At 34.7% G+C, this 260,584-nt stretch overlaps 4 protein-coding genes and 1 long non-coding RNA gene across 10 annotated transcripts; 4 read left to right on the forward strand and 1 right to left on the reverse strand.

Moving 5' to 3' along the window:
- Positions 1 to 25,077: 25,077 nt before the first annotated feature.
- Positions 25,078 to 169,440, reverse strand: LOC121730538 (lachesin-like). 2 transcript variants are annotated; one of them, XM_042119629.1, is made up of 9 exons: positions 169,394 to 169,440; positions 97,922 to 98,029; positions 43,917 to 44,023; positions 40,148 to 40,333; positions 34,863 to 35,055; positions 32,036 to 32,164; positions 30,541 to 30,663; positions 27,420 to 27,590; positions 25,078 to 26,331 (listed from the first exon to the last, which is right to left on the reverse strand). In XM_042119629.1, exons 2-9 carry the CDS (start codon positions 97,980 to 97,982, stop codon positions 26,099 to 26,101), a joined length of 1,203 nt encoding a protein of 400 aa, XP_041975563.1. In that variant the 5' UTR covers positions 97,983 to 98,029; positions 169,394 to 169,440; the 3' UTR covers positions 25,078 to 26,098. The 2 variants fall into 2 exon arrangements, with proteins under 2 accessions (XP_041975563.1, XP_041975562.1); XM_042119628.1 differs by lacking the exon at positions 169,394 to 169,440 and adding an exon at positions 139,161 to 139,369.
- LOC121730539 lies at positions 125,346 to 129,295 on the forward strand. The gene is made up of 3 exons (XR_006036123.1): positions 125,346 to 125,356; positions 127,100 to 127,105; positions 129,209 to 129,295. It is a non-coding gene; the product is annotated as an uncharacterized LOC121730539 (long non-coding RNA).
- A 28,181-nt stretch (positions 169,441 to 197,621) lies between the features above and the next one.
- On the forward strand, positions 197,622 to 227,102 carry LOC121730537 (monocarboxylate transporter 9-like). Of its 2 annotated transcripts, none has more exons than XM_042119626.1 (8): positions 197,622 to 197,709; positions 217,276 to 217,424; positions 217,967 to 218,237; positions 222,909 to 223,111; positions 223,333 to 223,612; positions 225,133 to 225,302; positions 225,738 to 225,903; positions 226,232 to 227,102. In XM_042119626.1, the coding sequence occupies exons 2-8, from the start codon at positions 217,311 to 217,313 to the stop codon at positions 226,567 to 226,569; spliced, it is 1,542 nt and encodes a 513-aa protein (XP_041975560.1). In that variant the 5' UTR covers positions 197,622 to 197,709; positions 217,276 to 217,310; the 3' UTR covers positions 226,570 to 227,102. The 2 variants fall into 2 exon arrangements, with proteins under 2 accessions (XP_041975560.1, XP_041975561.1); XM_042119627.1 differs by lacking the exon at positions 197,622 to 197,709 and adding an exon at positions 206,364 to 206,387.
- Positions 227,103 to 230,947: 3,845 nt separating this feature from the next.
- On the forward strand, positions 230,948 to 233,152 carry LOC121730360. Of its 4 annotated transcripts, none has more exons than XR_006036101.1 (4): positions 230,948 to 231,382; positions 232,094 to 232,315; positions 232,810 to 232,939; positions 233,088 to 233,152. XR_006036101.1 is itself a non-coding variant. In XM_042119372.1 (3 exons), the coding sequence occupies exons 1-3, from the start codon at positions 230,956 to 230,958 to the stop codon at positions 232,830 to 232,832; spliced, it is 672 nt and encodes a 223-aa protein (XP_041975306.1). In that variant the 5' UTR covers positions 230,948 to 230,955; the 3' UTR covers positions 232,833 to 233,078. The 4 variants fall into 4 exon arrangements, 1 of the variants encoding a protein (XP_041975306.1); XR_006036102.1 differs by lacking the exon at positions 233,088 to 233,152 and adding an exon at positions 233,066 to 233,078 and having other exon boundaries at positions 232,810 to 233,035; XM_042119372.1 differs by lacking the exon at positions 233,088 to 233,152 and having other exon boundaries at positions 232,810 to 233,078.
- Positions 233,153 to 233,585: 433 nt separating this feature from the next.
- On the forward strand, positions 233,586 to 234,179 carry LOC121730690 (secreted RxLR effector protein 161-like). The gene has a single exon (XM_042119830.1). The coding sequence runs from the start codon at positions 233,586 to 233,588 to the stop codon at positions 234,177 to 234,179; it is 594 nt and encodes a 197-aa protein (XP_041975764.1).
- Positions 234,180 to 260,584: the final 26,405 nt, after the last annotated feature.

The raw sequence follows: 260,584 nt of genomic DNA on the forward strand, positions 1-260,584 counted from the left end.
TACTTATTTATAAAAAATAAACTACTCGTATTACTTTTTTATCTTTTCTTTTTTTTAACCTAAAATAAATATGTATACAATGGAAAAAAATACGAAAATTGATTATTTTTAAAATCTTTGTATATCACTGTATACATGTGCCAAATCTCAATACAATACGATGAAAAACCTTGAAGTTACAGATTTTTGATCCGATAAGGACCCAAATTTTCCACTGTGCACCGTCTCAAATGAGTATCTCCCCCCCACCCCCCTAAAAATAATCTCTGTGATAATAAATAATAGTCATTGGTTTTGTAATCTGAAGATAAGACAAATTAGAAAATATGAATGTATACACTACATTTTTACAATCCTTCACTTGCTAATAATTAAGTTTTACCCCAAAAAAGTAATATACGGACGGATAGATGGACTCGATGAATCTATAAGAGAATCTACTACTTGCAATTTGGCTACGAAACCATAAAAACAATTAATCAATTACATCACTATCAGACTTAAGTGAATCTGCTATTGAACGATTTCTATTATCAATAAAAAGTGCATAATCATTGCCAGGGGGCATCTTGCCAGGACCCTGTAGCGGTAAATCTACAGGACTCCACTGAATAGCGTCTTGTGGAAATTAGTAACAGTCGATTAGTTTGGCGTCTTTAGTTACGTCGATTCCGACTGATACGCCTACTGGGTTAATGGATTTGGAACTATTTGCCGTAAAGAACATTGTTTTAAGGAACGTGTATTCTTTTTAAGGTTTTTTTTTACTCCTCCAAAATTTCTAAAAAGTTTTTAAACGCATATTTGTTTTAATTTTGGGCTTTCCGCCTGTAATATTATTACTGTCTTTTATAAATGCTATTCATCCAAGAAAATAATTAATGCTATTTTTTCACTATTATTATTTTTACTATTATTATCATCTTACTCTGTTTTTATGACATTATCTCACCTTTTAGTATGAAATCAAGATTTGCTTTAAAAAAAATCGATCACTTTTAATCAGATTATTACGACTTAATAAATAGTTACCATAATTTATAGCGCAGAAAGCTTAATGTTTAGCAATTATCTCCTTTATATATAAGCAGCACTAATTAGAAGGATTAACAAATTTCTATCGTGATCTATTGCGAAGATTAATAAAATAAAATAACTCACCAGACACCAGTAAAGTAAATCCGTACTAATAAATAATGTCTGTCTGTTTCTTTGTCTAATAGATTCCAGCTTTGAGTGGACATAATTTAGAATTTATCACGTATTAATAGTATTTTAAAAGATAAAACCGACTTCAAATTGTACGTAATTAAGAATTAAAATTCCCTATCTCAAAAACTACTTAACCGATTTTAAAAAAACTTGCAGTAAGATGAATAATACCTAGTGCAACAAAAAAAGAATGAGTTAAATCGGACCTGTAGTTCCGTAGATATGCGATGTAGATTAATGAGTTTCATCGCAACGAAATTGCAGACATATAGTAAAATAAAAAAAATATAATATTATACTTTTGGACGAGACCATCTTTGATCTTATTTTCCCGAGGCATGCAACTTTTTAACGTTTCTCGTAAAATCTTACAATATCGATTTATACAGCAACGTAGACAGACTGCTGGGATGTAAAATTTTAACGAACGAGATAGGGAACTCTTACGAACAACATGTTACAGCCTAATAGCCGCCTGCATTACCTCAGAAGTTCAACTTGGTTTTGGATAAATCCTTACTATTATTAGAATTTAGATTGCAAATAGATTTAGATGAAATTTGGTATGGAGATACTTTGACAGATGGAATAGGACGTAGGATAGTTTTCGTTTCGCATTAAATATTTAGCGTATTACCTCTTAAAAGGCCGGCAACGCACCTGCAGCTCTTCTGATGTTGCGAGTGTCCATGGGTGACGGTAGTTGCTTTCCATCAGGTGACCCGTCTGCTCGTTTGCCCCTTATTTAAAAAAAAATGGTTGACGCTTTCTAAACGTCTTTATAACTGAATAATATGCCCATTTTTTACTCAAGTTAATATATCTGTCTATCCATACTAATATTATAAATGCGAAAGTGTGTTTGTTTGTCTGTCTGTTACCTCTTCACGCCTAAACCACTGAACCAATTTTGCTGGGTATTGTGATACTTTGAGTCCCGGGAAAGGACATAAGATACTTTTTATGCCGAAAAATGTACGGTTTCAACGCGATAAACGGCGGCGCAACGGAGTTACGGGCTCGTCTAGTCTGAAAAGAAAATATAGTCTTCAAATTAAAATGTTCATAGTCGGATTATAATTTTTACGTTTTTATCATTAACGCCCCTAAGTCTAGGCAATATCTAGTATAATAAAGTGACAGTAGTCCAATCTCCAGCTTGCTTGGCTAAATATCTATGCGGCGATTCACCAAAGCTTTTACCAGTGCTAAAGCTTATTCGAGCTCACTGAACTCGCCCTGTCCATTATCCAGCTCTGAGCGAAATATTGTGAATTGCCGCTTATGCCGCTCTCCATAAAAGTTACAACCTGGACAGTGGAAAGCAGTTGATCAAAATTCAAATGTAGAGACCAATGGACCTATAAATCAATAAGTAACTTATATACTTTATACGTGGGAGAGTCATGCTTCGGCACGAATGGGCCGGCTCGACCGGAGAAATACCACGTTCTCACAGAAAACCGGCGTGAAACAGCGCTTGCGCTGGGTTTCGCCGAGTGAGTGAGTTTACCGGAGGCCCAATCCCCTACTCTATTCCCTTCCCTACCCTCCCCTATTCCTTTCCCTTCCCTTCCTTACCCTCTATTACCCTGTTCCCTCTTAAAATGCCGGCAACGCACTTGCAGCTCTTTTGATGCTGCGAGTGTCCATGGGCGACGGAAGTTGCTTTCCATCACGTGACCCGTTTGCTCGTTTGCCCCCTTATTTCATAAAAAAAATATAATGAATCTGTTCATCAAACGGTTATATTATAATCAGGGACAGCAATACACAAAAATGTATTTGTAGACTAGAGAGGTAAGTAAACCACAGAAATAATGAATTAGTATTAAAATCTTGTAATGAATCAGTGTTAGTGCCGAAGTAACACAACCCTATACATGGTTTTACCGTTTACAGAACTAAGTGATAATACTTTAGCGTGTGTATGTATTCCTTATATAGTTCACTGTCAAAGCAGCCGCACTGAAAGAGTATATTTTTTTTGGGATCTGTATGGGAAAGCGCCCCAGCGTCCTGGATTTGCCCATACAAAAGTAAAAAAAATGCTCTTTCAGCACTGCTACTTTCACACTCTTTTTAAGTGACATTATACACACCCTATTAAAGTATTATCACTTACCGCCGTACTCAGAGACATTAAGTTATGATAAACCTTCAATTAAATGAAGAGTTTGACAGATAATGTATGGGGGCTCATGTCAAAATTTTGAATTAATTACATTTAAGTAATTAATGTTCCACGCTGAGTGCGGCAGTTAGTTTTATTACATTCTGTATAAACAGCGTTGTGTTTATGTTGCGCGTAGTTATAAAAGTATCAATAAAATATTTTAGTAGAAAGCAGAAAATTTTATCTGAAATATTCGAAATGTATAAAGTCATATATGAATAATTTTATTAAGAATTACTAAAGATTTCCTATTGTATTTTTTTTTATCCCTGGTAGACTAATAACTAAATTTTATTATAGTTCATCTATATAATTATATAAAACTCAAAGGTGACTGACTGACATGGTGATCTAGCAACGCACAGCCCAAACCACTGGACGGATCGGGCTGAAATTTTGGATGCAGGTAGATGTTATGACGTAGGCACCCACTAAGAAATGATTTTGATAAATTCCAACCTCAAGGCGTTAAAATAGGGGATGAAAGTTTGTATATAATAATACTTCTTAACGCGAGCGAAGCCGCGGGCAAAAGCTCGTGTACAAATAAAATTGACAATCAACAAGATTTCGGCAGGGTAACAGCAAAGTATTAGCCAACATCCTAACTCACACTGGCAAATTATCACCCCTTATAACCAATAAGCTACCCAAAGTCAATCCATCATTAAGTACTCAAGTGACAATATCCAAAAGATTGGCTCGTCATATGAATTCCTGTTTCCATGAAAAGGACTCGGTGGATTATGTTCGCTCCATTAGTTTGATTCTCGCTTTTGTGCGGTGCATTCAAAGCTTAAACCAGACTCGAACTCATTGTGATGCCGAAGGGATTGCGAGCGGGACAGACTTAATTACGCGTCACTGTCGATATTTAAACGGCCATTGTTGAAAAGGTAAAGTTTATTAGACGATTAGGAGTAAACCGCAACATTTAAACCCCCACAACGCAACCTTAAGAATAAGAATAAGAATAAGAATGAGAATCATTTATTTGCTCAAAGTACCGTTACAAAAGATGTTACAATAATTATACAGGGTTCCAGTCTTTCTACCTGATAACTATAGGCATGCAAAATTTATAGTAATCAGTAATCACTAATCACACATAGAATAATTTAAATAAATTATATAAAAACACATTTCATGAAGATAAATTTGATAGAAAGTGTTCTGTTTGGATAAAATTGTATTATCATTGTATAAGTCAATTAAAAAAGTAATATTGAAAAAGACAGAATATAGTTTAAATAAGAATAATAAAGAAAATATAATACATTTAATTCAAACATTTCATTAAAATTGTCAATTGTTAGTCATTATGATCAATATCCATATTATATAGCATAAAATATTATAAGTCAATCATTAAATTTTATTTGCATTCATTTCATACAATTCAATATGACATGTCATACGTTAAAATAATTTTTAAAATTTTTAAATGTAGTTACAACCAACAGTCATATTAATATTTGATTTTATAATGTAATAAATTAAGTAATACTTAATTATTGATTTTTATCATTCAGACAGTCTAGTAAATTATAATAACATTTTTCTATCAGAAACTTTTTTAATTGTTTTTTAAATATTTTAAGATTCATTGCTTTTAGGTCTTTTGGTAATTTATTATAAATCGCAGGAGCCATATGGAAAACACTTTTATGCATTAGCGTGGTATTTGTCATACGATTACATAGGCGGTATGTATCACGTTGACGCCTGTTGCTCGCTATCGATGCTAGCTCAAAAAGATTTGTATTTTGTTTGACAAATGTTGCAACTCATCATAAATATATAGACATGTAAGAGTGAGAATTTTATATTTCACAAAAAATGGCTTGCAAGTGTCGGTTTGTGATAGCCCAAACAAAGCTCTTACACATCGCCTTTGTGCCTTAAAACTATTTCAACATCTGTTGAGTTTCCCCAAAATACTATGCCATACCTTAGTATCGAAACCACTAATCCACTCCACTGACACTTGCAATTTGAGTAATTCATGGAGGGCATAAACTGATTTATTAATTTTTTTAGTTGTTCGATATGAGCTTTCCACGATAGTTTACTGTCTATTGTGAGTCCGAGAAATTTGGTAGTTTGCACTTCAGAGATTGACTCAGATTTGTAATTAATATCAAATTTGGGAATATTAACACGTTGTTTAAAATGCATAAGCTTTGTTTTTTCTAAATTAGCTTTTATATTATTTGTGTCTAACCATTTAATTAAGTCCCTTATTGTGTTATTTGTATCTAGCTCATATGTTTTGTCATCTTTACATTTGATTGTAGCTGTACTGTCATCAACAAAAAGTGTTATTGGGTTGGAAGTCGCTTTAGGGAGATCATTGATGTAGATAATAAATAGAAGTGGACCTAAAACACTTCCTAGTGGCACACCGTACAGTAATTTTAGGGATTTAGAGAGGTATATTTGTTCTATTTTTGTTTTGGCGTTAATTTTTACAATTTTTGTATACTGATTGCGATTTTTTAAATAGCTTTCTATGAGTTTTAATGTGTTACCTCTTATGCCATACGCTTCAAGCTTAAATAGCAGAATATTGTGATCCACAAAATCAAACGCCTGCGTCATATCCATAAATAAGGCGCAAACTGGTGTCCTTTTATAAACATTCGACATAACTATATCTAGAAATTCATATATAGCGAGGTTTATGGTTTTATCTCTTCGGAATCCTTTTTGTTCCTTAGCTAGTATATTTTGTTGCTCTAAATAATTGTAAATAGTATTATATAAATGTTTTTCGAACACCTTGGAAGAACAGATACTAGAGCTATAGGCCTGTAGTTTTCAATATTTTCCTTACTATTTTTCTTAAATATTGGTTTGACTATACTAATTTTTAATTTTTCTGGATATATCCCACTTTCTATAGATAAATTTAGAATGTGACTAAGTGGTGACTTAATGTTATCAACTACATATTTAATGACTTTAGTCGAGATGTTGTCATATACATAACCTTCGTGGACCTGTGGCTTAGAGCGTGACTTTGGAGGTCATTGGCTCTATTCCCGTATTGGAATAATGTTGTTTCAAAGTTTGGGTTCGGATAATGTAAGCAGACTGTCTTAAAAGAAAGATGATCCGTGCGTCGAATGGGCATGTAAAAATTTAATCCAGCATGTCTTGCCAGTCAATCATTTCGTTTTTGATCGGGGGTTGTATTTAAATTTCTTAACTTTAACTTTATTCAAGTATTTGGTGGTTTTCTGTTATCCTGTGTAACGGCTCAGCAAGTGTTTCGATTGGTTTAGAGAGACGCATACTAAAATATGATCAGTCCCCTCTCCTACATGCCGATGTAAAGCGTTTTCATTTGATGATGCTGCTGATTTTTATTTCGTCTTAGATATATCGTCCACCCAAGTTTAAATACAAAAACTTAAATTACGAAGCTACATTAGATAAACTTTCATTTCCTTCTATCAGTGTGTGTAGATAAAGTTACATTTCCCTAAGTGTGCAAGTGTGTAAAATGTCAAGCGGCACAGCGAAGAAAGTTAGGTCAGGTCAGGGCAGAAGTTGTATTAAAGAGATCTGAGATTAGTCCCCGCAAACTGTGAACAATGGGCATGCTTGATAAGGCGATTCCGAGTTGCCCTGTGACTCGGAGAATATGTTCACTTGTTCACTCGTTCGTGTAAGTGATCTCTTATAGCTTGTGGTAACGTGGACTGTTTATTAGAAATATACAATATTTAGAAATTTTTATTTTGATTAAAAAAAAAAACAGAGTTGTGATGATAGCATTTATAAAAGTGATTAAATTATTTCATAACCTTTTTTGCTACGCCGAAGTAGCAGCGAGTCTGAAGACTAATATCAGAGTCTAATATTATGTTTAAAATTTTCGTAGGTATGTCATTATATAGGTACAGTTTGTAAATAATTGATACCTTAATCGGTTTTAATGAGAATGGAGCTGAATTTTCACGATTTTTACAAGGCATTTCACAAGGATCCTTTATGTTTATGAGAAAGTCAGGTGTTTGGCTTTTACGGTACTTACCAGAATTTTGTTTCTGGAGTTTAAAACAAAATTTTGGTATGCGGAATCGAATCCACGATGACAACGAAGCAGTTACATGAAAATAGTAACTCACTTTGCAGTTCCATAGGGGCGTTATTTATTTACCTATGTTACCAGGCTATCTTGATGACATATTTACGTATTTACTCACGTGCAGTAATCAATCGTGTTAGCAGTTTGCCGAGTGACTGGTTTTCACTAATCGGTCCCGGCCCAAGTTGCCAGGTATTCCAGGTCGCATTTGCACGTCTGGACCACAGTATAGATATCAAACAGTAAAGTAACTCAGCCGTGTCCTTGAAATCACAGCTATTCGAGAAAAATATAGGTTTATAACGCTCGTGACGCGATACTGCCTTATTTTGTACCCGTATGTCATTTGCAATCATGATTGAGGGTGAGGCCAAACGAGCGTAATTTTGTGAGCCGTGAATCACAGAATTTCGATTGCAGAAATTCTGTTTGATAGAAAATCTGTTGGGATGCCAGACGAGCGCATTTTATTCAGTTGTAACTGTCGAACGTTTGTGACAGATGTCACGCTTTGCTCGGCCCGCGTCGCCCCCCTCGCCCTACGCAAACTCAATTCGGTCCGAAATGCGAATGCATGTGAGTCGGCAGACAACTCATTTTGCGTCGCCGTGTGAATAAAACAGGAATTTTGTATGAAACTGAATGCAACTGAGATTACGCGTCCGAAATTCTGTGACTCACAAAATTACGCTCGTTGGGCCTAACGTGAATGGTTTTAGTGGTAATGTAAAAAGATGGTGTACTGTACTGTATATATATAAATTGCGTCAAGAGGCTGAATTGGGTCGTTAGATGACAACCCCCTGAGGTATCGGAGTGGAATTTCTACAAATACGGCCGCGTGGTTGCGTTTCTTTTTGCATCTGTTTCGCATTGCAATAGGTGCCACTTAGTATTTGTAGTAAAATGTACCTTGCAGCGCCAGGAGGAAAGTTATGTTTTTCAATTGTATTTAAATTTCGTTGGCACACCTCTGCGGGGCTAAAATGGTCACATTTAGCAATTCCTCTCAATCAATTCAGCAAATGAATTGTCAAAACCGTCAAACTGACAAATGTCAAATCAGTACAAAAATACAGAAATGAATTGCAAGCAGAGTTGCATTTTGCGATTTTAGAAAAATGAATCATAATAATATTATGATTCATATCATGATTCTTCAAAGCGACCATTTTAGTCTGGCTGTGGTTTACCCTTCAGATCTGAGCGTAAACGGTAACATATTTTTGTTCGTCTTGGACATGTGCGAATTGAGATACAATAAACGGACGCACTTAGAAATAGTTAATTATTACTTATCTTTAATCTAATGACCCAATCTAATATCTGTCTAATATAATAAAATTTATTGTATGGTGTGTAAATTCCTTAATTAGATTAAAGATAAATAAAAATTGAATTTCTTCGAGTGCGGAAATAAAAGAGCCAACGGCTTGTTGTTTTTTTAATTGTCTTTTATATAATACGAGCTTTTGCCCGCAGCTTTGCTCGCGTGAAGAAGTATTATTATAATACTTATATATATTTATTATAATAACTTTCATCCCCTTTCATCCCTTGGCGGTAGAATTGATCAAAATCCCTTTTTAGCGGATGCCTACGTCATAACATCTACCTGCATGCCTTTCAGCCTGATCCGTCCAGTGGTTTGGGCTGTGCGTTGATAGATCACTATGTCAGTCAGTCAAATCAAAAGTCACCTAGCTGTTGCCCGCGACTTCGTCCGCGTCCACGTTTTTTCGTAAAAAAAAAAAGTATCCTTTGTTACTTCTGATACCTCTCAGAGTATGTGTACAAAGTTTCATAATGATTCGTCAAGTAGTTTTTTTGCGTGAAAGCGTAACAAACATCCACGCATCCACGCACATTTCAAATTTCACATATAATATTATTATTATAGTAAGGATTTAGATATCTATCATGCCATTTAAAAACAAGTTCCAGTCCAAGATTTCATTTGCACATCCAAGTATCTCACAAACTGTTAACTTCAGTTATGAATTCATTCTAATGCGGTAGAAAATATTCCAAAAGCTGATATAGACTTAATCCCGCAGTTACTGTAATTACTGCATAAGTCTCAGCATTAAATCCTTATAAAAAAGATGGCCTCCACATGAAAATATTTTATAGGAACATAAAAAGTGACCCAGTTAAAAATTAAAACAGCAAACTACTGAAACAGATGAATTGGTAAGCTGTCTGACCGACATGAAAAACATTTTACGGATTAATTCATTGTTATTTTTTCGCTCGCCCACATACAACTTAATTAATAATGTTTATTAAAAACTTTTATGAAAGACTTGCAGCTTGTATCTTGTATAAAAAATGTAATCCTACGTTTATATGCAGTATGTGTTGTATCAGAGACTACGCCATCATTGAATAGTCACTAGTTGATCAGGGCTAATTTATGAATTAGCCCTGATCCTCTAGTGACTATTCAATGATGGCGTAGTCTCTGATTTAGAAATGCATATCACGGCATACCGCAACGCGACGTGTAGATATGCATTTCTAAATTTTTACGGAATTGACAGACTTTAGTTAGGTTGTGAGACGTCTTGCAAATCTGTCGTATCCATATTTTAGAAATGCATTTACGCGTCGCGTTGCGGTCTGAATTGACCCTTAGAGCTTGGTTTGGGGGTTCGATTGCTATGGTAGAACTTTTGAGATGTTTCCAAGTTTCATTAGAATAATTATATACTTAATAGTAAATGATTTATGCGTCAGATGGAATTGTAAAATGTCTGCCTAGCTCCTAAATTTCGCCGTTCGGGTCAGATTATTATTGTAAGTATTACTATTTGAGTTATGACCAAGAAAAATGCACCTTTAGCTCAAGTTTGGTAAATGATATTATTAAAATGATTACAGAAACTCTTCATTTAAAGAGTTCCACCATCAAGAAACTGATTTATATACAGACTAGTGACCCGCCCCGGCGTCTCATCGGGTATACAATATGTAGCCACTGAAAAAATGATTAAAATCGACCTTTTCAATGTGTACAATACTTGGTACATTATTTTGATAAATCTCGTAGGGTTCAGCCTGCGTTTGCAATATAAGCGGAAATTTTTTTAATTATTTACGACATCACATAAGAAAACCCCAACAATAACAGTATTTCTCCACTATTTAGTAAATGTTATTATATCTATAACCTTTCTCTTGAATCACTTTATCTATTAAAGAAAACCGCATCAAAATCCGTTGCGTATTTTTAAAGATTAAAGGGATCAAAGGGACATGAGGGAAAAAAAGCGACTTTGTTTTATAATATGTATATGTCGCAGCCGACTGGCTTAAATAGCCGTTCAATCAAACAACTAGCCCTTTGACTGAACAACGCCATTCAATCACACGGCTATACGTCGTTTAGCCGACTTGTTGACTACAACGTTCAACACTACATCTAGACGACGCTTAGCCAACTGGTTTAATGGCAAATTAACTAGGGCGACCATTAGCTTAATATGTAATTTGGGAGAATAGGAAATCTTTTTGTATTTTACTTAATCCGAGATTCTCGGATTAAGTTTATAGCCATAAGTAATAATAAAAAATTCTGAGGCGTGTTTTGCGACGGTCGCCGGCTGCTGCCACAGCACAGTCACAGTTCTAACCTAAGCTACTTTTGGACTTTCTGGATTGTGTTTGTTTTTGTTTTGGCGGGGGCCCCCCGAGCCCCCCTTTTATTTGGCGACGGTCGCCGGCTGCTGCCGCAGCACGCTCGCTGCGCTCGCTCGACTCCCTCTGTGTTATGGTCTAAGTTCTAACCTAACCTAACCAACAACTTTCTGGATGGGGGAGCTGCATCCATCCATTTCATAATTTCTCCTCGAATATTTGTTGAGATTTTGATTCACTCGTATGTGCCTCCACAATTTTTGTCTCTTTAATAAAACTTTTAACTTTTATTAACTACTTTTACTACTTAAAAGCTAGACGTGTGATTGAATGGCGTTGTTCAGCCAAAGGGCTAGCTGTTTGATTGAACGGCTACTTAAGCCAGTCGGCTGCGACATATAGATCACGGACGTGCGTACATTGGTCACGATGTCAAGCTCAGTCAATAATATCAACTAAAATTATGCAAATAAAATTGCTATGACATAGCCCGAGTAAATAAAGTCTACCGTCTGCCTATGAATCAATTTCCTTGAATGTGCATTAAGAGGACTCCACACCGCACTTTTTTCCATACAAACGTTGTCCCCTGTTTCCTCCCTGGATAATGCTAGTAGAGTTATAATTTTTTTCCTGAATATCTACCGCCACTAATACAATGTCCCTATGTTTTCTTTTTTTTTCATAATTTAATTATTTAATAAGATATTAACGTTCAAAAACCCAAAAAAATGGCCAGATTTTCAGCTGTGTTCAAATATCTAGAAAACAGATTTGGCTAGATTATACAAAAAAAAAACGTAGGAACACAGCTCAAGCCTTTCTTTAATTTTAATGAAAAAAGTACTTAAATCGGTTAAGTTTTAGAGAAGGAATCAGGGGATAACGAATCGTTGATTTTCTGCAGTTGTCTTTATCGCGTTCTGCGGTATAGGCTTGAGGTAAGGGAGACAGCTTTATATATTACACGTACCTTTTTTTTCATTTCTCTAGCCCCTGGTGTATCCTTTTAAGTTACAAAGTTTCTCTTACTAGTTTAATTCTTACTAATCTGTAGCGCAGCGCAGGGCTTAGGTTATGTAGACTATTTAGTAATCTGTGGCTTAGGTGTTGAAACACAAACTCACTATAAAGCTATAAAGTTTAAATAATAACTTAGTTGAGAAACTATGTGTTTTTCATTTGTGTTCAGTGGAATCTATGCTAATAGAAACTAACGCGACCCTCTGAGACTGTACTTCACCTGAGAGCCGAAACACAGAATAAGTAAAGAGAGAAGTCAACTTTTTTATACTTATTGTTCAAACGACGTATTACGATGTTTAGGAAGTTTAAAATCCTTCTTGTGGTGATTTGATCGAAAATTAATTATTTACGGCCACAAAATAAATATAATTTACAAAGAAACCGCTCAAAATTTTGAACTAATATAAAATTAGCACACACACACACACAACACAGCGCGGTAATGATATTTAATAATTTTAGTAACTTTGTTTTTATTTTTAATTAAGATACTATTCTGGTGATCTGCAGGACAGGCTCAACCTAGTGCAGACATCAAAGAAACTCGGCACTGAAACGTCTGTAATCTTAAAATAATATAATGTACCTGTACCTGTACCTGTAATTTTGTAGCAGATGTACTGTTGTTTTCAATAAATTATTATTATTATTATTGTTTTTTATTTCTTTTAGATTTTTCTTTATGGGATTTTCTACTAAGGTTGCGGGCTTGTGGCCAAGCAACCTCAGGTAAGTTTTGAAGTATTATTATTATTATTATGTTTAATATTATGTGCTCGGTACCTCTTCACGCTAAAATTTCGAGTAACACTGAAGTCCTTTATCAGGTAGGATAGTTTTAATTGTAAAAATTAATGAGTTCTAATATAATAATGTCGTCCTTAATTTATTGTAATATCTAATAGTCTGGTACCTAGGCATTTTACTAAGTTTTTAAAATAACCAAAAACTGTGTATTCTATACATACAATAATATACTTACTTCCTATACTTACAATAGCAACGTTCCATTATCCACATTTCACTTTCGGGGCTATACGACATAAAATCACTATGGGCTTCTGTGTGTATTTACTCTGTGGCTGTAATGTGTTCTGTAGAGAGGTTGTTGAGAGGCGTGACACGTACTAGCCCGAGTGTTTGTCTGTTCATTATACGCTTAGGAAATATTTACCAACTCCGTAGGCTGTAGGCAAACGATATTTCACTGATGCGTTGTGAAACTTTAATTATTTCGCGTTGCTCGCTATGACTTCGTACTTTCTAAGGTAGTGTTGGTTTATCTTGATCACCTTTGACTATAATATCATCAATAAATTATCGTGTTTACTTTTATTATACATCTTTAAGGCCCTGTTTCACCACTTCCTGATAAAGTGCCGAATAGGCTATCCACAACTTTTTTGACAGATTCTCCATACTTCATCTGTCAAGTTAAGTGGTGGATAGCCTATCCGGCATCAGGAAGTGGTGAAACAGGCCCTTAGTGTTTATATTTGACGGTTACATTTTTCGCTTATAAAGCGCTGTTGAATATAATTATTATAGTAATTAAAGCTGGCTTACGAATCAGGAAAGCATTTACAGAAAATTTACGATTTTTCCTCGTCGCCACACCAAGTACATACCTTACAATCAAGCACTACTGTGGATTCTCGTCTCATTTCTGCCAAACGATCATAAGGCGCTGTGGTTGTTGCAACTACGTAAAATGGGTTTTTTAAAACACGTTTTTAGTAAAGGAAATGTGATTATTTAAGTATAAAATAAGTACCGTTTTACAATTGAGAAAATTTTCTATACGCAAAGGTATATCAGTACACAATTTGAAAAATTCTGCTCGATAGAAAAAAATCTCAAAGATGACTGTTATAACGCTGTTTTTCATAATTAAATCATTTTATGGCTAAATTACACACTTTCTAGATAAAACAAAAAATGTAGTATATGTATCGTAACCTAACGTAAACGATTTGATATATTTGATTTGTGTAATACTAAAAACAAAAGGTATTTACTCCTATTTTCTATTATCAAGGCACGCGGCGAGCGCGTAACAGCCACTGTACAAGGCGTGCTGATATGAATGTTATTTTAATGTCCTTAACGTCGATATTCGTACTGACAGACATCGACCTGCTTATTTTAGGGACTACTGGGCCTTAAAGCTTTTTTGGACTTACACCAAAAATATACAAATAATATTATTTTGTATATTACTTAATAAAGCGTCAGTAAAAGGTAGCAGTGAAATGGAACAACCGTGTATCATATCAACTTATTATTTCCGAAGCCCATTAATGAGGTAGGGTTGTTGCCTTATTAGAATATTAATTATCCTCATTTCATCCCTCTCCGGGACGAACGTATCAGTTACAGGTGTGGCGAAACTTTTGGGTACCGTTCGCTTGTTATGTACGATTCGTACGAAACGCATTATGTTACAAATCGTGCGTACGTGTAGATTACGTATAAATATTTCATAAAATATGAAATAAAATCAGCCAAGTGCGAGTTGGACTCGCGCACGTAGGGTTCCGTACCGTTATAGAGCAAAAATATGCCAATTTTGTATGGGACCTGGGCCCTTACATTTTTATTTTATTTAAATATTATTAATAATTAAAATAAGTACACATATAATTAAGGCCTTTGTGGAAATTTCAAGTGCCTACCTGTTGCCATTATTGTTACCGAGCAAAAAAGGCCAAAAAATCACGTCTGTTGTATATAAATTTTGTAATGGGAGCCCCCCTTAAATATTAATTTTAATTTGTTTTTTGTATTTGTTGTTATAGCGGCAACAGATATACACAATTTGTGAAAGTTTCAGAAGTCCAGCTATAGCGGTTCTTGAGATGCAGCCTGGAGACAGACGGACGGACAGACGGACAGACAATGAAGCCCAGAAATACTAACAACGCGTCGGTTTATTCTCAAAAAACGCCATCTAGTTGACGCACAGGAATACTATCAACGCCCTCTGCTCCTACCATGTAGGTACTAATAAAAAAGTGTCGAGGACAAATATCGTTCTGTCTAGCCTATCTAGCCTTTACACCGAACGCGCGATAAGGAACTTCGTTCCAAAAAAAAATCATAACATTTAGGTAGGAATCTGGTTATTGGTACCTGGTTATTTTTTTAAATTAAACATGTTGTTCAAAACTATGCACATACTCATTTATTGTTCGGAAACTAAGTATTTTTACTCATTAAAATCCATACTTCCACACTATATACTATATACTATTATACTATATACTATTATACTATATACTATATATATTATATACTATACTATAATATTATAAATGCGAAAGTGTGTCTGTCTGTCTGTCCGTCTGTCTGTCTGTCTATCTGTCTGTCTATCTGTCTGTCTGTTACCTCTTCACGCTCAAACCGCTAAACCGATTTGACTGAAATTTGGCATGGAGATACTTTGAGTCCCGGGAAAGGACATAGGATACTTTTTGTCCCAGAAAAATGCACGGTTCCCGCGCGATAAACGAGTTTTGGCGCAACGGAGTTGCGGGCGTCATTTAGTATATCTATCTTCCTTTGAAAGTTGAAGCTATTTTCTTGAGCCTGAAGATGTAACCCGAGTTTTGCCGGGAATGTGAAAGAGTGATGTTGTGTTTTTGTATTAATTTCCTAAAATTGTGTTAACTGGGTTTTAATGTGTAATAATGGTAGGATATTAACCATTAGATATTCGTTATCGTGCACAAGTGTAGTAAAGTGATGCAATATCCAGTAACGTGCTATTTTGTGTTCCCTCCAAAACTCCATCGAAAGTTTCTGTAAAGCGTCTACCACTTTAATGGTATTATGCTGAAAATGGTATTACTCGACACTGGCTATGGTTAAATAGCCGAAGTGCAATAATAAGAGAAAAAAAAACAAATGTAACCCACAGACAAACATAACCTTTTACAATTACAATATTAATATAATAATATAATTAATTATTTATCTATATATATATATATATATATATATATATATATATATATATATATATAAGGTGACTGACTGACATGGTGATCTATCAACGCACAGCCCAAACCACTGAAACGATCGGGCTGAAATTTTTCATGCAGGTAGATGATAAGACGTAGGCATCCGCTAAGAAAGGATTTTGATCAATTCTACCTCCAAGGGGTTAAAATAGGGGATGAAAGTTTGTATATAATAATACTTCTTAACGCGAGCGAAGCCGCGGGCAAAAGCTCGTGTTGTAATAAAAATACAACACAAAATATCTTACAGTGTTTTACAAAACAAATGACAAGCGCGAGGAAAATGTAGCGAGAGAACTCGAAACAGGGAAACGATAGCATCACCATTTTGAAACAAATCGTCAGCCATCAAGACTAACGCAAGACTGATGATATGAAGGACTGTACAACAGACATAAAAAAGCTCATTTCCCTCCCAAATTAGATCGCGCATCTTCATTTAAGGCGATCGCACATTTATCAGCACGCACGCGTCGTACGCGCCGCGTTTAGGAATTCGTTGTATGAAATGATGTGAAATCTTGCACATTCGTCTGCACCGTACGCGCCGCTTAACGCATTGCGTGCACTATGGGTAAATAGTCTAGTAAACGAATGCCCAAAATGGGGGTCTGCTTGGAAAGGTCGAAAGCAGAAATTTTAACTTTGGTACTTTGTTTAGAGTAGTTAGGAGATAAACATACTAAAAGTCCTGACTCCTCCGAGGTGAGCCCGAGGGAGGGGGGGCAAAGAAGGTCCCGTTTTTTGGTTTTTTGCTTACTCATCAAAAACGGTGCTTCGTACGAAATTCTCTTGTACAACATAATAAAAGCTAATTAAATTCTCTACAACTTTGTCCTTTACACTTTGTATATATCTCCAATCATTGCCTCGCTATGAGCTTCTAAAATTGGCCCAGTGTGTTTTTTTGGGTTTCGTACCCAAAGGGTAAAAACGGGTCCCTAAGTATAGGGTCCCGTTTTCAGTAGAGACTTTAATGTCTGTCCGTCTTCCCGACCGTCTGTCGGTCCATCTGTCTGTCTGAAAGAAATTTCGCTCGTTTGGCTTCACCCTATGCAGTGCGACGCGTACGGCGGATACGGTGCTGACAAATGTGCGGTCAGCCTTAATGCTCTGTGCTCCATGCTCAATTTTCGATGGACTTTTTTAATACCCTGCTTGTACTATCTTTGTTGTTTGTTTTATGATTTAGCTATTGCACACTGCATAGCTTTTATCGCGAGCTCTGAGCGCAAATCAAGAAATTCCGTAACGAAAATAAACCTAACACGCCCCACTCGTTGCCGTGTGTCGTCTAACGTCGTTTAAGTTCAGCAGACTTCGGCACGGTGTTTGTGTGCATGCGACTAAACGTATGCGAATTATAATTGCATAAGTTGATTAAAAATGGCAGTTCCCGAGTGCCACGCGTATTATTTTTATAAGTTCAATATCTCTGTTTTATCGATAATAAATAATAATATTAAATTGATGATTAGAATATTATTATCTTGCGGTTAGTTAAAGCAATGACATATTTTGGAGTAATAAAGTAAAACACTGTAACCTATAATTTATTATTATGTAGCTGTAAGTTTTGCTAAGAAAATAAAATAAATAAATAATAATTAAAATTTGAAAATACACAAAAGAAAAAAGTAAGGGTGCCATATTTATAAGAAAAATAGCATACCTACTTAATTTTTTAAAACTTTTTATGATGCTATTTTTTAAACTCTTTATGATGATTCGACTTGATTTTAATTTGTAGTTACTCAAAAACGAAACTGATTTTTCAAGCGACCATATAAAATTGTTTTATTTATTTTGACTAAAGATTCATTGCATTATTTATTGGCGTCAAAACTTGAAACATAGTTCCAATTGAGAGGATTTATACAAAGAGCAAAAGTTATACGGAAACAGTATTTCAAGAGCACTTGCTAGGTATCATGCTCTAAATATAGAAATAGCATTATAAAAGAATTAGAATAACATCACTAAATAACATTTTACCTAAGAATTTTAATTTTTGTTGTTGTATTAAGATTTTATTTTTTATTAAGTAAGTATGATATTACTAATTCCCAGAATATTTTTGTTTAATTTTGTTTTTTGTTTGTTAGCCGCACTCTATTTATTGTAATTGGGTAAGAATTCACCCATAGCACAGGCTGCGCCTAGTTTGGGGGACTATCTAAAGATTTTTGTATTTTGTATTGTACTAGTAATATTATAATAATATTAATATGAAACCAGATGATAGCGTCATCTGCGCCAAAATTCGTTCGTACCGTACATTTTTTCGGGATAAAAAGTATCCTATGTTCTTTCCTAGGACTCAAAGTATCCGGATACCAAATTATATCAAAATTGGTTCAGTGGTTTGGGCGTGAAGATGTAACAGACAGACAGACACACTTTCACATTTATAATCGTAGTATGGATGGTATTCTAATGCCCTTAAGCTTTCTAGTTGTACTAATGAAATTTAGTAATAGAGCACATAATTAAGTTGCATTCGTAATTTCGACAAGGGTGTCAGAAAAAGCTCCATTTACTTGTTGACGCCAGTCAAACTTTATAAATATTGGAACGAAATTACTTATCGCGCGTTCGGCGTAAATCTGAAGGCTAGACAACGATATTTGACCTTGATTTGACCTTGATTTGACCTCAACAATTTTTTATTAGTACCTGCATGTTAGGGGCAGTGGGCGTTGATAGTAAGTATTCCTGTGCGTTAACTAGATGGCGTTTTTTTAAATAAACAGTGACGCGTTGTTAGTATTCCTGGGTGTCAATAGATGGCGTTTTTTTAATAATTTTTTTGAGTGTATATGTAATATGTATACGGGGGGGTGAGCTAAAATCTTTTCATTTTCGCTTCGTTATAGAATCACCGACGAAAATGTATGGAATTGACATAAGCGTTCGTTAGTACGAGTATGACGTTGACATTCGGGTGTCCCTTGACCCTCTCAAGTTTATTTTTATTTTTAGCTACGTTCTACGCAAGTTTAGCAAAAAGACAATCTTATTTGCTCATTTAAAAATCTGTTAAAGCCCTTAATAGTTATGAACAAAAACAAACAAACGGATTTAGTAAAAAAACGTTTCCTCGAGATTGAATCCAATAAAGCAAAAAAGGCGGATTACAGCCACGTAAAAACACTTGTAACGAGGGGAAGGGGATGACGGGTGGGGGGGGGGGGGGGACATCAATCACACTTCCACCATGTTTGGATTGCTCAAATTAAGGGTGATGTGAGATGACGATAACTCTTCCTTGTTAGCACTTTCAATTGGAAGGGCTTATGGTCAAGTGATGCTTATAATATTGTGTCATTTACTTAATAATTGATAATTTCACTGTCGACTGAAAATATGTTTCCTTATTATTGATTTTCTTGCACACACACCCAAAAACTTATTCATTTGTGTGTGTGTACAGTGCGATGCGTATAATTTCATCATCATCATCATCTGCCTATATCCACTACTAAACGTATAATTTAATCCTTTTTAATTCGGTAGTTTATTAGTTTCTCAAAAAAACCTGATACAAAATTATTAAAATGTTTATAACCAATAGGTTGCTTGGTAGATTAGATCATAAGATATTTTCCCTCGCTCTTAATTATTTCTCTACGCAATATCTTTGTCTGGTGTCTCTATTTTAATTAAAGGGCTTTCATTCAGTCACTTCCTACAATCTAGTATACGGGGTCCATTTAATTTGGCTGAGTACAAGATAAGCATCAGTTCCATGTCCAGGTATGAGGACTGACGTATCTCTATTAGCTGATTACAAAATCACTTACCAAAGTGTTGACTCAGCGATAGAAGTAACAATGATTAATCTTTTGCGTTAAAGTTTTTCGAAATATCTGAAAGAGACTACATTTTTTATCTTCTTCATCTAATGAAACCTTTTTATGTTAGGTAAAGTTTGAACATTCAGGAGTTGAAATTCAGGAGCTGAAATTTGCCATGGCGACACTTTGAGTCCCGAGAAAGGACATAGGATAGTTTTTGTCCCGAAAAAATGTACGGTTCCAGCGCGATAAACGAGTTTTGGCGCAATGGAGTTGCGGGCGTCATCTAGTATTATATCTTTTAACTTCAAACGAGCAATTCTTGTATATATATATATATATATAATTGGAATCTCGGAATCGGCTCCAACGATTTTCATGAAATTTAGTATATAGGGGGTTTCGGGGGCGATAAATCGATCTAGCTAGGAATCATTTTAAGAAAATGTCATTTTATTCGTGCTTCATCGAATACCGAGCAAAGCTCGGTCAAATAGCTAGTAGTTTTTAATGTGGTAGGAGACTGGAAGATAAAATATAGTTAGCACATAACAGCCAGTAACAGCTTAATTATATAAATAATGGCCCAATAAACTGTCATTATATAAATACAGAATTAATTGACATAATTTTCAAACGCAAAATCGACGCATTACAGATCGTAAATTCATATTAAAATTGTTGAAGCGCCTTTGTGTTGGACCACGTAAATTACTTTTCCTGGCGTCCAATGATCTATCGTCTCTCTTACTAACTACTGAATTATCTATTATTGTTATATCGTTGTCGTTATTATAAATGCCTTTATTATCGTTATTATAATTACTTACCGTGATCGTGAACTTGTCGTCTATTCTATATGGAGTTCTTTAAAATAGACACAAAAACATGGCATCTTCCCTATTGTAATGGCATTGCAGCAGCACGTATTAATAACTTACAAAATGCAACAGTGTCAAGTGTTCAGTGCAGTGCATGCAGAGGACTGTCCAGTGTCCAGTCATTCCAACGGGACTGTTCAATTAATTTTGCATATTGGTGGTAAAAATACTATGAATATTATGTGTAACCTTTTATAAAATTGTAAAGTTAGCTTGATTGCTGATCTCTTTTCTTATTGTGTGGTTACGGTTTTTGTAAGTAGGTACTTACCTAATCAGTAGTCACCTCGGTGAACACTTTACCAAGATCAGAACATAATTTGTGCCTAGCAAATAATCCGTTCGAGGTAAAAAAGTAAATTACACCTTTATTTTTGTACATCCTGGTTATGTCGTACTTGCGGCAAAATTGAGTGCAAATACTAATCTGATATATAAAAATGGATTTTCAAAGTCGCGCTAAAACTCGAAAACGGCTGAACGGATTGGGCTGATTTTAGTCTTAAAATATTCGTAGAAGACCAGGGAAAGTTTTAAAGTGACACGAAGTTCACCGGGACAGCTAGTCTTATATTATAATAATATTTGAAGCTATTAAATTAGTATAAAATTATAGTCATGCGATATAAAAACTGATTACAATAAAATATAATTGACACGAGACATAGCGTTCTAGATTTTCAGAAATATCGGAATTTTCACTGCGAAAATTCCGTGAATAAAGTTTCTGAGTCGCCTCGTCTTCGAAAACAATGAAGAAGAAAACAAAAGCTTGGAAGTCAATAAAAGAGCAACAATTTTATACACTCGGTTTTATTTTGTAACGACGATATTTACGTATATTGTACAGAAGAAATTGTATTTATGTAGACAATATTAAGATGCGGAGGTCTTAGCCCGGCTACACATGACAACTGCATAGTTCGTACCCAACAGAAATACTTGGCTTTCGGGACATATTATATAAGTAGAAAGGGGTGACAAATACCATATTATATGTATTTGTCACCCCTAGGACTCACCATAATAATAAATATAATATTATTCAACACTCAATCATAATATCAAAGTTAGGCCTCAATTTCAGATGAGTGATGTCAAAAAATGTAAGAAAAATGAAAAGTTTTCAAAGTCGCATAGTCTTAAACCTTCGGAAAATCTCCTTTTTTCCTTGATACAAGTGCCACCTTTTTATTTTAATAATATGAAAATATTGTACTCACTGTATATTATACTAAAAGTTATGAATACTGAATACAGTGTGTTACGACTTACGTCCGAAAGGAACTGTGCAGTTACACCGTTGTCGTGTGCAGCGGGCTTTATGCAACTTCAAGGATTAGCTTACATCAGTACTTCTGCTGAAATGAAAAAGAAATAAACAAAGAGCTTACTTCCCACTAGCTTTGTTTATGACTTTTGTTATTACACTTATTAAATCAGAAAGAACATCACTGCTAGAAAATGAGGATACTTTCTTGGCGAAAACTTTTTACATTGAATATACATGGAGGTTTTATTAAACTATTAGTTTAGTACTGATATTTCGACAACAAACTGCTGTTAGAAAGTTGCTTAAAATGAGCTACAACGTTTTTATCCAATGAACATACGAAGTTTTAAGCTTTGAAACAAAAAGTTATAAAAAAAGTCTCGTGAATCCGACATGTTGTACAAAATAATTTTTCGCTGATTGCACAAAAGTTGAATAAATGAATATATTAAAAAATATTCCGTAACATAATATTTGAAGACCTTCATTGGAATTAGTATCCAATAAAGCGCGGTTGTGAATATTTGTTAAAAGTATTATATAATATATATTATAGTAAATATTGTGCATTTTTATCTTGTTTACTAACAATACAGTACGAAAATGTAGATATATTTTATAAACTAATAAGTATTAAGAATAAAATTGAATCGAATTGTTAATTAATAATACTCATTTCCTTCACAATATTACATTTCATTTCATCCCATTGTCGCAAAGCATGTTGTACTCGTATTTCACCTTTCATTGGGACACATTTCATCCATAAAAAACTGTGCTGTATTTTGTATTTTTGTTAATGTGATTCTGTTGGTGAATCAATAAATAAATAAATAAATAAATTATTATGTTATACCATTATTTTTTAACCCTCCGTGCACCACGTGGGGTCTGACAAACCCCAGACGTACAAAAACTTTCATAACTTTTTGCAAATTCGTGTGATTTTATTGAGGCTTTAAGTAGCTGTAGTTAAGACGTTGCCCTACCGTTTGATGGCAGTGGTTTAGCATTTGATTTGCCGATGCAAAGAACAGACGTGCACGAAGTGCGCTGGGGTCCCACAAACCCCACGTAGTTCAGGACGTCGTCAAAAAGTTACGTAGATGTAGTATTGTGGAATATGAAAAAATCTATATTTCAGGGATATTTGAATTTGTTTCGACTTAATTAGCATTTCTGGACAGGTTTAAGAACAAATTAAGTATGACTTTGATAGAAGAGGATTTGAAAATCGCAAGGATATAATCGACGGATACTGAGAGGTTCTCGTAAGCGCTTTCACGAATTTCTTGGCAAAACAGCCCCTGGACCACCAAAAAGATTATCAAGATCAATAAAGAAGTATTCAAATTGTATCAGGAATATAAATTGAAAACTCAAATACGGTTGTGTGCACAATAATGTACCTATTTGCTTACACATACCGTGCCCACTTTCATTGTAAAAAATGTACTGATTTCAACTTACCTGAATATCGTGTAGATTAATTATATTAAGTTAATATTATTAAATTTGTATTCTTTATAAAGTTGGTTTTAAAATTTTAAGCAGAATGGGAAATAAAAGATAACTTTTTAATTATAGGAGCTGACCCAAAGAAGAGTCTATGTTTTATTTGGTACAAGATTACTAAATTTTCATTTTTGGCTGTAAAATATTAAAAATGGGAGATATTTAACTTAATAAATAGCCAAGAAAAAAGTAATTTGAAATAAAATAAAATAAAATAATAAAAATTACGCATTCCTTGCCCAGATAAGTCTTGGGGTTTGACAAACCCCACGTGGTGCACGGTGTAACTTTTATCCACGTGGTGCACGGAGGGTTAAATAAGTCGTTAAATAATGAATCGGAATCGGCACTTCAGTGATTGTGTACATGGCAGAATCGCTGAAGTGCCGATACACATACGTGAACATTGAACATGTCTATAGTTCTTGCAATCTACGAGTGCGCGTGGCCTTTATTTGTAGTTGTAATTGTAATATAGACATTTTCGTTAGTGTGCGTACCTGACGGAGCAGTCAGTAGCGAGCGAGCCATGTACGCGTGAGTAGATATGGTCACTCACACAACTAAAGGCGCCGCGCGCTCGTAGATAAACTTTTTTGCTGTAGTTCGGTAAAAAGTAGTGTCCGACCGAAGTTCTTTTTTTGGCCGAAGCCGAAGCCGAAGCCGATTAATCGGCAATCACCACAACCTTCAGCCGAAGCCGAAGCCGAAGGTTTATAATCTTAATCTCGACTCTCAGTAATTAATTTTGTTCAAAATTGTCTACAAGTTACAATGAATATTAAAATGATTTCAAAACTTCAATATTAAAGGTTTACTACAGAAGGTTTACAAAATGTAGGTAATTGTAGGAAAAATGTAGCTGACCAGCTCATTACCGAATGTTTTTTATACATTTAACTAAGCAGGCTAACAATTATTAGTGTATGTTCCATCTGATGGAAACTGGTTACCGTAATGCCTTGCGTCGTCTGCAACACCAGGGGTGCTACTGGTGCGTTGCCGCGTCAAGGGGTGTAATGAGGGGATGGGGGATGTTTACAGTCCTCTCACTTACTGAACGAAGCATAGAAGCGGTAAAGCTACTATTCAATCAGAATTAGGCTACAACGCATCGTATTTTAGTTATTAGCCAAAAACCAAAAATTTTGACTTTTGTCACCCTCCCCTCACTCCTGCTCACCTCCTAGACTTAAGGACTTTTAGTATGTTTTGTCGCGTCACTCTCTCACGATTCACATTTCACACAGTCTTTCGTAACAGTTCGTTCAATTTCGACGGTTGTTCGGACCTTCGGCGAAACCTTCGGCTTCGGCGGGGTTTTAGGCCGAAGCCAAAGGTTCGCCGAAGATGGTTTTTTTGGCCGGAGGCTTCGGCCGCCGAAGCCGTTTTTTTCTACACAAAATTTCTATACTACACAAAAATTCTATACATCCTCAAAGTTGCACAATGTAGAAGCATGATACAGTTCTGTAAACAAATACAAAATATGCACCAAGTAAAATAACATTCACTATTTTTATTTACACATCTTCCGCTCAATAGGATATACTTCCGAACGTTATATATTATTTTTCTTATACAATATAAACAATTCTACTTTATATTTGATAGCATTTACATGGCGTTTTACTATGAGTATCGTTGACAACAACAGTAAATACTTCGAAACCTTCAAGGGAAAAGTTGACTATTTCAAGCTTTTTCGTCACTTCAAGTCCACTATAAACAAGAAGACCGATTGACTCAGTCAGATCGGTCGCAGGCGGATCTGACTGGATTCGTTTTGTGCATTTTCGTGTGTGCAGATCAGATCGCCCTGCGATCAGTTCGACTGGATCGATTGACTCCTTATATAGGCGGCTCTTATATAGTTTTACTTGAAATAGCTAACTGTTCCTTTCGTTATAAGCTTATGTATTAAACTATGTACAAATTTTATATCTAGTTATTATCACGTTGCCTGGTGATTGAAGAATGAGTAGTACACACGCTAAGTCTCCTGAGATAGTTCTGAGAATATATTTATTCCTTAATAAAGGTTAGTTTATTCAAAACCAGGTTAAATGAGACGTAATGAGAGGAAGGCCATGTACGTTGAGATACCGATAAAACACCAAAATTGAAAACGGCATCACGCTATTTGACCTTTTTATTACTTCTTTACGTAGCTGAGTTTCGCCTCCTTTCATCATTATTTCAGTATGAGATGACCCTTAGTTTATAATAAGTGTTTATTATTGTTACGTAAATACCGTAATGATGGAACAGATATAATAATAAAGAGAATATTTTTATCAAGTACCTAAGTAAACTGTCAAAGGTCGAGAGGTAATTTTGTCCCCTCCCAGGAGACCCGCTTCCAAATCAAAACCATTCGTAATTTCAACTACAGTCTCACTAAATAGCCGTAACAAAGGCCACAAATGAAGCCTCAAATTAAAATAGGCCGTTCTATCATTTACAGAATTAAGCGTAGGAAGAGAGCGGTTAGCGCTAATACCGCGGTTGGTGCGCAATTCGATGACATGACAATGATTTTGCCGTCATTTGCGTACCATTTGTTGGCGCGATCCGGCACGCGATTGTCTTTCTCGTCGAAATCGTCCTCGTACATTTCGGTTTTGTAGTCGTCGTCGAATGGCCTCCGCTCGTCGGGGTATTGCAGCACTTGTCGGTCGTTACCGGGAATTTCTAGAAATAGCGACATTAAATTGCGGGTGTGCTCCTAAATTCTAAGCAGGTTGATGCTGTCTGACATTTTGGTAGCCAGTTTCGTCAAATCGCGCTACCTAGTATATTATTAGAGTTTCGGAATACACCCTACATGGTCAAAACTTATTGAATGGCAGCCGATGGTAAAGGGTGATGTAAAAATTATCAAGGACATAACAACTACATACGGATATCATAAAATTATTCTTAACTCAAGTAAAATATTATTTTTAAAAGTATTTCATATTTTTAGTTCAGCGGTATTTCGGATACTTACAAAGGCAACATAAAATCCATAAGAGTAGTTTTATTACAAAGATTTTGTGTGGGCATTTTTGACAGCGTTACTGAGTTCCGAGGCCTTTGTTACAGGGCCACAATATTCTATTGTGTCCCATGGGCAGCGCATGACAAGAAAATTACTGTGTCTGTTTGGTCATAAAAATTAATTGACTATGTAAAATTACGACCGCATTTTTGTTTCATTATATCTTATGAAACAGAATGACTGAGGAACTTATACTTCTTATTACGGCCATGAAGTAAAGTATGTTACTAAACCCTCGGCGAAAATCATGAACTAAAGTCTGGTCGTAGGATAGAACGAATTTCGGTATGAAACTTTTATATATGGTTGTGTAATTTACTTGCTCAAAAATTTTTGTTTTCGTTTTTAAGCAAGTACTTACACGTTATTTCCACTAGTACCTATCTCATATTTTCTTATGCGTGTAAAAGAAAAAAAGCAATAAGTTCAATGGCCGAACTTTTCTCTCTCCGGCGACCAGTCCTTCATTCGCGACAACTCAAATTAAATTTAGAATTTGCAATCGACTGTAATTTTTTACTCCTTGCTAAAAGTACAATCGAGGAAATTGATTCCTAGGCAGTTGAGGGACCTACGTCATGTGGTCAGCTTATGTCAATTCAATGTTAGCTGTAATCGGTCTGATGGGTTTGACTTAACGCGACCAAATTACTTAGGTGATAGGTCCGTCCTAGGCAGATGCCTAGGAATCAACTTCTCTGATAGTACAAAGGTAAAATGAAAATCTTTATAAACTTACCATACAATCTTATTTTGCTCTCGACGTCGCCTAAAGAGTTTTTCGCGACGCAAATATAGCTGCCTAGGTCCTCCCTGCGAATGTTCTTGATAGTCATAGACATCTCAGTCTCAAACATTGACTTTTGCCGCACAGAAGTCTCGTGTTTCTCCGACGGTATAATGAGCTCACCTGCAAAATAATTTATTACTCGAGACATTTGCTTTCAAATCCAATATCAAAATTTCATCTTCTCCGCGGAAAGTTTTTATGAAAAATGTAGAAAGTTGGGCCTTTTTTCCGAATCCGAGTTATAATTTGTATCGTTATTATTCGTGATTCTTTTACAACTCGGTAATTGTTTATGAGATTTATACACCTCCGATAATACACCTCGCTATTGAGTGCTGAGTACATTTTTACCGACTTCCAAAAAGGAGGACGTTATACGTTCGGCTGTATGTACCTTTTTTTTTCTTTTTTTTTTGTATGTTCAATGATAACTCAGCCGTTTGTGATCCGATTTTCAAAATTCTTGTGTTGTTGTATAGGGTATAATCTTGATTTTGTATAATAATTACGAAAGTGGTGAGCTGATGATGGGATCTATGAGCAATCGAAGGAAATCCTTGAAATTTATCAAAAGACTCATAGTGGTTAAAATGTTGTTTCTAGTAACATAAACATATGTTAGGAATAAGAGAAAGTTCATACGAAGGTGTCTCTTGGTCTAAAGGCACTGAACAGAACTCCTGAACCTTTAAAGATAAAAGTTTTTAAATTGCAGCATCGCTTAGATAACTGCAAGCATTTGCCACAATTTCGCTTACAGTAACATAATGTGAATACCATTCGTAGTGGTTATTTACGCTTAAAGCCTTATCTTGTAGATAACTAAAAAGAGTGAAATTATTATTTTTAACAAAAAATTAAAACCGACTTCCAAGGTAAAAACAATAATAATATGAACTAAAAAGTATTAAATAACTCTTACTCTATAATAGTGCCTTTTTCAGAATTCGTCTAAATCTCAACTATTTCTGTACATACTACAGTCTTCATTACTTTAAAGTCGGTACTAGTCCCAAAAGCTTCAGATATTCTGACATTGACTGAACTCACGATAAAATTAGCTAGTACCGACTTCAAATAATGAAGACTGTAGTATGTACAGAAATAGTTGAGATTTAGACCAATTCTGAAAAAGGCACTATTATAGAGTAAGAGTTATTTAATACCTTTTAGTTCATATTATTATTGTTTTTACCTTGGAAGTCGGTTTTAATTTTTTGTTAAAAATAATAATCAGTTTTAGATTCTTTGCGCTATCTGATTCTTTGTATTTTCTTCAAAACGTTTGTTACTTTGCGCAAGATATTTTTTAGTAGAATAATGTCGCTATCATATTATAATTAACAACATGTCTATCTGATTAAACGTATTCAAAGGTTAAATATAAGTGATTTATTAAAGTTAGAGCTCACAAAATATGACAAAGTATTTTAAAATTTGGTTTTGATAGTGCAAAGATTTTCTACGACCACTTTCCGTCTACAAAAGTATTATACTAATCCATTTTAAGAAGATAATGGCGGAAATATAAGTTAACGAAGTGTAGTAAATCTCACAATAGGTGGTCCTGATACCTGAGAGCAATCTCTTCAGCGGGGGATAAAGAAATAAAACAGAAATAGCTGCGCAATTAGTGAGAAAATAAAAATATTTATCATAATAGGAATATTTTCTACCCCTTTGGACTAAGTTGGTACGTGAAGTATGTTTTCTATTGAATAAAATAAATGATCTTATCGATATTATTTCTATTGAATTGACACACTTTCAGTGTAATATTATAATATTGTAATGCATGTTGTATGCATCATAACAGAAGAGTTTCTTGAAATTGTATGTTTTAAAATAAGCTTTTCACATAAGAAATTAATATTTAAAAATAGTATAGTTAATTATAATGGCGAAGTAAATTTTCGCAATTTACTTCGCCAATAATAATGTAAGAAATATGAATCAACTTCTTCAATTTTATGTACACCGCAAATAATTCTCTACGCATTCTAATACTACGTAAATTTTATGCTCTAAAATTAGCTGGCTTAAAAAATTGCGCTGTAAACTCAATTCTAGCATACTAAAAAAAGATTTAATCTATTATAGATTTAACCTTACTCACAAGTCACAGGGATGTTCAATTTTATGCCACTACTAATGTTTTTTTGATAAACTACAATTATTATTATTGTTATCGCCACTATTTGATCTCTGACACGGGTCACAATGCTGTATAACGGGTAGCGTTATACAGCATTGTGACAAAACAAAACATATTCTAGGGTGTGAAATTGTGAATAGGTGTGAATAATATTATGAAATTGGCTGCTGCTACAGTGACCTTTCTTTGCTCTGAAAAGTCATTTTGTTTAAATTACTTATTTTATAGGCAATTTCATGAAGTTGGGGCATTTCTCATAGAAACATAGGAGTCAAAACTCAAAAGTTAATCTTATTCGCTTCTATCACAGTGAACTCTATGTTATATACGTGGGAGAGCCATGCTTCGGCACGAATGGGCCGGCTCGACCGGAGAAATACCACGTTCTCACAGAAAACCGGCGTGAAACAGCGCTTGCGCTGTGTTTCGCCGAGTGAGTGAGTTTACCGGAGGCCTAATCCCCTAACCCCTACCCTATTCTCTTCCCTACCCTCAACTATTCCCTTCCCTTCCCTACCCTCCCCTATTACCCTATTCCCTCTTAAAAGGCCGGCAACGCACTTGCAGCTCTTCTGATGCTGCGAGTGTCCATGGGCGACGGAAGTTGCTTTCCATCAGGTGACCCGTTTGCTCGTTTGCCCCCTTATTTAAAAAAAAAGGGACACTTTCACACCCTAAAGTGTTATAGATAACTTTGTATATAGCGTATGTACTATGTATGTTTACTAGATACTATGGTTGCCTGGAAGAGACTGCTTCCAGCAGTAAGGCCGCCAATTCAAACTATTTCTGTTTTTGTAACTTATGTAAATAGATCTGTTTTATTTGTTTGAATAAAGAGTTATTTATTTATTTATTTATGTTTACCAAAGTAATTAAAAAAGTAAGGTACATGAACGTAAGTATAATATGTACCTGGTGGGTCTTTGACCCAGTAGTTGATGGACTTGGGCGAGGACTCGACATAGCACTCGAGCGTGACGTCGGTGCCGAGCGGCGCGCCCACCAGCTGGTTTGGCACTTGGATTACCGGGTGAACTGAAACAAACATGTTGCAATAAAAAAAATTGTGTGTAGGGCCGGGACAAAAAGACACTCATACTCGTCGTAGATTCCCAAGACACGACGTCGCATCGTGAAACGACGCCGCGTCGTGGTACGACACGACGTCGTATCCTGTTTTTGTGTCCCGGCCCTACCGTCCCACAAAAAAAATACGTATTGAGTTATGAATGCAGTCATGTTCTTAAGTTCATTTAAAATAAGACTGCATTCATAGTTCATCAAACAAAATGTGGGTTAGCACACAAATGCTTAAGAGAGACCAAAATATATTATGTCACTTAATGAATTTGTTTGAAATTGTATTTCCCACCAGGTGCCTCTATCATCTATGTAGCCTTATAGCCTTATGGCATGTATTACTTTAATTAGTGCGAGTGCAGGTGATTACTAATCAGGAAAAAGCAATTAGTGTGGACAGCGACTGATTAGTGCAAGTTCCTTATTTTCTCCTAATCACTAATCACCTGCACTAATCACCTGCGTATATCGTATATCGTCAGTATATCGTGACACATGACAGCTATATCGTGACATATGACAGCAGTTTGACACGATAGACTCTAAGGTTACATAGCGGCACCTGGTGGTAAATTATATATTTTGGTCGCTCTTAAGTATTTATGTACTGACACACATTTTTTGCTGATGAACTATGGATGTAGTCTTATTCTAAATAATCTAAAGAACTTGGCTGCATTCATAACTCAATACGTATTTTTTTGTTAAACAGCGTCCATTTAATAGCCCGACCACCTTGCTAGTGCAAACGATTGGAACGGAAGTATCTTAATATACTTCCAAGTTGGGAAGTTTCGCAAAGCATTATGCTACGCCATCTGGATCGTAGTATGAAAGTATAGAAAAGGTTTGCTGCAAAACACTTAAAGAAGTAAATATGTTACATAATATTATAATTTGTCATCTTACGTTTTTAGGATGACAAGAATATAATATAAAGCTAAGGTGTGGTTCATTAGTTGTATCATTTATGATTTCGATATTTTAGCATCAACAGTTTCTGTTTTAGAATAAACATAATAATTCAAGACACGAGTGGATGAAGGAGGTAAAAAAAGACGTTTTTTGCATATACGAAGGCTTTAGGACCGGGAAAATGATATGAAATCAAAAAATGTGGATTCTATGTATAGATATAATGAGGCAGATGATGAAGTAGTTAAGTCACAATGTTACTCGTATGTGTTAAAATTATAAGGGAAGAATGAGTAATTGCACATATGATATAAAAATGTTAGTTACCCGGTTCATTCACTCATGTTCCGTATTTATTTTTTAATACACACAACATACTTAGTTTCTATTCCAGATAATAAAGCTTACTCACAGTGAACGCTGATATGGATGCGCTTGCTGACGGTGGGCGGGACGCCGTTGCCGGCGATACACAGGTACGTGCCCATCTCCGACCGCGAGATCTTCGACAGTTTCAGAACTTCACCTTGATATGTTAGCACTGGAACGATACTACGAGTGTAGGTGGAAAGATAGGGGTAATCCTTAGGGTTGATTCAGACCGCAACGCGACGCGTAGATGCATTTCCTAAATTTATATGGATTTGACAGATTCGCAAGACGTCTCACGTAATTAAAATCTGTCAAATCCATATAAATTACTGCCACGCCTCGCCTCGTCTCGTCGCGTTGCGGCCTGAATTGACCCTTACTAGTTTGAAGTAAAAAGAAAGGAAGGAGTTATAATAAGGATGGAATAAAATATAAGATTCGACGTCAGCGACTTACACTGACAGTATAATAAGATACCTACTCATTAATTAGTATATTATAGGTACACGCAATTATTTGCATTATGATAATAAATGACAAAGCGAAGCCGCGCTTGATTATGATTATTATCGGAAAATGTCCCGCACTTCCTCTCCGCAACTTTTTGGCAATTCCTTGTGGCTCGCACGCAGAGCTGCAGGGTATAAAAGTAATCCTAAAATCCCAATAGCCCATTCACGCTAAAAACCCACGTTATAATGCAGGTTAGACTTTTTCACGTAAAGATCAGTAAAGAGATTTGAATCCGTGAAAATGTACGTTCCCTGAGGATATATAAATCTTATTCTACGCAAACATCAAGACCCTATAATCCTTCAATTTCAGCAATAATCATCAATAACTTTTAAAAACTTTACTTACGCGTACTCGGACTTCATTTCGTATCAAAAAATGACTAAGAAAGGTAGTAATTAAGACAAACTTAAAATTTGTAGAATATAAGTTGATGATAATATTAATTATAATCTCCTATATCCCTATAAAAATCAATATTAAAGTATCATAACTTTCTTCGATACTAGACACAAGATGTGATGATGACATGGTTTACCATCTTGCTTTAAAACTAAAAGGTATTCGATAAGTTTAATTACAACGCAAGTAGACAGATAATTTTTACCAACAAAGGAGTTATCCGTACAATGCGACCTAGGTCCATTCAGTGGAAGTACTAATTACGACAAACTTTAAACAATACTGGACGCGAACTCGACGCGGACAGCCGCGCCCATTGTAGCACAAATGCGGTCACACAGACACCAGTATTATACATATTCAGAAAAACAATGCCGTCCTTGCTCCATTCAGATAAACTAAGACAAATGAAATATTTTTCCTGCAGCTCCCAGCTGTAATTTGAGGTCACCGGGCACAACATTTTCCAATTAACTGTTTTAAAAAATATATTTTTCGCATTCAACGCCTCCGCGCGTTCTAAAATTTATTACTTATGTTTTAACCTATTTTAAAATATAAAATGTATTTTAGCGGCGCTAATTAGTGGATTTGCGAGCGTGGAGTTTAACTTTAGAAATAGATAGAGGGAAAAATCTGAGTAACTAGCGGGGATGTTCTGGAAGGGAAATCAATCAACCTATTTTTCTCGTGAGGATTCTAGTAATCAGGACGATGTTAATTTGCCAACGTGTCATGGACTTGTCATGTCTTGTGTTCCATGTTACTGTTACACTCGCAGCTATATCCTAGTGTAGGCAATTTATTACCTTATTACCTAACATTAGTAATCCTGAAGATTGAAAAAATGATTGCGTATCGATGATAGAGCATTCTATGATTTTATACGAATATTAAAATGTATTACCACAAAGTTTTCTAAAAGAGTCTAAAATAAAATATATATTCTCCAATAAAAAAATCAACAGGATTAAACCTCGGAAATAAATGTACTTACTCAAAATTTTTGAAACAAAAAAATATTTCTATTTTAATTTTCTTCTTTTATTGTAACATGTGATATGAAAGGATGTATCGGCAGAGCACATGACATCGAAATGAAACCCATAAACTTCCACCCATAAAACACCAGCACCCTTATAAATTCGTCAGCGTCCTTATTGGGGTGTTGCGTGTTTTTGTTGATTATTATTTCGGTACAGTATTAGCTTTATAGTGGTCATTTATAAAACCAAAGGAGTAAAAATCGTAGCCGATGATTGGTTACGGTCAACCGCTATTTGGTCGAGGGTTACGTGTTAAAAGGTAAATAATGTGGATTATTTTGGGCCACGTTAAAAATATAATATAACAACATTGGTTAAAACATCATAATATTATAGTAAAGGCGCGTAAATCATGTATCAATTTTATAATGCAAATCCTTGTAATTTTTCTTAGAACATAATATTATAGCTACATTTGCAGCAAAAAATGTGTAAAGTCGAAGCGAAGTGCTACGGCGTAGCTGCGTAGCGCTTATCCGTAGCCGCGTAGCACGCCGTAGCCATCGTGAAATCTGAATAGTTGGGACTTGGAATATCATTGACTGTTGTAATTGTGGTTATAATAATATAATTATATTTACAAAACATAATAATAATAACACATGTCAATAATAATCCAAGTCCTAGCCCGTCACAGACTTAGCTATAATATATATTAATATACCGTACTATAATATATATTATAGTAGCTACCAGAAATATATATTATAGCTGCGTGTGCGGTCACGCAAAAATTAGTATAGAAAATATATAATAATATGCCTAGCTAAAAAAATATCAATATATTATATTATAGCTAAGTCTGTGACGGGCTCGGCCTAGTGCAACAAATAACTGTACATATTATTTCGTTTTAAGACTTTGCATAAAACACAAAAAAAATAGATTGAATTTTATTAAACGTACCTTTAGTCTTTGTTCCCATATTATCTCTAACGACTATGTCCTGTCCATCCTCTCTCTTCCACATGACCCTGGGGGGTGGGATACCTCGCGCCTTGCACGACACCCTCGCGGTGCCGCCTTCCGGCACCATGGTGTCACCAGACGTCTCCTCAGGGACGAAGTCAGGAGGTATTACCACTTCTAGGTTACCCATCTGATAGAAAAAAAAATCAATTATGTACGTAACAATTTTGTTTCTTTTTTATTATCTAAGGAATAAGTTTAAAATACCTACATGAATAAAATATATGTAAATTAACAACTTAACGTCATATGACTCCTAAACCATTACCTAGCTATTTGACCGAGCTTTGCTTGGTATATAAAGCACGAATAAAATGACATTTTCTAAAAATGATTCCTAGCTAGATCGATTTATTGCCCCCGAAACCCCCTATATACTAAACGAGCTTTTGCCCGCGGCTTCGCTCGCGTTAAGAAATATAATTATATACAAAATTTCATCCCCTATTTGAACCCCTTGGGGTTGGAATTTATCAAAATCCTTTCTTAGCGGATAGCCCCTACGTCATAAGTCATAACATCTACCTGCATACCACATTTCAGCCCGATCCGTCCAGTGGTTTGGGCTGTGCGTTGATAGATCACTATGTCAATCAGTCAGTCAGTCACCTTTGAGTTTTATATAATATAAAGATTTCATGAAAATCGTTGGAGCCGATTCAGAGATTGCAATTATACAGATAAATAAAATTAGTTCTTGTATACATAAATTAAATAATAATATGTAACAAATTGAGATCCAGACAGTACCAAAAGCAAACTAGGGCGAGGATCTCGTGACGCGAAGTGATTTTCGCTGCTGAACTAAGCAAAATAAATAGACAAAGTTTCACAGTTTTCTGTTATAATAAGCGCAAACAAACTAGAAATAGCATAAAAACGTAGTAATTGTTATACACACTTTGTTTTAATACTAGTATTATACAATACTAGCGACCCGCCCCGGCATCGCACGAGTATAAAATATATAGCCACTGAAAAAATGATTTAAATCGATAGCCTATGATCCTTCATGTGGTTTACTTCTTATTTGTGTTGCTCCAGTAGTTCGCCAGATAAGCCCTTTCAAATAATTTCCCCCGTTTTTACCACATCATATAACTTCTAAACTATCTGACTTAGAGCATTGAAGTAAAGAAATTATTTATGATAAAAACCTCCTCTATTTTTTTTAAATAAAAAAGAACCCGTTTAATGTGCTAGAATTTTCACAAAAAGCCATTAATTAAAAAATGTACATTTTTTTTCATAAATTTGGTTTTTCTATGTTTGATTTTACGAAATTTATAACATATTACCTGTGTAAGCGTAGTCCACAAGTTTAGCTATCAAATGAGACCTTTTTTATTTTCATAGGATATTTACTTCACAAAATATAACACAAAATCTAGTTAATAGTCATGTAATACTATTAGACTGTAACTATAACTAATAAATATACTAATGGATACCAATAATCTTCAAACGCGGAATAACAAAATTTACACAAAAAAGGTTTTTAATTCTCTCTAAATGTTTTTTCAACTGGCTGGATGTAAATATACAAAGAAGATTAAATTACGATCGACTTACAGAAAATGAATAATTCAGAATAGCTTTTCGGCTCAATAATCACATTTTAAATTAATTGAAGCCTTTTCACTTGAGTTCAATACATCGGAGTGAAAGCGTCGCATGTTAAATAGGGAGGCAATTTGCTTTATACAACACCGGCCGGTTTTGATACTTTTAAGATGCGATTGTACGATAAAACATAATTTTTCATAACATTGGTGCATGGTATAGCTTAAAAGTAATTTAGAGCCAGTCCACGCGGCGCGTTGCGTCAGCGTTGCGTCAACGTAGCGCTGCCGTTGCGTTGTTTTACATACAAATAATGAAGGTATTCACGCGGCGCGCTGCGTCATCGCAACGCACACATGACGGACAGTAGCCCCCGAGACGAAGCGGGAGGTTGACGTTAAAAGTGACTTTCCGTCAAAAAATTTTGGCGTTGCGACGGCACAACGCAACGCAACGCGCTGAGTGGACTGGCTCTTACGTTGTAAATGAATTGTGTGTCAGCCAATAAACACGCGCCTAGCTTTGACCAATAGGGCGCAGTAAATTTCCGAATCTAAGTCCTATGGGAATTATTAATAAGCCGTAGATATTTGTGATTATACCTATGGATAAGATTACTTACCTGCGAGTTCACTTTTTATGATATTACGGACCAGTTGATTAGTTTACGAGGGACATTTATATATACATAAACTGCCAAAATCATTACCTGTTTTTAGCTTTGCCGTAGTAGGGTAAAAACTACGGTATTGGATATCTACATAACATAATATTTCTATAAAGGCGATAAAACCGAGCCGGATATTACAGAAAAGCGTACGAAAATATACATTCTGATATAGCTTAGAGAATTTGTGCGCGTTCCTATTCTTTAGGTTTTATATGAATACAAAGTACGTAAGAGATCTTCATAAAAGGGTTATTCACCGTTGTCTTGCATTGGAAAACATTATACGCCAGCATAATGGGCTCTTCCTACGATAAATACATTAAATATTCAGCGAGGAGCAAACAAGATATTGATAGTAATTCTCGATACGAACGTTATGAAAAGGATTCTTTATGTTCCAAATATTTAACATATATTTTCTAAGTGCTTTTACGTAGTGTTAGTGTAGGGGAAGTGAGTCAGAATGTAAAGCTTTCGACGACGACATATTTATCTGTCTTTTATCGATTCCACATGAAGTGACAACGTTATAGTATGATATTATGTTAGAGCTTTATAACTTTACTTATAGGGTATATCGTAATCTTTACTAATATTGTTCTAAATACGAAATTCTGTCTGTTTGTCTGTGTGTTACCTTGAACCGATTTGGATGAAGTTTGGTATGGCGATACTTTTAAAGACGAATAAGAACATGGGATAGTTTTTGTTGTGGAAAATGTAAGGTTTCCGCGTGATTTAACAGTCTAGTTTGTATAACATTTAGTAGGCAATAGAGTATTTTAACATTTCTAGTACACAATAAGATATGATTTGCTTTTAAAAATAAAATTACAAAAAGTTACAACCCTGTTACGAAAGCTGTTGTTTGATTTTTAGGCTCAATTTACATCGGCGCGTAATGGAATGGAAACGACCTTTTGCAACGAAACTGTACGTAGCACAATGAGCTTACTGTCAATAGTATAACACAAAAACTAAATACGAGCCAAAAAATTGGACGCGCGTCTTCCGCGGAATTCTCGAGAATTCTGCGGTGCCAATTACCCTTGCATGAGTCGAAATTGACGGTTCCATTTTGTTCCATTCCGCAGCGGTGTAAATTGAGCCTTAGTTATTTTTGAACTATCAAAACTAGTCCAGTCGCAGTATGTTCAGGACCGTGTCCAAGTAGGTAATAAGCTTATAATATTTCAGAAGCCGCAGTGAGGAACGGGTGCCAAAATTAATTACTGTTATTAGTGGAGTGTACACTGAGGACCGACGTTTCCACTATGTCAATATATTTTAGCTTACTAAGGACATCCATACTAATAGTATTATAAATTCGAAAGTGTGTCTGTCTGTCTGTCTGTCACCTCTTCACGCCTAAACCGCTGAACTGATTTGGCTGAAATTTTGTATGGAAATACTTTGAGTCCAGTGAAACGATATAGGGTAGTTTTTACACCGAAAAAATATAAGTACAGTTCTCGCGAACGAATCTTGGCGCAACGGAGATGCGGGCGTCATCTACAGTTAATATCTTTTAGTTTGCTGACGACAAAGGTTATAATTAATATTATAAACCTTTTATGGACTGTTTAAAAAAAATAATTATGTAAGCCTTTTATATTATAAGCCTTTCTTAACCCTGTACGTAAACGGTCATTACAAAATTGGAACTAACCATTATTAAACCTTGTCTTACCTTACCAGTATTGATACTTAATTTTTTTTTATTTGGTCATAGTACAGAAGGATCATTTTGATGTGTCATATAATAGGAATGTTCACTGCTATATAAACGTTATGATGTTAATTGCTGAATAGTTAAATACTTAATGTTTGTGAAAAAGTATCAATAAGATCTTTGTATAGATTTTATATCATAAAATATTATATACGTAGAATCTCGTTCTTCGTAAAAATAATAAGGTATTTAATCCACTAATAACCTAGACTGTCTCAAGTGGACCTTATCCATACTAAAACGCCTCCGTGGTATAGTGGTATAGAGCGCGGCTCTTGACTCGGAGGTCGTGGGTTCGATTCCCGCGTTGGAAACATGTTATTTCCAAGTTTGGTTAGGACAATATAGGCTGATCACCTGATTGTCTGACAAGTAAGATGATCCATGCGTCAGATGGGCATGTAAAAAGTCATTCCTGCGCCTGATCTCTCGCCAGTCGTGTCGGTCTTCCGTCCCACTGGGTTATGAGAGTAAAGGAATAGAGAGTGCTCTTGTGTACTGCGCACCCACTTGGGCACTATAAAATTACTCCTGCGTAGCTGGCCTGATTTCAATGAAACCGGCCACCGTCACCGAAATCGGTGTGGGAGCTATTATTATTATCCATACTAATATTATAAATGCGAAAGTGTCTGTCTGTCTGTTACTTCTTCACGCTAAAACCGCGGAGCCAATTTTGATGAAAGGTTTGCAGATACTTTGAGTCCCGGGATATGGGATAATTTTTGTTGCAAATGTACGGTTTCCACGCGATAAACGAATTTCGGCAGAACGGAGTTGCGTCAACTAGCAATTATTATTTTAAACAGAATGGTACCTATGTTTGTTTGCATCGAAAATGCTCCTTAACTGCTGAGTTAATTTGTTGTGTGTAATCTAATATATAAAATTCTCGTGTCACAGTTTTCGTTGCCATACTCCTCCGAAACGGCTTGACCGATTCTCATAAAATTTTGTGAGCATATTGAGTAGATCTGAGAATCGGCCAACATCTATTTTTCATACCAAAAATTATTTATATGGCAAAACAACGTTTGCCGGGACAGCTAGTGTGCATATAAAATATAAAGTGGACTATGGAAAAGTATGCTATAATAATTGAAGTTAAGCAAGAATATCTCTGACTGCAGCCGACGACGCATCTGCAGCTTTTCTAATGTTGCGAGTGTCCATGGGCGACGGTAGTTGCTACCCATCAGGTTACCCGTTGCTCGTTTGCCCCCTTGTTTTATAAAAAAGACTTATAAACCTCCTTACCTGACTCTTCATGGGGTCGGTGTTGATTTGGCACATGTACTGTCCCTTGTCCTCCTCCTGTACGCTCTTAATGTGAAGGTACCAGGTGGAGTGGTCGGTGTGGGAGACCGACACGCGGTGGTTGTGAGTGATCACGTGCTCGTGGATCGCCTGGATCGCCTTCGTGTCCGCTTTCACCCACCCAACCTAGAGAAGTAAAAGCGGTGATTAAAACAGCTAAAAAATAAAAAAAGAATATGGGATAGTAGGATTTTTTTTAAGTTTGAGTGACACCATTCTTGATTGCTTTATATCTTTTTTATCCACCCAAGCATGGCACTTTGTCGATAGAATTCTATCGACTAAAACTAAACGAAGTAGAAGACAAAAACATAATATTATGGTAAGTTAAGGTAACATAATATTATGGTAACATTTATGTGAAAGTCACAGATTTTAGAAGTAAAAGATATGTTATAGAGCTTGTCACATGTCGCCAAATCCTGCCCATATGGGCACAAATTGTCAGTCGTATGTCAATCACTCCACGGCTTACACGTTTTCACTTCGCCGTAAATTGCGAACAAAATGCTGACTTGTGCTATAATTACCTACAAAAATTGCAGCGATACTGTGATTTTCAAAAATAGCGGGATCACCTATCATAGCCAACTATAATTTATACGACTTTTTAATTTAAAAATCAATTATTCTTCACGAAAAATGTTCCGTGAACTATCAAACTAAGGCACTAGTGATGTGGTGTGATGCAGATTTTGGTATCGATATTTTTATCGACATTTTTTATGCGGTTGCGTTATTATCTACATTAATATTATAAAGCTGAAGAGTTTGTTTGTTTAAACGCGCTAATCTCAGGAACTACTAGTCCGATTTGAAATTTTGAAGTATTCTTTCAGAGTTAGATAGCTCATAGCCAAGAAACAGAGGAAAATGTGGAATAAACGGGGAAAATTATTTGAAAGGACTTATTTCACGCACCATCCAGCAATTTTTATGTTGTTTGGCATAAATAAATAGTAGACCATGATGTCATAGGCTATTTTTGTGGGCTCTTTTGTCTTTGAAATTCCTAATTTACGGGGGTGAAGCCGCGCGGAAGGTCTAAATTTATTATAAATATGCGAAAGTTTCATTTTATAGTCGAAAGAAGTGGTGCTCAATGCTTACTCATATAATAACTTACAATAATTAGTGCATCTTTGAAGAATGACCCTTCATCGCTTTTAGTCCTATTTCAGTTTTCCCAAAGGCGCAAAATTCAAAGAGAAATGTATGAAAAAAATCGGCCAAGTGCGAGTTGGTCTCGCGCACGAAAGGTTCCTTATCATAATAGAGCAAAATTAGGCAAATAATGTTTTTGTACGAATCCTTAATTATTTAGTTTATTTTAATTTTATTATTAATTGTTAAAGTATAAATACAATGGAGTATTTTGTACTTTTCAAGTGCCTACCTAGTACCTGTTGCCATTATTGATATCGAGCAAAAAATAGCAAAAAAATCACGTTTGTTGTGTGGGCGCCCCCCTTAAATATTAAATTTAATTTGTTTTAGTATCTGTTATTTTATCGGTAACAGACATACACAATCTGTGAAAATTTCAGAAGTGTAGCGGTTATTGAGATATACAGCCGAGACAGACAATAAGACATCGAAGTCTTAGGAATAGGGTCCCTTTTTTCCTTCTTAAAGATATTCAAAAATAATAAGCGGGGGATGTTACTACATCGCTATAGAAGCCAAAACTGTGGCTAGTTTTTTGTGTCTGTCTGTCTGTCTGTATGTTTGTTCCAGCATCACACGAAAACTATTGATCCGATTTGAATGCGGTTTTCGCAGATATATTTGTATTTTTCCAACTTAACATCTGGTTATATAATATTATGAATGTTTATCTATTGCCTAGTTACGATTTTGCCAAACAGCTGATTATTTTGCCAAATTGAGTTGGTCCCATAGTAAAAGTTTTTGGTAATCATGGATGATTTCAACCCCTTTCGGCCTTTAAGTTATTTTTGTTAGACTCTGTAATATTAATTATTTATCACTTTCATTTTTTTAATAGTATTTAAATACCTACCAAAATACATCGATATCGTCGTAATAATAATTAATCGACACCGTAGATAGACCGGACATCACTAGACCGTGCACCGTTGACACTATGGTGACAATATAGTGTCATTGAAGTCGGCGACATAGGTTTCCATATAAACGGCGCTACATAACACTTCTCCTTATTTCCCTGTTCTGAGGTGAAAACGGATATTGGCATGTCAAATTTGTGTTTTAACTTCGTTTTTGAAATCAGTAATTGCAACTAAAACTCCTGTCAAAAAACCTTAGTACCTAATCGATCGATTAAGTACGAGAATTTCACTCTACATATTATTACGCCATTTGGCTTAATTTTGTATACGATTACACCCACACAACTTTGATAATAATTATAAGCTTTCATCCAAATTGTAATTTATTTTATTCTATTATTTATTTTGCTTAGATCTTTATTATTTATTTCCTAACTCAATTATGTCTTCAGTTGCTTTAATTATTTACAATCATGGAATCTCTTTGTATCAGATTCACCCACACAACTTCATCAGCAGTACTTCGTATTCCCGCCCATTCAGACCCTTATTATTTTTAGATTTCTATTCATTTTACCGTAAAGTTTTTAACAATTTTTATTGAATTGAATTGAATTTTATTGAATAACACTGTCTTTCATTTATATTTTTCTTAAATAAAGCTTCTTTTAACCAGCCGTTATGATTAACCATGATGGCGAAGTTGTAGAATTCACAACTGTCCAACATGAGTAATCATAAAAGAATACGCCCTTTTACATGTTCGTATTAATTGCTTTGGTCCATCATGGGCCAATCTGAAGATTATCATCTACACATATCTCATATATATATTTTTAATATCTTTATTCATAAAAATGTTTACAATGGTTACTTATACACAAAAAATGCCCAAACTGCACAACAGTAATTTGTTGGCGACATCATATTCTCATAGTTCATCACGTTTAACCTTCAAGCGGTCGCGCGACGTCGAATCGACTCCCCTCAATACATTTTCGTTGATATTATTGATATTTCTTGTTGAATCCGTATCATTCTCTCAGTAGCTTTTCATAATTTATCTATCTACCAAATAAATAGCTTACACTTACTCGCCGCACCCCCTTTGAAGCAAGGAGCACAATTGTTTTGGTCTCGGCGCCGGCGTAGAAAAGACTCCGCGCGCCTCTCTTATAATTCTATATGTAGTTTTCATATTATTGAAGCAAATTCTATGTTTATTTATAAAACTAAGTCGTCGTTGACCGATAACATCGAGTGTTATTGCTAGATGAAGAAAAGAATTGGAACTAGGATAAGAAAATTCAGATCACTTTTTCTGTCCCTGTTCACACAAAATACGCTGCTTTGGGTCATCGGATTTTATAACTAAGTTTTTACTAAAAATACATTTAATTTCCTGAGTGAGTTGATTTCTTTTAAAAGGAGTAATAATTAAATTTATGAAATAATAAATAATGTTAAATGAAAAGTGTTTTGTTTCCCAAATTCACCTACGACATCTTTTAGGTTACGCGCGACCACTGCCGTTACAAAATAGCGCGCGCCCGCTTGAAGGTTAACCATGCGTTTAACGCAACTTCAAGCCAAATAAGGTTTAATCGTTTCTCGAGGACTCCCGAGAACTCGAGAACTCCAATCGCATTAAAAGTGTAATCAACTTCCCGACTCACCCGGTAATTGCCCAAATTGACGACGATACACTTGAACGTGGCGTCGCGCCCGATCGGCACCGTCAGGTTCGCGATGGGCTCCCCGAACTCCGGCACCTCCACACCACCTGTCATCAATCAATTTCATTTCGTCAATCAACTCTATTTCCGATTGTCAATCAACTTTATTTGTTAATATTTTACAACGTAATTATTTGGTTTGTTGAATATCATGTTTTTTTATCTATTTAAGTTCACCCGATATAATATTCTTTCGGTCGTATGAATAAAAACTTAGCGAAGGTTTACAACAGCTTTATAAGCCTGTTGTAAAATTTAATATGAATAAAGGTTCTCTAACAGTGCTCTAACACCTTTTTAAGGTGACAGCTGTCAAAAAATAGCGCGCCTGTTTTAAACCTATTTTAAGAACATTTTAAGCATAATCGATATGAATAAACGTTTGCTAACAGTTGTTTAGGCGCGAAACGTCAAATAGGAGTTCGCAAACTTTAGTGAAGCCTCGGACCTACTTTAAGACCATTTTAAGAGACTGAAAATGGACGCAATATCGAGTATTATCGCGATTTCTGACATTATTGCAATTTCAAGAATCAGTAAGGGTCTCTACAGACGGACCGCATTTCAACTGCAATCCAACCGCAAATTGCAGTTCAAGTGCAGTTTAAATCCAGTTGACACGATTACGGGTCTACACAGACGGATCGCGTTTCAACTGCAATCTAACCGCAAATTGCAGTTCAAGTGCAGTTTGAATGCAGTTGACACGATTGCAATTCGACTGCAATAGAACTGCAAACCATACAGTTTACACGACTGCACGCCAACTGCAACTGAACTGCAATCCGACTGCGCGTTTAGTTTGCAGTTCTATTGCAGTCGTATTGCAGTCGTGTCAACTGCATTCAAACTGCACTTGAACTGCAATTTGCGGTTGGATTGCAGTTGAAATGCGGTCCATCTGTGTAGACCTTACAATAGAACTGCAAACCAAACGCGCAGTCGGATTGCAGTTCAGTTGCAGACTTGCAGTTGGCGTGCAGTCGTGTGAACTGCATACTGACTGCATCTAAACTGCACCATCCTACCCGCCCGCACGGTCCGCTCTCCAGCAGTGCAGTTTGGATGCAGTCGGTATGCAGTTCACACGACTGCACGCCAACAGCAAATGAACTGCAATCCAACTGCGCGTTTGGTTTGCAGTTCTATTGCAGTCGTGTCAACTGCATTCAAACTGCACTTGAACTGCAATTTGCGGTTGGATTGCAGTTGAAATGCGGTCCGTCTGTATAGACCCTTAGATACATTGTGTCAAATGCACTAATTGTAGGCCTCAAAAGTAAAACAGAATAAAATAGTATTTTTAGTTATCTTCTCCTTCTTTTCATTATTCTTCTTCTTCTTTTATTATGGCGGCCTTAGTGAGTTGCCAATGTCAAAGTCTACTTTGACATTGGCAACTCACTAAGGCCTACTACTATGATTTATAAAATCCATAAAGTACACTTATTTTTTCTTTACTCTTTATTTTTGACACATTGAATACAAATTTTAATCTGTGGAATACAATAAATTGACACACTGCCAACATTACCAAAAAAAAATCTTATAAAACGTCATCTAAAGGTATTTTACTTAGCGAAGGCTTAGCAAGCGTTTATTCATATGGAGTGTTATAAGACTGTTTTTAACTTTAGTGAACATTTTAGTTAGAAAGCTGTTAAAACGTTCACTAAGATTTTTTTATTCATACCACCGTTTGTCTTTAATTCAGTACAAAAATTATCTGAAAATTCCAAATAATTTGGACATAGTATGGCAATTTCGTTAAAAAAAGAGGTAACTTTGGGATATTGTGTAATGGAATATAAATTCCACTGTGTTAGATCCTTAACTAGCACATATATTTTTTTCAGAATTTAAATTACTATATTTTTATGTCTAATGTCACTTTTGAATCTTGAAAATCGTCCGTTTCTGGGAATACAGGGCCTTAAGTATCTGCGTTGCTGAACCGATTGTAGGCGGAACGTCTGAGAAAAACTTTACGTAATTTTTAATCAATAAATATGCCACAGCTCGGTATATTTACTCATTGAACAATTATAATTAGCTATGTAACAAGCCTCTATTTGACTGTTTGTTTTATAAATCGTGGCTACACAATTTTAATATGACTTAAAGCTATAAAAGTGTACATGTGCTACCTGGGAGATACATAAAACATGTTAAATGTTTAAACATTTTTGACGTTCTTTCTAAGTGAGAAGTTTAAAAGATGCAGACTGGAAAAGTCATTTTGTATCTTGCGACAGCAATGCAAAAAGCGAAAATCGTACAACGTGTTATGAATCACAAATTCTGTTTACGAAATTTTGGATTGACATTTGACAGCAGATATTGTGGAATATCTAATGTCAATCATCTGTACATTGACTACTCTGGCATTGGTGTCGCAGGATACAAAATTGTCGATGTACGTGTAATGTTAAACTTATTAGGGCCAACCCACACGTACCACAACCACAACAACCGCAACCATACGACAACCACACGACGTGGTCGGGCGTATATTTCGTATTGTAAATGAACTGGACCATTCACACGTACCACATTTTGCAGTCGTTGTCGACCACTTGTCAAATACTGACCACATCGCAACCACGTCGCAACTACGTCGCAACCACGTCACAACCACGTCGCAACCACATCGCAACCACAACGTTGCGTCGATGCAACGACACGCCGTCCGCGCTCTTCCCCCCCCCCCCCCCCCTATTTAATGTTTTTTTTTAAATATAATAATATTATTATTATGTTTTTTAGGGTTCCGTACCCAAGAGGTAAAAACGGGACCTCTATTTCGACGATTACGCTGTCGCCGTCGTCTTCTTCTTATCAATAATACATAATATAGCAAGGATAGCAACAATAAAGTGTCCTCTTCGAAATCCATGACTTTGGGCAAGACGTGTTTCCGCTATAAAAGCCGGAGTCGAACTACAATAGTTCGACTTGCACATGACGCAACCACGTCGCAACCACATCGCAACCACGTCGCAACCACATCGCAACGTCATTTTGTCGGTACCACAACGCAACCACAAAATGCTGCAGCGACACCATTCACACGTAACCACAGCTCGACGACATTTTGTCGTTGCGATGTCGTGTGGTTGTGGTACGTGTGGGTTGGCCCTTAGTGTCCATAAACGCCGCAAATAGTTATAAAATATCTGAAATATAATAAAAATAATGTTTAAATGTCCTCTCAGCAGTAAAACAGAATACTTTTATTCCATTAGGACACCCGACACCTTCATACTTTACGGCCACGTAAGCCGCGTCAGCCGAATATAAAATATCAGATGAAGTACGATACAGACCGTAAAAGTGTTTATGACAATGAGTGTCATACGTGCTACGGAAAATCTTTAGGGCCCATTAGGATAGGGGTTATGTCTATTACGTCTGAACCATTATGATCACATTAACGAAGACCACCACTTAGCAAAACTATGAGAGTCACGAAGAATCAACATTTTTACTGACATCCATACTAATATTATAAATGCGAAATGTGTCTGTATCTTTGTCTGGTGCAGGGTACTTGACGCTTCGACCACTGAATAGATTTTAATGAGTGGTAAAGGGTTCCTAATATAGGATTTTCCTTTGTTAGCACTTATGCGACAACCAAAATGTACGTACGAGTGTGCAGGCAACATTCAAAATGTTATAACTTTACAGGGCAGAATTTTTTACCTCTAGGCTATTCTATTATAGTTATAAGTATTTATTAAAGTTTTAAATTTTCGTTATAAAGATCGTTTAGCTTTTATAAACTGGTACTAGCATATTTTAATGATAAAAGTATTTTCGTTAATATCCTTAAGTACTCATTCAAAACTCCTAAGTCTTATTGTTCTAAAAGGACAAGACGTGGAAAATTACTTATTATGACAGAATATTACGAAAAATGAAAGACTTATATTTTATAAAACAATAGAATTTCTTACAAAAATATTTTCATCTCAAAATAGAAACAAAGACTACTAAAACTTGAATCCTTGGGTGGACGAGCGTCTTTTTGTTTTATAAGTTGTAAAATGCAAAGAAATGCGTCTAGTCTTTGGTTATGACTGCTTTTAAGTAATTTATTTTTATTGAAATTATAGTGCTTAAGTGATGCTTCATAATATACACCTTCGAAGAAATTTATTCATAGGCAGTTAACGGGCCTACGTCATTTGGTCGGTTTATATCAATTCAATATTAGCTATAATTTGTCGGATGGGTTTAACAGTGACTTAACGCAACCAAGTTACTTAAGTCCGCCATCTACGTAGGAATTAACTTCTCTGATAGTACTTTGAAGTTGAGTCTTTATTAAAAAAATGTATGCAAAGGTGTCTCTCTTTTTTATTCAGCTAGGTCCATTCCCCTTCTCACAAAAAAGGTCCATCAACTTGCCTGTCTGTCTACTATCTGATGGTATTGGATACCTAGTCGTAATTGTAATGATTACATTGCTATAAATATATTCCTGCTTAAACAAAGGTATAACATAATAAATGACAATAGCACGATTATTATAATTGGTATCTCGAAGAGCATAATAGTCTAGTTGTAATAACAAAAAGACAACTCGCTTGTCGGACGTAGAAGCGATCAAACGGGTGAAACCCTAAAATGGCTTCTTAGCAGAAACATAGGCCTCTATTAGGTATATAGGTATAGGTAATAGGTCTTCAAGCTTCGAAGTCCCTTTAAAATATGCAAAACAGATTCGAAGCGAAGTGAATCAGATATGGAGTTTTAGTTTGTAAGTACGCTCGAGCTTATCAGCGGTGTCAACACAAAGTTACTTCTTGTCTTAGCATTCGTGATACTGTCAGCTGCAGTTGCTCTCCATGCAACAAAGTGTCAACTCACCACCGAGTTAGTTTACAAGTTGCACGGTGAATCTTAATAGGAATAACTTTAACACCCGCTGGTACCATTCGGATTTCCGTCCAATCCGCTTTGTTGTAGTTTTACTCATCCGATTCACTGAAAATCATTGGCCGATTTTGGTGTCTTTTCACCATTCAAATTCAAATTATTTATTAAGCATACAATAATATACAATAATATAAACTTATCCCATTCTAATTAAAAACTTCTGTTATGGCAATCAGACAACGGATTGTCTCTAAAGACTTTGATAATAAAGAGTTTTTTACCATCTTCGCATGCTCCGGGATTCTAACGACCCCACGCGATCTACCGAGGGTTAATTAATATCTACTCCAGCCTACACTACAACCAAGTCACTATAATATAAATTTCTAGGCATTAACGCATACCATAAGCAATATTTTTACTTGACTACTTAATACAATAATACCATTGTAACAACAAAAGCATTTCTTACAAACAACCCAATTTCCATTACTCTTACACGACCTCCCTCGACATAATCTAACAAAAACGTACGCAATTACATCGACAATAAAGCTCGTAAGACTCTCCGTGTCTTAATTTTACCATAATGTCCACAGAGTGCACAGTCCTGGCAGTAAAAACCGCCATCCGCAGCAGGCCGGCCCGCAGTAAAATGTTTAGAATATCCACCGTTTGTTCGCTGTCACATTTGTTACTTTTTGCTCGGCTAACGTTATTGTGTAATGCAGTCATTACTCTTCATAAAGGAGCGTATCTTATAAATAAATAAAGTTGTGATTAATGTTTGTAAATTTAGGATACTAGGTACAGTTGATGAGTAAAGAAAAGCGTGAAATTTCTCATACGTACATTGAGATTAATTTCGGCAATTTCGTTAGTAAAATCAGCGTTAAGGCTCTAAAAGTTTATTTTGCCGTGGTTATGTTTATTTTTAACTGGAGTATGATTTTCATAAAAAAAACTGGTACTAAACTACAGACATCGTTTGCATGGCATATGACAAGGCCCTGCACCACCACTCTGAAATGGATGAAAAATCTGTAAAATAACACCACATTCTTTATAATTTGACCACATGCAAATTAAACTTAATGAAGTTGACAGAAATTAACAGGGCCCTCTAAAGTTTCTAGAAACGATTTACGAAACTGAAATTTTGACCACGAGCAAAAATTTTCTTGGAAAGGAAACATCCATAGCAAACAAGTATAAGTTGGAAAATAATTATTGTAAAGATATTTAATTATAAAACTACTGTATCAATTGTATTGTAAATATTTCATAATTAGTCATTATTCATTAACTCTTTTGACTAACTGTACATGAGCAGACCGATCCATCTTGGTATACAATTTGTATCGTCAAAGTTAAGACAGATTCGATTATGCAGGGAACACGCCGTTGTCCATACACTATCGGTTGTGTTTAATTACTATTACGTCATCTGTATCTTCCGTAGCTTGTACGACGTATATTGTTGTTGATTACTGCTCAGTTCTATTGATTAAAGGTGGGCTATAACAATTGTTCCTAGACAATTAAAGTCCGAGGTCTGAGCTGCTAGAAATAGAACCTATTATTAGCTTAGTCAAAAAACACTAGTCTGTGTCTGTGTTTTAAATTTTTTGTATGGACTCGTAAAATTCCGACTTAAATACATTACACTCATCAGTTTAAGTTAACCTGTATATTATGTTTTACTTTATTTTTTGCCAGACGTTGCGCCTAAAATCGTTCGTTTCCCGAGATTCAAAGTATTTAGCTACAATTTTTCATCCATTGCGTTATTTGCGACTCAGCGGTTAAAGAGAGCTTCTGTATACTCGTATCAATAAAGTAACTCTATTAAACTGAAATATTATAACAACATAACAAAAGATCCCATTACTGCATCATATCCTCGGTCAACAATTCAAACTCTCCACTACGCATTATGAACTGATTTAAATATTTCGACTTAAGAATTCATGAAGTCTGGGTTTTTGCTCCATATTGCCGGGGCACTGATTTATCATTCGCGTGATGGTCGACATCGCGGGCCCGTTTCTACCGGGAGATATATAGCCTCTTTGAAGCGCAGAAAGATGGGTAATTTCATCGAATTTATGAACGTATCAGCGTTGAAATTGCGAGGTCGGAAATTCGGATGAAATTGTGATAAACAACGAAACATTACACGTAAACTTGAATGTGCAAATTAGTTGAATTATTGTGATTTAAATGGAATGCAAATTTTACTTATCCGATGCCGTAATGCGTAACACGTTCGCGATTTTAGTGTTTTCGATGTATTTATAGCGCTAATTGTTTGGAAATGGTGCTTTAATTTGATATAACGCTGGATTAGTTGATAATTTTGCTGGAAACTAATGAGATCTATGATCGTGAGCTTATTCTGAGCCCATATTTATATTGATAAATATAATATTTTTGTTGGCATTGATCATTTTAATTGTTTAACGTTTTTAATCAGTCAATAGTATAAAATAAAGCAAATTTTATTATGTTATAATGTGTTAAATGTGAAATATCTGTATTATATTATGTCAAACGTATTACCTAAATGAATTATAAATAAATTATAAACAAAAAACTTTTTGAAAAAAAGCTTTTATTTAAACACTCTAAAATGAAGAAAATAAATTTCTCCTTAAAATGTTTAACTATTAAGTTATAACTTATAACCTCAATATATTATACAATTTGCATGATAATAAAAGCTTGTCGCGCGATTTGTGAATAAACTAGTACCAATAATTTAACTAGGAGAATAAAATTAAATACTGACAGATTGTTAAGTTTTCAAAAAGTTTTTTGTTTATAATTTATTTTTTGTTTTTTAGTTATTCTCTGGCTAGATTTCTTAGTCTGTTTGATTGTAGTTTGTTTTGTTTCAAGAATTTGTTAAAATCTGATTAACTTAAGTCCAAGAAATCGTACTTGATTTTGATCAGTGAAAAACCGTGTCTATATTTAAGCGAGTTCCGTTTAGTTCCGTTTATTTCTGCGTGACTAAAAAATTAAATTTCACTTAACAAAAGTGACCGAATTCAACCGGGCATTTTCTAAAACCCGGCTGGATTTGACCTGACATTTAAACAGGGTACGGCACGGCACGGCACGGCACGGCACGGCACGGCACGGCACGACACGACACGACACGATACGACACGACACGACACGACACGTCATGTTACGTCACGTCACGACACGATACGACACGATATTACATTCGTTTCCGAGTTACTCTCAACGATCCCTTTCATTTTATACCCATATTGCAGAAGTGCATTAACAATAACTATTTCCGTGTCTTGGATGAGCCGCCATATTGGATTTAGGACATTACATTCGTTTTCATGTTACCCTCAATGAGCCCTTTCATTTGATACCCATATTGCAGTAGTGCATTAAAAATAACTATTCCCCTATCTTGGATGAGCCGCCATGTTGGATGTAGAATGACATTACATTAGTTTTCGAGTTACTCTCAAAGAGCCCTTTCATTTAATATCCATATTGCAGTAGTGCATTAAAAATAACTATTCCCCTATCTTGGATGAGCCGCCATATTGGATGTAGAATGACATTACATTAATTTTCGACTTACTCTCAAAGAGCCCTTTCATTTATTATCCATATTTTAGAACTGCATAGAAATTAACTATTTCGCCATCTTGGATTTAGAGTGATGTCACATACCATATCGTGCATTGTCATCCAAACTAAACGTGTATGCAAAATTTCAGCTCAATCGGTTAAATATATCTACTTCAAAATTGAGTTGCAAAATTTCACCCGAACATACATACTTACATACATACAGAGCAAGTTAAATAAAAGCTTTTAAAAAAGGCATTTTAAAGTTTTCTAAAACGTGGAGCACTGTTCAAAATGATATACCTACTGGTTTCAGTAGGTATATCTTTGCAATCTTAGATAAGTTTTTATCTAAGATTGCAATCGTTTTTGTGTTAAAATATTATGGATGCAAAATTGTTACTTCGTTTTAAGATCAAATTTTTTCGTGGAAAGTGACGTCAGAGAAGGGTTAAACCTTTTTATGGAAATAAGTTAAGTATGAGTCTAAAATTTGTCCAACAAGGAACAATGTTTGTTATGTATCACACCTACAAGATTGTGTCATCTAGCATACAGTATCACAAATAAAAACTACATAATACATTTTTTTTACAAACAGCTGGAACTTAACAATATTTCCGCAGTGTCAATGTCATCATAGTGAAAGAAGATCCTTCTAGAACTGAAAAATAAAAGCTTTTAAAAACAGATATTTGATGATATGAACGAGTAATTTAAACTTCACTTTCTGACTATAGTTTTATTTCTTTTCACCAATTAGGGATTATTTTGACAAAGTAACTTTTTAATATATTTTCTGTGCCCACCTGAACTGATCTCATTTTTCTGTGCGGCCCACACACGCCCACACAGCTAGCTTTTCCACACGGTATTTGGAAAATCGGAGACATTCGGTATAGACGATTTATGTCACTAAACACTCTGTGCATACAAATATTATAGATGCGAAAGTCAGTCCGTCCTTTTCGTGCTAAATGGCTGAACAAAAAATGACATTTAATATGGAGTTTCTTTATGAGCCCCGAAGAAAAACATAGGATAGTTTTTATCGAGAAAAAATGTACGTTTCCTGTGTGATTGTGTGATAAAGGAATCTCAACGCAACCGTGAACGCGACGCAGTAGGTGGCGTCATCAAGTTTTTTCTTTCACCTAAATGTAGTGTGTAATGAGTAATGACTAATGAGAAACGTAATAATACTAGACGTACTAGGCTTCGCCTGCGTAAATTTGATATTTCACAGACGAATTAGTCCACAAAAAATAGCCTATGATTCTTCACGTGGTCTACTTCTCATCTGTGCTAAATAACAGAAAAATTGCTCCAGTAGTGCTTGAGATAAGCACTTTTAAATAATTTCCCCCGTTTTTTCCACATTTTCCTCTATTTCTTCGCTCCTATTGGTCTTAGTGTGATAAAATAAAGCCTGTAGCCTTTCTCGATAAATAGGCTATTTAACACTGAAAGAAATTTTCAAATCAGACTAGTAGTTCCTGAGATGTTTCTTGGAACCAAAGGTTCTTTGAAAATGTCGTGTAGGTTCGTGGGAACACCGCCAAAGGTTTGCACTCGTAACTTATCGTTCTTCTGTTTCAACTATTTATATCTTGTTATGGATTCATCTTATTCGTTAATGTTTTTAATGGTTCCGTAGTAAACAAGGAACCCTTAAAGTTTCTCTCTAACGAAGGTAAAATGGTAAAAACCGCCATCCGCAGCAGGCCGGCCCGCAGTAAAATGTTTAGAATATCCACCGTTTGTTCGCTGTCACATTTGTTACTTTTTGCTCGGCTAACGTTATTGTGTAATGCAGTCATTACTCTTCATAAAGGAGCGTATCTTATAAATAAATAAAGTTGTGATTAATGTTTGTAAATTTAGGATACTAGGTACAGTTGATGAGTAAAGAAAAGCGTGAAATTTCTCATACGTACATTGAGATTAATTTCGGCAATTTCGTTAGTAAAATCAGCGTTAAGGCTCTAAAAGTTTATTTTGCCGTGGTTATGTTTATTTTTAACTGGAGTATGATTTTCATAAAAAAAACTGGTACTAAACTACAGACATCGTTTGCATGGCATATGACAAGGCCCTGCACCACCACTCTGAAATGGATGAAAAATCTGTAAAATAACACCACATTCTTTATAATTTGACCACATGCAAATTAAACTTAATGAAGTTGACAGAAATTAACAGGGCCCTCTAAAGTTTCTAGAAACGATTTACGAAACTGAAATTTTGACCACGAGCAAAAATTTTCTTGGAAAGGAAACATCCATAGCAAACAAGTATAAGTTGGAAAATAATTATTGTAAAGATATTTAATTATAAAACTACTGTATCAATTGTATTGTAAATATTTCATAATTAGTCATTATTCATTAACTCTTTTGACTAACTGTACATGAGCAGACCGATCCATCTTGGTATACAATTTGTATCGTCAAAGTTAAGACAGATTCGATTATGCAGGGAACACGCCGTTGTCCATACACTATCGGTTGTGTTTAATTACTATTACGTCATCTGTATCTTCCGTAGCTTGTACGACGTATATTGTTGTTGATTACTGCTCAGTTCTATTGATTAAAGGTGGGCTATAACAATTGTTCCTAGACAATTAAAGTCCGAGGTCTGAGCTGCTAGAAATAGAACCTATTATTAGCTTAGTCAAAAAACACTAGTCTGTGTCTGTGTTTTAAATTTTTTGTATGGACTCGTAAAATTCCGACTTAAATACATTACACTCATCAGTTTAAGTTAACCTGTATATTATGTTTTACTTTATTTTTTGCCAGACGTTGCGCCTAAAATCGTTCGTTTCCCGAGATTCAAAGTATTTAGCTACAATTTTTCATCCATTGCGTTATTTGCGACTCAGCGGTTAAAGAGAGCTTCTGTATACTCGTATCAATAAAGTAACTCTATTAAACTGAAATATTATAACAACATAACAAAAGATCCCATTACTGCATCATATCCTCGGTCAACAATTCAAACTCTCCACTACGCATTATGAACTGATTTAAATATTTCGACTTAAGAATTCATGAAGTCTGGGTTTTTGCTCCATATTGCCGGGGCACTGATTTATCATTCGCGTGATGGTCGACATCGCGGGCCCGTTTCTACCGGGAGATATATAGCCTCTTTGAAGCGCAGAAAGATGGGTAATTTCATCGAATTTATGAACGTATCAGCGTTGAAATTGCGAGGTCGGAAATTCGGATGAAATTGTGATAAACAACGAAACATTACACGTAAACTTGAATGTGCAAATTAGTTGAATTATTGTGATTTAAATGGAATGCAAATTTTACTTATCCGATGCCGTAATGCGTAACACGTTCGCGATTTTAGTGTTTTCGATGTATTTATAGCGCTAATTGTTTGGAAATGGTGCTTTAATTTGATATAACGCTGGATTAGTTGATAATTTTGCTGGAAACTAATGAGATCTATGATCGTGAGCTTATTCTGAGCCCATATTTATATTGATAAATATAATATTTTTGTTGGCATTGATCATTTTAATTGTTTAACGTTTTTAATCAGTCAATAGTATAAAATAAAGCAAATTTTATTATGTTATAATGTGTTAAATGTGAAATATCTGTATTATATTATGTCAAACGTATTACCTAAATGAATTATAAATAAATTATAAACAAAAAACTTTTTGAAAAAAAGCTTTTATTTAAACACTCTAAAATGAAGAAAATAAATTTCTCCTTAAAATGTTTAACTATTAAGTTATAACTTATAACCTCAATATATTATACAATTTGCATGATAATAAAAGCTTGTCGCGCGATTTGTGAATAAACTAGTACCAATAATTTAACTAGGAGAATAAAATTAAATACTGACAGATTGTTAAGTTTTCAAAAAGTTTTTTGTTTATAATTTATTTTTTGTTTTTTAGTTATTCTCTGGCTAGATTTCTTAGTCTGTTTGATTGTAGTTTGTTTTGTTTCAAGAATTTGTTAAAATCTGATTAACTTAAGTCCAAGAAATCGTACTTGATTTTGATCAGTGAAAAACCGTGTCTATATTTAAGCGAGTTCCGTTTAGTTCCGTTTATTTCTGCGTGACTAAAAAATTAAATTTCACTTAACAAAAGTGACCGAATTCAACCGGGCATTTTCTAAAACCCGGCTGGATTTGACCTGACATTTAAACAGGGTACGGCACGGCACGGCACGGCACGGCACGGCACGGCACGGCACGGCACGGCACGACACGACACGACACGATACGACACGACACGACACGACACGTCATGTTACGTCACGTCACGACACGATACGACACGATATTACATTCGTTTCCGAGTTACTCTCAACGATCCCTTTCATTTTATACCCATATTGCAGAAGTGCATTAACAATAACTATTTCCGTGTCTTGGATGAGCCGCCATATTGGATTTAGGACATTACATTCGTTTTCATGTTACCCTCAATGAGCCCTTTCATTTGATACCCATATTGCAGTAGTGCATTAAAAATAACTATTCCCCTATCTTGGATGAGCCGCCATGTTGGATGTAGAATGACATTACATTAGTTTTCGAGTTACTCTCAAAGAGCCCTTTCATTTAATATCCATATTGCAGTAGTGCATTAAAAATAACTATTCCCCTATCTTGGATGAGCCGCCATATTGGATGTAGAATGACATTACATTAATTTTCGACTTACTCTCAAAGAGCCCTTTCATTTATTATCCATATTTTAGAACTGCATAGAAATTAACTATTTCGCCATCTTGGATTTAGAGTGATGTCACATACCATATCGTGCATTGTCATCCAAACTAAACGTGTATGCAAAATTTCAGCTCAATCGGTTAAATATATCTACTTCAAAATTGAGTTGCAAAATTTCACCCGAACATACATACTTACATACATACAGAGCAAGTTAAATAAAAGCTTTTAAAAAAGGCATTTTAAAGTTTTCTAAAACGTGGAGCACTGTTCAAAATGATATACCTACTGGTTTCAGTAGGTATATCTTTGCAATCTTAGATAAGTTTTTATCTAAGATTGCAATCGTTTTTGTGTTAAAATATTATGGATGCAAAATTGTTACTTCGTTTTAAGATCAAATTTTTTCGTGGAAAGTGACGTCAGAGAAGGGTTAAACCTTTTTATGGAAATAAGTTAAGTATGAGTCTAAAATTTGTCCAACAAGGAACAATGTTTGTTATGTATCACACCTACAAGATTGTGTCATCTAGCATACAGTATCACAAATAAAAACTACATAATACATTTTTTTTACAAACAGCTGGAACTTAACAATATTTCCGCAGTGTCAATGTCATCATAGTGAAAGAAGATCCTTCTAGAACTGAAAAATAAAAGCTTTTAAAAACAGATATTTGATGATATGAACGAGTAATTTAAACTTCACTTTCTGACTATAGTTTTATTTCTTTTCACCAATTAGGGATTATTTTGACAAAGTAACTTTTTAATATATTTTCTGTGCCCACCTGAACTGATCTCATTTTTCTGTGCGGCCCACACACGCCCACACAGCTAGCTTTTCCACACGGTATTTGGAAAATCGGAGACATTCGGTATAGACGATTTATGTCACTAAACACTCTGTGCATACAAATATTATAGATGCGAAAGTCAGTCCGTCCTTTTCGTGCTAAATGGCTGAACAAAAAATGACATTTAATATGGAGTTTCTTTATGAGCCCCGAAGAAAAACATAGGATAGTTTTTATCGAGAAAAAATGTACGTTTCCTGTGTGATTGTGTGATAAAGGAATCTCAACGCAACCGTGAACGCGACGCAGTAGGTGGCGTCATCAAGTTTTTTCTTTCACCCAAATGTAGTGTGTAATGAGTAATGACTAATGAGAAACGTAATAATACTAGACGTACTAGGCTTCGCCTGCGTAAATTTGATATTTCACAGACGAATTAGTCCACAAAAAATAGCCAATGATTCTTCACGTGGTCTACTTCTCATCTGTGCTAAATAACAGAAAAAATGCTCCAGTAGTGCTTGAGATAAGCACTTTTAAATAATTTCCACATTTTCCTCTATTTCTTCGCTCCTATTAATCTTAGTGTGATAAAATAAAGCCTGTAGCCTTTCTCGATAAATAGGCTATTTAACACTGAAATAAATTTTCAAATCAGACTAGTAGTTCCTGAGATGTTTCTTGGAACCAAAGATTCTTTGAAAATGTCGTGTAGGTACGTGGGAACACCGCCAAAGGTTTGCACTCGTACCTTATCGTTCTTCTGTTTCAACTATTTATATCTTGTTATGGATTTATCTTATTCGTTAATGTTTTTAATGGTTCCGTAGTAAACAAGGAACCCTTAAAGTTTCGGTCTGTCCGTCCGTCTGTCTGTCCGTCTGTCCGTCCCCAGCTACACATCAATGCGGGGGTGATTTTGTTTTCATCAAAAATAAAATTATATTTGTATGTACACAAATAAAATGGTATTGTTAATCAATAAACAAAGAGCTCGCGTTGCAGCTTATCAATTTCGTTGAAAAGAGGTTAAATAGTAAATATTCGTCTGTAATTCAAACGAGCTAAATGAAAGTTCTGGTCGTTTGTCATAGGGCCACGCAGGAGGCGAGCTGCAGCTGCTTTTATTAATATTTCCAGCTCGAATTCACGCTTTATTAGCAAACAGCCGTCACGGCTGATAAATTATTAATGCGGTCTCCGCACAGCTTGTTCCGTGATCTGCTTTTTGCTAAACTGTTTCGGCAGACGCGTATTGATTGCCGGATTCCGGGATTATTCAATTAGCTAGTTTGCAGCTACTATATTTAAACAAGCGGACATTTCTAATAAAATAAAATATCTTTTTATTCAAAATGGGTATCATGATACACTTTTTGAAAGTCGAACGAAGAAACTACGTTGCCTACCACCGGTTCGGGAACTACCCCACCGAGAAGAACCGGCGTAAGAAACTTGCACGGGGCCATCTTTTACTAAAAAAATGGAAAATTACAATGTTATGGCTTACAGCTATGTAACAAAAATAAAAGAAAAGTAGCCTGCAAGGAGCCACCCTATTCCCAAGGTGTGCTCTCCTCGATAAAATCATTGACTTTATAATACGCTTTAGCACACAAACGTTCTTTAACTGCTTTTTTAAATTTGTCTAAAGGAAGATTTTGAACATTTTCTGGGATTTTATTGTATAGGCGTATACATTGGCTTACTTTGGCTAGTCTGAACATTGGTATTGCTAACTTGTTCTTATTTCTAGTATTTACATTATGATTATCACTTTTCTTTTTGAAAATATTTATGTTCTTTCTAACATATAAGAGATTTTCCAAAATGTATTGAGATGCGACGGTCAGAATTCTTATTTCTTTAAATTTTTCTCTAAGAGATTCAAAAGACGACATCTTATAAATAGAACGAATAGCTCGCTTCTGCAGCACAAATATTGTATTAATGTCCGCCGCGTTTCCCCACAAGAGGATGCCGTAAGACAACTAATCGCGCTTTCTCTATACGAGTATCAGTGATTTCACGAATTTTTTTAACAGCATATGCTGCAGAACTAAGCTTATCTGCCAGTTTTGCAATATGTGGACCCCATTGTAACTTACAATCCAGCGTCATGCCTAGGAATATGGTGGTGTCTACTAAATTCATTTTCCAATCATTTAATAGTACATTGGTTTGTACTTGCCTAATATTTGGCAAGATAAATTTTAAACATTTTGTTTTATTTGAGTTCAAAAGTAAATTATTAGCATTAAACCAATGTACTATTTTTGAGAGAGCACTATTTACCTCGTCATAATTAAATTGTCGCCTCTTCACATTAAAAATTAGTGAAGTGTCATCAGCAAAAAGTACTATCTCATGCTTATCTTTAACAAGATAAGGTAAATCATTTATATAGATGAGAAAAAGAAAAGGGCCTAAAATGGACCCTTGTGGCACACCTAGTTTTATTTTGGTTCCATTAGACCTTATGGAGTTAACTTCCACCCTCTGCGTTCTATTTGTAAGGTAAGATTTTAAAAGTTCAAGTGCCGTGCCCCTTATACCATAATGGTGAAGTTTTCTTCACAGTCAAATGCTTTAGAGAGATCACAGAAAATACCAAGTGCATCCTGCGACCCCTCCCAAGCTTTAAAAATACTACACAGAAGACTAATGCCTGCATCTGTTGTTGACCGACCTTTAGTAAAACCAAATAGATTATTATTTAATAAATAATAATATTCTATTATACTAATTATTAATTAAATTAAGTACATAATTCAAACTACAAAATTAACAATAACAATATATACAGGTGTCAGGTAAATTGGAAAAAAAAAACTTAATCAAAAAGGCCACCCCGCAGCGCACCATGCTCAAATGTCCCCATCACGCTGGCCGCATTACCGCGCTGAATGGCCAGGGAGACATGTTGGGCTAGGTACGCGCCGGAGCGTGGATCGTTGCCTGCTTCCCGCAACCGTCGTCCGAGCTGGCGAACAAAAGCTTTTGCCTCGTTGCACCACGGACCTCCCGTTTCGACGGCAAAAGGCACAAAGAGGTATTGACTTTCCAAGTCCGCGTATTTGTTGTATGTAATAAATTATTTGAGTTAAAGTGAGCAAGTACAAGTCAGTGGTACTTTTAATATTGATTGATTTGAAAGTCTTGATAATATCTCTGGAGTCAATATCTTTAAAAATAAAATTGACATCACATTCCTTGACATGTTCTTTAAGAATTTTTTCTGCAACTGTAGGTGATGAATTTAAGTTCTTTGTAGTTGAGACTGGAATGTCTGCAAAAAACTTCTCAAAGACTGTCGCAACCTCAAGATCAGAATTGATTTTTTTATCATTAATTAAAAGTTCAGATTTAGAGTTACGACAGGTGACTTTTCTAGTCTCATCCGCAATTATTTTCGGTAGTTTTCACTTTGTTTTTAGAGTCTCTACTTTTCTCTTTAATGTGAACTGCCTTCGCTGCTTGACAGGCCTTTTTAAAAGTTTTCGAGTATTTCTTGACGTACAATTTAAAAGCTTCACTCCGGTTTATAGTTTTCTCATTATACAAACCATACAATTTTTGTCTACTTACAATAATACCTGCAGTTGCCCATTTTTTGAAATTATTTCTTTTATTATTCAAGCTGACCGTTTTAGAAGTAAATACAGCGTTATATTGCTGTTTTACTCTATTAAATATATTGTTAAATGCTTTGTCTGGATCATTTGATACATTCAAGTTCTCAAAACTTGATAATAATTTACTTCTAAACTTCTCAATACGTTTTGTATTTATACGTATATATTCAATTTTTCCTTTAAAATTATTATCACAATTTATATTAAATGAAGCTAACTGTCCACAGAGATCAGAGCTTAATACATTAATTATTTCCTTCCTGTAGGGACTTATGTTGGTGAAAATATTATCTATGCAAGTCGCAGTTGTATCACAAATTCTTGTCGGCTCGTTGAATAAATTATTATTAATCTATGTATTGGAGAAGTTGATTCATATGACGGACGGTATTTTGGTAGCATTATGTGATATGTCAAACACAACCAACAGTTCATATTATAGTTTGTGCGTTTTATGATGATATGCGTGACACATTATTATTGACAATAGTAAGGAAGTTACCTAACAAAAATTAATCGATAGTTTAAAAATAATAATAATAATAATATCTATGGACGCTTCACACCACGTCAGTCTGGCCCCGTGCTAAGTACCTAAAGGACTTGTGTTACAGGTACCAGACAACGGAAATATATTTAATACTTTTATACTATACATATATTTAAGATTTTTATTATATCATACACATATTTAATACACATCCAGACCCGGGAACATTGAAAACTTTTTGTTCCGTCGGCGGGATTCGCACCCGCGACCCCCGGCTTGAGCTACCGACGCGCTCACCACTGAGCCACAGAGGTCGTCAAAAATATCGAATCACTTCGTAAAGGAATTGCAATCGAAATTATCGATTTCGTACTGACATTTCAGTGGTGCCGGCGATTTAAGATGGCCGCCCTTTTTCACCCATATCATCTTAGATCGCACGCGTATAGTAGTTAGGAAGTATATTTTAAATATCCATACTTCAATACTAGTAGTGTTTGTAATATGACATCTTACTGTCAGTTACCTCTTCATGCCCAAATTGCTGAACCGATTTTGCTGAGGAAAAAAATTTGAGTCCCGAGCAAGGACACTGGATATTTTTATGCCTGTAAAATGTACAGTTCCCGCTCGAAAAACGAATTGTGTAGCGACGGAGTTGCGAGCGTCATTTAGTCTACATTATATGAAGCTACTCCTATGTAAAAATATATTATAATGTATTGAGTACCTGTTTGGAATGTATCTTTTCCAAGTTAGTTTGTATTATAATACTAGCTGTCCCGGCAAACGTTGTTTTGCCATATATAAATTAGTATTTCACCCATATTGTTTTATTGAAGTGACTAAATAAGTGTGGCACCATGGCAACGTCCATCGCTATCCCGTCGCACAAACAATGGTCGCCGATAGTCTCGAGTTGTAATAATTTACTATTATTTATTCAACAAATGCACTTATCAATATAGAAAGTAGCCAGTAGCCGATTCTCAGACCTACTGAATATGCATATGAAATTTGGCAAAAATCAGTAAAGCCGTTTGGGAGGAGTACGGTAACTAACATTGTGACACAAGAATTTTATATATTAGATATTGTTTATGTGAGATAGCAGTCAATTAGAAAATCAATTAGTCGTATAAAGAAAAAAGCAAAGTCCATGATTGCTTACAAGTTCACAAATTATTATTGATTTTCGTTCAAGGTTTTATGTGACACAATCTATGCGGGCATAAAGTATGACTACAATATATTGTAACAACATATTTATAGCGGTCTTTCAATTTATGGCTACTTCAATAATCTTTTTAATATTGTAGCTATTTTGATGTCGTGTTTTGCCGACAAAATATTTACAGCAATTTTAGAGCATGACCTATGAATGTGGATACAAAATGGCTGATAGGAGCCCTTTGAATCTAGCAGGTTGCGATATCGTAGAAGTGAATTACTTATTGCTTAACCTCTTAAAACACGTCACTCTCTTTATCTACCAACATAATATTAGGTGTATTTTTTCCTACTACACCATCTATAATTACTACATTGTATAAAACAAAGTCACTTTTTCTGTCCCTATATCCCTATTTCCCTATGTTCCTTTGTTCCCTCTAATCTTTAAAACTACGCAACGGATTTTGATGCGATTTTCTTCAATAAATAGAGTGATTAAAGAGGAAGGTTTATAAGTATAATCACATTCATTAAATAGCAGAGAAATACCTTTAATTTGAATTGAATTTTAATAGAAATACTTTACATTCATTAAATAGTGAGAAATAGCTTTGAGGTTTCTGATGTGATGTCATAAATAATTACATTTTTTCCGCTTACATTTTAACCAATACGCCATTAATCATTATTCAATTGAATACTTTAAATACTTACATTGTTGATTTAATATAGATCTATATGGCCCTTTGCATCATAATATTATGATTTAAATGAATATTTTCGAAGAAATCACAGATTTAAAAAAGTAGAAATATTATCTCGTACGCCTAACCTTGTCAAACTTAAGAACAACATATGTAAAACATATATTTTCAACATTTTCTTTTTACTTCTTATTGTAATAATAATTAGGTACAAAATATGATTCTTAGATGAAATGCCAAATCAAAATTATCTCGGAAACCGCTTTCCGAGAAGAATGAAACTTTTTAAAACTTATTATAAATAGACCGAAGCTAAATTGCAAGTAATAAGGTACTGGGAAACCGTTATATTATGTATTTTCCACAATTCTCGGAAAACAGCTTTTTTAGTTTAAATAGATGCCATTTTATAATTTTATTAGTTAAATAGTAGAAGGAAAAGTAATTTTAAAAATATGTAAGGTGAAATAAGCTATAAATTCACGACAGAAGTACTATACTCCTTTGAAGCACTTTTGTTTACAAAAATAATAGGCCAAGTGCTCACGAATCCGTACCATAATAGAGCAAAAATGAGCAAAAATTGAGTTTTTTAATCCTTTAGTTATTCAATTTACCTAAATTTTATTTTTAATTAAAATATTATGTATTTCGTGAATATTTTAAACACCTACCTGTTGCCATTATTGAGATCGAGCAATAAAGCAAAAAAAATCACGTTCGTTGTATAGGAGCCCCCTTCTAATATTTCGTTCTTGAGATACAGCCTGAAGACAGAGACAGATAGACAGGCAGAAAGACGGACAGATATCGAAGTCTTAGTAATATGGTCCCGTTTTTAACCTTTGGGTACGGAACCCTAAAAAGGATTTAGCTTTTTACATTTAGTATTTGTGTGTTACGAGTTACGACATAAGGATAAGTAAAATATATTCTGTCAACTTAAATATATAGGTACTAGCCACGGTAGTGGAGAAGAGATAGGAAATAAAATTGGCTAAAAATGTAAGTATAGTAGAAGTGGCCAAACTTTTTTTTGCGAAACATAAAGTTAAATATGTGAACATTAAGATTTAAGACATAAGGAGAAATAAGTATAATAATTGATTGTACTGTCGGTTCTTGGTGGAAATTCATTTTAAACACAAATAAAACACAATATGCACTTTTTCCACTATATTCATTAATTACTACAAATTTAACTTAAATACGACCGGTTTCGATATAAATCATCAAGTGTCGATATAAATCATTGATTTAATCATCATCACCTGATGATGATTTATATCGAAACCGGTCGTGTTTAAGTTTTTGTAGTAATTAATGAATATAGTGGAAAAAGTGCATTTAATATTGTGTTTTATTTGTATTTATAGGGAGAAATAATTAAAATAAAAGTATCAACTAGTTAGTGAGGTAGTAAACACTGAACCGTACAGTTGAACTCGGTTTAACCGACACTTGGTGTTCTGTTAGTTTATCTGGCGTTATACCCGGGCTGCTCCGCAATATCCATCCGATATTTACTTCAATTACCTTCCCATTTGAAATGTATTTAAACATCAAAGGTACAGGGAGTGGTGTTTTTCGAGTACAAACCATTTATTTAATTACCAATTCAGTATACATGGACATTGGACTGTATTGATCACAAGTCTGAGCACTTCCTCATTTAATTTGTAATTACTTTAATACATTAAAAATTTAAAAGTTTGTACGTTTACAAGCAATCTGGCCCCCAAAAATTATGCTATGGAAATGTTGGACTCCTCAATGCTAAACATTGCGCTCACGAGCTTAAAACTACCGATCTCCTTCAAGCCTTTTGCGAGGCTATAGGAGCTGTTGCAACCACATCATTAACGAATTATTATAGACTAGCGGCCCGCCCCGGCTTCGCACGGGTGGACATTGATTTTGGTAGTTTTTTTACACAATTCACATTAATGTTAATACGGTTCACTTTTTTCTCTCATTAAATAATTATAGGCTATAGCCTATGTTCAGCAGAAATAGTGTAGATTTAAAAATATGCATTAATTATACTTCCATCGGCATCGTGGGTATCGCAGACATCGTGGGTATCGCAGACACAATAGATCTTCAATAATTGTCATGCTGGCAGCCGGCTGCCGCTATTGGAGATTTATAGTTATAGAAATTAATTATAATAGCAATCAAAAATAATAATCATTCAAAACGTAATGAATTAATGAAGCACTATAATATTATCCCATCAATGAAGCGGCACCCGGCTGTCGCATAACTATTATATTATATATCTATTGTGTCTGCGATTCCCATGATTGAGGTAATAATAATTAATATTTACGTGGACTCTCCGGGCGAGCACACCCGCGCGGCGCGCCTTGACGACGCCCAATTCGCAACGTGAAGCAGAAATCGTAATATTTTAATTTTGCCATAACATTAAAACCAAACGTCCAATTTTAATCATTCAAAGACCAAATATTATCTACATTAACTGTACTTAGTAATGAAATAATTTAATTTGATAAGAATTAATGCCATGAGTAAAATAAAGGCATTTAAATGTAGTCCAAAAACATTTCAAGATTTTTTAATAAAAAAATGGTTAATGTGCCTCACTCAACATAGATATGTATAGTGTGTCGCAGACTTTTTTGTAGATATTTAAAAGATCTACAATTACTTAGAACATTTTATGGTTCTATCTTTTATAGTTTAGGCAGCGTACGCGAAAAAAGTAACATTTCTGGTTGATTTTTTACACCCTGCGTCCGAAAATCCCAAATATCTTACGGAACCCTATATTTTTCTAAAATAAAATTTTATTTATATTTTTTATTGCCTTTGTTCAGCAGAATTAATGTAGGATTCTAATGGTAAAAGAATCTTTCAAATTGGTCCAGTAGTTTTGGAGCCTATTCAAGACAAACAAACAATCAAATCTTTCCTCTTTATAATAGTAGTGTAGATGACAGTGCTATTGTCATCTTCCTTCATTCAGGATTACATAAGGGAAACATCCCACATCCAACTTTCAGTGGGTGCAGCCTTCTAGGCCAAACCACGCAATCACACATCAAATTTAGACCTAATGTCAATTAGGTCTAGATTTTAAACAATGTTCACTAACTTCTATAATCAAAATAGCAAATTATAAAATGAAATAACATTATTTTCGTTTGCCCACATAAAAAACCAACGTAATTTTGTTTAGCACTCGGGGAATATACCTGTAACATTTAAAATCATTTCAAACTTTTAAACATAAAAATGAACTCGACTCTCTTGGGGTAGAATGAGATACCGGAATGTGGCACAAACTTCAAGCTTGTGCACGTCCAATTTTTTTTTATGTGGTGCCTCTTTTGTTTAGACCATAAAGTTAATATACCTAGCGGAATAGAGCAACAATCTCGAGCTGTCAAACGAAACCAAAATTGGTTTTCATCTGTGTGAAAAATATGTGTACGAATACACTTACACAATCATGATTGAACATGAATTCTATGAGATTAAATTGTCAACGTGCGGCACGTGCCGACTGTACGTCAAAAAAAAGAGTGCTGCTGTCATGTATCACACGTCTCTTTTTACCACGCAGTGTTATTGATAGTGGCATCTCTCTTGCTCAGGTCTTTGTTTCTCTATTCCGCAAGGTATATTAACTTTAGGGTTTAGATTAAACATTGGTCTCGGTTTGCTGCAACCACCAGCGATAAACCAATTTTCCTATTTCTATGTTCGATATATTCTAACCGTTATAGAGAGACACTGTAGAGTTATTACTATCATGAGTATCATAGACTTTTTTAATAGTAAATAGCTCTACAGCATGTTCTTAACCGGTGGTCCGCGGATCACTGGTGGTCCCTGGAGGCATTCCAAGTGGTCCGCGAAGCCATCCTAATAATATGTTAGAATTCAGAAGTTAGAAGAGTATGGAGTATGGAGTCACGAAAATCACATTTAATTAAAATCTGTTACTTTTAGATTTTTGGGAAATAAAAAATTTAATAGTGCTAATTGTAAAGTTGTCCTTGTTTTCTTTATCAAAAAACCCTTAGTTTAGGTAAACCTATCGGGTGGTCCCCGGCTAGACAAACATTTGGTAAAATGGTCCCTCATGACTAAAAGGTTAAGAACCACTGCTCTACAGTATCGAAGTTTGCGCAGAGAATCAGCAGCGAAAAACAGTGCTTCCTTTATGTGTCAAAGAATTTGCACGTACGTTATTAATATCAATTTCGAAAAAAAAACGCCTCCGTGGTCTAGTGGTACAGAGCGCGGCTCTTGACTCGGAGGTCGTGGGTTCGATTCCCGCGTTGGAAACATGTTATTTCCAAGTTTGGTTAGGATAATCCAGGGTGATCACCTGATTGTCTGACAAGTAAGATGATTCATGCGTCGAATGGGCATGTAAAAAGTCGGTCCTGCGCCTGATCGTGTCGGTCTTCCGTCCCACTGGGTTATGAGAGTAAAGGAATAGAGAGTGCTCTTGTGTACTGCGCACACACTTGGGCACTATAAAATTACTCCTGTGTAGCTGGCCTGGTTTCAATGAAACCGGCCACCGTCACCGAAACCGGTGTGGGAGCTATTATTATTATTAATTTCGAAAGAGCGTCTGACTGTTTTCTCTTCGCAAATAAGCTTAATCTTCTTATATATAAAATTCTCGTGTTACAATTTTAGTTACCGTACTCCTCCGAAGCGGCTTTACTAATTTCTACCAAATTTTATATGCATATTTAGTAGGTCTGAGAATCGGCTACTGGCTACTTTTTATATTGATAAGTGCATTTGTTGAATAAATAATAGTAAATTATTACAATTTATAACTCGAGAGTTATGAATTACTAGCTGTCCCGGCAAACTTTGTTTTGCCATAAAATTATTTTCCCTATTTTCCTGCTTTTCTCTTGAAGGTTTTTCTGATTTTTTTTCTATAGACCTCACGGAGCCCGAGACCTTTCCAACGAATGCAAAACCGTGGAAATCGGTTCGTGCGTTCTGGAGTTATAGCGCCAGGAAGGAAAACTGAAAGAAAATGTCGTGATTCTAGTGTTTCGCCATAAGCAGGGAGCACAATGGCTCTGGTGGCGGAACCAATAATGGCAATCTTAGGTATTATTTTCGGTTAATAAAAATTTTCGAAAATTAATGTCTAAAACAAACAAATATAACAGTACCTGAACTTTGTAGACATTTTACAAAAAATAAATACACTCCCGGGGGATGCAACATGTGCGCAATAATCATCAAAACCTATTTTAAAAATGCTTCATAAAAATAAACATAATCAATAAGTAATAAAATAAGTCTTGTCTTCTAAATTACAAAATTATAAAAATTCCCGGTGACTCTGCTGGTAATTTTCGCCGGTAAATTTGTCATGACCTTCTTCGCCCTTTGACTCCTGCAAGATGACGTCTCGTACTTTATCGTCTAGTCTTGCCGGTTCAGCCAGCTTCCGACGTAGTGTGCGGTGTGGCGGTCCGGCCGACGTTCAAATGTTTCGTATCAGAAATTTCGGACAATGTGCGGCCGGGCTAAAAGTCTCAGCAACCAGGCCATAAGCTCCAAAAAAAAAATAGTTGTTAAACTATTTGACAGGATTGGACAACAAATGTTTGACATGTAATAAACAAATCAGCATCTATTGAAATGATAAATTATTCATTAATCATTACACATATCGAGTTTTCATTGTTTTTAAGATGTATTCTGCTATTCGTGACGGAAACAAATCCAACAAATCAAAAACCATGGCAATCGGTCCAGCCGTTCTCGAGTTATAAGTGTTGTAACAAACACGACTTTCTTTTATATATATAGATAATAATTTACTATTATTTATTCAACAAATGCAGTTATTATACATTAGTAGTATACAATAGTAAATTATTACAGTTTATAACTCGAGAGTTATAAATTGTAATAATTTACTATTATTTATTCAACAAATGCACTTATCAATATAAAAAGTAGCCAGTAGCCACAAACAATGGTCGCCGTTAGTCTCGGACTAACGGCGACCATTGTTTGTGTGACGGGATAGCGTTAGACGTTGCCATGGTGACATACTTATTTAGTCACTTCAATAAAATAATATGGGCGAAATGCTTTATATGGCAAAACAAGGTTTGCCAGGACAGTTAGTAGGTATGTAGATTTTTTATGCCACGAAAAGCAAAATACAGAACCCTGTTTGTCTCGCGTGTTAAAAAATTCCCGAATATTCATAACGAATTCTGGCGAAGTTGCGGCCTTCTTTTAATTTTATAGTTATTTATTGTTTGATAGGAATCTTATTAAGAATGATTTCATTAGTGAGCTGTAGCCCGTGTGCCAATAAAAAAAATGAAATAAAGTATATACCTAAAAAAATTTGCCTACTTTCGCTCTATAAGGGTACGGAACCCTTCGTGCGCGAGTACAACCCACACTTGGCCGATTTTTTAATCTAGATCATAAATAAAATTGATTTAAAAGTCAGCAAACTCAAATTGGTGTGTATAATAATTTAGGTTCGTATTTATAATATTCCCTCTAGACCTAATAACAGGGAAACAGGACGAGATATCTAATACTCCTGTGTTGTTTGTTTAAGCAAGTTGAACTCTTATTTAACGGTATAATATTACAATAACCCTCATTTGTTTGCTCTCTAATGAGCAAAATTTAATTATCAAAACGCGAGGTTTATTTTCTGTCTGTGTTTAGTTAGAGCTAGCAAGCTCTTATGTTCGGGTTTTCTTATTGAGCAAGGACTTTAAATGAAAATATAAAAGCTAAAAATAACGTTAATCCCTCTTCACGTAAACCCAACATCAATAGTCATGATCGTCTCTTTAGTTTTTTTTATTTTTTTTGGCCATTGCGTGCTGTTTCCTGCTTTGCGCGGGAGAATACTTCCTATTTTCCTCCCTAAGATCATGTTAAAGAGATTCCGTAGTTGGACTAGTTGGTTCCCGCTGTCAAGTGTCAACTGACTGGCTGGCGGTTCGGTTGATCGGTTTATTGGTGTGGGCGTGAAGAGGTAACGGACAGACAGACAGGCACACTTTCGCATTTATAAAATTAGTATGGATTCGAACAGCTTTCAGAGAAAGTTGATTTCTAGGCATCTGCCTAGAAATCAACTTCTCTTAATCAGAAATCAACTTATGGCGCATTTTCATCGGTCTCCCGCACCCGGCATGCGGACCCTCCGCATGCCGGGTGCAGGAGACCGATTAATTTCATTGGTCGATATCACGGTCGGTACAAAGCATGCGGGCAATCCCCGCAGGCGGTGTAACGAACACGTATCGACTTGTAACTTTCATTAGTTGTTATCTCGGCTACGGGGACTCCCCGTATGCTGTATACCGAACGAGTTAACGACCAATGAAATTGCGCCATTAGGTGTGGACCTAAGTAATTTGGTCGCGTTAAGTCGAACTCATCCGACCGATCACAAACATTGAATTGACATAAGCCGACCAAACGACGTAAGTCTGTCAAGTGTCAACTGCCTAGGAATCCATTTCCTCGGGTATACATTGTGTATTTTAGCCCCTGCAAAAATAGAGAGGTGTTAGTGAGCGAACTCACAGAGCGGTTTTCGCCCGCGCCAGCCGCGGTTGCGGAGCTGCGGTTGTATTTCAGAAGCGGTGAGTTCTAAGCCTTAAAAGTTCGATCGAAAATGTAATCTAAGTTATCATCACACTGTTATATCGTTTAGTGCTTAACAATTAGTCTGGCTACTTGCAAACATATACACATTATACAATGTATGCTATTGAGAATCATATTATAAGAAACAATAGCAATCTATGTCCGAAAATATATTTGTAATTTTTGCCCGAAAACGCTCGCAATCGCTCGCAATAACATACAATACAGCATCTTGGCTTTTGAATAAAATGATCTTAGATAAAGATAGGTCACTCTGAGACATGGCGCAACGCGCGGTAATGAGCGCTATGTTACAGCATCTTCAAGCGGCGGCGCGTCACATCCCTTTTTAAAAAAAATCTATACATCATAAAACTGTAGAAATGAAAATTCTGTACATTAAAGATATAATTCGAAAAATAATAAGCGGGGGCTGAGTGTTGATTTGCGCCCCCCCTCCTCCTGGTAATATTCCTAAACAAAATGGTGTCGCGTCGTTAGTGTTGACTTTTAATTCTCCTTCTTTAGGTACAAACTAAGTTATTAATTAAAAGTGAAATTATTCTAACCTAAACTAAACATACAGATTTCGAGTGTCATATTTTGATGTGGCTTTGGTGTGTTTCCAAAGGAGGTTTAAAAGAATATTCGTATTTTACGCGATTTTCAAAATCCACGCGAGCGAAGAAGTGGGCAAACACTTTATAAAAATGCTCCCGAAAACGCAGTTTACAGTGCTCACTGCAATTTAGAATGTTTTTTTAAAATTAAGTTGCCGCCCGCCCTTTGTCATTAGTAGATGATGTATTTCCACATCGTCCAGAACATAATATTTTATAAAAGAAATCCTTGACACTAATAAAACAAAAATACTTCCTCATAAAGTTAAAAACGAAACACCATTACTCATTCTAATTCTGTATTCTGAGGAGCGAAAACAAATTACATTATGAAGAGTGCAATTCCTTACGACATCTAATGACGTAATAAAGTTAGCAAAAAGAAAAACTTCGCTGTAGGTTTGTTCGTAACCATTATAGTCTGGCCCCCTCTGTCTTGTTTACGTCATATTAGGATTCGCGGTGCACTCCGCGATGATAAATTGTTGGGGGCCAAGTTTTTTTGGATGTTTTAAATCTGTTTGTACTAAAGTCGTCACGTGCTCTCTGATGAGCCGTAGACGTGCTATCACTCACTTGTACGTGACTCTCTTCTTAGAACAAATTCTAAGTAAAGGCGCTTCATGCATGCGATGAGCGCGCGACTTGTAATTTTATTTATAAAGTCTGCCTAGCACCTAAAATCTTAATCATTTAATATGACAAATTTCGTGTTGTATTGCTGAACTGCTACGATATTATTTCGAGAATGTAGAAAAGATGTCAGCCAATTCTCAAATCCACAAAATAGACACAAAAAAATAATAAAAATCGGTTTAAACATTTCAAAAGAGCTTACAAAACACTGCGAGATAAGAATTTTACACATAAGATAACTTTTGAAATTAAATATTACAGCTAATTAGAAATAAATGACCGGATTCCACAGAAACAATTTTTATTAAAATAGTATAAAGTAGGTACAACTTACGATATTCCAATCAACAGAAGTGGTAGTACCACTTATTATTTAAACCAACCTATAATCTACTAGAATCATATCCTATTGATTGCGTGCCATTTAAAATATGATTTCAAGTTACATGACCATTGCGTGATAATTATTGATCTATTATACAGGCCACAACAAAAATGGTAACGATTTTAGTATCTACGACATTAAATAGTATAGCAATGAAAAATTTATATCATCGTTAGTCGTCACTTCACAAAATGTGTTTTAAATACATAAAATTGTCACGGTGATCCGTACAGTTACCTTCGGCCAAATTTTAACCGTACCATATTCTCAATCTATTTAAACGTAAATTATTAGCGTATTCTCCGCGTTACGTATGAAAAGCCGTTATTCTTGAGGCGGGGTAAAAACATTAATGTCTTAAAACTTATCAGAGGCGCTCGTTATCATATAACGAGCTTAATTATAGTGTAATTAGCGTAATTGAGATATTATATTTACGTGATCATAACAACGTGAATATTATTTGTTATGGCTGAAGCCGCGTATCCATAATCGGTTTCAAATTACAAATTAGTCTCAACTCTCATCATAACGTTTATGATAAAATAAAATATTACATTATAGGCTTATTGTTTATAATATTGTCGAGTATAGCCACGGAGCTAAAACAAAGAGTATAGCGCACGAAATTCCCTCATAACTTAGTTTTTTACAGAATAAAGCGATCTTATTGATTCAATAGTATTTTTAGATCAGCATACTACGCTACTGTAAAATAATATTATGTTCTCGTTTTATCAGACAATGGTTAATTAACCATTGTCTGATATACTATAGCAATTACTTTCTCCACAAAGTACTCAAAATAAAAGGTAAAACACGAGATGAAAATTTTGAACCCATGTTCAACACGCAATTTGCTACGTATGAACGGTAATACGCTGAACAAACCATCTAGGTAAGTACGTAGTTCAATTGGGCTTAATTTTGACTCTTAATCAAACACCCACAGATTCGGTTTCGTCACAAAATGGCTTCTGCCAAATTAAAATCAAGAACCTCAGTCGAAATTGCCGTAATCTCTCGGCAAATCTCATCGTAACTGAAGTACTTTGGCTGGTTACATAAATGTAAAGATTGGTTTTTAAGTGGCTCCTAAATGCTTTCTTTTAGAAGATTTGTGAGTTCAAATATTATAATGAAATTAATTAAAAAGCGTGTGTTCTATGTGTTGTAATTTTTAGTAAGTACTTAGCTAGTATGGCGAAAATATGTATCTTATATTTTTAAACGAGCAATTATTCTTATATATATATTATCTTATAGTTAGAACTTAAGATGCGACCCGGTCTCAAGACGCGTCTCAAGTCCAAATTTTGACAGCCAACCAATCACAGAGCCTGAACCGTGTCTTGAGACCGAGACGCATCTTGAGTACTGACTATTTATACCGGCCTTAGTATATAGGGGGTTTCGGGGGCGATAAATCGATCTAGTTAGGTATCATTTTTAGAAAATGTCATTTTATTCGTGTTTTATCGAATACACAGCAAAGCTCGCTCAAATAGCTAGTTTTTATTTATACATGATATACTGCAGTTATACTTTATATTGTTATTTGCGGTAAATTCTTCAGCAGGTTGGACAAAAATTTTGTCAATATGTAACGACAAATACATTTTTACTTTTATTAAGGCCATCCCCTGAGCAAACGACCTTGACCATACATTGCCGCGTTGCCGAGATCGCGCCAAAATCCAATTTTTTTACTTATCTTAGTTCAAAATTGATGAATTGTATCATGTATAGTTAATGAAATTGTCGATCTAATAAATGATCAAACGAACTTACCAAGTGAAGTTCGATAATTACCTATTATATGAGTCGCTTCATTCGAAGATATATTATAATTAACCAGTAGTACCTTTGTATATCTGCTTGGCATACGCGTTTTTTTAAAGATTTATGTAGGTAAGTTGAAAAATTACACGCTCGGTCGATCATACGGCGTTCCGACGTGCCTCATTATGTTTAGAGAGAAGTAATGCAAAAATCTTTCTTTCTTTCTTTGGGTACTGCAGCAAACATAGTTTCGTGCAGACTGGGTGGGAGGGAGATTATATCTTCGAATGAAGCGACTCATATAATAATGATCGAACTTCACTTGGTAAGTTCGTTTGATCATTTATTATATTTCTTCGCTTCATTCTTCGATATATAATTACCTAACCAGTAGATTTTCAGAGTAACGAAAGAAAGATTTTTTTTTTTTTTACAAAATACAATATATTATATTATTAAGTACTGGACACTGGTACATTATGAATTGAATAGTAATCAATATATTCGAGAAAGAATTTAACATTATGGCCATAAATAAAAATAATAGTCAGTAGAAACAAGACTTATGAGACCTCTATGGTTTGTGATTCAAATGATAACATACTGGGATCATGGTGATGATATATTATAACTGATTCAGCGAAACTTTGTTCGTCGATAAAATTATGGCTAAGGAAAATAGCGAAAGTATTGGAGTCGCTAGTCCTGCCTGTCGACTGTCGTCTTACTAATCGTGTCGAGTCGCAGTCCCCGTGTCGACGCTCGTATCGACGCCGCGCCGCTCTCGCACAGCACCTGCTTTATCCAGCGGCTAACCGACTCGGAGGTGGCTGTTCTATGCAGAGCGTTAAACGTTAGCAATAATAACCCGTACTGTAGCATTATCCTATTTAATATAATCTTGAATAACCATCGCACGGCGTAGTAATTTAAATATAACTTCTTTTTTTTATTTTAATAAAAAATAATTACTTATATAATTTAATAACATCACCGATCTGATCACGCCCGGGAGTTGATGTCCTTGTAATATTAATGTCGCTATTTAAAACCGTAATTTTTATTTTGCCGAGATTTATTAGGCAGAAAGTTTTAAGTCAATGACCAGTATTCAGTAGGTACAGAGTGCAAGAAAAAGCAAATAATTTATAAGTGGATCCCGGGTACTATACTACTCAGGTATGTGCTAGGATTTTTATTACCGGAAAGCTTCTTTTGAAAGACGCTTCACACATTCATCTGTGACCAACCAATAATGTCAACATTGTTCATAAATAATGACAGTGCACAGTGATAGCTGTAGAAGATATTGTATTACAGCCATTGTCAAATTCTTTGGCTAAGGTTCCGATGGAGCGGACGAAGATCGCTTCAAGAGTCCACTGCTTTAACTGGGTCCGGCTCTGTGGTCGTCGATAATGTCATTATTGCATATTAATATTATGATTGAAAGTTGAGAATATTGTGTTCTCAGTCCACCTGCAAGCTGAATATTTTAACAATTAGATGTTATTCAAGAATAAGTGTGATTCTGTTATCGTATTTATCATTGCATATTTTATTTAGTATTAAAAATTTTAATCGCTGAAAAACCAGTTGCATTCTGCGGTGGGAGTCAGGAATCAGGATATGAAAGTGTCAAAACACCTATCAGTTGAGCTAGCTCACGAATAGTACACTGATTTAACTGTTCTATATTATTCCGTTTTAATAGTCATATATTATTTTATAATATATCTAATATATAAAATTCTCCTGTCATGGTGTGCGTGGTTGAACCCTTCTGAAACGGCTCGACCGATTTTCGTGAATCTTAGCGAGCATATCGGCTAGGGTTGAGAATCGGACAACATCCACTCTTTATATTATTGGTAAGTAATAAGGTATTTCGGAACGCCGTATGATCGACCGAGCGTGTAATTTTTCAACTTACCTACATAAATCTTTAAAAAAACGCGTATGCCAAGCAGATATACAAAGGTACTACTGGTTAATTATATATCGAAGAATGAAGCGAAGAAATATAATGGCGTTTGTTTCAAATAACCGTAATTTGTAAATACTAGGGAGATACTTAGTGATTGAATTCATTACATTCAGTAAGGATCATGCTTGAATTTAAATAAATTGGTATTACTTTGGAAGCTGATATCATGAGTATAAAAACAAATATAGGAAATTAATAAAAAATGAAAGGAACGTTCATATACTGAAGATTATTGCTGTATTTTTATTATTATTTTGTAGCTTTCAAATTATGAGTTAATAAGGCTCTAAAACGGTAAATTACGGCATCTCCGTAGGGGGAGCGTCTTAAACTAATTAGGAATGCAAACGATGCAAACATTTCTGCTCATGTATTTTATTAAAATCACTAAATCGCAAAGAAAAGGTTCTCAAACTTTTTGTGTTTTGTGAAAGAAGCGTAATAAATGTGGATGTAAGGGTTCGTCGTTGTTTATAGCCAGTGAGGTGCACCAATTTCTTTACCTAATGATACTAACCACCACCCAACTTTTACGTACATTTTCATAAACGAAGACGTGAGTGGTAAAGTGGGTAACTAACAATTTGAAAACTGTAGTTTTTAGGGTTCCGTACCCAAAGAGGATATATATGTTGCTTCTATAACAACAAATACCTACAGAAATAAAAAATAAAATTAATATTTAGGGGGGCTCCCATACAACAAACGTGATTTTTTTGCCTTTTTTGCTGTATATCAATACTGACAACAGCTGGTAGACAATTGAAATTTTCACAGACTCCACAAGTTTGACTGTAAGTGTAACTTGCAGTCAAACTGCGTAAGCAGTTTTGCAGGAAGTGTATAACTGTTATGTATATTATAAGAGAAAAGAAATAAATAAATAAATAAAAATAAAAAAAATAATTATGTATAAGTATGTACTTTAACAATTTTTAATAAAAATAAAATAAAAGTTAAATGGGGTTCTCGAGGTCGTGCTCGAGTTCGACTCGCACTTGGCCGATTATTTTGCATAAATGGAGGTTTTTGGATCAGGAAAATAATTTGTATTAAAAAATGTGGATTTTATAGATATTAGCTAGATGATGAATAAGGTAAGTTACAAGGTTTGTTCATATTATAAGGGAAATAAATGAGACATTGGGGTATGTTAGTTACCCACTTCATCCCATGTCTTTAAATGAGATTTCACACGAGTTCTTGTTTTGAATAAATCTGAAGTTTCTTGTGTTTCGGAGCGTAAGTAATTGAACTTTGAATTAATTCTTCGCGAACATTTCGGTAAGTCTTCGGAGGGAATTCATTACGAACGAAAAATTTTCCAATGACTCCCGTGTTTAATGAATAAATTTGGTAGACATGTAATTGAGGTGAGATAAAGCTATTGAAATTGCTTTCACCGAATTACAATATTACAGAACAAGGAATCTAATCATTTTAACGTTACACGATAATAATAATAATAAATATTCTTTATTGTGCACACACTAAGAAGTAAAATTACAATAATAATTATAAACTCGGCCTTATTACTAATTAGTAATTTCTTCCAGGCAACCACAGGTAAAGGACAGTTTGTTATTGATATTAGATGAATGTGCAATATTATGTAAAGATTTAATATATATTTTTTTAATAATAAATACACAAATATGATCAAAATATTTTGTTTTGTTGTATATTTTGTTTTTTTTTAAACTAGATGAGTGATGACCCCTGAAGTTCGTATCAGTGAACGCCTAAATTTTGTCACGTATGAACTTTCACACATATTTTGAAACAAACATTTGGAAAATAGGTTCAGCCGAGTTTTAGCGAGACCAGCAAAACTAAATCTATTTTTATTAATGTAGACTAGCTATTTGACCGAGCTTTGCTTGGTATCCGATAAATCACGAATAAAATGACATTTTCTAAAAATGATTTCCAACTAGATCTATATAGTAAATTTCATGAAAATCGTTGGAGCCGATTTCGAGATTCCAATTATATATATACAAGAATTGCTCGTTTAAAGATATAAGATTAATACGCAAATTAAAAGATTAAACAAATATATTGTTTTAAATAAATATATTATCGTTAGAAAATCGATAGACAGATAATAAATGCACTTTTTTTTATTAAACCAATTTGAATTAAACATACGTCGTTAAGACAGGACAACGTCTGTCGGGTCAGCTAGTTTTTAATAAATATATCATTAGAAAATCGATTGACATACAATCATTAATCATTATTATAGCGAGTAGGTACTTTATTAGTAAGGATAAGGTTAGTAAGCTTTTCACGTTTATTTTGGATGTTTATTAGGTGGATCATGTTAATAATTTGAGCCGCATATTTCAGTGTGTATTTAACATTTAATTAAAACAAAGTAAACTTTAATCTATGAGATGCTACTCAAACACATTGGGAATTCAATAAACTTGTAAAAACACTCGTTCAGTTAATAGATAGAGTAAACAGTGGAGGCATGGATGTAGCTGCATATTTCATGTTAATCGCGTACACACTGTTGGAGAAGTGTAGACTTTATATACGAATAATAATAGGTACATTAATTATTATTATATATTAATATTTTTAAGCTTTTATCGCGGGCTTGGAGCACGGCGAATCAAGAAATTCCGTAACGAAAAAAACCTAACATCCCCACTTCGAGTTCCGACTGGCACAGCGGTGCGGCGTTGCCAGACTTCGGCACGGTTTTTAACCGACTTCCAAAAACGAGGAGGTTATACGTTCGGCTGTGGATATATATTTTTTTATGTATGTTCAACGATTACTCCGCCGTTTGTGAACCGATTTTCAAAATTTTTGTTTTGTTGTATAGGGTATTACTCCAATTTGGTACCATGTTCAGAAAAGTGGTACCTGATGATGGAATCCATGAGTAATCGAGGGAACTCCTCAAAATTCAAATGGAAACATATGATTTTTTTGGTTTCATATGAAGTATTCTAGGCATATGTTACCAAAAAGTAAGATTTTGCACCAGGATATACCATGGTTCGAAGGTGTTGAACAGAACTCCTTACTCCTTATAGATACATGTTTGGGGGTTTCGGCGTTGTCTTAAGAACTGAAAGCATATACTACTGTGCAAATTTCATTAATCATCATCATCATCACCACCATTCCACCATGGATGTAAATCCATGAGTAATCGAGGGATCTCCTCAAAATTTATATGGAAACATAATATAGTGATTTCAATTTTTTAAGAAGTATCCTAAGCATATGCTACCAAAAAGCAAGATTTTGCAATAAGATATACCATGGTTCCGAAGGTGCTAAGAGAACTCCGGATTCCTTATAAATACAAGTTTGGGGGTTTCGGAGTTGGTATAAGAACTGAAAGCATATTATGCTACTATGCAAGTTACATTCATCAATCATCATCATCATTATCAGTACCACCAGTCACAACACCATGAATTATCTAATTATAACCCTTATTATTGGTTCTTTTAATCGTCTTTAAGAATGAAACCCGAATTTGTCGGACGATTCACAAAATTATAATGTTATTTCAATGTAAATGATTCGATCTTGGTGTTTAGGTTACCAAGTTAGCAATTTGATCATAAGATCTATGAGGTATGTTATTCTCTTTAAAATTTATAAGGACGATTATAGTTATATTTGAGTATAATATTATATTATGTTGAGCTGATGAGTTTCCATGAGTGTAATGATAGAAATAAATTCACTGAACAGGTACTTTAGAGCCTTTAAAGTCAGGCATATGAACATTAATTTTATCATTGCTTGATTAAGAGCGAGCTGTCGGATCCAAAGTCACTAAGCATAACACATTGGTCTGTACAAAAAATCAGCTTATTAAATATGACTAAAAAGAGTGAAATTATTATTTTTAACAAAAAATTAAAACCGACTTCCAGGGTAAAAACAATAATCATTTATAATGAACCAAAAAGTGTTAAATAATTCTTACTCTTTAATGTGCCTAATGCATAACTCTCCTAAACCTCAACTATTTCTATGTACCAGTCGGTACCAGTCTTAAATATTAAAAATATTTTGTCATAAAACTCAGCATTCATAGTTGGTACCGTCTTCAAAATAATGAAGATTGTGTACATAGAAATAGTTGAGCTGTAGGAGAATTATGCATTAGGCACATTAAAGAGTAAGAATTATTTAACACTTTTTGGTTCATTATAAATTTTTATTGTTTTTACCCTGGAAGTCGGTTTTAATTTTTTGTTAAAAATAATTATGTGCAGGTGACTAGACGTATGCGAATTATAATTGCATAAGTTGATAAAAAATGCTATGCAGTATTAGCTTTACATACAAGATACATAAATAAAAATACTTTTAAATAGTAATATTATACTTTAATGTAATTGTATTTTGCAAACGCCTGAACAAGGCATAAGATATATTTGGCAATTTATTTTGATTTTATGCACTCTTGCAAATAAAGTTTTCAGTTTGAGTTTGAGTCCCCGAGTACCACACGTATTTTTTTATACACCTATATTTATTCATTTACAAATTAAATTATAAACTTTAATAATTTTAATCTCGCCAAACTATTGTTTGACGGCGAGAATATGAAAAGAGTGAATTAATTTACGGACAGAGACTCATACAATTGAATAGAGATTGTTTCATACAATATTAAATTCTGTGAATTTCAGTCGTAATTTATTCAGCTATATCATTCTGTCTACTCTGGCTATAGCGGTAACGATAGTCCAGTCCAGTATTTCATAACAGGTAGTAAATAAAAAAAAAAACTCGTGCCATTTTACATAAACTTACATCAGTGTCATAATAACCTCATTACAGCGGCCATTAAAATAATGATCTGGCCCAAGCTGAGACTTGGAATTACATTTACGTCTGTGTACGCCATTAGAGCACTTCCGGTGTTTAATTGCCTGGCTGGCGGTAGCCGGAAGTCGAAAGATTGCTTCCCAAATGGCGATCTTGGAAAAAGGACGGTCAGAGATGCGAATCGAAATACCCATTTTAATATGGTTTAGGATGTGAAATTTTAATTTTTCGGGGTGGATTTAACTTTGTACTTATGTATAGCTGAAAATAAGATTGTGTTAAGGCGGGGATTAATCTCAATCCAAAACGATAACTTTGCACACAAACAAAGACCAAGCGTATACGCATCGCAATAAGATTCATTTTAGCTTAGCATTAAACTGTAGTCACTCGAGCGGATCTTCTCTATTTTTCATGTTTTTTTTTTAAATATCTTTGGAAATAAACATTAAGAAACAAAATTGTTCGGTTAAAGAATTTTTAATATAGATTTACTAACAATTTAATTACAGCCAAAGTATTAAGTTTTATTAAAATGTTTATGGTTTAAGGTATTTTAAATATTGTGGTTTATACCTCATATTTTTTAAAACTTCGTTATTATATTGGAACTAGGTAAACCGGAAGTCGCGGAATAACAAATTGGGGTTTATCCTCGCCTTAAGTACGTTTACATCATATACATACTTAATTATTAATAATACATACAAAATATTATTATGGAATACTGTAAGCACTCTTTAAATATAAGAATATTCTCAGCCCATCCCGATCAGGCTAAAAGATACCTAGAAATATACGCCTATTTACTTCATAATTATATAAAAATGTAATTATCGTGGAAATAATGGAGAAAAATCAAAGCAGAATTTGTCAGATGCGGGAGACGCGCGATGGCCGAGCCCGTGATTGATGACTTCGCTAATTAATTTCATACTTTTCTTTTCCGTCTTGCAACAACAGAACGATAGGAAAAGATTTTAACAGCAGTCATGTTGAGAAATTGGCCGAAATCCTTAGAATATTGTGCATGTAATTTTGAATAAATATACGGACTCACAGACGGATGAGTTATTTAGTGATAGTTTTCACAAAAGCCCAGCCATTTTATGTAAATTTGTATCTAAAAACTATTGCAAATTCATTGGCTTTGCAAATTCATTTCGCAACTCAGTCGATGTAGTAGTTCCAAAATGTAACAAACCCCTCCTTAATGAGGACAGCTACTCAAATTATATTGACAAATCAATTTATTTCAAAAAAGCTACTGCATTTACGGTCAGTAAAATCATTAAGAATATAGACATAAACAAAAGCCCTGGCATAGACGGTATCCGTACAATTGACATCAAACTTGCTAGCGAAAATCTATGCGGAGCGATAGCGAATCTAATTAACTGCAGCGTAAACAAAGGAATATATCCATCTGAACTTAAAACAGTAATAGTAAGGCCTATATATAAAAAGGGAAAATCAGACAGTTATGAGAATTATAGGCCCATCACTATACTACCAATTTTAGATAAAATTTTTGAGAAATACATATGCAAACTCATACTTAATTACTATGATAAACATAACATACTAACAAACAAACAATTTGGTTTTAGACCTAAAAAAAGTACAACACAATTATTATCACAATTTTCTGATGAAGTTAATAGTAAATTAAATAGAAAAGAACATGTCATAATTGTTTTGATTGATTTTAGCAAAGCTTTCGACACAATAAAACATAAACTTCTAATAAAAAAACTCGACAGCATGGGCATAAGAGGTCAATTGAAAAGTTGGTGTAAAAACTATCTAAAAGGACGTCATTACACTGTTAAAATAGGCAATACAATGAGTAGTAAGATCGGAGTTACAATTGGTACAGCTCAAGGCTCGGTAATAGGGCCAGTGCATTATTTGTCTTATGTAAATGACCTTGAGAAAGTAATCAAACACTGTACTATCTACCAATATGCGGATGATACATGTCTCGTTATCTCCGATAAAAACCTTGATTTAGCATTACAAAAGTTACAAGAGGATTTTACTGCGCTAAGTATGTGGTCGCACGATGCAGGATTAGTACTCAATGCCCAAAAAACGAAACTTATACATATCAACTATAAGCGACAATCGATATCACAATCTATTAAACTTATAGCACACAATCACCTGTGTCTACATGCGAGATCTCAGACGTGTGCTTGTCCAAACATAGAACAAACTAATACAGCAAATTACCTTGGAGTCCTGATAGATGATCATTTTAACTGGGGTTCGCATATCGACCACATTTGTGAGAAACTGAGACTGTTGCTAACGAAGTTTTATACAATTAAGAACAAAGTGCCCTACAATGTTCTTATTAATCTATATAATGCATTAGCTGACTCAATAATATCATACGGACTTACAAGTTATGGTAGAACTTTTAAAAGCTATTTAGATAGAATATATACACTACAGCTAAGACTATTGAAACTAATTGTCCCAAAAAAAATAAAAAACAAACACAAAGATAACTACGATAAGCTGTTTGGTTACTGTAAAGTACTGCCAATACATACAAAATTTAAATACCTAATTCTTGCAGAAAATATCTATAATCAAACTATTATGAAACCTGTCACGGCTAAAATACATCTACGAAAAATGACCCACAAAAAAGTAGCCACCATAGGAAGTACAAACAAATACGGAGAAAGAACAAAAGAATATATTGTTCCTAGACTATATAACGAAATACCGAAAGATATTGTAAATAAATTAAACGAGACTAATATAAAACGTATAATGAAAACACACTATCTTGAGTGTTTACGTAGGTAATACTTTAAAAAAAAATTAGTTATTACCTCCACTATAACATTATGTGTTCAGCATAAATTGATGCATTCATACAGCCAATTTATAAATTAATAATGTGTAACATTTACTATCGCCCTGTATAAGCGGGCGCAACACCGACGAGAGTCGAGACTTGTTTACAGGCAGTAGCTATGCCTATAATGCAAATTGCAACGCGTAGCTGCACAGTCGTACTGCGGGCGCATAGCGTGCGCACGCGTTGTATGAATAGGAAAAGGTACAAGTATTCTGAATGGCAATACAGTGTGATGAACAGGTGAATGCTTATGTAATAAAATATGTACTAGAAGATATTATGTTAGCCGTAGGTTACTTAATTTTTCCATTGTAGCGTTCCTTATTATATCCCGTGAGGCCGTGTTAGCACAAGCCCAGTATGGGCTTTTTAACACTGTTATTTGTTAACTGTATATTAATTTTTGTGTATCAATAAATAAAAAAAAAAAAAAAAAATTACGTAGGTACACTGCAAGAACCTTTTCCATCATAATCGGTATAGTGGCTTAAACGTAAAAAGTTAATAGATAGATCGAATTTTTCATTAATAACATGGGTGCGCACGATGATGTTAATTAAAATTAATATTTTTATATTTCAAATCGGTAAAAGAAAGGAATAATTGAAACAAAACTCGGTACGCTATCACAATCCGTCGAAGACCATATTTCTCCACCCCTTTTTCCCGCTATTTCCAAAGTTTTAATTAGTGCCAGAGGACATTATCCAGATTGTGAACAATTCGCATCTATTTTTTTAAATATCCGATTTCTCTTTAGATCTCATTATCTTTTAATGCAAAATGCAATTTAAATGAAGGGAGCAATTTATTCGTTCTCGTCGCATGGTGAGGAAATTTATTCTTTATTGTTGGGATTCGGCGTAAGGATCATCGTCGTTAGGGACCCTTTCCAAGTTTTGTTGTTTAGTGGACCTTCGTCGTTTATAATTTAGTTATAAATTCTGGTCCGGAGCATAAGAATTGTCCCATGGGCGCGCAGAATCTGTACCCAGATTCTGATATTACAAAAGCTTCGATATTATTTTGGAATCGTCTAGTAAAACTAGCGAATACCGTGCTTTTGAAATCCAAAACTACTAAAACTTAAACCAACGCTAAGTGCATTCTGATTGGTCAAAACTAAAATTGCAGAATTCCCTATCCTGACCTATATATTCCTATACCGATCTACTTCTGTGGAAGACGCTTACGATAAAATAAAACTCAGAATAAAATGTGTTACAAATATTTACTTCATTCAGCCAGATTCAGAGATTTTTAACCAGACTACAGGAATTTGAGGGTAGCAATAATTGTGACTGTTTATTGTTTAAGTAAATGGTATGTTACTTATTAGGTACTAAATAGGTTGTTATTTTCACGATAATAATTGACACTATTTATTAGCGAGACATGTTGAAACATTTTCTATAATGCCTATAAACCTTTATTATTTGAAAACTCGTATGTTTCAACTTTTAAACACCCTAAAGCATTTTATACACTTCAAACACAATCTAGATTAATCCACAATTCAATATCATCAGTCACAATATGTAATTTAATTTCAGCGCGCTTGGGGCTAAGTCTGAAGACGCGCCCCCATTTCTTTAATCCCCCACAGCGCTGGTGAACGGACATAATTTTCTGCACTTGACACGATGTCTACTATCATTGTGGGCTCAACTACCCCATTCCGTTTTTTATTACAATCACGCTTTGCTGTTACATAGTTTTTATTGCGCTGTGAGTTCCATGGATGTTTTCATTTTTCAGGCTTTCTTTGGATTCGTTCTGTGAGGATAAGTATACACACTTGATTCACATTGCAACGTGAAGAAGGAATACGATTCATTTTTATGTAACTAATTCAAGAATATTATTCTAATGATTAGTTAAGGGGGCGACTAACCCTAAATTGTCGATTTTATAATTCATTTTTATTACCCGACTGCCAGGAGGGTTATGTGTTTGGCGCGTATCTTATATGTTTGTAATATTCTTTATTACCTTATATCTCCAGAACCGCTAAACGGATTTTCACAATTGAGGTATCGTTAGATTTGTCTCAATGACCCAAGTGTTCTTAGATAGGTGACATTTAAAAAAACCAAAATGGCAGATGTTTGACGCCATATTGTGAGGTAAAAAAAATAAAAATTTTACCAAGCATATCGAGTGGGGTATCAAAATAAAGGATTTTAAACACTGATTCTAAATATGTATATAACTTGCAGATTTAATATTAAATTGAACTATAAATCTACACTGATATTATATAGTGGAAAGATTTGTTTGTTTGGCTCCGAAACTACTGGACCGATTTGAAAAATTCTTTTACCATTGGAATTCTACATTATTTTTGCTAAACATAGGCTGAATTTTATTTAAAAAAAAATAAGGTTCCGTAAGATATTTGGGTACTTCGGACGCAAGGTGTAAAAAATCAACCAGAAAAGTACTTGGATTATAAAATACAGTCGGAGGCATAATAATTTATGATTTATAAATTAATGTTAAACTTGGTGCGACATGCCTCCGACTGCATTTTATAATCCACTTTTTTCTTCTACATTTTTCTATGTAACCTTCTATTTATCCTGGCATGAAACTCGTAAGCAAGAGTCGTATCAATTAAAACATGGATTCGATGCCTCCGGCAGAATTAGGTCTTGTTTCGTTATTTTTAGTATCATTTTTTGCAGTCGCGTTTTTTGATTTTTGATTAATTATACTTGAAAATAAGCCTCGAATTGTTTCATTTTCTAAAATTAGATACTACATTATATTTCCGAGAATTCGATCTGAGCAAAAACACGATGTTTTAAAATTTTCTCGATAGAAAAAAATCACAAAGATGCATCTAATTTTCAAGAATTTTTCATTTATTGCCATAACCGTGCATTGAACTAAATTAATATTTTAACACATTGTATAAAATTCTATCATCGAGAGATCGACCTAGCGGATTTTTAAAATGTTATATAATAATATTTATCGAGTTATTGAGAAAAAACTAATTTGGAGATGAATCCGCGTCGTTCTTTTTCACCTGGCATGTGAAAGACGGGCGCGAGTGTGAAGAGAGAAGGACGATGTTTGACTTTTGGGGTTAGTCGCCCTCTTAAGGCAATAATAACTCTTAATTCAGTTAGTAATTTACTAAGTGTCCATGATTCATTTATTTAAAGGGAAAGATGGTCAAAAATTAAGTACCTAATTTTATTACATAATTATAATGAGAATCGAGTACCGAGTCCTCTCCTTAAGCATAATTGATCATGTCTCACCAGTCATGCTGTATAGTAGAACAAATCCTCAGCATTTATACCCTGTATTTAGAGTAACATCTAGCAACCCATTTACAGAGAGGAAACACATAAAAAGTATTCAACAAATGCGAAAGATACCTCTCAAAATTCAATTTTACTTGCTCACTCTGTCGTTTTTCCTCCCGCTTAAATTTGCCTTCGAGCACCACTTAGCTTCCACTTTCAGATTATTTGCTTTCATTGAAAGGATTAATTGATTAAGAGCATTTTGTGAGGTAACTTTGAAATTGTAGCACCGCCGTAGCAGCTTTGTTATTTTACTCAAAATTATTAGAGGAGCTAGTTGTAAACTGCGAAGTCGAGCAGCTTAGCCGTTTGCCAGACGGTTTAAGCTAAAAATATCTATTGGAGCCACTATTTGTTTTATCTTCGTTAAGAGATGAATTCTGGGCACTCAAAAGACTGATGGTTTAATATTATCATTGAATGTTATTTTAAGCTTTTAGATGATTCGAGATAAGAGATTAAAATTACAGTTACAGTCATAGTGGAGGTTACAGAAATATTTAAAATATACATTGACCAAGCCACGTTCCGATTTCGATGTAGGCTTAATTAACGTGAGAAAAAGTATGGGTATGTCCCGTACTATAACTCGGTATACCGGCCCGTGCTAATGAAGTTAAGAATCGATCAACTGTACTGTTGATTTTTTCGAAATATACCCTAGAGCATTGACGTATAATATGAATTTGATGGGATTTGATTATGATACGTCACACTTGTCTCAACTCTCAACAGTGGCACAATATGGCATCAGATTCGGGACGTCCGCGACACAGGCACTGGCGAGCATACTGCGTTAAATTTGGAACATATGCTATGCAATCTCTTTAGTAAACAACGTCTTAAACCAACTAATCGCGTAAAAAGTAGTTAAATAGAAATAAAATCGTTATTGTTCGCCGCTTTACAGATCTGATCGTAAATTTTATTTTCACGAAGATTAAACACGCCGTTTGGTGGCGAGCCGGTAATAAATGTAAATGACTGCAATTCCAAGATGAAATTGAGATAGAGTACTTCGGCTCATGGGAACAAGGAGATACTTCAGAATTTTTACGTTTAATATCAAAGTTTTCGCAACGTTACAATATATCTGAATAATGTTTCGTTACGGTTATGCGATACTTTGTATTAATGAAGTTCTCTTTTATTCTTTTTATGGGGGAGAAATTTTCTAAAAACTTTTTAAAAACGATGGTTTTATAATTTCATATTGCACAGATCGGCGAAAATACACCCTATTATGTTATAGTAAAAGTAATAACTGTGTTATTAACTTGTTTTCCTACAAAATAAGAGCTGAAGTAATTTAAAGGATCGAGGATAAGTATTATTGGTTTTATGTTATTGACACAGTCCCTGCCGTGATATTAGCTCCTTAGTGAGGCTTTCCTTCAGTATTATGATTTATTATGTACTTGTCTTTTATCCTCATACCTATTGTTTCTCTCGTCCGAGTGGTATATTAAATATCTGTTAATCAATACGTCAGATGAGTTGATAATATTATCGTCGATTATTGGTGCATTCGGTATTTTATTAATAAAATTGTGTGATACATAATTGAGTATTGTGTTTCCGAAGTATAAGTTAATAATTATTATTTGTGATACAGCGCAACCGCAATTTATTTAAGCAAAACTTTCAAAGTACAAGTTGTACGAAAGCTCGTTCTTATCTTTTTGTAATGTAAATATTAGATTTTTTTTTATGAAATAAGGGGGCAAACGAGCAAACGGGTCACCTGATGGAAAGCAACTTCCGTCGCCCATGGACACTCGCAGCATCAGAAGAGCTGCAAGTGCGTTGCCGGCCTTTTAAGAGGGAATAGGGTAATAGGGGAGGGTAGAGAAGGGAAAAGAAGGGAATAGTTGAGGGTAGGGAAGGGAATAGGGTAGGGGTTAGGGGATTGGGCCTCCGGTAAACTCACTCACTCGGCGAAACACAGCGCAAGCGCTGTTTCACGCCGGTTTTCTGTGAGAACGTGGTATTTATCCGGTCGAGCCGGCCCATTCGTGCCGAAGCATGGCTCTCCCACGTATATTGTATGTTGTAGTATGGTTATTCTAAAATGTATTTCTATTGGATAACCTTCAGGCTTTTGTTTTCCTAAAATAAACAGTATTATGGAGTAGGCGGAACCCAAAATAACATGAGTCTTTCTCCAGCTATCTCTATGTTTATAAAATGCTCGAAACAGTTTGCTATTTTGCTGTGATGACACTTGTCAGGTCCACCGATGCGGCGAGGGACGCGTCATCGACTGCTGGTAATTGGTGACGACTTTTCACGAGTGCGTTGCAGCGCCAGCAATGGTGAATGAACACAGCGATTGTTACGTTCATGTTCTATTCAACGTGCCAAATCACGCGCATTTTTCGACCTAGTCATTTTAAATAGATGACGTAATATTTTTTATTTTTTAAAATATTTTAGAGGCAAATGTAAATTATTATAGTGGCATGTTAATTGTAAATCTTGTATATTATTTGATGCTGGAATTTATATTTTACCAAGTTACTATTAAGAGCTCACCTGACTCTAAAAATCAAACATCGTCCTTCTCTTTTCACACTCCTTGTCTTTCATATGCCAGGTGAAAAAGGACGGCGCGGAATCATCGCCGAGTTAGTTTTACTTGATTATAAGACGAACTATAATGATTATGAAAAAAGTGTTTTGAGAAAATTTAGGTTTTATCAATACCTTTTTAGACATTAAAAAATATTAAAGAAAAGACAGCAAACTTCGAAGATCCAAGCAAAAATGTGTCTAAAACAAGGTTTCTTGTAAAAAAGAAACTATCGAGCATTTTTTGAGTAATCGTGTTTTCGTCTTAAGCATTTAATCTTTATGAACTGAAGTTACTTGTGTGAAAAAATCAGTTTTCTAGACCTTACAGATTTTGAGATCTAGGTTAAAGTATGTAGTCAAGTTAGGGTCATATGGGCTCTTAAGTTATGGCTTATGGTGAACATAATTACTATAAACAAAAAAAAAATCATTCAATACTTACTATAAGTCGTAGTATTATGAAATTATGATTTGGCAAAATAACAAGGGATTCGTTGTGAATAAGTCTGCAAAATTCATGTTTGATATCTATATTTCAGTATCAGCATTCGCAAAACCCTCACGCAATTGTGTTTAGACTAATAAGATTCTGATCCGCGGCTTATCGTGGTCTACTAGTTTATTTATTTCTTTAGAATTTTCATCTTATCTTATTCTCAAACTTATACGAGATGATCTAGAATGTTTTCGGTTTCTTGGTGACATAGTTTCTCGGTTTGTCGGTTACATGAAATTGGGTAACGAATAATGATTAGGTAGGAGTTATTTAAAAAATAGCGCATAATATTTTTACACCGCTGTATTATTAATCTTCCTGTTTACGTAATATTATAAAGAGTATAATTTTGCAAGCAGATCCCGCCTGATCAGATTTTTCCCCATATTAGGTATTTGTTTTTTAAAATATTTTATTTTTTATTATTTAAAACTATATGCAGTGCTCCGTTTTTATAAGGTTTTATATATGAAAAAGCTACAAATGTCATATTATGTATATTGTTTTTACGTAATATGAATCAGCTTATTTACTTTGCAAGTTCGGTCACAATAATTATTGTAAGGTTGAATCAACAAAAACTTAAATAACACAACAAACAAGAGCATTGCAATTAAAATTGAATATTAACAATTTGAGCAAACATTTTCAAACGCGTTCTAATTTATGTAACAGAAGTTCTTGGAACCGACGTTTACTTTAACTTGTAAGTTGCGTCCAATGAATTTCTGATTGTTATTTATTTTAACATTTATATGACGCTTGGATAAACCTACCGTAGATCACAATATTACTATTACTAGAGATCGCCCAATGGTCGAAATTCGACCTTAGTTTCAACGACATTATGACTACTACGTTTAATTTGTAAAAAAATATTGACTTTATCATACATTTTTTTTCAACTCTCGTCTCTGGGACTCAGCTGATCTCAGACTGGCCGTGTAAGCATTGTCTAATAGTATCTAAGATTCAATAAAAAATACTATAATCCATTTTCAATTTGTCAACTTGTTGTCGACCTCTGTTGTCGACAGACTTCAACCATAAATAAAAGAGTATAATTCGTACGTATAGGTTTGTCACTCAAAAATCTGTCATTTTTCCTAGTGTGTGTGTTGTAGTGTGTGTAATGTTTTATTTGTTAAAAAAATGTATGATAAAAGCATAATTTCAAAATAATATTAGCTCGATGCACTCCTTCAGCATATAAACTATAACTGTGCAAAATTTAATTCACCTACGTTTCCCCATTTTTCGTCAAAAGGGTTACAAAGTTTTTGGCTCACGTATGAATATATAGATAAGTAACAATAGACCGGCACTAAGATAAAATGAAATCAGGTGCCTTACTCCCGAAACTGATATCGATTTCGATTTTAGATTTCAACGGTTTTTTGACACTTTAGATATCTAAAATATGTCTAAAAAATGTCAAAAAACCGTTGAAATCGTAAATCGAAATCGATATCAGTTTCGATTTTCGATTTCAACGGTTTTTTGACACTTTAGACATCTAAAATATGTCTAAAAAATGTCAAAAAAACCGTTGAAATCTAAAATCGAAATCGATATCAGTTTCAGGAGTAAGGCACCAGAACACATAAATTATGATAGAAGTATACTTACATACCAAATTTTACACAAATTTTGACATCCATACTAATTGTGTCTGTCTGTCTGTTACCTCTTCACGCCCAAAACGCTGAACCGATTTTTATGAAATTTGGTATGGGGGTGAACTTTGATACTTTTTATCCCGGGAAAATGTACGGTTCCGCCGCGATGAACGAATTTTGGCGCAACGGAGTTGCGGGCGTCATCTAGTTGTGTATATTTATGCTCTCTGCCTTGATTTGAAGTATAGATGCATAAAAATTTAAGGAAGATCAGTGATGTGAAGGTGTATTTAATATCTAATTTAATAATAAAGAGAATTTACAAAAATACCTTTCTATCAAATTGTCACAGACGAAAAAGGTAACCTGTATCGCAAATATCATTTATGATTTCTGAACCTTACCTTCTAGATTTTAAAACAATAAAATAAAATATAGGAAGAGGAATGAAGAAAATTGCAGGAGCGTATCGCTAGTTACCTCATTATTTATTTTGTATTTACGAGGAAAATGACTGCAACAACTCTAGACGACTCTGAGGAAGTCGACTTTCTCAGAGTAATTGATTTTTACAAATTAATTTCTCTCATCGCTATAAACTACTTACTTTAATAAATTCCCAGGAATTTCCAGTTCAGATATTTACAGGAAATATATTTAATGCGCTTTAGATTCTACTACTTGCGATCCTAAGGGCTACTTCACAACGGAATGAGATGAAACCGTGAGCAACTCAGCAATGCATAATAGTTACTCAAAATAAAAATGGCGCAACGCCGCGCCGCTAGATATTTCTTTTTTATTGAAATAAGGGGGTAAACGAGCAAACGGGTCACCTGATGGAAAGGAACTTCCGTCGCCCATGGACACTCGTAGCAACAGAAGAGCTGCAGGTGCGTTGCCGGCCTTTTAAGAGGGAATAGGGTAATAGGGGAGGGTAAGGATAGGAAGGGAAGGGAAGGGAATAGGGGAGAGTAGGGAAGGAAATAGGGTAGGGGATTGGGTCTCCGGTAAACTCACTCACTCAGCGAAACACAGCGCAAGCGCAGTTTCACGCCGGTTTTCTGTGAGAACGTTTCGATTTTTTATGCTCTTGAGCATCATCAGTAGTGCTAGCACGGCGACCAGCGGAAATGCGAAAGTATGGACAAACTGTGGAAATAAACCTAAGGTGCCGTTCCGATCTTTTTTCGTTCCGAAAAATTCAATTAAAATGCCACTTTATGACAGACTATAGTCACAAACTGTGGAGATAAACTTAAGGTGCCGTTCCGATCTTTTTTAGTTCCGAATAATTCAATTAAAAAGCCACTTTATGACAGACTATAGTTCTAAAAATTCAAATAATATCCTATAGTGTGTATCCTGATTCCTGACATATACTATAGTGTGTCATAAAGTGGCATTTTAATTGAATTTTTCGGAACGAAAAAAGATCGGAACGGCACCTTAGGTTTATTTCCACAATTTGTCCATACTTTCGCATTTCCGCTGGTCGCCGTGCTACCGCTACAGATCACGATTAGACTAGTTTTGTTTATCCTTAGGTCGTTAGTTGTGTTTAAATACATAAATGACTCAGAGAAATAGTACGATAGCAAGACCTTAGACCACCTATCTATAAAAAAGAAAAAGGACTACCTCACCTTTTTAACACTTTTGTTGAACTTCGATAAACATTTCATGAGACAAGGATTATAACGAATGTATTTGCGAGAAAAAATGTGGGAAAAATAACTGTTTTTTGTCATTTAGCAGTTATCACCTGGCACCAACGTACGGGGCTAAGCCGAGGCTGGGTTTTATTTCATAAAGTAAATATTTATGAGGGAAAGGAGTTCTCCGCGGCCTCCGGTAAGCCGCCTGATCCGAAAATACATAAACCCCTAGGGATCCAGTACTAAGTTCACAAAGGCACTACACTACATATGTATTCCTTATCTGTTTTATTTTTATTGTGCTACGTAATGCCTTCGTAGTAACGTCGACGGGGCGAAACGTCGACGCCGTTCCCGAGTTTCTGGGTTTCGAAACACAAACATAGAAGTTGTAATACTGAATAAATCAAATGTTTACGGACTAAATACGAAAGGACGTCATACTGTTTAAACGATTATTGTAACATGTTTAAAGACTTGTTACTTTAGTGGTGACCACAGTACGGCTGCCCCATTTTAAAACCTAAGTAGTAAGGGTACTTGTACTATTATCTATTCTGTGGTAAGGGACACTCTATGGTATATTTTATCTTTTTATACACATAAAGTTCTCGTGTCACAATGTTAGGCCGCGTACTCCTCCGAAACGGCTTTACTGATTTTAACCAAATTTTATATGCATATTCAGTGGGTCTGAGAATCGGCTACTGGGTACTTATTATATTGATAAGTGCATTTGTTGAATAAATAATAGTAAATTATTACAATTCCAGACTAACGGCGACTATTGTTTGTGCGACGGGATAGCGATTGACGTTGCCATAGTGACATACTTCAATAAAATAATACGGGCGAAATACTTTATTAAATATGGCAAAGAAACGTTTGCCGGGACAGCTAGTATTCTCATAAAACCTACTTGTAACGGTGTTTTAAATTTGGATTGGCAAAAACATGAAAAATGTTTTTATCGTATAATAATAAGATAATACTTTTATACTTATTGATGGGATTCGAACTGGATCGAAGCCGATTTGCTGTTAAAAAGCTTTACCTAATTGCATCGATGTAAACGTAAAATTTTCCCGTTACGGCTGATCAATCTTTCAAAGATACAAGTATTGAAATATTAAACAACAAACCAAAATAAAATGAGGCGAAAATATATAAAAACGTCTCCTCGTGTTACGTTGCCGGATATTACTTAGTTTACCTTATTCCGCCACACATAAATAAACGAGGATTATATTTTCACGAGAGTGACAGAAGGAGGGCCCTTCTCCCCCATAATCACCCCTTACATTTTTTTAATTTTCACTGTCTTGTACGCTTAAGCCAGATTTTCCGAATGTGAGAGAATAAAATATAATATTTTGATAAAAATAATTGGTATTTAGGAAGGTATTTTACTTAAAAGGACTCTGAAGAACCATGAGTTTGAAGCACGTGCATGACGTTAAATCATGGGAAATTATAGACGTATAATTTGTCCCTATATTTAACTAATAATTACTTGTACAATAATTACTGGACTACTGGTTCATCTTGGGTTAACGTGAAAAGGCCGCAAAAGGATCAACTCACACCAATACGAAATCTGTCGTCTATAAATTAAGAAATACAACTATTACTTACTTAGATGATTTTTTTAAAATCTAAATCTCATTTAAAGCTGGGGCTTGAAGTATACGTAAGTAATAACTTAAGTTCGTCAGTTTTATGCAAAATTTCACGCAAAATTTTTCCAGCTTACCCCGGCAAACATTATTATTTGCAAACAGACGCTGCGCGGTGAAGATATTTCGACTGGAGAACTTTAATAACGAGCAATGAAGGTATAAAGTTGTGTTTGGACAGAAATAATAACTGTATTTTAAAAGGATAAAACCGACGTCAAAATTGTACGTAATTGAGAATTAAAACTCCCTACATCCAAAACTACTGAACCGATTTTGATGAAACTTGCACTATTCCCTATGTTGAACAATACCTAGTACAACAAAAAAAATGTGAAATCGGAATGGTAGTTCCAGAGATATGCAAACGCAAACATAAAAACATACATACATACACTTTTGAAATTTGGCACATTTGTTCAGACGCTGAAATAGACAAAATTATATATATATATATATATATATATATATATATATATATATATATATATATATATATATATATATATATATATATATATATGAAATTTGGGCAGTTCTGGAAATATTACATACATACGTGTCGAATGGATCCTTCTTTGAAGTCCTTTTTTGAAGTCGATTAAAATTGATGTTGTAAGATGGCGTTAGTGATGTCATTTTATAAATTAATGATGACGTCATGATTTTTTTTTGTTATGGTTATTATAAATAAGACATTGTCTTTTCGGTTGCAATTGATTGTCACCCTGCCCGAGGTTCCGTAGCCGATATTTCGTTCAGACGCATTCGGCTTGTATGACACACGATAAGAGCCGAAATTACGCGTCGGGAATTCAGTTACGTAACTTTGTCCGAGTATTCAGTGTCTCGAACGCCGTCGAATTGACGCCAAACTTACGCTCGACCGAAGTTCGGCTGTACGTTATAACGCGACGTAATTTCGGCATGGTGTGTAGTTTTTTGTGGTAAGATCGTAAATTTCTAAACACACCATTCCGAAGCTACGCAGCCGAAGTTCCGCATGATTAGGTACGTCGGCAATGTCAAACTCATATAATATAACGCGACGTAATTTCAGCATGGTGTCATCGGTAATTTAAAATACATTGCAGGCGTAATCATGCGGAACTTCGCGCGTTTTAACCGCGTTTTATCGGCATAGTGTGTTTAGACACTAAGCCCTCTTGCGCTGATCCTTGTTAAAATGACCCTAAGTTAAAATATCGTGCCTTTTCTTTCTGAAATACAAAGAATGAAAGAAACATCATAAAATTAACCAAGGGTTAATTTAATCTTGACTGGCTATCATAAGTGAGTAAGTTGCGGACGTTTAAACTATTAATGTAACTTCGCTAAGGAAACAATGCTAGTACTAAGAAAATTGTGTTTTATTGAATCGTTTCATGTTGTAGTGTGTTGACAATAGGACTTGTTTACGTTTTAACAACAGAGGTTTTAACACAAAATAATTAATTACTTTGTTTTCCAATAGAGTAACCTTATACATCCAAAGCGATTTATAAGTTCTAGTGTAGTCCCAATGAAAAAAAAAAACTAATTTCTTATGATATAATTATCGCTATTACGTTGCTGAGATTTATTGAAACTTAGAACTTCAGTCCCGATTTTTCATTTGGTTACAACTTTTCGTAGTTGGCCATTGGTAGAGTGTAGTGGTTCTACCACTTTTCCACTACTCCAAGGCGACAAAATTATATCCTAGATATTCTCAATATCTTTAGTATTTTGCTAATACTAAGTTCTCAATTTCCGAGAGAATATACGTTTTAGTCCGTTTCGTATTATAGTCTTCAGTTTCTGTGATAATTTTCAATTAATTTTCTACTCTAGTTCATAACTCTTACCGTGTTTCCCACTGCTGGCCACCGCGATGGCGGTGCTAAGTAGCAAGAGCCGCGCCAGCATACTCGCGCCGCCGCCCGCACATCGGGCTGCAACCGCCGCACTGTCCTCTGTAACAGAAGTTGATTGTTACGGGGTTTGTTTCACTAGGAGACTATGGCAAAGACATTGACTGTTAAGGGCTATCAGGCTGCGTTTCCACCAGAACTGAGGGGAGCTGTTTTGCGAGGAATGTGTTTTTGAAAACCAATAGAATCGCTTCATTGACATGACTTTGCCATGACATCGCTCAGCGCGGCGATGCTATTGGTTCTCAAAAATACATTCCTCGCAACACAGCTCCGCTCAGCTCTGGTGGAAGTCTACTATTTTGGGCGCGACCAGTCAGGCTACGTCACTATGTACCATCGAAGAAATTGTTTCATAGGCAGATGACGGACCAACGTCATTTGGTCGGGTCATGTCAATTTAATATTAGTCGTTATCTGTCGGCTGGGTTCGACATTACGCTACCAAAAGACATTGGGTAGATTGGGACCACCCTCCAATATCAAAAAGGTACATATTACTGGACAGGTCCCCTCAATAGGAACAACAATCACTATGACCACCTTGCTGTAACAACTGTCCATTTGGAGTAATGAGACTTTTTATCGCTTAAGAAAAATATAGTCAGAAAGTGTATATTTTAAGTTTAGAAAACTTAAAATATACACTTTCTGACACGAAAACTGACACGCAAATAATTTAAGACTTCATGAATGACGATGAAAACACATTGCATGTTTTAATTCAAGGATATGACGTGTTTTTCTTGGACCGTGGGTTTGGGGATGGGTTGGAGTCTATCGAAGCTTGCGGTTATGAGTAGTTCGTACCACCATATAAAGACCGTGGAGAGACACAGCTTGCTGCAGAACAGACAAGTGAATCTTGAGCTGTAACAGTATGCCGCTGGGTAGTGGAAGTGGTGAGCGGCCGCCTTAAACGAGATTTAAAGCTGCTACGACAAAAATATTTTAATAGAGCGCTGCCTTACGTATTCGTCAATTTTTAAATATCTGTAGCTATTATAAATCACTTTCACATATGCACAAGGTCATATACTTACGCCGCAAAGTGGATGCAACAAACATCCTCTACAATTACGTAAAAAGCAAGTGCTTAAATGACAGGAGGGCAGACTTTCAAAGAAAAGAAGCTAATAAAATAGCTTGGGTAATCAACTAGTTTGGCTTTTTATTTGAACTTACAAGTCTCATAACTCGGAAAGGTGTATTAACAAAATATGTATCTTTGCAATTGTTGTTCCAATTCAAGAGACCTATTCGATGAGACACATTTCAATGTCATTGGTGGATGGTCCCAGGTTCCATACATTTTTGCCCATCCTCTTTACGTAGAACCCTTATCTGCCTATGAACTAACTTCTCTGTTAGTACATACAGGTGGTCGTGCTGTTGTCCATTTTGATACAGTCTCAGTGTGGGTGGCGACTCTAGTAGGTTTGCATGGTGTCTAATTTGGTAGCGTACGGATACCACAGTAACGTGACTGGTTGCACCACCATGGTGTCCCGGTGAAATACATCACTATCTTATTAACCGACTTAAAAAAAAGAGGTTATCTATTCGACGCGTATGTATGTAATGTTTCCAGAACTGCCCAATTTTCGTATATTATGTTAGTCTATATCAGCGTCTGAACAAATGTGCCAAATTTCAAAAGTGTATGTATCATATGTATATTTTTATGTTTGTATTTGCTTATCTCTGGAACTACCATTTCAATTTCAGTAATTCTTTTTTTGTTAGACTAGGTATTATTCAACTTAGGGAATAGTGTAAGTTTCATCAAAATCGGTTCAGTAGTTTTGGAGATAGGGAGTTTTAATTCTCTTTTACGTGACAAAAGTACCAAAAATAAGGTGATATTTGAATTTTTGTTTTTGGTATGTTTTAGAACATGATATTTTAAGCTACTCGTAGTTTCTACAAAAAAACGAAAAACCCAAAATTGCAGATGACTTTTTTTATTTTGCACCCGTCGAAATAATCATACACATACACACACAATCGTAGAAAAATACGCTTATTACTTACTATGAACATAATAAAATATACAGTCACGGAATCAATAAACTGTGATATTAACTCGAAACAGAAGAGCAATAACCAAAAACGTCCTCCATATTTTAATACCAGGAGAACAAGCAATTAATTTATCTGTTCGTGTCAATCTGCCCCCGCCTGAGAATACCAGACGAATATATATTTTGTTAAGCTCAATTAATTATTGAAGTAAAGGAGATTATTTCTACGGACTTTACTATACCAATTAAAATATATTGAAAATGTACTGCGGCAAAAAGAGCGACAGGGTCTTGCGAGAAGCAAAAGGCGTTTAACAATTTTCGTGTAGAAAATTTTTGACAGACTGTTTGACTTGTCAAACGCTTGTTGGTTACATCATACGTGTCGCAAAATATGTAGTCATCCTGCGGCATTTGCATTGTATACAGAGTTCCTATAGGTAGTAGGTACCCACTATAGATTAACCCTCTTGTTAATAGAAAGAGCCACACTCTGTATTAAGTATTAACAAGGTAATTAGATATCAGAGAAGGAGAAAATATTGTAAAAGCGTATCTTTTTATTAGTGGCAGTTTTTGGAAACACTTTCAATACTAATTATCATAATATTATACCTAAGCAACGCCTCCGTGGTCTACTGGTATAGAGCGCGGCTCTTGACTCGGAGGTCGTGGGTTCGATTCCCGCGTTGGAAACATGTTATTTCCAAGTTTGGTTAGGACAATGCAGGCTGATCACCTGATTGTCTGAGACAAGTAAAATGATCTATGCATCGGATGGGCATGTAAAAAGTCGGTCCTGTGCCTGATCTTTCGCCGGTCGTGTCGGTCTGCCGTCCTACTGGGTTATGAGAGTAAAGGAACAGAGAGTGCTATTGTGTACTGCGCACACACTTGGGCACTATAAAATTACTCTGGCTATGCAGATAGCTGGCCTGGTTTCAATGAAACCGGCCACCGTCACCGAAACTGGTGTGGGAGCTATTATTACCTAAGCACAATGAAATAAAGTAGCTTAAACTTTTTGATAAGTTAATGACCGATAAAATATAAGTGGAATATTTTTTACTTTATGAAAAAGAAAACCATTTTATATTTCAACATTTTATTATCAGCTAACGCTCGTTGTTGGGAGTAATGAATTCTGTGAATTTTAGGTATTAGGTACAGCTTAGGAATCCTCTGAGCGACGTCAAAACTATCGGATATTTTTTATTAGATAGCGTAACTAGGAGTGTATAATATTCTCATCTATATAAATTAAGGGTGAAGCCAAACGAGCGTAAATTGTGAGTTGTGAGTCGCAAAATTTCGGCTGGCAGAAATTCTGCTGCATTTAGTTTCATACAAAAGTCGGGTCTTTTGCTGGTTCACACCGCAAATTTTCGAACCGCGGTTCGAAACAGCGAAGAGCTGTTTTTGAATTTCTCGATTATGTTGTACTTAAAGAAATATTATATAATTATAGAAATATTTACATTGTTGCGGTTCGAATCCATTAATTCAAAAAAAGGTCTTCTCTGTTTCGAACCGCGGTATGAATCGGGTAATTCAAAAACAATTCTTCGCTGTTTGGAACCGCGGTTCGAAAATCTGTGGTGAAAACCAGTAAAAGACCCCAAAAGTCCTGTTTGATTCACACGAGTGTAATTTTGTGAGAGTGTGGGAGTTTGTATGAAAATATATTTACGCGACTGAAATTCTGCGACTCACAACTCACAAATTACGCTCGTTTGGCTTCACCCTAAAATGTTTTTATTTATTTAGTCTCGCAGCTCGAGAACGTCTGAACCCATCTAGTAATTATTATATTATTTTAAAGTACGTTTTTTAATTATATTTGGCACACTTCAGTATAATATTATTCAGGATCGTTTTATTATTTTCGTTGTAACAGTACATCAAAACAATCAGGGTTTTACAATAGTTAAGTTATTTAGTAACTGCACTTACCACGTACCAAGTATTTATCTTCAACGATATTAGTAAGTTATCTACACAAGCATATCAAATTTACAGCGCTGTTTTCAGTGGCGAAGTAACCACGAGGTACGGAACCAACACGCGTGGCGCTAAAGTTACGGCGCGAAACTGGGAGAAAACAGCGTCCCACATGTATTATTTAGCCTGGATCGGAGCTATTTTCTAGAAAATCGCAAGCTCCAACACTATTAATTATATAACAGCTGAAACTTTGTGTTTGTGTGAGCGTCCGTGGCCTAGTGGTTGGCCTTTGGTTAGCACTCGAAAGGGTGCAGGTTCGATCTCGGGTAGAGGCTTGTACCATTGGGACATATTCAGATCTCAAGTACCTATTAATATTACGGACGTGAAGGAAAACATCGTGAGGAATCTCGCACATGGTTGGTCCCAGAAGTATTGACCTGCTCAGTGCTCATTACTATGTACTAGGCCGACTATTTTGCAAAGAATACCGTATGTGCTTGGGCAACCGGACAGTTCAACATCTCGAATTTCGATCTTGGTCTACTCTCATTAATCCAATATCTTCTTCAAATCTATATTTTCAATTTTATTCACCGGTGAAACCCTGAGCGTTTCGCCTTTCAAAGTTCAGAACCGCGAACATGGCTATTTTCAATGCAAACCGAGCAGGATTGCTCTGTCTAGTTTGTTTTAGAATCGACGAACTTTCTTGTTGTGATTTTTTTTTAATTTATAATTTATTGTGCACAGGAAAACATAACAATAATATAACAGTTTACACGGAAAGACGACACAAAGGATCTGCTTATTTCTAAAAAGAAATCTCTTCCAGCAGCCCTACGGAGAGAGATAGGATAAAAAACAACAGCAGAAATGTTTATGAAGGAGGTCGTAATTATCTAGCATTATATTATTATACTATTCGCTTATCAATGCCAGAAGCCAATAGCAGTCTGGAGTGATTAATCCAGCTCATTCCTATAAAAAATCTTCAAAACCTATTTAAAGACTGGCACGTGTTATAAATTCTTTTTCTTTGAAACTTTAAAGATAAAGAGTTTACATAAAAACTTTCCAGTAATTATTTAACTTAACACGAGTTTCGAGTTACGCCTATAAGATCAGGTTCATAGATAAACGGAAGAGCAGCTGGAGGGGCAATTATGCGCATCTGCCTACGTTCAATTTTGAACAGTGGCGGAGCTAGCTCACACCGGGTCCATTTAGTAGGGTACCAAATTGCTAAACTTTCAATTAAAGAGTTGTTATTCAAACCGCCCGGGGCGCCGGACGAATTATGTTTTATTCCAGATACTTGTTAAGATTTAAGAAACAAATCTTAAGTGGAACGAGGATTTGTTGCGATGATTCGCATCGTTAATTGTATTTGAGGGAAGTTTTACACCATTGTGCTATATTTACTACTAGCAACTCCGTTGAGGCAAAATTCCTTTATCGCGCGGGAACCGTAAATTTTTTGGGGTTTATCCCTGATTCGAATCCTATATCTTTTCTCGATTAGTATTTATTAGTACCTCGGTAACAAATTTCAGCAAAATTAGTTCAAATGTTTGTATATAAAGAGGTAACAAGACATACAGATAGACACTTAAAATATTAGTATTAAAGTATTATTTGAATTACTGGATCCCTGTATAGGACCATTACGTTTTGCTTATTAGACAGAACAAAAAATAAGTAAGACATTCCCCGAATGTAGTCACGGTCTATTTAACCCAAATGTACCATTTTATTTGGTCAATGCTTATCCGACTTCGAGAAATGTACCGGTTAATCCACAATAACAAAGGCCGAAAGTATTTACGGAGCCAGACGTTCGTAATTATATTCACGTTGCATTTCGAAGATAACAGCGAGTTCATACCGACTACGTGTATGGGATATTAGTTCGAAAGTTCTGGTAGTCGTGACAATTCCGGAGTATCAGTAACGAAGCTGCATACGCCGAAAGTATAAATGGTTTGCGGGTCCGTGTCCGAGTTATTGCATAGCGTGGACTGAATACGAACGTAAATATGCGACCTCGCGCAGACACGTGAGATATTCTGTCGACTCATTCTCAATACGCAAAAATGTGGCGACGCTAATGTGAATAATTTTGCTTCGAGTGCTTGTGGTTTTTAAATGACTTGACGTTTCGCGTTATAATAATCTTGAATTTGTGAAATTGTTTCCTTTTTGTTTATTGTCTCTAGACAACGGGTGCAAAAATAATCTACATAATATTTGGAGGGTTCAATTAATAAGGACTGTTGTTCAATAATGATTAATTAATAATCGTTCTTTCAAAGCCTACAGATAAAGCTTAAAAATAAATAAGTTTGAAATGGAATATATTTGATTAAATTTCGTTTTGCACCAACTTTCAATATTATCAACGATAAACGCTATAAACCTTAATTCTATACTTTGCATTAAATTGCTACAATTTCATTTGATACGTCTTACTGTATACAAGATAATCTGTATGTACACAACATTAACAACATTCGGCAGTCAGATAAAAATCCCCTGCAACATTTACTTTGAACCATTAATTATTCTCTCTGACACACCCGAGGGTTTGCCTTTTTATGATATGAGACCCGAAAACTATAACTGCAATAAAGCGGGGCACACTGAAGACATCGTTAGGACTGGCGCAAGTGAATCAAACTCCCTTTATTTCTGTTAGGGTGGTTGAGATGTTCCCTTCTTGATTCAGTTTTGATGGCGGTTGGGCTTTTAGATAAATAACGCGGCCCCCTTGTAAATTGAGACGTTTTGCATCCAAAAATGGTTATTGTATATAATGTTATGACTTTAGGGAATAAAGTATGATTGCGAGTGCATTTGTATGTTTGCAAAATACATTTTAAAGTTTGGGTGGTTTTTATTGACAATAACGTTTAAAGAAAAAAAATATTGAAACATGAATTTTTACAAAATTGTCCTGCTCTCGGCATTTCTTTGAGATTATTTTTTCAAATGGACCCATTAGTTTAACATAGCTATTTATGTAAAGAAATATTTTACTTACCCTAAAACATTACGTTACCTACATTAAATAAGTAAAATATTTATCTAAAAAAAATAATGATTTGGTACTTGAAATTAATTTTTATGGACATTTTCACAACTATTACACACACATTTGCTGTCAAACTCTTCATCAAATTAAAGTTAAGAAGGTAATTATTAAATCTCATTAAAATTTAATGAGATTTAATCATTACCTTCTTAACTCACAAGTCACAACCACTACACACATTTGCTGTCAAATTCTTCATTAAATTAAAGTTAAGAAGGTAATTACTAATTAAATTAAAATAATATACGTGGGAGAGCCATGCTTCGGCACGAATGGACCGGCTCGACCGGAGAAATACTACGTTCTCACAGAAAACCGGCGTGAAACAGCGCTTGCGCTGTGTTTCGCCGAGTGAGTGAGTTTACCGGAGGCCCAATCCCCTACCCTATTCTCTTTCCTACCCTCCGCTATTCCCTTCCCATCCCTACCCTCCTCTACTACCCTATTCCCTCTTAAAAGGCCGGCAACGCACCTGTAGCTCTTCTGATGCTGCGAGTTTCTATGGGCGACGGAAGTTGCTTTCCATCAGGTGACCCGTTTGCTCGTTTGCACCCTTATCACATATTAAAAAAAATTTAAATCTCATTAAATTTCCAGCAAATGTGTGTAGTGGTTGTGAAAATCTCCATAAAAAATAATTTCAAGTGGGTACCTAATATTTTTTTTTTAGTTTAATATAGTTTATAGAAAGCTATCATACATGCATATTACAATACCTTCATTCCGATCTAATACAAGACTAATCGAATTGTGAAAATCGCGTTGAAATTCAATCAGTGGCTACGGAAATTAACTTGATCATTCATATGGATGAACATATTATTATAATTACCCCTAGATATTATTACTATATTGAACTTCCTTTTTATTGCTGCTTTTATATAGTATGATTAGCACTATGCAGATGGCGGATCTACGTTACTTGGCAGGGTTATGTCAAGCCAATGTTGGTCCAGCAGAGCGATTCTCGATTTCCGTTCGAATCGGATTCGAAAACTTTACCGTGAGCGTTTATTGGATGTAGCGCGATTAAGTATCCGAATCCAAGTCGTATTGCGCATGGTGAATCGGAGGCCTGGGGCCCTTTCGTTAAAAACGATGACGAAATTCGTTATCAAAATGTATGGGATTTGACATTAGTCTTCGAAAGCGAAATGTCATTTAGCGATGACTTATGTCAAACCGCATACATTTTGATAACGAATTTCGTCATCGTTTTTAACGAAAGATACTTTGTCTAAGGGGGCTGATCTAACCGCTGGGCTTGGTATACCGTATAACCCAAACAAATAACTTACTTTTCATGATAGCACTTGACCGATTATTTCTGACGATAATTTAAGTTTATCTACTTATTATTTTAATTCTTGCACTCGTTCCTATGTGTGCTTAAAAATTGTTTTGTATTTCGGCTCCATTAATATATAATTATTATATTGATCAGAGTTAATAAAAAGCTGTATGTAGGCGTCACCCAAGAGCACGCTGTAATTATAATTGAAATTATAATATATACAATGCTTGTTTATTAAAATTGGTCGGCCTACTTTTATCGATAGAATTATATTTAATTGGTTTTTTAAATTACCTCTATATTTTGTATACTTACTGAAGAATTGATGAATTTCTTAGAAACTAGCCATTCCCATATATTCAAATTGGGTTAAGCTTTTAAAGTAAACTAATATATCAAAATATAATATAATATACACCTTTCCATTTATATTATCATTAGTATGTCTATATGATTTTAATACACTTTTAGTAACAAGTAATTGTAACTTAGTCGTAATGTAATACTTGTATTTGATAGACCGAGTTTGATGAAATTTGGCACAGACAAAGAATAGGACAAGCGTCTAAAGTTGGGTTGCACCAGAGGCGTGGTTAAAGTTAAAGTTATGGTCAAAGTTATGGTTATAGTTAAGGCTAATTTAACTTTAACCGTAACTTTGACCACAGAATTTGACAGAAGACGTTGCTGGTCCGACAAGGCTTTATAAGACCGTGGGCGGGGGCGCTGCTGGTAAAGGAGAACTGTCAAAATGGCGTTTTTGTATGATGACAGCATTAGTTCCTTTTTTCGCCAAGTTCATTTAAGGCCTTGTCGAGCTCTATGGCTATGGTTAAATATGGCGTCTTAATGGCGTCCATTTTTAACTTAAACCAAAGATTTGACATTTGCATTGTAGTTAAAGTTATATTAAAGTTAAAGTAAGTTGATGCAACCCACCTTAAGACGTGAAAAAAATTCTTATGAGCACATTTCCTTTTGGTCGCATGAAAAATGGGTAAATCTTAATAATAATAAGTTCGTAATATCTTTTCACAATTTATTCGAATTGCTTTGAATTTTAATGTAGCTTTAGATCGCATATGCACTTACTTTAAGCACTTGTGATAATGTTCCCGAGTGCTTAAAGTACTAATATGTTTGTGCAGTGTGCACTGTACATCCATTAAGATGTAACCTATAATGTAGTAATGTTTATGTAGTAGTGTGTAGTACAAGTTCATTACGGCTACTTGTATTGTGTATACTAAGACTTGTGTGTACTTGTGTACACCTAACATTTGCTCTGGTTTGAACAATTAATCTTAACTATAGGGTACTGACTACTGACCCGGCAAACGCTGTTTCGCCATAAGCTTTGCGGGAATATGAATGAGATGTTGAGAGACTTGGAAGACCATATTTAGAACAGCTGTTCCTGATCCACTATTATGTTATTTTGCCTATTTTATGTTTTTTATCTACCCTTTATGCACACAAAACTTCAACAAAATTAGTCTAGCCTTTTAGAGTTGCAACAAACACCGCAACACGACAATTTTATATATTACACAGTATAAAATAAGAGCTGCTCAGAGCCCTATGACATAATATATTGAATTGCCTCTGATGCCCGAAATAAAATATGATTTGATTTAATTGAAACAAAACGTCAAATGCATTAATTAAATAAATGAATATATTTTATATTAAATAATTAATGTAAATAATATCAATTTTAACCCCCGACCAAAAAGACACCCCTCTTTTTTATAAGTTTAACGTGTCCGTCCGTCGGTCTGTCTGTCTGTCTGTCTGTGGCATCATAGCATCCAAACGGGTGGACCGATTTTGATCTAGTTTTTTTTTGTTTGAAAGCTGTCATGATTGAGAGTTAGCTATAGTTCATCATCATCAATCAGCTCATTGCTGAAATATCACGGTTTATCTGGTTCGTGATAGGCTGATTAGCAACTTGCAGCCGTTTGATGGGTTTTATATATTGCATTCTGGTTCATGACACTTATGAATATATTATACACATTATTAGAAAGTTGACCTGGTGCTGCAGCGTCACCTGGTAATCAATAGGATACCCAACTCCTCACCAATTTAGAGCAGAGGTTTCGTGTTTGGGCTCATTTTGTTTGCGACAGCTAGTAAGACGTAGATAAAAAGTAAATATTGTCATGCTGCTGCTGCAGCATCACCTGGATTCTATAGGAGCCGAGCTCCGTATGAACCCAAAGTGGAGGTTTCATTTTTGGGCTCATATGACGGCCTCATCCAAGAGGACATATCTGCACAAGTTTAAAAAGCATAAAATAAAATTAAATTAGGAAATTTAAAAAAAAACCCCGCCAAAAATCTTTAAAAAAGTAATGAAATAATATTTACTGACTTTAAGTTTAAATAATTCCTAAGAGTAAAGTAATATTTTAGTCTAAAATTAATGTTGTCAAGGTGTGTCGGGGGACCGCTAGATGTTTGAATTCACATTACATCATAGTTTAGGGGCAGTTCACAGCGACCCGAATCGAGAGAATTAGTGACTTGGCGATACAAAATACAAAAGTCGCTGTTGTCGTAGTTTACTTGGCGGTCCCCCGACACACCGTGATAACATTTATGGACTAAAATATTACTCTTAGGAATTATTTAAACTTAAAGTCAGTAAATATTATTTCATTACTTTTTAAACTTTTTTGGCGAGTTTTTTTAAATTTCTTGTTAACGCCCGAAATTCGATTATCGTGCCTTAGATTTTTCTGGATTAAAAAGTATCCTATGTCCTTTCCCGGGACTCAAAGTAAAGTCTGTAAAGTTTAGCGGTTTAAGCGTGAAGAGGTAAAAGACGGACACACTTTCGCATTTATATTATTAGTATGGAATTTACTAGATATAATATCTAATTTATGATCTAATTTTAAACACTGGCTCCTTAGAATTATCGTCCCTTCCCAAATTAAATTCTAGTTGAAGTTAAAACGATGGTTAACTTGGGCAAAGATCGGTACTTGGACAATAATTTATCGGTCATTTACACAAACTTCTGTAAGACATTTCAGAATGATTATACGAAATTAATAGCGAAGGCCAACTATAAATCCCTCGGGCTGTATTACAATAACCCTCCCTCCCTTTGGCAGTCGGGTAAAAACGGATCGCTTAAGATAGAACGAATTGATTTGATTCCCTGAGGTTCAAAGGGCTTGCGACTTTTTGTTGTCAAATTGCAATAGTTTTATGCCGTATTTGCAAATCAAAGTATGCATTAGATTTTACTAGACTAGTGCTTTTAAACCATTTACACGATGTGATATAAAAACATACCATGACCCTTTGATTTTTTATCATGTTCTTTTGTTAAAATTCTCCTACTTAATATAGTATATTATATTTTTAATCTTTTCTAAATTTTTTTTCAGAAAAAATTATCTCAGAGGGTCGTGACTTGCGGCTCACAGGTTGAAAAATACTGTATTAGACGATACGAGTGTAAAATGCACAGAGCCTTTTTGAAAAAGAAACAGAGGGGTGTTAATATCTGTGTAGCCTATGAACTATCCATTCAAAATTGTTTACAATTTTCATTTGTGTAGGTTACAAGCACGCAGATAACTAATAGTTTCATAATATAATATTTATCTTGATTCTTTGTCACTTACATTTTCAATCTATTAAGTGTTTTAATAAAATTATTAATATTTGAGTATTCAAAGAAAAATCTTCCAAACAATAATTCTTCAATCACTAACAAAGAACAACCAGACAAATAGAATATTTTTCTAGAAATTTAAATCCAACGAGGAATTCTTGAAATAAAAGAAAAGATGGGAGCAAACTGGAAATTAAAATGTATACTGGCCTTTTTATTGTTCTTGTTTTTGTTTATAATGAGATATATATCTAGATTTTATGGCCCTTTATCTCGGTCTATAATAAATAACACCTCTCCATAATACCTACGTATTTTGTAGCCATATTTTAAGTAGATGTAAATTACAGATCGCTTCAAATTTTCAAAGAATAGAGAATAGAGCTTCATAGAGATGATGCATAATAAATCGATCCATCGGTTTGGGCGTGAACAGACGCACTTTCGCATAATTATAATATTATACTAGACGTTCCTCGCGGCTTCGCCCGCGTAAATAAGATATTTCATAGACAAAGTAGTCCACAAAAAATAGCCTATGATCCTTCACGTGGTCTATTTCTTATTTGTGCCAAATAACAGAAAAAATGCTCTAGTAGTTTGTGAGATAAGCCCTTTTGAATAATTTCCCCCGTTTTTTCCAAAATTTCCCGTATTTCTTCACTCCTATTACTCTTAGCGTGATAATATAATATTGCCTATAGCCTTCTTCGATAAATGGGCTATCTAACACTGAAGGAATTTTACAAATCGTACCAGTAGTTCCAGAGATTAGCGCGTTCAAATAAGCCCTTTCAAATGATTTCCCCCCGTTTTTTCCACATTTTCCTCTATTTCTTCGCTCCTGTTAGTCTTAGCGTGATAAAATATAGCCTATAGCCTTCTTCGATAAATAGGTTATCTAATACTGAAATAATTTTCCAAATCGGACCAGTAGTTCCTGAGATTAGCGCGTTCAAACAAACAAACAAACTCTTCCGCTTTATGCATTATGCTTTCATAAACGCGATGTACAACTATGTATTAAGGTAGTACAATCTCCAGTATAATAAAAGGGCGCAGCACGAATGGTAACGTCGACACAAAAATATGCTTTTATAACTCGACTAAAATAAACAGTCCGCGAGTTGAACCTCCTATAACTGAGTGAGCCGCTTTTTTATTCTGTAATTAAAACCACGTAAAACAGCACTAATAAAAACTTCGCTAACATAACCTAAAATAACGTTGCGTCTGTATGTTATAAAAATATGTTTTTTTTTCTGTTGAAATACTTGTAACTTGCAGGCATGGTCGCAAAATTAACGGGTAAAACCCGTTTCGATTTTATTTCTCTGGCAATAAAACATGACAAATATTTTTTTTACTAGATGATACCCGCAACTCCGTTGCGCCAAAATTAGTTTATCGCGAGTGGACCGTACATTTTTTCGGGATAAAAAATATCCTATGTCCTTTCCCGGGATTTAAAGTATCTCCATGGCAAGTTTCAGCAAAATCGGTTAAGCGGTTTGGGCGTGAAGAGGTAACAGACAGATAGACACTTTTGCATTTATAATATTGAGTATGGATTGACCTGTATTTTTGGCCAAGGATTATTTAAGTTTTTTTTGGGCTTAAAAAAGTTTTTTTTGGGCTAAGAGAAAAATAATACATTACGCACTCTAGTTATGTTTGTTGACCTCGGCTTCGCTAAATGTGATCTGAGCCTTTCGTATTTACTGCCCATGGTGCGTATATACTATTTTTCTCCTCGACGAAGGCGGAAAACGGCAACATCAGCAAGCGCAGCGGGACGAAAGTGGACGTTTTCCGCACGGAGGTGAGAAAATTATATTTCATAATCTACTCAAAAATTGTACTTGCCCCAAGTGACAATAAAAATCCCTGTCATAAAACGAATTAAAATTCATAACAATTTATACTAGCGATAAAAATAATTAAGTTATAATTAAAGTATGTATCATGTGACACAAAAATTTTGACCCCTTGCGGGTCTTAACGTCACCCCTGGCTCCGACTCGGGTCCGCCATAAAATTTTACGCTGGATACGTTTTACAAAATTAAGTAATGCTCTCGGCTTGTCCCTTCAACGGAATGCGAGGAAATTATTATGACGAGATCGGATTAACAACCACATTTAAGAAAAAAAATTAGGTAAAACAAAACACACGAACTTGTGGTGAACATGATCAGACCGTAGCTTCATTTCTTAAGGCGATGCCTTGATAATTTGGCTGTAGCGATATCAATTTTTCTCAGCAATGACTGAAGCTAAGAAATTAAAGTTCATTGTCAGTATTCATCATGTCTTTGTCTTTGAATTACCCATAGCATAACACGATTGGTCAACTTTTATAACACAGAATAATGAATCAAAAAGATCTCTGTAAAAAAAGGGAAGGCCAACAGAGGAGAGTGATTTAAGCTTTCAAAATTTGTACATAGATTGGTTCAAATATACACTTTAATTTGCTCATGGCTTATATGAAATGTATTTACGGTTTTTAAATTACGCGACAAAAACCATTTTGTCGCTTACACCCTTTTCCACGTTACGTTCCATTACTTGTTTTCTATGAGAGGCCGGCCTCTCATAGAAAACAAGCAATCTAAAACATATCCAACGCGGTATTTTAATTTAACGCAGCGTCACCTTAATGATATAAACACACCGGCAAAATTAGAGGAACATAACAAAATTTTCAATTTTTTTTAAATTGTTCACTGATTTTTATATATTTATTTATTTATTTACTAATTGATTATTAAAAAGAAATTTTATATAAATTTAGGGCATAAAAACGTTAAAAATTGAAAAAAATCAGCAAAAATAAAAAAAATAAGAAAATCTTTGAAATTTCAGTAGTAAGTTTTTAAGATAAATTCTCCATTTTTATTAAAGAAATGCCATGTTAAAAGCGTGTAATGCCTTTTATGGATCTCAAGAGGGCCTGGATACGCCATTCCATGCTTGCATTTTAATTGTCAATCATTTCCTGTGGGATATTCTCCTACTCCTCCACTAGCGTTAACTCGAGCTCCTGGACACATTTTGGAGCTGGAGTTTTAACTCGTACCGTTCACCCATTGATGTGCCACACGTTTTCAATCGGATCCATATCCGTAGACCACGCTGGCCTCTCCACCTGGGCTACGCCAGCATCGTTTAGGTAATAATGCCCGATTTTCTTACTCTATGGACGCACATAAAATTGAAATTACTACCTAAAACTGTGTAAAAGGCACACCATGCAGTTCCAGGATGTCGGTGCTATAGCCCTGTACTGTCAAAGTACCATCATCTATAATCATCAGCTCCATGCGGGCTCCAAATCATATGCAACTCCAAACCATTACGAAGCCTGCATCATAGGCCACTGTTTCCGGTAAGTTTGATGGCCTGTAGCTTTCCTTATGATTTATCCACATTCTTTATCGCCTGTCAATACAATGTACACAGAATTTGCTCCCATCACTGTACAGCACAAGATTTCACTCGCTTGTCTAATTTTGATGTTCACGCGCAAATCTTAGCCTGGCTCTTAGGTGTCCTGTCTCAAGTTTTGGTGCCCTTGCTGGCACTTTTGAGTTTAATTTAACTTCTTTGAATCTTCTTCTTACTGTACAATCACTTACACGTTCTTCTTGGACCTGTTCCGACAGGTTTCGTGTCTGCATAGCAGTTTGAGGTCGATTTCTTAAGTTTTGTTTCCTTACAAAATGGTCATCCTGAACCATTGTCACCCGATATCTGCCTTATTCTCGTCTCCGAACGTAAGATCCAGTCTCTCTGAAGCGTTAAAAGTTACGATGAACCACGGAAGCCGACACACGTAAGGCCTGACTGACCGAACGGTAGGTGTGACCTTTCTCTATCGTGGTTACAACTCTAGTTGTCGCAGATGCTGGGAAATCACTAGTTTTGTATCTAAGCAATGTGTTCTTCCAAAAACCAAACAATCAAATGAGCTGAGCACACCTTGCACCCCGCTAAAACGCCATTCTTATCAGGAACACTTACAACGTCAATAATCGAAAAACACTTATTAGGGCATAATTGCTATAAAAACCTGTCAACTTGCCAGTTTTGTTCAATATTTTATTTCTTGAATGAGCTTAGAAGCTATAAAAAAGGCTTTCAGACAGCCCGACCCACTTGAGTTCAAGTTTTGGCCCTTTTTACCTATGTTCCGCTAATTTTGCCAGTGTGTGTATATTTGATACTAAGTAAAGGGGAAGCACTTTATTTAAAAATAAAACTAATTTTCGTTCGCGATTCGAATAGTATTCTATTCCGCATTTAAGTCTTTTGGGTAAAATAATATCTTCTCTTTCTAGATGTTATCATCACCAGTACGTACGTAAAACGTTAAACGTACTTTACGTACATACTGGTGGTTATAACATTAAAAGTGAAAAAATCTAGTTCTAAAGATTTACTTTGTTCGTTGATAATATTATATGTATAGTTGTATATTGCTAAATCAACTTTAATATCTTTTATATATCACAAAGAAGATTTCATCACTTTGGATCTTATGTACCTACTATAAACATTTCTTAAGATTTCAAATTAACATACAGCAGGGGGAGATCATTACATTTGCATAGGGAGGCAAAGATTTTATGGCACCGAAGAGCAGTTGTGTAAAAACATTTCCCGCAAATTGCCAAACTGTTGCACAATTCCGAAATCTTGCAGCTTTCAAGGGAAATTCGGAACTTTCTATGAACGAACTTTCTCAATTACCGTTTTAATTTAAAGGATAAACGTAGTAGCGGGTGCAAAATTAAGTTTTTCCTCCAATTATATACGCTCAGAAGTGGGATCTTGTTTATAATAAGCGCCGAATTCTAGGATCGTTCTCCCCAGCTATAAACATGAATGGTGCCAAAACGTCTCTTATCTCGCGCATTTCTCAGAGGGGCGGAAGCGAAACCCTAAAAGCACCGCTCGGATTCTCGAGTATGGTTCTAAAGGAACTCGAAATAAAGGCCTCTGGGACCCTTCACACAAAATACTACGATCACAGAGCAAATGGTTTGTGAAGGGAGTCTAAAGCGATTTTCATATTGATTTTTATTTAGTCTCTTCGAGGATTCATACGTCGGCTTTAATCTGCGATCTTAGAACAATATGGTCGGGATCTCTTTAGCCCTACTTCAAAATAATTATATTGTAATTTTGATAAATTTTAGTTAAAATGTACTGTATAATATATTTTTAAATTGTATGATTCACTGCTTATATACATACGCTAAAGCAAACATTAATTGTTATACCTACTAAAGGTTAATAATATTATGTAGTTTAAGAAAACTATTTCAAAAAATTGAACAAATTATTAATAATAATAATTATTGCATTGTCATTGGCTCATAATACGTATGCAAAGCTTCGAATTAAGGTAACGCCACGTTAAAGTAAAAAACCGTGTTGGATATGTTTTAGATTGCTTGTTTTCTATGAAAGGCCGGCCCGGCCTCTCATAGAAAACAAGTAATGGAACAGCAAGAAATGGAAAGGGCGTAAGCGACAAAATTTTTTGTGTCGCGTAATTAAAAAACCATAAATATATTTCATATAAGCTATGGGCAAATTAAGTGTATGCTAGAACCAATCTATGTACAAATTTTGGAAGCTTAAATCACTCTCCTCTGTAGGCAAAATTGGAATCCCTTTTTTTACAGAGGTATTTTTGATTGATTCTGTGTTATAAAAGTTAACCAATCGTGTTATGCTATGAGTAATTTCAATACAAAGACACGATAAATACTGACAATGAACTTAAATTTCTTAGCTTTAGTCATTGCTGAGAAAAATTTATATCGCTACCGCCAAATTATCAAGGCGTCTCCTTAATTAGACTACGTAACTGGTAAGTATAAAGTACTACTGGAGGGAATTAAAAATATACGTGTATGAATATATTTACCACACTTTATATACAAGCGTTTGCATTCAAACGATTCAATACAGTGAAGTTTGAAGCGCCATTAATATTAAGATGTTGCCGGCTTATATCGGCCAGCCTACATATTCATAGAGCTATGCGGGGGATTAGACGGCGTAGTCGTCACCAGTTTCACTTAGGCCAAGTTAGGCCTTCATGAATATTAAGCGGATAATGCAGTTATAACACACTCTAATGATGTAATGTAGTTTAATTATGCGAACGTCTTAAGTGTGCCGGGAATGAGGAAATGGAATCAATTTGGAGCAAAACGATGAAGGTGGTGAAATTAATGTGTCATATTTTCGCGTTAGTGGAGTTTTAACTTATAAAAAAATTGTTTGATGGTATACAAATAACTTAAAGTTTTTTATATTTATTTATTTAAAGAGCGACAGTTTGTATTCCCTCTTAAAAGGCCGACAACGCACTTGCAGCTCTTCTGATGCTGCGAGTGTCCATGGGCGGCGGAAGTTGCTTTCCATCAGGTGACCCGTTTGCTTGTTTGCCCCCTTATTTCATAAAAAAAGTTTTAAGAACTGCATATTTAAAGTTCTGTGTGTTATTATTTTCGCATTATTTGTATTACTATTATAAATTTCAGACTTAAAACACAATTTTGATACAACTCTTATTATTTAATTTAATGTATTATTTTCTTTTAAATTCAATAATTAATATGACATTAAAACAGCAATTACTTTATTGATGTAAGATTAAGATTTTTAGTGCAAATTGTCATAATAAATTATAACGTTGTATCTTGGAAAATAATTCCTACATCTTTCAAAGGAGAAAACAAGCTTTTAATAGTTTGTCCCGCGAACATTTGCTACAGCGACAAATTAAACTTGCTTACATTAACGTAAATTAATTAAAAATGGAAAACGAGAATAAATTTGCGACATCTCCGTCAGGTTGTCTGTCTGTACGTTATAATGAAATTCTGTAACAATGAAACGAAATTTATGGTCCTCCTCTTAACATGCACTCTATTTTGTTAACACGTCTACTGAAAATTCACAAGACTATAATCCTTTTTATACAAAGAAACACAATTTGATGCAGTCTGTTCCAGGACTTTTTTGGCTAAGCGAAGCTTGATTAAGAGGGCCCCTAGACGACCAATTTTATTGCGCAATATCACTTATTGCGTAATATTTTTGACCGTCTAGGGTTGATATTGAACATCGCGCGCCTTCACTCTAAGTGTCACATAAATAATTGTTCAACATGAAACCTAATATAACAAAACATAAATTTTGAAAATCGGTTAACAAACGGCGGAGTAGTGGTCGAACATACAAAAAAAAAATATCCACAGCCGAATATATAACCTCCTCGTTTTTTGGAAGTCGGTTAAAAATTGAAACGTAATATTGCACAATTAAATTACACCATAAAATTGATCTCCTAGGGGCGGGCTTAGTCTGATATAAGACACCTACACCATAAATAATACAGAATATAATTATATACCTACACTACGAATAATAAATAGTTTTTATTATTCGTTGCACCTACTATTTTTGAAGTCACAGTCATAAAATTAATAGTAAAGTCGTCAACGTCAATTTACGAAATGTGACAGTTAAAAATTTACCGAAGTAATTGTTGGCAAACCGAGCAGTAGGCCAAAGTTATTTATGGCTTTCGAAAGTTTGCGGCCTCCTAACGGTTACGGTGAACTTACGTGTTTGCCGTAGACAAGCACGGGCTACGTGCATGCTACGGGCTACGAGCTACGGGCTGTGTGCTACGAAACGCTACGCCAAAGAGAATGTCAGAAAGTCATCGCTTTTATTTATTTCTTTGGAAGTTGTTGTAAAACGTTTATACGTTTTATTTTAATATTATAACGATTGTAAAGTGTTTGTTACTACTACTATTATAAATTCGTAAATTATTATTTTATGATCATTGCCATAATTTTTTATTGTATGGTACTCTTTAGTGTTCTTACAACAATAAATAAATAAATTCATAAGTGCATCTATCAGTATCTGTTACCTCTACACACTACAATTACTGCTGAACTGATTTGATGAGTAGAAATACTACGTTCTGAACTCTAAGAAAGGACATCGGATGATTGGTATACGTAACGTTACCATATGTCCCGTTTTGGGCGGGGCAGTCCCGCTTTCAGGCAGTCTGTCCCGCTGTCCCTCGTGAGGCCAAAGTTGTCCCGCTTTTGCAAACAGACCAAATGATAATAATTTAAAAAGTATTTTTATGTTTGAAATGCCTGTGCAATACCTGAATGTAACGCATATTCTGCCATATTGTGCCAAGTAACATAGAAATTGCTCCAGTAATTAATTAGAAAGTTCCTTTCAAATATTTTTTCTCGTTTTTTCCACATTTTGTTTCTTTCTCCTATATAATTGATAAAATATAGCTTTAAGCCTTCTAAAACTGAAAGAATTTTTCAAATCAGACCAGTAGTTCCTGGGATTAGCGCGTTCATATAAACAAACAAACTCTTCCATATTGTGGCTGTTGTGACATAACTAAAAAACTTTAAACATTATTGTTAAAGTAGGTACGAGAAAAATACCTTTATTTCTATTAGGCAGACAATATATTTAATGTTTATAGCTAGTTGCATCTGAGGGCAGGTCGTAAAATCAAATTGTAGGTATGTGATGATATTATGATTATTATTGTACGCGCCATTTATATATTTAGAGTTAAATAAAAATTTAAGATAGCCAAAGCAGGTGGCAACATAAAATATTTCTACCTAATAATTGTAAAATAACTGTAATAAGACACATTTTTCTTACTCTGTTCTAGTGTAAGAAAACCATGTGTTATTTATGTCGAACAAAAATTTCCACCAAAATACCACTCTTTTTCATGATAGCATTTTAAAATTTCATTCTAAAAGAGCCTAAAAAACTTACTTTAGAAAAATATCCGACAATCGTAAACAAAATATTTGTTGGACGGATATTTTGCATGGTAACTTGATAGCATAATATTATTGTTAGTAGTAATATTCCTAGAAGTACAGAACGTTGTTATATGCAGCATTATACCTATTACAGAGTTCCGAGTAATAACTTGTTTCTGCAAAATTGATAGGAAGATAGAATAATATTTTTGAATCTAATGATTGATTATAAAGTGGTAACGTACTCGTATATTTTTAAAGTAGACATCGTAATTATTTCTTCTATTGTATTGAAGTCTAATAATTCTTCGAAGGGCATGTTTCACCACTTCCTGATAAGTATCGGATAGGCTATCCACCACTTAATTTGACAGATGGAGTATAGAGAATCTGTCAAATAAGTTATGGATAGCCTACCCGGCACTTTATCAGGAAGTGGTGAAACAGGCCCTTAAAATTGCAATATTAATAATCCAATAGATTTAACATATTATAATTAACGGATAAAATTCATCCGGGGCCCACACGATCCCCGACCTTATAAATATTAATATTTCCTATCTCAGCTGTTAATTATCCAGGCAACCCCCTGTATTCATTAGACCAAACCTAATTAGAGAAGACGGACCCTCGAGTCTGGGGATCTTTGAACCGTTCAACATTTTGTGTCTATTAAGGATTGTGTTAATTCACTATTAAATTTGTTAATTAAATAATAATTGGCCGTAATTTGTAACAATGGAGATTGATTGTTTTTTGGGTATCGATTGGTTTTGTAGGAGAATTCTCGAACCCACGTGAAGGGGATCTTCAATATCTATTTAGGCATTATAGTATTATAGATATATTATTATAGTACTAATCTTATATCTTTAAACGAGCAATTCTTGTATATATGTATATAATTGGAATCTCGGAATCAGCTCCAACGATTTTCATGAAATTTAGTATATAGGGGGTTTAGGGGGCGATAAATCGATCTAGCTAGGTATAATTTTTAGAAAATGTAATTTTCATCAGATACCAAGCAAAGCTCGGTCAAACAGCTAGTATTATATAATGTGAGAGTATGCTTGATAGTTTTAGTGTTTGGACTAAGTGCTAAGTGTTGTGACCTAGTGTTTAGTGCAGTGTTAATAAAGTCTTTAAGAGAGTCACCGGGTCTTTCTCTCCAAATCCTCGAACCCTAGCACGTAATAACTGGTGTCACAACACTTATTATTTTCTTTTTCAAAACTTTAAAATGGCTGCAGTTTCTGAACCCACCGCTAAAATAAAAAAAACGCTCTTATTATTTTGTATCAGCTTTACGTAATGTACAAAACCTACTAGGTCTCCATGACGCTCAAGTGACTACAAAAATAGCACCCTCCCCTCCTCTACTATGAGCTTACCGTTATCATTTCAGTCGTTTTTATGGAGAAGTTATTTAAGATGCAGTATCAATCTCAGAAAAACTTCAATAGCCCACAATTTTTATTTTGGTATTTTTATCGTTTAATTTTTCACGGTTTGGCTTTAAATTAATACTGTTAACCCCCCATTGAATAACGACATAAATGGCAAAATAACAATTGTCGGGTCAGCTCGTACGAAGATAAATATGAGTCAAAACGAGGACGGTCACGTAATGAGCACGGTCTTGGCCGGGAATCTGAACTATCCGGAACTTTCCGACTTTCACCCTTCAATCGCTTTATCTGCTCAATTAACTTGCTCATGATTGTAATAAGCCTCTGGAATCCTGAGCTCTGATATAAGTAATAATATTGTAAATCTAGTAATGTGTCCGTCTGTTTTTCATATATTCTGTTATCTTATAATATTACTTAAGCCCAGACAGAATTTGGAGTTCGATATGAAAAACTTTGAGTCCCGTAAATAGACAACGAATGTTTTTTTTTCAGAAAAATTTACGACTTCCGCTAGAAACTGGATATCAGCTAAGGCTAACGCGGGAAAACATACGACTTAAGTATAATTATTAATTATCTACTACGATCAAATTGTAGAGATCTGCTGCATGCCTGATTGATCCATTTCATGGTCCTGTTTTCTATAGCATTCAGTTCGGTATTTAGTATCGTCTATTATCTGTGGTATTGGTATGCGGCCAATCAGGACAGAATATCGAATTGTTCCTGAATTCTAGTGCTATTAAATAAAATAACAGCGCACTAAGCGGATTTTGCGTGCCAGTATAATGAAACACATTTTTGTGTTTGAGTAGTAAATGATATTTGAATATCGAAACAATATCTAGAATATTCATTAGAATATTTCTGCAAATACTGACCGGGCGCGCACTAGCGGTAGCATGAAACCGCCATAGACCACGCGCACCTGGCCGCCGCCCGCCCAGCGGCCACACCCTTTTGATGGCCGTCTGGACTACGCGCACCTGGCCGCAATGCGGCCAGCGGCCACACCATACACGATGGCCGTCGCGGCCTGGCCGCTAGTGCGCTATTGTCCCAAGCGCGCACTAGCGGCCAAACCGTATCGCGACAACCATCGAGATAATCACCTTAGTAAGAAACCGCCATAGATCACGCGCACCTGGCCGCACGGCGGCCAGCGGCCACATACACATAATATTTTGCCTTATCCATTATGTCCTTTTCTAACCATTTTCAAACCACAATAAATATTTTTTGATTTCTTATACTAGGCATATAGGTGATATTTAGTATTTCAGTTTGCACGAAAATTAAAAAAAAAAACGTGTGAATACACTAAATAATTGTGTCTTTTTTATTACCCACTAACAAACTGTAGACAATATTTTGGTACGTACTCAAAAAAATAAAGTATGAAAGGAATATAATGTAAAGTAAAGATTTTCAATAGAGACAAGTTTTGAAAAGGCGTATTCTACATAATAATATTATTATTTTTTCTGTTCAGTTTCCATAGATCGCTAGATTGCAATGTATTCTTTTGAGAGTGACAGACAAAAGTTTTTTTTAATTATTTATTTATTTATTTATTTATTATACATTCTTACAACTATCATTACAGACTAATGTCCAATTCAATAGCGTAGTAAATAGATGAATTACATTTTTTTTTTTGTATTATTTTTAGACTTCATTTTAATGTAAATGAAAATGCCATCAACAACAATAAATACATCCCCTAAATTTACTGTATAATATTATTTAACAATATTATGTTATCCATGAACTAATCGACTACACTCCACCTACCTAAATTAATTCATGTATAACATATGACCGATAGTGTCACTTTTGTGAACTCACTCAAAGGACATACGAAAAAGTCCAACTTGCTGTTGACTTTGTTAAGTGTTCAGATTGCTCCTACAATGGGCGCGTATTTTAATAAGTTTGTTCTAGAGTGCGGCGTCGCGAACAGCTCGGGAGACCGCCTCCGCCACACATACCTATCAGGGACATTCAATGCCAGCCATTGCAGTAAACCCGGATAAATTAATTTGCCACGCAACACTTTCAACATAAAACACGCCAAACTCAAGTCCCTCCTGGTCTCCAACTTGTTGTATCCCACCATGCCTAACACAAACAACGTCGGATACATCAGCGGGTAGAAAGGATACACTCCATACAGTTTTAAGTAGAGAAAACGCAAATACTTGTTTTGAATGCGCTCCAGCATGAGCTTGTACTTGCTCTCATGCGGGGCCCACACAGCCGCGTTGAACTCCAGCTGACTTCTCACGAACGCATCATATAACGCTGTAATCGCCCTAACATTCCGAAACGTCGCGGACCTTCGTAGTACGAAGCCTAAACGCCGGTATGCCTTCTTACAGACGTTAGAAACGTGATCGCGAAAGAACAGCTTCTCATCCACCAGGAAACCGAGATCCCGCACCGACTTTTCCCTGGACAAAGTAACCTCATTTACCTTGTAGTCGTGGATCAGGGGAGTCCTCGCTCGGCTAAACGAAATGACCGAATATTTGGAGACATTAAATTCCAGCTTATTCTTCCGACTCCACTCGACTACCCTCGCCAAGTCCCGCTGGAGGCGCTCACAATCATTGATACCTTTGATCGCCAGCAACAACTTGAGATCATCCGCGAATAGTAGGCATATTACATACATAATTATCTCCGGTAAGTCATTTATCATAATGAGAAATTTTAATGGCCCCAAATTACTACCCTGACTCACTCCAGATTCTGTAGCATACGGAGCTGATCGACAGCCCGCAAATTCTACGTACTGCCTCCTGTCTCTCAAGTAATTTACGAAAAATAGCAGTAGCTTAGGAGTAAAACCTATTTTAGCAATTTTGCCAGCAGAATGTCATGATCGACAACATCGAATGCTTTTCGATAATCTAAATAAATCGCATCTACCTGCAACCCCCTATCTACATGGGGTGTATTATACCCCATCGCTTCTAGCAAATTACTGCTAATACTCCTGTTTGGACGAAAACCGTGTTGGCAATCCGTCAGCGACGATTCAATTTGCACTTGGATGCCCCTTTGAATGGCGGCTTCAAATACTTTGGCTGGCGTCGACAGGATCGCCACCGGCCTGTAAGACTCGACTCTGGTTTCGTCTCCTCCTTTGTGTATAGGTACAACGCGGGACATTTTGCACCTATCCGGAAAGTACGAGCTACCTAAACATAAATTAAATATATGCGTCATCGGCTTCGCTAATACCGTCCGGCAGTCTCTTATTAGAAAAGCCGGGATGCCATCCGGGCCGGCCGACTGTTTCGGTTTTAGAAGCTTGAGGGCTGTGCTCACCTCCTTTATTGTGAGGGACGGCAGGTATACGCGCGAGCTGCCACCGCCTCCCGCCGCGACGGCCTCGTCCACACTTAGTTTCGCTTCGTTTTATTAAACACCGAGTAAAAGTAATTAGCAAATTCATGCGCACTTTGCTGACTAGATAACTCCTCCCCATTTTTTATAATTTTACTACGATTAGTAGAATGTTTTTTACATTTAATATAATTCCAGAACATTTTTGGGTCCTTAACTAAATTATTCTGTATACGTTCCTCATAATTTTTTAGGGCGATATTTATAGTTTTTTTAATGTTAGCTCTGCAAGAGGCAAATATTAGGTAATCGTCCTGAGACCCCTACCTTTTATACTGCCTATGTAAACGTGACTTTAATTGTATATCTTCGATAATATCTTTCGTGTACCATTCGGGATAATTCCGTTTCGAGTTTAGCTTTTTGCGTTGTAACACTAATAATAAATATGAAACTAATACTAAATAACCAAAGGCATTCATTGCTATGCGGATGATAGTACAGGTGATGCTGTATATACCGGCTCCCCTAATATTTCTCGGCAAAATGTCACTGAGAGTCGAAACGAAGACACAAGTCTAAGGTGGAGAATTCATTGGAGAATGGGGTCTCTGAATGGGGTAGACGTAACTTAGTCCAATTCAACCCCGCCAAGACACAAGTCTGCGCGTTCACCACTAAAAAGTCACCAATGGTCGTTTATCCTCGTTTCGAGGGCACATCTTTTACCATCTCCCCTAGCATTGAGATACTTGGCGTCAACATATCGAGCGAAGTCCAGTTCCGATATCATCTTGAGGGTAAGGCCAAATTAGCCTCGAAGAAGCTTGGCGTTCTTAACAGAGCGAGACAGTACTTCAGTCCGGACCAACGCCTACAACTCTACAAGGCGCAGGTTCGGCCTCATATGGAATATTGTTCTCATCTCTGGGCAGGGGCGCCAAAATACCAACTGCTCCCTCTGGATCGTATCCAACGAAGGGCTGCTCGAATTGTTGACTGCCATAGTGTTTCAAACAGCTTGGACCCCCTGGAATTACGCCGAGATGTTGCTTCACTCTGCATCCTCTATCGGTTGTATCACGGGGAGTGCTCTGAGGAATTGTTCGGAATCATACCACCTGCAACTTTTCGCTATCGTCCCACGCGAAAAACATACCATCCTCATCACCTTGATGAGTGGCAGTCTTCCACAGTGCGTTTTTCGCGTAACTTTCTGCCGCGCACTGTAAAACTCTGGAATGGGCTGTCACCAGCAGTATTTCCGGACCGATACGACCTGCAAACCTTCAAGAAAAGAGCGTATACCCTCTTAAAAGGCCGGCAACGCACCTGCAGCTCTTCTGATGTTGCGAGTGTCCATGGGCGACGGTAGTTGCTTACCATCAGGTGACCCGTTTGCTCGTTTGCCCCCTTATTTAATAAAAAAAAAAAAATATATCATAAATATTTTTATAAAAATATTCTAGTGCCTCCTCAGGACTTAAAATATCGTATAAGTCATGCCAGTTTACGTTGGCTATCGAAGAATACAATAGGTTAAGATCCGCCTTGTAAAAATTCCATTCAAAATTATTACTTACGTTTACTCGCTGGTCCGACTTATCTGGCACAACCGATGAATACGGCCCCGTTCGCAGTTCAATCGTTAGCGGCGGGTGGTAGGTATCGACGGGCACCACGGCTTCGTCCGCCCGGCTCACGAACATACCATTGCACAAACAATCCAAGCACAACACCAAATCCAACTGTCTACCGTTACAGTTAGGTACATCATTCATCTGAGCGAATTCACAAAACGACATGAAATACTCCATGTAGTTTTTAACATATTCACTTGTCGAATGCAAATTAAAATCACCAATGACAATGACTTTGTTATACTTTACACACAAATCCTCGATAATCCTAAATAGCAACAAGTATTCAAGGTCTTTAGTATTTGGCGGTACGTAAACCACACAACACAAAAACAGATATTTACAATGCCTATCGTACACTGTTGCACTAATTAGTTCAAACGAGCACCGATCAACACTAACATCACTCGGCTCGACTCGTCGCAAGCGCAAGTTATGTGTGGCCACTAAAAGCGCGCCACCCTGCTTTCGTCCGTCTGCTCGATCGCAACGCAAGATTTGATACCCTGGCGGTATTAACTCCGCATCCATAAAAGATTCATTGCATCCAGACTCAGTTATTGCAATAAGGTCCGCACACAAGGATTCCAAATTATTATTAAATACATTCAATTTTGTGCGTAGACCTCTGACATTCTGATAAAAAATAGTAATATAATTAGCTTCTTTCTTCAAATGTTTGCCTTTTTGTTTTCCGAAACCAAAACCATTCAGAAAATTCCGCATTAACGGGCCAAACATCTGGTTGACATAGTTTTCTATAGACAGATTCAGACGTCATTATGATGAACGATACATAATTTCTAATTTCTTTCAATCTGGCGACCGTATTTTATTAATAAACCAAATATTAATATTATCCACTCATTCGAATCTTAAATTAATTATAATCAATCTAAATAACATATAGTTTTATATAAATATAGCCTCTTATGTTATTTATTAGTTCATAGAAAACAAATTTTTCTGGCATCTGGAGTAAAAATATTTGCTGCTGAGAATATAAAGAGATTTATGAAACAGTACTAAAATGACCCTCAGCCGTAAACGAAATAGTTAATTCTTTTGTGTAGTTTATAACATTAATAAGAGCACTTTGTCTTTATTTGTAGAAGCTTTTATAACATATTGTCCGCGGAAGAAAATGGAAAAACGGACATATTGCTATTATTTTTGTCAACTGAATTTTTTGTGTAAGTTCATTAAAAGTCGATCTATATTTTTGGAGCCTATTAATAAATCCCAGCTTTTGTCCTCGGCCCAATCTCGTTATTGTATCCGACGGAAATGATGTACGTATTTTAGTTAAAAGTAGCCCAAGTGATAATTCAGAGCCGTTGCTTATGTAACTACAATTCAAAATTAGTTCAGAAAATCAGTTACGTAGTTTTGTGTCAATAAGTTACAGACGTACTTAGATTTTAGTGTAATGTAATGTGAGGTATGATAACACTAATACAGTAGAATATAATATTATAATTACTAAAATGTTTTTACGCTAGAGGCTAGCATAGACGGTAAATAAAAGTTTTGTTCGACGTTTGACAACGTCTGTCATTTTGACACGACGTGTGCAACATGTCGGATTTTGGTCGGATTATTTACTTTTCAGCTCTGACCTTTATCCGAATATTCAAACTTTGAAAATACTTTTGTTTCTTTAATAAATAAATTATCAAATAAGCTAAAGTTTTATTTAAGTACAGAAAATATAATAAAAATTATACGACTATCTGCTGAAAAACTAAATATTTTGTAAACATTGATTTTATTGACTAAAAGAAATTTTAAAGTTCGAAGTTTTAGTGAAATAGGGGTCACCTAAGTTTCTGTATGTTTGTTTAATAAGGAAGTCCAAAGTTATAGTGGTCTGTCTGTCTTGGTGTTTACTTAAGCGGAGCCGACTGGCCTTAGTAAAGTTTAGTTTCAATAGTTATTTGAAACATAATAATATACAGTAAGTATATAATATTATAAATGAGCCATTTTGTAATTTATGCTTAGGTATGTAATATAGCACTGGAATGTCTATTACATACTTTAACACAAAATATCACAATCTAGAACTTATCACTTATAACTAACGATCTTTGACGGGCCACCATAATATACATATAAGTATTAGACTTTGTAAATGTTTCCATACAAACTTTAACATAATTTTTGTTTAAAAATCTTCAAGGCATCTTATTAGTTTAAATTAAAGTACTTCTTAGATTCTGAGAGATCTACAGCAAGTTGGTGTAGGTGTAGGTACATTTGGTGTAGGTACTACCAACTTTAGGCTTGTATTATATAATAATACTTTTTTCAAACACAGTTCCCAAAACAATTCGAACAAGAAAATATAAAACGTAATTATATTTCCCTTTTGATGGGGTAATTTAATGTTCCTTTAAGACGCATCCCGGATTTCCAACATGGCGGACGTGTGGCCATAAATTACGCGATAATAAGTTCCGACAACAGGTTAACGACTGCGCTCATTTGCGAGGGAAAACTAACGATACACGTTTAGTTCTATGGGTGCTAATTATAATAGGCCAATAATATATAATAGGCCATAGCTTCACTTATTCACGTAATGCATGAAGAATATAAAAAATCTGTTAGTCTCGACTGTGCTCATTTGCGAGGGAAAACTAACGATACACGCTTAGTTCTATGGGTGCTAATTATATTATAGGCCAATAATAATATATAATAGGCCATATCTTCACTTATTCACGTAATGCATGAATAATATAAAAAAATCTGTTGGTCTCGCTTTACGACAACAGATACACCAATTTCGCTTATTTTAGTCTTGAAATATTCGCGAAAGTCCAGAAACATTACGAAGTTCACCGTGTCATCTAGTAAGAAAAAAAAAATTCTCGGTTTCAAACATTTTATAACCTACACTAGCGGTTTTTGTTGGGTGAAAATGTTAACCAACCAACCAACTTGAATGGAAACTACTGTCTACAAACTTTAGAAACCGGGGGTTGATTACATCATATTAATATAACGTCACTTACAATAATATAAAAAAATCAAATAATAGTAATAAAAAAAGTCCTGAGGCGTAATGAACTTAAAGTGGATTATTATGTAAACTGTAAACCTTTGTACGCGAACGTTAAATTATTACAAAAGCGACAGAAAAAGGATATGGGCGAAAAGCCCACAGACGACATAACTATGGAAATAAGAAAAATACCTACAGTGTTACTTATTTCATAATAATTTCTCCATACGATTTTTGTTGGTGATTAAGAAGATATCTTTTAATTTAAATTAGGTAATTCAGGTAATTGTTAATACTTGGGTTGGATTTCTAAATTTATAATATTTTCTAAAAGTTTTTAAACTCCTAATTGAGCTTCAGATTCCGTCAGAATACGAATAAAACATTTAATTAAGGTAAGTAATATTAGTACAATACGTGCTACGTTTTAATTCAGTCACGGTATAAATTCCTGCGAACATATTGTATTACATAAAGTTAATCAATCTATTTAGTATGCTTGTCATGTCTCAAAATAGGACTATGTATATGAAATGTAGGTGGCAACTGGCAGTTAGGCAAATAATACACTGGATTTTTACTGTGATGTTTTAGTATTCTACCAAAATTACACTTTATGCTTGGTAGAAAAATAAAATAAACAATCTAATAAAATATTATGTATTATCAGTGACATCCATACGAATTATACATGCGAAAGTGTGTCTTACGTCTTTCTTTTACCTCTTCACGCCTAAACTGCTGATTTACCTGAAATTTGGTATGGAGATACTTTGAGTCCCGAGAGAGAACATATTATGTTATTTTTTGTCCCGGAAAAATGTACGGTTTCGCGATAAACAGATTTTTGCGCAACGGAGTTGAGGGCGTCATTTAGTTCATTTATAAGCAGATAGCGGACCTACGTGATTTGGTCAAGTAATGTCAAGCTAAGTCGACAGAATATCAAGAGTGGCCTATACTCTGACCACTTAAAGCGTGACTCTCGTAGCATACTCGTAGCATACATTTAGTATGATACGAAGGTCGTGCTCAAACTGGTCGCACCATAGTGAACATGGACTGACCAAATAACGAAAGTCGAACATCTGCCTATAGATTAATTCCTATTATAGTATTTTCTGAATATTACGAGTGACCTAGTGGACATTGACTGACCAAATAACGTAGGTCCAACATCTGCCTTTAGAATTATTCTTATTATAGTACCTTCTAAATATTACGAGTGAGCTAGTGGACATTGACTGACCAAATAACGTAGGTCCATCATCTGCCTATAGAATTATTCTTATTATAGTACCTTCTGAATATTACGAGTGACCTAGTGGACATTGACTGACCAAATAACGTAGGTCCAACATCTGCCTATAGAATTATTCTTATTATAGTACCTTCTGAATATTACGAGTGGCCTAGTGGACATTGACTGAACAAATAACGTACGTGTTGGACGTACGTGATTTGGTCCGTCAATGTCCACTAGGTCAGTCGTAATATTCAGAAGGTACTATAATATTCTTATTATAGTACCTTCTGAATATTACGAGTGACCTAGTGGACATTGACTGACCAAATAACGTACGTCCAACATCTGCTTATAAATAAATGTCTCTGATGTACCTTCTCAACTAATATAAGTACATAGTTATACGCTTATTTACCGGACGTAGGTGGTATATAGAATCTTTGCAGATTGACATCGGAACAGATAGAAATTCTTAAATACAAGTAATTACAGATATTTTAAACAAAATATTTTGTTACATTTTAATTAAGCGTCAAAACTTTTTTGATTAATGTTATTTCTTACTTCATGAAACTTGGATACTGTATAAATAATATCTATGAAATGAACTTTATAAAAATGTGTATACAAACTTATTTTAATAGAATATTAAGTATTAAAGGAACTTTATATTCATTCGGAAAGTTTGTTATTGACAGATTCTCGACATTTTGTTTTTATTTTACAACAAAAGTTCCCTTTATTTCTGTGAAAGTTTTTCGACGTACCTACTAGTCTACGACATAATTATAACATAACCTTTGTAATAGTGTAGTCCAGCGGTTCTCAATATATTATTTCAGACTGCGGCGCGGCGCTGTAATACACGCCAAAATAAAATTTTGTCACGGCGCACTCTAACAAGGAATATGAAAAATATACATAAATAAACACATTTAATGTTTAATGATTATAATATTTAGGTTAGCAGGTAAATAATAATAAACAAATACATATTTATTCATCTACCTGCTATACATTATTAACATTATAATTTTATTTTATAATATTTATGATTTCGGATGATGAGGATCGACTCATGCGGCCCTTGCCTTTCCACGGCGCACTAGGGCGCCGCGGCGCTCATTCTGGGACACCGACCACACAACCACGTGGTTGTGTGGTCGGTGTTCTGGGAACACCTGTTATAGTCACGTGGATACAAGATAGTAATTTCATAATTGTCAACTATCAGTTACGCCCTTGTAACTGTTATTTAACTTACAAAGGACTTTGAATTGGAAACTTTATCACTGTAATTATAATTATGAAAGTTTGCTACTATTTCACACACTAATACTTACCATAATATCATACAATTTACTTAATCTGTGGTCTATCCGAGACATATCTAAGAAAAGTGAGTGTTTAAGTGGGGTTCTAAGGCTGTGCTGGCGACTACGCTAGCAGAAGATGACATCTATATCAGAAAAAGGGTCAATTCAGACTGCAACGCGACGAGGCGAGGCAAGACGCGGCGTGGCATAAATTTGTATGGATTTGATAGATTTCAATTGCGTAAGACGTCTTGCGAATCTGTCACATCCATATAAGTTTAGAATTGCATCTACGCGTCGTGTTGCGGTCTGAATCAACCCTAGGTACGTAGTTAGTTACTCAAATGTTTTGACCTTATGATATATTTCCATAAATTTGTTGGTTGCAACAGAAAAACTACAAACAAGAATTTAATATTATAGCACTAGCTGTCCCGGCAAACGTTTATTTGCCATAATATAAAGTATTTCGCCCGTATTATTTTATTCAAGAGGCTAAATAAGTATGTCACTATGGCAACGTCCATCGCTATCCCGTCGCACAAACAATGGTCGCCGTCAGTCTCGAGTTGTAATAATTTACTATTATTTATTCAACAAATGCACTTATCAATATAAAAAGTACCCAGTAGCCGATTCTCAGACCTACTGAATATGCATATAAAATTTGGTAAAAATCAGTTAAGCCGTTTCGGAGGAGTACGGTGACTAACATTGTGACACGAGAATTTTATATATAAGATAATTGATGTACAAAATATTTATTTCTCTTTGAATTACAAAAAAATGCTTATACAGTGTGCTAGTGTAAACACCGTTATCATTGAAACCATCAAATGAGCCCGTCAAAATAAACAACTGTGAACAACTTTTTCTATGCGAACAATGCTGGGAACTCAAAAAAAAAGCCGTCTTCATACCCATAAAAATTGCCCGGATCGGCAATTTTTATGGATAGTTTTCCAGTTCTTTGTTCCCAGCATCATAGTAAAAGGAGGGGAAGTAGGATAACTCCGGCCCAATCCGCGATGTAATTACCTACTGTCTTACCTGTTGGTGTGGGAGCGGCCGTCCGCGCTTCGTTCGCGCAACCGCATGAACAGCGGCACCGTCGCGGTCTCCCGACTTTTAATAAAAAGTAAATCTTTATTGTGCATTTTCCGGCCATTTTTCGTGCATATTTGTATGCATATTTCGGCACTTTGATGGTGCATATAATCCGATGTCTAAATAAAATTATGAAAATACCCTGTAAAACAACATTAAAAACTAACGCCTATCTCTTATACTATAAACAAATCTGTTTTTATGATTCGAACTTTGATGTGTATTGTGATTTACAATTAGTCAATTACTTATTTTTAATTACGATTTAAAATAAGTAATTGAGTAGTTAATATACGGTCTACAACACAGAGAAATCGGCAAATTACTATTAAGTAAACAAAGCAATAGCGACAAATTAGTTGACGGATCAAAAGTACATAAAACATTACCTTATTAATTATACTATGTTCTAGTGGAAAAGTAGATCTACCTACCTACCTACTTCATTTGTGTGATAGAAAACTAATACAATAATAAATTATAAGCAAAAAACTTTTTGAAAAAAAGCTTTTATTTAAATACTCTAAAAAGAAGAAAATAAACCCCTTAAAAATTCTAACTATTAAGTTATAACCTCAATATATTATACAATTTGCATGATAATAAAAGCTTGTCGCGTGATTTATAATTTGTAAATAATAAACTAGTAAGTGCCAATTTAACTGAGTAAACTGATATTCAATTTTTTATTTTATTAAGTATAGTAATTGAATATTGACAGATTGTTAAGTCTCGCAACAAGCTTTTATTATAATGCAAATTGTATAATATATTGAGGTTATAACTTAATAGTTAGAATTTTTAAGGGGTTTATTTTCTTCTTTTTAGAGTATTTAAATAAAAGCTTTTTTAAAAAAGTTTTTTGCTTATAATTTATTTTTTTGTTTTTTAGTTAAATCTCTGACTAGATTTCTTAAGTCTGCTTCATTGTAGTTTGTTTTGTTTCAAGAATTTGTTAAAATGTGATTAACTTTATTTAAGTCTTTAAGAAATCGTACTTAATTTTACGATTAAATATCACTATAACAAACTATAACAAAAATAACCGGGTTCAACCATTCATTTTCTAATGCCCGGCTAGTTTTGGCTTGACTTAACAAGACACGACACGACACGACACGACACGACACGACACGACACGACACGACACGACACGACACGACACGACACGACACGACACGACACGACACGACACGACACGACACGACACGACACGACACGACACGACACGACACGACACGACACGACACGACACGACACGACACGACACGACACGACACGACACGACACGACACGACACGACACGACACGACACGACACGACACGACACGACACGACACGACACGACACGACACGACACGACACGACACGACACGACACGACACGACACGACACGACACGACACGACACGTCACGACACGACACGACACGACACGACACGACACGACACGACACGACACGACACGACACGACACGACACGACTCGACACGACACGACACGACTCGACACGACACGACACGACTCGACACGACACGACACGACACCACACCACACCACACGACACGACACGATACGACACGACACGACACGACACGACACGGCACGACCGGATACGACATGACTTTTCAATTTACTCTCAATGAGCCTTTTTGTTTGATACCCATATTGCAGAAGTGCTTTAAAAATAACTATATTTCCCTATCTTGGATGAGCCGCCATATTGGATGTAGAATGACATTACATTCGTTTCCGAGTTACTCTCAATGAGCCCTTTCATTTGATACCCATATTGCAGAAGTGCATTAAAAATAACTATCTTAAATGAGCCGCCATATTGGATGTAGTATGGCATAACATTCGTTTTCGAGTTACTCTCAAAAAGCCCTTTCATTTAATATCCATATTGTAGAACTGCATAGAAAATAACTATTTCGTCATCTTGGATTGTCGGCCATATTGGATTTAGAGTGAAGTCACATACAATATCATGCATTGTCATCCAAACTTAACGTGCATGCAAGATTTCAGCTCGATCGGTTAAATATATCTACTTCAAAATTGAGTTCCAAAATTTCACCCGAACATACATACATACATACAGAGCAAGTTAAATAAAATATTTAAAAAAAGAAGTAAGTAGGTATCTATCTGATCATCAAGTAAAAATTATTATATTTTGCTAGAATAAGTGAGTAGTACTGACCTTTCCTGTTCAACAGGTAATTTAAACAAAGACAATTCTGGAATTGTTGCATTACTATTAAAACACCCAAACACACAGCAATATCTATTACTCCTGCGATTATGATCGGACATTTTTGATTCGTTTGCTGAAATTTGGTATCTAGAGATACTTTGAGTCCCGGGAAAAGGCGATTTTTATTATCCCAGAAAATGCGATTTTCGCGTGATAAATAAATTTTGGCGCAACGGCTTTTTGAGCGTCATCTAGTGATTTACTATCCCTAAATAAGCAGTGTTAATACTAATAACGAGCCTTTGAAGCGAAACCACTGAACGGATTTGAATGAAGCGTTAGCTTCTCGAGAGAGTGATTCTGCGCGAGTGAAATCACAACATGGAGTACTTTGTAATTCTACATCAGGGCTTTGGGGCCGGTCATTTGTTTAACTTGCGGCTAAGAAACTTCAACTTTTGTTTACTAACGCTCTACTTCTAATTAATGGGCACAGACTGCGAATTCCTTGTTAAAAATGTATTAGCGACGTTCACAAATTGATGTTTTCAGTGTTTTTCTTACTTTTATAAGTTAGGTTATATAATGTTATAATTGAATCGATTGTTCTCTAAAGAACACTAGTCCATATATTCGGTTTTTATTTTATGCTGGCAATGATTTCTATATATCAAGAGACATAATGTTTTGAAACCAAAACACACGTGTCTCTTCGCAAAGTTCTTTTTTCCTAGAGTTCGTATATGCATTTTGTTCTTAAACCCCACATGTCCAGGACTAGTGTTGTATGGTAACTAAACGCAATTCACGTAGAATTGCGTTTAATTACAAATCTGACATCTGTCAAAGGAAAATATAGTTACTAAACAACACTTGTCCAAGTTTGTTTTCCAAACAACACAAGTCCAATTTTTTAAATAGATATATACTTAATATCTATTTTACAAGATCATTATATGCTTACTATCTGTATTCAATATAATTGAAACTATAAATCTATAAAGATAATTTAACTTATTCCATATAGGAATCAAAGTAATGCAGTTTTATATTAATACTGTAAACTTTCCCAACCCTCCCCTATTCCCTTCCCTACCCTCCCCTATTACCCCTTAAAAGGCCGGCAACGCACCTGCAGCTCTTCTGATGCTGCGAGTGTCCATGGGCGACGGAAGTTGCTTTCCATCGGGTGACCGGTTTGCTTGTTTGCCCCCTTATTAAAAAAGTGCATTTTGGTGCTTCGAAATTGTTTATTTGATGTGTTTTGACGTAAGTTAAGTTCAAATTTTGCACTCCAAAGATTCAGTTTCCCCCTTATTCTAAAGAGCAAATAAAAGGGACTACTTTTGAAGGCACCTTAATTAAATTACTAAGAAAAACAGAAATAACATGTTTTGACATTTCTAATATTTTGCTTTTACTTAGGTACCTATATATTATACTAGATGACCCGGTGAACTTCATATAATATATACCTACTTTCCTCTTAATATTATGAACTTTCAAGACTAAAATAAAGCCAAATAGTTCTTTAATTTTAGCGAGACTAACAAAATTTTAAATTCATTTTTATTTACATAGATATAAATATTTTTATACAAGGTTCAATTTTAATAATAATAAAACCCCGTCGATACTCTAAACCTCAGTACAAAGTAGGTCTGTTTGTAAGACACAGGGTATATTTGCTACGATCATTAGAAAGCAATTTACAGTATTGAATAACGATTTCCGATATCAACCTTTGATACAACACTAGTGCAGTTTAGGTAAGTTAGGTAGTTTAGTAGTTCTTAGTGTATCGCAGTGTCAGTGTGTATACATTATATTAATTACTCTGTACATAATATATGATTGTAAAGGTCAGTTCACATTGCAAATAATCTCAGGACCTGCTGGTCCGATTTGAAAAATTCTTTTAAGCATTTGATAGCCTATTTATCCAGGAAGGCTATCGGCTATATTATTATATTATCACGCTAAGACCAATAGGAGCAAAAATTTGAAAAAAAGGGGGAAAATATTTGAAAGTATTTTCATTAGTATGGTTTCTGTGTTTCTAAAGTACGCGGGCGAAGACGCACGGAATGTCTAGTTTTTAATAAGAATAGGCTGCTGCAGCGGCAGGTTGTATAGTTAAAGTTTAGTTTTAAATGTCACATTAAAAGTGCATCGTATTGTATCACCATACATACCCTTTACCAGTGTTACTGTGATAGGATAAAAAAAATATCCTTAAATTAATTTCGATATGTCATTATTGATTTCTAGGATTTAATCCTTATCAGCAACAAAAGATATCGAATTGTGACCGAATGATTTTCAAGATCAGTTTCCCGGCTTAGAAAAATGATTTTCTAAAGTAATAGTACAGTTTAAACTATTATAAGTCCTTTAAACTTTTTAGCTAAATCCTTAAGTTATAAATTTCACCTACTATGCCCAACGATTTTTTTAACGAAAACTTTTCAGATTATGTAAATACTGTTAAAATTCGAAGATTAAACATAATATTATTTTTTTTTTAGTCCCTATAGTCCGTGCAATCCACGCACCCCAATATTCCTCCTAATCGCTTATACTTGATAGTATGTGTAGGTGTGCAAGCTTTCGCCAATGTTTGAGTGTTATCGGTACACACCTATGAGTACACGCGCACACTACAATAAATAGACCAATTAAGAAAAAGCGTCACGGTCAAAGGGAAAAATGCTCACCCAAAAAGTGGTGGGGCGGGTCTTCGTGGATTGCACGGACTATAGGGACTAGGAACGAAATCTCGACTCAAATAAACAAAACATGATAATTATCTTTTCAGAAATCATAAATGCACACAATAGGGATGATGACAAGGTCAAAGATTAGCGAATTTTGTTAATAAAATAAAGAAATCACGGCAAAAAATAAGTGTTCCCAAAATTTCAGCTTGATAGCATTTGTATTTTTTTTGTTATGCGCCTTCAAAGTTAGATATTCAAGTCGAATTTTGTTTCAATTAAATTTCTTAATTATTGTATACAATTCGATAACTTATGCAATTAAAAGCAACTTTTGTTATGAAAACACTTTCATAAACGCAATATTTAATATACCTGTCGAACAAAGTTGTCTCCCGATGCGTACAAACTACGAAAGACTGACGTCATACTTTCGTAGCACTTTGTATGGAGCGTTTCGGGCAGGTCTTTTTTTATGAGATATTTGAATTGTCATATCTTGGTGAATTTTTAAGCTATCAGAGTCATTCTTTCAACGATGTTTCTATTTTTTAAGTGTCTTTCAATTACCGATAAGAAAAAAAAATAGTCATCATGCCTATTCCAGGAAAGTATATTTAACGTTCAACTCATTTCAAAAGTAGCTTACACTAATTTCCATTTCTGGATAACTGAGTGATATGTGACGTTAAATTTTATTAAAATCCCGGAATTCATTAATCCCAACGGGAACGTCGGTTAAAATAGCGCGGATCATTTAAAATACGTTTATTTTTATGATTTACATTTCGTAATTACTAGAAATACGATTATAATTAAGCGCATTATATGCTGAATGCTCAAAGCATATTGCATAAGAATAATTAAAAATAAACTTAAAATGTTACTACCACTTACTACTGTTCTTCTATTTTGATAGTCTGTTTGCGTGTTTTGGCTGGTTTGGTTTGGCCTTTTACTGTCGTTTGTCGAGTTCCCGAGGAGTGAAGAAAACAGCTGGCTCGACTTCTTGCGTATATTATTACAAATTTTTACAATTATAGTTAACGAATTTTTAGCGAAATCGTGAAGGGTTTACAATGCGTATATTAAAGATGGAGAATGCAAAGTGAATCTAGGTGCGTATGAGGCGACCGCGTATCACGTCATCGGTAGCCAATCGCTGCAATTATCGCGTGATAGACGACCTATGGGCTGCTGCAGGTAATAATTATTTATTTATTTATTTCCATACTTATTTCTACCATTACAGGTTTACCCCGATGCGATAGAAACATACATGCGATATAACCTGGCTAGACCAGGATAGCAGATATATCCTATCTTGGGCGTGAACATAGTCATATATTTATGTAAGAAGTAATTATTATTAAGCCTCGCTCTGGTCGCGTATGCAGAACAGTCCAAACTCCTGAATGGTTGGCAGATGGGATTTCCAGTTTTTGGAGCATTAGGTGCAGCTCTATTCTCCAGTAGCAAGGTTGCCATATTATATTTAATAATAATTAATTTAATTCTCATTTGATTTGTATTTTACTGACACTAATTTAATTTGTATTTTGATAACACTAGAGCGAGTTGTTTCTGGATGTATGAATATCTGAACGAAATAATTTGAATGGGGACTACAAGAAGCAGTTAATAGCAAAGAGGGAAAGTTTTTAAGACTTCATATTATTATATCTTTAATCTTGTCCAAAAGATCAAAAGTTTGATAAAAACCTTCACGGAACGTAACTTCTCGTTAACGTTAAAGCGTTTTCCCGAATTAATCAATAATTAATTATCTAACAAAGCTTGAAGACCCATTAGCTGTAATTATTTTCCTTTCATCTCTTTATATTGATAAAATTAACGAGATAACATATAGATAAGGGAATCAATCGGGTATTTCATGTTATATTACATCAAAATAAAAATAAACTAGCTGATGTTTTGCCATATGCATTATATTTAGTATCAATATAAAAAGTATAATATAAAAACCTATTCTCAGGCCCAACGAATGAACAATGTACTATCAGAGACCTAAGTAATTTGGTCGCGTTATGTCAAACCCATCACAGCTATGAATTGACAATAAGTCGACCACATGACGTTGGTCTGTCAACTGCCTGGAACTCAATTTCCTCGATGGTACATACAAAATTTTAATAAAATCGGTTTAGCCGTTTTTGAGGGGTTCGCGCAAAAACACTGTGACACGATAATTTTATATATTATGTTGATATAAAAATAAAATGTGTTATTATCTTTTTCTATCGTTTATCATATCTACTATCATTTTATATATTGTATAAAATATATCAAATATACTTACAAATTTCTAATCGCGCAAATTCCACTTATTTTTATATTCCATTATCACTTCAATACGCGAAACAGTTGAATACTGAATAACATTACACGTTAATTTTTCGTAGCGGTCCGGAGGCAAACTTTCCGTGGCGGCTCGTAGGCTCAAACTTTTCGTAGCGGTCCGTAGGCGAACTTTTCGTAGCGCTACGCCGAAGCTACGACCGCCCTGGACCGCGGGGCGCCTCGCACTGAGCCGCGCGACAATCTTTCTGTATTGGCCCTCAACAGATAACAGCAACTTGTAAGCTCTCTAAAGATCATTTGCGCTTAGCGATTTGCGGACATCATGTTTTTTGTTGTGATTTGTATTCGTTAAAAAAATGTGAGTGGAAATGTATGCTTAAATTGTAACTAGTGATGTTTTAATATTTTATTAATAAATTATAACATACTGTAATAGTTTATACAACAAAACTAACTGATGCCTGCAATTTCGTTCACGATGGATGTCGTTTTTCGCGTGGGAGCCGCTTTTTTTATGTATTTCCAATGACTTAGTTCATCAAGCCCTATATACGCTCACCGGTGAACGAGACACTATAGAATATCTATTGTGTCTCGTTTTCCCACGATCGATGGGTTAATATACTATCAGAGAAGTTGATTCCTATGCAAATCGGGGACCTAAGTAGTTTGGTTGCGTTACGTCAAACCCAGCTGACAGATCACGATTAACATTGAATTGACATATTCGAGCAAATAACGTTGGTCTGTCAATTGCATAGGAATCAACTTCCTCGATGGTACATCAAATATAAGTTGTTTTTTAACTTTAAGCATGAAAAGGACAGACAGGCACACTATCAGTTTGTAATATTTGTGTTGAATATAATAATATTATGTAGTTAAGTAAGACAGAGCCAATTTATGTTTTAAATGTAAAGAATTAATTGAAATAAGACATAATTAAATAAAGAAATCATTTCTGTTAGTATTGAGCTGCAGTAGAAATTAAATTCATTGGAGCGAGAACTCTTCACAGTTTTCTCAGAACTTTCTCTAGCAGCGACTCGAATAATAATATTAAAGCATGTTTTGATAAGGGAAAAAACTATTATTTTTGCAGTCATATACACATACTTAAATATTATATTTTATCTCGCCTTTTTAACAAAATTATTTACGTAACGTATATGTTCGCTATCCTTGTCTTTTGTTAAGTTTCAGACAAAGACAATCAAACCTTTTACAATGTACCATCGAGGAAGTTGATTCCTATGCAATTGACAGACCAACGTTATTTCGGAGTAGACAGAATTATAGAGTACCTATGTCGACGTAGAACTGATGTTGAAATTTTTAAATTTGACGTATTATGACGAATATCGTCGCTAGGGTAAAATTGTTACCTACGAATTTAAAACTATGACATATTCGCTGGACGTGTTCTTTTTTGGTCGTGTTGTTGTTTATGTTTTGGCACATGCGATTAAAATTGTCAGAATCCAATTTTAAAATCTTTATTTTAAATGTTAAAAAATAAATTATATCAGCCAGCGCGAGGCACAATCCGTTCATAATCCTAGTGAAACCCGACGAATTTGACAGATATTGAAACCTGTCCGTTTCTTTGCAGTCGAACTACTGGTAATTATGTCTATTGTGGTTATTTGGTCGAATATGTCAATTCAATGTTAAAGCCCGTCACAGACTTAGCTATAATATATATTAATATATTTATAGCTCGGCATTTTAATTTTCTATACTAATTTCGCGTGACCACACACTCAGCTTTAATATATAGAGTGTAACAAAAACTAGTGATAATACTTTAGGGTGTGTACATGTTCCTTGTAAAGAGTTCACTGTGAAAGTAGCAGCTCTGAAAGACGAACATTTTTTTTCACTTTTGTATGGGCAAGGGCCCGAGCGCCACGAGTTTCCCCATACAAAAGTGAAAAAAATTTGGTCTTTCAGCGCTGCTACTTTCACAGTGAACTCTCTACAAGGAACACGTACACACCCTAAAGTATTATCACTTGTTTTTGTTACACCCTGTATATTTCTGTGGCATGTGGATTTAGTATAGAAAATAATATGTCTAGCTATAAATATATTAATATCTATGTCGTCGTGTTACAAAAATCGTCTTTGCTGTGGCGCCTTTGAATTCTTTTTGTGTTATTTAGCGACATCTGTTGTCAATTCCAAGAACCTCTTTATAACAACAATGAAGTTGTTTTGCTGCGGAATGCTGTATTAAGCAGATAACTTCACTATGCTAAAAACGTCATAATGTTAATAACTTCACTTTGTTAAGAGTCGACAACTTCACTTGAACTAACAGTACTGATTGATCTACCCTCCATAGCTGATTGGTTAAAAACTTCACTTGGCTGAAAAAGCACAATTAATTATAGCGAGTATTAAAATCGACTTCCATCTTGAGTTTTGTAAACATTTGTTATAAGATAGTGTCATAATTGAAATACAGAGACTATAGTGATTAATTTGTGACTTTTATTTCGTGGCTAATAATCATGGACGGGGAGCATTCTCCGTTATATATTATAGCTTAAGTCTGTGACGGGCTTGTTTGTGATCTGTCAGCTGGGTTTGACTTACGTCAACGCAACCAAAATTTTAATATTTAATTGACAATTGACATGAACTGATCAAATGATGTTGGGGACCCACGTAGTTTGTTCGCGTTATTTCAAACCCAGCCTGATCTGATCACAATAAACATTGAATTGACATGATCCGACCAAATGATTTACGTGGGAGAGCCATGCTTCGGCACGAATGGGCCGGCTCGACCGGAGAAATACCACGTTCTCACAGAAAATCGGCGTGAAACAGCGCTTGCGCTGTGTTTCGCTGAGTGAGTGAGTTAACCGGAGGCCCAATTCCCTTTCCTATCCTTCCTTATTCCTTTCCCTTCCCATCCCTACCCTCCCCTATTACCCTATTCCCTCTTAAAAGGCCGGCAACGCACCTGCAGCTCTTCTGATGCTGCGAGTGTCCATGGGCGACGGAAGTTGCTTTCCAACAGGTGACCCGTTTGCTCGTTTGCCCCCTTCTTTCATTAAAAAAAAAAATGACGTTGATTTGTCAACTGCCCAGGAATCAATTTCCTCGATGGTACATATTTTTAGTGCGTCACTGTGTAAATATTTTTGTTATTAAGTAGTGGGTGGTGGGTTGATATCAACGCACATCGCCATAAAAAAGTTAATTTTACGTTTTTAAGTTACTTGAATTAGTTAGTAGGTAGCTAGTATTTGTGAGCAGCAATATTATCTATATTTAATTTGGCAACATCGATGCTCTAGCAGAATTTTCAACGCTATTCTATTCCAATTAAGAATGATTCGAGGCAAGGGTTTGTAGTCGTATAATTTCCCCTATGTGCATATTTCAACGCGGGCAGAGCCGTGAGTAAGGCGTTGTCCATAAATTTACATAGAATTTATAACTCCGAGTCCGCGAAAGTCGATGAAATATCATTCGCGCTCAAATGAAGCCGGCCATAGTGTTGATACAACTTTGCATAATCGTCCCGCCGATATAAATTCTTATTTCATATTAAACATAAATAGATCCCGAAAGCCTCTCCAATTTTTCTTTGTGGGAATTTCTTTGAGATGAGATTATATTTTCCGCAAGTATGCATAAAAACAAAATCACGAGACGTTCTAGGACCGCGGATCTCATTTTCAATATGTTTTTATAACTCGCGGGAAATGAGGTGGTTTCACCGTCGTCGTAAACCAGCCTGCCGACTGCCGGCGCCCGAGCCTCCGATATAAATCCCACCGAATGTACTCGTACACCCGTTATGCTTCTTTGCTGTATACATTCAAACTGAAATAGGTTACAAGGTTAGGGATATTATTGTTTTATCTCTGCATTGTTATTATCATAATGTTGTAGGTACCAAAATATGTGACTATAAAATATAATATGTATATTTTATTTTTTTAGGAGTCTGGATCAGCTGGTATCAATTGTTATTATTAATATTAAATATTAATACCGTCATGGAGCCGAGGTCCTTACAGAGGACTAAACTGGTCATACAGCGAAACGTTAGTCATGGTATTTTAAAAAAAATATGATAAATTCACACTATAAACTATAATATCTTATGTTCTATTGAATTACTTAGAAAAGAAAAAAAAAATCATGTGAACTAATGTAGTAATAATAGTGTAACAATAATTAGTATAGGTACTATTATATTTTTATGATATTTTGTAGATTCTTAACCGTCGATAGTGACGCGTGACGGTATGGCTTATCACTGGCTTATTTTTTATTTTAACAAGACTCCCTGGAATCATTAAAATGAAAGACTTTACCGACATTTACTGTGGAAGTATATTCAGTATAAAAGCAACTTCGATTATTACGTTTTTCTTCGCTGTTCAAATGTTGATATTCTTTCAGTCTGATCGTACCTCCAGTTCAATTTTCACTAGACCCAACATAATAACCGCATGTTGACGGTTGTTCCCGCGAGCCCCGAGCACTTTACTGGCAATAAGACAGTAATAAATGCTCCAAAGATAGGAATAAAAAGGAATAATAAGTCCAAATCGACGTCTCATGAACTCGGCACTAGAATCAACGTATAACAATGCCATTATAAGTTGTGAATTGTTAAAATAAGTTTTATAATGAGAATGTAAAACTAAATAAAAGTTAGCGTAACTAGAAAATCTAGTGTCCAGTTCTTCTGAGAATGAGTTTGGAAAATTGTTTCTAACCCTTTTTTGTGGAGTTTTTAGATTCTCGTTTTTGAAATAGAAAGCTTTTCGAAGTGATAATATGTACCACCGAGGAAATTGATTCCTTTACAGTTGACAGACCAACGTCATTTGGTCCGATTGTGTCAATTCAATGTTAATTATAATCTGTCGGCTGTATTTGAAGTAACGCGACCAATCTACGTAGGTCATCTGCCTAGGAATCAACTTCTCTGATAGTACATTACTTGTTAATATGTATTCTGTGACATTACACAATTACACACATCTGTATATGATGTTGGTTAAGGTACTGGAATTTAATCGTGGCATTTGCATTTCAGACAAGCTTATTTACGTGAATTTATGCCATAAAAAACTGATATAGAAGAGGTATTTTCTTTTAGGTGCTGTAAAACCTCACAGCTTCTTATCAAACACATCTGCACACTAAAACAGAGCTTATTATGTAAACAAACATAATCTTTATCAGATTAAAGCAGTCGCTATGAATTTTATAGCACACATTTGAAAGCAGAGCACGTATCTCTGTGTTTAAACTGGCGACATTCAGGAGTAATCCTTCGTTATACTACCACTATTGTCCTGTCAAAACAATGCTTTCCACATATTAAATTCGACAGAACAAAGATTTACTGCATTTGGTTACTGCGGAACCAACGACACACAATAAACATGTGTACTTGCCATGCTTTGATAAAAATTGGTGGCATGATCGAACAACTGATTGAATTTTGATGAAATTTAAATAGGCACCATTCAATTCTATTTAAACATATCACACACAATACACGTCTTATAAAATGCTCCCACAACCTTTGACTAACCTCTAAATGATGTTAAACACGATTTTAACTGAATGTATTACCTTCTGAGGGGGGCCTGGTGACCCCTTAACACAGGGCAACCTAGTTAGGGCACCAGTCTCCTGCTATAATTTGTAACTTGCTACATCAATAAAATTGTACATGTTCTTTTGTATTGTGGGAGAAATTAATAAAGATTTTTGATTTTTTTTTATTGAAAAAATGAATAATTTTAATAAAAGATGAAAGTTGAAACATAGATTTTTTAGGGAATAGGACTTTTTTCCTTAAAAAAATTATTCCCATCCGCGGGATTAGGTACTACGTTGTTGGTGGAGCCAAAAGTAAAATAATAATATTGATTCTGCATAAGGATCTTACAATAACTCTGAAATTTTCGAAGTAATCTCGATAAAATAAAAACGCAAACTTATTGGTCTGGACTTAAAAAAACAGTAATAAGACATGAAGACTATTTCAAGACCATGTTTTGATTATGATTAAATTAATTTAAAAGTCTAACCGCCGTACTCAGAGACGTTAAGTTATGATTAACCAATGATATTCTATGTTACTAACGTAACTAGATTGGAAGTTTACGGTAGCAACGCGTTGCCACTTCGAAGATGCCTGCAGGCATATCTCACATACATAATGACATAACGAATATATGACTTGACTTTCTCTTTTGAACAAAAAAGTGGTTACGCATTTCTGAGAATCTTTTGTAAGACATTGCTACTCTAGTATTTTAGAAACTCATTGTGATTAACCTTCAATTAAATGAAGAGTTTGACGGATAATGTATGGGGCTTATGTCAAAATTTTGAATTAATTACATTTAAGCAATTAATGTTCCACTCTGAGTGCGGCAGTAAGCTAAACATGCAAGTTATGGTTCTGGTGGCAACAACATATCTCGCGGAACCGACGATTCAAAACGAAAGGTGTTAAGGTGAAATGCTTGGATTTGTTGCTGTTAATGGAATTTCTTTGTACGGATCTGAGCGGACGAACTCGGAATCGGTTTAGCGATATCGAGCATAGAGCGTGATGAAATCTCGGGGGCATTATCTTTGCGGACTTTAAGGCTTTATAGGCTTTAAACCTACCTTTAAACTCATAAGTTAAATAACATTAAACAATGGTCTTGAAATAATAAATCAACAATAGATCGCGTGGGTCCTTAAACTAACTAACAGATGCCATGTGATTTAAGAGAAAGATTTTTAATATAAATTTATAGTATTGGATCCGACCGCAGGAATCGTTTTTTTCGATCAAATATATTTTAAAATAATCTTTAGAACGTATAGAATGGATTAATGTTGGGTTGCCTTGTTGAAAGTAGCCGCAAGTACCCCTAATTGAGCAAAATGAAATCCCGTAATACAAACTTGCGTGTATTCAATAGAAAATTACGAGAATTAAGAAGGAATGACATTGAGGAATGACAGGACAATACACATATTTTTTAGGATATTACTAACCCCTGTTTAATTGACACAGCTACGTCATAAAATGGAGTAAATATTATTACTTTATTTTATAGCTACATACATACTGTATAAGTACTTAGGATTTTTTTATACTATTTTTTAATCACTAATATCAATTTTTAAATCACCTTATTTAGTAACATTAAACTACATAACATTAACTATTAGATAATATTTAATACTAGATGACGCCCGCAACTCCGTTGCGCCAAAATTCGTTTATCGCGCATTTTTCCGGGACGAAAAGTATCCTATGTCCTTTCCCGGGACTCAAAGTATCTCCATACCAAATTTCAGCAAAATCGGTTAAGCGGTTTGGGCGTGAAGAGGTAACAGACAGACAGACACACTTTCGCATTTTTAATATTAGTAAGGATAGTAAGGATAAAGTTTCGTTTCGAATTTCGATTTAATTTTGTTAACACAGATTATTCCTACCTACATATGCTATAGGTTTCCATGTATCATAATATATTCAGCTATAGCTGGCGACTTAATTATAAGCAGAGGATAAACAAATCATTATTTACGAAACAGTTCATTGTATTTGCGATTTAAACCAGAAAATTAAATGTTAATGAAAATAAAGTTATGTAATTTGCTAGCGCGCTGTTTGTTTTTGTGATGAGTGTATTCAGTGCTGTTATATACTATGAAAGTGGATGGAATAACCTCTTGGGTTTTCATACAACCCTGCGATTTGGTGTGCTTTCCCAAGATTCAGACTCAATCACATTTTTTATTTAAAGTAGGTATTTTATAAAATTTTTGAACGTCGAATAGCTATAATACTTATTACCGGTTCGGTAACTAGTCCGGAGAGAAAAACCGGCGTAAGAAACTCAAAATATCTTCATACTAAATTTCATCAAAGGAGGACGGGCAGAATGTACCCACGACCAATAACGCTGAGAGTTATGTCGTTAGAAAGCTCTTTTTGTGACTAGCATTTGTTATTATGGGGACCAGCCTCATATCACAGTGGGAAAATATCATACCTAAAAGAAAGCAATGAAAAATCGTTTATTCCAAATATAATATACAGCTGTATTTATTCCCTTGTCATTTAAAATCAATAAAACCACGATGTGAATGCGTACTCGCAGTATTGCCGTTCCGTACTCAGCAGCGACGCGGCGCACAGACTTATTGGCCAGGTAAGCCTCCTGGGTTAGGTTAGGTAGCCTCTTAACCTAACCTAACCCAGAATAAGATACCTTTGACAGTTATTGGTGGTGGGTACATTTTTGTCTTTCCTCCTTTTATTAAGAGATTTAATTGTATAGAGGCTACGAATAGTAAAAACTAAAGAAAAGTAACTCCGTCAAAAAACATGTTCTACAATACTTGTCAAAAATGTGTACATAGGTACACATTTTCAATACATTTGCAATATTTAGGTGGCCTTCAGCGGTATCAGGCTGGCGTTACTGTTCGAATGGAACCAAATTTAAAACGGTAATAGTATGGGAGCGGAGCCCCCGTAAGGGGTACTGGCGCCTGTGTGCAAAAATGATTTTGGCGCCCCTTAAGGGGGCGACTAACCCTAAAGTGTCGATTTTATAATTCATTTTTATACTTGCAAATACGCCTCGAATTGTTTCATAAGATACTACATTATATTTCCAAGAATTCAATCTGAGCAAAAACACGATATCTCAAAATTTTCTCGATAGAAAAAAATCACAAAGATGCATGTAATTTTCACGAATTTTTCATTTATTGCCATAACCGTGCATTGAACTAAGTTAATATTTTATAAAATTCTATCATTGAGAGATCGACCTGGCGGATTTTTACTCGTAAAATGTTGTATATTTATCGAGTTATTGAGAAAAAACTAATTTGGCGATGAATCCGCGTCGTTCTTTTTCACATGGCATATGGAAGACGGGCGTGAGTGTAAAGAGAGAAGGACGATGTTTGATTTTTGGGGTTAGTCGCCCTCTTAAGGCAAGTTTTTTTAATTTATTTTTTTTGGTAGGTAAGTGAAATAAAGCAAACAAAAATCGGCCTGGTGCAAGTCCTTGGGGCTTTGGTTTTGGCGCCCCTAAAGGATGGCGATTTGGCGCCCCTAGAGGATGGCGCTCGTGTGCATTGCACACAAATTCAAATTCAAATTCAAATTCTTTATTCACAGAATGTAGTTTTACAATGTACATGTAGGTGGTAGGGTAGTAGTATATTTAGTTCTTACATTCTACCATGATTTTACATGGTGTGTGAAGTTATATATGTAAGTAGTTATAATATTATTATTTATTATACATTATATTAAAGAAACCAATATTACGCAATATAACTAATTATTCATATGCTTATTATGAAAGGCCATGAAGTCATAAGTCACAACATTAATTTAATTAGGAGTTCATATTTACTGCAGCTTAATCAATGTTAATTATAAACCTATTTGATAAACCAATGCATCAGTAACTTAAAAGATAATCATACAATTTAGTCACATTATAGTCTGATGTCACAATAAAATAATGTTATCTGTCAGTGTCAAAAAAAAAAAAAAATTACATTGTAGAAAAGTAATTTAAATGGTTCTAATTTTATATAATTATAACAATATACAGTCACACACTCACACATATGTTATTAAAGAAACAAGCAGTACCTATTCAATATTCATAATAAGGTCAATAAACAGTCAAAAGGAATCGTTTAAGAATTCTTGAATGGAGTAATAACATTTTTCAGTCAACAGTTTTACTAGATTATTTTTAAATAATTTAAGTGGTTTATCTTTTATGCTGCTGGGGATTTTATTATACACAGTTGGTGCCATGCAAAGAATGCTCTTTTTTAGCAGTGAGGTTTTGTATCCCCCAGTACACAACAGCTGTTTATATTTGGATCTCAAACAATTAGTGCGAGTTCTAGTTTCAATTAGAGAAGTAAACAGGTGTTTATTAGTTTTTACAAATATTGCAACTTCTAATATGTATAAGCAGGGAAATGTTAAGAGTTTGTAAGTTTTAAAGTAGGGGACACAACTATCAGTTACTTTTAAACCGAACATGGCTCTGAGACAACGTTTTTGGGACTTGAAAATAATGTCTTTGTCACTACAATTACCCCAGAAAATTATGCCAAATCTTAAAATGGACACAACCATGCTGTGATAAGCTATTATGACCGTTTCAATGTTCACCTTCTTAGATAATATAAATAGGGCATAGGCAGATGAGCTAATTCTTTGGCATATGGATTCGGCTTGGGCTTTCCATGTTAACTGGCTATCTATCAATATACCCAAAAATTTAGCAACATTAGTTTTGTCAATGGATTCGTCGTTATAAGTTATTTGAATGTCATTAGGTATAATTCTTTGATAAAAATGCATTATTTTAGTTTTCTTAATGTTAATTTTTAAGTTGTTAGAAAGGAGCCAATTTATTATTTTTTGTAGTGTGTCATTAATGTCTTTTGCATAGGTTGCTTTTTTTAAACATTCTATAATTAGTGTGCTATCATCTGCAAATAATATGGATGGGAATGGAATTTGGAGAGGTAGGTCATTTATGTAGAGCAAAAAGAGTAGGGGACCGAGAACACTACCTTGCGGAACACCGAACATAATTTTTCTCATTGAAGAGACATATACAAATTCTTTTTTAGTTTTTGGGCACGTTCTAGTAATTATTGTGTATTGAGTACGGTCATGCAGATAAGATTTTATTAGGTCAAGGACATTTCCTCTGATGCCATATGCATTTAGTTTATCCAACAAAGTTTTAAAATTAACGCAGTCAAATGCTTTGGACATGTCGGTATAAATTGCACATATAGGCTTTTTATTATCTATACTTGGCATCACTTGTAGCAAAAAATCAAATATTGCCATATTAATGTTTTTGTTCCTCCTAAACCCTTTCTGTTCTTTGCAGAGTATATTAAATTTATTTAAAAATATGTAGATGGCTTCATATAACACTTTTTCTATTACTTTTGAGAAGATAGGTATCAAAGCAATAGGTCTATAATTGGTCATGTCAGTACGATCTTGTTTTTTAAAAAGAGGCTTTACGATAGAGGTTTTTAGTTTTTGAGGGAAGATACCTGAGGTGATGCTGAGTGCATTGGTTAATTATGTGAGCGATAGGCTTAGAAATGCTTTGTGAGACAAATTTAACTACTTTCGTACTAATATCATCGTAGCCACAGCTTTTTTTGTTTTTTAGGTTTTTAATAGCGTGCATAACGTCTATGGGTAGAACTGGGGCATGAACATTGTGTTTTGATTGAAGGGAATTTTGTTTGCATCGCTCGACTTGCGGTTAGATATGTCAGAAATCTGATTTATAAAAAAATTGTTAAAGGCCTCAGCTATTTGTGTTGGATCAGTTATAGTATTATTGTTAAAATGTATTTGTGTAATTGGAGTGTTTGAAGTTTTTTTATTGTTAATTATTTGCCATGTAGTTTTAGATTTGTTAGAGGAATTTGCAATAAGATGATTGTTTTGTGCTTTTTGAGTGAGTCCTATAATCTTTCTTAGTCTTTTAGAGTAATTTTTAAACATTTCTTTATTACTGTTTGTTGGGTTTCGTCTTTTATTCCATAATAGTTGTCGTTTTTTCCTACTACATGCCCGTATACCTCGAGTTACCCATTTGATTTTTGTTTCAGATTTGATGGTCACGTATTTGTAAGGGAAACACAGGTCATATAGAAGTTTGAAAATGTCAAAAAAATTATCGTATGCGTCATTAGGGTCAGTAGTATTATAGATATCAGAAAAGGACAAGCTATCGAGATATTTCTTAAATTTGTTTAAGTTTTCTAATGATATATATCCCTTACGTTCGTCTTCCATGATTTGATTTGAGTATAATTGGATGTCTTTACTTTTAATAATTGTGCTGTGTGGTCAGATAATCCGAAATCGATAACTTCACTATGATGGTTTTGTTTAAGATTGTGAGCAAAGTTATCTAAACAGGTGTTACTGCTTAGTCTCGTAGCTTTACTAATGGCTAGAGAGAGATTATATCTCAGAAGTAAACATTTAAATTCTGATGATATTCTATTTTCCTTCAAGGTGTCTATATTGAAATCTCCACACAGAATTATTTTTGCGTCAATCGAAGAGCACATTGCACATAATATGGTAGCGGGGGCCCTGTATGGGAGTGCTTGAACATTGGATGTTATTCTTGGGACTTGGGACGATTCCTGTTTACTTTTGCGTACAAACTTTAAGATGGTTCCTGCATTCACACTATAAGCAATGGTGTACTTAAAATTGAATACTTGTAATTTTTTTTTACTATAATTTGAGGCGTCTATGGGCTTTTCGCCCTGGATATCCTTTTTACGTCGCTTTTTAATTATATTTAGTTCGCGTACAAGGTTGTTTACATCTTAATCAATCACGCCTCAGGACTTTTTCTTAATTATCATTTTTATTTAAGTAATAATAATTATTATTTTATTTTACAACTATTATAATACTTGGTGCCCTGAAGGGGTCTGTGGCCCTAGCCAGCAGCCCCCTTAGGCAAAGTAAGTAAGGGACTTTGGCTAAGGCCCCAGATCCGACAATTTCCGATTTCTTCGGGTATGATGCTCCAGCCTTTGCTTTTAGATGTTGTGGCATGGCTTAGTGGAGAGGGATCACTCAAGCTGGGTGGAGTTTCAAGGATGTTAAGAAGATATCGTTCTGTGACAAACCTAGCACCTGCCAGCCAATGGGATTGCCAAACCTCCTCCATGAGATTGCCACCTTTATTGCCACTTGTGGAGTGCCAGGGAATGTTATTAGGAGGGACAAGGCCTGTCAACTCCACCGACCTAGTGGTTCTGACATCTATTGGCGAATAATAATACTATTTTGTTAGCAACTAATTGTTTTAACGACCAGCAGATGGCGTTATTAAGTAACACGAAGTCAATGAGTGTTTGCTATACCGAGCAAAGCTCGGTCATCCAGGTACTGTTGTTCTAATGTACTTAATTTTAGATTCAATGCATTCTCTTTTATAACGTGACAATCTTTATAAAAATACAGAGTATAATTGTTACTTGGACGGACCATCTTTGCTTGCAAAAAAAAAACAAAGGTTTAAAATAAAAATAAAAAATAGTAAGTATCTATTATAAACTACAGAAACAATTTTTTCCTTGCAAAATTCAGAATATTCAAGAGATTTATTGAGACAAATCACATAACAATTATACGTATTAATCTTCCGTAGAATCGCAACATGAGTGAAGTTGTTGCAAGCCGGAAAAAACAATAATAAAATGAATTACGCTGAGCTGCGCGGACTTCAGATCAACTAAAATGGATGACGTCATTTCACCCTTCATTAACCCATTTGCTTGTGTGAGATGTTACCAAATTGAACGATTCGCTCATTTATCCTATTTAGATTTTTTCTTCTGCGTTATTAGGAATGAATAGTATTGAGGTAAGTATACTTTTCATTCCCAATAAGCATGTAATATAATATTTCCCAGCACATTAAAGCTGAGGCTTAACCTACGCGTCAGTGGCGGAGCGTCAAGTTGCGTCAAGTTGTCAAATGTGTGTTTTGTATACAACTTGACGCAACTTGACGCTCCGTCACTGACGCGTAGGTTTGTTCTAAATGCTTTGTTCAAAGCATTTAGAACAAACCTTCTTCTTCTTTCAATATACATACATATAGAATAAAGAGATCAAGAAGTTTTGTGTGGTCTAAAGCACTCGTTTTTTTCTATTTTACGTTATTATAACTCCTTTATCTAACCTGGTGTGGTGCGTGGTGGGCTGCATCTCGTCGCCGCCCGCTGCTGTAGAACCACACGCGGCCGTCGGCGCGGTGGTCGCGCACCGCGAACTCCGAGCAGAGTGACGCGCCGGCGACGAGTAGTCCACGTTTAGCGGCTGACCTGCGAATGTTCAAAGGATTTTTACACATTACACTTATAGGCAACTATTGCCCGATTTGATGAAAATAAGAATTTGATGAAAATGTTCAAACCTACGCGACCAAGCGACAGCGAAGCGGGAGCGTCAAGTTGCGTCAAGTTATCAAATGTGTGTTTTGAATTTTGATTCAAAACTTGACGCAACTTGACGCTCCCGCTTCGCGGTCGCGTAGGTTTGAACAAAGCATTACAATGTGTCCATGCAAATTTTTAGGCTTATAAAACCTAGTCGTTGTAACTATTAATTATCTAAATCACAGTAATATGTGTCCTGCCAGCCTTATATTTTGTGTGCTCGAAATGACACTAACGGTCCTAATAATAAATCCATTGTTAGTTTATATTTTATAAACATAATAATTAAATATTTTCCATTCAACTTGAATTCTCACGTTGTCTGTCAAGTAACATATACTAACATTTTTATTATCTCCTTTAGTTCCAGATTCCTATATCTTTTTAATAACCTTTACTTATATATAAGTAAGTAATATTAAACTTTTATACTCCATGTAAGATAGGAGGTATCGTGTGAAAGTGCAGAGTGAAGAGCACTAGAGAGCTGACCGATTTGGGAAATCGCGTTACCGGACAAAGCCCTCGGAAATAAAATTCACAGTGGCATGACATACTTGGAATATAGTTTTTGGATTTCGTACTAACAAATAATAATCTCGAGTCAAAGTTGAGAGTGGTTGAATTTATAAGACTAGCCGGTCCGGTAAACGTTGTTTTGCCATATAAATTATTTCTAGTATCAATATTAAAGTAGGTAAAAACCTATTCTCAGGCCTAACGAATGTACAAACAAAATTTCATTTTAATCGGTTGAGCCGTTTTAGAGGAGTTCGCGCACAAACATTGTGACACAAGAATTTTATAAGTATCCTTCCCTGGACTTCTACGAATATTTTAAGACTAAAATTAGCCCAATCCGTTCAGCCGTTTTCGAGTTTTAGCGCGACTAACACATTTGGAAATCCATTTTTATATATAAGACTAGCTGTCCCGGTGAACTTCGTGTCACTTTAAAACCTTCCCTGGACTTCTACGAATATTTTAAGACTAAAATTAGCCCAATCCGTTCAGCCGTTTTCGAGTTTTAGCGCGACTAACACATTTGGAAATCCATTTTTATATATAAGACTAGCTGTCCCGGTGAACTTCGTGTCACTTTAAAACCTGTCCTGGACTTCTACGAAAATTTTAAGACTAAAATCAGCCCAATCCGTTCAGTCTTCTTCGAGTTTTAGCGCGACTAACACATTTGAAAATCCATTTTTATATAATTACTAGATGTCCCGCGCGGCTTCGCCCGCGTAAATTAGGAATTTTACGGAAACCGTACATTTTCCCATAAAAATAGCTTATGTCCCTACTCCCTTCACTTGGTCTACTCTATATCTGTGCCAAATATTGCCATAAAAATTGCTCCAGTAGTTCGTAATTTCTAATATTTCCCCCGTTTTTCCCACATTTTCCTGAGTTTCTTCGGTCGTATTAGTCTTAGCCTATAGTCTTAGTTCTTACTCGATAAATGAGCTATCTAACACTGAAATAAGTTTTTAAATCGGATCTGTAGTTCCTCCGATTCCGTTCAAGCAAACATACTCTTCAGGTTTATAATATTAGGTAGGTATAGATTTTTTTAAATTATCGCTTGACAAACTCGAGTCTCGATCTAAAAGACTATGAAAAGTACTTACCAATAACATGGTATAATATGGTAGTGATGATGATGACGATGTTGATGATGAATGTAATTTGCATAGAAGCATATGCTTTCCGTTCTTAAAACAACGCCGAAACTCCCAAACTTGTATCTATAAAGAATCAGGAGTTCTCTCAGCACCTTCCGAACCACGGTATACCAGGTATACCTCGGTTCAAAATCTTACTTGTTGGTAGCATATGCTTAGAATACTTCTCACGAAACCGAAGTCACCACATATTTCCCTATAATTTTTGAGGAGTTCCCTCGTTTACTTATGGATCCTTCATCAGATCACCACTTTTGTGAATATAATACCGAATTGGGATGATACCCTATATTTATGATGATACCCAAAAAAAAAATTTTGAAAATCGGTTAACAAACGACGGAGTAATCGTTGAACATAAGAAAACGAACATAACACCTCCCCCATTTTGAAAGTCGGTTAAAATTGTAGCCTATGTGTTATTATGATGTTTAAGCTATATTATTGTAAAGTTTCATTAAAATCCGTTCAGTAGTTTTTGCGTGAAAGAGTAACAAACATCCATACATCTACATATACATCCATGCATCTATACATCTGTGGGATAATGCGTGGCGACGCTAAAGGAAGATCTTCCGACCGAGCGAGGTGTTATGCTCGGTCAGGCCGAAGCCCACGTGATACATTTCAGCTGTCGTATATATACCGACGCGCTCAGAAAACTTCGATAGCGCGATGCAGGAATATTAGGCGATTTGTGGGTACCGCCACACATCCAAAATTTTTCTCACCTTTTAAACCTTCCCTAGACCTCCACGAATAATTCAAGACCAAGATAAGATAAATCCGTTCAGCCGTTCTCGAGTTTTAGCGAGACTAACGAACAGCAATTGATTTTTATATATATAGATAAGAAGATAAAGATATTTGAAGGAAAGTCGTGTTAGGGTAAATTCAGACAACAACGCGACGCGTAGAATATGCATAATTAAGTACTAAATTTGTAGAGACTTGCTTAGCGTCTCACGCAATTGAAGTCTGTCAAATCCATACAAATTTAGAAAATATGCATCTACGCGTCGGATTGCGGTCTCAATAGACCCTTAGTTACACTATATTTCATGACTCGAGAATAGCTGATGCTCTATTTGGCTCAATATTTTTGGGAATCTGAAATGGGATAAAGCATAATAATTTTTAGAACATTTCTTTGAGACGTGACACAAAATGACAAAACGACAATATTGTTTCATTTAAGCTCGTCACAGACAGAGCAGGTAATGTATATTAATGTACATTACATCCCGGGATGCATATCTTTACATTATATTAATCTATCACACACACAACAGGTAATGTAACGTATCTTTCCCTACATTTCAATGCTAAACGCCGCTTGACGCACATTTCAGCTGCTAAAGTGTTATACAGGCTGTTCATATTTTTAATGTTGTAATACTATGGCCTTTCGAGTTACTTGCTATTAGATTCACTAGATAGTTCATCAGAAGATGATTCGGATTGTAATTTTGATGCGCGCATTGTTACATATTGTGCCAAAAAAAGAACGATATGGATTGAAGATATTTGATTGAAAATATTATAGGCTCTGGGGAACAGACTGCCTGCAGTACCTGCTGTGAAGTGCTGTGCTAAGGTGGCAAGTGGTAACACTGTGTGTTTTATCTGTCTATCATACACATATAATATTAATATAATCACAGAAATTTTTGAACACCTATGAAGAGAAGAGTATCGTAATATACAGAAATATATTACGATACATTTAGATTTTGATACAAGATGTATCAAAATCTAAATGTATATTTTCATATAGCTCGGTATCTTAAGATACGAAGATGTAAAAATATATACATTATAGCTGCGGTGTGTGGTCTCCTGACGATTTCTTCGTGCTATAATATACATCTTCACATTACCTGCTCTGTGTGTGACAAGCTTTAAATGTGTTTAATTTATAATGGAAAATAAAAATAATGTCAATTAAATATTATTAAAAAATAAGGCTAGGCATTTTATTAGCTGGCTGATTTACTGTGACTACAAGTCTGCAACATACATCCCTTACTGCACGGGTTCCCAATATTTTTCAGCCTGCGGCGCACTTACAAGTCTCAATTTTTGTCACGGCGCCCTATTTTAAGCTTAGAACAAACCTACGCGTCAGTGACGGAGCGTCAAGTTGCGTCAAGTTTTCAAATGCGTTTTTGTATACAAAATACACATTTGACATCTTGTCGCTCCGTCACTGACGCGTAGGTTTGGCCTAAGCTTTACTTAGCTATTACAAAAATATACATAAATAAATACCTTTAATGATTATAGATAGGTTAAGCAAGTAAAAAAAGTTTAATCATCTGCCTACTTTGTATAATTCATATTATGATAATTTATTTTATGTATGATATATTTTATTGTTACGGATAATGATGGAGGATCGACTCACGGCGCCCCTCTTGTCTTTCCACGGCACACCAGGGCGCCGCGGCGCACAGTTTGGGAACCACTGCCTTACTGCATTACGGATTATGAGCAATATATTTTTATATCGACCTTATAAATGCTTTACTAGTAGGTAACAAAATGGCGATGACTAATAAAGCTGGACCTCACACATTAGCGCCGTAATATGATTATCTTCGGAATTGGTCGTCAATTAATGCTCGTGAACTCATCTTCATCTTAAGTGCACTCTTAACGCCTCAACGGTCGAGTATGTAGAACGTGGCTTAGACTTGGAGGACACGGGTTCGATTCGTGAAATTTGGTTAGGGCACAGAATAGATGGTAGTACTAGTAGTTAGGGCAATGCAGGCTGATGCGTCGGTCAAGAAGTCCGTTCTGCGCCTGTGACTGGGTTCCATGGCAAATAAATACGTATACAATATTATATATTTTGTGACAGTAACTAAAAATGTTCTAACGGTTTACCTGTACCAAGCTGCTGTAAAAATATTTTTAGAAACACACGGAATATTTATATTACAACTGTTTAAAAGGTTACTCAAAATATTGTTACAAGGGGAACGAATCCATACAAAACACATTTTAAGCGTTTGATTTCCCGGGATCGACATTTCCTCCCACCCTCAAAGAAATGTAAACAGTGAGCGCAATTTAAAATTATTATTCATAATATTTATTATAAAAATCGATAAACACAACCATCGAATATAATTATTATTACGTAATATACTACTACGCTCTTACAGACGAACGGCACATTGTCGACGGAACGCGTCGACGGCAGCCGCTGAATTTTTTTGACCGTCCGCCGACTATCAAACCATAGTAAAAGGAGGGGAAGTAAGTTATCTTCATATAAAGGCACCGCGCGCGGCTTTTATGTGTGCGCCATATTATCAATGCGTCGCCACGTACGCACACAACAAAATCTCGGCCAGTTTTATAAGGCTGGTACCGCTGAGATTTTGTTGTGTGCCGTACGTGGCGACGCAATTGATACTATGGCGCACACATACAAGCCGCGCGCGGTGCCTTTGTATGAAGATAACTTACTTCCCCTCCTTTTACCATGATCAAACCAACAAGTGCAGGTAATCGTGAGTACATTCATTTCGCTATAAGAATAGGGTATAAGGTGGTTGTTAATTCAACAATTTTTTTTGTTGAATTTTAAATGCAGTATTGTTCTAAATGATCTAAAGAACATGTAAAATATTTTTTTGTGGGATTATATACAAATGCTTAAGCAGCGTCCATATGCCCTTGCAAGGATATTCGAATCAATTTAGTATGAAAAACTCAAATCAGTAAGACCAGAGTCCAGACATAGTACAGAGACAGCAAATCACCCTTCATTTTGGTGTCGCCGTAGTGGGGTCAAAGCTGCAAAACTCAACCCCCCAACTGCAAACTAAAGAGTACGTCTGTTAAACACACTCATATGTGTGACTGGAACCTGAAATATATTTGTTTGTTTGTTCTCTCTTTTACAAGATGTCTAAGAGCTACGGGTCAATATCAAATAAAGTTGCCAAGTTACAAAACCAATACAGCTACAGCCAAGCTTTTTAGTACTGTCGAAATTTAATTGCTTTGACCACGAGTTAGGCTGGTCACAAACGCGCGTTTCCGTGTTCGAGTTCCGAATTCATTTTCGCGTTCGGAAATCCGAATGCATGGAATCAGTAGAAAATACATTAAGGCGACGCCTTGATAATTTGGCTATTATATAGTGATATCGATTTTTCTCAGCAATGACTAAAGCTAAGAAATTTAAGTTCATTGTCAGTATTCATCATGTCTTTGAATTACCCATAGCATAATACGATTGGTCAACTTTTATAACACAGAATAATGTATTTATGGTTTTTAAATTACGCGTCAAAAACCATTTTGTCGCTTACGCCCTTTCCATTGTTTGCTGTTCCATAGCATGCATATGCACCATGCATAGAAAACAAGCAATCTAAAACATATTATCCAACACGGTTTTTTACTTGACGCGGCGTCACCTTAACTGCTGCACATGTTTGTTTTTCTCCGTACGGAATGAATTCCGCACGCACGTTTCAAGTGCCAAGCGGCGCGTTCGCGCGTGAAAAAAACGTACTTTTGCGCTGGTCTCACAGAATTCTCAGAATATGGAAATCGAATTCGAAAATCGAATACAGAAAACGTGCGTTTGTGTCCATGCTTTTAAAATCTATTTTTACAAGCCTAATCCATCGTATAGATTTTTGATCAAGTACAAAGAAGGGCGTATTATATTTTTATTAAAATGTTTCTTTTTATAACATGATCTATTGTGACGCGAGGTATCTCATTATAATCCGAATATAAGTATAGCAATAATAAATCTCGAGGGTTAGTCACGTGTGTCGGACGGCTGTACGAAAATAATATTATATTTTCATGCAGAAAAAAACTGAGGAGTCCAGAGACACAAAATTGAAATATTTATATATAAACATTACAAATGCGAAAGTGTGTCTGTCTGTAACCTCTTCACGCTCAAACCACTGAACTGAGTTGTGGGCGTCATCCAAAATTTCTTAATAAATGCAAGTAAGTATATTATAATAATATTATTTTATTACTTGAAAATACTACTAACAAACTAATCGTTGACGAAATTTGTTATGGCTTTTATTATTTACATAATTCTGTGTTCTCAAATTTATCTAAAGATAAAACAACCCACGACCAAACAAATTGAATCATCTTAAAAAAACACTGGAAAACTTTTTTCTTTTGTACAATTTAAAACATTTGGAATGTACATGACAGTTTAAATATTTTACTAGTACCTAATTAATTGTTTGTGTTGAAAATATTTTTAAATAAAAATTTTGTGCATTTTATATTTTGTTGTTATACACACTTTACTAATATTATAAATGCGAAAGTGTGTCTGTCTGTCTGTTACTCCTTCACGCCCAAACCGCTGAACCAATTTTGCGGAAATTGGGTATAGCGATACTTTGAGTCCCGGGAAAGGACATGGCATACTCTTCAACCCAGAATATGTAAGGTTCTCTCGCGATAAGCTAATTCTAGTAATATTATATATCTATTAATATTATAATATCTAGTAATATTATGCCTGTTTTCACCAACGGTCTAACGCTAAGTGTTCCCTAGCGATCTTTGCGGGTCAAATATCTCTTAAAACAAACACATTTACAAAAAAAGCAATGTTTTGCGAAAGTTCTTACCCCCTAAGGACGAACGTGACACACAAAAATTCTTGAAATCTTGAAGGATATGTACCCTTAATGGCCGCTAGGGGACCACTTAGCGTTAGGAGGCGGTTGGTGAAAACAGGCACTATATTCTCACCCCCTTACTAATAAACACTGTATAAGCTTTGAATAGTTATACAGTGTTTTGTCTTCTTCAATCCAATTAAAAATGTCACTTGTGTGACAGGAAAAAAACACTGTATTCAAAGCTTATACAACGTTTATTAGTAAGACGGTCAAAGTCTTACTTTGTGTTAGGCTTATGTTACAGTTATGTATGTATTTATTACAGTTATGTTATATAACTTATCAGTTATAAGTTTTTTAATAAATATCACGTAAGAACTACGAAGTGCGAATTACAATCTGTATCTCTAGGAGTCAAATTATTTAAGGCGCTGTGGTTGTTGCAACTACGTAAAATGGGTTTTTTAAAACACATTTTGAGTAAAGGAAATGTCATTATTTAAGTATAATAAGTACAGTTTTAATTTTCTATACGCAAAGGTATATCATACACAATTTGAAAAATTCTGCTCGATAGAAAAAATCTCAAAGATGACTCTTATAACGCTGTTTTTCATAATTAAATCATTTTATGGCTAAATTACACACTTTCTAGAAAAAACAAAAAATGTAGTATACGTGTCGTAACCTAGCGTTAACGATTTGATATATTTGATTTGTGTAATACTAAAAACAAAAGGTTTTTTCTCCTATTTTCTATTATCAAGGCACGCGGCGAGCGCGTAACCGCCACTGTACAAGGCGCGCTGATATGAATGTTATTTTAGTGTCCTTAACGTCGATATTCGTACTGACAGACATCGACCTGCTAATTTTAGGGACTACTGGGCCTTAAAAAAAACACCAGAAATTCGTGTAAATCAGATTTCTAATAATCTTTAAACCTTCTTTTTCAGGATTCCGTAGTCAACAAGGAACCCTTATAGTTTCGGTCTGTCGGTCCGTCTGTCTGTCCGCGATTTTGCTCAGAGACTATAAGGCCTACAAAGCTGTAATTCGGCATGAATGAACATCTTAATTATGCCGACAAATGGATATAAAATCTTTAATTTTTTTTACGGTACACATACCGTACGGTACCCTAGACATCAATGCGGGGGTGATTTTTTTCGCGTCCACCGTGTATGGTGTCGTTGGATAGTTTTTAAATATTAGGAGTATTCAAAGATCATTTTCCTATTCAGGGATCCATTTGTGAAATGTCAAGTTTTAAAGTGGAAAAAATCGTTAGAGTCCAGTGTCTTCTTATCAGTGTCCTTCTATCAGCTAAACGGTTGCTTCTGGAAATGTTTTTTTTCTGTTCTGGTTGCTGGTTGTTTATCAAATCATTTAATTCGGGCATCAGAGGCCCATATAGCAAATACCTTAAAACTAACATACATATTTTATATATACTTAAAAACTAACAATGTCACATTTTGCCCGCGACGTGACTCGCTTCGTTCCGGAGTCTCCCGCGGAACCTCCGATAGACTACATCCATCGGCCAGAACTCCGGCGCCTCGAAAGTCGACAGAAGATTCGTCGGTACTCTCACCACAAAGGAGCTAAAGTTAACCTTGTGGCGAGACTGCAGACGCTCGACGCTCCGGCGCAGTGTCGTCTTCTTCTGGATGTAGTCCACGACTATACTGTTTAGCTATATTAGTGTGCGTGGAAACTTACCAATTCTTTGGTTTAAACTTTAGAGTGAAGAAGACAGCTTATAGCCAGTGGGCGAATTTCTTTCCATCCTGTGATACTATAAATAAACAAAATATGTTTATTTCCAACAAAATAAATTACATTAATTGAGTAGAACATGAATCATGCGGTAAGCTGACGTTTGTATCATGTGACTAGTGATATTCTTATTTCAGTTTTGTCTCTTTTATCAACGAACGGCAGTAAAAATGGCGTTTACGGCAGCAATTTGCGTATGCATGTGCTAACTCCGCCCGGAGTAGCCAAGCTCGGTGGTATTAAAACGATAAATATTCATTATGAACTTGCCTTAATTTCGTATACCTCTATATTTGCTATTTGCTTAATTATACTAGCTTATTCGTAGATGGAGTTTTGACTTATGCTTTGTTAATATGCGGGGTTTTCTGTTCTATTATATTAGTTAATTTACGAAATGTTGATACTTCGTTAGTGCAGAATGTATATCATACGGAGACCACATTTTATTTGTTGTTGTTATTATATTTTGTTATTTTTTCTGTAAATTTTGTGTTTAGTTTAGTAGCGTTGTGAAGCCACTCATTGGCCTCCGCAGAATATCAGTGCAGCGGGCTTGCTTGCTGCGTTTGCTGAGCTGGGGCCAATTTTTGGTGTCACGCAGCATTGTAGTAAATTAATTTTATAATATTATATTATAATATTATAGTCGAACTTTATGATGTAATATATTATATTGTGTGATGCTAAAAATAAATCTTATTCTTATTATTCTTATTTTTGAGGGATTAAAGCGTTAGTAACATAGAATATCATTGGATTAAAGTATCATAATATTATGTCATTTTTAATCAGAACCGGTAAAGCGGTTTAAGTGCGAAGGGGTAACATACCTTCTTAATAATAGCTTTTTTTTATAATTTTCTTAATAAAAGCTTCGCAAGTTGAGTCTTTTTCATTGTTTTTTTTTCATTATTTTATACTATGATATTTAAATAGTAGTAAGTAATTATAATCTTGAAATAATCTTTTTTTCGCTTATAATAATGATTGCTATAAAACCTAGAAATAACTGAAGGACACAAGACTTAAGGGCCTTATATTCAGTACCGCTTATAAGTTATAAAAATTATCTCAGTCCGAAATATAATAAAAGTAAGTTATCCTATTTTCTATTGTTCCTTTGTGCTTACCCTTCATTTATTTTCTTGGTATTGGAATAAGGGAAAACCCTCAATCTGCCGCGTGATTGAAAGAAGACCCATAATTTTGGGAGTCTTTGCTTTCAATTATTGTCTTCTGGTATTTTCGTAGTTGAATATAATATTATGATAACTACTTCCTTATATTATAATTTTTAAACGGTGTTGAACTAAAATTAGCATGCTATTTTCTTATTTTCTTTCTTTTATCGAATACAATATATCGAAGGTGTAACAAAACTAAGCGATAATATTTTATGTGTATGTGTCCCTTATATTATAGAGTTTACTCTGAAAGTAGCAGCGCTAAAAGAGCAATTTTTTTGGATTTGTATGGGCGTAAATTCGTCTAAAATACAAAAGTTTTTAAAAAAGATAATCTTTCCACTCATAAGGGACTCATATTACACAGTACACACCATACAGTATAATAACTTTGTGTTGTTACACCCTGTATACGTTATACCTATACTGTATAACATACTACAACTACAACAATATTGCTGCACGGGTAATTAATAGGACACCACAAGTAAATTGATGCAGCTTAATAGCCGAATTACTGAATGATTTAGTCTATCGTAATGACCGTCCATTGTTAATAAGAATGAGGACGTTTATTTGCAGAATTATTATGGTAAATACGAATGATGGGGATGGTATAAAATAACACTGATGTAATTAAAAAGATACAATGCAATTGCATTGGTAACTGCGAGAGTGAGGTTGTCAGACGGGCCCAAATGGCTAAATCTGCAGTTGGGCGCTTAGAAAAGATGGAAGAACAAGAACATCTATCGCAGCACGAAAATAGCACTAATACGTTATTCAAATTCATTTTTATTTTTTTTGCGTATGTGTGTTACAATAATAGGTCTTATAATATTTTATATCAAGTTAAAAAAAAAATTACGGTTTAAATTCTAAAACAATAATTAATAGAAGAAATAATAAAAGTAAGTCATAAGAATTAAACATTATAAAGCGATAACATAATACCTATTAAGTATTAGGTTTTAATATTTGAGTCATAACATTCATAATTAATTCACAGTATTTCACAGTACATTCACAGTATTAAAAAATATGTCCTGTCACATGACGTGTCGTAGAGAGGTTATAAATAATAAGCATGGTCAAATGAAGCATGGTTTTCACAACCTTACAATTTAGAAAACGTGGCAGCTTAATTAAGTATCAAACATAACATATTTTCTTTGTTCAAAATTAAATAGAAGATAAATGATAATTATTGTGCTGCTAATTGCTAATCAAATGCAATAATTCGCCATAGCGTTCACTTACATGAGATGCGCACAATAAAGGTATTCATTTTGTTCTCATTTTATGCTATATTCTATTTTCTATTTCTATAAATTATTGAGTAGGTATAATCGTTTTAATATGCTGCCGGTCTTATCATTTTAGCATACAAACTGAACACAACGTTCCTTAATCTTTTCAATATTTTTATATGCCTCCGAGACATGGATACTAAAAGCACGTACTCGAGCCAAGATGTGCTTTTGAAATGTGGTGCTGGCGCAAAATGCTCGGCATCCCCTGGACTGCACATCGGACAAACACGTCTATACTCCAGCAATTTAAAATTACCAGCCTGTCCACTCTTTGTCTACAAAAATTGCTCGCCTTTTTGGCCACATAGCCCGCCGGGAGCCTAGTAATCTGGAGAGTCTCATACTAGCTAGGCAATTAGAGGGGAAATGATGCAGAGGCAGAGTGGCTACACGATGGACAGACGCGATTGTCAAGGCTACTGACTGCACATTCCAGGAGGCACTGCATCAAGCCAAAAACAGATACAAGTGGACCTTTCCTATCCCGGAAAGCAAATTTTGGTGGTCACGTCCCTCAGCCATGAGGATATGACTAGGAAGAGGAAGAATTAAAAAAAAAGGAGATACTTTGGAAAGGTTAAGTTTGATTTGAAATGAATAGTTAATTCTCTATATTTTTATATTTATTTCATTAATTTGGAAAGGTGGTTAGTTTTTATCATGAACCGTACGTAGTCCTTGCATCAGAAACGACACATTGAATCACTTACGGATTTTGTTACGAAGAAATTTTATTCCCGACCATTCGACTGCTTTCCAGCGACCGTCTTCAAAGAAGAATGAGTTAACATACGTCAAATTGGCTGAAGTTCTTCAACTACCCGTACATTCATCAATTATTATACATTGTATTGCGATCTAAGTACGTAGAATGCACTCACAGTATCTCGAACCCGCAGTATTTTAAATCTTAAACCACGTCTGAGGTGTTATGTGTAATAAATGATCGCGCTTCGACTATTAATTATTTAAACACTAGATTGCCCGTTAAGTTTCACTTAACTCCTAATTTTTTTAACGTATAAACCTTCCCTGTACTTTCACTAATATTTCAAGACTAAAATTAGTTAAATCGGTTCAGCCACTTTCAAATTTAATCTAACAAAATTAATAGGTCTAAACACCAAGTACTGTTAGGTTTGTCACAATTAAATGAGGATTATTGAAGATTTCCGATAGTTTGGCAATCTTTCCAACTTCGATTGTGGTTATCGAGTTACGTCCTCACTGCAAAAACTTTTTCATCATGTTTAATACTCTGTTTTTTTTTTATATTTTATACTTTACTTTGTTATAAACTATATAGTATAATATACAGTTAAGATTGTATATCTTCAAAAAGTACAAATTGGTTGTCGTCGCGATCTTCGTCATCATCATAATAATATTATTACTCAAAAAAGTACAAGATGTGTTTGCGTAGGGTAGGTACGATAGCTAGTTTTTGAGCTAAATAAAAAGATGAAGGAAGAAGAAGAAGAAGAGAGAGGGAAAAGAGGCAACAATTGAATATCTACTCATGCCTAGGTTTTTGACTGAAGTTTAACTTTAAAAGCGTTAGTAAATAGATAATATCATAAAATGGATATCAGTCGTGAAAAAAGGAATCTGCCCTTTACGACCGGCGGTTATTTTTCAGTAGATTGGTGTGTCATCGGGTGTTAGCACTACTAGATCTTTGTAGTTGATTGATGGCTGATCCGCCAATCAGACTGATACATCTGAGCTGCGGTGTCAGTCACACTGTCACGGAGTATGGATTCAATTTCCCTGTACGAGTTGACCTGTCGATACAATTTAATTTGGATTTTTGAAATTCCATTACACTGTTATAAGACGCGTTATGCATACAGCATCCGCATCATAATTATGTTTTGTAATGAGTGTTGTATTAAAAACAGTATTATTGATTTTTCCAACTATTAGGTACTATCCTAAAACTTCCTAAGGTTTTTAATTATTAGGTAAAAATAAGTAACCGGCTTATTCATAAATAAATTATTTTTATTATTGTTAAAGTGTTACAATTGCCATTTTCTTCCATACTGATATCATTGCGAATGTGTCTGTTACCTCTTCACGCTCAAACCGCTGAGCCGATTTGGATGACATTTCTTATGGATATGTCGCAAGCGACTGGTTAAAAAAGCCATTCAATCAAACAGCTTGCCCTTTGACTGAACAACACCATTCAATCACACGGCTATACGTCGTTTAGCTGACTTGTTAACTGCAACGTTCAACACTACAGCTAGATGACGCTTAGCGAACTGGTTAAAAGGTAAATTAGATAAGGTAACCGACCATTAGCTTAGTGCTCTTATTACACAAGTATAATGACAACAAGCACATTAATTGTATTCTAACTCATTTTGAACACAGTTGGAATATACCTTGGTAATGCATTTCAGATTCCCGTAATTTCTCCTCGAATATTAATTTTAGTTAAAATTTTATGTGCCCCCATAATTTCTGTCTCTTTAAACAAAACGTACCTAGCGCCGTGGCGGTGAGTGCTGAACTAATTCAATGAAACGGCGGCTTTTGAATCAGCTGTAGTGTTGAACGTTTTGAGCGTCTTAAATATTTAATTAAAAAGCTAGACGTGTGATTGAATGGCGTTGTTCAGTCAAAGGGCTAGCGGTTTGATTGAACGGCTATTTAAACCAGTTGGCTGCGACAGATATAATCTGAGTCGCGGGAAAGGCCATAGATAATCAAATTGCGCAACGGAGCAGGCGTCATCTAGTACCCAAATAAAACCGGATTTAAATCAGATTATTATTTTTTTTACTTATTTATATTTATAATGATTAACAATAATTATCTATTTGTTTGTCTAATTAGCTTCGGTAAGTACTTACCCGGCGTCAGTAACAGTCGGCCTCAAGGAAAAACTAAGAAGAAAACAACCTGAATGCAGTTTGTTCGTAATGCTGCCATTTCGAATGCATTTAGTGCAATTTAGGTATTAGTCTAATGGCGGTACTTATGTTAAGTGTTAAGAAACTTCTAAAAAGTCGATTTTCTTATGTAAGCGTCTGAGGTTTTGTTAAGGCGAAAACTTTAAAAAGAAATTGGTGTAACAGTTAGTATTAGCACGGGACCAGATGTGGGAGGACAGCCTTACATACTCAGTTATTAATGTACCATCGAGGAAATTGATTCCTAGGCAGTTGACAGACCAACATCATTTGGTCGAATCATGTCAATTCAATGTTAATTGTGATCTGGCGGTTGGGTACGCGACCAAACTACGTACGTCCCCCATCTGCCTAGGAATCAACTTCTTTGATAGTACATTAATATTTTGTACCCAGACACCACCAGACAAAAATAACAGAATATAGGATTTTTTACGGAAAAAAGTACCTAAATGTACCTACTTTATACGCTATGATTTTTTGTACCTATTTAGATTCTTAAGAGGAGTCCACACCGCCCTTTTTTCCATACAAACGTTGTCCCCTGTTTCCTCCCTGGATAATGCTAGTAGAGTTATAATTTTTTCCTGAATATCTATGGCCACTAATACAATGTCTCTATGTTGTCTTTTTTTTTTTTTCATAATTTAATTATTAAATAAGATATGAACGTTCAAAAACCCAAAAAAATGGCCAGATTTTCCGCTGTGTTCAAACGTCCAGAAAACAGATTTGGCTAGATTATACAAAAAAAAGCAAAACATAGAAACACAGCTCAATCCTTTTTTTAATCTTTAATGAAAAAACTACTTAAATCGGTTAAGTTTTGGAGAAGGAATCAGGGGAGAACGAATCGTTGATTTTCTGGATTTTCTGCAGTTGTCTCTATCGCGTTCTGCAGTATATTACACGTATTTTTTTTTCATTTCTCTAGCCCCTAGTGTATCCTCTTAAATACTCTTCATAGCCGAACGACATTAAAAACCTCCACCACCATTTACCAAATTTTATCAAAATCCGTTTAGTGGTTTAGGCGTCAAGTGGTAACTGACAGACACACTTTCGCATTTAAAATATTAGTATGGTTTAATAAATTATCCCACAATAGCCGTAGAAAATCATTTGAGCGATATAATTCCCAAACAAGAGTAGTTAGAACTCCGCGGCATTTGTATTCAGAGTACGATTTCGTGAGAAACAAATTTTTAAAATTGAATCTAGGAACGAAACGAGTCTGTGATACAAACATTGCTTACACAATCGGCCGCCGAACAATAAGTTATATATTTTATGAGATTCTCCAAGAGGGTTTGGGCTTATTTTAAATAATTGTTAATAACATTTTGGATGAAAGGACAGTCCATACTGATATCATAAATGCGAAGTTACCTTACACGATTTTGCTGAAATTTTATACTTCGGATCCTGGGAAAGGACTTAGTGTCTAAGCACACTAGGCCGAAGTTACGCGGCGTAAATTACGCATGATTACGTCAATGCATACAAAATACGGACGGTACGCGACGGAATAGTGTGTCATCGGTAATTTAAAATACATTGCGGGCGTAATCATCAGCTTTTATAGGATACTTTTGTAGGGTCGAGGACCCCTACACTGCAACGATGGGCAGAAGGGAAACTGGGGTTACTTGGTGGCTGAGACAGCTGGGCAGATGGTCTGATAGGGCTGATGTGCTGATGCTCGTAGTCACACGACACTGTCACCTTGTCTTTAGTCTATATCACTGAGCTGAGGATTTATCGCGATTCACGGGAACGGCTAGCCGATATTTTTCGTATTTAACGATCGCGCGCCGGTAATGGACTGTGTCGTACTGTGTCACTTGTCAAAGGGCTTGACGTATGACATCTGACAGCGACTCATGCGCAGTGTTGCCAACTGCCACATTCGTCGCGCTAAAGTTTGGCGCGAACAACTTTTTATCCCAGAAAAATGTACGGTTCCCGCGCGATAAACGAATTTTGGCGCAAAAGAGTTGCGGGCGTCATGTAGTTTAAAATGTTTGTTAATAAAATTTTGGGTGAAAAGAAAGTTACCGTATTAGTTACAAGTTTATTGAAGTAACATAGTCGTATTGCACTACATTTTAATGATAAGACCGTACTTTCTGTATATTTGTGTTGCGAAAATACATAACACAAAAGAGTGTCTCTTGTAAGTTGCATAGTATTTTATATTATTACACATGAAATGCAAAATGTAGATGCAGTTCATTAAAACGGGTAAACATTAGACCTATGTTGAAATAATCCTCTTACATTCGTGTAGACAAAGGAAAAGATTTACAGTTCGTGAGTAAGTTACAGTACAGACCGACCACTAAATATAAAACGTAAACATGCAATGTGTAGATAACATTGCTTAAAATCTTTGTTAGTGCCTGTATTTATCCATACATATATATAAATTCGAAACCATCTGTTACCTCTTTCCGCTGAAAAGTCTGTACCGATTTTGCTGAAATTTGGTACGGAGATACTTAATAATTTTTATCTCTGACTTCCGAGTATGTAAAGTTCCTGCGCGATAAAGGAAAAATAATAATAATAATATTATTATTATTTGAAAGATAGCTGACAATATATATCTATTATCTATGTATTTTAATGATAGACAATTAAAGTCAACTGTGCTATAGGCCTCTTGGATATCGTTGCTAAGCTACGGCAACGCCGCGGGTCGGTTGACGGCGGAAACTCACGGGCGCTTTTCTCATATTATGATTCTCATACAAGTCACTGCACTTTTTTGGTAATTGTTTATATTTTTAGTACAATAAAAAGTAATGAGCCAAATTATTATTGATTGTGGACTTCATAATATTTCCGCAGACTTTTTCCGCGGAAAATCAGTACTTATTGAAAGCTATATTTACTTAAATATACACGATCATTAAATATTATTTCAAATTCATTGAATATGATTTTTTACTTTGTATTTATTTATTTGTAAGATCATCTTCTTAGTTATTACTTATTACTAAAAACAGGTTGTTTACCTTATTAAAAATTATAGAGCACAAACTAATTCCAAAGCAATCATGTTCATGAAGTCTTCGAAATCCATGATGATGGAGAGCGAATCATCCGTGTAAAAGTAATACCATAGACCAGAGTAGGTAATCGACTGTACGACGTGAAAGTGGAGCTATGTATTGAATAATCTAAACAAATATATTTTCAGCAACTTTTCAACCATACATGCAAAATAAAAATGGAAAATGCAGATGTATTTCATTATCAAAGAAATTTTTCTTTGATTTTTATGATTAATATGTAATATAATAAATTTACTAGATGACGCCCGTAACTCCGTTGTGCCATAACTCTATATCTCATACATAAAACAATGGTATTAAAAATAACTTGCACGTGATATTTTAGAAATATTCATGCGAGATTTAGATTTAAGCATGATTATTAATCGGCATTTTGATTTCGATACGTTTCCCAATTCCGTCTCAGAAACGAATAAAACGTTAATTCACGAATCCGAGATTGGGATTTTTTGCACCCTACAACACAACAGTACCCTGTACCGCCCATATTTTCCTTATTCAGAGCACTTTTTAACGTTGTCAACGTGTTTTCATTTTTAACTAGTAAACCGTATTTCACAGCTGATCGCACTCTGACACCCACGTGTTGCCTGAATCTGCCACTCGCCGCGCCACTAGAGATATCCAAGAGGCCTATACGAGTAGAATACGATTCCGCATATTATATTCGAAACTTGCGAAGTTTGAAAAACTCTACAAAAACTACATAAAAATTAAACATGTGGATGTTTACATTATCTTATCTTATATATAAAATTCTCGTGTCACAATGTTAGGCCGCGTACTCCTCCGAAACGGCTTTACCGATTTTAACCAAATTTTATATGCATATTCAGGCTACTGGGTACTTATTATATTGATAAGTGCATTTGTTGAATAAATAATAGTAAATTATAACAACTCGAGACTGACTGCGACCATTGTTTGTGCGACGGGATAGCGATGGACGTTGCCATGGTGACATAATTATTTAGTCACTTCAATAAAATAATGCGAGCGAAATACTTTATATGGCAAGAAACGTTTGCCGGGACAGCTAGTAAAATATATTATGCTAGAGTTTATTCATAATATACAATATAAATAATATTCTTTTAACGTTAAACATTCTCATAAATTACTAGAATAATCATCAAGTGTTATCTCTGTACAAGTTTTTACTCTAGCGCGACGTTCCGGTTCATAAATTTCCGTACATATTGTAGGTATATTTCATAAAACGATTTAACGCATTAATTTATTTTACGGCAAAATTAACAGTCTGTTAAAAGCTCGACATGACAAAGTGCTCTTTCTCTTATTACTTTTAGGGTCATAAGCCTTACGTGCAGTAATTTTATTAATTACCCTTCGTCTTAAGAACATAATGAAGAAACAAAGTGCTTTCAGACCCATCAAAATTCATACGAGGCCATTAAGTTGTAGTAAAAAGGGGGAGTCCGTCACGAATGTGCCATGTCGGTATAATTTTGTGTCTCTTTACAAAATTAATTATTACATCACATTATTTTTGTTTAAAGATAAGAGCGTATTGAGATGCTGCGCAGGGGCCGCCGTGTTTTTCATGCAGTTTGCCTATCGCGGATTAAGTAACGAAAAGTGTATCTGTATTTTTAACCGACTTAAAAAATGGGAGGTAATCAATTCGACGCGTATGTATGTAATATTTTCAGAACTGCCCAATTTTCGTATATTATGTCAGTCTATATTATCAGCGTCTGAAGAAATGTGCCAAATTTCAAAAGTGTATAATATATGTATGGATGTTTGTTTTTATGTTTGTGCTCGCATATCTCTGGAACTACCATTCAGATTTTAGTACTTAATTATTTTTTTCTTGTACTAGGTATTGTTCAACTTAGGGTATTGTGCAAGTTTCATCAAAACCGGTTCCGTAGTTTTGGAGATAGGGAGTTTTAATTCTCAATCACGTACAATTTTGAAGTTGGTTTTATCTTTTTAAAATACAGTTATAATGCTTTAGGTATAGTATTTCGATCTTTGGCATGGTTATAATTTGTTTTGGTTCCGGATAAAGCTTCATCCTGAAAACGTATAGTGTTACCATATAAATAGGCCGCAGGAAAAAATGTGATCTATCTCAAGCTTTATAATTTTCATTTAGTGAAAGCAAGCGGTACGAACACTTTATAGTCATTTGTTATGTCATATATTAATATACTTTCGCTTCTGATCATACAAATTGGTTTGGTCTACGATTTTGCTAATTAGCCTCAAACTAAACTCAAATGGAGGTGAATGTTATTGTGATGGAAATGCATGGAAGTGACAATCGGGGGCCACGTAATAGCCAATTAATGTCAATTCCATACATTGTGTAATCAACAAAATAACAACATGGGAGCAGATACAATGATTAGTCCGTGAGCTAGTGATGGTCCAACTAGCGTTATCTGAGGGCGACCACTCATTTGCAATAATCGAAATACAAGCTTCGAGTCTCCCACACCGGTTTCGGTGACGGTGGCCGGTTTCATTGAAACCAGGCCAGTTAGGCAGGAGTAATTTTATAGTGCCCAAGTGTGTGCGCAGTACACAAGAGCACTCTCTATTCCTTTACTCTCATAACCCAGTGGGGCGGAAGACCGACACGACTGGCGAGAGATCAGGCGCAGGACCGACTTTTTACATGCCCATCCGACGCATGGATCATCTTACTTGTCAGACAATCAGTCAGGATCAGCCTGCATTGTCCTAACCAAACTTGGAAATAACATGTTGACGACCCGCGAGTCAAGAGCCACGTTCTTAACCACTGGACCACGGAGGCGTTCTAAATATATATATAACTCAAAGGTGACTGACTGACATGACTGACTCAGAGACATTTAATTATGATTAAACTTCAATTTAATGAAGAGTTTGACAGATGTATGCTTATGTCAAAATTTTGAATTAATTTTCCACTCTGAGTGCGGCAGACAGAGATCTATCAACGCACAGCCCAAACCACTGGACGGATCGAGCTGAAATTTGGTATGCAGGTAGATGTTATGACGTAGGCATCCGCTAAGAAAGGATTTTGATCAATTCTACCCCCAAGGGGATAAAGTAGGGGATGAAAGTTTGTATGAAACTTTGTTGATTTTAAACCGATCGGGCTGGGACTTTGATACCTAATTAATAATAATACTACTTAACGCGAGCGAAGCCGCGGGCAAAAGATAGTAATTTATAAAGCTAAAAAGTATATTTGTTTATTTGAACGCAATATAATAGACCACGTGGTAAAATATAAACTAAAATATTTTAATGGCCCCCAGGCGACACAAAATTATCTAGAGATCCTGATGATGAATATGGATCACATTTTTGACACAATAATATATTAACTAATCAAAATATATTATATATTTAAAACACAGCTAAAACACTGCAAATTGCAGGAGTATTTTTATAGATCATATTAATATTTCTGATATAATAGTACCTGTATTGTAACTTTCATTTCAACAATAATTGTTGAACACCTGTGGCTATATTATTAGGTTGGTAAAACAAAGAATTGTAACGAAATTTCTTTCATTTCCGGTATAAGTAATCAATTTCCGCTGCGGCTCCCAAAAATGTGCGTGTTAATGTGTTACCTAATATTGTGAATTGTGATGTTGTTTAAGAGTAATGCAGTAAGCGCTGAGTAAAAGTATGAAATTATTTTACTAGATGCGCCCGCAACTCCGTTGCACCAAAATTCGTTTATCGCGCAAGAACCGTACATTTTTCGGATTTAAAAAATATCCTATATACATTCCCGGGACTAAGTATCTCCATACAAAATTTTAGCAAAATCGGTTGAGCGATTAGGGCGTGAAGAGGTAACAGACATACACTTTCGTATTTTTAATATGAGTGTGGATAAAATATATCTTACTTAATATATTACTAGCCATTTGACCGAGCTTTGCTCGGTATTCGATAAAACACGAATAAAATGACATTTTTTAAAAATGATTCCTAGCTAGATCGATTTATCGCCCCCGAAACCCCCTATATACTAAATTTCATGAAAATCGTTGGAGCCGATTCCGAGATTCCAATTATATATTTATATATATACAAGAATTGCTCGTTTAAAGATATAAATATTAAGTAAGACTAGTTATAAATATGTTACTTGATGTTGCCAGCAACTTTGTTCATTCATTTATTGCATGAAAGCGTACATTACATAATGATGTTGGGTTAAGAATGATGCATTAAGGGCGCGTCTAACCCAAAATTTTCGATTTAATAATTCATTTTTAAACTTGAAAATAAGCTCCAAGTTGTTTCATTTTCTAAAATTAGATACTACATTATATTTCCAAGAATTCAGAAAACAAAAACACGATACCTACCTTAAATTTTTCTCGATAGAAAAAAATCACAAAGATGCATCTAATTTTCACGAATTTTCCATTTATTGCCATAACCGTGCATTGAACTAAGTTATTATTTTAACACATTGTATAAAATTCTATTATTGAGAATCTGACCTAGCAGATTTTTAAAATGTTGTATATTTATCGAGTTATTGAGAAAAAACTAATTCGGCGATGAATCCGCGTCGTCCTTCTTCCGACTTGAGATTTTTGAAAGACGGCCGTGAGTGTGAAGAGAGAAGGACGATGTTTGATTTTTTGGGTTAGTCGCCCTCTTAAATACTATAGCACAGAAAAAACGGTAACTTAAAAAAAACACTAGACTGAAACTACCAAAAAAATATAAATAAGTTGATATTTTATTCCTGCTGAATATTCCAAACATATTATGTACTTAATACGGTTATGTTTGAATGTACCTAAATCCCGGCGCGAACATTGTCTGAATATTAATTGTGAATGTGGACGAACACGTGACATGGACTACTAATTATACGTCACTATGTCGCATTACAGCCGCATACGTAGCGAAGTAAAAGTCTACTACAATGACGTAGACGCAGTCGTATTAAAATAACTAGATATTTGACCGAGCTTTGCTCGGTACTTATTCGATAAAACACGAATTAAATTACATTTTCTAAAAATTATTCCTAGCTAGATCGATTTATCGCCCCCGAAACCCCCTATATACTAAATTTCATGAAAATCGTTGGAGCCGATTCCGAGATTCCAATTATTATATAATATATACAAGAATTGCTCGTTTAAAGATTTAAAGATATAAGATTAAACGATTACATAATTATATTATAGAAATGAATGACGTGTACTTATATTATTTCAAAGACGTAGCTAATTTTTAGTGTTCCGTACCCAAAGGTAAAAACGGGACCCTATTCATGAGACTTCGATGTCGGTCTGTCCGTCTGTCTGTCTCCAGGCTGTATCTCAAGAACCGCTACAGTTAGAGTTCTGAAATTTTCACAGATGTGTATTTCCGGTGCCGCTATAACAACAAATAATAAAATCAAAATAAAATTAATATTCGAGGGGGCTTCCATACAACAAACGTGATTTTTTTGTCTTTTTTTGCTCGTAATCAATAATGGCAACGGCTAAACGCTTTAAATTTTCACAAAACCCTTAATAATTATATTTGTAATTTAATTATTTATTATAAAATTTTAATAAAATAAATATTTAAGGGATAAAAAATAAAATAAAAAATAAATTTTTTTGCATACTTTCTGATTTCTCTCTGTAATGGTACGGAACCCTCCGTGAGCGAGCCCGACTCGCACTTGGCCGATTTTCCATTTTTTGTTTTAAGTCAGATGTTACAACCGAAGTTTAACTTGGAAAGGTTTTTCTAGTGTTGAATATTTACCACCTTACTCAGAGACATTTAATTAATAATATGATTAACCTTCAATTTAACGAAGAGATTGACAGGTAATGTATGGGGCTTACCGCTTATGTCAAAATTTTGAATTATTTACGGTTATCAGTTTCGGGATTAAGACGGTTTCGAGTTCACAACTACTATCTATTAAAACTTTATGTGTCAGAAAAATCAGTTTTCTAAGATTTTCCTAGAAACTATTGTAAATTGTACAAAGGCAAGAAGTTAATTCTCTTCAGCGGGGCTCAAAGTAGGACAAAGATTTAGACTCCTCATCCGCTCTTATCATGTTTGACCTTAATTCCCAACTTCTAGCATGACGTTAACTTTTGCAGACTGAATTAGTCTTATTAATAAAAGAATTGCTTAATTATCTGGATTTTTATAGATAATTAAGGTTAAGTAAAAAATCGATTTGGATATTATGTTGTTTTCTATGAGATGCCGGCCCTGCCTCTCATAGAAAACAAGAAATGGAACAGCAAGAAATGGAAAGGGCGTAAGTGACAAAATGCTTTTTGTCGCGTAATTTAAAAACCATAAATATATTTCATATAAGCTATGGGCAAATTATAGTGTATGCTTGAACTAATCTTTGTACTGTAAATTGTGGAAGCTTAAATCACGCTCCAACAACAAATATGACATACAAAATAGAATCCCTGTTTTTATAGAGATCATTTTGATTAATTATTCTGTGTTATAAAAGTTGACCAATCGTGTTATGCTATGGGTAATTCAAAGATAAAGACATGACGAATACTGACAATGAACTTTAATTTCTTAGCTTTAGTCATTGTTGAGAAAAATCGATATCGCTGCAGCCAAATTATCAAAGCGTCACCTTAAATGAAAGGAAAATTAAAAAGTTTTGTAGCTTAGGCCTAAACGAGGCTCGAGTCGTTCATATATTAATAAATCAAGTGGCTTAATAGTATTAATTTTGACTAGTCAATTTTGTGTTATAAGTATCGAAGAATCACGTAGGTTCACGCTCCCCCTACGGTGATGCCGTAATTTACCGTTTTAACTCATAATTTGAAAGTTACAAAATTATAATAAAAATACAGCAATAATTTTCAGCATATAATGTGAACATTCCTTTCTACGTTATTAATTTCCTATTTTTGTTTATTATACTCATTATATCAGCTTCCAAAATAATACTAATAATTCATTTAAATTCAAGCATGCATACAGTATCTACCTAGTATTTACAAATTACGTTTATTTGAAACACACGCCAAATATAGATCGACAATTTCAGTAACTACATAATATTATATTATTTGCCGTTTGAATTTTTAGGGCAATTTTAAATTAAAATAAGTAAAAAAATTGGATTTTGGTGCGATCTCGGCAACGCGGCAAATGTATGGTCAAGGTCGTTTGCTCAGGGGATAGCCTTAAGGCGCTTACTGAAAATCAGCGTTGCGCATCACATGCCTTGCAGTCATTCTTATCGTATGCTGAGTAAGCTATTTCTATTTAGTAAAAATGGTTTTGAAATTATTTTCTTAGATTTTTTGTATTGTTTTACCAAATAAAGTTCCTTTCTTTCTCTTTTCTAGGCCGTACTGTTAAATTATAAAGATTATGAATAAATGGTAAAGAAATCTCCGTACAAGCAACATTGTAACTTTTAAACTAAATAAAATTTCTGTTCTCGGCAAACATTAAAGCCTAAGAAGGGGAGGTGATGGAACGTTGTAACATTATGATGATGTCTTTAACATTAAAATTTATTTGTTTCCATTTTCCTTATTTTTCCCGGCGCGAAATAATTAAAACATTACAATAATGATCCTCTCTTTAAGGCCTGTAATTCTTTTGGTAGTCATTTTGCGTTGGACTATTATGACGCGATGCAATGTATAATGTTATATAATCGTCTCTAACATTATCCGGACTCATTATATTTTTTTCAAATGATCAAAGCAATTCTTAAAGCAAGCTGGACCAGAATAAAATTCCTTTATCCTTTTTTGTGATCTAACATTAATTAATAACTAGCTATTTGACCGAGCTTTGCTCGGTATTCGATAAAACACGACTAAAATGACATTTTCTAAAAATGATTTCTAGCTAGATCGATTTATCGCCCCCGAAGCCCCCTATATACTAAATTTCATGAAAATTGTTGGAGCCGATTCAGAGATTCCAATTATATAAGTACATATATAAAAGTATATACAAGAATTGCTCGTTTAAAGATATAAGATATAAAAAAATTATTCAGTCCGATTATTATATTTATTAGTCCAAATGTCAAGAGTTTTTGAAAGCAATATTATAAGAGTAGTAAAAATACAATTTAAAATTCACAAGTAGTAAACTATCTAAGACTGTATAAAGAGTAATTCAAACAAAATGCCAATACTAGCGCCATGAAACCGCTGCTCGAGCAAATCTTAGCATTCACCGGAAGATATGAAACGTCTAGCTGAATTTTATTGATGTTCCTATCTTAGACCGAAGATTTAGGTCATACGGCACTTGGAATTCAGAATATTTTGCCTTGGCTAATTTGTTTGATGCTTATAAGGTTTTTTGACTGGATCGATTCAGTAGGGTTGGTAAGTGGTTAAGACTTTCGTCAAAAGCGCCAGTGATAAACTCTAGTTAAAACCTTCAGAGATCGGTAGACACGGGCGTACCGAGGGGGCCCTGGATCATGTCGACGTCGCTACTAAGTATATTATCTAGTACTTTTATCTATAAAAATCAAAAATTAAGAAAACGAATTTTTGCCATTTGTTTACAATACAATATTTTTACAACTAAAAATTATAAATTTTTTAGTCTCTATAAACACCTAGCTTATAAAAAATCTGATTTGCCCTCCCCCCCCCCCCTGGCCCAGAACCTGGGTAATTTTGCCCCCCCCCCCCCCTCCTGGTCCAGAACCTGGGTATTTTGCCCCCCCCCTGGCCCAGAACCTGGGTACGCCCATGTCGGTAGATACAAGATATAAAGGTCTTTCATCCTGACATATCCTTTAACTTTGTAATTAGAGAGAAAATATCAAACAGGCCGCGCCATGCAGACTGTATGTGCGCCGCAGACTCGATCACACAAAAGTGTGCCGTCTGCGATCTCCCTAAATATTACCTATACAAATTGTAAAGCCATAATATATTATGTAGTACTAAACAGTAAACTATAAGCCACAGTGTATCAACCCAACCTAACAAAATGCGCGGCTCCCCTAAATCTAGTATCACTTCGCGTAATAAAACACACGTATTTATTGTCGAAATAATACAAATTTCAGTTCTTTTCCGAGTTTGGATACTCCGTGTCGTATTCAACTCGTTTCGTAAAATTCAATTTTGGGAATTTGTTTCCTCCAGTGAGCGACGCGCGGAATACTGATGCGGTACACTTGAAGCAAAAAATCTTCCTAAAGACACAATAATTCAGCTTTATAGCGTCCAAATTGAGTAATACGGATCTGAATAAATAGTGGAATAGTTTTGTGTCAAAATGAAAACACGGTTGCGAGGTACACCCAAGAGGGAACGTGTAAAACAAAATCGGAATTGTATGACTAGTGTCATATTGTGTATTTGTATGCTTAGCTATTGAACATAAGCAACATAAACTGCTGCGGTTAATGTAATGCATAATTAATATTATAGATTATAGATTGATTCAAGAGAAAGGTTTTTGCGTGCGAAGACGTGAAGGAGGCTCTTCTATTATTATCAATGTGGCTAAGGGTCGCGCTACACCGAAATGGCAGCGGCGAGGCGAGCACTTTCAGTGTCATATGATTTTAAACTTTTTCTTCATTAATGTAATACATAGTATCGCTTGAGAAATCGCAGCCGCCGGCGTGGCCGCCAGTGGCCACGGGCGGCCGTAGACTTCTCAAGCGATACTATGTATTATAATAAAGTTGTAATTACAATGAAGATTAAGTTTAAAATGATATGACACTGAAAGTGCTCGCCTCGCCGCTGCCATTCCGGTGTGGCGCGACCCTAAGTTCAATAAAGTTATCATCAAAATAATTATTCATGGCTTTACTATGTAAAAATTATATCTTCCGTACTAGCCTTAGATTCTATCATTATTTTGTCAAGACATAAATTGTTTGCAATAAGCTTGACTTGTCAAAGAATAAATTGCGATACAAATCATTTGGATTTTCCAATATATTACATATGTGCATTAGCTCGAACTGTAAGGGCTTTCGTACGAGTTTCAGCATGGATCAGCCTCTCAAGCTGAAACAAAGCTTAAGAATACGAAAAGATTTATCTCGAAGAACGATTGCTCTGTACATTTTGTAAAATAGTATCTTAAGAGTTTAAGAAATACGATTATGTTGTAGTGTTTCTTGTTAACATACATGTTTACTAGCAACTCAATTGTTATTATCTAGTTAAATTGTTTTCTGATTTTTTTATAAGTGTTTGTGTAGATGAGCTGATTCCTTTAATTCTATGAAAAAAAATGATATTATCTTATATATATAAAAATCTCGTGTCACAATGTTAGTCACCGTACTCCTCCGAAACGGCTTTACTGATTTTTACCAAATTTTATATGCATATTCAGTAGGTATGAGAATCAGCTACTGGGAACTTTTTATATTGATAAGTGCATTTGTTGAATAAATAATAGTAAATTATTACAACTCGAGACTGACGGCGAGCATTGCTTGTGCAACGGGATAGCGATGGACGTTGCCACGGTGACATACTTATTTAGTCACTTCAATAAAATAATACGGGCGAAATACTTTATATGGCAAAGAAACGTTTGCCGGGACAGCTATAGTATTACTATATTTTACTATTGCTAAAAGAGTTAGTTAGATTGGTGAACTCTATGCAACTTCTGGCAATATTTTTCGAAATCAACGCGTCGAACCACATTAAACACAAAATCATACGATAGCAGCGGTTAATTAAATATATTTATCGCACATTCAATTCATTAGTTTGAATTTCCAATTTCGCATTGTAGGAGCGAATCGCCTGGCCGAATGAATGGAATAATTAATTACCGGCTTATAACTGGCTTTAAACCTAATGACAAGTAATTTGCAGTACATTATGGCGATACAGAGTTACCCTAAGCTGCTCTAATGAATGGTCGCCGCTGCCCATCTGAGACCTGCATTAAACGCCTATTAGTGCGGATAACGTCGTGATGATTAACTGCTAAACCGTATGGGAGTATAGTGGCTAGACTCTAGTGTCAAAAGAAATAAGGCTGGATTCATATGCGCCAGTCCGAACGCGTGGTTTGGTTGCAACCGAGATTACCAAACAGATGTAAATAACAGCAAAAGCGCCGCTATTTAAATAGATCGTTACAAACATTTGCTTGTGATCTGGCAGTGTAGCGGCCTAACCGCGCGTTTAAGCTGCCGCTTATAATGCAGCCTAGAGTGCTCGGCAAAACTAGAACGGCAATCGGCGCAAATGTGAAGGTATATTTTTATTTTTTAGGGTTCCGTACCCAAAGGGTAAAAACGGGACCCTATTACTGAGACTTCGATGTCTGTCCGTCTGTCCGTCTGTCTCCAGGCTGTAACTCAAGAACGGTAATAGCTAGAGAGTTGAAATTTTCACAGATTATTTATTATATTTCTGTTGCCGCTATAACAACAAATTTCCGCTAAAACATTAAATATTAATGGGGGCTCCCATACAACAAACATGATTTTTCAAACATTTTTTGCTCGGTATAAATGATGACAACAGGTAGGCTCTTGAAATGTACCCAAAATACTCAGCTGTATTTATGCTTTAATAATTAATAAGAAAATTTAAATAAAATAAATAATTAAAGTGGGTTCCCATGCAAAAAACTAATTTTTTTACTATTTTTGCTCTATAATGTACGGATAACGGAACCCTTCGTGCGCGAGTACAAATCGCACTTGGCCGATTTTTTTAGGGTCATGAGGTAGATCAGTGATGAATCCGTAACACCGACGTGATTGATAGATTGAGTTGCCGAGAATCCATATAGACCACCAGAAAAAATTATTGAATGGCTTACAAGCTTTACTTGATCGGGTTATGCCAAGTCAATATTAGTCATCTGGGTTAGACAAAACCCGATCAAATTAAACGTAGATCCGCCATCTGCCCATGAACCATTTAATGTCATAATACCTCACTTCCAAGAATCAAAATGATAACTTTAAAGATGAAATTCTAATCACAAAGCAACATAAAAGTAATCTAAATGGTCATAAAGACACGACATTCATACAGATAGTGTATCGTCAACACTATTCTTGATACCGTACTCGCGGCCAGAGTTAAGGTAGGGGGAGATAAGACGTCCATAAACACAGCGTCAAACCCGACATAAACTTTATCGTGATCGGACCGTCTTAGATGATGGTCTGTGTATCCATTAGTGAATTAAAATTGAGTAATTACATGATGATTATGAGGAGGAGGATGATTGTGTAGTAAATGTAACAATAATGAATTCAGTAATTATTAAAAGTAGAGTTTTTAAAATTTCCTTATTTTTTAGTACTTAAGCTTTACAGCCTATACATCACATTACTTATCTTAGATACTTCTAGACAAAAATAAAAATGCGTATGTGTATCTGTCTTTCTGTTTGTTACCTAAGCTCTTCTTGATTAAGCCGCTGACTCAATTTTGTTGATTTTTTTTATATTATGGTGCTACTTTTAGTTCTGAGACATCGGACAATGTTTACCCCAATAACGAGCTTAAAATAACACGATGAACGAATTTTGGCGCATCGAAATGCGGACAGCAATTTTATATTTAAATTATTCTTATTTCTCTTCTTCTTTCTTAGATATTACTGATGTATTTATTTCGATACTTGCCCGAGGTTCTATTCATACCAAACGATATCTAAACTTAACCTCAATAATGGAGAAGTAAAGTACGAGTAACCCATCTCATATTTGATGATGGTCTAACTTAAATCCAACTATCCCAAGTGCACTTCGGAGTCTCTTATAGTTTTATATAACGCAATAACCCCCGTCTCCCCCTGATATGACCACAATGTAGTCCATACTACAGTAGAGTAACCGTGCGAGTTTCTTACGCCGCGCCGGTTCTTCACGCCGGTCTAGTTCCCGAAACATATTATTATTATCAACACGGTGACATTCTAAAAATATATTTTGTATCACTAAAAAAAAAAAAAAAATTTTAACTAATGGTCACTTTTGAGGTTTTTAACAGTAAATTAGTTCTCCACTAAAGTCAAGGCAATTTATGGTGGCACCAGCGGTCATGAACCTTTCTAGTCTAGGAGCTATGTGAAAAATACTCGCACTGCATTCTGTTAACTTAAGAATAAAATTGATTTCTTGTAAAGAAACAGACTTATATTTTCATCGGAAAACGTCTTGGTTACCTCTTTGTATGATAATAATCTCCAACTATTTATGAGTTTCAAGTGATATTTATTCTACTATGTTTACATAGTGTATGCAAAATACGATATCACCCTTGGACTAGAAACATCTGTCACTTCATTGTCAATCACGGTTTGTATAGAAAATGACAAGTTTCCGCGATTTGAGAACAATATCTCATAATAAGGAAATACGATGAGATAAAATATTATCTCATCGTATTCCATTATTGGGCGATCAATAAGTTACACAAAGTAGCATTTTTTAATTTAGATAAAAAAAGGTAAATCGGAGTATGGTACGAAGATAATATACTGTATACATATTTTGCATTGTGGCATTACCCTTTGCTTCAGAACTTTTACAATACTTGCCACACGTATGACATAGTAAATAGATAATAAAGATGAGTTTTATTGAAAACATTTATTGCGAAATGCATGTTCGACTGTGTTTTCCGTATTCTTCGTCTAACTTTTATTGATGGTGCAATTTCCGTATATTTTTGTTGCCATTTGGCTTATTGTCCATATATTTTATTAAACGTGTCGTTTAAAATTCTAGTACAGTACAAAAAAAAATCTTTGACTTTTAAGTAGCGGATGAACTCGGCTGGATTTGCTGGAAGGCGATCCATTTTGATTGTACTGGCTGGTAAAGAAAAAAGTTAAGAAATTTCTTATCGCTTCCCTTACGAATATACCTCTATAATATTTATCCACAGAAATGTAGTAAACACGTGTAAGAATACTGTGGTTCATCAAAAAAATGAGTACGCATTGAAAAATTGCCATTAAAAGTTTTGTGACTAGTCACGTATTTAGGCTATAGATATAGTTCCTGTGAGCGAATAGACTAAGGGCCTGTTCCACCACTCCATAATAAAGTGCCGGATGGGCTATCCACAACTTATTTGACAGATTCTCCATATTCTGTCTGTCAAGTTAAGTGGTGGATAGCCTATCCGGCACTAATCAGGAGGTGGTGAAACATGCCCATAATCCAATAAAATACAGTCACCGTTAGAATGAACAGTTTGTTAAGCTGCAGTATTAAACAGTCCCCGGGGTTATAGATTTGAAATTAGCTTTTGTTGGGTTACTGTAATACCATTTCCGTTATCGAATTGGACCGATATTTGCATGCTTCAATGATATACCCGTACAGTTTAAATATTATTATGTAATACATGAGGATACTGATAGTAATATATCACGTAATGGATAGTTATTTTAAAATATTGTTAAATATCATCATAGGTTATCAGATCAATAAATACGTTGCTCCATGTTAATGAAAATAATTAATTGATCTTTTCAGATCAATTACTATAGGAAGACTTTTTAGAGGTTATGTAGAAGTTGTAACTTTATAGGTTAGGATTATTATTTTTACGGCAGAATTAGCCTTGCTTTCATAACATTAAAATGTAGTGCCAATTCGAATGTGAAAACACGCGAGCTCACACCGCGCGCGTAAAAAACGCGAACTGGGCGCGTTCGCGTTTTTTTCGTGCTTTGTGCGTCTTTTTTCTGAATCGTTTACTCATATATTATACTGCAATGCATTTAGTGTCCAGTTTAAGCGAATCCTCATACATGTTATACAAAAAAAAGACGGGTTGCACTCCGGGAGTGCCGGCAGAAGTGAAAACTTGATTATTAACGTTGTGCATTATTTACAATTTTTTTAAGTAACCCATTTTTTATAAAAATCGATTTTTAACAAATCGACACTACTCTCCAACCGTCTTACGGTTTTTCGATCAGACGAGAATCTGACGCGAGTTTCACAGTTTTTACCCATCCCACAAAAGTGCTCAACACCGCTAAAGAATTTTTCACTTCAATAATGAAATAATTTTCTAATCAGCAAAAATTTTACAAAGTGTGGAGTCAATGGACACTGAAAGGGTACGTCGGGAAGTTGGTGCTCCGGCGTAAAGTCTTACGGTGCGGTTATTGCCGGCTTTGTTCCGACGAAACAGAAGTTTCGCTGCCGACTCTACTATTGTGAAACGTTCCATTACAAAGAATTATTTCTAATGAAAAATATTTAGTCTGATGGTCGGAGAAGTTTTCTAAAATAATATTTGTATACGTGTGAGTGCCTAGTTTATTAGGTAATAACAGAAAATGTCACTGTAGAATAACAAACAGTTTGTCAGCAGAAAGTGAAGCAATAGTAAGTGCGATAAAATGCCTTCTATCTTTTTCAATTAAGCGACACTGAATAGAAAATTTAATAATTTTTCATTTCAACTTTAATAAATCTAAATACATACAGTAAATATACCAGTATACGCCATTTTCATACAAATCACATGAATGTAAATAGTGCGCGAGATTCAGTGTCAAAACAAAATATGACAACATAATAAAAAGGGGACTTTAATTTTCACCGAAAATGCCGAAACAAAATCATGAGATCACATATATTCAACTTAACATTATTACGTGGAAGTACACGTAGCTTCTCTTATGGTTCGTCTACATTGCCGTGACGTGCCGTGAATGGAAAAAAGACGCACTTTTGGTGTAGCATTAATTGCACATTATTTGCTACAATAATTTTAGATAAGTAAATCAACTAAGAACAGACGGTCTTTAGACATCGTCATAATAACCACGATGACACCATATCAGTTTGTGCGTTTATTTGATTAACAGTTAGATTTTTTTAAATATCTATGGACGCTTCGCACCACGTCAGTCTGGCCCCGTGCTAAGTACCTGAAGGACTTGTGTTACGGGTACCAGACAACGGAAACACATATTTAAGATAATATATATTTAATTTTTTTTTATTTGATACACAATATATTATTTAATACACATCTATGACCCAGGAACTTTGAAAACTTTTTGTTCCATCGGCGGGATTCGAACCCGCAACCCCCGGCTTGAGTTACACCACTCAACACCCATTGAGCCACAGAGGTCGTCAAATATCATAGACGCGTCCGCGCAATGCAGTTTCGATAAATTAAACGTTCCGTCAGTACTACGTGACGGTAATTTTGACTAAAAGATTGCAACGATGGACAAAACACATCTTATATTTCCTACCATTCTTCCGATTTATTTCTGTTGCAACTCAACGAAACAGTTGCATACTCTCTCGGCCGCCTATTATAAATTATTATTCTGCAATGATTGGCAATAAAATAAAGATGTGACAATATAGCCTTCTACAATTCACGTCACTTCACGTCGTTTTTACGTCAGGACGATGTAGAGTGTGGATCCACCTTAAGACTCGTTATTCGCTCAAAGGCAACTCTCGACTCGAGTATATTTCCCATTTACTGTTTCACTCCGCGAAGGTACGACGTTACTTTTAAGTGAAATTTGCTGGTAATTTATCTTCGCCTTGTTTAAAGCCATTGATGCCGATACAAAGTCTTCAAAATTTTATTTAATTACAGACATTGGCATACCGGAGTAAATGTAACCAAAAGTAAAAAAAAAACATCATCTAACGACTTTAAAATATTACGTAGTGAAGCTTAGGATTTACGGCAAAACTATAAGCTTACAGAATTAGTAGTTACAGAATAAATTTTAATGAAAATGGGTAAAATCCGAGACAATAAGGGTGGGTTGCACCTGAGGCGTGGTTATAGTTACAGTTATGGTCAAAGTTATGCTTACAGTTTAAGCTAACTTTAACTTTAACCTTAACTTTGACCACAGAATTTGACAGATGACAGCTGGTCCGACAAGGCTTTAAATGAACGTGGGCGGGGGCGCTGCTGGTAAAGGAGAACTGTCAAAAATGGCGTTTTTGTATGATGACAGCGTTAGTTCCTTTTTTCGCCACAAAGCCTTGTCGAGCTCTATGGTTATGGTTAAATATAGCGTCCATTTTTACTTTAACCATAGATTTGACATTTTACATTGTAGTTAAAGTTATAGTTACAGTTATAGTTAAAGTAAGTTGGTGCAACCCACCCTAAATATTATTGGTAGCAAATATCCTGCAAGGAGCTGCAAACTCAATTCAATTGTTATAAATGCGAAAATGTGTCTGTCTGTTACTTTTTCACGCTCAAACGGCTGAAGTCTGAACCAATTTTGCTGAAATTTGGTTCAGAGACAGTTTGATGAAAAGACATAGGATACTTTTATTCCGGAAAACTATACTGTGCCCGCATCATAAACGAATCACGGCCGCGGCGCAACAAATTTTTGGGTGTGATCTAGTTTGAAAAAAAATATATAATTCACTATTTCAGTAGATTCAAAAAAGTACATACTAATCTGTATGTTCTAATTTAATTTAGAAAGTATGTTACTCTAAGAACCAAATGTAATTCAGACATGTACTCGATCGGCTAATACAACTAATAAACCGTATGCTCGGAGGGTCTTAAGGGATTCGATCGAGATTTGTATCGCCTAAATACGTACCTGCTATACATGAACTACATGGTAATACAATGGACCAATAATAATCTATGATTATCTGATCATCATAGCTTAATAAATATTAGTAAAGTCTGGTAGCTGGATGGAGATAAATTTTGTAATAAAATAAATATAAGCATTTGAGTGTTTAAGTACTTAAGACACGCAGACAAACAGATAGATTTTCAAGACAAGCAGGTATAAATAAAAACTTAAACTTGCGCAACAGCATAACAATAAAATGTAGATTATAAATTTAGCTGATAAATTCTAAAAAAAGTTCGTAAGTTCAACTTGAACGCGCACTGGAATGCACTGGAATTCAATTGAATATTATATTCCAGTGCATTCCAGTACCCGTTTACATTATTCGAGTAGCAATCCAGCACTGGATTGAAATAAATGTAAACCTGCTATAACCTGGCCAAATAACAAAAATAAAATATAGATCATTAATTTCGATGCTAAATACTAAAAAAACTCGTAAATTAAACTTAAGCACGCACTGGAATGCAATTAAATGTATTCCAGTACCCGTTTACATTATTTGGAGTAGCAATCCAGCGCTGAGTGGATCACTGGATAAGAATAATGGAATCCCGCTATAACCCGGCCAAATAACATAACATGCACAATTCCACATACTTATTTTTTTCTCCGATACATAAAATCGAAATTCCCTGCATCCGATGCAAAAATCCAACGTACGAACTCGTGAATAGTCGGACACATTAAAAGTACGCTGGTAAATCTCCCAAGACGTTATAGGAAATGTTCTCTTTATCTTACACCATCCTGTTCCGAGCACCTTCCGTTTTCCGCGCGGCCGCACACCGGATCTCAAGATTTATTTACAATAAGACAGCTGTATTTCACTGTAACGTTATGCCTTATTTGTTTCATATGACTGCCATGCTTCATGGTGAGATGGATATTGTTTACATTTTGATGGGAACTCTGAAAATATGAATATTCGTAATTCGCAGCATATTACTATAAGACTTAGTTTGTTCTGAATATACTCGCAGAATATTATTGTAGAGGTAGATCATAGTCAACGGACCTGAAAAAAATGCATGATAAAAGACTGTTAATTGCTTATTCCGACTACGCTAAAAGGTATTTTTAATTCATGTGTAGGTATTGACTATAAGACTTAGTTTGTTCTGAATATACTCGCAGAATATTATTGTAGAGGTAGATCATAGTCAACGGACCTGAAAAAAATGCATGATAAAAGACTGTTAATTGCTTATTCCGACTACGCTAAAAGGTATTTTTAATTCATGTGTAGGTATAAAAATCAATACTTATCACTTAGCCCATGATATTACAATTATAATAAAAATAATATTTCGAAGCCCATGTATTAGCTGATCCTTTATCATTATCTTAATTAATTGATCTTGAAAATTGCCATGGCCGGTATAAAAAGTCAGTACTCAAGATGCATCTCGGTCTCAAAACAGGGTTCAGGCCAGAGCCTGACTTGAATTTTGACAGGTAATCAAACACAGATGTTTGATTACCTGTCAAAATTTGGACCAATCACAGAGCCGAACCGCGTCTTGAGACCGAGTCGCATCTTAAGTACTGACTGTTTATACGGACCAATATGGCCCGTATAAACAGTCAGTACTCAGTACTTAAGCTCTTACGATATTTCGTAAGAGCTCAGCAATGCCAGATAGTTTAATTATTTATTTTATTACATTTTAGACAAGTGCAATCAAAACCAAATCAATGAAAATACAGCAAAGCCGTTGACGTATGGAGAAAAATGGTTACCGAAGCATTGAATGTGTATTGTTTCGGTGCAGATACGAGATTATCATCCATCACCGCCTACGAATAGCAAAGCCTTCGCACACCCTGCTATTTGCGTGCTACCGGCCCTGGGGCGCCATTCTCAAGCCTCAAATTTCGTTTCGATCGCAGACTGTCTCACTCGCGCGATTTACCAAAACTAAACATAACAAATTCAACCTTAACTCCAGAGTGTAACGCACACATTACTTCTGCGAGACCAATCAGCATTGGTCGGGCGCATTCACGCGAATTCCTGCAAATGCGCTCGCCTTTTAAAAATTCTCAGAAGATTCTGCGCTAGTATAAATTAGAGAGCACGTGCGCGCTTGAGGAAGACACTCTTCAATCGAAGTCACATTCGTAGCTCGAGAATCGGTCCCCAGGATTAGGCAGTATTAGGCGAATCGAATCCACTAAGCGCTCTGCAGCACCGTACGTTATGCGACGTCCGAGGTATAAATTAATTAGTTAATCGTGTAGGCACGATTCGAAATGTTAATCGACTTTATTTTAATTTAAGTTTGCCAATTTACGCTTCCTCTTAAATCTGGTTACGGCAAAGTCTATCGGTAAAGCTAGTTAGAGATAAATTTAACTTGTTTCCATTAGCCTCTCTCATCGCGGTCAGCTGCGCAGACTGAATAACATCGCTCCTTGCAGATATATTACTTGCTGTTTTTAATCCAGATAAAACTGAGATTTATTATCTAGAATAACACTTTTAAGTTTATACTACCGTTTTAGATGCTGTAATATTAAAAAGTAAAAACTCAGTGTTAATATGATATAATCATAATATTATTTAGTAGCCGCCTTTAACAACAGCTGTGAAGAAACTATAATTGTTTGTTAATCTCTTTGTCGAACCTACAAAAATTGTTAGCACAATCTTATTTATTTAAACTTAATTGTTATTATAGTGCCATTATAATATTAACATAATTTACAAACCGACATCGAAATCTTTAAATTTTCAGTTTAAAACAAGTAAGTTTGACATTCAATTGTTTCAGTTGGCATTTGCTGAAATGCCAAAGAAAGTCAACATACGAAAAACACTTTTGTAAGTCCTGTATAATAAGTAGGCACTTTTCGATTGTTGTTTGAATACCCGTCTATGCCATAGCAGCACATATTATCATAACCGCGGTCTATGATTTATTCTAATAGTTTGTAAAATGGGGCGTTACAAGCTACGAATAATAAACTAGATTACAAGTAAATAATTCCATATTTTTATAAAATTTAGCGTCATAGACAAAGCGTAAATGTCATTTATAAAGCAAATTAAGATTAATAAATGCGCTTCAGAGTTTTTTCACAGGGATCTTACCAACAGAGATGTTGATAGTTTTATAATAATTTTATCGTTAGTCAATCAAAAGTGGTAGTGAACAAATAAATTTCAGTCAAAAAGCTAAAGATGCGCCTCAGAAGCTTTTGGGCGAAAAGAACCACCTTAAAGTAACGAAGCCTCAAACTAAAAAATAATAACTTTAACCTTTGCGTCCATCTCTATCTCTTGAGATACTTTACTCGGATCACCGATTATAATATATTATCGTCGCCTCCGTGGTCTAGTGGTATAGAGCGCGGCTCTGAACTCGGAGGTCGTGGGTTCGATATCCGCGTTGTAAACATGTTATTTCCAAGTTTGGTTAAGACAATGCAGGCTGATCACCTGGTTGTCTGACAAGTAAGATGATCCATGCGTCGGATGGGCATGTAAAAAGTCGGTCCTGCTCCTGATCTCTCGCCAGTCGTGTCGGTCTTCCGTCCCACTGGGTTATGAGAGTAAAGGAATAGAGAGTGCTCTTGTGTACTGCGCGCACACTTGGGCACTATAAAATTACTCCTGCGTAGCTGGCCTGGTTTCAATGAAATCGGCCACCGTCACCGAAACCGGTGTGGGAGCTATTATACAAATTATAGATTACTAATTTCCATTGTTTTAAATAACAAAAAAATATAAACAAGGTCCGTCGTTATCTATAACTTACAGACGCAAACTAAAACAAAGACGTAATATATATAGATCCACTTAATTATATTATACCTGCAATTAATTAAGTCCTTAACAATCGGGCTCACAAATTGTTGGTCTTAACGAATTCCCGGTCTCCGTTCATTTCGGTCTTCCCCCGTCTCAGTTCATTCGGTCTTCTTTAATTACAGTTCCTTTGCAGAAAGGCGTGCCTCGGACGGCACTTCTGAAACTATTTGCGACGGTAAATCTAGTCTGTACTAGCAACATGCATACCCATGTAAATTTCTAGAGCAGCCCACTCGTTAATTCGATCCGTGTCGCATACTACATTTTCTCAGAAATTCACTTTAAACATTGTTCTAACTTTCAAGTTTACGTATTTCTTGTCTTATAGTTTTCATTTATTTATTTATTTATTAACACTTTATGCAAATTTACAAAGGCGGGCTTAATGCCTTGTGGCATTCTCTACCAACCAAGCTGAGAATGTATAATACAGGCGCATTCGTGGTAATGAGACACAAAGGATTAACGATAAAATAAATGGATTTATGTATATATATATGTTACGCTCAAAGACCGAAATCGCTCAATGAGCGAAAAAATGGCTCACAACGCGTTGTGGTCACAGTGAAAAAAAAAACGACGCGAAATTCGCGTCGTGGCCCTAGTGAAAGCGGCCACAACGCGTTCTGGCAAACACAAAAAGACCATAACGCGAAATTCGTGTCGTGGCTGATATGCTACGCTGCACTGCACTGCACGTTATGCAGTGATTTAGTAAAAGTAAAAATATTTTGTAGTACGCGTGGTAATTCAAATATAATCTTCCATACGATTAATCAATCAAGAATAAATCAAGAAAAACGAATAGCATATCAGCCACGACACGAATTTCGCGTTATGAGTTGTGGCTGTTTCACTGTGACCACAACGCGTTGTGAGCCATTTTCTCGCTCATTAAGCGATTTCGGTTTTTTAGCGTAACATATATACATATAAATAATGAATAAAACTATTACTTATATAAGTTTAATTATAATAAACATACATAAACAATAATATACATATTATATAATATAAATAGATATAATATTCATAAACTATAGAATATATACCTACATAAAGTATGTCATTGCAAAGCTTTATGTATCAATGAGAAAAAAAAGTTATATTGTCAAATATTAATTCCAATTTATCATAAATCATAATTATTATTCATTCAATTGATTTTAAATATAATTGTCGAACTCTGCGTTTAAAAATATTTTTATTAGGGGACATCCTGATTTCTAGGGGGAGGGCGCTCCAAAGGAGAATGGATGGAAATGGGTTTTTAGTGTTAGATATTTTTAAAACAATACCACGCTAGAGTGTGTTATCGCTTCCATATTTCTGATTCGCTTCAGATGATAAATACTTTGTGATATTTTACTCACAAATCAGTTTCCACAGAAATCCTATGACGCCTGAAAATCATACATGTTGCCACACAAAAACTATCCATTTTCCTTTTCTGAAACTCACCATACTAAAATTTATTATATTCTGCGGTTGAAGCCTGAAATCGACAATATAAACTTGTTTTTTGCAAATTATTATAATAGGTAACTAACGCTTTTATTATTATTTTGATTACTACTAAATTAATATTAGACCCTAATGGCTGGTATACACGTATTAAGTTGATAAGTAGTTAACTAAATTTTAACTTAATTTTAAGTTGTTAATTGCATGTAAACACATAATTTAGTAGCAAGTTAAAATTTAGTAAGTACTAAACTAGATGACAGTTAGAATTTAGTTACTACTTAATACTTATCTACTTAATACGTGTAAACCAGCCATTAGACCGAGAGTGAGTTTTATTTTATTGAGGAAATTATGTGGGTAGATGAAATTGCTTATACTAAGCAAACAGGCACTATGAAGTTCTTTAAAATATTCTTTAGGTCGAATTCTATAGCTGGATCACTATCCAGGTTTCATAAATTCGTATTAGTTTACCCTTTTAATACGAAAGAATTTTTAAATATATTTAAAAATATAAGTATTGAAAGTTTAAAATTCTTTGTTGTTGGATAGCTTCAATGCTCGCGTTGTGTTTTTAAATTAAAACTGGAAAGAAAATTGTGCTTGTTAATTAAAACTTAAGATGTAGCTCAAATACTTATTTGAACATTTTTAAATGCACCTGTATCTTCGACCGTAAGTTAAATGATTGAAATATAAAAATATGTTTTAAAAATCTACAACATGGTGTCACTTAAATATTAGTAATTGCTTACACTATTGCCTACATGTTAATAATAATATTATCTAACAGGATTACTTGATTTAAACTTATTGAGTAAGGGTCCGTACCGCGAAACGGTTTTGAGACTCAATCGTACGACAATTTGCGTTCTACTCTAATAAACGTGAAATGACGTTGTTAGAGCAGGACGCGGCATTCTCGTCCGATTGTTTGAGTCTCAAAATGGTTTCGTAGTACGAGTAGGCCTAAAGATTCAAATGTCATATTGTATAAAGTATTAGTTTAACATTTAAAAAGATTTCCATTATTACACCAAAGTGCACTTAAATTATAATATAACAAGCTTTTGCCCGCGACTTCGCTCGCGTTAAGAAGTATTATTATATACAAACTTTCATCCCCTATTTTAACCCCTTGAAGGTGGAATTGATCAAAATCCTTTTTAGCGAATGCCTACATCATAATATTTACCTGCATGCCAAATTTCAGCCCGATCGGTCCAGTGGTTTGGGCTGGGCGTGCGATCACCGTCAGTCACCTTTGAGTTTTATATAATATATAGTTAAAGATTGACGCCTTTAAACATTTGTGTCAAAAACAAAAAAAACTTCTGATTCTAAGTTCATAGCAATGATTTAAACCTACTTTTAAATAAAGATTCTAGACAATTCTAAATGCCACCAAAAGAAATTAATAACTTTAATTTATAACGAACGAACGATCTCGTTCCAAACTTCGTAGTTCGTTCTTAAAGAGGGCGGATGAATTCTAATAACTTTTTAACGATTATTCTAAGTTTCAAGTTTCTTGTAGTTATAATAAATTGTCAATTTTAAGAGGGTAGTTTTTTTTAATATACTACGGGATAGTAGAGCAAGATAGAAATTGGCTGGCCGTCTGTCGTTCCCACTGCCTGTCTCCAGGCTGTATATATAGCTAGACTTCTGAAATTTTCTAAAATTGTGTATATCTGTTGTCGGTGTAACAACAAACACTAAAAATAAAATAAATTAAGTTTTTAAGGGGGGACTCCCATACAACAAACATGTTTTTGCAATTTTTTGCTCTGTCTATATAGGTATATTAATAAGCGAGCGAAAAACTTTGAATCCCTTTTGACGAAAAATGTGGAAACGTAGGTGATTGAAATTTTGCACAGTTATAGTTTATACTCGTATATGGTGAAGGAGTGCATCGAGCTAATATTATTTTTAAATTATGCTTGTATCATACATTTTTTTAACAAATGTAACATTACACACACTACAGCACACACGCTAGGAGATTTTGATTGACAAGCCTATACACACGAAATGTACTCTTTTATTTATGGTTGAAGTCTGTTGTCAAATTGAAAATAGATTTAGTTTTTTTTTATTAAATCTTAAATACTGTTAGACAATTATTACACGGCCAGTCTGTCATCATTTGACTTTATTAATATGAGACTGTCGCAGGTCAAAAAAATAATATAATATAGCAATGAGTTTCTAAAATACTAGAGTAGCAATGTCTTACAAAAGATTCTCAGAAATGCGTAACCACTTTTTTGTTCAAAAGACAATGTCAAGTCATATATTCGTTATGTCATTATGTATGTGAGATATGCCTGCAGGCATCTTCGAAGTGGCAACGCGTTGCTACCGTAAACTTCCAATCTAGTTACGTTAGTAACATAGAATATCATTGTAATATAATCAATTTTGTGACAATAGAATATCAATAGAAAAGCGTTGAAATTTGAAACTTATAATTTAATTGTTTATTTGAGGTCGAATTTCGACCATTGGGCGATCTCTAGTATAACAACACAAATACAACAGGTACGTAATACAATAACAACAGGTAAACTCTTGAAATGTTCACAAAATATTAAGTTGTACTTTATTAATTGATGGCAAAATTAAAATAAACTAAAAAAATAAGGAGGGGCTCCAATACAAAAAACACAATTTTCTAAGTCCCGACTCTTGTGAAGTAATTTTACATAGTCTTTGGCAGAGTAGACTAAACTAAGGAGTACCTTAACCTATCTATATATTTTTTTTAATGAAATAAGGGGGCAAACGAGCAAACGGGTCACCTAATAGGAACCAACTTCCGTCGCCCATGGACACTCGCAGCATCAGAAGAGCAGGTGCGTTGCCGGCCTTTTAAGAGGGAATAGGGTAATAGGGGAAGGTGGGAATGGAAAGGGAACGGAATAAGGGAGGGTAGGGAAGGGAAAAGGGTAGGGGGTTGGGCCTCCTGTAAACTCACTCACTCGGCGAAACACAGCGCAAGCGCTGTTTCACGCCGGTTTTCTGTGAGGACGTGGTATTTCTCCGGTCGAACCGGCCCATTCGTGCCGAAGCATGGCTCTCCCACGTCTAAAAATCTGCTTGTTAGGGTTCCGTTTTAGGGTTCAGTAGTCAACCAAGTTTTGTTGGTTACAAAACTCTAAACGAAACCCTAACAAGACATAATATTATGTCACAAAGTGCTACATTAGTGAGTCCGAAACTTCTTTCAGCAAGATCGTTTCAGCAATTTGGGCGTAAAGAGGTAACAGACAGAGAGACAGACACATTTTCGCATATAATAATTTTAGTATAGACAAGCTTTTGCCCGCGGCTTTGCTCGCGTTAAGAAGTATTATTATATACAAACTTTCATCCCCTAATTAAACCCCTTGGGGTTGGAATTTATCAAAATTCTTTTTTAGCGGATGCTTGCGTCATAACATCTACCTGCATGCCAAATTTTAGCCCGATCCGTCCAGTGGTTTGGGCTGTGCGTTGATAGATGACCATGTCAGTCAGTCACCTTTGAGTTTTATATAATATATAGAAGTATGAATGTAAAGCATAAGAAACGAAGACCTAACAGACGGACCCTCTGGCATTTATAAGACTAGTATGGTTTGAAATAATAATATTCTCAAATATATTGTGGTCATAATATTATTTATATTATGACTACAATAATATTTGAATCATGAATTATTAGACTAAAACAAAATAACTAGACCAGAGAACATCTCTTCTCTGGTAGCGCAGCTCTCTGGGTGGTCAAACTATTTGCGCATGAATTACACCAAAAAAATAGTTCTTGAACTGTCAATATGAACTTCGAAAACAGTTGATAAGTTACAGTTATCAGCGGACTCGATAAACGATCAACTCATTGACGCCCGTGTGCTCGCGCCGGTCAGTTGTAATGTTGTAATACTGTGTAGTGCGATATTGTTAGAAAAATATATAATAGCATTTCAAGGTTAGTAGTTTTTGTTTATCTTTATGTTTATTCAAATGCTATTTTATTCGTCGATTAGGTAACGTTGCTAAGCGCTTACGTATCATTCATTCAATTTGACAACATACTTCTACCATAAATAAAAGAGTACCTGTCCTACAATTCGTGTGTATAGGCTTGTCAATCTCCTAGTGCGTGTGTTGTAGTGTGTGTAATGTTTTATTTGTAAAAAAAATGTATGATAGAAGCATAATTTTAAAATAATATTACCTCGGTGCACTCCTTCACCATATAAACTATAACTATGCGAAATTTCATGCTCCTAGTAGTTAGTAGTTTTTGTTTATCTTTATGTTTATTCAAATGCTATTTTATTCGTCGATTAGGTAACGTTGCTAAGCGCTTACGTATCATTCATTCAATTTGACAACATACTTCTACCATTAATAAAAGAGTACCTGTCCTACAATTCGTGTGTATAGGCTTGTCAATCTCCTAGTGCGTGTGTTGTAGTGTGTGTAATGTTTTATTTGTAAAAAAAATGTATGATAGAAGCATAATTTTAAAATAATATTACCTCGGTGCACTCCTTCACCATATAAACTATAACTATGCGAAATTTCATGCTCCTACCTTTCCGCATGTTTCGTAAAAAGGGTTCCAAAGTTTTTCGCTCGCGTATTAATATAACTAGCTTTGCTCGGTATTCGATAAAATATGAATAAAATGACATTTTCTAAAAATGATTCCTAGCTAGATCGATTTATCGCCCCCGAAACCCCCTATATACATGAAAATCGTTGGAGCCGATTCCGAGATTCCAGTTATTTATTTATTTATTTATTAAAGTTAATTACAACGGGTTACCCCAATTACAATAATTAACGACAATCTTGACTTATAATTATATAATATATACAAGAATTGCTCGTTTAAAGATATAAGATCATATAGATTCTACTTTACTGACTTGTACGTCATGAATCATAACTTTAACTAGAACAATACCCTTTATTTCTTTCATAAGTTTTTTTTTAAATAAGTTCTGTTGTAATAATGCTAAAGAAAAATGTTACGTAAAAAACAAAAATTACCTACATCAATTTGGAAGACTATAATGTGTTTGCAAATTCAGTAGAATTAAATCTTAATATATATATTTCTTGTGTGCGTGTGTATGTGACTGAACTCCTCCTAAACGACTGGACCAATTTTGATGAAATTTTTTGTGTGTGTTCGTGGAGATTCGAGAATGGTTTAGATTTACAGTTTGGTCTACTGGAAAATGTTTTTTCAATTAATTTCTTATTTATAAGGAGTTGTTGATTTTGGAATGTTTTACATTAGATCCGGCGGACGGCGCTATCATCGCATTCAATATTATTCTATTTCAATTTTAGTTTGTCCTGACAGATGGTGCTACGATTAATTTGAAAAAAATTTTGTTATTCAATTCATGTGCTGATTAAAATATTAAATAAATAACACATAGGCTACAATTTTAACCGACTTTCAAAATGGGGGAGGTGTTATGTTCGTTTTCTTATATTCAACGATTACTCCGCCGTTTGTTAACCGATTTTCAAAATTTTTCTTTTGGTATATAGGGTATCACCCCAATTTGGTATTATATTCAGAAAAGTGGTGATCTGATGAAGGATCCATAAGTAATCGAGGGAACTCCTCAAAACTTATAGGGAAACATATGGTGACTTCGGTTTCGTGAGAAGTATTCTAAGCATATGCTACCAACAAGTAAGATTTTGCACCGAGATATACCTGGTATACCGTGGTTCGGAAGGTGCTGCGAGAATTCCTGATTCTTTATAGATACAAGTTTGATAGTCTTTTAGATCGAGACTCGAGTTTGTCAAGCGATAATTAAAAAAAAATCTATATCTACCTAATATTATAAACCTGAAGAGTATGTTTGCTTGAACGCGTCAATCTCAGAAACTACAGGTCCGATTTAAAAACTTATCTCAGTGTTAGATAGATCATTTATCGAGTAAGACTCATCATTTATCGAGAAGGTTATATTATATTATTACTCTAAGACTAATACGACAGAAGAAACTCAGGAAAAACGGGGGAAATATTTTTTATGGGAAAATGTACCTACGGATTCTGTAAAATTTCTAATTTACGCGGGCGAAGCCGCGCGGGACATCTAGTTTTACTATAATTATTGTAATGATTATATGGCATATTTCCTGTGATAGATAATATTATACAAAGAGACTAAATTATGAACTATCCGAGTAAGTAATGTACCTATATTGTTTTCGATTGAGAATGAGGAGAAGGATATTTGAATACTTACCAAGTTTGTTATATTATCTATAAAAACAGTGTAAGTATTTGAAATATTTTGGTAAAATTTTTGAAAACATATTAGGTAAAGAAAAAAGGTAAAAAACAAAAATTTGCACGTAAAATAAAAATATCTAAAAATCTAAAATTAAGTATCAAAATATGTCAGTTCATTCCTAAATTCATTTTCGGCAATCAACTAAAAAATGTATTTATGTTGATTGTAGGTTTACTTATGTCTTTTATAATACTTTCACAATTGCTCCTTATAACTGTGATATGTTTTAGCACATGCTTATTCTGCAGTGTGGTTTTGGCAGTTCAAGGTTAACTAGTAACCACGTTGCAAGGATTTTTTGCCCATTTTTTGTAGTAGGTTTACAGACTTATGTTGTTTCTAACCATTTGAATATGTATCTGCATCACATGTCGGGCACCTTTGAATTATTTTTGGTTAATTTTGTTTTGTTTGACCATTGGTTACAGCTGTAAATAAAGCTTACAGGTGTCATAAATATTTGAAGACTAGTGATCCTAAAATCATTATTATGATTTATGAATCACTAAAAAGTATTCAATAGTTCATACCGTCTAGCTATATTGGTTTTTGAACAATGTTCGTTCATAATCTAATTTTACGCACTTCAGTCACACCTTATCATACACATACTTCATAAAATATCATAAGTCTTATCTGCTCTTAAATAAATACTCAGATTAATGGTTTTCTTAGAACTAGATTATTGCTTAGCCTTTTTTCGCACATAATATACCAATCACATAGGGCCAGACTGACGTGGTGTGTTGATTTACCAATGTAACTAGTATGCACTATTAAATTATTTTAGGGTAATTCATAAATCATAGTGATAATTTCAGAATTACCAGTTGTCAAATATTTCTGGCACCAATGTAAACCTTATTTACAGTGCGTCCGTAAATATTATAGTCAGAAAGCCCTAGAACATTTTTTTTATTACTAACAAGCTATTTTTTTGTGAATAGCTTCATTTAGACAAACAACTTTTTTATCTGCGAAAAATCTTGAAAGTGGTAGCTAACAGAGATAGAAAGGATTTTATACTTTGGTTTGATGAATGGATTACCTACCAATATACAAAAAACCCTGCTGGTTAGGGTTCCGTAGTCATCCAAGTTTTGTTGATTAGAGAACCCTAAAACGCAACTCACAACTCACAAACTAACTCATGGTTACGAAACGCGGGGATTAAAGGATAATATTTTATTATCGCAGATAGGTCAATAATTTTATCTTTTAGATAAAATTCGGGTTTGATAGATTGTCCGTAAAATAAATATAATAAAATACAGAGGATATATTATGTAAAAGCATAAGATTATTGATAACTGATACGATATGAGATTAATCACACAATTTTAAAGATCAATGAACATTTATAATATGGTCGTAGATAGCTTTTTAGGTTATCAATATCTACCAAAATCTGTTCACGACCATAATATTTCATGTTAATATAATAAGGAAGGATACGTCATAGGAAGCAAAGGAAAAAGATATTATCACTTATATAGCTTTAGGATGTGTATGAGGCCCCTAGATTATAGAGTTCGCTATGAAAGTGGCAGCGCTGAAAGATAAACTTTTTATGGGACAATTCATGACGCTCGGGCGCCTGCCCTCTATGGGCAGGCGCCCGAGCGTCATGAAATTGCGAAAAAAAATGGCTTTTCCATTGCTGCTACTTTCACAGGGAACTCTATACAAGGGACCCTAATGTATTATCACTTAGTTTTGTTACATTCTGTAGAAATAATCAGGGTACATTTGGAATCAGTGTTAGTCCAATAAACTGAAGTAAACGCATAGTATTTTGTTACCTTGTGCGACCATTATTATACGAACCATTATTAATCGAACAAAATATTCGCTGATTTATCTTGAATTATTCGAATTTACCCTGTACCCGAAATTACCCTGATTAAGTACTCTATGCGCTATATAATTATAAAATGTTAACCGATTAGGTACATTCAATTACCATTTGTAGTATTAAAAATATTAATAAAGTCGTATTCACACAAAATAATAAAAATAACTCTCCACTAGCAACGCAGTCTAGAAAACGCACGTTTTTCCACTTACATAACACAAACAGATGATATTGGATTGCGGTTAAGTGGGTTTAATGCTATTATAGCCTCTTGAAGATGTCACCATATCGTGTTCCAGCTGACCACGTGATGGGGACTAACCGCACTCGATGTTCAGATGCGCGATAGCATAATATCTTGTTACTTCAAAAATACTTAGACTTCAATGTCTAAAGACGCTGCATGTCAGTTCATGGGTAACAAAAATTATGGAGCTGTCTTTATCATGCTCAATCTATGTTGATAATTATTATAGTAAAGGAGTGGAAGGTGCTATTTTTGTAGTCACTCGAGCGTCATGGAGACCTAGTAGGTTTTGTACATTAGGTAAAACTGATAAAAAATAATAAGAGCGTTTTTTATTTTAGCGGTGGGTTCAGAAACTGTAGCCATTTGAAAGTTTTGAAAAAGAAAATGTATTCACAAAATTGCTTATTTAGATAAACTATAAATATTATATTTAAGACAACGACGACTAAATCATTTAGATTAATGCAAAATAAAATATATCTGCGAAGCTTAGTTTGGAAAATATGAAGCTTTATTTTTTTATATTTTAAAATGTCCCTACAGGCTTACCTGACCGTCAGTGCTTTATATGAAAGATTCTTTGGGGTATACTAAACATCTTAATCTGACAGATCTGATGACATTTTAATATAAAAAAAAAATTAACTCACCACGTGAGAAATCTGATTGATGAACTCTATCGCAATCGCTTGTATATCATATAAAGTCATTGGTTGACGTGAATGAACTTTGGAAGTGTTTACCCTCTCGGCGGGATTCAAACCTACTACCTCCGGCTTGAGCATCGACGCGCTAACCAACTGAGCTAGTCATGGTCATCTTGTACCTCAAACAGGGCCCAAAGGCCCTTTAGGGGCGCCACATCACCATCCTTTCAGGGCACCAAAACCAAGGGCTCATAAAGGATTACCAAAAAAATATTTAAAAAGAAAAAAAATTAAAATAGAAGTTGAGTATGATACAATATACTCAACTTTTATTTCTGTTTCTCTTTCAAAAACTTATTAAGGATACGTGTGTGCGCGAAACCACATCAAAATCGAAGTTTTTTGCCAATTTCCTCTATATAGCCATTTTTGGCCAAAGTGCAGTATGGCGCTGAACGCCACCCTTTCGCAGTATTTTTAGTCTAGACTCTAGTCTAGAGCTCCTATAATTCACTTCCCGGCCCATTACAGAAGTAGTGCAAGAATGCTTTATTGATAATATTCTATTTAGACAAAAATTTAATATAAACCTAAATATAATACAAACTTGAAATTATATAAAATCCTAAATGATATGTGTACTTCAATAATCAATAATAAAATTTAAATGGAATTAAAATTTAAGTTGGCTCCCATATAAAAAACACAATCTTTTGCCTATTTTTGCACTTTAATGGTACGGAACTCATAGCGCGCGAGTCCGACTCGCACTTGACCGATTTTGATTTGTTTTATTTCACCTAACTACCATGAAAAAATGATTAAAATTGCCTTAAGGGGCGCCAAAATCCTTTTTTGCACATAGGCGCCATTAGACGCCCTGACATCAAAATATGTCTCATTCACTACCACCGTAATATACCGTACCTACTAGAGCATGTTATGTGTGCGCAAGTGATGCAGTCTACGATAAAAACGACAGTAACAATGAGGTGCTCAATTCTCGTACTTCGAAACTATTTTCCATTTACAAGCTTGTAATTAATTAATATTGTAATAATAGATATTTGTCCAACTTTGATGCGGCTGTCTTTTTAAATAGTTGTTCACTTATGATTTCTGTAGACTTATAATATTAACCAGTAACCACATCAATTTTAGTTTTCCTTTACAACGTAATATTATGTTCAAAGCGTGACAAGATGCTAATAACCTATTACTAGTCATTTTCTACGCTCATTGCCATGCTTTATGATTAATCTCTAGATTATTCAGTAACAAAAAAACAATAGATCATAGTTTGTTATTCAAATTTATGTCATTTATATCGTGGGCTCGTCGACGGCCTCTATGCTCAGTGTGCAAAAGTTCAAACACAAAGATTAAGCATATTAGGAAAAACATAAATAAGGAAATGATTTTCATACATTATAATATTATGAGAAAGTGAAATAAAAAATGTGTAGCGGCATGCCTCAAGTAGTAGCACAGCGTGGCGGGTGTGCGCTTAAGCCGGGTCCAGACGAGTGTAACGTGTAATGTAATGCAGGAATACCGAATACGCTATTGGTAGATAAGATAACAGCGGCTTGTTATTGGTAGATCACTTTTAGACAGTGGACCGACATTCTGTCTTATTTTGTAATGTACGTGATATTTTGACAATGCGCATGACAAAATAGTCTTGTAAAAATAAAATTTTCATAGTTTAACCACCCTTATAATAACCCTTACTAAACGTGAATTAAGAACAGCTGTATTATTAATACAGTTCTTAATTCAAATACAGTTTAAGTTATTACTCTATTTGAACTCAAATAAGTTGCGCAAAAGAAAGGTTCGAGGTACGAGAATCAGTCCCCGGAAACAAAAACAAGCAAACAGAGTGGTTAAATTATGCGACGTATCACGTACCGCGTGCGTTACTTTGTTTTACATACAACTTGCTTGTTGTAGGTAATACAATATAATCCAATGTATTCATAAATTCATTCAATACTAATTACTTCAATTATATACGCCCATTTCAGTAGCATACTGTAACAAGTTTGATGCAACAGATAGTAAAATTACGTAATCGCACGTATTTTAAAGTAATATTAAGTAAATAGCTTTTGCCCGCGGCTTCGCTCGCGTGGAATTCGAGCTACTACATTATATTTACAAGAAATCAAATTCTTGTAAATATAATGTAGTAATCTAATTTTAGAAAATGAAACAATTCGGGGCTTATTTTCAAGTATAAAAATGAATTATAAAATCGAAAATTTTGGGTTAGTAGCCCCCTTAATACATAAAAACAAGTAGGTACATTACAGTAAATTGTAGTTTAATAGGAAACACACAGCATCGAATAAATAAGGAAGATTAAGAAGCGAAATTATAGTACAATCAATATGTAATTTGCTCTTCGAATAAAAACCTACCGTTATTTAACGTGATGAATCGTTAAAGAGGCATATCAAGAGGTCACAGAAAAATTAAAAAGGTCGCGCTAATTGCTGTTTTTGAGAAAACAAAAAAAAATTGAAATGTTTTTTTCTCGGAAACTAGTGGTTTTAGGAAAAAGTTTTTAAATAAAAAATGTAGAGGGCATTGCGAACTAAATTTTTTGTCATTGGAGTGACGTCATCCGTCTTAAAATACAAAAAGTAGAGAATTTTTTACAAAAGCCTTAACTATATATTTACTTCAATAATCTATACCTACATATAAATAAAATTGGAGTATCTGTTTGTAATATTGAAAGAATATTTTTACTAGATGCATATGAATGTACATATTATACCAAAACAACCTTTTTTACAATTTTTGTCTGTATGTCTGTCTGTCTCTCTGTTTGTTCCGGCTAATCTCTGAAATGGCTGGCGCGATTTAAACGGGACTTTTTTGGCAGATAGCTGATGTAGTAAGGAATAACTCAGGTTACTTTTTAACCGACTTCCGAAAAGGAGGAGGATAATATATATTACTTTTTTTGTATTTGTTCTTGGACATCTACGCCATTTGTGGACCGATTTTCAAAATTTAACTAAAGTTCACGCGGACGAAGTCGCGGGCAACAGCTAGTTAATAATAATATTAAAATAAAATAAAAATTTAAGTGGGGTTCCCATACAAAAAACACAATTTTTTGTCTATTTTTGCTCTATATCGGTACGGAACGCTTCGTGCGCGAGTCCGAATCTCACTTGGCCGAGCTGTAATTTACTGTACCTATATACATAATAATATTTTGTTTGTCATCTCGCGGTGTTGCCGATTAAACCCGCGTTTGCGCCGCCGCATATAGGTCAATCCAGCCTTAAAATATTACAGCTTTCAACTATTTCTTACTACCAATACGAGTATCAAAATTATTTTATCAAAATGCCTCCCCTAAAATTCGTATTACTCACTTTTCATACTATTGCGAAATATACATATTGCACAATATTGGTGTGATGAATCTGTATGATATAGGTAGATTATATTAAGTAGGTGCAAATTAGTTTATCCGTTTTAAATGCGAGCGCGTACCGCGCCAGATCCAAATATACTTCTGGTGCGCCTTTTGGTTCACGCAATCTTTTTGCTGTGAGTATTTCACCTTCTCTATTAAGATGGTTTATTCAGAATTTTAATTTCTTTGGTATACCAACGACGCCTCCTTTCATCCTCCTATCGTAGCCATTAACCTCTTTTTAAGTTAAACTACTCTAAACGCTCTGTAGCACCTATTCAATTTTAGTAACGAGCCATAGACTCAACGGTCTATTAACACTTCTGTATTATGTAATAAAACTAGTGTACGCTATAAATAAACAAGAGTTGGAGGTAAGGTCAGCACTATTTATATATCAACTAATCAAGGTATTGTTAGAAGAAAATCAATGTTTTCTCCTACAATAATCCCCGACTAAACCCTCACCCCTCACCTCAAGCACCACAACCTAGCGTCAGCAACGAAATATTTCGCTTAAATTATACAAAAATTACTTTTTATTAGCTAATCTAATAAAAAGTGATTTTTGTACAATTGACGACCGCGACTCCGTTGCGCTGAAATTATTATTTTTGCGCGGGAACCGTACATTTCTCCAGGATAAAAAGTACTTTATGTCCTTTCCCGGGACTCACAGTATCTCCATACGAAATTTTACCAAAATCGGTTCAGTGGTTTTAACAAATAGACACACACTTTCGCATTTATAATATTAGTATGGTATAATATTCGCAAAGTCAATATTCGCACGGAAATTATACATCTTGTATAATTATTATACAGGGTGTAGCAAAACTAAGTGATAATACTTTAGGGTGTGTACGTGTTCCTCCTAGAGTGTTCACTGTGAAAGTAGCAGTGCTGAAAGACAATTTTTTTCACTTTTTTATGGGTAAGCACCCGGCGTCACGAGTTTCCCTATACAAAAATGAAAAAAAACTAGTGTTAACTCTCTTGGAACACGTGCACATCCTAAAGTATTATTACTTAGTTTTGTTACACCCTGTATATAAATAGGTAAAGTATGATATAATTCCTTTTCTTGTTATTGTTCTATTTTATTTCATAAAATTGATGAAATAATCGACAATATACAGACAGAAAAAGGCAGACAGGCACACTTTCTAATTTATAATATTTGATAAGTGTTTGGTTATGCTAATTTTTTTATTTATTATGCCAGCTGGTGACTAACGTACATTTTTTCATATAAAAAGCGTAATATATAAAATTGTAATGCAAATTTTATGTCATGCAATATATAGGCATAATAAGCAGGTGTCATAGGTCGAATGGCAAACATACCAAGGCCAAAGTTGCTACTGACATGGTAACACAGATTTAAATAACGTATTATGGCGATAAGTCATAGTACGTTATATATATAAGTCATTGAACATAAGGGCCATACCTCACCGGGATGCCACGGCGACGTGGCCACTAACGTTTCCATGGCAACGTCTGGCGTCTCTACGCTGCCGTCGTCAGCGTAGCCTTCAGAGTCGACCGCTTCGCATGCGGCGACTGTTGACGTTGCCAGTTGTTTGCACGTCTTTGTATGCTCCGTCACTCAATCAGTCGCTGTTTTTAGTCATATCCTCAGGTAATTGAACATTTTTTCAAGGTATTTTCTTAAATCTGTATAGAATTTAAGAAAAACACCGCTTTTCAGCGACGTAGAGACGCCATATTATGTTGCCATGGTAACGTCACTGGCCACGTCGCCGTGGCATCCCAGGGAGGTATGGCCCTTATGTTCAATAACTTTTATATATAACGTCTCTAAATCATAAAGGATTTTGTGACAATTTTCGACGTTATCATCTGTGCATGACATGCACAGATCAGCACAGATGCAAGGTAGGTGTAAATTTAAATGTGATGTCAGTGTTAGTTTTAATTTCGACCCATAGTAAAATAAACCTTTTCTTTATAAAATTATTTTTTTCTTAATAAATTAAGAGGGCAAGCGAGCAAACGGGTCACCTGAGAACAGGTTTGAAAATTAAAAATATTATATTTAAAAGCTCGACATTGTTATAATAATTAAAGCCAATTTTGTAATTAAATGTAAAAAAAAACACATTTTTTACCAAAAAAAATATTAAAATATTATTTATTCCAGGTTTTTGCCAACGGTACCAAGTGAAGCGACGTTTTATCGGCTTTGGATCACGAGTCGCAAATTAGTAGTAAGAACCTATTGTAAGAGGGTAATATAGGGAGCTAACAATACAATTAAAAGAAATACTTAGCTCTACGGACAATAAATATCGAATCCATAGAAGTAAAAAAAACTATTAGTTAAATAATATTGTTTTAACTCATCAAGCCCCATAAGGACACCAGCTGTGACCGCGACAACAATAGATTTCCAAGAATCTCCGATCGAAGAATTGCTGTTTTCGGAGGCTTTTGAAAAGCGTTCATTCAACATCAACAAATCAACACTTAAAAAAATCAAATCAAGTCGAAAACCTCAAAAAAATGTTATGAACTATCGGGCTTTGCTTGTTTTATACAAGTTAAAATTATTTAAACATGAAATAAATAAAATAGTATACAATATTTTTGCTCTATATTATAACACAAATCTTTATACACAGCTATGGCTAACATGTCGACATTATTTACACGTCCTTCGTGACCCGAAAGTTAATTCGACCGCGGACGATATTCGCTTTTCGGTCTGTATGTCACCGTTATTTTCCACGTATAACATACACTATGGAATCTATAATTCGTTGTTCCGCTTATTGTACAGTTAGCAATCTTCGGAGACTTCCAAGCATGGACTGAATCAACATCAAAATTCCCAGTAGAGACTTAAGACGTGTTTGTTGTTATTTTGCGTCAGATTGTACCCGTTGTAACTTGTAATAAAGTAAATGCAGAATTTCTAATAATATACACATAAAACACAAGTGGAACACACCTTAATTAAATAAAATAATTGTGTACAAGATATTAGGCGAAACAAGCTGCACTCTTCCTACTACTCCTATAATCTTCTGATTAATATCGCTGCGGGTCCCAAGACAGCTTTAGCATGCCCCTCGGACTCCCTGTGATCATACCAAAGAGTTTTCGTGGTTGGATACCGCTGTCGATCCTATAACGACACAGGAGATACCGAAGTGAGAATGTGTGGTGGGCCAAAGCCCTTTGCGCACGTTTTTTTTTTTAATGAAATAAGGGGGCAAAGGAGCAAACGGGTCACCCGATGGAAAGCAACTTCCGTCGCCCATGGACTCTCGCAACATCAGAAGAGCTGCAGGTGCGTTGCCAGGGGCAACGAACCTGCAGCTTCCACGTAAAAAAGTTCCCTATCTATATGATATTAATTTAACTTTGTTTGTTTTAATGTTCATAAGCATAGATATATTATAGTTGACACGGGGAAAGACATAATATGCTACTTTTTTTTTTGGAAAATGTTCGGACCCTTCCTGGAACGTGCAGTAGAGAGGGATAGATCAATGTAAAATTATAAACGAATATATTTTGCACCATATGTGTTCTGGATATCATAATACATAACAATTATCCAGTTGAGTGAGGTTCAGAGGATGTTGCGTATGTGGAACGTAACCGTTACGCGCTGTTGCTGCGACTATTCGATTCGCAAAAACGATTACTATAATATGATATTTTTATCGAGTATCGAGTCTTATCAAGTACATGCATAGTGCGGCCTTTCTTTGGCCCCTTAAGAGGCAATACGCTCTCTTATTGAAGGTTTGCAGGTCGTATAGGTCCGGAAAAAAAAAATACTGCTGGTGACAGTTCGTTCCAGAGTTTTACGGTGCGTGGCAGAAAGTTATGCGAAAAACGCACGGTAGAAGACTGCTACTCATCAAGGTGATGAGGATGGTATAGGTATTTTTCACGTGGAGCGATAGCGAAAAGTTGCAGGAGGTATGATTCCGAACAATACCTCTGAGCATTCCCCGTGATACAACCGATAGAGGATGCAGCGTGAAGCCACATCTTGGCGTAATTCCAAATCTTCATAATATAAATAAAAATTAAAGTATAAATTAAGGTGTGATAGTTTTTCCGTAAAGTGTACCACAAAAGTGCTCAGGTTGTGGGATATACTGTATAAACCTAGGGCTCGCTTCGCTCGCCCTGATTATAATATACTCGTACGTAGTATTATTATACTAGTTGAGTAGATGATAATTAATCAAAATAATTGAAAATATATCGCAAACATTAGAATAATTATATGCATGACATGTAAAAATTATAAAACGTTCTTCGCGGAGTAATATTATGACGAAATAGTTATTAGATGTTCGTAAATATATTTGTTAAAAACGTGAGGTCTTAAGATCATACATATATCATATTTTATCAGACAAAAATAATTGTAGATTGTAGCTGGGGTCATATTATTTATCTTGTTGTTCATTGTTGCTTGTATAATATTATTATTGTTTCATGTAGATGTTACTTAACAATCAAAACTTCTTTGTGTAATTATTGTACTAACATTAAGAATGCACCTGACCCTAACTTGACTACAAACCAAAATCTGTAAGGTCTAGAAAACTGATTTTTTACACAAGTAACTTCAGTTCATGGAGATTTTGCTCAAGACGAAAACACGATTAAGTACTGAAATAATGCTCGATATTTTTTTTTACAAAAAAACATGTTTTAGACATATACTTTTGAGTTTTGCTTGGATCTTCGAAGTTTGCTGTCTTTTCTTTAATATTTTTAAATATCTAAAAATGCATTGATAAAACTTAAATTTATTCAATATACTTTTTTATAATTATAGTTCGTCTTTTATTTATATGTAAAACTGGCGATGATTCCGCGTCTCCTTTTTCACCTGGCATATGAAAGACGGGCGTGAGTGTAAATTGTGAAGAGAGAAGGACGATGTTTGATTTAATGGTTTAGTCGCCCTCTCTTATGAGGGCGACTAAACGACTAACGAGTAGTTATTAATTATTATCTTACTATAAGTATACCTTTTTCTGGGCCCATAATAGTTAAAACTATTAACTAGACTAGATGTCGCCAGCAACTCCGTTGTGCCAAAATTTGTTTATCGTGCAGGAACCGTACATTTTTCCGGAATAAAATGTACGGTTAATGTACGATCTATGTCCTTTCCTGGGACTCGAGTATCTCTTTACCAAATTTCAGCTTAATCATTCAATGGTTTGGGCGTGTAACAGACATACAGATAGACACACTTTCGCATTTATCAGTATGGATATAAGCAAAATTTTCGCAATATTACATACTAGTTCATCATTATATCTATTGATGTAACTTCACTTTATAATATCGGTGACATACTTATATTTTATTACTGCAGGAATCGATACTGGTTAATATTTGTCCATAAGTTTGTTAATATTTGTTTGAATGAGTTCATTGACATGGTCAATATTATTGTTTGTCATATTTGTTTACTTCGATACGGTTTTACTGTGAACTTAGATCGATACGCAATTTCCAAAAAAAGTTACAACTCGATTTTAATGGAAATACTATATTTCCTTATAGTAGCAATTTTTGGACTACAACAAAAATATTTTAAGCACGTTTTTATCGATAAGAATTGAAATATAAATTAATTTAAATATCATGAAAAACGATTATTTTTAATTATGACCTCTTCAGCACTTCAACTTATCTTTACGGAAGACACAACTAATCAAATGACTCCAGAAGCCAATTATTGCAGACAAAGTCCAAAATCCACTTCACATTCCTTATCAAATTAGTTTTATTATTTGCCACAATATGATAACTTCGTAATTTGACACAAATATTTTGTTTATGTAACCAACTGATAGATTTTCCTCTATAATAATTATGTAACATAAAAAGTAAGGAAAATTTCAGAGATTACTTAATAATGTTTCATGTAGAAACTAAAAATTGCACTTAAATAAGTCACTTAAAATTTAACTCAGTTCACTTAAAATTTAATTTATTTCACTTAAAATTTAACATAGATAACTTAAGTTTTCACTTGGATTAGTTTAATGTTCACTTGCATCACTAATTAAGACGCTCTCCCCACGGAAATGACATATTTTACCGTTTTTAGAGTCTTATTACATCTTCAGCAAATAAACATTCCTTTATCCGTTATTAATTTCCTATTTTTGTTTATTATAAGTACTCATAATATCAGCTTCCAAAGTAATACCCTAGAAACTCCACCCAGCTTGAGTGACCCCTCTCCACCAAGCCAATGTCACAACATCTAAAGGCAAAGGGTGGAGCAGCATAATATCTTAGGAAATCTACAAATGTCGGATCTACTGGCCGCCACACCGGACCACATCGTTCAAAACATTATAATTATTATGCAATTTATAAAACAAAAATATATATTAGTATGTATATATATTATTAATATATTTATATTTAATATATTAGTTATTACATATATAAGTATTATAATATTATATTATATTCTATTATATATAAACTAGTATATAAATAAAAAAATTAATAAAGTCCATGGCGTGATGGACTACAATTATTATTACAAATAATGATATTTTTTTAATTATCCTTGGTGCGAAAAACAATACAAAGATAGCAAAAAAATAGACGGCCCTGAATTAAATAAAAAAAAAGTAATACTTACCAATTTATTTAAATTCAAGTATCTCTCTAGTATTTGCAAATTACGTTTATTTAAAACACACGCCAATAGATGGACAATTTCATTTACTAGGTACATATTTGCCGTTTGATTTTTTTTAGGTCAATTTTGAACTAAGATAAGTAAAAAAAAATAGAATTTTGTTGTGATCTCGACAACGCGGCAAATGTATGGTCAAGGTTGTTTGCACAGAGGATGGCCTTAAAATAAAAAACATCTACCAATAAACACTTTTTTTTAATTATAACGGAGAAATAATACAAATCCTAGTAGGCAAATGTAACATCCACTAAAATATCATCAACGTTAAACAGAATATAAATTATAATTAAATTACTTCCTCATAATTACTTTCCATTGTATTGTTCCGCAATATTTAATATTAAGAGCTCACCTGACTCTAAAAATCAAACATCGTCCTTCTCTCTTCACACTCACGCCCGTCTTTCATATGCCAGGTGAAAAAGGACGGCGCGGAATCATTGCCGAGTTAGTTTTACTTGAATAAAAGACGAACTATAATGATTATGAAAAAAGTGTTTTGAGCAAATATAGGTTTTATCAATACCTTTTTAGATATTAAAAAATATTAAAGAAAAGACAGCAAACTTCGAAGATCCAAGCAAAAATGTGTCTAAAACAAGGTTTTTTGTAAAAAAGAAACTATCGAGCATTTTTTGAGTAATCGTGTTTTCGTCTTGAGCATTTAATCTTTATTAACTGAAGTTACTTGTGTCAAAAAATCAGTTTTCTAGACCTTACAGATTTTGAGATCTAGGCTAAAGTATGTAGTCAAGTTAGGGTCATATGGGCTCTTAAGTAATGTCCCCGATGTCGCGATCCCGGGGGCCGGGTCGTGACGTCAGAGTTAAAGAGACAAAAACAAAGACGCATCTAAAAACCGATAAACCGTTATCTCAATACATTTTATATGATATACCACTTCGCTTCAGTACATTTTTGGTGAATAATAGAGATTGTGTATTTTGTTTTGCTTAGCTTAAGCGACTTACAGTATTTCTTTTTTAAGATGACGCCCGCAACTCCGTTACGCCCAAATTTCTTGGGTTAAAAGATTCCTTTGTCCTTGCCCAGAACTTAAAATATATCTCCATACCCGGCAAAATCGGTCCAACTGTTAGGGCGTGATTGAGCAAGATGTTATTTGGCAATATGTAACAGACAGACACGACTATCGCATTTATTTTATATTAAGTGTTATTAAAGATTGTGTTACATTCTTTAAAATTATAGAGTTAAGTTAATAATATAATTTTGTTTTACTAGGTAATAAATTATTATGAACAATGCTAGCATTAAAATGTTATATTATAATATTCTTTAAATATATAAAATTCTCGTGTCACAAATCACAATGTTGGTTACCGTACTCCTCCGAAACGGCTTTACTGATTTTTACCAAATTTTATATGCATATTCAGTAGGTTTAAGAATCGGCTACTGGGTACTTTTTATATTGATAAGAGCATTAATTTGTTCAATAAATAATAGCAAATTATTATAACTCGAGACTGACGGCGACCATTGTTTGTGCGACGGGTTAACGACAACTCCAGCTGTCTATATATTATGATTATATAGGTGTTCTGGTTTTTGTGGGTAACCAGAATACTTACCTACATGGTAAGTATTCTGGTTTTTGTCGATTACATCTTAAAAGGCCTCTCTTCACGTTGAATTATGATGGAGAGCCATGATAACCACCATGATTATAATAATACTCCCCACACCGGTTTTGGTAACGGTGGCCGGTTTCATTGAAACCAGACCAGGTACGCAGGAGTACTTTTATAGTGCCCAAGTGTGTGCGCAGTACACAAGAGCACTTTCTATTCCTTTACTCTCATAACCCAGTGGGACGGAAGACCGACACGACTGGCGAGAGATCAGGCGCAGGACCGACATTTTACATGCCCATCCGACGCATGGATCATCTTACTTGTCAGACAATCAGGTGATCAGCCTGCATTGTCCTAACCAAACTTGGAAATAACATGTTTCCAACGCGGGATTCGAACCCACGACCTCCGGAGTCGAGAGCGACGCTCTAACCACTAGACCACGGAGGCGTCCACCATGATTATATTATAGTATTGACGGTAAGCATTTTCAGATTCATGTAAACCTGTGCGTTTTTAGGGTTCCGTACCTCAAAAGGAAAAAACGGAACCCTTATAGGATCACTTTGTTGTCCGTCTGTCCGTCCGTCCGTCTGTCAAGACCCTTTTTCTCAGGAACGCGTGGAGGTATGAAGCTGAAATTTATATCAATTACTCAGGTCTACTGTCCCTTGAAGCTGTGAAAAAATCAAACTTCTAAGCCAACGCAATCAAAAGATACAGCCGTTTATGCCGCAAATTTTCGACACTTGCAAGGGAATCAAAACCTACAGGGTGCTTCCCGTGAACTCAGAATCTTGAAATTTGGTACGAAGCAACGTCTTATAGCATAGATAAAGGAAAAATTACGAAAACCATAAATTTTTAGTTACATCACATAATATATTTTTTTTTTAATAATTTTAAACTTACTACCCATTTCCTCATAAACGCGTAGGGGTATTAAATTGAAATTCATACCAAATACTCAGGTCTATAATACCTTTAAGCTGTCGGAACCCTCGGTGCGCGAGTCCGACTCGCACTTGGCCGGTTTTTTTTTAATTTTGGAAAAGTTTACAAAATATCAAGCTTTTTGGGATGTTTGCCATGTGGAGTATTTAAATAACCTGACCAATTTCTCAAAAAACCATAACGTGTCAATTTTATTGCCATTCAAGTAAATAGCTATACTTTAGTTTATTTAGGTACTAGAGCGAGCCCGTGAAAGACATAACCCTACTTATCGCTTTGTTGGTACAAAATGCAGCTGTATTTTCGATGTGTCACTGACACACCTGAAAACTCGCACTATTTTCAATGCCCCAGCAATAATTGCTGAGTAATCATTAGCCCAGCTGTATCAACGTGATCTGGTTTTTGCCGGTTACATCTTAAAATGTTAACCAAACTTAACTCTGGTCCAAGGCTAGATAATATACTATTGCTACCTTACCATGTAATGGCGTCTGAAGCTGAGATCATCGTGTAATAAATGTGCGGCCTCTCCAGGTTAATCTATGATGGATCAATGGTTACTTTGTAAACATGTAAAGGGCCATTTTATTTTAGTTTTATAATATCAAATGTCTGTGATTGCTCATGATCGACGTTGATTGTAGAATCAGCGAAGTAGATTCATAAGCAGTTGACGGACCTAGCTACGTCAATTGATCGGATTATGTCAACCATCATCTGTCGGACGCGACCAATATACGTTGGTCTGCCATCTGCCTGTGAATCAACTTTTCTGATACATGACCACTGACCAGTGCCGAATTTATATGTTTTATGAGTGTAGGCCACTCATTCCGCCGCCCATGCACGTAATCTGTCGGCCCCCTATAGCACTGCCTACTAAGACGCTGCTGCCCCTGGACCGCGGCCTATTTATAATTGGAAATAAAATAGATAGTTTTGCAATCATGGTGATCCACCGTGATCGAACGTGAAAAGGATCCTTTAGTAGTTTTTCAACTTTATGACGTGTAGGCGTCAAGTCATACCTACACTTCGTGATCTTGTAATAACGTAAGACACTTTTTGTACAAAAATGTCTTACGTTATATTCCATTACGTATTGGAAAATTTGTGTATTGACTTTTTGATTATGAAAAAATATATATTTTTTTATTTTATTCTGGACTGATGTTTTTAAGAAACCCACTTGCAATAAATTTATTGACATACGGTTATCTATACTTCCATACTATTATTATGTATGCGAAAGTGTTTCTGTCTGTCTGTCTGTTACCTCTTCACGCCTAAACCGCTGAACCGATTTTGCTGAAATTTGGCATTGAGATACGTTACTAATTATTCTTCAATGAACTAAAAAGTATTAAATAATTCCCACTCTTTAATAGAGCCTTTTTCAAAATTCTCCTAAACCCTATTTCTGTAAGCAATCTTCATTATTTTGAATCAGTACCATCTAAAAATCGTGAGTTATTTTATGGCAAAATGTTTTTAATTTTTAACCGACTTCCAAAAAACGAGGAGGTTATGAGGTGGTATTGGTGGGTATTGAAGAATAAGTAATATTATTGTTTCCACTTGGAAGTCGGTTTTAATTAGAATAATTAGGCATAATATTATGATATAAGAAAGTAAATATTTACGTATAGTCACAGTATTACAATGTGGTATAGTTATCCAAAGACAACCTTTGCTTTTCTAAAAGGTTCCTTAAAATGATTTTCTTTATTTCAGGTAACATCAGTGTTCAAATTATGCAGTATTAAATTATGTCTAAGACGAATTCCTTTGCAATGGGTACGAAAACAGAGAAAAGAATAAAACTAGTCCCCCCTGATGGAGGATGGGGTTGGATGGTGTTGATAGGAACTGGTATTTCAAATGTAAGTATTTTTAATTACGTACTTTATAGATAAAATTTATTGTAGGTATAACCGCTATAACATGAATTTTTGGAACGAAGTTCCTTATGGCGCGTTCGGCGTAAAGGAGGCTAGACAGAACGATATTTGACCTCGACACTTTTTTATTAGTACCTGAATAGTAGGTGCAGAGGGCGTTGATAGTATTCCTGTGCTTCAACTAGATGGCGTTTCTGAGAATATACAGCGCCGCGTTGTTAATATTCCTGGGCGTCAATAGATGGCGTTTTTTTTATAATTTTTGAGTGTAAAACCTGTTTTTGAACATAATATGAAATAACTTCGTTCCATTCGGGTATTCCTTGACACCTCTCTAGTTTTTTCTTAAAGAAACGTATTCGCTTAAAGTATTTACTATTTACTTTTGTAGCTTTAAAATCCTACTCCCTTTTCCAAAGTACTAAAATATAGAGATTCAGTTAACTATTGATTAGATAAACCACCGACAATAACCTTCAATAACCAGGCATTAGACACTATATTTTAAAACGTTTCCTTTCCAGATATTCAACCAGTCCATGTTGTCGTTATTTAGTTTATTATACGGAGACGCGCTAGAGTCAATGGGTTACTCAACCAGTGGTGCGGCGATAGTTCTAAGTTCTATGCTGTTTGTGAGCAACTTCGGAGGACCCATAGCGGGTGCGGTGACGAAATTAACGAGCCCAAGGTTTGTCGCTGTGTTCGGAGCCTGCTGTTGTACATGTGGGATATTCTTCAGCGGTTTCTCAACAAACATCTACCATTTGATACTGACTTATGGATTCTTGCTAGGTGAGTTCTTTTTGGAAGTTATTTACTGGGGATGCTTATATAATATTTTGTAACAATAAGAATTAGTGCGACCAAAATTTGAGAATTAGTTAAGAATCTATAACGGCCACACTCAGAAACATTTGATGATTTCTTTACGAGGTATTTGACAGAAAATGTATAGATTTATATTATGTCAAAAACATCGTAAATTAATGTTAAGTAATGATTAAATCTATATGAGTGCGGCCGTTAACCTTTTATAATATAGCTCGTTATCTCTTATAGAATATGTTTTCATTGAATCTGATGAAATTCCGGAACAATAAAAAATTTCGTGTGAAAAAGTGATTCAATCTGAAAACCCACTTTTGCGTAGATTCATCATACACATTATGACGTATTACATGCTAAGCATTTGAGTCATTTGACATTGAGTCAATTCATAAATGGTAGTCGGTAACTACACCGTGTTATTACGTTATGGATTTCATTACATTGCACATATTACATTCAAAATATTAACATACTATCTAATGTTAATTATGCATTTACGATCTTACCACAAAAGATTTAAACATCTATTGAACAGTCGCTTTGAGACCATTATGTACTGAATTTTTTTCTAATCAACTGTTCGACAGGTGTTTATATCTTTTGTAGTAAAACCGTTAATGTTTTAAACCAGACGTTACAGTTAACTGCGTTGCTTAGCAACTCGTTTATTACGCGTAATTTGAACATTTTATCGCAATAAAAACTTCGTTTGTTCACGCGACTCAAAGAATCTCTTTATCGAACTTAATATGATTCGGTTCAGCGGCTTACACAATATGAAAAGGTAACAAACCCGACGAACCGACATACACACTTCGGCAATTGTGATTTTAATAAATGTCTTTACTTCTTAAACCAAAAAGAATATTTTTTTTTTTAATACACAGCCAAATTATTTTTAACGAACATCACGTTTTTTAACGCCACCTTTGGTAATATTTGGTCAATGTTTAGATAACGTTATAATTTCCTATCTAATATCTAATTAAATTAAAAGCTTATCACTTTGTTTTGAATAATAGATAAAGTTATGTTTTTTATAATACTTAACGTATACGTACATATTATTATATTATGTTAAAATTAATATATATTATAAATATATATTAATTTTAACTTAGATTGGCATGCACAAATTGCTAGCGCTAGTAGTAAAGTCACATATTCCTTGCGAACGTTATACCGACTCAAAAATTTCTTACCATCTTATATAAAACTAATGCTAGTTCAGACTCTCATTCTCCCAATAATTGATTACTGTGACGTTTGCTATCTTGACCTTAACGCAGACCTCCTTAACAAACTAGATCGGCTTCTTAATAGCTGCATAAGATTCGTTTTCGGCCTCCGCAAGTACGATCACGTCTCTTCCTACCGCTCAAAATTACGCTGGCTCCCAGTTCGCCAACGCCGATCCCAGCGGGCAGTGTGCACGCTCTACTCCATACTTTACTCCCCCACCGCTCCCAGCTATCTAACTCCTCATTTCAACTATCTATGCAGTAATCATGACAGAAATCTCCGTTCCACCAATAATTTGCGCCTCCAATGTCCTCCCCATAGTTCCACTCTCGTCCACTCTTCCTTTCATTTTCAATCAATTCTCCTTTGGAATTCACTGCCAAAAGAAATTAGGATGTCCGAGACCAAACAATTGTTCAAACGCAAAGTTCATGAACACTATCTTAAATCGTTGACTAAATGAGACAACAAAATCTATAATAATTAGTTATTTTATCTATATAATATTATGTAATATGTACCTATATATTTATTTTATATTAATTATTACTTATATAATATGTAATATTGTATATAATATATGTATATTATATTGTATATAATGTGTTTATTTTACTTTGAATTGTATATATGATTATGAATATATATCTATAATTGTATTATTAATTTTAAGGTATTTTTAATCACTTGTCCTCTAAGGGTTTGCATCTACCTCACATTCTCTGCAACACCCTAAGGTTTGGCTGGAAGATAATGCCACGAGGCATTAAGCCCGCCTTTGTACAGAAACGTGCAAAAGTTTTAAATAAATAAAAAAATATATATATATATATAATTAAGTCAATACAGACAATGATTAACGGCCGCACTCAGAGACATTTAATGATGGTTAAACTTCAATATTATACAGGGTGCAATTAAACCTTGCTGCTAAATTTTGATATATTGTTCCTTGTTAAAAATGAAAATACACGTATTTTTTCTTTTATAATAACTCAATACTAAAATGTTGAGAAATAGCTTCCGAAAGTTATCCTACAAAACACTACAATTAATGGACACGACGCGTCGCCCGCGCATGAAGTGCCCCCGCGCGCGCGCCTCCCCCCGCGTCACCCTCTCTCATATCCATCGCCGCGAGTGACCGTTCTGCAACGATTTTAAATGGGATAAAATAATAAGTCTTTAAAAAAATAACACCCACGTTTTTTGGTTAAATGGACTCTCCTAATGATACCTAAGTCCTGGAAAAAATTTGGCAGGAAGGTTTAATTGCACCGTGTATTGAATTTTAACCATCAATAAATTATTGAAGAGCTTGACAGATAACACTTATATTAGTCAACACGATTTTTGTGCCTGAGTTCTGTGCACCCTATTTGGATGTGTTACATCTAATTAATTATAGAATCTGTGATTTTAACTCAAAAAGTTTGCTTTTATAGAAACTGAGACCTTTTGAACTTTCCTATTTTGAAGAAAAGCTGAATTTTCTTCTTTCAGTTACGCATGAAAATAAAAAATATAAGTATCATTATTTTTTTTATTTATATCGTTGCATATTATATTCCCAAAATAAAATGGTAAAAATATATAAAAATTAAAAAAAAAAATATATTTTTTGTATCTACTTAATAAAAATAAATAAAATCTAGGTGAGCATTCCCTAAATACAGCTTGCTGTGTGCTCCGGTAGGTATAGATATGTGGCGCTCCTATAATAATAATAATAATATCTATGGACGCTTCACACCACGTCAGTCCAGCCCCGTGCTAAGTACCTAAAGGACTTGTGTTACAGGTACCAGCCAACGGAAATATATTTAATACTTTTATACTATACATATATTTAAGATTTTTATTATATCATACACATATTTAATACACATCCAGACCCGGGAACATTGAAAACTTTTTGTTCCGTCGGCGGCATTCGAACCCGCGACCCCCGGCTTGAGCTACCAACGCGCTCACCACTGAGCCACAGAGGCCGTCAAACTATTTTATTTTCTGGTATTGAATAGGAACTATTTCATATTATGCTTGACAAAGTCTTTACTTTGTTTGCAAATATTTTATATTTTTATTCGTCTTCGCCTAGACTATAAAAGCAAACTTTTATTTTTGAAAATTGTGTTTCTGGTTAGTTTTCAATAAAAACAATCGGATAATAGTCATTAGCTATGTCCACACCACAATAGACATAACTACCAGTAGTTCGACTGCAAAGAAACGGACAGGTTTCAATATCTGTCAAATTCGTCGGGTTTCACTAGGATTATGAACGGAATGTGCCTCGCGCTGGCTGATATAATTTATTTTTAAATATTTAAAATAAAGATTTCAAAATTGGATTCGGACAATTTTAATCGCATGTGCCAAAACACAAACAACAATACGACCAAAGAGGAACACGTCCAGCGAATATGTCATAGTTTTAAATTCGTAGAAATCGTAGGTAACAAGTTAACAACCCTAGCGACGATTTTCGTCATAATACGTCAAATTAAAAATTTCAACATCAGTTCTAAGTCTGTATACTCTATAATTCTGTCTACTCTGTCCACACTATGCAATTTCATCTTCAATTTTCGTCATCATCTTTTTATTCAACTTTCCTTTGGCATATTCAATAATTGAATGCGTCAAAATCCACCCGCGTTGGAAAGAAAAGTGTCATAGCGTCGCGGGCATGCCTGACGTGCGATGTTGATTGCGCTATAACGCATGCCCTTGATGAACAATAAAGGCACAGTGTGGACAAAGCTTAATGTAACAGGCATAAGAAAAAAATATTTTTTGCCGACTTATGTACTGTATGGGATTTAAATAATATGTCAAAATATTCATTTAATTATAGTCAAGGAATTCATATTCGTCTCTAAGTGCGGCTGTTAATGGCGTAAAATATAAAATATGAATTTATTTAAACAAGTGACAATGGAAGTATTTCATTTCAATTACCAATGAATAAATTAATAATTAGAGGCTATTTTAGGAATGTTGAATAGTTTATTAGGGTCTTTGAAAAGAGTTAAACGCCTACATAATTATGACAAAATATCGGAACTGATGAATTGCTATTGATGATTTGTTGATACCACGATATTTATAAAGTGTGATATGAATGGATGTTTTTAAGAAATGTTTGAACAGCTGTTCGTATAATGATTATTGTTGGAATGACACAATTTTTTTTCTGTTTAGTTAAAATATATATTTTATTACATACTAGATGAACTGATAGACTTCGTATTACTTTTCATTAATTCCTATGAATATTTCCAGACTAAAATTAGCCTAATCGGTTTTGCCGTTCTGCAGTTTTAGCGGTACTAACACAACTTAAAATTCTTTTTTATTTATATAGATTTTTCAATATACTTTTTTCAGGTCTAGGACTTGGTTTCATCCAGAATTCCTCGTTCGTGGCAATCAATAGTTACTTCAAGGAAAGGAAAAGTATAGCAGTGGGATTGGCCATGGCGGGGACAGGTATTGGGCAGACCCTTATGCCCCATGTCGTGCGATATTTCCTAGAAGAATACGGGTTTAAGGGGGCGTGTATACTGTTGGCGTCATTGAGTTTGCATGGGGTAAGTAATAGCAATTAAGAAATCGTGTTACTAAATATATAACGTCTAGAATAAGTTGTCTAGACTAAAGTGAAGGAGGTGTGCGCATTATAAAAAAATTACCTTTTATTAGTTTTCAAGTATGTAGATGTATTGTAAATAATTGTGGAGCTATTTGAAGAATGACTAACATTAAATAAGAAATGTATGCTTTTTATTTATTTTACATTATTCATTTCCAGATTGGCGGCACAATGCTGTTACAACCAGTAGAATGGCATATGAAGAAAGTCGAAGAAGAAGTAGTAGTCGAGGAAAAAGTGCATTTATTACAAGACTCTAATAATGTATCGGAGAAAAATAAGGCGAACGGAAACGCCGAACAAAATAAAAATGGAAGACGAGCCACTGAACCCTCTATTACGGTTGAAAATGGCGTGGACAAATCCGCCAAAAGTGTTTCACAAAGTTATAAAGAACTGCCAATTGCTGAGGGCTTAGTACCAAACGAAAAATCAAACGGTACGTTCTATCTAAGTATTTGATGAGTTTTGTTATTACCGCATTCAGATACATTATAAAAGATGATTAAACTTCAATTTAATGAAGAGTTTTAAATATATTATATTATGGGTTTTGGTCAAAATATTCATTTAATTACAATTAATGGTCAATTCAGACCCCAAAGTCACGCGTAGATGCATTTCTCAATTTGTACTGACTTGACATAATATCTATATATTAATACGTGAACCAAAAACTTTGTATCTCATTTAACGAAAAATGGGGAAACGTAGGTGACTGAAATTTTGCACAGTTATAGTTTATATGGTGAAGGAGTGCATCGAGCTAATATTATTTTGAAATTATGCTTTTATCATACATATTTTTAGCAAATAAAACATTACACACACTACAACACACACACTAGGAAAAATGACAGATTTTTGAGTGACAAGCCTATACATACGAATCGTTGCTCTTTTATTTATGGTTGAAGTCTGTTGACAACAAGGTGACAAATTGAAAAAGGACTATGGTTTTTTTTTATTAAACCTTAGATACCTACTATTAGACAATGCTTATACGGCCAGTCTGAGATCAGCTGAGTCCCAGAGACAAGAGTTGAAAAAAATATGATAAAGTCAATATTTTTTTGCAAAATATAGGTAGTAGTCCTAAGTCGTTGAAACTAAGGTCGAATTTCGACCATTGGGCGATCTCTAGTTATATCAATTGCGTGAGACGTCTTGCAAATCTGTCAAATCCATACAAATTCAGAAATGCATCTATTCGTCGCGATGCGGTCTGATTTAACCCTAAGGGTCAATTAAGACCGCGACTCGACGTGTATATGCATTTCTTTATTTCTACTGATTTGTCAGATCTCAATTATTACGTGAAACGTCTTACAAATATGTCAAATCCATACAAATTTAGAAATGCATCTACGCGTCACGTTGCGATTTGATTTAACCCTTAGTAATCAATACTCGTCTCTAATGGCTGGTTTACACGTTTAAGTTGTTATAATAAATAAAAGTTGTTATTTATAATTAATAAATAAGTAATTAACTAACTTTCAACTTAATTTTACCCTATTGATTGCATGAAAACACAAAATTTTGTAGCAAGTAGCAAGTTCAAATTTAGTTAAGTAAGTATAAAGTCATAAGTTAAAATTTAGTTGACGTATTAAGTAGATCAGTAGATCTACTTAATACGTGTAAACCAGCAATAAGTACGACAGTTAGAGTATTTACTAATCTCTCTTACGAACAAAAATTCCACAATTTGCATACAGATGTTATTGTTGTCCTTGTCTGCTAAGCAACTTTAGTAACGTGTTAGTCGGTGACAAAACTTTGTAGATCAAAGTATAACTAATAAGGTATATAATATTCGGTGTTGATCTTTTTATTCGTAAGGAGGTTAAAGTTTATTTTAATGTTGCACCATTTTATTTAGTTTTGTTCAAAAACATCTGAGTATATTTTCTAATCGCTATATTTTGTGTATTATAAACGCATTTTTCCTTTCAGGTCATGTTGTTGAAAAAACAATTCCAGAAAAGACTCTACTTCGGAAAATTTATGATTTATTTGATATATCACTTTTATCGAGTCCCCGGTTCTTAAACATTATTATTGGAACCTCCCTGACTGTTGTTTCAGTACAGAATTTCAGTTTACTCTTCCCGTTATTCTTGCAGGTAATTTTGTTTTGTTTTCCATCATTGTATCTTTTAACGAGTGTTTATTTTCTCTAAACCATGAAATTGATACTGATAACTATTAGGCTTTGCAAAGTATTTCAAAATGATGAAAAAATGTACCTTTTTTATTATTACTCCGCGTGCGAGCTCTGAAGAATTTAAGGCTGAGGATCAGATAGACCGTGTGGTGTAACTTGGATAATTAAAATATACACCTACTACTAACTGTACCACCTTCTAAAACTTCTCAAATTCCTCAGAGCTCAAGCGCAAACTATAATATTATACTAGCATCAGAAACTTACTTTACTAATATCTTTTCCCAATAAAACTATTATATTTATGCATAAAAATTTCAACCTACAAGCTCAGGCTCAACACGTTATAGGAATCTGTGAACATTTTGATCAAAACTTGGCTTACATTTTACAGAAAGCAGCTTCAATGAACAAACAACAAACTGCCTATTGCATGTCAGCCATTGCGTCAGTGGATATTGTCGGCAGAATTGTTTTGCCAATGCTCCAGAGCAGATTCAAAATTTCAGCGAGAATGATGTTGTGTCTGACAAGCGCGTGGATCATAGTAGTCAGACAGGGTGAGTTCATGTTTCTTAATGTGTTGTATTTAATGTAACCTCTTTGAATCGGTCCAGAATTAAAACGAGTTTGTTTGTATGGTAATATTTTACGGGATTTTTCGTTTTGCTTGCATCGATTGGGATCCGCAACTTAGTAGTCACATTCGGTGATGGATTTTTATACTCGTAATACTTGAAAGATTAAAAAGCACATGCACAAGCACATTTTTATTAGACGAAAAGGCACGGTTCTTGCGAGATTTATTAGTGCACGTAATTAACAACGTTCAATATTATAGTACTTTTTGTATTGTAATGTGTTTTAAATATAACATTTACGTTTCAGTTATGGCGAGTCAAACAGACCTGTACGTTCTTCTGGTATTATCTGGACTATACGGCTTCGGGCGAAGTATGATTATTGTGGCGAGGAACATCGCGATATCGGAGCAGTGCAGGCTGGACCAGGTACCTTCGGCTGTAGGTCTTGGCATGTTGAGCATGGGCATAATAGTTCCACCGGCGGGCTGGTTCCTCGGCTGGATCAGGGACTACACTGGCAGCTACGTGGTCTGCATCACGGCTCAGAACCTCCTACTCGTGCTATTCCTCGTTATGTGGATCCCCGACATGCTATACTTGCATCTTCAGTCCAAGAAAATAAAGCCGAAAGAGACCGCGTAGAGTTTCTGGGGAGTTTGATATTTTTCGTAGAGGAACTGTATCTGTGATAATATCAAATGCAAATGAAGAGATAATATGTTATTGTTACGCTGAAGATGTGGACATTGCTCACAATATGAAATATAATAGGAAAATTAATTGATGAAGAAAAGTACTGAAAAGATAAAATCGATATGGATGATAGAAAATAAAAATTAGGATAAAAATAATTATCAAGGATGACGTGGAAAATACATACATTATTAAATTATTAAATATTATTTTCATTATTAGATAAATACATATAGACTAGATATTATATCTGTTATGATTAATAGGAAATGATACATAAAATGTTGAATATTAAAACAATGACGATAAGGAAACGTGGCTGTGAGTTTCGTATCAAATAGTTAATAGACTATACAAATGCATTTACTATGCAGAGACTGATGATAATGAAGTGGAAATAAAAGATGGGAGTGTACTTAGTGAAATGTGTCATACCAGTTAAACGTTTAGAAAATAAGAAATAAATGAGTAAATAAAGAATTTGTTTTGTTTTTATTCACTAGCTGACGTAGTCAAAGAAATGAATGCAGAATATAGAAATAATAAAGATATTTTTGGAAGCAGCAAAAACTTCAAATTCTTACAAAGAACATAAAATCTTATTCACTCACTAAGCTTACACAAGGAGTGACTTCAAAATTTTGTTTCAAAACATTTTCTAGCATTGTTAGTAAGTAGTCACAGTAAATTTAAGCAGAACTTTACCGTTATAATCCAATATTGTAAATTGAAAATTAACTTAAGACTGTAAAGTAACATAAAATATCACTTTTAAAAAGAGTTGAACCGGGCGATCAATTGAGCCGTCTCATGTTTAATTCAGAGTGGATTGCCGAAGAATCGCACGCACTCTAAAGCCAACTGAGACAGATGTTCCCTGCAATTACACTGAAATTACATTAATACTGACTTTAATTATTTTAGTTTTTAACAGTTGACTTTTAAGATTATATCTGTTGGCATTTTGAATCTCCATAATATTAGTACTATGACGATTTTTTTTTATGAAATAAGGGGGCAAACGAGCAAACGGGTCACCTGATGGAAAGCAACTTCCGTCGCCCATGGACACTAGCAGCATCAGAAGAGCTGCAGGTGCGTTGCCGGCCTTTTAAGAGGGAATAGGGTAATAGGGGAGGGTAGGGATGGGAAGGGAAGGGAAGGGAATAGGGAGGGTAGGGAAGGGAATAGGGTCGGGGAACCTATGTGAAGTTAGCAACCGAGTTCAAGGTAAATGATTTTTATATATGTCATTCGATTGTACCCGGAGTGTACCCGATTGTACCGCAATTAAAATTGTTTGTACCTCAATAGGGTAGAAATGGGGGGGTGGTAAAATTTGCTTAGCAACCGACATAAAGATACCGGAATTTCAATGATGCCATCTGGAAGAGTATCGTTTGTACCGGATTGTACCCGTTTTTAAAGTTAATTTTTTTTTATTTTACGAAAAAAAAAAAACAAAAAAAAAATTTTCCCTAAAAATAAGGCTTTGTATGGAGTAGAAGGAAAGAAAGTATATAAAGCAGTTCAAATGTGTAAAAGAAGTTATTTTTTGAGGTAGATTCGTTCGGTCTTGACGAATTTTCCAACATCTTACTATAAAAGTCGGAGTTATATTTTGCAGCTTTTGTCGTTTGTACCTCGCCAAAACAGAAAGATTATAAAAGAAGATACTATTCACTTTAAATTCACACAAAAATTTTTGAGGTACAAACGATTTTTCATATAGTAACAACGTCAGAAATTCAATCGGTCTTGACGAATTTTCCTATAACTTACTATAAAACTTTGAGTTAAATTTTGCAACTTTTATCGTTTGTACCTCGCCAAAACAGAAAGATTATTAAAGAAGATACTATTCACTTTATTATAACATAAATTTTTTTAAGGTACAAACGATTTTTCATATAGTAACAACGTCCGAAATTCGATCGGTCTTGCCGAATTTTCCAATATCTTACTATAAAAGTCAGAGTTAAATTTTGCAACTTTTATCATTTTTACCTCGCCAAAATTGAAAAATTATAAAAGAAGATACTATTCACTTCATATTCACCCAAGAAATTGTGAGGTACAAACGATTTTTCATTTAGTAACAACGTCAGAGATTCGATCGGTCTTGACGAATTTTCGAATATCTTACTATAAAACTTGGAGTCAAATTTTGCAACTGTTATCGTTTGTACCTCACCAAAACCGAAAGATTATAAAAGAAAATACTATTCAGTTCATTTTTACACAAAAATTTTTGAGGTACAAACGATTTTTCATTTAGTAACAACGTTAGAGATTCTATCGGTCTTGACGAAATTTCTTACATCTAACTATAAAACTCGGAGTTAAATTTTGCAATTTTTATCGTTTGTACCTCGCCAAACCCGAAAGATTATAAAAGAAAATTCTATTCACTTTATATTCACACAAAAAATTTTGTCGTACAAACGATTTTTCATATAGTAACTGCGTCAGAGATTCGATCGGTCTTGACGAATTTTCGAATATCCTACTATAAAACTCGGAGTCAAATTTTGCAACTTTTATCGTTTGTACCTCGCCAAAACCGAAAGATTATAAAAGTAGATATTATTCACTTCATATTTATATAAAAAAAATTGAGGCACAAACGATTTTTCATATAGTAACAACGTCAGAGATTCGATCGGTCTTGACGAATTTTCGAATATCTTACTATAAAACTCGGAGTCATATTTTGCAACTTTTATCGTTTGCACCTCGGCAAAACCGAAAGATTATAAAAGAAGATACTATTCACTTCATATATACACAAAAAAATTTGAGGTACAAACGATTTTTCATATAGTAACAACGTCAGAGATTCGATCGGTCTTGACGAATTTTCGAATATCCTACTATAAAACTCGGAGTCAAATTTTGCAACTTTTATCGTTTGTACCTCGCCAAAACCGAAAGATTATAAAAGTAGATATTATTCACTTTATATTTATATAAAAAATTTTGAGGTACAAACGATTTTTCATATAGTAACAACGTCAGAGATTCGATCGGTCTTGACGAATTTTCCAATATCTTACTATAAAACTAAGAGTTAAATTTTGCAACTTCTATCGTTTGTACCTCGCCAAAACCGAAAGATTATAAAAGAAGATACTATTCACTTCATATTTACACTAAAAAATTTAAGGTACAAACGATTTTTCATATAGTAACAACGCCAGAGATTCGATCGGTCTTGACGAATTTTCGAATATCTTACTATAAAACTTGGAGTCAAATTTTGCAACTTTTATCGTTTGTACCTCGCCAAAACCGAAAGATTATAAAAGAAAATACTATTCAGTTCATTTAAACACAAAAAATTTTGAGGTACAAACGATTTTTCATATAGTAACAACGTCAGAGATTCGATCGGTCTTGAAGAATTTTCGAATATCTTACTATAAAACTCGGAGTCAAATTTTGCAACTTTTATCGTTTGTACCTCGCCAAAATCGAAAGATTACAAAAGAAGATATTATTAAATTCATACTTACACAAAAAAAATCGGTCTTGACGAATTTTCCAATATCTTACTATAAAACTAAGAGTTAAATTTTGCAACTTCTATCGTTTGTGTTGAAAATAAAACATCATAGAAGTTTCTAAACTGTTATATGTAATAATTTTTTGAACGATTGTTAAGTAGTTCCTGTTTTGCTCACTTGTGGCGCTTGTGTGTTCCTTTTTCGCGGTTCCGTTTCTTGTCGCGTCTTGTCGCCATTTTGCCTTGTATAATACGCTGTGCAATAAATGTACTAAACTTTATATTCGGGTTTATATTTATCTCCTACAGGTTATGGGCCGTCCCTACCTGAATACGTATAAAGTTCAGTTATATTTGTTGGAAAAAATCAGTGCGTTTTTCGTAAGTCGTAATTTTTTCAGCGATCCGATACAATGGCCGTGTCGAACCCACAAATTGAAAGATTAGCCGGCCGGGAAAATTATTCCACTTGGCAGTTTGCTGTAAAATCATACTTGCAGCATGAAGAATTGTGGGAATGTGTCGATCCAGGCACCGATGTCGACGTAAAAAAGGATGTAAAGGCCAAGTCCAAAATCATTTTGTTGGTGGATCCGATAAATTTCGTCCATATTGAAAATGCTAAGACTGCGAGAGAGGTATGGAATAATTTACAAAATGCTTTCGAGGACTCCGGATTATCAAGAAAAGTCGGCCTTTTACGAGATTTGATCAATACTACGCTAGATAATTGTGCAAGCGTGGAGGATTATATAAATAAAATTATGAGTACTGCACATAAGTTACGCAATATTAAATTTTCAGTAGATGACGAGTGGTTGGGGACTCTCATGCTGGCGGGACTACCAGATGTTTACAAACCCATGATTATGGGTCTGGAAAGTTCCAGCAAGACAATAACGTCAGATTTCGTGAAGACAAAACTTTTGCAGGAAGTGAAAGTTTCAGAATCTTCTGCATTTTTTACAAAGCACAAGAATAACTCCAGTGCCAAGTTAAAAGGAAAAGGCCCACGGTGCTATAACTGTAACAAATACGGGCATTATAAAAGTCAATGCACAGTAAAAAAGTCAAATCATAATGGTTTTTCAGCAGTTTTTTCAGCCCACAACAATATATGTGAGGACGATTGGTATGTTGACTCCGGAGCCACAATGCACATGACAAAACGTTCTGACTGGATGTATGACATACAACCTTCTCCGATTCAACAAGTAAAGGTGGCTAATAATGATGTTGTCTCCGTGCAAGATATGGGTAAAGTTAACATACAAACAATTTTTTGTAAAGATGAGCATCCAATCCAGGTGAGAAATGTTTTATTAATTCCTGAATTAAGTGCAAACTTGCTATCGGTTAGTCAATTAACCAAAAATGGCTGTAAAGTGGAGTTCACTGAGACGGGCTGTAATATATATAATGCCAATAAAATTCTTATAGCTAATGCTAAACTTATCAATAACATGTATAAGTTGAATACTGTTAGTGGAAGTGCTTATAATATTTCGCATGAGAGCAAGACAGATCTCATAACATGGCACAAAAGGATGGGGCACTTAAATCTGGCAGACGTTAAAAAGTTGGAATTGTGTGCCGAGGGCATAACTATCACTGATACTGATAAAAGTATCGACACTGTTTGTATTCCATGCTATGAAGCGAAACAAACGCGATTACCATTTCCCAGCTCGGGTACGAGAGCGAATGAATTGCTTGAAATAGTACACACAGATCTATGTGGTCCGATGGAGACACCGTCCGCTGGTGGTGCGAGATACTTCATAACTTTCATAGACGACTATTCACGTAAAGTTTATGTTTATTTTCTAAAAAACAAATTGGATATTACATCTGTTTTTAAGATTTTTAAAGAGGAAGTAGAAAATGAATTAGAAAAGAAAATTAAAATATTGAGAAGCGATAACGGAAGGGAGTATTGCAATAAAATGTTTTCTGATTTTCTAGCAGCTTCCGGCATCAAACATCAGACCAGCACACCGTACACTCCTGAGCACAACGGTTTAGCTGAGCGCATGAACCGGACGTTGGTTGAACGTGCAAAATGCATGTTATTTGAAGCAAAGCTGCAAAAACATTTGTGGGCAGAAGCAGTCACAGCTGCGGCCTATGTTGTCAACCGATCACCTTCACGGGTTTTGAGCGAGGTAACCCCGTATGAAAAATGGACGGGTAAGAAACCAAACATTTCACATTTAAAGATTTTTGGTTCTAAAGCTATGGTACATATTCCAAAACAAAAACGTTTAAAGTGGGATCGTAAATCTAAAGAACTTTTATTTGTGGGATATTGTAATAATACTAAAGGGTACAGATTATTTGACCCAGTGAGTAAAAAGATTACAATAAGTAGAGATGTAATATTTATTGAAAAAGTTGAGAACAAAAATGATAATATTGTCACTCCGGAACCTACAGCCACCCCACAACTTATTAATGTCCCATTAAGTTTTCAAAATGATGATGATGATGAGAACCCTCCGAATGAAACTTTGATAGAGTCAAGCACTGACACGACTTTCGATAGTTGTGAATTGGATGGTAGAAATGACAATGATAGAACTTTTTATCCAAGCGATGAAAGTTATAGTGAGGAGTTTGATTTCACGAGGAATATAACTTTACGACCTCGTCAAATGCACAACAATTTTATGTGTGCTAAACAGATTTCAGATCCATTGACTGCTGAAGAAGCTTTGTCTGGCAGTGATGCTGAGAACTGGAAATCAGCAATGGATGAAGAGTACCACTCTTTATTAGAAAATAATACATGGGAAATTACTACTCTACCTGAAGGTAAACGTGCTATACCATGTAAATGGATTTTTAAAAAGAAAACTAATGAAAATGGAGAATTATCAAAGTATAAAGCACGACTTGTGATTAAAGGTTGTTCACAAAAACCTGGAATAGATTACACAGAGGTATTTTCACCCGTAATAAGGGAGACATTGAAGAAGAGATTTATATGATGCAACCATCACACTATGGCAACGGTGATCATAAACAGAATAAATTAGATCCCTGCGTCTATTATAAAATTGAAGATAATAATAATATAGTAATTTTGGCTATATATGTGGACGATGTTATATTATTAACAAATAATATGGAGTCAAAAAATTACATTAAAAAAGAACTTAAGAAACAGTTTAAAATAAAAGATCTAGGTGATGTAAGATATTATATTGGTATACATGTAGAGAGAGATAGAAAGAAAGGAATTTTATATCTAGATCAGAAAAAATATATACGAGAAGTCTTACATAAATATGGCATGTCTGATTGCAAAAGTGTTAAGACTCCTATAGATGTTAATACTAAATTTAAAGATGTGTCTAAAGAATCAGGTGTACTACATGACATTCCATATCAGGAAATAATTGGGTGCCTACTGTTTATTTCTCAGATTACTAGGCCAGATATAAGTTATGTTGTTAATATGTTGAGTAAATATAATAACAAGCCTGAGACATCACATTGGCTAGCTTTGAAACGAGTCATGCGCTATTTAAAAGGCACTGAAGATTGTAAAATGACTTTTAAACAAGATTTAGATGAGAACATGACTCATGGTTTCTGTGATGCAGACTGGGCCAGCTCAGAAGATGACCGACGTTCCTGCACTGGTTATTCTTTTATGTTTCAGGGAGGAACAATTTCCTGGAATTCTAAACGTCAGCCTACTGTGGCTCTGTCTACCACTGAGGCAGAGTATATGTCGTTGTCGTCGTGTGTGCAAGAGGCTATGTGGTTAAAACAGCTTCAAGAATGTTTTTGGCCGGAGCTCAAACATCAAGCAATGATAATCTACAGCGATAATCAGAGTTCTATAAAACTTTCAGGTACTGATGGTTATCATTCCAGGACCAAGCACATAGATGTCAGGCACCATTTTGTGCGTGATAAAGTTATGGAAGGACACATTGATGTGCAGTATGTACAGACGGACATGATGGTAGCTGATGCGCTCACCAAGGCAACACCATATAGAAAACTGAGATATTGTGCGTCCAAGATGGGATTGATGTTTTAGGGAGGATGTTGAAAATAAAACATCATAGAAGTTTCTAAACTGTTATATGTAATAATTTTTTGAACGATTGTTAAGTAGTTCCTGTTTTGCTCACTTGTGGCGCTTGTGTGTTCCTTTTTCGCGGTTCCGTTTCTTGTCGCGTCTTGTCGCCATTTTGCCTTGTATAATACGCTGTGCAATAAATGTACTAAACTTTATATTCGGGTTTATATTTATCTCCTACAGTTTGTACCTCGCCAAAACCGAAAGATTATAAAAGAAGATACTATTCACTTCATATTTACACTAAAAAATTTAAGGTACAAACGATTTTTCATATAGTAACAACGCCAGAGATTCGATCGGTCTTGAAGAATTTTCGAATATCTTACTATAAAACTCGGAGTCAAATTTTGCAACTTTTATCGTTTGTACCTCGCCAAAATCGAAAGATTACAAAAGAAGATATTATTAAATTCATACTTACACAAAAAAAATTGAGGTACAAACGATTTTTCATACAGTAACAACGTCAGAGATTCGATCGGTCTTGACGAATTTTCGAATATCTTACTATAAAACTCGGAGTCAAATTTTGCAAATTTTATCGTTTGTGCCTCGCCAAAACCGAAAGATTATAAAAGTAGATATTATTCACTTCATATTTATATAAAAAATTTTGAGGTACAAACGATTTTTCATATAGTAACAACGTCAGAGATTCGATCGGTCTTGACGAATTTTCGAATATCTTACTATAAAACTTGGAGTCAAATTTTGCAACTTTTATCGTTTGTACCTCGCCAAAACCGAAAGATTACAAAAGAAGATACTATTCACTTCATATTCACTTAAAATTTTTTGAGGTACAAACGATTTTTCATATAGTAACAACGTCAGAGATTCGATCGGTCTTGACGAATTTTCGAATATCTTACTATAAAACTCGTAGTCATATTTTGCAACTTTTATCGTTTGTACCTCGCCAAAACCGAAAGATTACAAAAGAAGATACTATTCACTTCATATTCACTTAAAATTTTTTGAGGTACAAACGATTTTTCATATAGTAACAACGTCAGAGATTCGATCGGTCTTGACGAATTTTCGAATATCTTACTATAAAACTTGGAGTCAAATTTTGCAACTTTTATCGTTTGTACCTCGCCAAAACCGAAAGATTATAAAAGAAAATACTATTCAGTTCATTTAAACACAAAAAATTTTGAGGTACAAACGATTTTTCATATAGTAACAACGTCAAAGATTCGATCGGTCTTGACGAATTTTCGAATATCTTACTATAAAACTCGGAGTCATATTTTGCAACTTTTATCGTTTGTACCTCGCCAAAACCGAAAGATTATAAAAGAAGATATTATTCACTTCATATTTACACAAAAAAATTTGAGGTACAAACGATTTTTCATATAGTAACAACGTCAGAGATTCGATCGGTCTTGACGAATTTTCGAATATCCTACTATAAAACTCGGAGTCAAATTTTGCAACTTTTATCGTTTGTACCTCGCCAAAACCGAAAGATTATAAAAGTAGATATTATTCACTTCATATTTATATAATAAATTTTGAGGTACAAACGATTTTTCATATAGTAACAACGTCAGAGATTCGATCGGTCTTGACGAATTTTCGAATATCTTACTATAAAACTTGGAGTCAAATTTTGCAACTTTTATCGTTTGTACCTCGCCAAAACCGAAAGATTATAAAAGTAGATATTATTCACTTCATATTTATATAAAAAATTTTGAGGTACAAACGATTTTTCATATAGTAACAACGTCAGAGATTCGATCGGTCTTGACGAATTTTCGAATATCTTACTATAAAACTCGGAGTCATATTTTGCAACTTTTATCGTTTGTACCTCGCCAAAACCGAAAGATTATAAAAGAAGATATTATTCACTTCATATTTACACAAAAAAATTTGAGGTACAAACGATTTTTCATATAGTAACAACGTCAGAGATTCGATCGGTCTTGACGAATTTTCGAATATACTACTATAAAACTCGGAGTCAAATTTTGCAACTTTTATCGTTTGTACCTCGCCAAAACCGAAAGATTATAAAAGTAGATATTATTCACTTCATATTTATATAATAAATTATGAGGTACAAACGATTTTTCATATAGTAACAACGTCAGAGATTCGATCGGTCTTGACGAATTTTCGAATATCTTACTATAAAACTTGGAGTCAAATTTTGCAACTTTTATCGTTTGTACCTCGCCAAAACCGAAAGATTATAAAAGTAGATATTATTCACTTCATATTTATATAAAAAATTTTGAGGTACAAACGATTTTTCATATAGTAACAACGTCAGAGATTCGATCGGTCTTGACGAATTTTCGAATATCTTACTATAAAACTCGGAGTCAAATTTTGCAACTTTTATCGTTTGTACCTCGCCAAAACCGAAAGATTACAAAAGAAGATACTATTCACTTCATATTCACTTAAAATTTTTTGAGGTACAAACGATTTTTCATATAGTAACAACGTCAGAGATTCGATCGGTCTTGACGAATTTTCGAATATCTTACTATAAAACTCGTAGTCATATTTTGCAACTTTTATCGTTTGTACCTCGCCAAAACCGAAAGATTACAAAAGAAGATACTATTCACTTCATATTCACTTAAAATTTTTTGAGGTACAAACGATTTTTCATATAGTAACAACGTCAGAGATTCGATCGGTCTTGACGAATTTTCGAATATCCTACTATAAAACTCGGAGTCAAATTTTGCAACTTTTATCGTTTGTACCTCGCCAAAACTGAAAGATTATGAAAGTAGATATTATTCACTTCATATTTATATAAAAAATTTTGAGGCACAAACGATTTTTCATATAGTAACAACGTCAAAGATTCGATCGGTCTTGACGAATTTTCGAATATCTTACTATAAAACTCGGAGTCAAATTTTGCAACTTTTATCGTTTGTACCTCAAATTTTTTTGTGTAAATATGAAGTGAATAGTATCTTCTTTTGTAATCTTTCGGTTTTGGCGAGGTACAAACGATAAAATTTGCAAAATTTGACTCCGAGTTTTATAGTAAGATATTCGAAAATTCGTCAAGACCGATCGAATCTCTGACGTTGTTACTATATGAAAAATCGTTTGTACCTCAAATTTTTTTGTGTAAATATAAAGTGAATAGAATATTCTTTTATAATCTTTCGGTTTTCGCGAGGTACAAACGATAGAAGTTGCAAAATTTAACTCTTAGTTTTATAGTAAGATATTGGAAAATTCGTCAAGACCGATCGAATCTCTGACGTTGTTACTATATGAAAAATCGTTTGTACCTCAAATTTTTTAGTGTAAATATGAAGTGAATAGTATCTTCTTTTATAATCTTTCGGTTTTGGCGAGGTACAAACGATAAAAGTTGCAAAATTTGACTCCGAGTTTTATAGTAAGATATTCGAAAATTCTTCAAGACCGATCGAATCTCTGACGTTGTTACTATATGAAAAATCGTTTGTACCTCAAATTTTTTTGTTTAAATATGAAGTGAATAATATCTTCTTTTGTAATCTTTCGGTTTTGGCGAGGTACAAACGACAAAAGTTGCAAAATTTGACTCCGAGTTTTATAGTAAGATATTCGAAAATTCGTCAAGACCGATCGAATCTCTGACGTTGTTACTATATGAAAAATCGTTTGTACCTCAAATTTTTTTGTGTAAATATGAAGTGAATAGTATCTTCTTTTATAATCTTTCGGTTTTGGCGAGGTACAAACGATAAAAGTTGCAAAATATGACTCCGAGTTTTATAGTAAGATATTCGAAAATTCGTCAAGACCGATCGAATCTTTGACGTTGTTACTATATGAAAAATCGTTTGTACCTCAAAATTTTTTATATAAATATGAAGTGAATAATATCTACTTTTATAATCATTCGGTTTTGGCGAGGTACAAACGATAAAAGTTGCAAAATTTGACTCCAAGTTTTATAGTAAGATATTCGAAAATTCGTCAAGACCGATCGAATCTCTGACGTTGTTACTATATGAAAAATCGTTTGTACCTCAAAATTTTTTATATAAATATGAAGTGAATAATATCTACTTTTATAATCATTCGGTTTTGGCGAGGTACAAACGATAAAAGTTGCAAAATTTGACTCCAAGTTTTATAGTAAGATATTCGAAAATTCGTCAAGACCGATCGAATCTCTGACGTTGTTACTATATGAAAAATCGTTTGTACCTCAAATTTTTTTGTGTAAATATGAAGTGAATAGTATCTTCTTTTATAATCTTTCGGTTTTGGCGAGGTACAAACGATAAAAGTTGCAAAATATGACTCCGAGTTTTATAGTAAGATATTCGAAAATTCGTCAAGACCGATCGAATCTTTGACGTTGTTACTATATGAAAAATCGTTTGTACCTCAAAATTTTTTATATAAATATGAAGTGAATAATATCTACTTTTATAATCATTCGGTTTTGGCGAGGTACAAACGATAAAAGTTGCAAAATTTGACTCCAAGTTTTATAGTAAGATATTCGAAAATTCGTCAAGACCGATCGAATCTCTGACGTTGTTACTATATGAAAAATCGTTTGTACCTCAAATTTTTTTGTGTAAATATGAAGTGAATAGTATCTTCTTTTATAATCTTTCGGTTTTGGCGAGGTACAAACGATAAAAGTTGCAAAATATGACTCCGAGTTTTATAGTAAGATATTCGAAAATTCGTCAAGACCGATCGAATCTCTGACGTTGTTACTATATGAAAAATCGTTTGTACCTCAAAATTTTTTATATAAATATGAAGTGAATAATATCTACTTTTATAATCATTCGGTTTTGGCGAGGTGCAAACGATAAAAGTTGCAAAATTTGACTCCAAGTTTTATAGTAAGATATTCGAAAATTCGTCAAGACCGATCGAATCTCTGACGTTGTTACTATATGAAAAATCGTTTGTACCTCAAATTTTTTTGTATAAATATGAAGTGAATAGTATCTTCTTTTATAATCTTTCGGTTTTGGCGAGGTACAAACGATAAAAGTTGCAAAATATGACTCCGAGTTTTATAGTAAGATATTCGAAAATTCGTCAAGACCGATCGAATCTTTGACGTTGTTACTATATGAAAAATCGTTTGTACCTCAAAATTTTTTGTGTTTAAATGAACTGAATAGTATTTTCTTTTATAATCTTTCGGTTTTGGCGAGGTACAAACGATAAAAGTTGCAAAATTTGACTCCAAGTTTTATAGTAAGATATTCGAAAATTCGTCAAGACCGATCGAATCTCTGACGTTGTTACTATATGAAAAATCGTTTGTACCTCAAAAAATTTTGAGTGAAAATGAAGTGAATAGTATCTTCTTTTGTAATCTTTCGGTTTTGGCGAGGTACAAACGATAGAAGTTGCAAAATTTGACTCCGAGTTTTATAGTAAGATATTCGAAAATTCGTCAAGACCGATCGAATCTTTGACGTTGTTACTATATGAAAAATCGTTTGTACCTCAAAATTTTTTGTGTTAAAATGAACTGAATAGTATTTTCTTTTATAATCTTTCGGTTTTGGCGAGGTACAAACGATAAAAGTTGCAAAATTTGACTCCAAGTTTTATAGTAAGATATTCGAAAATTCGTCAAGACCGATCGAATCTCTGACGTTGTTACTATATGAAAAATCGTTTGTACCTCAAAATTTTTTGTGTTAAAATGAACTGAATAGTATTTTCTTTTATAATCTTTCGGTTTTGGCGAGGTACAAACGATAAAAGTTGCAAAATTTGACTCCAAGTTTTATAGTAAGATATTCGAAAATTCGTCAAGACCGATCGAATCTCTGACGTTGTTACTATATGAAAAATCGTTTGTGCCTCAAAATTTTTTATATAAATATGAAGTGAATAATATCTACTTTTATAATCTTTCGGTTTTGGCGAGGTACAAACGATAAAAGTTGCAAAATTTGACTCCGAGTTTTATAGTAGGATATTCGAAAATTCGTCAAGACCGATCGAATCTCTGACGCAGTTACTATATGAAAAATCGTTTGTACCACAAAATTTTTTGTGTGAATATAAAGTGAATAGAATCTTCTTTCATAATCTTTCGGGTTTGGCGAGGTACAAACGATAAAAATTGCAAAATTTAACTCCGAGTTTTATAGTTAGATGTAAGAAATTTCGTCAAGACCGATAGAATCTCTAACGTTGTTACTAAATGAAAAATCGTTTGTACCTCAAAAATTTTTGTGTAAAAATGAACTGAATAGTATTTTCTTTTATAATCTTTCGGTTTTGGTGAGGTACAAACGATAACAGTTGCAAAATTTGACTCCAAGTTTTATAGTAAGATATTCGAAAATTCGTCAAGACCGATCGAATCTCTGACGTTGTTACTAAATGAAAAATCGTTTGTACCTCACAATTTCTTGGGTGAATATGAAGTGAATAGTATCTTCTTTTATAATTTTTTTTTTGGCGAGGTAAAAATGATAAAAGTTGCAAAATTTAACTCTGACTTTTATAGTAAGATATTGGAAAATTCGGCAAGACCGATAGAATTTCGGACGTTGTTACTATATGAAAAATCGTTTGTACCTTAAAAAATTTTATGTTATAATAAAGTGAATAGTATCTTCTTTAATAATCTTTCTGTTTTGGCGAGGTACAAACGATAAAAGTTGCAAAATTTAACTCAAAGTTTTATAGTAAGTTATAGGAAAATTCGTCAAGACCGATTGAATTTCTGACGTTGTTACTATATGAAAAATCGTTTGTACCTCAAAAATTTTTGTGTGAATTTAAAGTGAATAGTATCTTCTTTTATAATCTTTCTGTTTTGGCGAGGTACAAACGACAAAAGCTGCAAAATATAACTCCGACTTTTATAGTAAGATATTGGAAAATTCGTCAAGACCGAACGAATCTTCCTCAAAAAATAACTTCTTTTACACATTTGAACTGCTTTATATACTTTCTTTCCTTCTACTCCATACAAAGCCTTATTTTTAGGGAAAAATTTTTTTTTTTTTTTTTTTCGTAAAATAAAAAAAAAATTAACTTTAAAAACGGGTACAATCCGGTACAAACGATACTCTTCCAGATGGCATCATTGAAATTCCGGTATCTTTATGTCGGTTGCTAAGCAAATTTTACCACCCCCCCATTTCTACCCTATTGAGGTACAAACAATTTTAATTGCGGTACAATCGGGTACACTCCGGGTACAATCGAATGACATATATAAAAATCATTTACCTTGAACTCGGTTGCTAACTTCACATAGGTGGTCGGGGATTGGGCCTCCGGTAAACTCACTCACTCAGCGAAACACAGCGCAAGCGCTGTTTCATGCCGGTTTTCTGTGAGAACGTGGTATTTCTCCGGTCGAGCCGGCCCATTCGTGCCGAAGCATGGCCCTCCCACTTTTTTTCATTACTAACCTTAATAAAAGCTGATTAGGTAGTTCTGCTTTTTAAATCCTAAACAAAAACCCTCGTTAACAACGTTTTTCTATCTAATTGAAATTTTAAAGGCAATCTAAGCTTGAATCCTGTTTTTTTTAATTTACTTTTTATGGGCAAGAGCGCAACGTCACAAGATTACCCATACGAAAGTGAAAAATAAATAGGTCTTTCAGCGCTGCTAATTTTACAGTGAACTCTTTTGTTGTATAATGGTAAGTACTTGATTTACATTGCAATAAATATTGAATGATGAATTACGTCGAATAATGTTGTAATTATTCACTTTAAATATAAAAAGAAACAATTATCACTACTTTAAATAATTTATTGGTGCTGTGAATTATTTAAGCTGCAGCGAGCGGGGGCGGTGCAGCTGAATATAAATTACTTTATTAGATGCAACTGTTTTCGCGGAATTAATTATTTAACATGTGTCGCCACGGAACGTGTCTGCTTATAATTTTCCATGGAAAATATTTTTGACCCCGATTTAATGGAATGTTATAAGCTTCACGAGTGTATGCTCATATGTTTTAAAATATCTAGAACTTATTAATCAACATATAGAGCCAGGACACAACTGTATAATAAAAAAATCAATGACAGTAACATATCGTACAATGTCGTATACGATGACATTTTGTCGTTGTGACATCGCATCGCTTTTCTGTGTGATGTTGTTTTGCGATACGACGCCTCACGCCGTGCCGCAACGTAGTGTTATGGCCTACGCCTGACCTATAGAGTTAGACTTGAAATGTTATGTTTTGTATTTTATAGAACTTATTAATCAATATAAAGCCGAAGAGGATGATTGTTTAAAAATAATGAAATGTTCGTTTTACATAAGACACGATTTTTTTTATGAAATAAGCGGGCAAACGAGCAAACCTGATGGAAAGCAACTTCCATCGCCCACGGACACTCGCAGCATCAGAAGAGCTGCAGGTGCGTTGCCGGCCTTTTAAGAGGGAATAGGGTAATAGGGGAGGGTAGGGATGGGAAGGGAGGGGAATAGGGGAGGGTAGGGAAGGGAATAGTGTAGGGGATTGGGCATCCGGTAAACTCACTCACTCGGCGAAACACAGCGCAAGCGCTGTTTCACGCCGGTTTTCTGTGAGAACGTGGTATTTCTCCGGTCGAGCCGGCCCATTCGTGCCGAAGCATGGCTCTCCCACGTATAAAAACGATTATGACAGCTTACCACATTATACACAGACACAAAGCAATATTTATCACAGTTTACGAACACTGTATGAAATGAATAAATGACACCTTGTTCACTATAGTCCAACATTATGTTACCGAGGAAAATAAAGGCTCCGTCAAAAAAACATCAAAATCTCATTAGTTCCCATTCCATGCCGAAACGACACTACGGAAACAGTATAACTAATGTACAGCAATAAACAGAGACGAGTGCCGTTTTTCTTTTTATAACTTCTACGCTTCTCGTTTGGGTGGTATTTTGAAGATATTGTGACCTATTTCATGTTTTAATTAACTATTTTCGTTGGACGAATAAAAGCGTATTCCAAAACTTTCAAATTGAAACTTATTAAAACTAAATTTCGCTTGTAACTTTACGCATAAAATCTTTATTACGCGGGAGTTGTACCTTTTGCCGCAGACTGCAGTGAAATATCATGTTCTTAAGAGGGAATTCGGGTGCAGTAGAATTTAAACGAAGAAACTATTGCCATCCCGCTTCACCCTGCACCTGCACATGTATTGTGATAGAGACAGATACAGTAAATCGAGGTAATGTAGTCCTCTGATTCCTCCTTCAAAATAAAGCCTATCTAATTATTTATTTTTTAAATATCTTTAGGAAGAGTGAGTCTACGCCTCTACGTTTTACTTTATCTTAAGGTGAATAGTAAAGCAAAATGCGTTTTAGACGTCTTTTTGGCGATGTTTTACAGCTAAATTACAGATCGGGAAATACAGAAGTTTTGTGTATCTTGAAATATATTGTCGTGAACGATATTTTTGGTGATCTTTATTCAGTTATCAGAAAATATATTTTTAAATCGCGTAAGATGTATATTTTAGGATGGGTTTTTTTTTTGGTTTAGCTAATCCGTTTATAATGAATCTTTGCATACATGTTTCTTTATTTTTTATCTTGTTGATCGCGAACCATTTGCGATAAACAGTATTGTAAAATAGAAGTTTTATCATCAAACTCTTTAGTGCCTACTGTAAATCAAACTCCACTAGTAAATGTAGTAAAGCATTTGCTCATAAAATTTAACAGGCGTAAATTAGTTACAGAATGCGTCGTTGTCAACTCGAAATATGTACAACGGAGCGCGGCGTTGCCGTTCCGCGCACACGGCACAAGCAGTGCGTGCTCTTCTTTTGATTAGTCTCACTTTGACAATTTACCGGCTTTAAGTTTTAACAGTTTGCACTTTTCGATTTTGAAAAAAGTGAAAAATAATATTATGATCATGTGATCATCAGATGCATTTACAACAGTCTATTATTTATCGGACATTGTAATGTAAATTGTTACGTAAATGTATAGCATACAGAATAGTTTATCACAGAGACTTCAAACAATTAAAAAATACTTTTAATGAACTTTTTAGGGTTCTGTAGTCAACAAGGAACCCTTATAATTTCGGTCTGTCCGTCTGTCTGTCTGTCTGTCCGCAGTCTTGCTCAAAGACTATAGGACTTACAAAGCTGTAATTTGGCATTAAGACCGAGCTCCCTTTTTTTGCTGTGTTTTCTAATAAGTATTACGATCCCGGAAGACGATGAAACACAAATGAAATTGAGATTTATTTAATGATTGTATATTTATCTGATACTTGCCTAACGGAAAACACGATTCACTTATTTTGACTCTATAGTTTCATTTTTCGAAATTATGAATTTTTCTGGGTTTTTCAACAAATATCTGTTACACTTATTGAGTTACTATCATTCAATAACTTGCACTACTACAATCACACACTATATAAAAGATTAACTAAAGGAAATATTAGAATTGTATTTAATTTTTAAGTAATCAATAATCATCAAAAACATTTTTGGGACTAGCGAAATTTACTTTCGTGCTATAATGCGCCGGACCGTTGTTACGCGATATTGTTCACTATTAGCTACAGCGCAAAATACATTTCATCATCATTTAATATACCTTCATGTGTATACGCATCAGACAATGCATTGATTTTCAAATTGTTTTTATTCACAAAATTTTTATTTTTGTAATCCTGTAGGATCCAAGGTAGGATAGTTGAAATTGATGCAACCGAAGGACAAAATTTAGAAGAGTCATTACATCAGATTAATGATAACACGGATTCAAATGTCCAGTAAGAAATATTATTATTATCTTTTAACGTAAATATTAATTATTGATTATATTAAAAACAAAAAGCCAGACTGGAGGGAGTAGTAGAATTTTTTTTTTGTCAGCACAATCAGCTGCCAGAATTAGTGGATCCTAGATATCCGAGAAAAATACCTATTAGGGACCCACAGTATATAACAGAGACTGTTACAAGAAAAAATGAAAAAAAGTCAGAAAAAAGAAAATTAGTCCCCCACCATTCAAGCCAACAAGCCCCATTGCCCAAAAGGAAAAAAAAATAACTTAATAATTCTCAAATTTACTCGAATACAAAAATTCCTGTCCTGTCCAATATCCGGAAGTCCAATATTTTGGAGCAACCCCAGATGGCACTGTAGATGACGACACTATAGTAGAAATAAAGTGCCCAAAATGTTGAATGAAAAAGCTGAAAGACTTCTATATGGATTGCACTTCTATATGGTTTTTATTTTTTTGTAACAAATAAAAACCACGCATGGTTCTACCAAATAAAGGGCCAGCTTCATGTAACTAGAAGCAAAAAATGCATTTTTGGTATATGGTCTTCCAAAAACATTCCAGTTAAAACGGAAATAATCTATCGTGATGAGGAATTCTTGGAAACAAAAATGGAGAAAAAGTTGAAAGACTTCTATATGGATTGCACTTCTATATGGTTTTTATTTTTTTGTAATAAATAAAAACCACGCATGGTTCTACCAAATAAAGGGCCAGCTTCATGTAACCAGAAGCAAAAAATGCATTTTTGGTATATAGTCTGGCAAAAACTTTCCAGTTAAAACGGAAATAATCCATCGTGATGAGGAATTCTGGGAAACAAAAATGTAGAAAAAGCTGAAAGACTTCTATATCAGTGGCAAAAAATGAAACATTCATCTCCGCGTCTTCTCCCCTGAAACCTCCCCCACTCCAAATATCATGAAAATCGTTTGAGCCGTATTCGAGATACATATAATACGGGACATACATAAAATACGGGTTAAAAGGGGATAAAATAAAAAAGTATTCTATGTACATATTTATTTTATTTTATTAATTCGAAAAAAAAAAAGTAGTCTCTGTTTATTATTACTCTGCCCACCTCTGCAAAATAAATTGCTAAATGCTACATCTAGCGGAAATATTATGTAACTTACCGTAGCTTGGCAACTAAAGCAAACTAAAGCTAAACAGATGGCGCTCCGCGGCAAACGTCCAAGGTCATTTGCTTAGATATTCGTCTTAAAGATCTTTCAAATTTGTTTTATGGTCGGTGGCTTGGCTTGTTTAGTAAATCGAGGTAACGTAGTCCTCTGATTATTCCTTCAAAATAGAGCCTATCTAATTATTTATTTTTTAAATATCTTTATTAAGAGTGAGTCTATGCCTCTACATTTTACTTTATCTTAAAGATCTTTCAAATTTGTTTTATGGTCGGGGTACGGGGCATTCATTTTTTGCGATTTTTGAAGGGTCATAATATATTTTTATTAATAAGTAAATTTAGAAAAAATCTAACGTAGAGGCATAGCTTTAACATATCCCAATATTGTATTAAAAAAATCATTTTTCTATACGCATTGTCCAGGGAGTAAATTGGGGAATACATTTGTATGGAAAAACAGTATTAGCGTTCCCTATTAAGGCCATCACCCGAGCAAACCACCTTGACCATACATTTGCCGCGTTGCCGAGATCGCACCAAAATCCTATGTTTTGTACTTATCTTAAATCAAAACTGACCTAAATGTGCTATACTGAAGACTTTTGCTGTATTTTTATTATCATTTTGTAGTTTTCAAATTATGAGTTAATAAGGCTCTAAATATTATAAATTACGGCATCTCCGTAGGGGGAGCGCCTTAACCCTGCTTTTTCAGCGCTGTTATTTTCACAGTGAAATCTACAGTGTGTAATAAAAATAAGTGATAATAGTTTAGGGTGTATACGTGTTCCTTGTAGAGAAGAGCACTGAAAGACCAAATTTTTTTTTCTCTTTTGTATGGGGAAACTCGTGACGCTCGGGCCCTTGCCCATACAAAAGTTTAAAAAATTTGGTCTTTCAGCGTTGCTACCTTCACAGTGAACTCTCTACAAGGAACACGTACATACCCTAAAGTATTATCACTAATTTTTGTTACACACTGTATACATTTATGCATTTATTATAGTTTTGTTTTGTTACACCTAGTATATTTGTTTATCGCGCACAGAAATGTATCTCGCGTGAACCGTACATTTTCCACGATAAAAAATGTCTTATTCCTATCCCGAGGCTCCAAGACATAGAGACAACTGAGGAAAATCAACGATTCGTTGTCCCCTGGTTCCTTCTCCAAAACTAAACCGATTTAAGTACTTTTTTTCAATAAAGATTAAAGAAAGGCTTGAGCTGTGTTTGTTTTGTGTATAATCTAGCCAAATCTGTTTTCTGGATGTTTGAACACAGCGGCCATTTTTTTGGGTTTTTGAACGTTCATATCTTATTAAATACTTAAATTATGAAAAAAAAACATAGGGACATTGTATTAGTAGCCGTAGATATTCAGGGAAAAAATTATAACTCTACTAGCATTATCCAGAGAGGAAACAGGGGACAACGTTTGTATGGGAAAAAGGGCGGTGTAGACTCCTCTTAAAACCTTTACGTCTATCAGCTGTATAATTTATGTAAAGACAACGCTTAACTCAAGCGAGTGTCACATGCTACAGAATAGTAATAGGCCTTAATAAATTGGTTTGAGATGTCTGCGTTTAGCAGCAGACTGTTTAGTGTTTAGGTAGCCGCATATAATTTACAATACTGAATATTAGATGAATACTATTTAGATTGTTTGACAATCATTATAATTTTATATAATAATAATATAGATGATGCCCGAAATTTAAACTCCGTTGCACGAGAATTCGTTTACCGCTCGGGAGCCGTATCGGGATAAAAAGTATCCTATGCCCTTAATTCTCGGGACTCAAAGCGTCTACAATCTACATACTAAATTACAGCAAAATCGGCTCAGCAGTTTGGGCGTAAAGAGTTAACAGAAATACACTACCGCATTTATAATATTAGTATATATTATGTTCATGGCACTTTGGAGTTTGGTAGAGCACTCAACAGGAACCGTCGTCGTCAGATAAGAAGTAGTCCTGTTTTTACCTTAATTACCTACATGCAAATACAGATTTGTGACAATTTTTATCAAAATAGTGCCATTACTTTATTAGTATGTTTGATGCACAATCCTCTTATTAAAATAAAAAGTATAAAAATGTAAGTATAATTTATTTCCCAGCAAAAATGCCCGCAAAGGAACAAGCAGAAGCCGAATTAAATGGAAGACTTAACAAGAAGCAAATAGCAAGGAACAAAATAAGGTTCTTATTGTAAGAGTCTCGCAGACTGTGGGTAGTGTTTCAGGAAAAACGAGCTTCCTTTACAATCAGTTTTCGATTGAAGAAACAAATCCAATCACCCGCAAGCATTAAGTTGATACAAGCACTGAAGTTCACTATGAAAGTTTTAATATTAAAATTTAGAGTATAATATTATTATAGTCCATACTTATATTATTATAAAATATAAATGCAAAAGAGAGTCCGTCTGTCTGTCTATTACCTTTTAACGTGAAATTTATAGATAGTTTTTATCCCACGAAATTGTACGTTTCGTTGACTCTAAGAAAATGTAGTACCTACCTATTATTAAAGTGACAGGGTAGTGAAGAGTTAAAGGCTCACTCATAATGCAAGTTTCTAAGAAATTTCAAGTTATCACCAGAGTAGAAACGCGGACAGGTATATTCTAAAGCTGACGTAAAATTAAGATGTATTTAATGGCAAAACTATGCAGCCAATTTAAAGAGCTAAGTTTCAAGACTTTGGCTTGAGTTCTAAGTTGCTAAAATACTATAAGAATGAACATAGTCTCAAATCTCAAATCCGTTGTCTGATTGCCATAACACAAGTTCAACTTAGCATGGGATTAGACGACGTGATGTACACTGTCTAAGGGGTTCGAACGTTTTTGTATGGAGCCTGGCATATCTAGCCACCGGCCATTTTGATTTTTTTTTTTCAAAATTTCTGAGCACGATAATCGTAATTTATCGTGCTCGGAAATTTTGAAAAAAAAATCAAGATGGCCTTTGCCACAACGGTTCGTACCCCTTTGTGCTATTGTGTATGAGTTTATTATAGAAGATTTTGAAGAATTTGAAGTGTTGCCTTTTATAATTTATTATATACTAGATGACGTCCGCAACTCCGTTGCGCCGAATTTCGTTTATCGCTCGTGTACCGATTTTTATGCCGGGAAACCATATTTCCGGGATAAAAAAAATAAATGACCTTTTACTGGACTCCAAGTATCTCCATACCAAATTTGAGCCAAATCGGTTCAGCGGTTTGAGCGTGAAAAGGTAACAGACAGACACACTTTCACATTTACAATATTAAGTATCCATAAATATTATATTGAATCCAGCTACACTTTATTCAATCTTCATGACAGCATGAAGTTTAACTCAATGGTTTTTAAAACCACACAAACAAAAGAATACATCCGTTCCTGTGCCCCGTGAGGCGTCTACGGAAAGTTAAAGACCCATTTGAATTTAACTCCCAAACTTCGCGAATCGCGAGTGTTGCCAGTGCTTTAAAGTATGTATACGCCGCACACTGTCACCAAGATGAGCACGAGAAATCCATTATTGCTTTCCCAATGACACGCTCGCGTTTTTCGTAGCAACTGAATCTCTATCAATTCCTCAGCTAAAAGTTTCCCTTACAGGAATGTGCTTTTATTTACCTTAAGCGTATTTTTTATTTAGGTATCCCGCTGTATTCGATATATTAAGTTTCAAAGGCTTGATTTATATTAGCGAACGAGTGGTTTGAATGCTACACTGCGAGAGCACAAGCAATTGTGAGTAACGATTTATTTAAATAGCGGTGCGGTTATTATCGAGCCTTTTTAACTCTTGAATTAAATGTCATGGTATCCCTGTTGCTCTGCATATTAATTTTATGAAGATAATATTTGATTAACCAAGGGTAAACTTTAACTGAAATCCGTACAATGGGTCGTGACATGTAGGCCAGTTTCTTAGAGTAGGTCAATATGGTATTGTGGAGTTTTAAGTTCTTTATCTTAAAATAACTAAAGTTTATGAATTCGCCGATTTGTTCTTTGGCTAATATAAAAAAAAAATCAGAATTTCAAAGATAATTTTAACAAAAATATTAGAAACAACTATTTTCCATCCGAAAGAACTTGCTCGAAAGACAGTATCAGTGAAAAATGATTCTGTGACAGTCGATAAGAGACTGAAACATGAGTTAGCTAGGAACTATCTCGCTCCCATATATAATAAATAGACACATCGTTAATAATATCTTTGTAACAACATTTTTAAGGTAGCGTCTTTGAAAAGCTTAGAAAAAATACTAATAATGGTTACAATTTTCTTTTGTGTTAACACTGCTCAGGTTATAATGTTCTGATAGAATTAAAATATAGAATTTAAGAATACTAGTAGATATAGTCTATAGCCCAGCCATCGAACACAATAATTAATTATAGAAATAAACCATTTACGAGCTATTTGTCAATTTCACTCGCGGACTATCTATCTCGATCCAACAGATAATAAAATAGTTATTAATAATTGTTATATTGGAAAAAGCACAAAAACACAATATTTATTAATGTTGCTTTAAAAATTTCCTGTTAAAAAGCAAAAGTACGCCTGTTTTTAAAGAAAAACAGTCAGTTTTTAAAGCAACATTAATAAATATGGTGTTTTTGTGCTTTTTCCAATGACTAGAACTGTCCAATCTACTAGTCATTTACCCTATAATCTCACTTGAATAAAGAGACAAGTTCTTATACTATAGCGCAGAGCTTGTACTATAACCAGTAATACATAAGCCGTATCATAGGCAATTCTAGCTTCTGATACTCATTATATTGTACTTATTTTGTATATCGAGTAATGCAATGCACATTCACCGTTTGTTGAACAGAAAAGACGTTGTGAACTCATAAAACCTTATCTGTTCCCTTTCATGAATGTTTACACGACTCGCGTAATGGCGCTTAATATTTAAAATTCGCCTCTTATGAATATTTTATATGCCAGTTGCATTTCGGCGAGGTATAATGTTTCACCGTAACTGTTGTTCAGTTACATAATGTATTATGAGGCGACTAAAATATTATCGTTTACTGTATTTAATGTTGAGGCTTGTGCTTGTGCTTGTGTTTGTACGAACATCGTTAGACACATTTTCAGCATTTTCTTGGTTACTGGTTCTTGGTTTGGTAATAGTGCTCTATGTTTTCCATACTTAACATACTACTTAAGTATTTTTATTTCTATTTTAATTTTTATGAAAGCGCCATTAAATGTTTTGAAAAAGCGATTTAAGTTATTTTACGTGTTTTTTATTACTTTAAATTTAATTATATATTATACAGTCAAAGCTAGGTGGGTCTCAATATATCCATCCAGATCTAAATTACTTTGCAATTAGTTGTAAAGTAATTTTTTAGTGTTAGAACAGAAACGTATTTTCCAAATTATTTAAATCTAATCAATTTTGAGCAGACGATGGGAAAAAAATCTGTTTTTTTTAATCAACCAAACTCCATATTGCCATTAAAATATAATTGTTATTTTCAGAATAATATTCCTAAAACGTTGCATAATTAAGTCAATGATAATACCAGCGCTAGCTTCAAGTTCACTGGCACATTCCAACGCGGCACACGACGAGCCCGGATTGAAGTACCCGCAACAATGACGGTCTTTGGCTTTTGTAATACTTTATTACGTGCCGGCATGGATCCCTTGACAAAACTTTATTGGAACATTGAGTATGAACACTCGGGTAGATGAGGCACTCGTTATAATAGAGGATCATTATGTAAAGGATAGTTGGTAGAGCCTATATTGAATGGAATATTGTCGTGAAACTAATATTGCAGAGAATATTGAGTTTCATGCGTCCCAGTGGTTTAATAGCTTTGAAGAGTTTGGGTTCATTTTGAATTGTTTTTTTTGCTCACAAGAAATATACTAAATAAGTAATAGGTATATTAGGCGGAGGTACAGTACTCCCAAATTAATAATGCACATGCAAATCTTCGCTCGAAAACACCCGAATCTATTAAACGTAAGAGCCCCAAAGAATGTACTTGCATTTTGCACCTTGTTCAAAGGAAATAGATTCAAAATATATCATATTATAGCCGGTGGCTGTCCGCTGTCGCCGGTCCGTCAATAAGTGCTATTTATCATAATATAAGTAACTCACCGGGAAGCCATCGCGGCGTTACCATGGTAACGTCCAAGCAACGTTAGGCGCCTCTACGTCGCTGCAAAGCGCTGTAAAAGTTAAGTTTAAAACAGCGCTTGCAGCGACGTCTTCCGATGCTCGGGAAATACGACCGTTGCCGAAAAGTTACGAAAAATTCTATGCGCAAATGATCACTTTGGGAGCACTGTATGTGCAATCATGTATGTAGAAAATATTTCTGTCACGAACACTCTAACTCTAGTAGTCAGGGTGTTCGTGACAGAAATATTTAATTGAAAGTTTAATTGAAAGAAGCTCTTAAATATGTCTACTTGTCTTTAAATATCTAGAAATATTATTTGTAATAAATTAAAATACTACTTCAGATTGATTTATAATTTAGTTTTGTACTTAAATTGGCTTACAAAGTTGTAAAATATATCTGCTTAAAACATACTTTATCTGATAAAGATTTTCAGTCAATACACAAATCTTTTAACACCAAAATAACTTAAAAAGCAAAATCCTATAAATACAAAGATCTTAGCTTTTCGATATTTTTAAGAATATTTTCGGTATATTCTGAACCCAGAATAATTTTTGTATCATATATCAAAGACCGCCCGGTGAGTGCCCTTTATTCAATGAGATGTGTAAAATCAACCATTACCTGGTCGTTCCTCCGACGGCGACATTCTGTCTCGACACAAAGGGACTCGCTATAAAAAGTTAATCTATAATACCAATATACAGTGTGTTTGTGTAAACACCGTTATCCTTGAAACTATCAAATGAGACCGTCAAAATGAACAACTTTTTCTATGGGAACAATGCTGGGAACTCAAAAACATCCGTCTTCATACCCATACAAATTGCCGATCCGGGCATCCGTATGGGTATGAAGACGGCATTTTTTTTTTGAGTTCCCAGCATTGTTCTCATAGAAAAAGTTGTTCATTTTGACGGTCTCATTTGATGGTTTCAAGGATAACGGTGTTTACACAAACACACTGTATAGAGACGAAAACGTGATATTAATCGGTTATCAGCTATACCTTTATACTTTTACTAGATGACGCCCGCAACTCCATTGCGCCAAAATTCGTTTATCGCACGGGAATAATACATTTTTCCAGGATAAAAAATATCCTATGTCCTTTCCCGGGACTCAAAATATCTCCATACCAAATTTCAGCGAAATCGGTTCAGCGGTTTGGGCGTGAAGAGGTAACAGTAAACAGACAGACACACTTTCGAATTTATAATATAAGTAAAGTACGGATCAGCTACCTGACTTTTAAATGAATTGTACCGATATCGTTCATACAAAAAAGTTTTCAGTATCAAAATTACTACGAACTAAGAGCCCTCGAAAGCGTTGCACAAAAACTGCAAAATAGCGAATATAAAAACTAATTAAATGTCTCTTATAATGTGTGAAAATGGAAAAAAGAGGACCATGAATGAAAAAGCCGTAAAAATTAAGTGCGACGAAAAGCCAACTTCAGTGGAGCGATGAATAATCCTCCCGTCAGCGCCACGCGAGCTCGCCGCCCAATTAAAAACGTACTCTTTCAACGATATTTAGCTTAGAATATTGCATAATAAGCCAATAAAATACCCCACTTAACGCCTACGAGGGCCCGTTGGGCATGAAATATGCACTCCGCTCTCATTACGCCGGCGAAATTAAATATATAAGTCCGGTTACGCTGCCGCCGTCACGTAGACTTCTTGAAATTCTTTAATAGTTTTTAATACGTTTTTTTTTAATGAAAGAAGGGGGCAAACGAGCAAACGGGTCACCTGATGGAAAGCAACTTCCGTCGCCCATGGACACTCGCAGCATCAGAAGAGCTGCAGTTGCGTTGCCGGCCTTTTAAGTGGGAATAGGGTAATAGGGGAGGGTAGGGATGGGAAGGAAAGGGAATAGGGGAGGATAGAGAAGGGAATTGGGCCTCCGGTAAACTCACAGTGTGACGCTCACTCGGCGAAACACAGCGCAAGCGCTGTTTCACGCCGGTTTTCTGTGAGAACATGGTGTTTCTCCGGTCGAGCCGGCCCATTTTTTTACGAATTACGAATTAAAAACGATTTACGATGTTGAAGTTTTGACTGCGGATCCTTGTGGATCATTTTTGAGTTATACACTTACAGAAAACTAAAGTAACTAATGATTGCATCAATCTAGCAGGTAAAATACCAATGAAATAGATAATGACTTACAAAACCTAAACCTAATCATCATCACGAAATTTTTACGCAAACCTTAACCGTTATAAAAGTACTTAGAAACTGTACCGAAGAGCTTTGCTCATATTTTTCTAACTATAGTTATGACTCGAGAATTTTCGGTTACCAAGGAGTTATTACTACATCGTTTATTTCTCTCCTAAAACTAAGACTACTAAGAGATCGTACCGAAGAGCTTTGCTTATATTTTTCTAATAACTATAGTTAATGACTCGAGAATAAACTTTGTATTATATTATATTACTTGTAGAGAAGTGTAGAGTAAGAAAGTAGAGAAGCATAAATATTTTTATTTGTAATGTCTACGTGTTTAACTATCTGCATACAAGATAGATTCGTTTAAACACTCGTAGGTAAGGCAACGGCCGTACATCTTAGCTCCACCTTGAACATAATAGTAATAGTTGGCAATGTCGAATCATTCGTGTGGCTAATTCCAGCCGATTACACACATAAAGCTGATATTATTGTCATTACGATAGTCCTGTCAATTAATGAGATTATGTGCAACCATCATCCTTCTATGGCCGAGATGTAGAGAACTTCTCTCTAGCATAGCGAGAAGTTGAGAGATCTATACTAATTTGAAAGTGTGTCTGTGTATCTGCCTGTCTGTTACTTCTTCACGCCCAAACAGCTGAACCGATTTTGCTGAAAATTTTAATAGAGATACTTTGAGTCCCGGGAAAGGAAATAATATGATACGTTTATCACGGAAAAATGTACAGTTCCCTCGTAGGTTCCCTCGCAATAAATGAATTTTGATGCAACGGAGTTGCGGCCGTCATCTATCTTATATCTTTAAACGAGCAATTCTTGTATATATATATATATATATATATATATATATATATATATATATATATATATATATATATATATATATACATATATATAATTGGAATCTCGGAATCGGCTGACATCTATTGGCGAATAATAATACTATTTTGTTAGCAACTAATTGTTTTAACGACCAGCAGATGGCGTTATTAAGTAACACAAAGTCAATGAGTGTTTGCTATACCGAGCAAAGCTCGGTCATCTAGGTACTTATTTATATACGTTACAGCTGTTAAACGTTTGGTCTTTATCTGATAGATCAGAGAAGTCGTGTTTTTTTATATTTTTTAATATTGCAATGTTATTGTAATTTTTAGCATAATATAGTATGTACGTATAAACCCGTGCGCTATGTAAATTTTTTAATTAGAAAGGTAACAGCCAGATAGTGATATTTTATTGCAATTAATTATTTCTACTTTTCCTGTACGATCTTAATAATGTTTCGCCAAAAAACTCATAAGCCTGTAGAAATCCTATAACGTATCATCATTAAAATTTACTAGTTTGAGTTGGATCAAACATTTCAATAAGAACTTTCACGTATCGAATCTCGAGAAATGTTGCATACGAAATAGAGAATTTCAAGGGTAAAGGCATCCTGAATTTATGAGTAGGTATGTCAGAACAATTTTGGCGAACAGATGGTATTTTATAAAGGAATACTTATTTCGCCCCAACAATTGAAAAAGGTTCGACGGAAGCTTTTTACTCGTCCAAGGTGGAAAATGGCAATTTTTATAAAATTGTACGTCGATTTGTTGAGATTGAAATATTATGTTCTAATAAAATGTAAGGTGTTTTAAAGTACTTATTGAGTACTTACTCCTTAAGTAACTTAGTTAAAAGTGTTTTAATTATGTTTATTCTTTGTTTTACAAAATAGGCTACTTCCGAAATTTTAAGTTAAAAGTCGTTACGATTGATGATATAATATTATAGCAATTAAATTTTTTGATGTCTTCAAATGTGTCTAAAATTAGCTCTATGTAGATACACACTTTAATTTAAGAGGTGTTGGTTAAAACATTTCAGTGGTGGTTATTACTTATAATGGTCAGTACCTACTCACTATCGATATTACTCGATAGTTTTACTCCAAATCGAGTAAAAATGTTCGTGTGGACCGCAAAACTGACAACTCGAAGGCTCGCATTAAGCCGGCTCGATGGAATTAAATAAATCTAATTTATTTCAAATTTACTCGACGCGAGCTGTCGAGCTTTACTCAAGCGCGTGGACGAATTGTGACTTGTGAGACTTGCTAAATGTCGCCACCGACTCCTCAGTAAAACAGTCATCTTTAAACTCGAACGGCTTACTCGATAGAGTACCTAATGCTGAATGTGTGAACGAAAGCTGAAGCCGTGAGTTTTACTCTAAGTGATTGCTCGATCGAGTAAAACCGTATGTAACTTAGCATAAGTTTGATCTCAAAAAACTTACTAAAAATGATACTTAATAGATTCAAACGTTCAAAATTTTAAAAACTTCTCTTAAACATATAAACAGTAGCTATTCATAATTACACAAAAATACTCAAAAAACCAAACAAACGATCCAAAGCATTGTTTACAAATGCACACAAGTGGCAATGTTTACTGTAAACATAAGTCCGTATGGTATTTGTAATGAAAATGTAAACTTACTAGGGCGCATCGATGACAGGTTATAATAACAACGACCGTGTGATTGTAAAAGGGTCAAGAGCCATCTGTAAGGGCTTTGTTTATAGCAGGTTCTGCGGAACCCAAGGTTCATGTTACTGCATACTAAATTGTTCCAGAAAATAACTTAAAACGCATGTTTAGAATTTAAGCGTAGATTTTAAAATTATTTTACATTAGAAATGAGCAATGAAAGTTTTATTTTATAGACATTTCATATAATAAATTTAGTAAATTATTGTTGATGACAATAACGTTTCCAAAAGCTAGTAAAGTACATAAATTTTATACTACAATTAGCCAACACTTCAATTCGCGCGCTATAATATTTTGAAAATAACGTGCTTATATTATGTTAATAGTTTTACCAATTTTGAATAAAGTTTTGATCGTTCTTAGCATCAGCTAAATTAAACTAGACAATTTCTTTAAAAGCCTGTGCTAATCTTTATACGAATTCTTATCGCGAGCACAGCACTAAACAAACCTGGCTGTAAACATTAGTTAGAAAAAAGGAAACCGCGAACTTCACGTTTTCGAAAAGGCAGGTCGTTGTAGCATCAGATAAGGCCAGATTTGCGGCCACTCCATTAACAAATTACCTCTTTAAATCCGTTGTACATTGAGTACTATTTAAAAAAGAATCATTCGTTTCATCTGTTTAATGCGCCTAGTAGCGACATCTAGTGTTGGCGCGCTGCACTAACTTGAAGTGTGGTTCTCAGACAGCCGAGCGAGTTGACTGTTAATAAACAAAAGAGCTTTCCAAGCTAGCTTCTTTTGTTTTCGAGTTTGAAATTCTCGTCCCATATTTTACAAAATGTTTTTTTTATTTGTTACATAGTTCATGTACAATTTTACGCCTACATCTGCTACATTATCAGCTATGTCAATAAACATGAATTATAAATTTTGTTATCCTCGCTTGAACTCGGAAAGTAATGGACAGATTTGGCTAATTTTAGGCTAGACATATTCGTAAACATACACGCATAACAAATAATATTTTTTATACTAGGCGGGAGTGACCAAAAGCACTATACAGGGTGTTACAAAAATAAGTGATAATACTTTAGGGTGTGTACGTGTTCCTTGTAGAGAGTTCACTGTGAAAGTGGCAGCGCTGAAAGACCAAAAATTTTTTTCACTTTTGTATGGGGAAACTCGTGAAGCTCGGGCCCTTGCCCATACAAAAGTGAAAAAAAATTTCGTCTTTCAGAGCTGCTACTTTCACAGTTAACTCTCTACAAGGGACACGTACACACCTTAAAGTATTATCACTTATTTTTGTTACATACTGTATAGAGCACATGACTATTACACGTCCTTTTTTCTTTACACTCTGACGAGAAAGCCGATTCTATTAAAGATGTAAGTAAATATAATGATGTAAGATGTAAGTTCTAATATTATTATGATAATGAATAAGGACTTAAAAATGAATCCTAATATTTGAATACAGTTCTCTTTTAAAATAATATTATGCGAGTTCTCCCTTTTGGTTTTTGCGGCCGGAACCGTAAATTAATCCTTTCGTACTAAGAGAGTGTCTTTCCGGTGCCCGTTTTAATTTCATATTTTATTAGCTCCCAAACCTAACAGAATATAAATTTATGATTCGAATTTCAAAGGTCATAGTAGCCAGAAATGAAAATGAAAGCAACGCGCAAAATGAATAAATAAATGACACGCACACAAGGAACAAACTCGATGGTTTAGTACACACTATATTAATTTGTCTATGTTACGCTAATAAAACAATCTTCAATCCCAATTTCAACTATATCTACTTGTTAAGGCGCTACCCCTACGGAGATGCCGTAATTTACCGTTTTTAGAGTACTATTAACTCATAACTTGATAGCTACAAAATTATAATAAAAATACAGATAACATATTCAGCATAATAATTTGAACATTCCTTTCTCTGTTATAATTTCCTATTTTTGTTTATTATACTCATAATATATTTAGCTTCCGAACTCCGAAGTAATACCAATTTATTTAAATTCAAGCATACATTCTACATCTCCCTAGTATTTACAAATTACGTTTATTTGAAACACACGCCAATAGATCGACAATTTCATTAAGTACATATTAGCCGTTTACATTTTTTTAGGTAAATTTTGAACTAAGATAAGTATAAAAATAGGATTTTGGTGTGATCTTGGCAACGTGGCAAATGTATGGTCAAGGTCGTTTGCTCAGGGGATGGCCTTAATTCTAAATAACACAATACATGACCGGTTTTGATAAACTGTACATTTTCATCGAGAACCTTACAGTACAATCAATAGCTGATAATGTGTGTGTGTTTGTTACGTTTTTATGTTTAGTCAAATAACACTTTTTCTGTGTGAAATATCTGGAAGTATTTTGAATTTTGATTCCCCCAAGACGTAGGAATTAGTCCTATCACGAAATTGGTTTGGTTCTCGTGTAACATACTAATTTCTGAATGAAATAATATTATAGTAGATAATAAAGTGAAAATATATTATTGAAAAATTCTTGTAGCCTGTATATAATTATTACTGGGTGGGACTATAATAGTCAATCGGAAAGTTCTACTTTACAGACGATAAGAAGCTACACACATCATAGATGAACAAGTACTTGTGATTTTTCCTCCATCTTTATTCAACAAGCTCCAAGTCCTAATTAAAACAAGTGGCGCCCGTGTGACACGAATGACGTCACGTCCGGTAGCGCAGGCGCACCGGAAGCGGAAGTTGTGGCCGCGCACAATCTGGAGGCGGCGGGAAACACTGAATCAAGTGCAGTCTGAGCTTTCTGTTTTATGTATGGAAGATAGCGTTTTTGATAGTAGCTTATGTATGTGCACATTTAATTAAAGTGTTTCTGTTTTGTTAAGAATGTAGTTTCGTTGTTCGGCAATAATTTTTTTATGCGGGAACTATAGACTTTTCGCAATAACGAGTATTCTAGATATTATTTCCCGGGACCGCCTATATTTGCTTAATTTCATCCAAATTGGTACAGCGTAAGCGAACTCAATGTAATTATTGCTTTCATATTATAATACATAATATTATTATTTCTGCCATATCATTCGTAAACAACTTTAATCCCCCTACATCTATACATATTTCACAAATGTAGTAGATATAATATTATGTAATTAATATAAGTCTTGTGTTATTAATTTTATAAAATGTTCACTGTAATTTTGTTTTATGTATTTATTGTCGGGCTTGGTTAATAAATGAAATGAATGAATGAATAAAGTATTTAGAAAAATTATTTCCTTTAAAATATAAACTTCACTAAAAACGTGTTATAAAAGAGGCCTTAATATGACTTGTCTCACTCATTAGTCATTACTAAACTTGACACTGTTAGAATATACCGCAAAGGTGTCTGTCTTCAAAGCCACAATCAGCAGTCTTTCATTCCAAGAGGTGTTAACAGTTTGAACAACAGTGTGAATTCGTTACACTTACGTTTGAATATTTCTCGCTTGTAGACTAGAAAACCGTCAAAAGATTCTACCCAATGAAAAGAAATAGATCCATACTAATA

Source organism: Aricia agestis, chromosome 9 (assembly GCF_905147365.1).
Source record: "Aricia agestis chromosome 9, ilAriAges1.1, whole genome shotgun sequence".
Classification (NCBI taxonomy): domain Eukaryota; kingdom Metazoa; phylum Arthropoda; class Insecta; order Lepidoptera; family Lycaenidae; genus Aricia; species Aricia agestis.

Bases quoted from the DNA above. Each gene is read 5' to 3' on its own strand.
- LOC121730538 (XM_042119629.1), bottom strand. From the start codon at position 97,982: ATGCTGGCGCGGCTCTTGCTACTTAGCACCGCCATCGCGGTGGCCAGC. The intron at 40,334-43,916 runs GTGAGTCGGGAA...TTACTTCTCTAG, and splicing joins TCAATTTGGGCAATTACCGG to GTTGGGTGGGTGAAAGCGGA. The intron at 32,165-34,862 runs GTACGTTTAATA...GTATCGTTCCAG, and splicing joins TATGGGAACAAAGACTAAAG to TGCTAACATATCAAGGTGAA.
- LOC121730537 (XM_042119626.1), top strand. From the start codon at position 217,311: ATGTCTAAGACGAATTCCTTTGCAATGGGTACGAAAACAGAGAAAAGA. The intron at 223,112-223,332 runs GTAAGTAATAGC...ATTCATTTCCAG, and splicing joins CGTCATTGAGTTTGCATGGG to ATTGGCGGCACAATGCTGTT. The intron at 223,613-225,132 runs GTACGTTCTATC...TTTTCCTTTCAG, and splicing joins ACCAAACGAAAAATCAAACG to GTCATGTTGTTGAAAAAACA.
- LOC121730360 (XM_042119372.1), top strand. From the start codon at position 230,956: ATGCTGGCGGGACTACCAGATGTTTACAAACCCATGATTATGGGTCTG. The intron at 231,383-232,093 runs GTAAAGTTAACA...ATTTTCTAGCAG, and splicing joins TGTCTCCGTGCAAGATATGG to CTTCCGGCATCAAACATCAG. The intron at 232,316-232,809 runs GTAAGAAACCAA...TGTGCTAAACAG, and splicing joins CCCGTATGAAAAATGGACGG to ATTTCAGATCCATTGACTGC.
- LOC121730690 (XM_042119830.1), top strand. From the start codon at position 233,586: ATGTTGAGTAAATATAATAACAAGCCTGAGACATCACATTGGCTAGCT.